The sequence below is a fragment of the Triturus cristatus genome, chromosome 6 (genome assembly GCF_964204655.1).
Source record: "Triturus cristatus chromosome 6, aTriCri1.1, whole genome shotgun sequence".
Taxonomy (NCBI): domain Eukaryota; kingdom Metazoa; phylum Chordata; class Amphibia; order Caudata; family Salamandridae; genus Triturus; species Triturus cristatus.
The window spans coordinates 1740183972-1740472329 of record NC_140589.1 but is presented as its reverse complement, the minus strand read 5'-3'; the positions used below and the strand labels follow the sequence as shown (position 1 = coordinate 1740472329).

At 46.0% G+C, this 288358-nt stretch overlaps 1 protein-coding gene across 1 annotated transcript; it reads right to left on the bottom strand.

The window, feature by feature from the left end:
- Window positions 1–92982: 92982 nt before the first annotated feature.
- Window positions 92983–237866, bottom strand: FBXO28 (F-box protein 28). Its single transcript, XM_085612996.1, has 5 exons — window positions 237625–237866; window positions 148313–148422; window positions 125579–125717; window positions 122172–122367; window positions 92983–95554 (listed from the first exon to the last, which is right to left on the bottom strand). The coding sequence occupies exons 1-5, from the start codon at window positions 237820–237822 to the stop codon at window positions 95166–95168; spliced, it is 1032 nt and encodes a 343-aa protein (XP_085469122.1). The 5' UTR covers window positions 237823–237866; the 3' UTR covers window positions 92983–95165.
- Window positions 237867–288358: the final 50492 nt, after the last annotated feature.

The window sequence follows — 288358 nt, the reverse complement described above, 5'->3', positions numbered from 1 at the left end:
TAAAATATGTCTAGCAAGGTACTAAAACAACTTTATTAGTAGCTACCTTGTTGACAAACTCTAAAAACAGTGCTCTAACAGTTTCAAAATATAATAACTGTGTTAAAGAACGGTCTACATGTTTCTGCTAACGGATGTAAATCATCCTAGCTTTCGTCAGGACCTAGATGCTACTGCGAAAAAACTGTGCAAATTAATGAAGTGGTTTATACAACCTGGACCCTGATAGGTGTCCAAGAAACTCCGTGGGCGGTAGTTTATATTCACTGACCTGCATAAATGGAGAAAAAGATAAAAAGAACACAACATAGCAAAACACCCTTCGCATAGTGTAATTATCAAGGTTTTACAAATAGAATCCAGCACAATGTCCGATAAACCAAATACTCTTAGATGTATTAAGACTGTGATAAGTCTAAGAGCTAAAATCGAAATTAGACGACTTGAAAGCACTTACCCTATCTGTGATGGGTGTGCGCCTCACCTCACCTGGCTACTGCTCAGGTTTAAGGAGGCCCCGCTCTGTAGAGAAAATCAGAGGGTACAACAATGTTAAAACCTAGTGGTAGGTTAAAATTTAAACGCTAAAGCCCAGCCGCGTAATGTCAAGAAACGCCTAATCTCACTGAGAATCATTCGATAGCTACGATGCGCTCCGATGCGCTCGATCTTGGTGATGTTTGTAAAGACTACGGTTACGGCCTAAGTAGGGGGCCGACTTGTTTAACTAGTATGGTGCGTGTCACGTAGCATCAACTCATAGGAGAATGACAGCTCACCTGTCCGTCGGTGCCTCTTGTCAGAACTGAGCTCGTAGGGGAGGCAACCTGCGAGGTGTCCGAACTCGGCAGAAATAGAGAATGCCGATCTTAGTTGTCATAGCAACCAAAGGGGAACCGAGGCTGACGTGCGGACGCTGATGTGACGTCATAGCGTTCCGTGTATGAGCCTGGGAAATGTAGTATCAGACCCGATGATTCTAACGGGCTGCAGTAGTTTGAATAATAGCTCCAACCAACCTCTCGTATAGGATTCGGAGAGAATGTATGTTTGCAGGTAGTGTTTGCATAAAGCACCAGGTCGGTATTACGCCCGTTTATCATTCTAAACCAGAGTAACTGTTAAAAAATGCGAAACAACTGGTATCATGATGTTGATAGCTTATGATAGACAAAAAGGCCATTCATGTACGGAGCGGAAAATGCCTATAGAATTCTGCGCATCCTTGTGCAACATTACCGTTCATTTGAAGGGTACCAATGGATGTCTGCTCTTAGAGTGAGGCCCAAGGAATATCATCATTCAACCCATTGCGATCACTCTGGAGTTTGAAGACCCATTTCTGTTCCTTGTGGAATAGAAAGTTAGTGATGTCTGTTATGTGTGGTGGGATGAATGGTTGTTCAAGGACTAACCACCTGATGTCTTCTGGTTTATGATTTAGTGTAAGAAAATGGTTAGACATTTTAGTCGCTTGTTTTTTACGTCTAATAGTACTCTTGTGTTCGCTTATTCTCACTTTAATTTTTCGGGTGGTCATCCCTACATATTTCAGTGAGCAGGGACATGTAATCAGATAGATGACTTTCTCTGAATTGCAGTTAGTATGTTTGTTGAGAATCCAAGGTTTTGAGGTACCAATGTCAACTGATTTAGTGGGTTCAGTTTGTGGACAAACTGAACAAGAACCACAAGGATAGTGGCCTTGAACAGGTGGGAGGTGCCAGAGTGTAGATGTGGCAGGATTCCTCTTTGCTTTGGGACGTGTGTGTACCAAATTGTCCCTGAGGTTAGTTCCTCTCTTGAACGAGAAAAGTGGAGGAGGGATTTCTTCTTTGTTCAGATTGAGAATCCGCCAATGCTTGCGTACCACTTTTTGCACGTCATTTGACAGTGTGCTAAAGGTGTTTACAAATGTTAGTCTCTTAAGTGGTGGTTTTGGTATAGCTGGCGCGATGAGAGCGTCCCTATTATTGTTAGCTGCTCTTTTTTTGGCTTGTCTGACCAAGTGTCTGGGATATTTCTTGACTTGCAATTGCTGTGACAGATCGGCTGCATGTTTGTCAAAAGTCTCTTTCGTGGAACAGTTTCTGCGTATACGTAGGAACTGACCGATAGGCAGGTTGTTCCTTAGGGACTTAGGATGGTGGCTCTGGAAATTTAACAGAGAATTCTTCGCTTGGGGTTTCTTGTATAGTTCACTCCCTAAAGTCCCTTGTGAGGGGTAAATGACGATGTCTAAGAAGGGCAATCTGCATTTATCGTGTGTCACAGTGAATCTCAAGAAGTTATTTTGTGTGTTTAACCAAGCATGGAAATCGAGTAAGGAAGTCACACTGCCACGCCAAACCACCAAAATATCATCGATATACCTCTTCCATATGACAATTTTGTCACGGAAGGGATTCGTATTGGTCAACACATTGTTCTGTTCAAACAAATGAACGTAGAGATTCGCCAGGCTGGGAGCAAAAATGCTCCCCATCGATGTGCCTGAGGTTTGGAGGTAGATGGTCTCCTCGTACCTGAAGAAATTTTCTTTCATCGCCAGCCTGGCACATTCCATGATGAAATTGATTGGGGTAATCGTGACCAGATCTTTGGTGTCAAGTAGACCCCTGATGGCCTCTAATGTTTCATCCTGGGGAATGCAAGTATACAGTGACTCGACATCGAAACTAACCAGTAGGTCTGTTTCGATGTCAAAGGTGGTTTCAGGTAACAATCTGAGGACATCTTTGGTGTCCTGAAGAAATGTTGGCATTTCCTTGACCAAAGGCCGGAGGAAAAAGTCTACAAAAGTGGACAAGGGTTCCAGGAGGGACCCGATCCCTGAGATAATGGGACGTCCTGGTGGTGGTCTAGTGGCTTTATGTATCTTGGGAAGAACATAAAAGTAGGGCATGACAGGATGTGTCGTGATTAAGAAATCAGACTCTTGTTGAGTGATCCAACCTGATTCTTTGGCTTCATATACCATGTCTTTAATCTCCTTTGATAATCTTGTGGTAGGATCCTCGGGCAAAACCCGGTAGGAATTAGTATCGTTTAGATGTCTTAGGCATTCCATTCGATAGATGGATGAGTCTAGAATGACAATAGCTCCCCCCTTGTCAGCGGGCTTGATGGTAATGGTGTCATCATTAGATAGTGTTCTCATAGCTTGTTTCTCCACAAGAGGAAGGTTACAGTAGCCACTCCTACTTCTAGAGCAGAGAGAGGAAACATCATTGGTCACAGCTTGTTCAAAGACTTTGACATTATCCGGCACTAAATGGGCAGGTGGTGAGAAATTTGAAGGTGGTCTAAGACCTGTGTTGGTTTCTACTGATAGGTCATCTTGACCTACCCTGTCGCCTCCTTTGTCTTTATTCTTGAAAAAGAAATGTAGACGTACTTTGCGAAAGAATTTGCCCATTTCACATCTCAATTGGAAGGGGTCACCTATGGAGGTTGGGACAAAACCTAAACCTTTGTTAAGGACCTCTAGTTCTGTTGGAGAGAGTTGACGTTGGCTTAGATTCACCACTAGTTCGTCACGTTCACATGTGTATCCCATATGTTCTAACTGTTCTGTGGTGGCTGGTCTGTTTGCCAGTGTACCTGTTGTGTTGAGCCTCCTCTTCTCCTGCCTCTGCTGCGTCCACGGCCTTGCCCTAAAAAAGGTTGCTGTCCAAAATGGGTAGGTGGTGGTGGCTGGCAAGGAAAGGGTGGCATGGGTGGACCATATGGTGAGGGTTGAAAACCCCACGGTGCGGGGGGCCACCAGGGTCTGGGTTGGTCATAATAGTTTTGTGTACCTCGTCTCCTATTGGCCCGTGAGCGCTGATAGTTTTGTCTTAGCGACGGTGTCCCTGTGGTGGAGCCCTCTGAGTCTGATGAGGGGGTGTCTGTCCCTGATGAGGAATAGTTTGAGCCATACCTCTTGCCCTTTTTGTTATATTCTGGAGGGATGTAGGTGTCGCTAGTATATGGGTAGACTCTTTCGAAGGAGAACTTAGCCAAATCTTTTTTAAATTTCTCTATCTTCGTCAATAAGATAGTGTCTTTGTGCTCTTTGTTGGCTTTGTTGGTATCCTCAAGATTTCTTTTGAATAAAGCACTAGTGATGGTGGCTTTGATTTGGCCCTCTAAAGTTTGTATTTCTACCAGGATAAGGTCAGCTGCCTTTTTGGCTGTAGCGATGATTAAGATCAGCCAGTCGCGGGTGCATCGCCACGCGATAAGCGACCAGTCCTTGAGAAAAGTTTTGTCTGTCAAAAACAGTCGTGGTGTGTTAGTTACTATCAGGCCCATGGGAGCACTGTTGTTTCTTAAATATTCTGTCATTATAGCGCCATGTATGAATGTGCGCGAATGAGACTTTTTAAGAGTGAGTAAGGTTTGCCATTCATCTATAGTGTTATTAGAAACCGATGGCAGACTGTCTATGATACTGGGATTGGTGCTCAAGATCGACTGTAGCATGTCGTCATCAAATGACAATCCAGTGAGTTCGGCCATCCCTAAACAAGGGGCGGCGTGGGCAGCGAAATGAAAGTACTCGCAATGCGCTTAGCTGCGTGAGTACAAACAGAGGACCCGCAGCCGAGGCTGCTCCAAAAACTATAGTAAAGATATCTCAAAAAAGAGTGGGGGTCCTAGGGATAAAGTTTAAAGACTCAAATAGTTGTAATCCCCAGATCCACGAATTATAACAACATAAGCAACTATGAGTCTCGCCTGTATGAAAACCTTGACACAATCGTAAGGGAAATGCTAGTGCTGTGGGTTCATGTGTGCATGTGTGAGTGTACGCATGGGTGTAAGATTCCCATCATCCACCCGAAGTGGTTTGCTTCATCATCTGGGAATTAAGGACTAATTTAGAGAACCATCTTCTACTTGACAAGTCGTAGATATTGGTCTCTTATATGTCCCAACTTGGTGAAAGGTAGTTTTGTTAGATGATGATTGGGTGTGATGGTCGCAGTGCTGGTGTGTGGTGATGGTGTATAAGTGCTGGTTAAAATATGTCTAGCAAGGTACTAAAACAACTTTATTAGTAGCTACCTTGTTGACAAACTCTAAAAACAGTGCTCTAACAGTTTCAAAATATAATAACTGTGTTAAAGAACGGTCTACATGTTTCTGCTAACGGATGTAAATCATCCTAGCTTTCGTCAGGACCTAGATGCTACTGCGAAAAAACTGTGCAAATTAATGAAGTGGTTTATACAACCTGGACCCTGATAGGTGTCCAAGAAACTCCGTGGGCGGTAGTTTATATTCACTGACCTGCATAAATGGAGAAAAAGATAAAAAGAACACAACATAGCAAAACACCCTTCGCATAGTGTAATTATCAAGGTTTTACAAATAGAATCCAGCACAATGTCCGATAAACCAAATACTCTTAGATGTATTAAGACTGTGATAAGTCTAAGAGCTAAAATCGAAATTAGACGACTTGAAAGCACTTACCCTATCTGTGATGGGTGTGCGCCTCACCTCACCTGGCTACTGCTCAGGTTTAAGGAGGCCCCGCTCTGTAGAGAAAATCAGAGGGTACAACAATGTTAAAACCTAGTGGTAGGTTAAAATTTAAACCCTCTGATTTTCTCTACAGAGCGGGGCCTCCTTAAACCTGAGCAGTAGCCAGGTGAGGTGAGGCGCACACCCATCACAGATAGGGTAAGTGCTTTCAAGTCGTCTAATTTCGATTTTAGCTCTTAGACTTATCACAGTCTTAATACATCTAAGAGTATTTGGTTTATCGGACATTGTGCTGGATTCTATTTGTAAAACCTTGATAATTACACTATGCGAAGGGTGTTTTGCTATGTTGTGTTCTTTTTATCTTTTTCTCCATTTATGCAGGTCAGTGAATATAAACTACCGCCCACGGAGTTTCTTGGACACCTATCAGGGTCCAGGTTGTATAAACCACTTCATTAATTTGCACAGTTTTTTCGCAGTAGCATCTAGGTCCTGACGAAAGCTAGGATGATTTACATCCGTTAGCAGAAACATGTAGACCGTTCTTTAACACAGTTATTATATTTTGAAACTGTTAGAGCACTGTTTTTAGAGTTTGTCAACAAGGTAGCTACTAATAAAGTTGTTTTAGTACCTTGCTAGACATATTTTAACCAGCACTTATACACCATCACCACACACCAGCACTGCGACCATCACACCCAATCATCATCTAACAAAACTACCTTTCACCAAGTTGGGACATATAAGAGACCAATATCTACGACTTGTCAAGTAGAAGATGGTTCTCTAAATTAGTCCTTAATTCCCAGATGATGAAGCAAACCACTTCGGGTGGATGATGGGAATCTTACACCCATGCGTACACTCACACATGCACACATGAACCCACAGCACTAGCATTTCCCTTACGATTGTGTCAAGGTTTTCATACAGGCGAGACTCATAGTTGCTTATGTTGTTATAACACATCAAGCATTCACCACGCTCTCCCCTTCGTGTGCAATCGACACTGATATCGTAAAGTTTGTGGATAGCGTTACATGCAGACAAGGTATGGCCCTGCGCCAATGAGCTTCCTTGGTCTGTGCTCTCTGGTCGCACTGGACCGTGCAATAGCGACAAGGTTTGAATCAGGTTCTGCGCCCCCACCCCGCCGGCCGACAAAGCAGGCCGAACACATCCAAGGTGAGAGGCTCGCTCTCCCCGCCTGCCGACAAATGCAGGCCGAGCAAATCCTCAAGGTTCTTTCTCTCGCCTCCGTAGGAGCGCCCGCTCGACTACAGAGGTTCCAATGATAGGTGGTGCAAACACCCTTACCGTACTCTAGGCAACGGCCTGGCAACAAGGATCGGACGAAGGAGACGTCTCCATGAAGGAATTTCCTTCATCGGGAGGCCGGTGACTTCCTGTTTTATGCGTCTGGGGCGCGTAGTCTCGCGAAACGTGCTAAGCCCCATGGGTACTGTAGTTCGGGCGGCGCTGTGAGCGCACAACGTAGATTCGCTGCCGGCGCTCGCCAGGGGGGCTCGTGACAGTATATCCCTCCCGCACCGAGAGCGCACCTAAGGGCCGGACTTTGACGGATGGGTGCGATGAAAGGCCGCCACCAACCGCGGAGCATGAAGGCCCAGCGCAGGTTCCCATGAATTTTCCTCCGGACCGTAACCCTTCCATGCCACCAAATACCACACCTTCCCGCGGCGTACTTTCGAGTCCAACACCCTCAGGACTTCGTATTCCAGTTCGCTCTCCACCAGAACAGGCGGGGCGGCCTTCGGAGAACTGCAGTAGATGGCTTCAAGAGGGAAATGTGAAACACCGGATGGATGCGCATGTGCGCCGGCAGTCTCAGTTTCACTGCCACCGGGCTGATTCTTTTCACGATCCTGTACGGCCCAATGTATCTGGAGTTAAACGCGCTACGTCTTTGAAAGTGGATGTTCCTTGTGGACAACCATACGGTATCCCCGGTACTATACAAGGGCCCTTGCCGACGGTGTTTGTCAGCCGCTGCCTTGTAGCGTTCCTTCACGGCTCAAAGATGCTCCTGTGCCCGAGTCAAAGTCTCCGTTATATGTGCCACCCGTGCGGACACTTCCGGCAGGGCATGTTGTATCCCCGGAGTAACGAAAGGGAGAAAACGCGGATGGTGGCCATAGTTACAATAGAAGGGGGAAGCTCCGGTGGAGCTATGCTTGGCGTTGTTATAGGCTATCTCAGCCAACCATAGCTGTTCCACCCACTTGTTCGAACTGACGTCCACATAACAGCGGAGATATTGCTTCAGAGACTGATTCAGACGCTCTGTCTGACCGTCAGTTTGTGGGTGGAAGCTGGTGGACAAGGCTGTGCTGATATGCAGGGCAGTGCACCATGTCTTCCAAAACTGCGCCGTAAATTGCGACCCCTTATCCGACACAATCACGCTAGGCAGTCCGTGCAATCGAACCACGTTTTCCAACAGCAATCCTGCCAACTGGCCCGCCGTGGGCACCTGTTTACAGGCTACGAAGTGCCCCATCTTTGTTAAAAAGTCAATGACCACCATTATGGTTGTGCACTCCTGATCCAAGGGTAACCCGACAATAAAATCCACGGAAATGTGGTCCCATGGCTTCGTAGGCGTGGGTAGCGGCTGTAGCAACCCCTGCGGGCGTCTATGGTCTGATTTCATGGCGGCGCATGTAGCACAGGAGGACACCCACGTCTGTACATCCCCTCTTATCGAGGGCCACCAAAATTGTCGCGAGATGTGGTCTCTGGTCTTGTCCACCCCGAGGTGCCCCGCACTGGGGGACGTGTGACACCACTGGAATACTTGCTTTCTCAACCGTACCGAAGGAAGCAACAGACGGTTATTACGGATGGGGAACCCCCCATGGAGATGCCATTCTGGATGGAAACGAAGCCAGGTCCTCCATTTGGCAGTAGCCACTCCCCTTTGGACCCCGAGAAGGAAGGTGTCCGGTTGTATGGCTCCTATCACCTGTCCCCGGGCAATGATGCTTTCCACAGGAGCCTTCCCCGGTCTCACGGGGGACGTTTGCCGTGTGAGGGCATCCGCCTTCCGGTTCTCGGCTCCGGGCCGGTAGGTGATGATGAAATTGAAGCCGGCAAAAAACAACGTCCAACGGAGCTGCCGGGGAGTCAGATGTCTAGCGGCGGCCATGAACTGTAAGTTCCTGTGGTCGGTATAGACCGTCACCACGTGTCTGGCTCCCATAAGGAAATGTCTCCACTCCCCGAAGGCCACCTTGATGGCCAGGAGCTCCTTTTCGGCTATCGGATAATTCTTCTCCACGACATTCAGCTTCTTGGACATGTATGCCACCGGGTGAAGTTGTCCTGTGGTGGCATGTCTCTGTGACAAGACGGCGCCCACCGCATCGTCAGAGGTGTCAGCCTCCACCACGTACGATTTGTCAGGGTCCAGGTGCGACAGGACGGGAGCCGAAACGAAGGCTGTTTTTAAGGCCTCAAAAGCCCTGTGGGCAGCCTCGTCCCACACAAAACGCTGCGATTTCCTCAACAACTGAGTGAGAGGGGCCACCAGCTTGGAGAATTGATGGATAAATCTCCTATAAAAGTTGGCGAAGCCAATGAAGCATTGAACGTCCCGCACATTCCGAGGAGGCGGCCACTCCCTCACAGCTGCGACTTTTCGTTCAGCCATCTCCTGGCCGGCAGGACTCAGCATTACCCCCAGGAACTCTACTGTCCGAACGTGGAAATCGCACTTGCTTAGCTTACAGAAGAGGTGATGCTCCTGTAAGATGCCGAGCACTGTCTTTACGTGTTGTACGTGGGAAACCTCATCGTTGGAGTACACCAGAATGTCATCAATATACACCACAACGTAGAGGTCCAAAATGTGCCGCAAAACGTCATTGAGGAAATATTGGAATGCCGCCGGGGCGTTACACAGCCCGAACGGCATTACCAAATATTCAAACAGCCCGTAGCGGGTCTTGAAGGCGGTCTTCCACTCGTCTCCGTGTCTCATGCGGACCAAGTGATAAGCCCCCTTGAGGTCCAGTTTGGTGAATATTGTTGCCTTTTTGACTTGTTCCAACAATACACTTATCAGAGGCAGCGGGTACCGGTTCTTTACGGTAATAGCGTTCAGCGCCCTGTAGTCCACACAGGTCCATAACTCTCCGTTGGCCTTTGGGATAAAAAAGAGTGGGGATGCTGCCGGGGATTTAGATGGGCGGATAAAGCCCAATTCCAGGAGTTTGTCTAGATAGTCGCGTAGATGTTGTGTTTCGAGCTCCGTCAGGGCGTAGATACGACCTGTAGGAACCACAGCCCCAGGAACCAGGTCTATTTGACAGTCGTATAGTCTATGTGGCGGTAACACCTCGGCCTGGACTTCACTAAACACTCTTTGGTACTGCTGATAGACCTCGGGTAACAGAACGTTCTTTTCGGCGGCGGTGGCGATCACGGAACTCTGGGCTAACGCCAGGGCTGGTTCCACCGGTTTGTCAAGGCAGTGCGTCAAACAATACAAAGAAGACATATGAACCGTTTTCTCCACCCAATCTATCACCGGATTGTGCGCTGTAACCAGGGTAACCCAAGTATAATCTCGTATTGTGGGGCTTGTATGATGCTAAAGATCACCTGTTCTTTATGGGAGTCCCCGTAGAAGACCTCAAGGCTTTCCGTGTTATACCCCACCGGCCCAGAACTCAATCGACGGCCGTCTGCGGCGTATACCACCTCAGGCTTGTCCTTAGGCACTAATCGAATACCTGTCCTTTGTGCCACCCCTAAGTCCATAAACATACCCGTAGCCCCAGAGTCCACCATGGCTGACATTCGGATTCTCTCTGTAGCTATGCTCAAATCCACCTGAATCAACAAATGCCCCCTGGCTATGGTCTCTGCTCCTGCCACAGAAGGGATAAACGCTGGACTCCAAGAAACCCCTTCGTCTTTCTTTGAGCCCGCTAGTTTTCCGTCAGAGCTTCTGCGCTCGCGGTAGCTAAGCAAGGGTTGCGAAATCGGCTTGGTTTAGGCTTCACGGGACACTCTCTAACGAAGTGCCATCATTTGCCGCAATAGAGACAAAGACCCTGCTTCCGGCGAGTCTCCTTTTCGGTAAAGGTCAACGCCGTTCTTACCGCCCCGATGTCCATAGGCTCACCGGAAGAAGAAGGACTACTATGCGTGGCCTTTTGTTTCTCCGGCGGGTGCGGGTATCTATCCTTCCGTCCTCCTTTCCTTTCGCTCAGCCGATGGTCCAACCTAAGCACCAAACTAATCAGGTCCTCACAGGAGGAAGGCTGTGGGTCTATCTGGGCTACTACATCCTTAAGGTCTTCCCGCAACCCCTGATGGAATAGGGCCGCCTGTTTGCTTTCTGGCCACTTGGTTTCGGCCACCAGCCGTCGAAAGGAATTCAGATAGACTACCAGGTCCTTATCCGCCTGTCTGAGCTCAAGTAATTCCCTGTCTGCGGTATAGGAGTCCGCTCGCCTATCAAACACTCTTAGGAACTCTGCCATGAAGGCGTCCCAATCGTGCAACAGCGGATCGTCACGACTCACTAGTGGTACTGCCCATTGAGCCGCGTCCCCTACTAAATAGGAGATCAAAAATGCCACCTTGGCCTGGTTCGTGGGGAAGGACTTGGGTTTGCATGCGAAGTGAAGCCTCACTTGTGTGAGGAATACCTGTACGGTGTCTGGACCCCCATGGTACCTTTCTGGGGAGGCTAGCGGGATGGATACGGGCATTTCTACCACTACAGAAGCGGCCGGCCCTGCCACCGGGCCTATGGTAAACGGGTTTCTCTGAATGTTATCCATCCTGGCTCGTAAATCAGCGGTCTCTTGTCGTGAGGCCGCTGGCTCACCCTGCATCTTAGCCAAGACGGCTAACACGTCTTCAAGAGTGGCCATCCTCAAAATCAAACCGACCGGGAGGACTGAAATTCGTGGGTCGGAAATTCTGTTGCGCCGACCGGTCCTCAGGAGCGGGTTGATGATTGAGGGGTCCACCTCTTGATCTAACCAAGCCTGATTGCCGTAATGGCACAGGTCAGCGGAAGGATCAAGCGAGGGAAGGAAAGGTAGGGAACGCCTGGGAGGGAGATCTGTAAAGAGAAAGAACAGAACACTCACCAATAAGGATCACCCCAAACATGTGCATGAATCAATACTGTTTCCTGGACCTGATATCTCCCCTAGCCCCTATACCTGTAAAAGAAAATAACATCCATTCTTATCATGGCGATGGTAACGTAAAGTTGAGGGTTGGTTGAGAGGTGGGCGGATTTTGCTTGTGGTGGGGAGGGTTTTTCTGTAGCAATGAAAAATAAACAAAGGTAAACCCCCACAACAGGATCCTACTCTGAGCAACGAGGCCCTACAGCACGAACCAGCACCTACCCTCCACTTGACTCCACCGTGCTTCACAGGGGTAGAGCGTAGCCCTCTACCACTCGTGATAACCCCTGTTAAGATAGAGCCAAGAATACACCAGTTAGACAATACGACCAGGTACTGCGTCCATCACTGTAGACCACATCAAGCATTCACCACACTCTCCCCTTCGTGTGCAATCGACACTGATATCGTAAAGTTTGTGGATAGCGTTACATGCAGACAAGGTATGGCCCTGCGCCAATGAGCTTCCTTGGTCTGTGCTCTCTGGTCGCACTGGACCGTGCAATAGCGACAAGGTTTGAATCAGGTTCTGCGCCCCCACCCCGCCGGCCGACAAAGCAGGCCGAACACATCCAAGGTGAGAGGCTCGCTCTCCCCGCCTGCCGACAAATGCAGGCCGAGCAAATCCTCAAGGTTCTTTCTCTCGCCTCCGTAGGAGCGCCCACTCGACTACAGAGGTTCCAATGATAGGTGGTGCAAGCACCCTTACCGTACTCTAGGCAAGGGCCTGGCAACAAGGATCGGACAAAGGAGACGTCTCCATGAAGGAATTTCCGACATCGGGAGGCCGGTGACTTCCTGTTTTATGCGTCTGGGGCGCGTAGTCTCGCGAGACGTGCTAAGCCCCATGGGTACTGTAGTTCGGGCGGCGCTGTGAGCGCACAACGTAGATTCGCTGCCGGCGCTCACCAGGGGGGCTCGTGACAGTACATCCCTCCCGCACCGAGAGCGCACCTAAGGGCCGGACTTTGACTGATGGGTGCGATGAAAGGCCGCCACCAACCGCGGAGCATGAAGGCCCAGCGCAGGTTCCCATGAATTTTCCTCCGGACCGTAACCCTTCCATGCCACCAAATACCACACCTTCCCGCGGCGTACTTTCGAGTCCAACACCCTCAGGACTTCGTATTCCAGTTCGCTCTCCACCAGAACAGGCGGGGCGGCCTTCGGAGAACTGCAGTAGATGGCTTCAAGAGGGAAACGTGAAACACCGGATGGATGCGCATGTGCGCCGGCAGTCTCAGTTTCACTGCCACCGGGCTGATTCTTTTCACGATCCTGTACGGCCCAATGTATCTGGGGTTAAACGCGCTACGTCTTTGAAAGTGGATGTTCCTTGTGGACAACCATACGGTATCCCCGGTACTATACAAGGGCCCTTGCCGACGGTGTTTGTCAGCCGCTGCCTTGTAGCGTTCCTTCACGGCTCAAAGATGCTCCTGTGCCCGAGTCAAAGTCTCTGTTATATGTGCCACCCGTGCGGACACTTCCGGCAGGGCGTGTTGTATCCCCGGACTAACGAAAGGGAGAAAACGCGGATGGTGGCCATAGTTACAATAGAAGGGGGAAGCTCCGGTGGAGCTATGCTTGGCGTTGTTATAGGCTATCTCAGCCAACCATAGCTGTTCCACCCACTTGTTCGAACTGACGTCCACATAACAGCGGAGATATTGCTTCAGAGACTGATTCAGACGCTCTGTCTGACCGTCAGTTTGTGGGTGGAAGCTGGTGGACAAGGCTGTGCTGATATGCAGGGCAGAGCACCATGTCTTCCAAAACTGCGCCGTAAATTGCGACCCCTTATCCGACACAATCACGCTAGGCAGTCCGTGCAATCAAACCACGTTTTCCAACAGCAATCCTGCCAACTGGCCCGCCGTGGGCACCTGTTTACAGGCTACGAAGTGCCCCATCTTTGTTAAAAAGTCAATGACCACCATTATGGTTGTGCACCCCTGATCCAAGGGTAACCCGACAATAAAATCCACGGAAATGTGGTTCCATGGCTTCGTAAGCGTGGGTAGCGGCTGTAGCAACCCCTGCGGGCGTCTATGGTCTGATTTCATGGCGGCGCATGTAGCACAGGAGGACACCCACGTCTGTACATCCCCTCTTATCGAGGGCCACCAAAATTGTCACGAGATGTGGTCTCTGGTCTTGTCCACCCCGAGGTGCCCCGCACTGGGGGATGTGTGACACCACTGGAATACTTGCTTTCTCAATCGTACCGAAGGAAGCAACAGACTGTTATTACGGATGGGGAACCCCCCATGGAGATGCCATTCTGGATGGAAACGAAGCCAGGTCCTCCATTTGGCAGTAGCCACTCCCCTTTGGACCCCGAGAAGGAAGGTGTCCGGTTGTATGGCTCCTATCACCTGTCCCCGGGCAATGATGCTTTCCACAGGAGCCTTCCCCGGTCTCACGGGGGACGTTTGCCGTGTGAGGGCATCCGCCTTCCGGTTCTCGGCTCCGGGCCGGTAGGTGATGATGAAATTGAAGCCGGCAAAAAACAACGTCCAACGGAGCTGCCGGGGAGTCAGATATCTAGCGGCGGCCATTAACTGTAAGTTCCTGTGGTCGGTATAGACCGTCACCACGTGTCTGGCTCCCATAAGGAAATGTCTCCACTCCCCGAAGGCCACCTTGATGGCCAGGAGCTCCTTTTCGGCTATCGGATAATTCTTCTCCGCGACATTCAGCTTCTTGGACATGTATGCCACCGGGTGAAGTTGCCCTGTGGTGGCATGTCTCTGTGACAAGACGGCACCCACCGCGTCGTCAGAGGTGTCAGCCTCCACCACGTACGGTTTGTCAGGATCCGGGTGCGACAGGACGGGAGCCGAAACTAAGGCTGTTTTTAAGGCCTCAAAAGCCCTGTGGGCAGCCTCGTCCCACACAAAACGCTGCGATTTCCTCAACAACTGAGTGAGAGGGGCCACCAGCTTGGAGAATTGATGGCTAAATCTCCTATAAAAGTTGGCGAAGCCAATGAAGCATTGAACGTCCCGCACATTCCGAGGAGGCGGCCACTCCCTCACAGCTGCGACTTTTCGTTCAGCCATCTCCTGGTCGGCAGGACTCAGCATAACCCCCAGGAACTCTACTGTCCGAACGTGGAAATCGCACTTGCTTAGCTTACAGAAGAGGTGATGCTCCTGTAAGATGCCGAGCACTGTCTTTACGTGTTGTACGTGGGAGACCTCATCGTTGGAGTACACCAGAATGTCATCAATATACACCACAACGTAGAGGTCCAAAATGTGCCGCAAAACGTCATTGAGGAAATATTGGAATGCCGCCGGGGCGTTACACAGCCCGAACGGCATTACCAAATATTCAAACAGCCCGTAGCGGGTCTTGAAGGCGGTCTTCCACTCGTCTCCGTGTCTCATGCGGACCAAGTGATAAGCCCCCTTGAGGTCCAGTTTGGCGAATATTGTTGCCTTTTTGACTTGTTCCAACAATACACTTATCAGAGGCAGCGGGTACCGATTCTTTTCGATAATAGCGTTCAGCGCCCTGTAGTCCACACAGGTCCATAACTCTCCGTTGGCCTTTGGGATAAAAAAGAGTGGGGATGCTGCCGGGGATTTAGACGGGCGGATAAAGCCCAATTCCAGGAGTTTGTCCAGATAGTCGCGTAGATGTTGTGTTTCGGGCTCCGTCAGGGCGTAGATACGACCTGTAGGAACCACAGCCCCAGGAACCAGGTCTATTTGACAGTCGTATAGTCTATGTGGCGGTAACGCCTCGGCCTGGACTTCACTAAACACTCTTTGGTACTGCTGATAGACCTCGGGTAACAGAACGTTCTTTTCGGCGGCGGTGGCGATCACGGAACTCTGGGCTAACGCCAGGGCTGGTTCCACCGGTTTGTCAAGGCAGTGCGTCAAACAATACAAAGAAGACATATGAACCGTTTTCTCCACCCAATCTATCACCGGATTGTGTCGCTGTAACCAGGGTAACCCAAGTATCTCGTATTGTGGGGCTTGTATGATGCTAAAGATCACCTGTTCTTTATGGGAGTCCCCGTAGAAGACCTCAAGGCTTTCCGTGTTATACCCCACCGGCCCAGAACTCAATCGACGGCCGTCCGCGGCGTATACCACCTCAGGCTTGTCCTTAGGCACTAATCGAATACCTGTCCTTTGTGCCACCCCTAAGTCCATAAACATACCCGTAGCCCCAAAGTCCACCATGGCTGACATTCGGATTCTCTCTGTAGCTATGCTCAAATCCACCTGAATCAACAAATGCCCCCTGGCTACGGTCTCTGCTCCTGCCACAGAAGGGATAAACGCTGGACTCCAAGAAACCCCTTCGTCTTTCTTTGAGCCCGCTAGTTTTCCGTCAGAGCTTCTGTGCTCGCGGTAGCTAAGCAAGGGTTGCGAAATCGGCTTGGTTTAGGCTTCACGGGACACTCTCTAACGAAGTGCCATCGTTTGCCGCAATAGAGACAAAGACCCTGCTTCCGGCGAGTCTCCTTTTCGGTAAAGGTCAACGCCGTTCTTACCGCCCCGATGTCCATAGGCTCACCGGAAGAAGAAGGACTACTATGCGTGGCCTTTTGTTTCTCCGGCGGGTGCGGGTATCTATCCTTCCGTCCTCCTTTCCTTTCGCTCAGCCGATGGTCCAACCTAAGCACCAAACTAATCAGGTCCTCACAGGAGGAAGGCTGTGGGTCTATCTGGGCTACTACATCCTTAAGGTCTTCCCGCAACCCCTGATGGAATAGGGCCGCCTGTTTGCTTTCTGGCCACTGGGTTTCGGCCACCAGCTGTCGAAAGGAATTCAGATAGACGACCAGGTCCTTATCCCCCTGTCTGAGCTCAAGTAATTCCCTATCTGCGGTATAGGAGTCCGCTCGCCTATCAAACACTCTTAGGAACTCTGCCATGAAGGCGTCCCAATCGTGCAACAGCGGATCGTCACGACTCACTAGTGGTACTGCCCATTGAGCCGCGTCCCCTACTAAATAGGAGATCAAAAACGCCACCTTGGCCTGGTTCGTGGGGAAGGACTTGGGTTTGCATGCGAAGTGAAGCCTCACTTGTGTGAGGAATACCTGTACGGTGTCTGGACCCCCATGGTACCTTTCTGGGGAGGCTAGCGGGATGGATATGGGCATTTCTACCACTACAGAAGCGGCCGGCCCTGCCACCGGGCCTATGGTAAACGGGTTTCTCTGAATGCTATCCATCCTGGCTCGTAAATCAGCGGCCTCTTGTTGTGAGGCCGCTGGCTCACCCTGCATGGTAGCCAAGACGGCTAACACGTCTTCAAGAGTGGCCATCCTCAAAATCAAACCGACCGGGAGGACCGAAATTCGTGGGTCGGAAATTCTGTTGCGCCGACCGGTCCTCAGGAGCGGGTTGATGATTGAGGGGTCCACCTCTTGATCTAACCAAGCCTGATTGCCGTAATGGCACAGGTCAGCGGAAGGATCAAGCGAGGGAAGGAAAGGTAGGGAACGCCTGGGAGGGAGATCTGTAAAGAGAAAGAACAGAACACACACCAATAAGGATCACCCCAAACATGTGCATGAATCAATACTGTTTCCTGGACCTGATATCTCCCCTAGCCCCTATACCTGTAAAATAAAATAACATCCATTCTTATCATGGCGATGGTAACGTAAAGTTGAGGGTTGGTTGAGAGGTGGGCGGATTTTGCTTGTGGTGGGGAGGGTTTTTCTGTAGCAATGAAAAATAAACAAAGGTAAACCCCCACAACAGGATCCTACTCTGAACAACGAGGCCCTACAGCATGAACCAGCACCTACCCTCCACTTGACTCCACCGTGCTTCACAGGGGTAGAGCGTAGCCCTCTACCACTCGTGATAACCCCTGTTAAGATAGAGCCAAGAATACACCAGTTAGACAATACGACAAGGTACTGCGTCCATCACTGTATGCCACATCAAGCATTCACCACACTCTCCCCTTCGTGTGCAATCGACACTGATATCGTAAAGTTTGTGGATAGCGTTACATGCAGATAAGGTATGGCCCTGCGCCAATGAGCTTCCTTGGGCTGTGCTCTCTGGTCGCACTGGACCGAGCAATAGCGACAAGGTTTGAATCAGGTTCTGCGCCCCCACCCCGCCGGCCGACAAAGCAGGCCGAACACATCCAAGGTGAGAGGCTCGCTCTCCCCGCCTGCCGACAAATGCAGGTCGAGCAAATCCTCAAGGTTCTTTCTCTAGCCTCCGTAGGAGCGCCCGCTCGACTACAGAGGTTCTAATGATAGGTGGTGCAAGCACCCTTACCGTACTCTAGGCAACGGCCTGGCAACAAGGATCGGACGAAGGAGACGTCTCCATGAAGGAATTTCCGACATCGGGAGGCCGGTGACTTCCTGTTTTATGCGTCTGGGGCGCATAGTCTCGCGAGACGCGCTAAGCCCCATGGGTACTGTAGTTCGGGCTGCGCTGTGAGCGCACAACGTAGATTCGCTGCGGGCGCTCGCCAGGGGGGGTCGTGACAGTGGGCAACCAACTAGAGGGGCTCTGTAATGCCTGGTCTTCGTTATGGGGGTACCCGAGGTGGGAAAACATTAATCTGAAGAAAAATGATAAAAGGGCCCATATACTGATGTGGTAGCAGAAAGCTGTTTCACGTGGGTTTCGTACACTCTGGGACATTGCGTGTAAGTATGGATAAGACTCAAGTTCACTGGCATAAACATGAATATATTTAGAGCGAAAGCAGATAAACCAGTGCCTATGAGATGGTCTAGAAGTTTAGGCTTTTAAGCCTTGAGTGAATTCACATGGGAATCCATTCGGCCCAGGTGCCTTGCCAGAGTTCCCCGCGGCCAGGTTAGCATGCTAACGAGGATGAAAAAGACCCTCGAGAGAGAAGCCCGGCGACCTTAGTTAAGGACCTCCATCAAAAAATCAGATGTGCTAAAAAAAAAAAAACCTGCATCAAGGGCCACACGCTGAAATAAGGCACGGAGTGACCTATCTACAAAGAAAGTTCTTAGACCACTCGGGAAAAATAGCAGGAACCAGCTGCCTTTATGTGTCCACAAAGCTCACAGCACTGAGGAAGACATTCTTTGAAACACATCACAGGCCTGTGAAGGTCGAAACGCGTCGGCATACTCATGAAAGTGGCTAAGAGCTATCATTAAGTGAATAATCTGCGCATTAAGTTGTGTATTACCGGTGATGACATTTATGATCTCATTTGTACAGTAATCTATGCTCTGACCACCTTTCAAAATAGGGCCAAGCAGTACCGCTCTGGACTGCGAACAAGAGTGTGTAAGATTTGCCCCAGTAATCTGACAGAGTGGAACACCAGACATGTAAATCTGTTTGTTTCTCCATTTATGTTTCATGATTAATCCTTCTTGTATGTTCAATGATCAATGTGATGTATTGTTTTTGGTCTGTATATGCTCTGTTCCCATTTAATGTGGTCACATGTGTATATCTTTTTAAAGGTGTGTAAACCATTACATGTACAATGTCTGTTTTGTTTTGTTTATAAGTGGCTCAAAAAAGCAATGAATTAAGAAACAGGACTCCTTGTCTATTCCCATTTATTTTAAGATCACTTTTATATCAATTCTATTGGCGTGATATATTTTAGTGTACACCATGAAGAATCTCTTAAGTAAAAATAAGTCAAGTCACTGACGTTTGGAGAAACAACATGTCGGTTTCTTTAAGTTAGAAAAGATTAGATTGAGGGTCTTGGAGGTAATTTTTGATGATATATTACCAAAGTTTATGTCAGTAGTGGCGGAGGCAAGTTCTTCTTTTGTAGGTTTTACATCCAGCGATGGGGAGAGTCCAGAGCGGAAGAGCGTCCACAAACTCACTTCTCTCTTGGTGCATACCTCTCTGAAGTGGGAGGCAAACTTACCCGCTATCAGCTTGTCACAGGGGGAAGCGGACTGAGGAGCCTGTCGTCAAGGCCAAGACTGTGACCGACAACCTTTCCCCTCTTTCTTTCCCTCAGCAGAACGAGTGGTTCCCTACAGGTGCACAGCCACCCGTCACGAACGAAGAACCCGGCCTCTGTACCTTTAACTGGAAGGGATTCGAGGATAGCTCCGCCCCCCAACAGTGACGACGAAGAAGGCCGGGCAGATATAGAGAGAAATTTCCAACCTCCAGTGTGCGCGGACACCGGAGAGAGGAAGGAGGTATACGAGCAGCGGAGCGAGAGAGTGTATTCAGCAAGCGGAGGAGAGGAAGGCGAGAAAGACAAGGACAACATCGGGAGGAGTAAGGACGAGGCGTGTGACGGCAGTCGAGCGATTGAGGAGCGGAGGACAACGGCTGGAGAGGAAGCAGTTCCCAAGCTACGAGAGCAAGGAGGCCACCGACCCCGTGAGCCGCCCAGCCACGTTCCTGGAGGAGCGTGGCTCTCCAAGGTACGAGAGCGTCTCTCGGGCTGGGGAGGTAGAAAGGGAGGAACAAACTAAGGGGACAGCCGGGCACTAGAAGTTAGCGTGTTGGTGTTAAACCCCATTCACACCCCTCCCCGAGCACCACTTCACACAGTCTGACCGAACGTGCACCGAGTGTTCCCTCACCCCCCCCTTTCCTGAACAAACCAAGCCTAAAACCATTTACTCAGGGCTATTTCTTTCCTTTCTTTGAGCACTTGAGACCCTGGGGAAGACGCTCATCTCGACCTATACAGTACCAGAGCCCGGAGAGGAAGGACCACGGCGGGAAGGAGAGAGCCCAGAGAAAGGACCACAGAGGCCCCCCTGCCTTACTATAGGCCCACCCCCACTCGTAAAAAACTGCATAGAGTAATAAAACCTTTAAAAACACCCCCTCGGTCTCCAGAGTTGTCGTATTCCTCACAACTGGTGGAGAATGCGGGCAGCTTAACCATCTGTACACCAACGATGGACTCGCTCATACAGCACCTGGTGAAGGGCCAGGATCAACTGAGTTGGGTGGTGGAACAGCAGCTGAGTTCTGCACATGCCGACAGGGAAACGTTCAAGACCACAGTAACCGCCCAGTTGGAGGGTTTACATGAAACTTTAAGAAAACCGGGGGTCGTGACACCCCATGAAGCACGCTTGCATACACCAACGCCTTCTGGGATCTCCCTCCAAAAGTATACGCCTGGGGAGGACCCGGACGCCTTCCTTCTCAATTTTGAGCGTGTGGCCCGGGCGTGCGGTTGGCCACAGGAGAAGTGGCCGTTCTTTTTGGCCCCTTTGCTTACAGGGGAGGCTCAATCCGCATACCAGGTGGCCAACCCGGGAGGGGTAACCGCCTATGTCGATATCAAGAAGGTAATACTTGACCACCTAGGGTTGGATACCGAAGCCTATAGGGTCCGTTTCCGGAAAGAACGAGGAACCCCCGGGGAAAACCCTAAAACATTGTTCTTTAGACTCAAGATGGCAGCCGATAAATGGCTGACGCCGGCTATTAGTACTAAAGAAGAGATAATGGACAAAGTGTATCTCGAGCAATACTTGGAAGCCCTTCCCTATACCACCCAAAGGTGGTTGCGACAACACCCACGGCTCACCACAGAACAAGCCATGGAAATGGCTACTACGTTTGCTCGAGCCCAGCCAAAAACGCCAGTCTGGGAAACAGAGAAACCAAACTGACCCTCGGGGACCCGATACGAACGGAAGACTCGTCCAGACCCCACAAAGATAACATCCCCGAGACCAGCCGTTCCTACACTCAGGGGTCCCCAGTGCTTCAAATGTGGGGCCTGGGGCCACATTGCTCGTCTATGCCCTCAAAGGAAACCGACAGAAGAGCCCATGGATGTCGGCTACGTCCCCAGATCCATCCTATACACCGCTGAGCTGGGGAGTGCGTTTCACGTAAGTGTACGGGTGAATGGGAAGACCTTGAGGGCCTTACTAGACTCAGGTTGTCGACAGTCCGTTGTCCAAGCAGAATACATACGCCCGATCAGATTCTCTCGGACACCCAGGTGCACGTCAGGTGTGTACATGGGGATGTCAAACCCTACCCGGTCGCCATCATACCCCTTGGGTTACCGGAGGGCTTAACCTGTTCCGTTAAGGTATGGGTGTTAGAGGCCCTTCCAGAAGACCTTATCCTAGGTACGGATAACCCCAAGTTTTTAGACTTATTCACAAAGACCCTGGAACAACAGGCTACTTCACGGCGCCAGAGTAACGCCCCTGCTTCCCCACTCGCTACACTGACATCCCCCGAGCCCTGGGTAATGGATCGCAGTTTTAAGTTTGCCCAGGCAAACGACGCAACGCTTGGTAATGCATGGGACCAAGCTCACCGAGAACAAGATAGCCCTAATCCAGTGTTCCCCCGTTTTCTCATCAAAGAGGGGTTATTATACAGACAGGGTAACAGGGACGAACCCCACCAACTGCTGGTCCCGACAACCTTTCGTGATCAGATTATGTTTTTCTCGCACTCTCACTTAACAGCAGGACACATAGGGAGCGAAAAGACCACACAGAACGTGCTTCGCCACTTCTTCTGGCCAGGGATTTATCAGGATATAAAGAGACATTGCCAGGCCTGTGACGTATGTCAAAAAAAGAACACTCACCGTCCCCCAGCAGTACCTCTACAACCTCTTCCCATCATAGGCACTCCTTTTGAACGGGTGGGAATGGACCTCATAGGACCCCTACCAAAGACCCGTAGGGGAAACCAATATGCCCTCGTCATAGTGGACTACGCTACCCGGTTCCCTGAAGCTTATCCGCTGCGGTCCCCTACATCCCGCCTCATTGCAGACCGCTTCGTGGAACTCTTCTCCCGAGTGGGGTTCCCTAAAGAGATTCTCACGGATCAAGGGACCCCGTTCGTCTCCCACTTGATGAAAGAAGTGTGTACCCTTCTCCAACTCCGGCAGATCCATACGGCGGTCTACCATCCACAAACAGACGGCCTAGTGGAGAGGTATAACGGGACACTAAAAGCCACGTTGAAGAAGATGCTGACCGTGAACGGAAAAGAATGGGACCAACTCCTGCTTTTAGCGCTTTACGTTATAAGGGGGCAAAGACAGAGCAGCCTCGGATGCTCCTCATTCGAGATGCTCTATGGACGTCAATCAAGAACTCTACTGGATATGACCAAAGAGGCATGGGAAAAAGAAGAAGGAGAACAAGAAAAGGGGATGCTCGAGTATACAAAAGCCCTAAAATCCAAAATAGGAAAATTGAGGGGCTTGGCCTATTCCAACTTGGAAAAAATCCAGAGGACCCAGAAAACGTACTATGACAAAGGCAAGAAATGGAGACGGTTGGAAGTCGGGGACTGGGCTCTGGTACTCCTCCCCTCCTCCACCAAGAAATTCCAAGCCGAATGGAGAGGGCCCTATAAAGTAGTGAAGACCATAGAGAAAACCAGTTATCAGCTCCAAATCAGTGCCAGGACACGACAGACCTACCACATCAACCTGCTAAAAAAATGGATTGGACCCCCACCAAGGCCGGCACATTTGACTTTATCGATGCCTTCCCCTCCCTCCTCCACTCTAGCGGACCTAGTGGTGAATGATGACCTTACGGACCCAGAGAAAGGAGACCTGAGAACAACGTTATTACCCTTTGCTGACATTTTTTCAGACCAGCCTGGAAAGACCAACCTAACCGAACACCGCATTGAAACCTTGCCGGGTAGGACTATTAAACAGCATCCATACCGCATTCCGGCCGCCCGTAGGGCCGCCATTCAAAAGGAGGTAGAGTCCATGTTGAAATTAGGGGTAATAAGACCCTCAAGAAGCGAGTGGTCTTCCCCCATAGTCATGGTGCCCAAACCGGATGGGACTACGAGATTCTGTATGGATTTTAGAGCCCTAAACGACATCTCTTCGTTCGACGCCTACCCCATTCCTCGTATCGACGAGCTCATTGAGAAATTGGGGACTGCCAAATATATCACCACCTTGGACCTCACCAAAGGCTACTGGCAGGTCCCCTTACGAGAAGAAGACAGAAAGAAGACTGCGTTCGCCACCCCGGAAGGCCTATACGAGTTCACCGTCTTGCCTTTCGGCTTACATGGAGCCCCAGCAACCTTTCAGCGCCTCATGAATCAGGTGTTGGGACAATATCAGTCATTCTCCTCGGCATATCTCAACGATATCGTGATTTTTAGTACGGACTGGGAACAACACCTACACCATCTAAGTACCATATTGAAAGCCCTAAAACAATCCGGGTTACACGTAAACGCCAAGAAATCCCGGGTGGGATATCACAAAGTGAAATACCTGGGTTATGTGTTGGGACATGGAATGATAGAGCCCCAAATAGAAAAGGTCCGGGCAATAGCAGAAACCCCCTTTCCCAAAACAAAAAAAGAAATGCGAGGGTTTCTAGGCCTGATAGGTTACTACCGTCGTTTCATTCCTCAGTTCTCAGAAATAGCTACCCCCCTCACAGACACCCTCAAACAAAATATAAAAGCACAGACCTTACTGACACCCTCCCCCGCGATGTGGAAAGCCTTTAATTCCTTAAAAAGAGTGGTCACCACCAGCCCCGTATTGTCATCCCCTGACTTTTCACGTCCATTCATTCTCCACACGGATGCATCAGACTATGGCATTGGGGCAGTCCTATCTCAAGTAGGCAAGGAGGGGACCGAGCATCCCATTTTATACATTAGCCGAAAGCTATTCCCAAGAGAGTTGAAATACCCCACGGTGGAAAAAGAATGCTTGACAATAAAATGGGCTGTGGAAAAGCTGAGATATTATCTAGAGGGCCGGACCTTCACCCGGTACACTGATCACGCCCCCCTGCGGTGGATGAGTCGCAACATCTCCCTAAACCCAAGGGTGATGCGTTGGTTCCTATCTCTACAGCCCTTCTCCTTTTCAGTACAGCATAGGAAAGGTGCAGAAAACCAGAGTGCGGATTTTCTATCACGCAACCCTCTCCCCAATCGGGAGATTCCTAGGGGGGAGGTGTGTCACAGGGGGAAGCGGACTGAGGAGCCTGTCGTCAAGGCCAAGACTGTGACCGACAACCTTTCCCCTCTTTCTTTCCCTCAGCAGAACGAGTGGTTCCCTACAGGAGCACAGCCACCCGTCACGAACGAAGAACCCGGCCTCTGTACCTTTAACTGGAAGGGATTCGAGGATAGCTCCGCCCCCAACAGTGACGACGAAGAAGTCCGGGCGGATATAGAGAGAGATGTCCAACCTCCAGTGTGCGCGGACACCGGAGAGAGGAAGGAGGTATACGAGCAGCGGAGCGAGAGAGTGTATTCAGCAAGCGGAGGAGAGGAAGGCGAGAAAGACAAGGACAACATCGGGAGGAGTAAGGACGAGGCGTGTGACGGCAGTCGAGCGACGGAGGAGCGGAGGACGACGGCTGGAGAGGAAGCAGTTCCCAGGTTACGAGAGCCAGGAGGCCACCGACCCCGTGAGCCGCCCAGCCACGTTCCCGGAGGAGCGTGGCTCTCCAAGGTACGAGAGCGTCTCTCGGGCTGGGGAGGTAGAAAGGGAGGAACAAACTAAGGGGACAGCCGGGCACTAGAAGTTAGCGTGTTGGTGTTAAACCCCATTCACACCCCTCCCCGAGCACCACTTCACACAGTCTGACCGAACGTGCACCGAGTGTTCCCTCACCCCCCCCTTTCCTGAACAAACCAAGCCTAAAACCATTTACTCAGGGCTATTTCTTTCCTTTCTTTGAGCACTTGAGACCCTGGGGAAGACACTCATCTCGACCTATACAGTACCGGAGCCCGGAGAGGAAGGACCACGGCGGGAAGGAGAGAGCCCAGAGAAAGGACCACAGAGGCCCCCCTGCCTTACTATAGGCCCACCCCCACTCGTAAAAAACTGCATAGAGTAATAAAACCTTTAAAAACACCCCCTCGGTCTCCAGAGTTGTCGTATTCCTCACACAGCTCTGGGATTGTAAGTAGGGTACCCACTTCATTTGTAATTAGGGGAAGTTCAATGGACACTTTGGAATAATCTATGAAGCATCTGGCTTGATTTTTCTTCCCATAGGTAGATTCTATTCTGGGATGCCCTCCATGTGAATTTTGCCTCGTCTATCAAGATTTGATATTATTGTTGTTGAGCTAGACCTAGCTGTCTACGTGCAGTTTGACCATCGTTTTGGTGACCTTGTAGGTCTAAGTTTAATATGTCTGTCTCAAGATCTGATATGTGGTGTACCAATCACACGGAAGGGGGCTCCTGAGCAGATATGTGGGCAGGGGAAGCAGGGAAAACAGCATAATACTCACAAGAAAACCCCCACTGCCTGACAACTATTATAATATTTGCTAATCGTCACATGTACAAAACACACAAAAGTCCCATAAACCCCCAAGAGGAACACATGAGTGTCAAAAGAATTTTTGAACAAGATAAGAAAAACAAATAATGTTTTTTTAAATAAGTTACATCAAATGTATTATATTAATTCACAATAAGTCATAATGATATTAAGTAGATAAATATAACATATAGCAAAAATACCCAGGCGCAACGAACACACTACACAACACTCACACAGTCAGACCCAATGCATACTCATTCATTCGCACATGCCAAGAAATCATACATATCCAGTAGTCTCACAAAGTGACATCTTATAATAACCTCCCTCCGACACGGTTGACAGCACTAGAATAGCCACAGTGTGCAATATAATGGAATAATGGTGTCAACACAATATTATTTCATTGATTGAAACGACATATTAATACAATTCATTCGTACAATTTTGTTGAAGTCATGAGTCAAAAATCTCAGGGGGAGACATGAAGAACAAAGGAACTCCAGCGCCGACACTTGTTTCGGTGTATGGCCCCTATGATGGGTCTCACCTTCATCAGGGCGCAATAACAAGGGGATATGAAAGAAGAAGCGCCTGGGAAATATAAAAACAACTGTTCATGTAAAGTGCCATAATAACAAGGTGGACTTTTTTACCTTTGTATTTGTGTCTTTGCGTCACTTTTGCCATATAGCTCTTTATGCCATATAGCTCTTTATTCCATATAGCGGTGGGTCCTTTGTATCTATCTATATTGATTTTCATCCTCGATAGGAGTTCCTGCCCCCGTAGAGTTGCTTTATCCCTGGTGATGGGGTTGCCTTTCCCCTAGGTGCCTCTGAGGCCTTTATTGTGCCACCTCCAGCAATTGTGGCCTGTTCTCATAACATGGCAGACCTTTTTAGGTCTCGCCTGATCCAGCGCATGCGCTGGTCTGGTCGAGACATTTAGTGTACGGGTTTTCAAAGTGCTGCCACACGGTCTAGCGTTTGCTTTCACGCGAGCGTGCATGCGCGCAGCCGGCAGCTTTCAGCGCCCAAGGCGCCATCTGGAGCTTTCACTTTTTCCGCCTGCGTCACTCGGCCAATGCTTGTTTTCCAAGCTTTGGCCGCGCATGCACACAACTCCCGCTTCTCCCCCACCACATATGGCGTCTCGCACGCGCGCGCGCGCGGCCAATGCTTGTTTTTTTGGCTCTGCTCGCATCTCCCTCCTCCCTTCTCCCCCTCTGTTGTCAGTTTTGCCTTTTAGCGCTTGCTTGTTCTCTTTGGTTGTATTTCACTTCCTCCATTTTTTTTTTTTTTTTTTAGAGTTTTATATAGCGCGAACTAGACCCGAGACATCGGGTATCAGAGCGCTTTACACAAGCACCAGTTTCGTTACAGTTGAACACATTCACTTTTTTTGTTTTGTTTTTGTTAGGCACGGGGAGATTACGTGATTTGCCCAGAATCACAGGATGTGGAGAGTCGTTGCCGAGACTCAAACCCGGTTCCCCAGTTTCGAGGTGGACTGCTCTAGCCGTAAAGCTACATTTACTCTTTCTTCGCTCTCTGTCTCACACTCTTTCCTTTTTCTTTGAGCTCTATATTTGTCTTACTTCCCTTGTTCTTTTTCTCCCATTCTTTTTGCATGCCTCGCTCATTTTTTTCTCTCTCTTTTCACCTACCCTTTCTACCTCTCTGTTTCTCTCTCTGTTTAACCCATGTAGGCCCCTGTTGCCCTCCATCTAAGCCTCTCTCTTCCAACATTTTAAATTGTGCGTCGTTGCAGTATCTGACTTCTTCACGGATACATCGGCAGGCAGGAGGCAGCACGCGCCTCCTGGAACCCGAGGACGTCTCGTGACCATCTCTTTGTCTCATGATATAGTTGAAATCGATATGCCTACAACAGGCTTCCTGGAAATAGCATATATTTCCAAATCTTCCTGAAATAAGATGGCATCCGCCCAGGCGCTGTATTGAACTGCATTAAAATTACATTTATGTAGCGCTTGGCACCCCTGATGAGAGGCGGGAGCGCTATATTTTGTGTTAAGTAAATGAAGCACGTGCCGTGCTGATCAGTGTTTATAAAGGTGGGATAATGGCATTTTGTGCCTCCTGCATGCAACAATTCACTGTTTGCCACACTGCCCTCTCAAAAGATATTTTGGAGTTAAAAACATAGCACAGTGGTCAGATTTCTATCCTTGTAATATAGATTTGCCCACGTTTAATGCACACACGAGTGAACTTTTCTTACTGACTTCTGTGGGTACGCGTAGTTTCTTCCTCAACATGTAGTCACCTCACGGGCAATATTGTATATCTTTTGTTTCACATATGTTATTGGGGTATCTGCCTATCAGGAAACAACTGATTCATAAAATGATAATTTATTTTTCACTAAAACATTTTAAGTGTATTAATGAGAAGAACTAATTAAAAGATATAAAAACACTTTATGTAAGATCTAGGCAAACGCAGGCGCAGAACAAAACTCTCAGCAACACCCAGGCTTCAGACAAGTCCATACCTTTTTTTTAGAGAAAACCACTCCATCCCTAAAGGTTTCACTTTCTTCCTCTGTCTCATATCAGTTCTTTTCCCTTGTCTTTGTTCCTCTGTTTCATTTATCCTGTCCCTCCTGAAGGCTTTGAGTTAATCTTACAGAGTGCATAAAGTGCTGGGCAAACACTCGGCATAATTTAACTAAACACACACTCACTCAATCACTCTCTGTTCCTCGCTCGCTCCCTCTCTCCCTCCATCTTCCCTCTCTCTCGCCCTAACTCTCTTCTTCTTCTTCTTCCCTCTTTCTCTCTGTTTCACCCTCCCTCTTCCCCCTCTCTCTCCCTCTTCCCCCTCTCTGTCCCTCTTCCCCCTCTTTCTCTCTCTCCCCCTCTTCTCCCTCTTTCTCTCTCTCCCCCTCTCTCTCCTTGCCTCCCTCTCTCCGCTCTCTTCCCCACTTCCCACTCTTCACTCTCTCTCTCCCTCTTTCTCTCCCTCTTCCCGCAGTCTCTCTTCATCTTCTCTCTCTCTCTCGCCCTCTCTCTTCTTCTTCTTCTTCCCTCTTTCTCTCTGTTTCACCCTCCCTCTTCCCCTCTCTCTCCCTCTTCCCCCTTTCTGTCCCTCTTCTCCCTCTTTCTCTCTCTCCCCCTCTCTCTCCTTACCTCCTCTCTCCGCTCTCTTCCCCTCTTCACTCTCTCTTCACCCCTCCCTCTTCCCACACTCTCTCTTCATCTTCTCTCTCTCTCTCTCTCTCTCTCTCTCTCTCCTACTTGCTTCTCTCTCCCACTTGCCTCTCTCCCACTTCCCTCTCTCTCTCCCACTTCCCTCTCTCTCTCCCTCTTTCTCTCCCTCTTCCCGCAGTCTCTCTTCATCTTCTCTCTCTCTCTCGCCCTCTCTCTTCTTCTTCTTCTTCCCTCTTTCTCTCTGTTTCACCCTCCCCCCCTCTCTCTCCCTCTTCCCCCTTTCTGTCCCTCTTCTCCCTCTTTCTCTCTCTCCCCCTCTCTCTCCTTACCTCCTCTCTCCGCTCTCTTCCCCTCTTCACTCTCTCTTCACCCCTCCCTCTTTCTCTCCCTCTTCCCACACTCTCTCTTCATCTTCTCTCTCTCTCTCTCTCCCACTTGCTTCTCTCTCCCACTTGCTTCTCTCTCCCACTTGCCTCTCTCCCACTTCCCTCTCTCTCTCCCACTTCCCTCTCTCTCTCTCTCTTCCCCTCTCTCTGGCACTCCCCTCTCTCCCTCTTCCCCCTCTCTCTTGCACTCCTCTCTCTCTCTCTCCCTCTCTCTTTCTTCTTCCCTCCCTCCTTCCCTCCCTGTTCCCCCTCCTTCCCTCCCTCTTCCCCCTCTGTCTCCCAATATACAAAGAAGCAAATGGACTGCACCGAGGTAAGCAGAAACAATTGTAGTAGAGGCGACCTGAAGCCTACAATGAGTGATAAAAGTGCTGCGAGAGGCTCAGATAGCGGCCCAAAAGCGAGACCTATTGGCTATGCCAATGCTTGTTGCCTGTGTATTTGAGCCTTTACATATCTTTCTTGCGCTCGTGCTGACATCCCTCTCCAATATGGTGCCCATTCTCGTGCACCACAATGACGACGGCGACGTTTACGTCCCGACTCCCCTGAGCGCTGGCGGCGTCTCCCGGATTTTGTTCATTGAGGAGGGCCATATCCTGACCCCCAACGACGCAGTGCCCGGACAAGTTGGACGTGGACTTTGTACTTTGCCTCTATCAGGTGAGTGTGGGGAACCTTGTTGGGGCACCGGCCTCCATATCCCATAGTCTGTTATCATCCTATCTTAGGTTTATTTATTTATGGGCTAGACACGGGTACCAATTAATACTGCTACCCACCCTTTGGAACGTCATGCTCCCTCGTGGGCAGCCCCCGGGCCATTTGGATCACCATAGCCCGGATTCCCTTTCTCTTATTCTTTTATTCATTTTTCTAACTCGAGTTTTCGTTTTCTCCAACTCTTTACGGACCACATCTAGTGTATTTTGTCTTGGTCCTCGAGTAGTAGACTCCACTGGGGATCTTTTCTTTATCTTTCAAGTACATTCTTACTGGAGCTATTGAAATAGGGTTATTTCCCCCTGCAGTTGGCATCTCTGCAAGTACCAGGCCAGGCCCTGGTCCCTTACTCGATCAGAGATCTGTTTTCTTGGCGGCCTCCATTCGGCTGATTTTCTTTACCGCATTGGAATCCGCATGTCATTCTCACCGTAATGTGGGTAAGCTAGATATCTAGTCCGGCAGGACATGTCTATGAGCCAATCTGAGGTTGGGTTATTCGAACCCTTGAAATTATTTGGTTTGACCCACATCTTATGTTTGTTTTTATATCCACTCCACCCAATATGACACCTGTTTTACTCCGCTTCATTCCGTGGTTTTTTAGGTCTCGGCTAGCGAAGGCTGCGCTTGCGCAGTCTCGCTCGCGAGAGATAATGACTTGGAGAAGAGGGGCTTGAACCCGCCCCTCTTCTCCCCTCTTCTCCATTGGCTGGCCTCTTGAATGCTGGCCAGCCATTGGAGAAGAGGTTCGTCACTCCGAACAGGCCCCGTCCTTTTCGGATTCGGGGGCGTGTTTTTTGCAACTTTTCTAATTATCTCCTCCAGCCAATGGCAAGAGGAGAACACGCCCCCGAATCCGAAAGCGCCGCTGCCTTTCTCCGAGGCATTTCTGCTTCGCCTCGGAGAAAGGCAGTGGTGTGCTTGTTTAAAGGTTATTTTTTAGGACTCTGAGAACATATGTATTTTCTTTTATATGCGTTTCTTGCTTTTGTTATGTGTTCAAAATGTTCCTTGTCAGTTATGCTGTTATTCGTATGGTTGTAATATTTAACGGGAGGGGATGCGTTGTGTGTACACTATTCTATGAGGAACGTTTGCTTCATGTTGACTCCTTAACACCATTTGCAATAGAACCCATATCTGTGGTCGTTTCTTCCCTAACAGCACTATACCTTTCTATAACTGAACGTGGACATTTTGCGGTCTTTAAATGGCCAAACGTATCTAGCTCGAAATTCGCTTGCTTCATTGGTCTATCTTCCATGTCAAACAAACGTGGTCACTCTGCCCTGCCTCCTTTGCGTATTTGGCTCTTGGGAGGGGATGTGGTACGTTGGCTGCACTGCCGACTTTGGTGTTAGAAACCAGGGTTCGAGCCTCGGGGTCGCGTCCACATCCTGTGATTCTGGGCAAATCACATACTCTCCCCGTGCCTGCATGTGTAATGTAAATACGGTGCTCGTGTAAAGTGTTTCAATACCTTCAGGTCGAGTTCACGCAATATAAATTATGCAATTAACAAAAAATCAACACAGTGGTTTTAAAGTAGCAATATTTCTGTTTCGGTTCAAATGGAGTTCTGATGTCTTTTCTTAGACGGCCGTCTTGTGAGCTTCGCCCAACCCGGCAGTGTGTTTTTTTTAGCCACACACTACCGGAAGCAATTTACTGGTGCAATACAGTTTACACATTGTTTCGACTCTGTGAATTATTTCAAACCGAGGCTTGGCACGCAAGAGAGGCGTCACTGAACATACAGGAGCCATAGAATTCCCGGCGGTGGTTTTCTGCTCCTTGTGAATCCATGGCGGGAATCCCACCAGATTCATGGCAACCGCCCACCGTGGTGTTAGAAACCAGGTGAGATTAGCACCACCCTGCTGTTTAACGCCATGAAATACCCATGAGTAGAGTGACCACCCTTTCTCCTGAACGCAACCATGTCATAGGGAGAGGATGTGGTCCGTCGGCTGCGCTGCCGCCTCCTGGTGCAGGAAACCAGGGTTCGAGCCTCGAGGTCGCGTCCACATCCTGTGATTCTGGGCAAATCACTTAATCTCCCCGTGCCTGAATGTGTAATGTAAATACGGTGCTATGTAAAGCGCTCCAAAACCTTCGGGTCGAGTTCGCGCTATATAAAGATGCAAAAAAAAAAGTCGTGTTTTCGTGGTATCTGACTAGATAGTATAGATTTCAAAAGGAAAGCCAGGACTGCTTTAGACACTCATTTGCTAACCATACCCACGTGGGATGTTTAGGACAGAAACAGCAGCAGTCGCGTTTGAGTTGTATTGTTCACATTTGGTTGGCTTTATTGTAAATATAATTTGGTGCTTCCGATTAGATATCTTTACTTCCTTTTTGTGTACTTGTTCCTTCCAGAGCAGTTTCTTTACCATCCTTTTGATTAGAGAACTTTAATTCCACTGGTTATTTTCAGGCGATTTATGCTTATGTCACATTTTTCTCAAAGCGGCAATTTATTATTTGCATGGTTAAGAGTAGAGTTGCAAAATAGTATTTGTATGAACCAGTATTTTTTGGGGGCACAAAATCAAATATCCGGTCTTAGTAACTTATCGCACCATACACCTATAAATAACGGGTGTAATACATATCTTGTACAGAAGATATATACATTGGTATAGAGTCACTGTGTGTGTAGCATATTAATTGTATCAGTATGAGACTATATTAAAGAATAAACGTGTGGGTGATTTACAGTCACACTTCTAACACTACTTTAGAAATGTTCTAATTTTTACTTTTTAAATTGATAGATCACAAAAATTGCAGAAGAAACTGCACTGAGCAAGGCTATTTCTAAAGCTTCTCAAATGTTAGGTTTATCTTTGGCACAGCAGCACCAACATCTGCAGGTTTCACACTGCTGATTTGGTGCATGCTGCGTTATTCCACCCCCCCACCCGACTCCTTTTTCCTTAGTTGTGTATTGAAATTGAGGCTCGAGAGAACTCCATCATTTCCACGTTCCTCCCCCTCCTCCTTCATCACACCGGGCTTCTTCGTCGAGGTTCATTGTCTTGCTGTGTTGTTTTTTTGCAACATACACCTCTGTATTTTTTTCCGTTGTGAGTTTCCAATCACCGTCTCTGGGGGTCTCTCTGCCCTTACCTCTTCCTCTTGTCAGCCTGCTCCCCTTTTATATTCCCAGTCACTTTCTCCTGGCCGTCATTCTGCTAGTCTGGATTCCTCCTCTTCTTCTTCTTAATTTACTATCCCTCCTTCTGGAATCGCTCTCACTTTCCCTTCCTGCCACTTCATTTACCTGCCACACTCCTGCAGTGCTGCGTCCAAACCCAATGTGCACTCACACGAAGCGAGGTCCTGTCAGGAAGTTGTCCGTATCATCTTGGAATACTGATTCTACCACTAGTGATTTAATATACATACCTGGATTATGTAACCACATAGTCTGCGAGTAACAAAATATAAATTAAAATTAAAAAAAGGATTTCTGCCCTCAGCTTGTCCACCCAGTTTTAACTCTTCAGATCTTGAGTGGTGAGGTCCTTTTTCAGGGATTGTCTATCCATCGTTTGGCTTCAGAATTTGTTTTTTGATTGAGTTGAAACGTTGCAGATGTTAAGTACAGCCTACATTTTGAAGAGGCTTCCACAACTATTGTCGCTGTTCAATGTCTATTTTATTTGTTTATGATAAAGGCTCTCTCTTTCACTACCTCAATCTTTCTCTATCTCACTACCTCACAACATCACTCACTGTTTCTATCTCACTACATCAGAAAATACCTCTCACTCACTAACTCACTCTTTCACTACCTCACTCTCTATCTACCTCACTCTCTCTCACTACATAACTCTCTATACATCACTACTCCCCTCTATCTATATCACTACCTCACTATCTCACTACTTCTCTCTCTAAAAAGATCACTACCTCACTCTCTCACTACCTCACTCTCTATATCACAACTTCACTCTCTCTCTAACTCACTACATCACTCACTCTCTATCTCTCTACCTCACTCTTTCTATCTCACTAACTCACTTTCACTGTGGTGGCTCTGTCTGTGTGTGGGTAACTGTGTGTGTGTAGGTGGCTCTGTGGGTGGCTCTATTTGTGTGTGGGTTGCTCTATGTGAGTGGCTCTGTGTGGGTGGCTGTGTGTGTGTGGGTGGCTTTGTGTGGGTGGCTCTGTGTGTGGGTGCAAATGCAATAGGTCTCGCATTTGAGAGTAATTAAGCTAGTGACATTGTAAATAACAATGCCGTTTCTTTAAATGTTTTAAAAACAAAAACATAAAAATAATGTCATAAGCAATGCCAATAGCTCTAACTTTAACAATGCCGAGACCATTGCATTGTAAATGCTTGTCTGTGATACTTCTGATATGTTATTGACCTTTGTGACAAGCCCAGGTATAGTCTAGCGCCTATTTTCCTTGGGGCTTTTTCACGTATTGATTAAGAGGTGATAGGTTTGACCTTTCTATATACACACTCCTCATCTTAATCACTGGTCAAATGGTGTGGATGCACTTCTCTCAATCTCTCTCACCGGAATTTTTTGCCTCTCTACTTAGTTTCACAACTTTCTTCTCTCTCTGTACTGTGTCTCATGCATGGCTCCAGACAACAAAATTGTACGAATTAATTGTATTAATATGTCATTTCAATCAATGAAATAATATTTTGTTGACACCATTATTCCATTATATTGCACACTGTGGCTATTCTAGTGCTGTCAACCGTGTCGGGGGTGGGGGGGTTATTATAAGATGTCACTTTGTGAGACTACTGGATATCTATGATTTCTTGGCATGTGCGAATAAATGAGTATGTATTGGGTCTGACTGTGTGAGTGTTGTCTAGTGTGTTTGTTGCGCCTGGGTATTTTTGCTATATGTTATATTTACCTACTTAATATCATTTTGACTTATTGTGAATGGATATAATACATTTGATGTAACTTATTAAAAAAAATATTATTTGTTTTTCTTATCTTGCTCAAAAATTCTTTTGACACTCATGTGTTCCTCTTGGGGGGTTTTGTGACTTTTGTGTGTTTTGTACATCAGTGATGATTAGCAAATTTATAATAGTTGTCAGGCAGTGGGGTTTTTCTTGTGAGGATTACGCTGACATGTGGTGTAGTTTATGCCACAGCACACTTGCACAATACCTAATATCTACCCCTCTGATCGTGGGTTTCAGGGCTGCCTATAGAGTCTGGGGGAATATGACCGAATCTTTGTTGTGAGAGAAGTATTGAGCAATGAAACTTTCTGCGGTTTACAATATTGAGGGCAGTGAACAGTGGCGGCTGGTGACATTTTAAAGTGGTGAAGCGTAAACTTTCTGTCGGAGTGCATCGTGGCGAGCGAGCGCAGCGAGCGAGCTCGACCACCTTAGAGGGCGTTCCCCCTGAGAAAATTTTGAAAAAAAAGTGGGTAAAGGGTGCATTTTCAAGCAAATTTGAGAAGCACAGAGACTAGAGCTGCAAACACACATAGAGCCCGCTGCAGAGGGTATGTACTTAGGTGAAGTCTTGCTGAAACTAAAATGCATTAACATTATAATCTGTTTCCCCACTTAACAAAGAGAGTCACCCCCAGAAAATGGGTTCCCCATCCTGTTTCTTCATTACATTTTCAGACAAAATTAGGAACATTCATAGACCATCCACACATGCATTAAGCACATTGTAAAAACAACAAAAAAAAATCAATTCTTTGAACAATATGCGCATAATGCCACATCATATCCTAATACAAAGTGCGCAATCGGACGAACCTCTTTTCACAAATGAATAACAATGTAATTCTGCTTAAGATAATAAGGCACGTAACGTTACAACTGTTCACTTCAAAGCTCTCCCGAAGGCACCGCTAGATCACTAAACAGAGGGGATTTTTGAAGCAATAGAGTGAACCGGCCTCTGACATTTAATGAAGAATTAAGGCCGGGGAAAGTCAATATTCTTCTGTTGAGAAAAAAACTACACTTTACCACAAGAATCACTCACAATGACACACATCACATTAACTTTCGCCCAGAAAAGGATCCCGTTTGAAGCCAGCCCTCAATACTTCTACTCCACTATGACTCTGACCACAAATGCTGGAGGCTTGGCATACCTCAGCAATACCATGTCTGCGCGCTCGTGTTCCGAGAAGCGGTCTGCAGCGTGTAAACATAGACTAATGTCAAAGGCCTCTGAACTGAAAGGGTGGTATATAAATCAGAAATATTATCCTTGACACATCCCAACATGGGTGAACTTAGCCCTTCATTATGGAATATTTCATCATCTTCACAATCCACGCTAGTGCATTATTCTCCAATGGAGCTCATGGGCCTGATTTAGTGTTTGGTGGATGGAGTAATGTCTGTCAGATTGTCGGAGTAAGTCACTCTGTCGTCCTAAAGGACATCCCGTCCCCAAAGTATAAAGACATCCTCTGGCCCCACCGATATCTCATTACATTGATGACAGCAACCACCGTCACAGTGGTTCCTGCCAGTGTTGTAAAAGTTTGATGGGAAGCTCATCGAACAGGACAGCCGCCCGTCAACCTTTTACAGAGATGAACTTTTTTTCAGAATCAAACTCCCAAAGCGGGAGTTCGTTTTTAAAAAAAGTAATACTATTTACGCATATACCATGGACAGTTGCTCCCGTTGTGTGGGGGTCATTGCTCTATTGTTACTGACCCTCACAGTCATGTGTTACCTGGCAGTGATGGACAGAAAAAAAAGGCAGCTCACCTCCCGCTCTAAATTGTACAAACGGTCAGATGGCTAACCCTCCGACCCCAATACTTGGTCGGGCCTTAGAATGCATAAGTCAATGATGTAGCCGGAGTGGGCTTCTTTGTCAACATACCTCTAAATCAGGCGGGAGGACCTTGAGATTGGAGAGAGGGTTCTCAGTCGCTGTCATGATGAAGTAACCTCTCTGCCAAACTCTAAATCTGCCCCTATATGGTGAAGCCAAAACAAAGACCACCCTGAGGTGCATGAACTGAAGTAATGTGTCCTCATGTAATGCAACTGGTGCTATGTAAAGCGCTCTGATATCCGATTTGGGTAAAGTTTGCGCTATATGAAACTCTGTAAAACAAAAATAAAAATAATAATGAGCTGGTGTACAAACAACCTTCAAACTGTCAGCACTGAGCAAGCTATTGAAAACTTTCTTGCCTACGATGCCAGGCATAAGAAAAGGCCTTACACATCAGAGATGAGCACAGGTGGGTGGTAGTAGTGATCGGTAAAACAGCTGCAGCTGTGACAGTTACACTATGAAAAATATTTTAATTTCACACCATTTAATTGACAAATATGTCAAAAAGTAGCTCTCAGTCCACCTTATGAATGTCGGAAAATAGCTCCGGGTGGTGTTTGAGTGTGGCAACAATAACTCCCACTGCTGTTCATGAAAGTGCCAGAAACATCTGCCTTTGCAATATAAAGCATGTGCCTGTCAACTCCACCCCCCTCTGCAGCAGTGTGTGAGAGTGCCAACAAGAGCTCCCTGCGGAGTGTGTCAACAATACCTCCCAGCACGGCTGCAAAGCAAGAGCTAATAACTCAAATGAAGAAAAAAAAGCTTGCCACATCTCCCAGTGCTGTGCCTCTGTAATTTATAGCTTGATGAGATCCGAATAGATCAGTGATGTCTGCCAGTGCAGTATACACATTCAAAAGGGCTCTAGTTAGACAGCACAGCACTCCTGAAGGAAACTGCTGGCCAGTTGCGGCTCGCGGGGTGTGGGGTGTCGCGGGGGGGTGTATCGCAGAGGTGGGGGGGGGGGAGTTTTGAAATAAAATTAAAAAATCCTACCTGAGCAGGTCCGCTGCCTCGGGTCCGTTGGCGCAATGGCGCCTACACTCGGGAACAGCCACGCACACATCACTGACTGCTTGCAAGTGGGCGTGCAAAGCCCTCTCAGCCAATCCTGGCGCTGGGGGCACGTTTTACACTCCGCCCGCCTGCCCATTAGGAGACCGAGGTTTGAGCCTTTGCTCAACCCTCGCTCTCCTAATGGGCATGCGCCGGAACTGCAAACACAAGTGCGCATGACTGGGCACGGTGCGAAAATTCGCCCTCCGTCCCCACTCATGCGCACTTGTGCATTGTGCTGCTCCATGCCCCTGGTGACGGTCTGACTGCATGTCAGTCAACATGACGCCGGACCGCCCACCCCCTTCAGACTCTGAAGGGGGTGGGTGGTCTGACGTCATGCTGACTGACATAATTGTCAGTTGTTCTCCCTCGCCGTCTCTGATTTAAGTAAACTGAGAGTTTACTTAAATTCAGACGCTGAGGGAGCTGCGGGCGGGGGGGGCTACGCCCCAACGCCCCAATGGACGCACCGCCCCTGGCAGTGAAGGTGCCAAGGTGACAAATGCCAACGAAACGCAGGGCATCGGGGACCTGCCCGGATATTTAGAGCCACTGGGGAATGATCCGATAAGCCCAGAGTAAGCACCGTATTGTCTGCGCAATATTGTCCGTTATTCTGTGCAAGTAATTTTGAGGGGCTAGGAAGTAGTCTGCGCAGGAGTAGGAACCATGGGCTGATGAAAGGAATGTATAGCTCCAAGAGTGGAATGATTAGCCCTCCCTACAACTGAGAGATTGAGGGTAGAAATTAAAGATGAAATGGGTGTTAGCCCCATCGCTGGTGGCTGTCTCTTATGGTGCCATATATGTATCCATGGCAGGGGCCACAACTCCATTCCAGTCCCTTCCTTTATTATGAGCCCGTCCGGTAATTCACACCAGAGCCCCGTCAGCAACTCAATAAATGGCTGTCCAAGGGGGAGTAGAGCGTATACACTCAATAATTTAAGGGGTTCCCTGTATAGAATCCCAATTATAGCCGTGTATCTACCGTATCTATCTGACTATGTCTTAGTATGGCAAAAGGGAATGGATTGCCAAACAAAAATGCCTGTATCCTCGGAACGCTGTGAAAAGCTGATGATGAGCTTGGGCATATCCCCAACGTGTCAGACAGGGGGCCTTTTTCCCAAAAAGATGGATCGCTTGTAAAAAATAAGAATCAGCCCTTAATATTTTGGCGTGTTTTAAAACTGCCCCTTTTAACCTTGTCTAGGAGCCCATTCACATTCCAGGAGATAATTCTGACACTGTGAGTAGGGGGTGACTTGTATTGGGAAACTCATGACAATAATGTGTAGTAGCGTCTATGCATGGATTGGGGCAGGCTGTAGGTATTGGGCGAGCAATGACAGTAAAGAAAATACCAAGGCCGAAAAAGGAAAACCAGTGACACTATAAAACACTGCATGTCAAATAGAAAGAAAGCTTTATTCAACCCAGGAATCTGAAGAACCCCCCCCCCCCACTCCATACTTTGAGAACTTGAAGCATCTGTCGCCGAAAGTGAGTTTAGTGACTGTTTACTGAAGGGTGGAGACAAAGTCTTCCACTCCTGACATTCGGGTCTCTGCCTCTCTAATCCGTTCAACCACATTGCGGAGGTCTCGTTTGAGCAATATAACCTCCAACTCCACGGCACCTATCTTGACGTCAAAGGTATCCCGGGACTGTGTGATAACCGCCACAAAAGTGGCATTTTCTAGAGATGCAGCCTCAGGAGGGTCTGGTCCCATCTGTGAGGAGGATACAACTGGTTGCTTATATTCGTTGAGTGTACTCTTTTTAATGCCTGGTTGTCCTTATCTTTGGTCATGTTGCAGATAGGTGAAAGTCAACAATGCTGTCAATTATCCACTCACTTTGGTCAGCAACTGACCCGTCTGACCCTCACCGTGGTACCATAGGGTGGAACGAGCAGTCAGGGCCTCAGGAAGTTGAATCCACCGGAAGGTAGGGCCCCAACCAAAGTCAGATTGCGAAGACACTCATAGACAGCGTTGTTCGAAGGGGGTCTTCACATCTCAAACTGCACCAAAGCCTAGTTCGGACGTTTCTGCAACTTGTGAATCTGCCCCAATGTCGTCACTTAATGAGAATAGTCCAGCGTAACCAATGTCTCTGGTAGATTGGGTTACAATATATATCTTGTAGGTTGGTGGTTAGAGCTCGCGTATTGGCCTTACCCAATGTCATTGTTGGCTATGTGTCCCTGGCCTACTACACTGATCTATATACCACCAAGTTGGGGGACTCCGCAGCCGCTCGTGAGGCCTATCTATCGGAAATCGCTCTTGTGTTCCTGGATAGGGGCATGCAGGAGTTCATGGCGGAACCCATAACGGTGGCGGAAGTGCGAGGGGCGATCAAAGTGCTTCGGGGCTCTTCAGCCCCGGGCCTCGATGGCTTCTCTGGTGATTTTTACAAGGCCTTTTCTGATCTGCTGGCGCCCAAGCTAATAGAGGTTTATGCGGAGGTTTTGGAGCGCGGCTCCCTCCCGTCTGCTCTTGGTGAGGCAGTCATAGTGCTGCTCCCGAAACCGAATAAGGACCCGTCGTTGTGTGGGTCGTACAGGCCCCTCTCCCTCTTAAACACCGACTATAAGATCTTGGCCAAAATAGTGGCCAACAGGCTTTCCCAACTGATGGAATTCATTATATCACCCGCACAATCTGGCTTTGTCCCCCGTCGCTCGACGTCACTGAATTTGCGAACGCTCTTCACGGTTCTGCACAGAATGAACCCGACCACACCTGCTGCGGCGATCCTCCTCGACACCGAAAAAGCGTTTGACTCCTTAGAATGGCCTTTCTTTCTTTCCGTCATGGAGCGCATGGGCATGCCTGCGAACTTCCTAGCTACTACTAGACTCCTCTATAGTCGCCCTACGGCCCGTTTGCGTATCAACGGCACGCTATCTCGCCCATTCTCGCTCACGCGCGGTACACAGCAGGGTTGTCCGCTTTCACCGCTCTTGTTCATTTTGGCTATGGACCCCCTGATCCGGCATTTCCAGGAGCGGCACCTTCACAGAGGTCTCCAGTTTCGGACGGGCCCCTTGCTTGCCTCTCTCTATGCAGATGACACAATCCTGTACGTCAGAGAACCGCAGGCCAACCTTGCCCCCTTGATACATGAGATCCTTCGTTTCAGTAGCCACTCGGGACTGGGCATAAACTGGCATAAGTCCATCATCTTCCCGTTGACTGGCGGCACCTCCCCATGGCCGTGTGAGTTCCCGTTGGAATGGTGCTCGGACTCGGTACGGTACTTGGGCATACAAATACATTTGAGCACGGACGAAATTATCCGCCTCAATTAAGGCCGCGCGGCTGGAGACGCAGGTGGATGGGTGGCTGCGGCTCCCGCTCTCTATGTCAGCTAGGATAGCCATTCTCAAAATGATAGTGCTCCCCAAATTTTGGTATCTTTTCAATAACATCCCTGTTCCTCTTACCCGGGCCTTCTTTTCCACCCTGCGGTCCCTCCTGATTAGACTGGTCTGGGGCGGGAAGCACCCCCGGATCCGCTGGACGACTCTCACACTCCCACAGGATCGAGGAGGCCTTGGAGTGCCTGATCTATATTTATACTACCTTGTCGCTCAATGTGCACATGCCTATGCCTGGTATCACCCTGACGCTCGGATCCCATTCCTTCGCCCAGAGGCGGACTTTGTCCTCCCGGGTCGCTTGTCGGCGGTGTTGCCCAAAGGTGTCCCCAGAGACCCGGTGGATATTCAAACGGTATCCACTACCAGCTGGGCTTGGAACAGACTCTCGCGCTACTTAGCTCACCCTCTGCTGTATTCCTCTTCTCTCCCGATACCCAACCCTGGGTTATTACCGGGCACGGATGAGGCACTTGTGCAGCGAACGTTAACCAAATTTAACCTCACCAGGATTGGGGATTTATACCCGGGTGGGCACATTTTCTCGGCATCGGAGGATGCGCGATTCAGTGAGGCTACGTTCATGGACCGGTTCGTTCTTCGCCGGCTCTATTGCGCCGCGAGAGCGGAAATTAAGGGATTTCCCCTTGAGCCGGCTTCCTTGGAACCCCTCACCACCCTGATTGATAACGATATGGGGGCCCATATTGTTTCTAAGCTGTACAAGGCGTGTGCAGCTCGGGTTCCATGTGCGGACGATCGGGCGTGGGAGGAGTGGGGGACAGACTTGGGTAGGCCTATCACGGACGAACAATGGACGGCATGCTGCAAAGTCACCGACACGGTATCACTGAACAGTCGTCACAAACTCCTACACTATAAATTCCTGCGCCGCTGGTATATGACCCCTGATAGACTCCATTCCATTGATCCCGCGCGACCACACACATGCTGGAAATGCGTTGCACCACATGCTGATTTTGCACACATGTCCTGGACGTGTCCGAGACTGCAGTCATTCTGGACACAGGTTTACAAGATCCTAGAAGAGATGCTAGGGCTTACACTGGTTCCCACTCCTGAGGTCGCATTGTTGGGTTATACCGTAAATTTCCCTAAGAATGTCCGTAAACTGGCCTCTCTGGGGCTTCTACTTGCCAAGAGGGAGATTGCCAGGCACTGGGGGGGGTAAAACGGCTCCCACGTCCAGGACATGGCTTACGGCCATGGCTTTCTGTAGCACGAATAGCGAGATCTACTCTAGTCTCCTCCCCACAGTGGCGCGTCCTAGGGACATCTGGGGCCCTTATAGAACATATATTGCAGGCTTACCTGGCTCAACCCCGCCATCCTCGAATCCCGGAATAGCTCCCACGGGAGTGGGGTAGGTTGTGCTGCACCAATATTACGCAGATGGGGTGGTCATGTGATGGTTAGGACACAGGGGTATTCGGTGTCTGGGGCCAGGTGATGTTGACTACATGGCGTTTTCCCATGACCGAGATATGATCAGGGGAAGGGGGTGGCTTTGGAACCCTAGGGATAGATCCTTGGTCAGAGATCCCCCTGTTTCAGGTCGGACAGATGTTGATGATGGATTGGTAAATGGGGTCTTGATGTCTGATGCATTGATGATGTGGTATTGTTTATCTAAGAACCGGAAATGTCACAATGTCGCTCCTTACTTGCTTTCTGTTAAACGCACAGCCGCAACCTTTATTTTGTTTGATTTTTCTAATCTCAATAAAACTTTAAAAAAAAAAAAAATTGTTGGCTATGTGTCTGTCAGGGACTGTGCCCTCTGTCCCCATCAGAATTACATAGATTCCAAACTCCACAGTTGCAACAGAGGACGGCACTGCAGGCCCCTCCACCACAGGGGCAGAACTTAGGTGATTTCTCTCCCACTCTCCGCACCAGAACTACTCATGGAGAGGAAGACAGTCACATCACCGGGGACAGCAGCCATCACTGGAGCCCCGCCGGATGCCGTTTCGCGAATGCATGAGTCGCCCTAAAAAGGAAGGGAAGCCAAGCACGACGGGTTAAGTCCCGGAGGTAGAAACTGTGTGGCAATGATTTAGGGGCGATTTCCTAGGCACTGTCTTTTTAAGGAGCAGACCGCATCCACGAGGCCCGCACCGCGGTCAGGCGTCCCCAGGCCGCTGCCCTTATTTCGCTGTATTTCAGTCTGATTCCAGGAGAAAGGGGAGGTAGGGCATGTCAGGCGTTTTTTGTTACGGGGACAGGAGAGAGCACAAGGGAAGAAGGTAGCCAAATCCCTGAGTCCAATAGGGCTCCCCAAGTTAAACAATGGCATTGAGGCTCACAACGCAGTTCCCTGGATGCAGCTTTGTAGTCTTAATTCTTGGCCCCAGGCCCGCTCCCACAGTCAAGAGACCAGGCCTCCAAAGTGGGCCTGAGCTGCAATCTCAACTGGGTGCTCCTCTTCACTCCCACAGCCACAAGGTACGCGCTGCCAATCCCCCGATGCATCTGCTTACCTGTCTTGGTCAAGGGGCCCGGCTCTGCTGCACATCACTGTTGCAGAGGTCCAATCTCTCCTGAAAAAGCCCTCCGCTGACCCCAGCGTACTCAAGAATTATTGACCCATCTTGTTACTCCCCTTCCCAGGCAAAATCTTGGAGAAAGTCATACACAGCCAGCTCACAGACTACCCCGAAGAGAACAACCTTCTCAGGCTTCCAGGACAACCACAGCACCGAGACTGCCCGATCGCAGCCACAGACAACATCAGACGCCTCCTCGACCAAGGAGAAACAGCAGCCCTAATCCTCCTTGAACTCTCTGTGGCCTTTGACACCATATCCCATCACATCCTTATCACCAGACTCCACCACATGGGCATCCAAGGCAACGCTCTCAACTGGATTGTCTCCTTCCTCTCCGTCCGAGCACAGAGGATCCACCTGCCTCCCTTCTCCTCCGGACCCAAGAACATCATCTGCAGCGGTAAGTTCTCCTCCCTCAGCCCCACCCTCTTCAACACCTAGATGTTGCCTCTAGCAGACTATACATTTGGCGTGAGCATGCAAAAGCCAGTATATCTCACACAAGCATATTAAAGAAAGAACAATACAGTTTGAAATCACTTTTATCAGCAGTGTTCCATAGACCTTACTGTACAGTTTCCATCCCTGGTGCTCCTGTGACACCTTATAGTTAGTACAAATTCTGCTACAAGTCAAGGTTGAGTTCCCATAATAATCATAATGTTGTCCTATTAGGCGAGACCTTGAAAAAACATTTGCTTTACTAACACGGCTTGAGAATGAAGCTTGAGAACAAAGCATCACATTCTACATGAGAGAAAAGCATGGTGATCAAAACATTGCTTATTAAATATCTCTTCTACGCTGTATACATAGAGTGTAATGGATAGAAAGATGACCATGGGCAGGAATAAGATGGCTACAGACAGCAACAACCTTTTTGAAATCGAGACCTACATTATTTATGTTAAAGTGAACACAGTTTCTCAGTAAAATACCTTGAATTGATTATGTTAAATGCTCTGTGTTAATACAGATATGCACTTTCATTATAACTGATTTACCAGCTCCCCCATAATGATTTTTGAAATCATTACAACACCACTTCACCATTTACATCCCCTATCATTACAGTTTTCTCTGTTTTCAGGCTCTTGCATCTGGTTTCTTCCAATTCTTTCTTCTTGTGAAAGACTTTAGATGGAACTTTCAAGTTTGTCCCTTTTCCTTTTATTTCCACTTGCTGCTGACAGCTTCTCAGTACTCCCGCAATTGAGGTTTCTCTTCAACATAAGGTATGTGACACCCAAAACACAAGTTAGAATGATTATTATAAGGGTCAGTATTCAGCTTGTTATGCCTTGGCCTAGGTTTTCAAACCATCCAAAAACCTTTGAAAATCCTTTTCAAATTTCGCCAAAACAGGAACCAGCTGTTTCCCAGGCACCTATCTCTTCAAGAACCTTTAATTCACACTTGATGCTAACGAAATATTTGTTAATCTGCTTACTAGTATCAAGCACATACATGCAGCATTGCTGAACCTTTAACATGCGACAGACTCTGCTCTATTTCGCTAATAATATATCTAAAGCTAGCCTGTTTTGCATACCCATAGCCCTTACAGCCATCAGCTCATTTTTAATGCATATTAAAGTGCTTGCTGTGTTAGCAGCCACTATGTCCACCAATTTAGACAATTTTCTAATTATCACTTTATCAAAAGCTATTCCAACAGTAGACATCATGGCACCAAAGACATCCTCCATCACGTGCCCAGCACCAATTCTCTCTCTCCTCACAAATTTAGTATTCTTTGAATTCATATCACCCAGGTGATAGACACGAGGAAACACTAAGGCTAAGTAACAGCTACCGACCTTGTTACGGTGAGGTTAAAAAAGGAAGTTCTCTCACAAACATAATAGATACCCTTAATAATAGGCTCTTTTCCAGTCAGAATCACAAAGTTACTCACAATTGACCCAACCTACTACTTCTAAAGTTTAATGTTCTCTGTTTTCCCATAATATACAAATTTCCCCCTCCTTTACCTTATCAAGCCTCATCTCATACGCCAATGACATACAGCTCATCTTGTCCCTCACAGAAGACACCGACTCCACCAGAGCCAACTTCTAGAACACCCTGACCGATGTCACCGACTGAATGAAGGCCAACTGCCTGAAACTCAACCCGGAGAAAATGGAGGTACTCCTCTTTGGAAACTACCCCTCCCCCAGGGACGATTCCTGGTGGCCCTCTACACTTGGCCCCACTCCTGCTCCCTCTAATCATGCATGCAAGCAAACTTGGTATCATCCTGGACAGCCAATAAACCATGAAGAACCAAGTCAACGCCATCTCCTCCTCCTGCTTCCACACCCTCCACATGCTCCGCAAGATCTTCCGCTGGATCCCCATCTCCACCAGGAAAACAGTCATCCAAGCCATCATCTCCAGCTGCCTTGACTACGGCAACACACTCCAAGCAAGAACCACCAACCAACTACTTAACCGCCACCCGACCATCCAGAATAGAGCAGCAATAACCTCCCCAGGAGAACCAGCACCACCCCCCACCTCAGAGCTTTCCACTGGCTTCCCGTACAGAAAAAAATGCCTCTTTAAGCTCCTAATCCACGCCTACAAGGCCCTCCACATCTCTGGGGCCGCCTACATCAACCACTGCCTGACATTCCATCGATCCACCAGGGAACTACGCTCTTCCTCACTCGCCCTGGCCCACCCCCGTATCCGCTGGAATCTACACACCTGTCCTTCACTTGAAGAATTCAGAAAGAAGCTCAAGACATGGCTCTTCGACCAAGGGTGTTAGGACTTGGGAGACCCACCTGAGAGGTCAAGTCGCACTTTACAAGAAGTCTCTGATTGATTGATTGATAGAAATCATGATAAAATACATATGCCCTCATTAGAAGAGCAGCCTAGCAATTGATGTGATATTTATCACACCTGAGATGGAAATGTAATAAATACCAACCTATTATGAATTTTTGAGGAATAACATGCAATCTGCCGATTCCAATAAATGTTAGGCATTTTTCCTGTGATAAATATCGAAAAGTTTGATCAGTACAAATCTGTGTGACTTCGTGCATGTGCATATATCTTTGTTTCAGCTGCTTTATACCCCTTTGCATTTATGTACTATATTTTAATTCTGATATTGCTGACAAGAACCATAACATTTTGTGAAGTTTTAATAGTCATACTTCCGCTATAAGCATCACACCTTATCCCTTTATTATTCACTCATAAAATCCATACTTGACTCACTAAGTTAAAAAAAAATCTAGCCGAGTGACAACTTTAGTTGTTCGTTAGACTCGTTTTAAAAACTATGATAAAAATACATACAACTAGGCCGGCATAATGAGTGGCCCAGTTATTCGTGTTCTATTTATTGCACCTGATAAGATGTAACTCTGCTGAGTTACAATTTATAAAGTATAGTAAATACCACCAAATATAAGTTTTTGGGGGTGTCATGATCCGACGCCGGCAGAACCCCGCCTCCAGGGTACGGACTCCAAGTCCCAAGATCCCACGCGCTCACCCACGGCGCGGGACTTCCGGAAGCCGATATAGCGCGGGACAGCCCGGGAGGCGGGGCCAATGATTCCTATCGTCGGACTCGAGAGAGGCGTCCTGGAAGCAACCTCCGTGTTGCTTCGGTCCTGCTTGGCTTCTTGTGTTCGTGTCTGGAGCTGAACCCTCGTTTCGAGAGCTGAGACGACGTTAACAGCAGCAAGGCGCAGGTGAGAGCTATCCCTCCGCTGGCCGCTCATACCACCCGCAGTAACGGCTGCTCTCCCCTGGTTGACCTTCCCGGCTCCCGGCGACCCCGCTGGCCTCCCTGTCCGGTACCTCACCCCCAGTCGGGGGGCACTACCAACGGCTCCGGCGCTCCTCCGCCCAAGGATTCCGGGCGTGACGTTGCAGCGCCGGCTGCACTCGAGAGGCGGACCTCCCGTCTCTCCGTGACCAGACACTCCGGCTGTCCCCTGGCGCTCCTCCGCCCAAGGATTCCGGGCGTGACGTTGAAGCGCCCACGGCAGTCGCTCTACAAACTTCAGGTCTCTCCGTGATTGAAACGGAGGAGACCCCTTTGGACTACAGGCGCTCCTCCGCCCCAGGAGGTGAAAGGGCGTTGAGTGGTAGCGCCGCCCTGACAGGACTCTGCCTCTTGCAGTGCCCTCGCTCCTTTTTTTTGCCCTTACCCGTGACCGAACGGGATAGACTAGGACGAAGACACCCGAGCTTCTACCCGCTCTGGAACTCACCCTCAGCCTTGCCCAGTGACGCAACTTGGGCCAAGGTGCCCCGAGGAACCGAGCGAAAGGGAGAAAGGGACCACAGGTACTTTACGAGCCAGGCCCGGGGTGGTGGCGGGGTCAAGAGGGTACGCCTAGGTTAATCCCTCTCTTTCTCTCTTGCAGGTCTCTCTCCCCGCTGTTCCTACCCTTCCTTCCCTCACCCACCTGTCTTCTGAGTCCGTGAGTGTTATACATACGCCGGACTGGGGACGGATGGGGGGTGGACCCATACATAGCATCGGCGTCATCCCGAGGAGAGGATCCCTGGGGACCGTGACAGAATCATTGGCCCACGAATTTTCCTCCTCCTGATCACGTCGGTGCGGAAACATGGCCACCTTGGACGACGTATTAGCCGCGTTGGCCCAGGTACAGTTGGAATATGCGGCTTCCAGGGCGGATTCCGCAGCGTTGCATACACGCTTGGACCGCATGCAGCGCAATCCCTTCGACGCGGGGGCTGTATCCTCTGCCCCTACACCGCAGGTCGTGGTTGAGATGCCGACACAGATACCCTTGGCCCCCCCGGAGAGGTTCCACGGGGACATACAAAAGGTGCAGGTCTTCCTGACTCAGATACAGCTGCACTTCCACTGCAAGCCGAAGCTCTTCCACACCAACCAGGCAAGAGTGGCGTTTCTAATCTCCTACTTGACAGGAGAAGCAGCACAGTGGGCGGTCCCTCTGGTACGGAGAGACGATGCCCTCCTATACGATTGGGATGCCTTCCGGCGGGAGTTCGAAAAGACTTTCGACCGTCGGGCCGACACCTTCTCCGCCGATCGCGATCTCCTGGATCTCCGCCAAACCAGTTCCGATTACTTGGGGTATGTGAATAGCTTTCGCCGGTTGGTGGCCGAAACCGACTGGCCTGAGTCGAAGCAAGCCGCGATCTTCTATCGAGGTCTGACGGATGAGCTCAAGGACGTCATCGCTCAGATAGACCCGCAACCCGTCACCTGTACCGCTATGATCGAGCTGGCTTCCAGGCTCGAGTACCGGCTCAGAGAGAGAAAAGGAGACCACAAAAGGAAGGACAAGACCCCTTCTCTGTATGAGACCCCTCGGCTGCCGGAGCAGACTTCGCCGCGAGGCGATCCCATGGAAGTTGGGACGGTGAGAGCCTCCCTGACCCTGACCGAACGGGACCACCGACGAAGACAGGGTCTCTGTCTCTATTGCGGCAAGAAAGGCCATTTCTTGCGCGAATGCCCGGTGCGCCCGAAGACTAGTCGGCCCCGAACCAGTCAGACCGCCGCCGGCCTCGGTGTAGAGGCGTCGGGAAACCAACACGCTCTAAGGAACCGGAAGGGAAGCCTTCAAGCTGTCATTTCATCCCTTCCCTGGAAGCTGACGGCTCCAAAGAACCCGACCATCTGTTTCTCACCGTGCAGGTGACTCTTGATGGGGGCCCCACGGACGTCAGGGCCATGATCGACTCCGGAGCCACGGGCTGCTTTATGGACGTCAATGAGGCAACCCGGTTGAAGATCCCCCTTCGCCGCAAAGCCACTCCCGAGCTGGTATACGCAGTCGATGGCAAGGAATTGGAATCCGGTCCCATTCGGCATGTCACCCCATCCCTGTGGATTACCATAGGAAAGGACCACGGCGAATGGCTCGCTCTGAACATCATACAAGCCCCACGATGTAATCTCATCCTTGGATTACCGTGGTTGCGGCGACATGAACCCACCATTCACTGGACGACCAACTCGATCTCGTTCAGCTCCCCCTTTTGTCAAACCCAGTGCCGTCTCAAGGGGGCCCCTCTGGATACGGGCGAAACGGTCTTGCATCACGTGGCCACCGCCGCAGAGAAGGAAGTAACCCTCCCCGACTGTTATGCACAGTATGCGGAGGTCTTCGATAAACAGAAAGCCGAAGAACTGCCACCACATCGCGACTACGACTGTCGTATCGAGCTGATTCCAGGGGCCGTCATCCCGTGCAGCAGGGTGTATGCCCTTACGGGTCCCGAAACCAGCCACCTAAGAGAGTACTTGGACAAGTACTTAAAACTGGGGTTTATTCGCTCCTCCAGTTCCCCAGCGGCGTCACCCCTTTTTTTTATACCCAAGGCGAACGGCGAGCTCCGCTGCTGCATAGACTACCGCTCCCTCAACGCGCAGACCATCAAGAACCAATACCCCCTGCCGCTCATCCCAATACTGTTGGAGCAGGTCCAAGGAGCGCGGATCTACACCCGATTGGACCTCCGAGGGGCGTACCATCTGGTCCGAATCCGCGCGGGCGACGAGTGGAAGACCGCGTTCAAGACGAGATTCGGCTTGTACGAATACTTGGTGATGCCCTTCGGGCTTTGCAACGCCCCGGCAGCGTTTCAGTACTTCCTCAACGAAGTGTTGAGAGAGTTCCTGGACCGATATGTCGTAGTGTATATCGACGACATCCTGATCTTTTCATCCGATCCTGCAGAACATGTCGGTCACGTCCGGAATGTGCTGGCGGCCCTTGAAAGAAACCGGTTGTTCTGCAAACTCACTAAATGTGAGTTCCACGTTTCCACGGTGGAATTCCTTGGTGTCCTGCTCACCCCAGAGGGACAAATCATGACCGCCCGGAAGGTGCAAGCCGTCGCCAAGTGGCCTCAACCAACAACCGTGAAGGAAGTCCAGAGTTTCCTGGGCTTCTCCAACTTTTACCGGAGGTTCATCCGTCATTTTTCGCACATGGTAACGCCGCTCACCAAGCTGACGCGAAAAGGGACCCCCTTTCTATGGTCGGCGGAAGCACAGTCCGCGTTCGACCAACTCAAGAGAGCCTTCACCAGTGCTCCCATCTTACGACATGCCGATCCTGATCTTCCGTTCCTGGTCGAAGCAGACGCTTCAGACGAAGCCGTGGGCGCGATACTGTCCCAGCGCCAACCAGACACCGGAGTGCTCCACCCGGTGGCCTACATGTCTAAGAAATTAAGCCCGGCCGAGCTCAACTACACCATCTCGGAGAAGGAACTGCTCGCCATCCGTGAGGCGTTCCTGGAATGGCGGCATTGGTTGATGGGGGCTCGGCACCAGGTAACGGTGTACACGGACCACCGGAACCTCCAGTTCCTGCGGTCCGCCCGCCATCTCTCACCCAGACAGAAGAGGTGGATGCTCTTCTTCGCGGAGTACCATTTCCTAGTTACCTATCGACCCGGGACATTGAACCGAAAAGCCGATGCCCTGTCGCGCCAGACTTACCCGTGCCTTCCGGCCGGGACCCCGGAACAGTCCATCGTCCCGCCTGGACAGGTCATTGGCAGAGTGAAGACCGACTCGTTTCTACAGAAGGTGAAACAAGGACTCCGGACCTTCGCCTGGACTACATGGCTGAAGAGCCACAAGGAATGGCGCCTCCACCAGGGTCTTCCCTTGTGTGGTTCCCGGCTCTTGATACCTACGCCCCGGCTCCGGAAGCTCGTTTTCTCCTGGTGTCATGATCTGCCCTGTGCGGGGCACACGGGAGGGACCAAAACACTGGAAAGGGTGCTGAGACAATTCTGGTGGCCCTCTGTCCGACCGGACGTTTTACTGTGGGTAAAACAGTGTGCGATCTGTGCGCAAATGAAATCCGACCATCAAAGAAAACAGGGGCTCCTGATGCCGCTCCCTACCCCTATGAACCCCTGGGAAAGGATATCCATAGACTTTGTGGTAGGACTCCCGAAAGACCAGGGATGCACCGCCATACTCGTCGTGGTGGATTACCTCACCAAGATGGGGCACTTCATCGCCTGTAAGCAAGTCCCCACTGCCGGGGTTTTGGCATCGCTCCTGTTGAAACACGTGGTGCGGCTTCATGGACTTCCATTGGGGATCGTGTCGGACCGGGGAGCGCAGTTTACAGCCCGGTTTTGGAAGGTGTGGTGCGAACAGCTCGGTATCCGCTCCTCCCTCTCCACGAGCTTCCACCCCCAGACCGATGGCCAGACAGAGCGGCTCAACCAAACGCTCAAACAATACCTGCGCTGTTACACCAATCAGGCAGCGGACTCGTGGGTTGACTTGCTCTGGGTGGCCGAAGTGGCCTACAACAACGCACAGCACTCTGCCACACACCACACCCCCTTCTTTCTCGCTTCTGGGTTCCACCCGCGCTTTGTCACCTTTGTCCTTCCGCGAGAAACCACATCCCTTCCCACTCTTCAGACAAGGCTCAGCGCTATACGCTCCGCGTTGAGGCAAGCCCGGACTAACCTTCGGGTGGCCAAGGGGAAATACAAGGACCAGGCCGACAAACATCGCAGGCCCGCTCCGGTCTATCACAAAGGGGACAGGGTGTGGTTGTCCACTAGGAATATCAGATTCAAAAAACCCAGTGCCTTCAACCCCAAATTCATAGGACCCTACCCCGTGGTGCGACACGTGAACCCTGTGGCGGTGCAGCTGCGGTTGCCCCCTCACCTGCGGATTCACCCGGTGTTCCACGTGTCGCTGCTCAAACCTTCCTTGTGCCCGGTAAAGAAAGTCCCGGCCCCCGTGTGGGTGCAACAGGATCAAGAGTACATCGTGCGGCGGGTGCTGGATTCCAAGCTGGTGCGGGGGAGGCTTTGGTACCTCTTGGCCTGGAAAGGCTATGGGCCGGAGGAGGACTCCTGGGAACCTGCTTCGGCGGTGCACGCGGCTCGCCTGGTGGCAGCCTTCCACCGCCGCTCTCCCTCCAAGCCCGGGAACCCCGGCGGCCGGGGTGCCGGGGTAAAGGGGGGTATGCTGTCATGATCCGACGCCGGCAGAACCCCGCCTCCAGGGTACGGACTCCAAGTCCCAAGATCCCACGCGCTCACCCACGGCGCGGGACTTCCGGAAGCCGATATAGCGCGGGACAGCCCGGGAGGCAGGGCCAATGATTCCTATCGTCGGACTCGAGAGAGGCGTCCTGGAAGCAACCTCCGTGTTGCTTCGGTCCTGCTTGGCTTCTTGTGTTCGTGTCTGGAGCTGAACCCTCGTTTCGAGAGCTGAGACGACGTTAACAGCAGCAAGGCGCAGGTGAGAGCTATCCCTCCGCTGGCCGCTCATACCACCCGCAGTAACGGCTGCTCTCCCCTGGTTGACCTTCCCGGCTCCCGGCGACCCCGCTGGCCTCCCTGTCCGGTACCTCACCCCCAGTCGGGGGGCACTACCAACGGCTCCGGCGCTCCTCCGCCCAAGGATTCCGGGCGTGACGTTGCAGCGCCGGCTGCACTCGAGAGGCGGACCTCCCGTCTCTCCGTGACCAGACACTCCGGCTGTCCCCTGGCGCTCCTCCGCCCAAGGATTCCGGGCGTGACGTTGAAGCGCCCACGGCAGTCGCTCTACAAACTTCAGGTCTCTCCGTGATTGAAACGGAGGAGACCCCTTTGGACTACAGGCGCTCCTCCGCCCCAGGAGGTGAAAGGGCGTTGAGTGGTAGCGCCGCCCTGACAGGACTCTGCCTCTTGCAGTGCCCTCGCTCCTTTTTTTTGCCCTTACCCGTGACCGAACGGGATAGACTAGGACGAAGACACCCGAGCTTCTACCCGCTCTGGAACTCACCCTCAGCCTTGCCCAGTGACGCAACTTGGGCCAAGGTGCCCCGAGGAACCGAGCGAAAGGGAGAAAGGGACCACAGGTACTTTACGAGCCAGGCCCGGGGTGGTGGCGGGGTCAAGAGGGTACGCCTAGGTTAATCCCTCTCTTTCTCTCTTGCAGGTCTCTCTCCCCGCTGTTCCTACCCTTCCTTCCCTCACCCACCTGTCTTCTGAGTCTGTGAGTGTTATACATACGCCGGACTGGGGACGGATGGGGGGTGGACCCATACATAGCATCGGCGTCATCCCGAGGAGAGGATCCCTGGGGACCGTGACAGGGGGAATAACATGCAGATTTTGGTGCTCACTGTATGGAAACCTACAGATTCCAGAAAATACTCTGGGGCATGTTTACAAGCCCCTTGCACCACTTCTACGTCACTTTTCCCATGTTAAAAGTGACGCAAAAGTGGCGCAAGGGGCTTGTAAATCTGCCCCTGTAAGTTTTTCTTACAATAAAAATTGACAGGTTTAACCTACAATATTTATCACAAACCTCACAATTGAGATGTAGCTCTTTTACTCTGGTCTTTGCTGGAGATTTTTCATAATTAAATGTTTTGCTTCTATATCGACATTTACATGTAATATGCAAATGTTACTGAGAATGCATTTTTCACAATTAACTTGACCATAGCTGATGTATGCTGCATTTTAACATGGTTAACATCTGGTTACTGTCATGTATCTTTCTTGATTTCAGGAGTAGCAGAACCTACAATATCATTTGATGTGGAGCAGCAAAATGTTAGTGTTCCATAATCATTTCTAATCATATGTTAATCCATATGCTAATATGTTAACCTGTGTGTTGATGTTTGACAGTATGCAAGGATAAAGAAGCCGCATTTTTGTTTGACTAGAGCCTATTCATTAGCTTTTAGTAGAATCACGTTTTAATCAAATGTGCACTCTTAACATTAGACTAACTGCAAGTAGTTTTCAGCAACTCAAAGTATTTTGCTGTCATAAATAACAAGCTTTGTTAGAGCAGCTAATTGTTCTTCTGTTAGAAATGTTAGATTATATAGAGGGCTCATTGGGAACATGTGATTTACACCATGCATGAGGATGAGAGTTCCTCCTGTACCAATCAGACCAGACCAGAGATACATTAAATGCCATGCAGCCGTGTGCACCTTTGTCCGATGGTGGGAACGAGGGGAGTATGGCTGCTCCAATAAGAAGGTGCAATCTGATTAGCCCCATCCCTGGGAAGTTCTTGAAAAAAATCTGTAAGAACTTTTGGAAAAACCCAATGTCTTTTAAATGTGTGTCTCAAGAATAGTTTTGTGAGAGCCTGTCCTGACTTCGCTGAGGGAAAGACTTTCCCCTCACTCTTCTGATTTCTCTTTTGGTGCTTGAGCTTGACCTTTGACACCTATGCTTATCTTTGACCTTTAGTGGTTTACTCAAGGCTAACACCTTTCACTTAAGACTTCCCCTTTGTCATTATAGATGCTTTATTTAGCGAAGGCAAGTTCCTTTATTAAACTGATATTTGCCCTGTTCTGAATTATTTTATCTTGCAGTGATTTGCATTGCCCTCTACCTGATATATAATCGAAGACTGATTAACTATTTTGATTCTTATGCATACTAGATACATTTATTTATGGAATGAGTTAAGCCTTTAACTTTTACTAATCTGTTAAAAAAACCTTCATGGCTTAGAAACTATCCTCTCTGTCGTTCTTGTGGAGCCAAATTGATTTCACAGTAAATTTGAATTATTGTTCTGATGTGAGCTTCCCCAATACACTTTCAGTCAATATCTAAAGGTTCCTACGAGCAGTGGCAGAACATATTTAACAATTACACCAGAGCCTATTGATTTAGAAAAGTGCTTCGGATCAGATGTCTTTTGTGTTCAGTTCTCATGTGAAAATATTTTCCTTGTGCAATTCTTCTAGAACTCACTGATGAGCACCTGCAGAGTATTTCCTGAACTGGATGGATCTCATTATGTTGTAGATGACTATTAGTTTAGAGTGAGTTCATTGCGTTATAGCTTGAGAACAATAATGAAGTTACCTTATCGGCACGTGCTTTAACCTGATTGGTGCTTCGGTTGGGAATCGTGAAGGTGTAGTGAAATGTTAGAATTGTGTGATTTCAACTAATGCTATGTAGACACAGATTCCGATGCCTTTCTACTTGCCTTTAGATGCATATGCCTTTTCCAACTTGGTTGCAGGAGCTTCTTTGCCTAACCCTTAGGCAGATTCCCTTCCTTAGCAGCAGATGCGTTTATGGCAGAAACCTTTTCTCTGACTTCCTAGCTAAACCTTTCCTTGACTTAGAAGAGTAGGGTGCTCTCTTTATGGGTGAACAGTTCTTGCCTAACTTTGCTTTTGAAACAACTTTATAATAGTTTGTCTTTGTATTGACTTTGAATTGCATTGAAATATTCATTGGTTATTGCATTTATGTGTTGACTAATGATTACAAATAGTACTGATGATTTGAGTTTGTAACTTGCTAATCGTATAATAAACCTTAATGGTTTTGAGCTTAACCGCTCTCAGTCTTCCTTGTGAGCCAAATGTGCTTCACGTGTTTGTAATGTAGTGAATTTTAATGTCAACCTCAGTCGGAGCTAAAGATTCACCAGAGGGCGCTTCTTAAATCTGAATTTGCAACAGAATTTGCATGGAGAAAAGCACCCTATAAATCTTCAATTTTAAGTGCTAATGATGACCCAAGAGCGGTGTTAATTCCCTTTTCGCCCCATTGGAACTTGGCAAACATGTAAATTCAATACTAAATAACATTCCAGAATTAAATGTAAAGCACATTAGGCTTCACAATAAAGACTGACTAGTATAAAAATAAAAGCATGAAGTTTTATTAAAAGTTTAAAGACATTACAGAAAGCAACATTAATGGCCAAGAGTCAAGCAGTTATTCATCAAAGCATTAAAGATCAAAATAAAATGGAAATCATGTACTAGCAGAACAAAGTATAATGCAGCTGAGTAAATAAGTCATAAATTGGAGATCAGAACAGCATAGAGTTGTCTGTTAAAGATCAGGGAAAACAGAAATCAACACTTTCTCAGTAAATCTCATTTTATAGTGTGAAAAACAATAAGACATACATTTGGCGTGAGCGTGCAAAAGCCAGTAAATCTCACTCAATCATATTATCAGGGTAAAGAAAGAACAATATAGTTTGAAATCACATTTGTCAGCAGTGTTCCATAGACCTCTACAGTACAGTTTCCATTCCTGGTGCTCCTGTGACACCTTATAGTTAGTACAAATTCTGCTACAAGTCAAGGTTAAGTTCTCATGATAATCATAATCATGGTTACAGCTCAAAGCGAAATGAGCACATATCCCCAGTCCTAAAATCTCTCAAATGGCTGCCCTTTGAAGCTCGTATTCAGTTAAAGATTGCTGTTCTGACGCACAAAGCTCTTCACTTCAATTCTCCCAGGTACCTAGCGAAAAAACGTGAGCTTTCTTGTGGGGCAAGAGCCTCAAGGAGCGCCAATACTTTCCTCTTGAAACCACTCATCCTTAAGAAAAATAGAACCTGTCACAGAGCCTTCTCCAGCACCGCCCCAAAGATTTGGAACTCTCTCCCTCCAGAAGTACGCAGAATCTCTGCAACGACGGCGTTCAAATTGTAAGCCAAAAGATTCCTAATGAATAAATTCTTACCCTGATTGGGCAGGGCTCACCTACTCGAAGGCATTATTCCTACTTGTACTACTGTACCATCATCTGTTACTGCTCCTCTTTTCCATGCACAACACTCCCCTCTGGGCCCGCGCAAACGTGTTTATTGTATGACCCTCCATGGTGCAACTGTCCCTGAATTTGAAACAATTCCTGCTTGTTTTTTGTTTTTTTACTACTACTTATTGTCGACTTTGCATTTATGTCCTTCCTTCCATCCTAATGTAAAGCGCTCTGATATCCCCCTGGATCTTGTTCGCGCTATATACAACTTTATAAATAAAATAAAATCATAATGTGGTCCCAGTAGGCGAGACCTTGAGAAAACACTTGCTTTACTAACACGGCATGAGACTGAAGCTTGAGAACAAAGCATCAGATTCTACATGAGAGAATGAAATGTTGATAAAAAAATTGCTTACGAAATATCTCTTCTACGCTGTATACAGAGAGTGTAAAGGACAGAAAGATGACCGTGTTTCTGAGTCAAATATCTTAAATTCATTATGTTAAATGCCCTGCGTTAATACAGTTATGCACTTTCTTTACAACCGCTATACCAGCTTCCCCATATTGATTTTTTAAATCATTCCAACACTACTTCACCATTTACATCCCCTTTCATTACAGTTTTCTCTGTTTTCAGCTTCTTGCATCTAGTTTTGTCCATATCACGTCTGTTCCTTTTCCTTTTACTTCAGCTTGTTGCTGACAGCTGCTCAGTACTCCCACAGTGGAGGTTTCTCTTCAACATAAGGTATGTGACACCCAAAACACAAGTTAAAATTATTATTATAAGGGTCAGTTTCCAGCTTGTTATGCCCTGGCCTAGGTTACCAAACCATTCAAAAACCTTCGAAAATCATTTTCAAATTTACCAAAACAGGAACCAACTGTTTCCCAGGCACCTGTCTCTTCAAGAACCGTTAAATCACATGTGATACTAAATACATATTTGTTAATCTACTTACTGGTATCAGGCGCACACACATGCAGCTTTGCTGAACCTTTAACATTCAACAGACTCTGCCCTATTTGTTGTTGAACCAGAAATTCAGGAACGTACATATATTACCATCCCCCGGGGAGGTAGGCCCAAGGAAATGTCGAAGCATACTGGGCAGTAATTAATCTGGCAATGATGGCCTCCCGTCTCTTAAAGCCTAGGTATCGCTCTTATCCCTGCTGAATCCTGCTCTGGCCCATCTCCCTTTCTCACTGTTAGATATCTCATGCTGAATGGCTTGGAGTTCATTTAGGGTGTGAAAGTTGTGAATAACATGTTTATCACAATGTTACTGTCAGTTTTACATGGTTCATATCTACATTGAATAAGCAGGACTTAAAAGCACACTATTTGGCCCGTAGTCTGCATATAAATTTCCTAATGTCACTGTGTCATCGCCGCTCTTGTGTGCAGCACATTTCTCAACAGAAACTTCTCTGGGTAACTGCAGTGCTTCAAGAAGATTGAAAATGTGATTCCATTTTTCACAGAGGAACCTCAGGATGTCATAAAACCCCTTCGCGACCACAACTGTCCAAAATCACAGACCGTGCCAAACCCATACTGGCTGTCAGTGTAAATCATAGGTCCTAAGACCATGGAGGTACTCCCTTGGGGCTCCGTGGCTGTATTCCCAGGGTATGCAAATGCCTCAGCAATTGCTTGTAAATTAATCCCGAACCATATGTTCCAAGATGGCACAGTATTTTTTTTTGTAAAACCGTTTTTATTGCAGAATAGCATTATCAGCAGCGTACATTCTTACTTTTCCTGCATCGCTTTTACCAGCGCCATATGTCTCGTGGTCATTTAGACAGCCATACACAGCTCATGAGCCCACATCCCGGAGGCCGGGCAGCGACGTTCAGGGTACCATTTTACTGAACTATATTTTAAACTGTACTTTTGCCGCTAACATGGTAGGGTGTCTGCGTTCCGCTTTAGAGTTTTTCTCCACCCCGTCCCCCGCCCCAACACTGCCCCTCCCCCATCCCTATCCCCTACCCCCCTCCCTCCCTCCCCGCCACCCGTGCCCACGCCCGACCAAGATGGCACAGTATTACATGCCAGACAGTACAATTGTTGGAAACCAAAAGAAAGTAGGACTAAAGCCTGACTCTTCTCTAAAAATTGCAATTCCCTAGAAGGCCAACACAGACGCTGGAGCAAGAACCGTGTTTTCCACTGCAAAGACTACTATATTGCTTCCCAATCCGGAAGACGGGTAAGACTGGAGCCTACAGGCTCTCCCAAATAGTTGTTATTCGTGACTTCTTGTTGCTCACCTAACACTGTCAACCGATTAGCCACTGCGACGAGTGTATTCCAAATATATTACAAACTTTACTTTGTTTGACTATAACGCTGACCCCATAACATAGCCCTGTGGCCACAATATCGATACAAACAAAGGGGAATACCTCATGTACAATCCACGTGCCTTGATATAGTAGCTATTGTTTCCTATGTAGCGCATTTTAGACAAATGTAATAGCATGAGCCCATACGGGATATCACACATGAGCACCCCGGGCTGCACCGCATGCCCGGTAACTATAGAAATTGTACTAGTGCCTTAGCGACGTAAATCCTTAACCAATATGGTATAATTTTTAATGTTGCAATTGTCTCTCTGCCCCAAATAATGCACAGGCATTCAGTATATGAATAGCACAGTACAGAAATTGCGCTACGTAGCGTAAAGTCATACAGCATACAGCACTTGAGCGCCACAGCCATGCCTGCTAACTACAGCAATTGCGTCCTAGGGGTGCCTTGCTTCCACCAATATGGTGCAACCCTATAATGATGACAATGCCTGATGGCCTTAAATAATGCACTACAATAGATTATATGTGTAGCACAATATAGGAATGTTTGCTCAGCCCTTTTAAACTCATTAAAGGCTAACATCATTGCTAAAAATGACTCTCACCAATTGCTTTAACCATGGGTTCCTAAAGGTTACCAGAGGCTTAACCTTCCAAATATGCATCCCCATAAATACGTTTATCTTCACAGATGGAATATCGTAAACAGGATTTATCCAGGACATAGACCTGACCATACCAGAATTTTGTAGGATCATATCTGTGGGTATCTATTAAAGATGGTAACCCCCTCCACCCCCCACCCCAGAATGCTAGTGGACGTTTCCACAATACTAGAAAGCACAACACTAACTGCACGGACCAGCATTGGAACCCTACTATGACCTATTCTTAGTAAAATTATAATTTTGGGGGATTATAGCTTTTTAATCAAATTTTTATTATAGATTACTAAAACCTAACTCACTCCCACACCCCGAATGGTGATATGGACACACTCCCATCCTTTCTTTTCCCTCTCCCGCCCTGCCCTCGTCTCCGTTTTTGAACACAACCACAAATACCGAAACCATGCATGTGAGCACTTGTTCTTAATACCACAGTTCGCAAGAGGTGTGTGGCATACAATGAAATACACTTGTTAAAATGATTCTTGTATTTAAATTTACAGCCTTGAGAAATCACCCACACAGGGTAAAACATGCAAAACTGGAGTGAATGTGCAAATACTTTGTACAAACTAAGAATAAATACAGCAACTGAACGAAAGTGGTTTTCTTTTTACTTAAATGCCTGAAAATTATAACTCTGAGATCCAAAATATAACTAATAGGAAAACAGTACACTCGATTATAAATACTAATTTACCTAGGAGGAGGAGGAGTGTCTAAGAGTTTTCCAACAGACCACCAGCAACAACCACAAAGGCACTGTGGGTAAGGAGGGAGAAGGACGGGTCTGGAAGTCTGCATTTACCTTCTTGTAAATTAGGATGGCCTGGAAGTGTGACCTTGTTTATCTGGTGTGTTTCCATAATGTCTACATTTACATGTAGCTTTGAAGTGCTTACAAAAGTATGGGAACTATGATCATGGGGGCAGATGTCAGAGAGTGTGGTGGCAGGGTCACAGATGTATATAAAAAGAACGAAATATTCTGTAGCTGTTTTGTTGTTTTTTCACCTATTTAACATTATGAAACCCTCAGCTCGTTAACGCAATCACTATAGAAATCTGTGTGTGTGACCAGAAAGTCACCAAAGTGAACACTGTTGGTGTAGTGAGGAATAGGGACTTATGTATTTATAGTGGTATAAGGTCTCAGTCTGTGACAGAAAGCAGAGTGAATCTGCATCATTATTTTAGAATTGTATTCAAATAGTGTAAGGTGGGATGTAGCAAAATGATTCAGTGTACCAACAATTTTATGAATGTCCATTAAAAGAGAAGATTGCAGAGCTCAGTTGGTAACACCCTTACATTACCTCTCAGACAGAATAAACCTTTGCCATCATAAGGCTTCAAGTGACTTCATCATGAAAGGCAGGGCCACTGGAGTTCTGTAATATTGCGGCTGCAGTGTTTTCCTCATAAATATGGATTTACCACATACTCCATGATCTGCTGCATAATCTGTACATGTTAAGAAAAAAAATGTTTCAAGCTCAAAAGCCCAAACGGATAAAACAGTTTCTAAAAATACTCGAAATGCGGCAACATGTGTTTCTGTGAAGTGGAAGACCCTGCACAAAGGTTGCCTGGTCATATTTTTGTATTGCTTTCTGCTGGACTTGAGTGTCATAATGGTACTAATGGGGAGACACTTTCATCCAGATATTGTTAACATGTGTAAAAATGACAAAACAATGAGGTAATACCAGCACAAAATGTGCTGCATGATGCCACATAATTTGCCTTTTCTTGCAGCATAATTTAGTAAAAACTGGTGCATAATTCAGTACTCCCTTCTACATAATTCCAGTGACTCTGATTAAAGCTCATAATGGCTCTCAAGCAGTCTTTAAATTTGTTAATTAACCAACTGCACACATGTACATTTCATTCAGATAGCAGGCACTCTGGTGAGAAGGCCTGTTTCTTTTTTAGCTCTCTGCCCCTCCCTAGGCTTCACAGCACAGGAGACTTTCCCTTCCCTTCACTTTCAGCAAGAGGCACTTCAAGGACCGCAGTAACTATTCAGGGACGGAACAGTTGTTTTTAACAAAAAGTGTGGGAACTATTTTTGTAAAATTAAAAAAGCACAGGCATGGCATTCTCCACAGATCCTGCCCACTTTGGCCTCTGTTTACATGTAGATTTTCCGAGCTAGAATTAAGGCCTGGTTGTATGATAGAGGTACGCAAGGCTCAACCATGCAGCCTGAACCACGAATGTGACTTAACCACGCATTCCCTTACCACGCATGCCTTTACCACGCAATTCCGTGGTAAAGACATTTGTGGCAAGGGTGTATGCACTGCTGAGTTCGCCACTACTCTGACCCCCCACCCCCTGCCCTAATCCCTTAATTACAAACCCCCTACGTGCCCCATGCCCTAAATTACAAACCCCCTACCTGCCCCCCACGCCCTAAAAACGCCCCATTTCTTAAATACTCTCCCAAACCCAGCCCTTAAAGCTACCCCAACCCCCTCCTCCTGCCCTGAGTCCTATAAACTTGCCCCTTCCTAAAAAGTACCCTGACCCCCTCCCTGACACCTAGAAACTTGCCACCGACCCCCGACCAAAGTACTAAAACTTGCCCCTCCTTAAAAGTACCCCTCCCCCTCCCTCAGCCCTAATAACTTGCCAACCACCCCGCCGATAGCAACCCTACAACCTGAGCCATAAAACTTGCCCTCTCCTTAAAAGTACCCTGACACCCACCTCCTCCCTGGGCCCTTAAAAACTTGCCACCGCCCTCCGATAGCGACCCCGGCCATAAAAAACTTACCACCGAGCCCACCGCGACCCCCAGACGTCGTCCCAGCCCCGCTTACCTGGCCGTGACTGTGTCCGCTTCCCATTCCGACCTTCCTGTTCCAAGTCCCCACCCATCCTGAACACTAGAACGCATTTACCTTAACCACCCATATGTGTGGTTTAGACAAATGCGTTGTGCGGGCAAGCGTGTTTATGCTTGCGGGTTTCCGAACGCGTGGCTCTGGCCGTGTAGTTCCGGATGTTTCCCATTAGGGCCCATGTCACCCTAGCGGTGTAGGGCCGAGGCAAAAGAGGGGTGAGATGTATGGCTATTTTTTTTTTTTGACACAAAAGGCCAGACAGCCTGATATTGGCTTTAGACCGAGGAGTGAGGGCCCAATGCAGTGGGCGGAGGAGAGAGCTTGTAGGTATCATTGGTTTAAAAAGTGCAGTGGCACCAGGGAGTTAAAGACCAACTAAACCCCCAGTTACGGTAGTTTTATTATCTTTCCTTGCATGCATTAGGGCCCAGCGTACCCTTGTGCAATGGAGAAAGTGCACAAGGGAGAGGAACGCTGAAGCATAGGAGAACCTTTGCCGTGGGTCTCATAGAAATTGCAGGGAGGGGCATTGGACAAGATGGGGGCAGCGGAGACTACACACTTTCAAGGAGTAGCGATCAGTAGTGAAGCAGGTACAGTGTTGCGGGGGCCCAGGGCGTATGGGTCCCTCTGTATAAAAAGTATGACTGTACAACTTTACAAAAGGGGCATTGAGGCTCACAGTCGTTGCTAAAATTGAAGCCGAGGGCACCCTTGCTGCAATGAGGGGGGCAACACATGGGATTGAATTATTTTCTTCTGAAAGCGAGAGAGATCGTGTTTCAAGATTGGAGTGATGACCAGGAGTGGTGGGGCAGGGGTAAAAGAGGCAGAGGAGACAGCCTGCTACTCAGGGCCACTGTTATTATTATTACAGCTGGTGTAGTCGTACTGTGGCCCACAAGTGCGAGGGGTTTACAACTCCCCACTTATGGGGAGTAGAGTTTTTTTTTTTTTTTAAATCAATTTCTGTTTTTATTTGATGCATTTGTTCTTTTATAAGTCTTACAATTAGTGTGAATTGTGACCTGAAGTAAACTTTCCCTAAAAATTATCCCATAGGCTCTACCCCTTATACTCAGCCTTGCCCTTTCTGCTCCACCAATCCTTGCCATAAAGTTTTGGAAGGGTAGCCAGAATTCAAAATCGTTTGCTTTTGAAGACCTGTAGTATAGAGTGTAGCACTTGACATTGATTCACTGGCTGTCTGCAAATTCTCAGAGTGGAACCCACGCCCACAAAGACATGCAGGAGATTTAAGGTCCTGCCACCAATGTATTTCTGCTTCTACAAGTCTCACATTTCACACTGCAGCTCATCCCAGGATGCCGTAAGCCTCATAAACATGTCTATTTGCCAACCACACTAAAGAGTATGCTAGCAGTCAATAGTCTGCTGACTTCTTCACAAAAGAATTCTGGACCCCAGGCGTAACAAAGGCCAGGGAATTGAGTCCACTGAGTCAAAATACACCAAGTAGACTACCATGATATGGAGGACCTTTATCATACCCACAAGAAATCATGAAGAGCATTGAAGGATAATGTTACTTACCCAGTAAGCATCTGTTCTTGGTACGTAGAGCTGTAGATTCACATGCTTTGCATACTCTGGTCATCTAGTGTTGGGTTCGGATGTTCACAAATTGTTTTTCTCCGAAGAAGTCTTTCCTAGTCACGAGGTAAGGTGACTCCTCCTTTCAGTGGTAGTGGGCATGGTTATCTACTCCATTGTTAGATTGTTTTCCCGCAAGAGGCTAAGAATGGAGTAAGTAAGTGTAGCATAGAAACGCCCATGCGTACAGATGTATAATGAAGAACTGCAACAACTACAGGTACCCGAGAAGGCGGATGAGCACATGTGAATCTACAGCTCTACATGCCAAGAACAGATGCTTACTGGGTAAGTAACATTATCCGTTCTAGGCATGTGTGCTGTAGATACATAGACTACAAAGCAGTATACTCCCAAAGCGGTGGCTAACCTGTAGATGTTGCAGTTGTTTGAAATAGTATTTTAAGTACTGTCTGGCCTACATTAGCTTGTTGTTGTGCTAACACATTTACACAATAGTGTTTGGTAAATATGTGTGTTGTAGACCATGCAGCTGCCTTACATATGTCAGCTAGAGGAATGTTACTTAAAAAGGCCACAGAAGCCCCTATTTCGCAAGTTGAATGAGCTCTAGGGGGTATGCATAAAGTTTGTTTTTGATTTTTTTTAAATTGGTTTTTATTAAGGAGCAAAATAATATTTGCAGTGGTACAATAGCAACACACAATGTGCAACATTATGCGTTGATTACATAGCTGGATTGAGTAACACGATCCATATACGCACACCCACTGTTTTAAAACTTCTTCAACATCCCTTCATTAATAAATAATTACACCCTAATGAGGATGTAGAAAGCATTTTAACCTCACTTCACATTGAGCACTTCATTTTTCAAACTTTTTTGGTCTCTGGACACTACTGCAATACCAGTGGTTCACCTCCAGGTGGAGGTCAGCATACCGAAAAATAAACCCTATGATGATGCTGTCACGTTACAAATAGGCGAAGAACCAAGATATACCGCCCTTCCACGTACGTACGTGTATGAGGGTTTTTTACGAAAGGTACCAATAACAACCCTGGTAACGCAGGTACAAGTGATCCATTCCCTCCCTTTTATCTTGACCTTGGTAAATTTAAATAACCAAACTCTATGACTTCAGAAGCCAGATTGCTAAATTCTGTAATTTTGGATTTGGATGTCTGATTTCTCCATTGTTCTGTGTGAGGAGAATGGAGGTGAGGTGCAGCTTTTTATGTGGAACTAGTGACAGCTCCAACAGGGTGGTGTAACCCAGCTGACAAGCCCATGTGGGAGCTACTAGAATTAGTGTGAGGGATGTTTGCCTGAGCTTCCATACCAGACACGGAATGAGCGGGAGAGGGAGAAAAGCATAGGCAAATATCCCTTACCAGTTAATCCATAGGGCATTGCCTTTTGAGAGCAGGTGTGGGAAACTGGAACCGAAGCTTGGGCATTTTGCGTTTTCTGCTGTGGCGAACAAGTCTATTTGTGGGAATCCCCATTGTTGAAAGTAGAGAAAGAGAACTTGGGAATTAAGTTCCCACTCGTGAATTTGCGGTCTCCTGCTGAGGACGGCAATTTGATTGTTTACTCCCAGGAGGTGTTCTGCCAGAAGATAAATCCAGTGATAGATTGCCCAATTCCAAATGGCTTGAGTGAGTCTTGACAGTTGGAGATAGTGCACCCCCCGCCCCCACTGCTTTTGCACATAAAACTTGCTGTCATGTAGTCTGTTCGGAGTAGGCCAGTTTTGCCTATGAGGTTAGTTTGAAAAGCTTTTAGCGCTAGAAAAACTGATAGAAGCTCTAGATAGTTGATGTGGAGGCTTTTGTGTTTGTTGCTCTACATGCCTTCTATTGTGTAATCTTGGAAATGATCACCCCAACCTGTCAGAGATGCGTCTGCTGTGAGCATCTCTGTGATCTGTGGAATAGGGTTGATGAAAGGCTGTCCTTTTGATACGTTTTGTAGGTTCCACCACTGCAGAGAGCGATGGGTACAGCTGTCTACCAACACTAGATCAGTTAATTGACCCTGTGACTGATTCCACTGACGTGCTACGCACTCTTGCAGTGGACGCATGTGAAGTCTTGCATGGGGTACAATTGTGATGCAAGATGCCATCATTCCCAGCAGTTGCATGAACACTCTGGCTTGTAAGGCTGGGTTGGACTGAAACTGGAGTATGATGGCCTAAATATTTTGAATTCTTGCTACATTGGGAGAGGCTAGAGCTTTGACTGGGTCTAGAGTGGCTCCTAGGTAAGACTGCATCTGTGACGGATGCAGGTGAGATTTTTGTGCATTGATAGGGAAGCCTAGTTGATGAAGTAGGTCTATTGTGATCTGTGTGTGTTGTGGACAGTTTTGGTAGGTGCTCGCTTTGATGAGCCAGTCGTCTAGATAGGGGAAGACGTGAATATGTTGATTTCTGAGATGAGCCGCGACTACTGCCAGACATTTGGTAAGTACTCTGGGAGCTGTAGGGGAGTACTTTGAATTGGTAATGCTTGCATACTATCACAAACCTGAGGTATTTGTGATGAGCCAGATGAATTTGAACATGAAAATATGCGTCTTTCAAGTCTACTTTCCACTGGTAAAAGTGGAAGTACCTGTTGAAGGGTCACTATATGAAAGTGTTCTGACAGTATATAATGGTTTAACTCTGAAATCCAGAATAGGTCTTAGGGGACAGTCCTGTTAGGGAATGAGAAAATACAGAGAGTAAACCCCGGAACCCTGGTACTGTGTTGGAACTGGTTCAATAGCTCCTTTCAGTAAGAGAGATTGCACTTCCTGTTTGAGCAATTGTAGGTGTTCTGGAGCCAATTTGTGAGGTCGAGGTGGAATGTTTGGAGGATTGCGGGTAAGCTCCAGGCAATAACCATGTTGGATAATTCCAATCACCCATTTGTCTGTTGTTAAAGATTGTCAAATAGGAAGAAATTGTTGAAGTACTCCCCCAACAGGTGTGGTATAGTTGGGGGGGGAAGCATGGACAAGTCACTGCTTATTAGGGGAAGGGGAGTTAAGGGGTAGGTTGCCCTTACCCCTCCCTTTAAAGTTGTTCCCTCTATAACCTCTTTGAAAAAAGCCTCTTGAGAGAGAGGACTGATTGTTACCTTTGTAGGTGGCGGTATTCTGGTCTGAGGATGTAGTTTTGGACCCTCCTTGGTAAAAAGAATGACAAAAGGAGCCTCTCTTTGAAGGAGACTGAAGCGCTCCCATGGACTTGGCCACTTCTGTGTCTTTTTTCATTTTTTCCAATGCCTGATCTACTTCAGGACCAAAAAGATGTTTTTTGTCAAATGGTGCGTTAAGAATGGATTGTTGGACCTCGGGCTTAAACTCAGAGATCCTTAACCAAGCAGGTCTCCTAAGCAAGATGCTAGTGTTGACCTCTCTAGCTGCAGTATCAGCAGCATCTAGAGCACACCTTACGGAGGAATTTGAAATTAACTTACCCTCATTTACTAAATCCTGCTCTTAGGCTTTATGCTCGTCTGGGAGATATTGAAGCAATTGGTCCATTTTATCCCAGTGTGCCCTGTCATACCTTGCTAGAAGGCCCTGTGTATTTGCAATGCACCATTGATTTACAGCTTGAGCAGCTATGTGCTTGCCTGAAGCGCCTATTAACTTAGAGTCCTTATCGGGTGGAGGAGCATCCCCTGATGTCTGGAAATTAGCCCGCTTACGAGTATTGGACACTACCAGTGAATCTAGTGGCAGCTGGCCCTTGATAAATACTGGGTCCGATGGGGAGGCTTTACACTTCTTGTCAACCCTAGGAGTCCAGATGCGTGCTGGTACTGGGTAATTAAAAATTTCATCAGCATGTCTCATCATACCCTTAAGCATAGGAAGTGTTTGTGACAACCTATGTGTGGATCCTAAGGTCTCAAACAAAAAATCTTCCTCTTATGATTCTTTGTGCAGTGTCACCCCATGATATTATGCAGCCCTGGCAATGAGTTCCTGGTGGAATACATTGTCGTCTGGAGGAGATGGCTTGGCTGAGTAAAGGTCTGGGTCAATATCTGCTGGAGGAGCAATAGTATAATCTGTCCAGGGATCTAATGGTAAATGTGTCCCGCCCATCAACATCATGGTGAGATTATAGAGAATCCTGAGGTGTGATTTGCAAAGGATTTGAAGGTGGAGAAGGAGGTGGTGGAGGGCATGATAGAATTTAAAAGGTTTTTGACCCGTTTTGTGCTATTCTGACCCCCTTTTGCTTTAAATAATGGCTCAACCGATCATGATTCCGGCACATTGCCGTGCGGCAGTTACACATCATTTGTTACAGCATGGGGTCCCCAATGCGGGGTCTCTGGTTGTCTTTGTAATTGAAGAGGATCCTGCATACTGCTTCGAGGTCTTTTAATCATGGGTTGCGTTTCCCGCTGTGGATGTGAATGATAATTCTTTTCATGCTTATACAGTCGCTGCTGTTTCACGGAGTATTGTCCTTATGCAGTGGTTGAGTCTGGTAGAGCACCAGATTTGGTTTAATGGTGCCATTCCCCATCCTATTTCTTTTGTTCATATGGGCCCCTTGAGTATTGATGGTGCTACATGGCCAATGTTAGCCAGTTTTACACCACATCCCAATTATCTTAATGCTAATGTGGCGGATGTACGTTTACTATATTTTCAGGTGGTTCTTCTTTACAGACGCTTGATTCAATTTGTTTCCCGCGCTTTTCTGGTGGCTCCACCTGGAGCTACGCCTCCATTACATGCGCATGGTGGGGGCCTTGGGATTAGCCCAGTTCTATTTAATTCGGTGTTACTATGTTTACCAAGTGGTCTGATTCCTCCCTTAGTGGACTGCAACACCCGGGGTACGGTGTTTGCCTCAATGTATACACTTTTTTTTGGCACCGCCTCAATGAGTGTTCTTCAGAGCGTTCTGAAACAAGTACAGAATGAACATGGGGCAGGTCCTGCCCTGGATTTGGGGATGAAATTGGTGGGTATTTTTCCCGTTGACTCCGAAATGATTCTTTCTAATATTAAGGGTGAAGCAGTTTGCTTAAAGGTTCGCCAACGCCTTTCGGCAGTTGCTGACACTGATGGGGAACTTAAGTTGCTGATTATTATTGCTTTTGTCTATACATCCTTGGGTCGGAATAATTTGGGAGTCAGACCTTCTACCCAGTCTCAGGGTAAACCCCCTACAGAAAAGTAAGGACGTCTGGACTTTCCTAAAAAGTAAAAACTAAGCAGCAACAGAAGCCCAGGTCTTGTGCTGGTTTACCAGCACCTGATGCTTCTGAACGTAGATATGATTTACATGATCGCTCTAAAATGAAAACCCCTGAGAGGTTTCAGCTTCTTGATCCTCGTTACTTTCAGGAATCGTTAGATCAACAATTTAGCAGAGGGGGACGACAGGATCTCAGACAAGGCGAGTCCATGCAACCTAAGCGGGACTCGCAGCGCCAGTTTGACATGAAAGTCAAACAGGAGGAATCACCTCCATAGCGAGCCCCATTCAAAAGAAAAAAGTTGCTGCTTTGACAGCGAAATATGCCCCAGACGGTAAGAACCCTCCTCCTGGACAGGAGTTGGGTGGTGACACTCCTCAACAGCATGGGGGACTTTACAGTCCGCCAGTTTCTGGAGGCAAAAACGGACACATTTGTAACTATCGAAACCGCGGATACCTGCATAGCTCCCCGATAGACTTTATCATGTAGACCTTGGAATTGAAGGTGATATTCAGCGCACCATAAATGCAATTTTTTGGTACAACCCGATGTCGTCTTATGACATTTTACAGCAGAGGTAGATTGGCCTTCCACGTTTGTTCTTGCTTGTCCTTGTGGTGAGGAAGTGATTATTTCTTCCTTTTCACAATATGTCCCAGATAAGACTAAGCTGCCTATGCTTCAGAGTAGGCACTTGCCTTAGCTCCTGCTTTATACCGCAACCAGGCTGGTTGGGATTAGGATTTTCCTTTACATGTAGTGCCCGTTCGCTCCACTCCTCAGCCGCAACCTCAATATCCAATGCTAAGGCATACATTAAAGAAATTCTCATTCAATAGGAATCTCAGGGTATAATTGAATCCTGTGTCTCTGCGATGAATAATCCTCTTTTTCCAATTTTAAAACGAGATGGACATTTGAATAGCCATACCTGTACCTTTTCCGTACAGAACACACATGTTACAGCACTGATCAAAAATATTATGCGTAAAAAGTTTAAAAACTACTTTGGATATTTCAAATGGATTTTTCAGTCACAATTTGGCTCCTGAGAGTCGTGACTAGTCCGCATTTAGCGCCCTCAGCGGCGCTATGCGAGATTGCCTATGGGGTATAAGAATAGCCCTGGGATTTTTGTGGCACATATATTGTCCCTTTCAAATGAAATATACCCTGATGCTTTTTCATATGTCAATGACATTTACCTGACAGATGATTAATTAAATCCTCATCTTGCACGAGTGGATCGCATCAGCACGCGTTTCGCCGCTTTAGGTTACAAATTTAATTTTGCAAAATAGGATATTGCGTTTTTGCCCGATATTTTTCTTGATTATGAAATGACCAATGAGGGTAGGGGGTTGGCACCCCACTTTTTAGAGAAGTGCGCTCAATTGCAGCCTCCATCTACCCATAAAAAACTGCAATCTCTGCTGGGTTTCTTACATTTCGGCAGGACTAACATCCCTGACTATGCTCAGCGTCTCAACCCACTTTACGCATAGGTACACTCTTCCTTTCCTGCTTCCTCTTGGCTTTCGGAACACACCACAGAGTTGCGTGCTTTGCAGTCTGATTTGCTTCCGACACAATACTTACAAACCAGATTGAGTACTACCAATTTGGTCATCTGGATTTTGCCCGAAGCGGTCGGTTTCACTTATGTGAGTTTTTATGATGGTGACACAGAGCCCATAGCCTATAAATCGCTGTATACTCCTGCAGTTGCGGTTTTCTTCTACTGAACAAATACTGACGGCTGTGCAGATGGCGATTCTAAAGGAACGCCCTCTTGTACAACATAAACGCATTTTTGTCGTTTCTCCAGTGCCTGTCTTAGAGATTGTCACGAAGGCTAGTGTTCCTAAATTTAAAGCTATGCATCCTCGTTGGATAGAATGGCCTACGTCCTTGACATCGGCTGATGTGTCATTTTGTTTTTAATCCTTCTTTACAAACACAAGAATTTCTTCAGTATGAACATGCTCATCCTCTTCCTTCTTCAGTTCTGCCTCTTGATCAGTACAAATGCATCCTTTACACTGATTGTTCAGCTCAACTGGCCATTGGTTCTAAATAGGCTTATTCTGCAGCCTGTGGTATTGTAGAAGGTACAATAGTAGATGGAGTAGTTCACCCTTCTTCAGTTATCACGCAGTCCTTGGGGACTGCATAGCCCAGTTGGCTGAGTCGCGAGCCCTACTTTTGGCTCTTGAATGCTAATCCGGAGTTGCCCACCCTTGTTGTGTGTGACTCTTTTTATTGTGTACAGTCTTTCAATGACAATTTGTTCTTTTGGAAACAAAATGATTTTCAGGATTCTAAAGGTAGCACAATCAAGTATAAAATGCTTTTGGTCCGAGTGGCCACTCTTAAAGACTGTTTGCCACTTACACATGTTATCCATACATTAGGACATCAACGTGCGGGATTGCACGCTGTTGGTTATTCTATGGTACATAAAGCAGGCAAATCTGCAGTAGCCACTATTAAAGCAACAGTAATTACTAGGTCCATGAATAAAATGGACGATGACAATTTGGCTGCCATAGCCAAAACTAGGGAGAGCACTCCTTTTCCCCAAGATGACTACTGACAAAGTACCATTATTAACTATTCCTACAGTTGGGGATTGCTTGAATCCCAACAATCACCTCAGACTATCCCTCATTGTGGCCACCCATGAAGGCTTGGCTTCTGCTCACGCAGGAGTGTCAGCTAAAGCTTCTCTTTTACAGCAACAATATTGGTGGAACGGTTTATACCAGCAGACTCGCAAATATGTGCTTTGTTGTAATGTTTGCCAACAAATCAAGAGTTCTACTGTGTCAGGTCCACCTCAGACTCATCTTTTTATTTCTAACCATCCATTAGGATGTATTTATCTTGATCACTGCGGTCCATTAACATCAGATAATGCTTTCAAAAATTTTTGGGTTGCAGTGGATTCATGGACTAGATTCCTCTGGGTTTGGCCGCAATGCTCTGCTGACCCTTGTACTGTTATAAAAGATTTGCATGTCTTTGTCTGGACTTATCCCTGTGGCACTTTTCATTCAGACCAAGGTCCGACTTTTGCCTCTAAGGCTTACCATGATTTGATTAAGTCTATGGGGGTGCAGGTGCATTTCTCGTCTCTATATAGGGCCGAGGGCAATTCTGTTGTGGAATGGATGAACCGTGACTTTAAGCAGTCTTTAACAGCAAGGGTATTAAGTGCGGGCCGTGACTGGTTGACTCACCTCTATAGGGTTCAACATGCTCTTAATAGTCTCCCAAAAAGATCTCTGGGTGGGCGGACCCCGTACAAAATGCTCTTTGGCATCAAGATGTTTGTTCCAGACCTTGAGGGTCATGACGCTCTGGCGAAAACACATTTGCCCTCAACCTTGCCAGCGGATGCAGCAATTCCATTTCCTGGCTGGCTCCAAAAAGTTGGTGATCTGGTTCGTGAAAAAGTGGTGATCAAGAAAGAATTTGGTCCCTCATATCGTACTCCTGCCCCAGGTCTTGTTTTTCAGGGCACCCACACTGTGATTTTACATCCGCTACCAGGATACAAAGACAATCGCTTTGTTTCAATTGAACATGTCAAGTTACACCATACGGCCAGTCCTCAATAGAATGCAGAGGAGTGTCCCACGTCTGAATATTTCTTTACAGCCTGTGAGCACCCTCCGTTCTGAATCTCCCCGGCTGCCGGAGGGGGATGTGGAGTCTTCAGTTGACCAGTTATCAGTTTTAACTTCTTCACATTCTAAAATTGAAATCGTTTATTCTGACCCACCTCTTGAATCCCTGGTGGAAGGGCAAGCCTCAAGTCTAAATCCGGAATCCCAGCCTCCGTTGTTTCATCCGAGTTCTAGTGGTTACTATATCGATCAAGATAACTTTTCATCGGACACTTCTACGTTGTCTTCAGTTCTATCCCCGCCACCAGCACGGATTTTCATCGCTCGGCTAAAACACACTTATCTGTTCCCATCTTGGACGTATATCTGGATCGTGTTTTCCATGGTGTTTCTGTTCATGAGGATTGGGGGTGACTGTGTTTTTCCTATTGATTAATGGCCACTACCTCCCAGAACGTTCTGCAGTGGAACTGGACGACGGGGTGTTGGCTCCACATTCCTCCTCACATAAAATAAAAAGAGACCAGTGCCTTGTTAACATTTCAGTGGTTCCAGTCACTAATGGAATTGTATGGGATAAAGTACCATTCAATGTATATGGTCTTATGGAGACCCTACAGATACCATATGTATTCCGTGTTTCTATGGGTGATAGGATTATACCTGGGTTACAATCATCATCATCATAGGATTTTGATAAACTTACAGAGCTTTGTCTGAGAAACAATATTTTCCTATTTCAGGAGGACTATTACAGACAGATTTCTGGGTCGGCCATGGGCACCTGCTTCAGCCCCAGCTACGCGACTTTATTCGTGGGCTGGTGGGAGGAGCAGGTGGCATGGTCACCTGACAACAAAGTTTGGATGGAAAAAGTGGTATCTCGGTATCTATGCACAGATGATCTTTTTCTAATTTGAGAAGGGTCAGCTAACTCAGCATTGGACTTTAAAGAACATCTTAATCAGAATGAAGTGAATTTGAAGTTTTCAGGAGAAGTTAGTTAAGTGGCAGTGAACTATCTTGATCTGAGGGTTGCCATAGTGGAGAGTAAGATATGCACGTCGTTGTATAGAAAACCGACGGCAGGGAACTCCACCCTGCATCCACCAGTAGTTATCCCCTTAAGCTGATACAGAGTATACCATATGGGGAGTTCCTCAGATTGAAGAGAAACAGTTCTAGGGACTGTGACTTCCAATCTGCAGCTAGAAATAGTACTGCCAGATCTGTTACAGTCCTCATTGAAAAAGGTTGAAGCAATTACGAGAATGCAGATACTGCAGGGGAAGAATCAAGTGGCTAAGAAGAATCATACAAATACATTTAGAATGATCACGACATATTCAAAAGTTGCCAATATTCTGAGAAATACACTTCGAAGAAACTGGCATATTCTGAAGACAGATGTGGTCATAGGCAAAGAAATAGCACCAGCCCCTTTAGTGACATTCAAAAAAGCAAGATCACTAAGAGACATGTTGGTACATAGTCATTTGGAAAGGAACATACAAATGAGGGGTACCATTAAGGAAATGAAAGATTTTTCCCCCTGTGGGAAATGTAAAGCGTGTGCACATAGTAAGAAAGTGTGGACTTATGAGATACCAGGAGTCGGTAAAGCTAGAAGTTTAACCAAATTTGTGACATGTCATACTGCCTATACAGTGTAATGCCTTGTTTGCCCTTGTGGATTAAAATAGATAGGCAGCACGATCCATCCTGTGAAAATCTGCATACTTGAGCATATGCAGGCAATAACAAAAAAGGACGTCTCATACCCAGTGGTAAGACACTTTGCCAATAAGCATCATAGTAACAGGGACCTGTTACGGTATTTTGATATTGACCATGTACCCAGTAATATCAGGGGTGGGGACAGAATTTTAAAATTGCGCAGACTAGAGTCCCGCTACATCATTGATTTGCAGACAAAGGCGCCCAATGGGCTAAACAGCGGAGAAGAATTGGCTGTTTACTTAGGAGATTAAGTCCCATATGGGATTTGGGTAGGATCATAATGCAAACCAGAAAGATGGAATTATGCAAGTTATATTATCTTAGAATGCTTTTTGCAATAGACAATATTTGGTTAAGTTGAGGGTAACATTGGTTTGTATGCCAATACACTACACAATGAAATAGGGCAAATTTTCAAAATGCTTAAGATGTTGAGATTATGAAATTATTTCAGAAGGGCAGTTAGTTTCTGGTTGTAACGCTGTTTAACGGTGAAATGAATGTGAATTTCTCATGCTGATACACGGCTTGATAAATCATGCGAAGAGTGCAATGTAAAGTAAAGGATCAATGGTGATCTTGCCGATACATGGCAAAATAATATAAATGTTTTAAATGAATAACAAAACTTGATCAAATGAGTGCATATACAATGCATCTGTTTTTACATATGCGCTGTACATTGTAAAAGTTATTACTTATTTTTACCATGACAAAATGGCGCTCCCCGCTGCTGAATGATGGATTGTCCTTTGTTTATGTTAATGTCCAATGTGAGACCTCAATTTACTTTAAAAATAATGTCCGTTTCCAGTGTGCTTCGTAAAACCGACAAAGGCCACTGTTGAAACACGTTTGTTGCGTTGCTAATAAAATTTAAAGCAACTGTCCCCGCGTGTGCTGTTTCTTCATAGAAGAGGAAAGTGGCGACGAATATATATATATATATATATATATATATATGAGGCACACAATATCCATCACCACAAGGTAAGCAGGTGAGGAAAAACAGCCACACAGATAGCATCAATGGATTTGCTGTAGTCTTTATTACTTGATGCGGCAGACAAACAGATGCGTTTCGACTCAGAGAGAGAGAGAGAGAATATATATATAGCACTCGGCTTTGAAAGCATTAACTTCAGGAAAGAGAAATAAATACCTATTTCCTGACTGAGCTGTGCAAAGTGAAACCAGAAAACCTAGATAAATTGTGACCTCCAATTAAAATGTGTGCGCTGTGCCAAATATTTGATTTCACCAAAAACATTTTTCTTCATTTAAGTAACTGACATAACGGAATGTACTCTGGCAAATCAGCCATCTGGGTATACCATTACAGATGACAATATTGTCAGTTATTTCCATTTTTCTCTACCTAATTTTACTGGGTTTTGATTTTTTTTAATTATTAATTTCTTGGGAAATCCATGAGCAAACAACACAAATGATCCCTTTCTGAACTCAAATCTTTGTCTACTGTTCAGAAATGTATAGCTTTAAAGTTCACCCAGGGGTTTCAGACCAGTTTACAAAACAAGCAGCAAGTAGGAGAAAACATTCAAGTATGAAACATTGACAAACACTTAGAAAACTACTTTTTTTTTTTTTTTTTTACAACTCCGTTTCTGAAAGTTAGGATGAGGGTGATCTTAGCACAGTAAACCTTTTGGTGATGCCATTCTTAGGAAAAAAACTATTGTTGCTCCTGGAAGAGAAATCCCAGGTGTAGGTCCTTTGATCACAGGAGGTTGGACCTCATATCTAGGTACGCAACAGAATAAATATCGAGTGTTGTAATTTTCAGTATAGCTGGGTGGACAGACCTAGAGGAGACAAGTCAATTGGTAAGCACAAAGTTATTTTGTTGTCTATTTGTTTATCCTTGTACACAAAAACATGTTATTTGAATAGGTTAATTCTGAATCAGACAGCGAAAAGGCCCAAAAACCCTAATTCTTGTATCATTGTCTTATTTATGAGAAATGCTATCTCCCGTCTATTGCTTAATAAGTGCTGGGGTATGACACAAAACAAAAACCAAAGGAAAAAAACCAAAGGAAAAACCAAAGGAAATGATGGACGGAGTGTTGAACATTGCAAGCACTCACCCCCAGTCAACTGATCTGGGTTTAATCCATCACCGTTCTTTAGCCCACTCTGCCACCCCAGTTCAGACATGGCCATATGCAAATCAGTCTGACCCTGTGCCTCATGGGAACAGTCCAGCCCGAACTGCCAAGCCATGTCTTCCCTGGACCGGAAACAAGCTTCCAAGGACCGGTTTCTGGCATTTCAGCTGTCTTCAGCCAGGCTTGCTTGAATCCAGTGGCAAAGTGAGCAAGAGACTCACGTCTGAGCATACCCTGCCAACTTATGGCGATCAAAGCAAAAACCAAAGGAAACCACTCCCTTATGTACCGCTTTGTTCGCCATAAGTTGGCAGGGTATGCTCAGACGTGAGTCCCTTGCTCACTTTGCCACTGGATTCAAGCAAGCCTGGCTGAAGACGGCTAAAATGCCAGAAACCGGTCCTAGGAAGCTTGTTTCCGGTCCAGGGAAGATATGGCTTGGCAGTTCGGGCTGGACTGTTCCCATGAGGCACAGGGTCAGACTGATTTGCATATGGCCATGTCTGAACTGGGGTGGCAGAGTGGGCTAAAGAACGGTGATGGATCAAACCCGGATCTGTTGACTGGGTGTGAGTGTTTGATTGGTTCTGATGCTCCGTCCATCACCACCCACTTATGTACCGCTGGGGTATGACACTGGCACTTTACTATGACCAGTCCACCACACAGTGGTGTTGTCTCGCTTGTTTTTGAGAGCAGCAAAATGTTTCGAAGTTCCTTATTCTTAGAAGAATAAAAATAATAATAAAAAAACTAATGCGTCTAGTCTACTCTTGCAACTCAAAATAGCTTGGAATAGTGCAAAATATTTCATCTGTATAAGTGTGATGGTTAGCAGTAGGCCAGGTTTTGCTTCCAATCCCTTATGCGGGATATAGATCTGGTCTCATCTACTTAATTCTGAACTTCCTGGGCTTCAAATAGACATTCATGTTGTCTAGTTGCAGCTGCAAGTTATTTTCATTAGCAGAAGGTTATGTCGCATGATGATGCGATGGCTATGGTCAGATGTAGTTTGAACATGGTCTGTGTTCTGCATTCGAAGTTACTTAGGATTGGTAGCAATCACCAGTATTACGACTCACTCTGAGGAACCAACCTTATAATCCCAACCTGAAATATGTTAGCTAATGAGATTTGAAGTCCTCAGTATAACTGGTTTTATATCAGCGGTTCATTTAGGCAACGTTTCTGGCAGTGCGAAGACATCCAATTAGGGCTGAGAGTACCCCAAATGCACAAGTTACTACTTGTGTAACGGTATATCTGTAAGAGACATTAGTTAGTGATAGATTCCTTACCTTAGACTATCCCCAGGCGTCAGACTGGATCCGGAAAGTTTTGCTAGCAGTACTCCTGCGCGTCAGTAGGTGGCGTCGTGAGGCTCCGCGTCAGTCGCTGGCGTCATAAGCGCCGAGATGATGTCACGGAGACTACTTAGGCACCACTCATGCGCGCTAACGTTAGTTCTATACACGACTTTCCGCGCCAGGAACGCAGAGCAATGCAAGAAACTGACCACTGGTGCCATGAAACTACGGCCCTAAAAGGGGATGACCTTAACCCTAGAAATCAGGTCGCAGAACGGGGAGGATGGGTGGGGCGGTAAGGAATCCATCACTAACTAATGTCTCTTACAGATGTATCGTTACACAAGTAGTAACTTGTGCATCTGAAAGAGACATGTTAGTGATAGATTCCTCACCTTAGAATAAATACCCTAGCAATACCAACCCCAGTAGTGGGTCTGCAAGCAAGATTACATCAGAAAGTCACAAAGAACAGAACGGCCAAAGAAGCAGTCTCTCCGGACCGGACCGTCAAGGCAGTAATGCTTGGTGAACGTGTGCAGCGAGGCCCACGTAGCTGCCTGACAAATATCCTGCAAGGGAACGCCTCGTCCCAAGGCAGTAGTGGCTGCCGTTGCCCTGGTAGAATGGGCACGCAGCCCCACAGGAGGATCCTTCTTAGCCAACAGGCCTTGATGCAGAGCACGACCCACCGACAGATGGTCCGCTTGTGCACAGCCCGACCTCTTTTGGCACCCACATAGCCAACAAAGAGCTGGTCATCCACCTGGAACTGTCGTGTGCGCTGCAGGTAGAACGACAGCACATGTTTTGGGTCCAGACAGTGGAGCCTCTCTTCCTCTTTTGAAGGATGCGGAGGCGGAAAGAAGGTGGGCAAAGTGATAGTCTGCCCAATGTGGAAGGGCGTGACAACCTTTGGCAAGAAAGTAGGACGGGTCCTTAAAACCACCTTGTCCGGATGAACAGAAAGGAAAGGAGGTTTGGAAGAAAGAGCCTGGAGCTCACTCACTCTTCTGGCAGAGGTGATAGCTACAGGAAGGCCGTCTTGAGAGTGAGAAGACGCAAAGGGCAGGTATGAAGGGGCTCGAAGGGAGCGCACAACAGATATGTCAAGACAAGGTTTAAGTCCCAATGAGGCATTATGAACGGTACGGGAGGAAACGTGTGCATAATGCCTTTTAGGGGACTTAAAAAGAGAAGACTGATCTGGAAGCTGTAAAAAGGCGGAGAAGGCGGAAAGATAACCTTAGATAGTGTCCAGAGCAGAGTCCTGCTGGGCCAAAGAAAGAAGGAACAGAAAGACTTCAGAAAGAGGGGCAAGAAAGGGGATCCACAGCCTTAGCTGTGCACCATGCCACAAACTTGTTCCACCTGCAGGCGTATACCGTCTTAGTGGAGGGACGCCTGGCTGCCAGAATGACATCACAGACTTCGGGAGGAAGATCGAAAGCGGTCAACTGTCGCCGCTCAATCTCCACGCATGGAGGTGGAGGCTGGACAGGTTCGGGTGGAGGACTGTCCCCTGCTGCTGCGACAGAAGATCCTCCCGAAGAGGCAGTCGGATCAGGGGAATCGATCGCCATGCTGAGTAGCTCGGGATACCAGAATCTTTGTGCCAAATCCAGAGCCACAAGGATGACTTGGGCCCGGTCGTGCCGAATCTTCAACACTCTGATCAGAAGTGGTATAGGCGGAAAGGCGTACAACAGACCGCAACTCCACTCGCGACGAAAAGCGTCGCCTAGCGAGTGCCGCCTTGGAAATTCCAACGTGCAGAACTGAAGACATTACGCGTTCTCTTCAGTGGCGAATAGATCTAACCAAGGCTCTCCCCACTGCTGAAAGAGACTTTGAACCACGTCCGAGCTTAGACGCCATTCGTGATCCATCAAGCACCGGTGGCTGAGTTTGTCTGCCCTGCCGTTCAGAGAACCTGCCAGGTGTTGAACCATCAAGGTGATGCCTTCATGTTCCAGCCATGTCCAGAGGCTCCGAGCCTTCTGACAGGTTCCAGGACCCCACCCGCCAGGTTCGTTGCAATACCACATGGGGGTGGTGTTGTCTGTGAACACCTGCACCACACTTCCCCGGAGAGAGGGAAGGAATGCCTTCAGTGCAAGTCGGATCGCCCAAAGCTCCAACAGACTGATATGGAGCCGGGACTCCTCCGGAGACGAGAGGCCTCTGATCCCCGCCTCTCCCAAGCGGCCTTCCCATCCCAGGAGGGACGCATCCGTCACCACTGTGTGCTCCGGTTGGAGAAGGGAGAGGGGTCTGCCATTGACCCAATCGCGATTCGTGAGCCACCCCTGCAATTGCCGTGCCCTCCGAGATCTGGACATGATCGGACAAGTTGCCCTAATGCTGCGCCCACTGGAACTTCAGGTCCCACTGCAGAGCCCACATATGCTATCGGGCATGTGTCACCAGCAGGATGTAGGAGGCTATCAGGCCCAGAAGCCAGAGGGTCATCCTGACAGAAACCCGGGACAGAGGCTGAAAGATCGGAATCATAGCCTGAATATCCTGGACTCACTGCTTGGGAGGATAAACCCGAAACAGCGTCAAATCCAGAACCGCTCCGATGGAGGGGAGCTTCTGAGAGGGACCCAGGTGCGACTTCGGCACATTGATGGAGAACCCCATCATTGATGGAGAGCGGTAAAATATGGCATCTGGGCCGGAGCTCTGAGAAGTTGCTCCTGGGCTAGGGTCACTTTTTTGTGAAAATCCCTGTTAATGCCCACCCGTATGCTCGACACCGCCGTAAAGAGAACTGTCTACACTTTGTTACGACCTACTTAACTTCCCCACAAGGAAGAGTTTACTTTGATGGCAGTCGTTTTTTTCCCTGGCACTCTGCCCTGTAGCGGACCACGACGACCAAGCTACCCCTGTACTGATGTGGGCGAGGACCAGGGAGTGGACGGTTACATCGTCGCGATGAAGCTTATGGAAAATCCCTGTTAATGCCCACACGCCCACCCGTATGCTCGATACCGCCGTAAAGAGAACTGTCTACACTTTGTTACGACCTACTTAACTTCCCCACAAGGAAGAGTTTACTTTGGTGGCAGTCGGTTTTTTCCCTGGCACTCCGCCCTGTAGCGGACCGCGACGACCAAGCTACCCCTGTACTGATGCGGGCCAGGACCAGTGAGTGGATGGTTACATCGTCGCGATGAAGCTTATGGACTGGTGTGCTGCCGCCTTCCCTGCAATGGATCGGGATGCCCAAAAAAGACGTAGATGATCGCTGGTACTGGTGAGTCCGGTGGGTGCATTGATGCAGTCTAGGCTTCCTGAGACTGATTGCACCCGGGCCACTGACAACTGACCCCTGTTGGCTGCCCTTGGCGAAATCGCTCCCCTGGGACCCTCTCTAATTCCGGAGCTTGGAATCCTGACCCCGCAGCAGCTGGGTGAGTCGGATTCCCCTGCAACGCGCCCCGGGGTTTGAGTGCGACAGAGGGCTCCCAGGTTGTCCCCCCACCCCTTTCCTCTGCCTGCTCCTTGATCGAAATGGGGGTCTCTCTGTGCTCCGCAGTCTGGAGGCTAATAGCAGGGCAGTCGGTACCACCAGCATTTTTTGCCCTCTACTCACTCAATATTCTACGGGAGCCCGCCATCTTAGATTCAATTCCGGAGGACGCCTGACCAGCCCTGCACCTCAACCTTAACTACTAGAGCTGCCTTCATCCTGAACCATGTCGAGGCAACTCTATAAAAGTTAATAGTGACACCATATCCAAATGTATGCGTTACGTGAAAGCGGCACAGTATAACACAGATTGTCTAGCCTCCTTCAAAGAAAATCATTACACCAAGCATTCTCTAAATCAACTGGTCTGCCAATTGTGCGAGTCATCTGTGGCAATTTCATTTGTTAATTTCCAAAATCAAGTAAACTCTGGCTCCCTTCGCTCCAAAAACAGTGCACACTGTTAGAACAGGAAAACCAGATTAGAAGACAAATAAGGCTTCAGCGCCATCTTCTGGCCTTTTTTTTTAATACATCTGCCAGATAACAATTCTCAACGAAGTTACACAAAGTTAAAAGGGAGAAAGCCACTTTCAGGCCTCCTTTTTATACATCTGCCAGATAAATAATTCTCAATTAGTTACACAACGTTAAATGAGACACAGCCACCTTTCTTGCCTCCTACTCATACATCTGCCATAACAAATTTCTCAAAGAAGCTACTTGAAGTCAAATGTGATTGAGAGAATGTATCTTTGCGCAGACCATAGAATCTGATACGGGCTGACTGCCTACACTCCCTGCTTATGATAATTTTACTGTAAATTTTACACTGCAGTTAATATGGCACTTTAAAGTTTAGTGTATATACTGCATATAATTGTATGATAACTACCACCCTGCCTTATGCTTGATTCCGGACTGTGCCTCTGCATTTCTTCATTGGCCCGAGTCCCGAGTGTATCTCGGGATTTCTACCGTTCAACCATGCGTCCACCCTACCCCAATCAGAACTCGAATCTTGTGCGCATAGTACTCTAAAACAACACCCGGAAACACTCATTGTAGATAACTACCACACAGCGTCCAACGGCAACACGAAAACTAACTTCATTTTCTACACAAATCGCCCGGCTAAATGGAAAACCACCTTCTCTCTTCACCTTCAAGTCGCCAAGTCAGTAATCTTTCCCTATGGTGGAAAAATCTCCACTACCATCTCCCCGACCTTCAAAGGGGAACTCACAATCTCCATCTACAGAACTGGAACCATTCTCATACAGGCCACCGACCCGCACTTCACCACTTTTGACCGCCACTTCCCCACACTTCTTTCCTCGTTAACTCAACTGAGCCGTCAAACCATATTTCCCCAACCCACCATCACCCTTACTAATAACGTGGAACTAATCCTTTTCTCCCTGTCCTGTAGAACCTCTCTTCAACTCATGGACATCCACCATCACTCACTATAATCACACTACCCCTATCATTACTCTCCGCCGCCAAACACCCACAACTATTACATCTACTGAGCACACTAGGAACAACAAACTCACAATTAACAAACACCACAAGACCGATCTAGATCTTGACAGCTCGGACTCTAACCTCTGCCCTCCCGCAACCGAAATCCCCTCAGGCACTCTTCCGCTCGACCCCTGATAATCTGAACCCTCCCTCACAAACTACCTCTTCCTCCAACACAGACCCTTTTCCCCGACCCTTACTTTCCCCATGTCCAACGTTGTCTCCAATCCAGTGGTCACTCTCACCCCTACTACCACTGCACACTCCCCCACCGATGTCCCACAACCACAGACACAACAGGTCTCCACCGTTTACCTCACTGACAACCCTGTGACATCCCCATGGCCAACGTCGTCACCAATCCTATAAACTCGTTCCCCCCTATTATCACTACACGCTCCCCCTCCACCGTCGCACACCCACATACACAACCTGCCTCCACTGCTAATCTCATTGACATTCCTCGGAACTCTTGACTTCTTACCTAGAATCTCTCTCACACCTCACTTGGACAGTAGACCCTCTACTCCTCCTTTGAACTCCTTGAATGGGAGCATTACTAATCCAGCTCCCCGCGTCCAACCTCTCCCCTCTCCTAATCCCACTGATTCCGTCCAATCCCCGATCCCTGTCCACTCTCCCTCCAAAGACCCAAGTCATTCTCGGCCCCTGCCTAAAACCTTAAACTTTTTCAGCTCAATAGCACAGCTACTGAACAGAATGGAGCTGAAAATTAACTCCCTTGCTGTTGATTTCCTATACTTACAACAAGATCTTCTCAACAGGACAAAGCCGCCGTGCTCCCTCTCCCCAGGTAGATTTCCTCCCACCCCACTCAATACCGCTCCCTTGGCCCCACAGTGCACCCCTCGTCCCTCCAGTCCGTCAGAAAGTCAGGCACTTCGACCCAACCGGGATCGCCAACCCTTTTCGATACCTAAACCTGATGAGATCAACGAGTCTTACCTCGCTTTGAGCCAGAAGTCAGCCCCTTTCCCCATCCCTGGTTTTATCGACACTAACAGAATCCCTAAAAATGTCCACTCGCCTAGACCCCCTGCTCAATACTCCTCTATCCACCTTACTCCCCCCATCATCGAGGCTCCCCGTCCTCTCTCTTTCATGCTCCTCAACTGCAGATCAGCAGTACAACACTCCACAGACATTGCTGAAGCTGTACTCGCTGAAGAAATTGACATCGCTTTCCTCACTGAATCCTGGCTCAATGTCCACTCGACCCCCATTCTTGACATTCTCACCCCTCCAGGATACACCATCAGACAAGCCAGACTGATCAAAACGGGGGTAGGACTAGCCATCATCCACAAGGCAGGAATACAGATTACCAACCTTAAAACTGCAGTATACCTATCGTTTGAATACCTGGGTGTCGAACTCACTGCCAAGGGCACCTCACCCATCAAATTCCACACCATCTACCATCCTCCTGGAGAGCGTACCCTTTTCTCTGAAGAACTAACAGACCTAATATCACGGTTCTCCATGACCGACACGAAAGACGTGTTCCTGGGTGACCTCAATATCCACTGTAACAACCCAGAGGACTCCACTGCCCTGAAACCTATCCAACCTACTTGAAATATATAACCTCAAACAACTCTGCAGTAAACCAACTCACATCAAAGGTGCAACACTGGATGCGATCATTACCAACAATCATCTGCTCTCTCTGAGAGCGATTTCTCCCATTGACTGGTCTGACCACCACCTCATTCTGTTCAAGATTGATGCACTAGTCTTCCACCAACCTATTCGTGATGACAAACCTAAACACTGGACCAGAAATATCAAAGCAATCCCTTTATCCGGACTTGAATCCAGGATTCATGCCCATCTTCAACTCCAACCCTCATCATCGACGGCTGATGACCTCACTACACACTTTAACTCAAAAATGACAGAGGTTCTAGACCAAGTAGCTCCTCTCAAACTCAAACAACTGGGGCAAACCAAATCTAAACCCTGGTTTAACGTGGATCTGAATGAGGAAAGGCGTCAATTCAGACAAACGGAAAGGTCTTGGAGACTAAACCCCTCGACCTTACACCTAGCGCAACTTAGATCTGCTCGGCAAGCATATAAAAAACACATTTGCAGTGAAAAGGCGCCTTTCTTCCGCAGCCAACTAGATATGGCGAAAAACAGACAGAGAACTCTTCAACATTGTCAAAAGCCAAACTAACTGCACTCCCTCTCAAGAAATCAAAGCCACCAATGAGTGTTGTGAAGAAATTGCCACCTTCTTCACTAATAAAGTCTCGAAAATTGATCAATCCGTCATCCAAACCTCTAATCCTCCTTCCCTCGTAACCTGCCCCACTCTAACCACCCCTGATCATTCAGAAAGAGTTCTTAACAAGGACAATCAGGTCTGCCTCCAGCTAAAAAACAATGCGCATTGGTCCGATTTTGAGCTAATGTCGGAAAATGAGGTTTTCAGTATAATTTCTAACCTCAAACCTTCCTCCCACACTATGGACCCCATCCCATCCACAATCATAAAAGAACTTAACCACACCATTTACCCTTTCTGGACAAAAATCATCAACGCCTCTCTCACCTCAGGCTGTGTCCCAGATTCCCTTCAACTTGGACAAATCACACCCATTCTCAAAAAACCAGGAGCCGACCCGAATGATCTCAACAACCTCAGACCTATCTCCAACCTCCCATTCCTTGCAAAAACATTGGAGAAATGCGTTCTCCACCAACTCGACAAACACATTGATGAGTTCAACCTCCTCGACACCTTTCAATCAGGATTCAGGAAAGGCTGTAGCACGGAAACAGCTATGCTCGACGTCTTGGACGATATTCGCAAGACTTTAGATGAAGGTGATGCCTGCCTACTCATCCTTATTGACCTATCTGCGGCATTCGACACAGTAAATCATCCAGCGCTTCTGGAGACCTTGTCGAAGCGCTCCGGCATCAATGGCACAGTCCTAAAATGGTTCACCTCCTTCCTTCAACACCGCTCGCAACAAATTAAAATCAACTCCTGTCTCTCGAAGCCAACAAAAGTCACACTTGGGGTCCCGCAAGGCTCGATCCTCTCCCCGGCCCTCTTCAATCTTTTCATGGAGCCTCTCACAATCATCTTGAAAAAAGCTGGAGTGAATTACCACCTTTACGCTGATGACACCCAAATCTATTTCAAAATCAAGTCTCCCAGCGACATCAAACACCTCAATGCCACTCTAACCAGGATCCAAACTTGGTTCAATGCTAACCACTTAAAGCTCAACCCAGATAAAACTGAACTAATCCTATACTCTCCAAAAAGCAACCATCGTCCAATCCAAGAGTGGCTCAAGAATCTGGTCGCCCTAAACTGCCCCATCGTCCTATCCGACTCAGTTAAGTCTCTAGGCATCAAGCTTGACAAGAACTTATCTATGGAGGCCCACATCAAAAACTCTGCAAAAAGTGCTCTTTTCTCTCTAAAACACCTCAAGAAATTGAAACCTTTTCTTCCCCATGATGACCTCAAGACAGTAGTCCAATCCCTAGTTCTCTCTAAAATCGACTACGGGAACGCCATCCTAACAGGGACTCCAAAAGCTCACCTAGCCCCTCTAAGGGCAGTGTTGAATATGGCCGCTCGACTCGTATCCGGAGTAAAAAGATTTGAACACATCACTCCAGCTCTCAACTCCCTCAACTGGCTCCCCATGGAAGGCAGGTGTATTTACAAACTGGCCTGCATCACACACAAAACCCTTCACTCTCCGGCCCCTAACTACCTGAACAACAAACTGGTAAGAGCAGGTCAATCCAGAACGCTGAGAAGCTCCAACTCACTCCTTATTCCTCCGAAAGTGAAAAAGAAAACCACACAATACCGATCGTTCTCTGGCAATGCTCTCAGGATGTGGAACGCTCTCCCTAGAGTCCTAAGATGCAACCCCTCCTTCTCCCGTTTCAAAAGGGACCTGAAAATCCATCTCCTTAACAAATACTTTCCTGACCAATGTCAACTAACCTAGACTTCAATATCCGAGTTTACTCCTCTCTCTTGACATTCAAGGATAGTTGGTGATCGGACTGTGTTAACCACCTTATCTTCCATGCTGTATTTTTTCTATCCCTGGTTTTGATTCCTTACTGCCTCCCTACTTTGTAATGCAATTTCCGTCTGTTTTTCTTTACAGTATGTATGTAAAGCGCTCTGATACCTACGGGTCAAGCTAGTGCTATATAAAACTTTTAAAATAAATAAATAAATAACCCCAGCAAATGCAGGAGGTCGGCTGTAGTATGAAGGTGGTTGACGACTGCCTGGGGCGAACCCGCCTTCAAAAACCAGTCATCGAGGAAAGGGAAGACTGACACCCCTGACCTGCGCAGATGAGCCGTGACCACCGCCATCACTTTCGTGAACACCCGAGGGGTGCTGGTAAGGCCAAAGGGGAGTACGGCAAACTGAAAAGGCTCCTGGACTACCGTGAACCACAGGTAACGCCGGTGGGCTGGCAGGACGGAGATGTCAAAATATGCGTCCTGCAAGTCCAACGCTACCATCCAGTCTCCAGGGTCGAGGGCAGCCAGGACCTGAGCCAGAGTCAGCATTTTGAACTCCTCCTTCCGGAGGAAGCGATTGACGTTCCGGAGGTCCAAGATGGGGCGCAGGCCCCCTTTGTCCTTCTTGGGGACCAGAAAGTAGTGGGAATAACAACCAGTCCCTACTTCCGGCCCAGGAATACACTCGATGGCCCCCTTGGCCAAGAGGGCCGTGACTTCCTGCTGGAGAAGTACCAAGTGATCCCCCGACATGCGGTGGCACCGAGGTGGCATGGCTGGAGGGGAGGACTGAAAGGGAAGGGAGTAACCCCTGCGGATGATCTGCAACACCCACTTGTCCGATGTGATATTGTGCCAGTGGGGGAGGTGGTGGCAGATCCTGCCAACCACCGGCGTGGGGTGCACCACAAAGCTCGGATTAGGAAGGTTTGGAGGTAGAAAAAAAAAAAAAAAAAAAAAATTTGGGAGTGGTGTTTGACAGCAAGCTCTCCTTCACGGCCCAGATCAATCGGGTGGTCGGAATTTGCTTCGGCATACTGAAGAGTCTTAGGAAGACTCTCGACTTACTCCCAGTCAGTGCTAGGCAGACTCTTGTCCATGCCTTGGTCACATCCAGACTCGATTATTCTAATCTTTTGTATCTGGGTGTGACAGCAAAATCCCTCAACCGTCTCCAGGTTCTTCAGAACGCTATTGCCCGTTTGGTACTGAGGCTTCCAAGAAGAACATCTTCTAAAGTGGCCTTGAAATCCCTCCACTGGCTACCCGTTGGGGAACAGATTATCTTTAAGGCACTATGCCTATGCCACCGCATCGTCACGTGTAGGGCACCCACTCCTCTCTGTAATCTCATTACTCCCTACAGGCCTGGGCGGTCGCTCAGATCCTCGGACACTGGACTGGTCACCATCCCCAAAGTCCGAAAGGCCAGAATGGGAGGAAGGTCTTTCAGATTTTTGGCAGCAAAAAAATGGAACCTACTACCATTAGAGCTGCGCCTTGAATCCTCAGAAAGCAGTTTTCGTAAAGCATTAAAAACACATCTGTTCCGCACTGCATTGGCATGATTTCTTGCACGGGCCGCCTTATTGCTTCTCCTCTTAGCGCGGGGACACGCCGGGGTGCGTAACCATGCGCTCTACAAAACTCCATAATAATAATAATAATAAGAAGCAGCGGGGGCGGAGGTGGACTGACCCCCATGCTGATTCCCAGACCCGCCCCTGCGGAAGCCACGGCTGCGCTGAGGCTGGTTCTGCACAGGCTTGCTGAAGGAACGTGCCTGGGTGCTTCTGCTGTGGCCACGAAAGGAACGAAAACCAGGAGTGGCCGGGATCTTTGCAGAAAGACCCAAGGACTTGGCCGTGGCTCGCGAGTCCTTAAAACGCTCCAGTGCACTGTCGGCCTTATCGCCAAACAGGCGAGTGCCATCAAAGGGCATGTCCATGAGCGAGCTCTGGACATCAGGCAAGAATCTGGTAGACTGCAACCAGGCTTTGCGACGCAGCGCCACAGTCGTAGAAATCGCCCTACCCAGTTAGTCCGTGGTGTCCAAACCACACCGAATGGTGAAGTTAACCGCAGCTGCAAAACCTGCGCAACTGTATCCCACACGAGTGGGAATAGTGGCCTAATAAGCAGGCGGTGTTCACTGACCGCAGCCCCAAGCTGGCCGAAGAGAACAACCTCTTACCGAACTGCTCCAGCTTCTTAGAGTCCTTATCCGGCGGGGCCGTGGGAAAAGCACTCTGACGTTGAGGCTTGGATGACCAGGCTCTCAGGCGTAGGATGAGTGGGCAGAAATGCTGGGTCATCAGACGGGTAGGCCGCGGGACTCCCAGGCTCCAAAGGAGCCGCTGGGGCAGAACCCCTGTCCCCCTCGTCCGCATCCAAGGACCGGCGGGGGGACGTCGGAGAGCGAACTCGCTTCTTCGACTTCTTTTTATGTCGTCGCCTACCCGAATCCAAGGGAGAAGACTTGGAGCCCGAGGAGTGACGACTGCGGCCCCACGAGCGTTCTCAGGAACGATCCTGGGACCTGGAACGGCACTGGGACGAGTGCCGGACCTTCAGCAGCTTCCCGCGCCGCTCCCTCAAGGCCTTCGGGGCCATGGCCTGACAGTCCCAGGAGTCGTGGTCGGTCTCCAGGCAGTAGAGACAAACATTGTGGGGGTCCGCCACCGACCTATTGCGACGGCAGGCCCCACAAGACTTAAATCCAGGCATCCCTAAGTGCACCAAGGAGAACAGGAGACAAAAAGTCTCAAAAAGGGTAGCCAAAAAGTGACTAAGGTACGTGCTCTAACAGGATCTGCGCTTGCTGGCGCGGAAAAAGAAAACTGACGTCAGCGCGCATGGGTGGCGCCTATGTAGTCTCCGTGACGTCATCTCGGCGCTTACGACGCCAGCGACTGACAAGGAGCCGCACGACGCCACCTACTGATGCACAGGGGTACTGCTAGCAAAACTTTCCGGATCCAGTCTGACGCCTGGGGATATGTTCTAAGGTAAGGAATCTATCACTAACATGTCTCTTTCAGATTGGTATGTCTAACATAAATGTAGTGTCAGTGCTCCTCATTATATATTCTAAGTTTTGCAGTGTGAATCATTTCTGTCTAAGTTACCATGGCCTCAGTCAAGCTAGTATGTAGCAAATGTGGCAAAATGTAGTATTAGGCTGGAATCTTTCCCCAATAGTAGGGCTTCAGCGTTTCCCTCTCTTGGTTCTCTTGTGACCACATGGAGTGCAGGCCACCTTATAAAGTTTTCATTGTGAGCATTGTCCATGAAATATTTCACAAAGGGAGCAGTCATGCTCCTACAGAAAATTCTGGATTTACGTCAACTTGTTAGTTTTTAGATCTCCCAGTTAGTCTTGCCAGTGTAAAATTTCTCACAGGTCGATATTATGCTATACACATAATCAAGGAAGGTGAACCATAACACAAAGAAAAATGCTTAGGAAGTATGTTGAGGACTCTATTCAAGACCCTCATCCATGTGTTCAACCTTAAAGTGGTATGCTCGTCTCCGCTGGAGTTGATTTCGTGGACAGCATCATCATAGGGTCTCCTTCACTTCAGTGGCCTGTTCTCCAAGTGAAAAGCCATCCTCCTTCATGGAGGTCAACTGTCTCTATGGAGACAGTGGTGAAATGTGAAGTGACTATAAAATTATCTCCAATGCCAAGAACATTTTTATTTTATTGAAAATCTGATAAAAAGGTAATAGGAAGGTTATAAGAAGGGACAATGTTGTTAGTACTAGCTCTACACATCTGGTCTATAAGGTCAGGTCGACATGTTTCTGTTGTGAGTGATCCTAACTGGTCTGCGGCTTTCGCCAGGACCGGGTGGAATGGTAACTCAGATGTTGAGGAAACCTATGTAAGTAGAATAACTTGCACATGCCTTGTCCAGAACATTATTCATAAGTGGACACTCCAGAGTCTTAGGACCAGAAAGTGGCCTGAAAAGACAAAACAAAAACACAACGAGGAGAACACAGTGATCAGAAAAGGGAATGAGTTTTATGTAAAATATCAATCCCCAATACTCCTACGTGGTGTGATCATCTTTATACAGGGAGACATGTATGACATACTTATTCCCTCTTTTGTATTTTAGACGTGAATGGACCCCTTGGTCCTCCCTGACCCCATGAGGCTGTACTTTTACATTGTCAAGATAGTTTAGAAACTTTTGGATATCTTTTAAAGCAAGTCTCCATGTTTGGATACTCTCTTTAAACCACGGTGCTTACCGCGATAATATGTTAGCTTTAGTTATTTCTAGCTCTACTGTTTAAGAGCCTTTGTTAATATACAAACATTAGAGGGCCAGTCTGCCCCACATTTAAGCCCCTAATTAAGGTATACTTCAGCATCCTGTCACTGAGTTATATAAAGATGATCCCACCTCTGAGGAGTGTTGGGGATTGACATATTGATATTCTATGTGTAACTTTTTCCCTATTCTGGAAGGAGGATGGCTTTTCACTTGGAAAACAGTTCACTCAGGTGAAGGAGACCCTACTATGATGAAGCTGCCCACGAAATCAACCCCAGCGGAGATAAGCACACCGCTTTGAGGTCGAACAGGTGGATGAGGTTCTTGAATAGTCCTCAGCATACTTTCTAAGCCGTTTTCGTTGTATTAAGGTTCATTTTCCTTGATCATGTGTACTGACATTGGGAGGCTAAGTGAACCTTTTGTCCTAACCTATTCCTCGCTCTTGATTTTTTTGTAATATGACATACGCCACATTTTTTGTTTTGCAATTCGGGAAGCAGGAATGTGCCCATTTAAGATTCTTATAATCATAATATGAAGATCCCACAAAAAAACAAACAAATGAAGATACACACTTATGTACATATTTATTCAAGGGAGTTTTATAACACATACCTGGAGGACATACTGCTGTTAACTGAATACAAACCTTATATCCTAGGCAGTGAAACCCGATGATAAGGACATTTCCCCAAAGTGAATATATCGAGGGATGAAATAAAGCGATCGATCAACTACAGCATACCTAAGCAAGCCATAAAACCAGACAGCGTCATTTTGGATAAGAAATTGCAAATATTTTGCCTTCTGGAAGACTTGTTCCAGCAGCCTGGGTTAGATTTTATTCTAGGAAATAACACAAAACGTAAAATATCTGCAATATGATGGTAATGTAGACATTCCTCCTCCAAACAAAAATAGAACATTCAAATGTTAAGAAAAGTCATGCCTTTACTAAAAAAAACAGCCTCAGTCTACACCGGTTCCTATATTGGAACCTAACTTAACTGGAACAGGCTTGTAAAGGAATAACAAGGTTTAAGATTACGATGCAAGTATATGTGGTTAATAAACATGAACGGTTACACTAAAGATGATGAACATTTCAAAAGGAAACTAAGCAAACAGTACATGTATTTTTGTTAAACAAAGCTGCAAGCAGTATTAGCATATCATATAAGAGAAGATGGGGAGGACAAAATCAAATCTAATTTGCACTACATACACAGGCCTAATTCAGGATCATTGGCTAAGTACACTCTTTTCACCATTGTATGTGTGTTTAATTCTCGAACTTTACTTAGCACGGTTCTTTATTTTACCTGTTCCGATGTACACTTTCTTGAAAGCAATTTACAGAAACCTTGGCATAGCTTAGTACATCAATAGAACGATTACTAATATTTCTATAAAATGTCAAAAATAAACAATTTGACATGTGGCATAGTCACTGTAAACTATTAGATTGTGAAAGTGACCAATCAGAAGTCTAAACAGTGCAATACATGCTTTCCAGTTAGAAATTCAAATAAGTGCAAAAAATGAGTAAAGCTTTTTCTTAATCAGAGTTTTGGAGTTAGGAAACACAAGAGCTTGTAATACGTTTAAGAACATACAGCAGTTAAAATAGTCTTGGATAGCACCGCGGCCTGAAATCACTAGTATTCATTCATCGAAGCGGGTTAAAAAGGTGTCTGCCCACAAAGACAAACACACAGGTTGTGTATGTTTGTTGTACAAGACATAGGTCCTGTGTGGTGATGATTTAACGCAAAAGCAATCTAAAGTAGAGTACATGAACAAGCTAGACATCCTGGACTCAAGAACACGAATACACAAGGAAAATGTAGCTGTCTAAAAAGTATGCCGATCTATAATAAGCAGACATCGAGTTGCCATCAACAGAGGTTTTTTTCTTGTAAAAGTTTGTAAAACAGAGAAAATCACCTGACAATCCTACAGACTGTGGGGAGAGGAGCTTTGTTGAAACTAGATGCTTAGACGACGGAAACAGGTTTATACCCGTAGAATTCCATCAGCGGAAGATCACCAGTGGAGCAGCATTGGTCAACAATTTGGCAAGGCAGTTCACTATACCATCTAATCATGCACATGTAGAAAATAGCTCATCGGCAACTGAACTGGGATTACATACAGGTAAAAATGTCAGCCAGTGTCAAAATGCACAGGTAACACTGCAGAGTGATTTTTATATTAATGGTTAACATTGATACCAAGATTATTAAATTATGAGACATTCCAGACAAGGTCACTTGTAAAAAATAAAAGTCAACTGTTCATTTGAGCTAAACGGTACTTTAAAAAAGTCGGTTTTCTTTCAAGCGAGCAGGACATTTTCGTTGGCAGAAGTTTTACTCCTAGCCACTCACGACTATTTCTTCCTCAAACCCAGGGTGCTCTTTGCGCATGCCCCTGAACACAACGCATATTGTGAACGTTATCAGCACAAGAAAAAATATATGAACTCTTCAAAAACATGATAGACCAGCTCTGGTTAGTACAAATCTATTGCAAATGATAACATTTTGTGCATCAGGCCCACCCAGACAGAGAAGCAAGGGGAGGTGGGAGATAAGAGTCTCAACGATGAGAAGAAAAGTTACTGTTCAAGTCTTTGCGGTGTGGCCGAAAGCTCTGTCCCCCAAGACGCCACGCATCCAGCCACAGTATCTCAGTGACAGCTGCACAGCCTCCATTCTTACTTTCGCAGATGCAATTCCATTGCAAAGCTCTTACTTTCTGTTCCGAATGCGCTTAGATTTCCTAGACGAGTCCATGGCTTCGGCAGCCATCTTGCGTTTCTGTGGGGAGTCTTCAGTCTGTCCAGAAGTGTTCCCCACTGTGCCTTCCATTATGTCCCGCAGTTTGCGCTCCAGCTCGGCTAACCTGGCATTCTGCTCACCGATTATTTGGGTTTGCTCTAGCAGTTTCTGGTCTTGGTCCTGCACTTGCTTCTGCTGCTCCTGCACTTTGGTGCGTAGCTCGGTCATCTCTCGACGGAGTACAGTCACTCCTGTACCGTTGGCTTTCACTTGCTGCTGGAGTTTGGTGACCTCCTGTCTGGAGGGGTTTTGTTTGGAGAACAACTGCATCGTTGTAAGAGCTGCTGAAGGGCCTGGAACTGGGAAAATGAAAAGAACATGTGAACTGTCTCATACTTGGAAAAAAAAAAATAAAGAAAGGCAGCATGATAATCCACATTCAACTGAAAAATAATTTAAAACAAGATACAAGAATATTAGGAATTCTCTGAGAAATGCAGCAATTAATTAAAAGGACAGACGCGTAATTACGTTATTCCATTTAATTTGTGAATCTATGTTTTGTTGGACTGAAGAGAGCAGAAGAAAGAAAAATTACACCCATATACTGAATAGTTTTAATTCAGACAAAATAGATAATTCAGTCATTTCGGGGAGCCTGCAGGGGCTGAGTAGATATGCACAGCACACACTAATTAACAGGAAACAGGCCATTAAAGTCCAATTTATTAACACCGTTACAATACAGACTCCATATGTATATTGCAGCCAAAAGGCAGCAGTGTGCTGTACATGGCCAAAGATGAGCATAAAGTAATCGTGTAAGGAGAGAGAAAGCTGGGTTGTGGATGTTTAATGCACAGCGATATAATATTCTTTAAAGGGTTGAATCTTCAACTCTGCCCATGTATCCATTCAAAAGACAGGCCTACATCGTTGGTCAATATACTTTCCTATACTGGTGCTGGCAAATATACAGGATGGAAGGTACACCTGAAATCGTATAGGAGATCATAAGTAACCATACTATGAAAATAAGGACTCTGAGTAAGATGTTTGTGATAATTGGTAAGGCCAAAAGATAAAGTCCTACAGAATGCCAAACCCTAGACTGAGCCAGATGTCACACCATCAGTGTCAAATAAGCATTGGCAAAGCCAATAGGTATTACTTAGCCTGGCTGCTGTTAAGCATGGCTAAAAGTTAGTGGCATGGCGTGGAGTTGAGTGGCGTACAGCAAGTGGCGAGGAGTGACAGAGCAGACTGTCATAGAGAAGAGTGGCGTAGGGTAGAGTGGCAAAGAATACAGTGGCGAAGAGTACAGAGGCACAGAGTGGCATGGGGTAGAGTGAACTGGAATCAAACAGCATTTGTAAAGCGCAGCACTGTCACCCCTTGGGGTATCTGGGTGCTGTGTCTCCGAAGAGCCAAGTCTTCAGTCTCTTTCTGAAATCTGCCAGTGAGGCGGCTGTACGGAGCTGAAGGGGAAGGTTGTTCCAGGTCTTGGCAGCAGAGGTGTGGCTCACTGGTTAGAGGCGGCAGACCCGTAAGCAGAGGACGGCCCGGGACCAGGGTTCGATTCCCGACGCGGCAGGGTCGTGGACCAGGGTCAGCGGGCTCGATAATTCTCGCCTCGGTGCCTACTCCAGTCAGGGACCACACTTGGCAACTCTGGGCATTAGCTTGCCTCATCTTCACAACGGCCCCCCCAGACCGCCGGGGATGCTTGGTCGCACCTTAGAGATACCCATTAGGGACCATCTCTCGGGGTGAGCCAGGACGGGTTCCCCAGCGGTCGAAGCGCGGAGATACTCCTTCGGGAGTCGATTCTAGCGCTATATAAACCCACAATTAAATTAAATTAAATGTGGGAGAAGCAGCAGCCACAGCTGCAATAGATGTGGCGGGTGTGTGAGAAGGTGAGTGAAGAGGAGCGCAGTGTCTTGCGGCTTGGTGGAAGTTCAGTCGATGTTTAGGGTAGGCAGGTCAGAAGTCGAGGAGGGCTTTGTAGGCATGTGTGAGGAGCTTGAACTGGTATCTTTTCTGGATGAGGAGCCAGTGGAGGTATCTCACATGGGGGTGGGGGGCGATGCAGGTACATTTGGGGAGGTCCAGGATGAGTCTGGCTGCAGCAGTCTGTATGGTCTGTAGTTTTCTGAAGAGCTGGGTGGAGATGCATGTGTAGACTCGTGGAGTAGTAAGATGTGCCTCTGCTAATTTTGACCACTCAGGCTTTCTAATCCGTTCTTAATTGTTTTTAACTGCTATCGCAGCAATCCTCTGTTGGTATATTTAGACACGGCACATCATTAGCCTTACCTACTTCACGCTTGTGTGGTGTTTCTCTTTCCCCAGCTCCTGGGGACTCTCTCTCCTCATTTCCTGTTGGACTCTGGTCTCCTCTAGCTGGCCGCCATTTTGAAGGTTGGTGGACCAGCTCGTTTCACACTTCTGGGTTGGGGCATTAAAAGACAATGTAACCCTGGGCGCGCAACAGGCGCACTGAAGGCGTGCCAAAGGCAAGCCCGTCTGTCCCTGGATGGCACCAGGGGCAAGGAATGCTGCCCGTTTTCTCCCAGGGGATAAGGGTGACCTGGTAAGAACTTATTCTAGGACACAATTTCTTGAGATGCTATAGAGTGGGGGGTGCAGATAATCTTGACCTTGTTACAGCCGAGGCAGAACACTGTCAGCACTGTAATTTTAGCCCTATCAGTGGTCGGCTCCCTCAGGCGGTCCCAGGAATTGGGGGTGGAGAGGGGGATAGGGACCAAAACTAAGGCTGGTTTCAAGTCCAGCTCAATTCGGGGACTTTAATAAATGCTCGTTCCATGCCCAAACATAAAACTGAAATTGCCCAGACTATTCAAACAATCTGGACTGCCTCTTTGTCACTGAGAAGTGGGCTAGGGACAACTCGGGTCCCGACCTGATTGACGCTCTCACCCTGGCTATACCATTCTCAGACGTGACCGCCCAGACCATAGAGGAGGCAGCCTAGCCTTGGTGGCTCAGGATTCCCTTAGATGTACCCTTAGCACTGTGGACGGTGACTCTGGCACTCTACTGGAGGCAGCCTTGTTTGGGAGAAAATGATCCGATAACTATAACTTTTCAGGCCTTCTGGTATACCGGCCACCAGGACCAAGAGCCAAGTTTATGGAGACATGGTGTAAAACCTTGGAACCATTTGTTACCACCGCTCATTACACCATCTTAGTGCATTCCAATTTTCATCTAGAAAACAAATAAGTTAATGACTGAGTTTACCTCCTTGACCTTATGACATCTCTGGTATTTGAGCAACTGGTCCAATCTCCAACCAACACTACCGGTCACACATTGGATGGTATTTTCACCAAGCACAATAACATTAGTGATAGTGGCAGTTAAGCCTCTCAGCTGGGCTGATCACTGGTTGATTGAGTTTAAAGTCTTTACTACTCTCCCCATCAAAGTGAATGGGGGTTTCTCACCGAGGCATATACGCTGCAGGGGACTGAACAAGATCACAGCCGTAAATTGGGAGGCCTCTTTGGCTACGGCTTCTGGAGGGAGGTACATCATGCACTACCCATTGCAGAGGGTTTCCGCAACTGAATCAATGAGGCCTTAGACACTGTGCACTGTGGCCCCCTTTAAAAACTCATTAAAAGAGCAAAACTTTTGGCCCCATGGTTCTCGGAAGAGCTCACGTCCATTAGGCGAGAATGCCGCAGACAAGATCGTAAATCGTGCGGACCCTTGCCTTATAGAAAAATTCAAATAGAAATCTCTGCTGCGGAAATACAAACATGCCATCTCCCAGACCAAATCCTGTTTTTTTAACTGAAAAGATCTGGTCAGCAGTTAACTCCTCCAGCATATTATTCAAAGTCATTAAGGAGATCTCTGAACCACCAGGGACACAGCTGCTGAACCCCTCCCAAGACTTCTGTGACAGAGTAGCTATCTTTTTTCAGGACAAAGTCCTCAAGACCTTTTATGAACTCCGCCCTATTAAAAGTGATGAGCCGATCGCTGAGGAGCTTACCCAGAACTCCGGGAATAATGCTCTTACCTCTTTCTTACAAATTACGGATCAGCAAACTAAGGAAACCTTACTGGGCCTAAAATCTGGCACGCCATCGGACCCCTGTATGCCTTCCATATATAAACTGGCTCCTGACTTACTAGCTAATTTCCTGTGTAAGGTGTTCAACAACACGTTCTTATCTGGTAGCTACCCAGTTATCTGGAAGGAAGCCATCATCTCAGCACTCCTTAAAAACACCTAACAACCACCCCTTAGAGTTAAAAAAACATTCAACCTATTTCCCTTCTCCCCGCCCCTGCTAAAATCCTGGAGAAATTCATCAACATTGAACTGATGAAATACGTTGAATCCCAGGAGATCCTAGATCGCTCTCAGAACAGGTTTTGCACCAGTCACAGAACCAAGTCTGCCGTCACTGCGGCCACTAACTATATTCCCACCCAGGATGATCAGAGTGGATCGGTGGTGCTAATTATGCTTGACCTATCGGCGGCATTTGACACCGTCTCTCCGGCGCGCATGGTTCATTCAGCGTCTGCGAGAAGTTGGAGTCATGGGAAAGACCCTCCAGCTTCTCCACTCTTATGTCTTGCAGAACTCACATCATTAGCTGCAGAGGCTACAGAGCAAAGACCTTTAGCCTTCCTTGTAGGGTCCCCCAAGGGTCATCATTGAGCCCCACCCTTGTGACCCCTCTAACCGAGCTGGTGAGATCATTCTGATTCCAGGTGCTTTTCTATGGGACGACATGCAAATCATTGTTTCCATCTCGAATGATCTGCAATTTGTTGCAGAGAAGTTTAACCAGTGTATGTCCAGGATTATCTGTTGGATGAAGGGCAAATCACTAAAGATCAATACAGACAAGACCGAGGTGCTGGTATTTGGGTCACAGAATTCCATCCGGTCAAATGCCTGGTGGCCTGCAGATTGGGGCCACCTTCTTGTCCCGGTTCCGACAGTGAAAAATCTGGGGGTCACTTTTGATGCTCAGGTCAGCAGAACAGTCAGCACTTGTTTCTATATCTTAAGAACCCAGAGAAAGATGCTGCCATATATTCCATCGGAACTGCATCGGTCTACCATCATCGCACTAGTCACCTCCCAGCTGGACCACTGCAACGCTCTGTACCTTTACATCAATGCAGCATCACTGAACAAGCTCGAGGTTGTACAGAATGCAGCGGCAAGGCTGATTAACAAATCCGAAGCATCAGTCAGCCAGGGAGGGGATTCATGCCTTGCACTGGCTCCCTATCAGGAAGCGCATTTCCTTCAAAGTCCTGAGTATGGCATATAAGACCTTGCTCAGTAAAGGCTTGCCACATCTGAAAACCATGTTCCAGCTGTACACCCCTGGGAGGACCTGGAGATCCTCCACACAGAAAAAACTGGTCTCTCCCTGATATTGAAGGTTCAAATGGGGCGGCCGCTATTTTTCGGTAGCAGCAACCAAGCTTTGGAATTCTTTGCCCACCTTCATTTCCGACATGACCTCTCTTCCGGTTTTCAGAAAACGCCTGAAAACATGGCTATTTTCATCTTAGTTGACTCTCTGTGCATCTCTCCCCTCCTCTGTCTGCCCAGCGCCTTAAGTGCGCTCTACAAATATTATCCTATCCTATCCTATCTTATCCTAGAGGGCGTTGCCATAGTCGAGGCGGCTGGTGACGAGGGCCTGAGTGACGGTCTTTCTGGTGTTTTTTGGGAACCATCTGAAGATTCTGTGGAGCATGTGAAGTGTGTGGAAGCAGGAGGAGGCGACTGCATTAACTTGTCATTTCATGGTCAGTTGGCTGTCAAGGATGATGCTCAGGTTGCGAGCGTGGTTGGTCATGTAGGTGCGGGTCCAAATTCTGCAGGCCACCAGCTGTGGTCCCATGAGGAGGTGTTCTTCCTGAAGATCAGTACTTCAGTTTTGTCGGAGTTGAGTTGGACAAGACACACAATTGATGGACGGAATGCAGAACAAATCAAAACATTCTCCCCCAGTCAAGAGATCTGAGTCAAATCCATCATTCTTTTGCTCACCATGCCACCCCAGTTTAGACCTGGCCATATGCAAATCAGTCTTGACCCTGTGCCTCATGGGAACAGTCCAGCCCAAACTTCCAAGCCAGGTCCTCCCTGGACCGGAAACAAGCATCCTAGGACCGGTTTCGGGGTTTCACCCCTCTTCAGCAAGAATAGCTTGAATCCAGTGGCACAGTGAACTCGGGACCTACTTCTAGGCATACCCGGCTCACTTAGGGCGAGAAAGCAAAAGACACACAATTGATGGACGGAATGCAGAACAAATCAAAACATTCTCCCCCAGTCAAGAGATCTGGATTAAATCCATCATTCTTTTGCTCACCATGCCACCCAAGTTTAGACCTGGCCATATGCAAATCAGTCTTGACCCTGTGCCTCATGGGAACAGTCCAGCCCGAACTGCCATATGGCTGGGTTCAAACTGGAATGGCATGGGGAGCAAAAAAACGATGGATTTAGGCCCAGATCTCTGTACTGGGGTGAATGTATGACATTGTTCTGCATTCTGTCCAGCAACTGTTGTTTTTGGAGTTGAGTTGGAGGCAGTGGTCTCATATCCATTTGGCTACGTTGGTCATGGCGTTGCATTAGTTGTTTTTGGTATTGGAGGAATCCTCTGTGAGTGGAAGGATCAGTTGAGTGTCATTTGCGTAGGCGATTATGTTGAGTCCGTGGGATCGGATGACGCCTGCAAGGGGGGTCATGTAGATGTTGAACAGGGTGGGGCTTAGGGATGATTCTTTTGGTACACCACATAAAATCTTTGGGTGCGGAGGGGAAGGGAGGCAGTCGGATGCTGTGTGTGTGTGTCCTGTGAGGAAGGAGGCAATCCACTTGAGGGCGTCTTGTTGTATGCCTATGTTGTGGAGTCTGTTAATGAAGGTGTTGTTGGAGATTGTGTTGAACACAGCGGAGAGGTAGAGGAAGATCAGGGCCTTGGTTTCTCCATGGTCGAGGAGTGTACTGAAGTCATCTGTAGTGGCAATCTGAGCGGTCTCAGTGCTGTGGTTGGCACAGAATCCTGACTGAGAGACGTCCAGTAGGTGGCTTTGTTCCAGGAAATCGGTGAGGTGCTGGTTGATGGCTTTCTCGAGAACTTTGCGCGGCTAGGGGAGGAGGGAGATCAAAAGGCAACTTTTGAGATCATTGGGGTCAGTGGAGGTTTCTTTAAGAGGGGTCTGACGTTTGCGTGTTACCAAATGTCAGGAAAGGTTGCTGTGGAGATGAAGGTGTTGGGGATGATGATGGGTTGCGTGCTGATTGGGTTAATTGCAAGGTTGTAGAGGTGGGGAGGGTAGGGGTCTGTGGGCACCCTGGAATGGATGGAAGACATGATGGCTAAATATCTCCCAAAGCAACCACATCACCAACCACCTGAGACCTCCACGGACTCCTAGTCAACAAAAGAATCAACTTCAAGCTTCTAACCCACGCCTACAAAGCCCTACACGGCGCATGACCTGCATACCTCAACCACCCCCTCGCATTTCACGAAGCTACCAGAGACCTCCGCTCGACCCAACTGGCTCCAACTACCATCCTACGTATCTGCAAGACCACAGCTGGAGGAAGAGCCTTCTCCTACCTAGCAGCAAACACCTGGAACACACTGCCTCTCCACCTCATGTAATCACTGTTGTTTCCTCAATTCAGGAAGGCCCTCAAGACCTGGCTCTTCTACTGAACCATAGCACCTCGACTGACCAGCATCTTCACTACCACGCCTTGAGACCCTTACAGGTGAGTAGCCATGCTTTACAAGCCGTTGATTGATTGATTGATGGCCCAGGTGGTCAGAGCGGTGACCAGTTGGTGATGGTTTGACTGGTGTTCGCTGGTTGGTTGGCACAGAGTGGAATGGCATGGAGTGGTGTACAGTAGAGTTGCATAAAGTGGCATAGAGTGGAATGCCGTGGATAGAGTAGAGTGTCATAGATTAGCAATGTGTAGTAGATTAGCACTGTGTAGAGTGGAGTGGTGTAGAGTAGATTGGTATGGAGAGGAGAGGCATAGAGTGGAATGACACTGGCGTGGTGTAGAGTGGCGTGTAGTGGAATGGCATGGCATGGAGTGGCATATAGTGGAGTGGCGTACAGTAGAGTGGGTGGAGTACATAGGTGTGGAGTGGCTTTGAGTGCAACAGATTAGCACTGTGTGCAGTGGCGAGACGTAGATTAGATTGCCATAGAGTGGTGTGGCACAGAGTGGAATGATGTAGAGAGTTGTAGAGTAAAGTGGAATGATGTAGAGTGTTGTACAGTAGAATGGAATGATGTAGAATAGAGTGGAATGACAAAGTAGAGTAGTGTAGAGTGGAATGAAGTGGCACAGAGTGGGAGTTGCATGAGTAGAGTAGAATGGAGTGGTGTAGAGTGAGGCGGCCCAGAGTGTGGTGGAGTATCATTCTGTTGAGTGCAGTGGCATAGACTGGAGTGGCGCAGAGTAGACTGGTATGGAGTGGCACAGAGTGGCGTGGCATAGAACAGAATGTTGAAGAGTAGAGTGAAATGGAGGGGAGTGGCACAAAGTAGAGTTGCACAGAGTGGAGTGGCATACAGTTAAGTGGTTTACAGTATTGTGGAGTGGTGTAGAGCAGAGTGGCGAAGAGTAACATTGTGTTGAGTGGAGTGGCGCAGAGTACACTGGTATAGAGCAGAGTGGCGTAGAGTACACTGGTATAGAGTGGATGGCTGTCATACAGCAGAATGGCATAGAGCAGAGGTCTTCAAACTTTTTTACTCTGAGCCCCCCCTAAGCAAAATATTTTGAGGTCGGGCCCCCCTCCAAAACTTTATGACAAGGATTGGGGGAGTGGGAGGGACATGGCTACGTGCAGGGAGCAGGGCTTATGAGATGATTTTAGGAATATTTTTTCTATAGCTTATGAATTGCACCAAATATGAGACTTATAAAACAGCAAAACCATCAAACAAAAACGGATATCCCAAACAAACTGCTGCACATAATTGGGGTGTTGTGAGCCCCTCACACTCTTTGACTCCAATGCAACTATATCTGCTGCACTAATGATAACTGCAGTCCTGAGTATCAGGCTATCTCCTTTGCCTTTTTTACTTCTTCCCCTTCAGGATGGATCATCACCTCTGTCCTAATGCTTGAAAGGACAATAAGCTCTGATGCCCCTTTTTTTTTAAAGGTAGACAGTCGTAATTGTGATGCATATGTGGCAAATGCGGGAAAACCATAACTATGCGTTGTGAGTGCAGGGTGAAAGTGAAGGGTGGGAATGAGGAGTGAGTTGTCTGAATGCAGGGTGAATTCCCAGACACTTGAAGTTAATCAGCATGTTATTGACGGGGCATATGGTTTCAGATATAAGTTAAACTATTGCTATTATGGAATTAATCAGGGAATAGAGGGTGAAGGAAATAAATAATGTGCTGATCCTGCAGCAAACTTCCAGTCTTATGATTAGGGTTGCCAGCTCATTATTTTGATGTTGCAGATGGTACAAAAATAAACAGTCACCTAAAGTCCTATTTTCAGAACTTAGCTGTGCGTACTCCGAGAAGCAAATATAAAGCCCTTTTAAATGTGTTCTAGGGGTGCCTGAATGTTTCACGGAACAGACAGAAAGTCAAATTACAAATGAATACATACTTTTTTTTATTTAAGACCCTATTTAGTATCAAAGCAAGGTCTTTGCAGGCTCTTTAAACATACATGGCTGGCATTTTTTCTATTGGCAACCCTTTTTTATATTCCTTTTCATGAAATGCATTTTCACACTACAGCAGTAAATTTACAATACAAATGTCAGGAAGAGGCAGGGCCCAGGGGGTACTGGAAAAAGAATAAAACTAAGCCTCCCTAACCAGTTTCCAAAGGTATGCATATGGTCTTTAAAGACCTGTGAAAAACTTGCATGCTGGAGTCTTAATAAGAATCCAGACTCTGCCCAGCCGAGCCCCCAGCAGCACACCCACTGACCTCTGGCCCCACGGCACTCTGAGGGCTTCAGAGAAAATGAAGACAGCCTGGAAATGCAGCAAATAAACATCGCTGCACTTCCAGGCGTCTTCATTTACATGTCCTTGCAGAGGCCTTTGCGCCCCCTGGGAACCCATCCACGCCCCCCCAGGGGGGCGAGCCCCACAGTTTGAAGATCTGTGGCATAGAGTATAATGACAGAGTGGCATAGATTAGAGTACAGTGGAGCGCAGTGGCGAAGAGTGGAGCAGAGCGGTGTGGCACGAGTAGAGTGGCCTAAAGCAGAATGGAGTAGCATGGAATGGAGTAGAGTGGGATAAGTGGGATGGAGCATAGTGGCCTGGAGCAGAGTGGTGTAGAGAGGAGTGGAGGGGCACTGAGTAGCACTGTGTAGAGTGGTGTGGCATAGAGTGGCACAAACTAGAGTGGAGTGTCATAGAGTACACTGGTATGAAGTGGCGTGGGGTAGATTGGTATAGATTAGAGTGAAATGTACAGTGGCGATGCAGAGAGAATGGTGTGGAGTGGCAAAAAGTGGAGTGGCATAGAGTGGAATGGAGTAGCGCAGAGTGAAGTGGAGTGGCGTATGGTGGAATGGCACAGAATGAAGTGGCATTGTGTGGTGATGAGTACTCAGGTGACTGCACTATTGAGGAGCTAACACAAGAAAGGAAGGGAAGCCTACAGGAGCTAAGCAATCGAAAGATAGCTTCTGTAAGTAAAACATGCCAGTTTTGTTGTCCGTCCCGACTAGAATTACCTTGTGTTGAATGAGAGGAAGGAACAGGGCATGATTGCTAATCACTCCAGATGTTGGATGTGTGAATCCCGTTGCTCAGGCATCCGCACTCTTTGTACGGTCAAGTCTGGAAGGTGTGGTCCCCAACCGGTGAGCGAGGCATTCGTGGTGATGGTCACTTGCGGAACTGGGTCCAGAAAGGGCCGTCCCTGCAACAGGTTGCTTGTATTCCACCACTGCAGAGAGCAATGAATGTGGTCCCAGATCAACAATTAATCCTCCCACTGACCAGCCTGCCTGTGACCACTGTGCCACCAGGCACTCCTGAAACAGACTTATGTGTAACCTGTCATGTGAGACTATGACTATGCAAGAGGCCATCATGCTTAGGAGGGGCTTGACCCTCCTGACCATTAGCAGGCGATCTGGCTGAAAAAGGTAGCAGCATTTGGAATTTTTGTACCCTTGCTCGCCTGGGGTATCTTTTCCCTACTGGAGACTTGAGGATGTCCCCGAGTGTACTTGCAGGTGCTCGAGAGGTGAATTGGTTGTATTGATGGTGAAGCCTAGGCTGTGCAAGACATATATGGTGGCTTAGGTGTGCGCTAGTGTAGGAAGCTGGGTTTCTGTTGCAGTAACCCCCACATTTTGCCAGACTACTGATGCACTTTGACTTGATGTGCACTGGATCCCTGCCAATCAGGTTCCCAGGGACTGTGTTCTTTCCCACAACTGTACCTTTCTACCCCCAATTGGCACCTCTCTGGCCACATGTCAGTCTCTTGTAAGATGTACTGTGACCAGGGAGGACCTCTAAGGGGGGGGGGGGGGGGGGGGGGGGACAGACAGACAGACAGACAGACACACACACACACACACACACACACACACACACACCCTACCTTTGTGCTATGCCTACAACCCACTACCCTAGCCTAGGTCGACCACCCCTCTAGCTGGGTGCACTATACCAGTGGTGAGGGTACAGGTGCATGAGCCCTGTACACCTAGTGTCTAGACCAATTTTTAGACATTGCAAGTGCAGTAATGCCATTAACAGTAGACAGTGCTGGGAGTTTTACATAATAGACTCCATAGCACCATAATGGCTTTACTGAAAACTGTGAAGTTGGTATCAAACTTCTCAGCACATTAAACCCACACTGATGCCAGTTTGGGATTTAATGAAAAATGCACTCAGAAGGCATCTTAGAGATGCCCCCTGAAAAACGACCAGCCTATGGTGGGTTTCCTGACTGGTACACACCAGCCTGCCACCATGAGACAGGTGTCTGGACCCCTGGAGTGGGAGCCTTCGTTCCCTGAGCCCAGAAACAAAGCCTTTCCTGGGTGGAGGCGTTCACACCTCCCCCAGGCCAGGAAGAGCCATCTGTGGCAGGGGGGCTTCAATGGTCTTGCCGCCTTTGTAATGCGACCTCCAGCCTCTCCTGCTATCAGGAGCAGGCCCCTTCCTGTATCCCCTCCTTTTCGGCAGGAAGACAGGCAAGAAAAATTAGCCAGCCCAAAAGGTATGCCCACCTCTGCCAACCCCACCCCTCAGGTAGGGGAAGAGGTGAAGCCCACTCTTCAGTGACCACCATCTTGCAGATGGCAGGCACTCCCCAATCAGGATTAGGGATTGTGTACACTGCCCCCACGTGGGGTGAGCATATCAAGGGTGTAGTCACCCTAGGGTCATTATCCCATTGGCTACTGACCTCGAGACCCCTAAAACGCCCCCTCAATACAGTATTTAGGGGGCAGCCCTGAACCAAAAAGGCAGATTCCCACAACCTACGAAGAAGGATGAAAGTAGAAGCCCAGCAGAGGAGACTGCAGAGAACAACTGACTTGGCCCCAGCCTTACCAGCCCATCTGCAGTATCCAGAAATCCTGCGCCAAAAGTCGCCTTGTCCTGCAGCCAGCGACTTCCAGACCCCTGGGAAGGCTGCCTGCCTTCAACAAAGACCGGGTCTCCTGTGAACAGCTGCTCTGTTCAAAAGAAACTCCCAAGACAGACTCTGAGCCTGCTAAGGATAAAGAAACCCGACGCCTGGAACCACCACCGCACCCATCACCTACGGCCAGAGTTTGAGTGGCTCACCAGTCCCAGCGAGGTCCCCCAGCGCTCCAGAGTCTGAGATCACCGTGGGTTGAACCCTACAGGACTCCCCGACATGGCTTGCAGCCTCTGCACGGAGACCCCCCCCAACCGCAAGTGGCCCGGTAATGTGAAATCCGACCTCAAAAGACACCCCTGCATCCAGCCGCCCTGTGCCATGGAGAAAAGAACCTGAGAAGCACCTACGTCCCTGAGCCCTCCAACTTACCTGCCCAGCTGTTGGTTCCTCCCGATAGACTTCCTGAACCGAGCCTGCAGCTAAAAACCAATACCAAGAATCCTCATTGAAGACAACAGGGCACCAGACGTCAAAACAGCATTCTGCGCCACTGCGGGTGCACTTTGTGTGCTAAACCGGATCCCCATTTGCCCTTAGCCTAACACCAGGAGCTTTCCTCCCACAACCTTGTGGCCTGCTCGTGAGCAGCCACCAACCGGAGGCCCCCCTACCCCCCAATGGATAACATTGTGCCTCAGCACTCTGCACCGGGTCGCTCTAGTGCAGCTGAGGGTGTTGTGAGAGTGCATCATCGACCCTGAGGGAACCCTTGTTCTAACCCCAGAAACTCAACTGAAAAACCGAGTACTTACCTGGTAACTGATCACTTCATTCCTCTCCATAGGAATCCATAGACTGTTGTTCGAAGTGTGGAGTTGATTTGTATGGAAACCTGAAAAATTACAATTTTGCAAAACTGATTTTACTTACCTTTTCTCTAGGAAACGTCAGTGTGATATCTAGGCATATTACACAGAGTAGACAATGTAACTTGAAAAGTAATCTAAAGAGTAACTAAAAAAAGTAAACCTTTAAAAAAAAAAAGTAATTTCTATACCTTGACTTACCTGTATTTGAGACAACTGCATTTGAACTTGCACTCACTTGTAAACACTGCTAAATATTTTGCAATGCATTAATTTCACTTAACTGTGCCAGGCTTGGCTTGGTTCTAGAAATAAAATACCTTAATAATATTTTTATACAAACAAAATTGGTCCGAGTTCAGTCTTTGACTGTGTGACATCATTTGCTGATTGAGTGTGTACAACAAATGCTTAACACTACCCTCTGATAAAGCCTTACTGCTCGCCCACACTACCACAAATAGAGAGTAAGGTGCTATCTACTTTTACCTCTGCCTACCTTTGGGGCTCCACTGGACTCAGTGCACACTAGATCTCATTATGGTATAGTATATACAGAGCCAGCTTCCAACAGCTAGGCATTGCTGCTCCGTCGCACTCTTGATCAGCTAATCGCCCAAGTAAGGAAAGACGTGAACACCATTTCTTCTGACGTAAGTGGCTACCACTGCAAGACACTTTATAAGAAGCTGTGGTTACTCCAAAGCGCAGTACTTTGAACTGATAATGCTGAACCTTTGATGAGCAGGATGGATTTGGATATGGAAGTAGGAGTCCTTCAGGTCTGTTTCCCTGCCCCTTTCGTTTGTGTCTTTGAACCTCCACTTTAGTAACCTCGAAAGGCTGTTTCCTGCTTTCTGTGGAAGGATATGGATGTCTCGTGTTTTAGCTTCACCATGATATTGTGTGGGATGAAAGGAGCCACGAGCAGATGGTATCTGTAGAGCACCCATGGCGTGGGCTGCACCATGTCCTCCTTAAATTCAACTAATATCACATCAACTTGCTTGCTGAAAAGAGGCTCTCCATCGAAAGACAAGTTGAGGAGATGTTGCACCTCTGGTTTGAAACCAGACATGCGCAGCCATGAAGGCCATGGTGATGCTTTGAGCAATGGTGTCTGCTGCGTCTAAAATGCATCTAATATTGATGTTGGAAATTATCTTACCTTCTGTCACCAATTCCTCACTCTGTTTCCTATATTGGTCCAGAAGGTGCTGAATTAAGTCTTCCATCTACTTCCAGTCAGCCCGGTCGTACCGAGTGAGCAGGCCCACTGAACTGGCAATATGCCACTGTGTGGTAGAGTGGGCGGCAACATGTTTTTCCTCTGCATCAATCTTTTTGCTCTCCCTGTCAGGAGAGGGGCGGGGGGATGCATCTCCTGAGCCCTGAGAATTAGCACGCTTTTGTATTGTGTGTATGACCAGGGAGTCGGCGGCAGTTGACACCTGATGTAAGGTGGGTCAGAAGGAAATGCTCTATATTTTTTGTCCACTCTAGGCGTGACGACTCACCTTCACACTTCTTTGACGATATCATGGAAGCATCCCATTAAGCATAGGCAAATACTGCATACACCTCAGCATGGAGGAGACAGCCTTCATAAGAAGTCATCCTCTTCAGGCTGTTTATACATCTCCAACTTGTGAAATGTGGTTGCCTTGTGCAGAATCTCTGATATGAGGTGATGTCGTCCGGGTGCGAAAGCTTGGCCAGATAGAGGTCTTGGTCAGTGTCAGCAGGGGGCTCCACGTTATAGTCATGCTAAGGGTCACGATGGGCAAGTGTGTCATATGGAAGGTCATAAGAGTCATTGGGGAAACCTTAGACTTCCCCCAAAGTCTTCGGATCTGATAGGGTCCTTGAGGAACCAAAGTTGGGGCGGGCGCCAGGTAAGGCTCCTCTAATATGTGCTGCCATAGCAGTATGGCAGTGGCAGACCAGAGCCCTCATGGGTAGCCTGAAAGCTCGAAACTCTAGCCTCCCCCCAAGTGGGAGTGTTGTTGAGGAATGGTCTGTGAGAGGTTAATACTCACTACAACAGATTTAGATAATGAGCGATGTGTGAGAAGGGGCTTGTTCATCTCGGTATCAGAGCCGGAACTCTCTGCTGATGACAGCTCCTCTATCTCAGTGCCTGAGTCTTCCTTCTGTTGGTAGCCCTCGATGTCTTGGTCTCTGAAGAGGTCGTGAGGATTGTCCTATTTAAGGTGTGCCATCAAAGCCAAGGCGATATGACATAGCTTGGCGGTTTCGGAGTGTTTTTTTCTTCTGGTGTTTGGGGGACAAGCAGAGGTTACAGACTTGGTGAAGGTCTATCATCAGGTAAATGGAATGGAGTTCTTTCCATCACGGGGACATTCTCATATGTCAAAGAGGTGATGGAAGCTCAAAGGGGTCCAGTCCTGAATGGGACTTGGAAGTTGTGAGACTGCTGAGCGGAGTTGAAGAGGGTACGTGGCAGGTAAAACAGATGAGTAAGCGCAATTGTAGTTGCTACCAACAAGGAAAGGATCTAAGAAGACCCACTGAGAACACCATACCACGTTGAACTGGAGCTCAAAAGGATATGTCTGAACCTGATGGCGGAGAAAAAACAATCTCTGCGCATTACCAGAAATATGTGGAGTCACTATACCTCTTTCAAGAAAAACTGCTTGCACACATCAAAATACTGGATAGCAGGAGTATGTACAGCATGTTTATCTACAGCTACACATGTCGCAAATAAAGCAGAACGCAAAATGCAAGAAAGATGGAAAGCAGGAAACTTAGAATAAGGTGAGAAGTGTGAAAAACTCCTGGCCTGGAATGGTAGGACGAATAATTTTAAAACAGATATATCCTATATCCAGGAATTATCACAAGTGGAGGGTTGTTCTGATAATGCAAAGATTGGAGGGACTTTCCACAAATGTTATCAAGCTCTATATAAAGAGCAACAGGCCCTGGGGGAACAAGAGAGGGAACCTAGGTTTAAACCTCTACAACTTACTGTACTAGACACCCAAGAGCAGGAAGAGCTTGCACAAGAAATTTCGGAAGAGGAGTTAATCACAACTATAGAGAGGCAAAACAACAGCCCAGATGGTCTATCTGGAGATTTGTATAAAACCTTGGCTGTTGAAGAAATTCTCCTGTGGTCGCCGTTGTTCAATAGCATTTTGATCAATGGCCAAAAAGCCTCCACTTTCTTGGAGGGAAGCAACTATAGCTGTAATACTTCAACTAAATAAATCCCCAAGCGGGTGTGAGTCTTATTGGCCTATTCAGTTACTGAATAACAACTATAAAGTCTTTGCAGCAATAGTAGCTAGACTGGCAGGTGTAGTGAAGAAATTGGTGCTGGACGTTTAAAAGGGTTTTGCGATAGGTAGACAGTTGGATGAGTTAGTTCATCAGATGATTGGAGCTATTGACTTAGCTAGCACATTTAATGCATCACTGGCCATTATAACCTGGGATGCAACTAAGGAATTCGATTAGGTGAAGTGGGAATTTCTATGGTCCTGCTTAAATAATTATGAGCTCCCTCCTAACTTTATTGGGGTAATCTAATATTTGCATAGTAAGCCTTCTGCTGGAATCTTGATAAACAACATACTTACTGAGGATTTCAAAAAGTAGATATATGAGACAGGGTTGCCCCCTTTTGCCCATTCATTTTGATCTGTTTATTGAGCCACTTGCGCAGGCTATCAGGGCAGATGAAATTATAGTTCCACTTGAATGATACAGGAAAGAGACTGCACTGTATGTAGATGATTTAATACTATTTACCACGCAGCCCGAGTCAGCTATTTACACCTTTCAGCACCTTGCAGACCAATGCAAGTCCTTAAATATTCTATTAAGATCAAATTTATTAAATTATTCAAGAGAAACCAAAGATTATGATCTGGATAAAAAAAATATTAACGTCTGTCTGCACTAAAATCAGATATTTGGGTGTAGACATATTACAAGATTTGGATTTAGTCCCTCAAATCTGGGCAGGGTAGCCCTTCATATCAAGAAGTATCTTAAGAAATGGTTGAACATCCCTTTAGCAATTTTTTGTAGAGTTAACCTAGTAAAGATGTGTATCCTCTCAAAGTTGACATTTCTATTCACCTGCTTCCAGATATGTGCGACTTGAGTACCCTTAAAAAAATCAAGAGCAATATCAGTAGTTTTATTTGGTCTGGAAAAGGTGTAAGGATATCTGCGAAAGAAATGAGCCGTATACTAAGGAAGGGAGGGTTACAGCTTCCAGATGTTCAATTATACGGTTTGGCCTTCCAGTTGAAAACATTTAAGATCCTTCTTGGAACACAAAACCACACATAATTAGGACAGTTGTCCTTAGCTATGACTCGCAGCCTAAACAGTATTGACGCTTTCCGGTATAAGTCTGGCTCCCCTAAATATTTTTTTAAAAGTCAGACAAACGGCGGGGCCCACAGTCTGGTACATGGTAAGGTGCAGATTGACAATTCCATATTATTCACATCAGGTGCCAATCTGGGATTCGTCAGGGACACCTAAATGCCTGGAAGACGCCCTAAGCCTCAAGTCAGCAAATTCCATAAAGTGAGGTGACAGATTTAAATGGCTTGAAGTCATGGGATGAAATATATTGTAAAACAAGGGCAGTTTGTCTAAATTCAAATATATACAACTCTATTCATGGTTCGCTGCTGTAAAACAAGTGGAGATTCTGAAGAGTCTGAATGTAGATAAAAAGTAAATATAAGTGGAACACAAGAAAAGAAGTCGAAAAGTGGTATGAACTGCTGTGTGATGCTGAGAAAAAGGGGGAAAGTCCTGTGTACCAAAAGTGGAGCAGATGCTTGCCGAACTAAGCATTTGAAACATTATGGCAAGTATCCTTTGAGCTTTAAGGTTAAACCCAACATTTGTCTGTACCTATTCATCTCCATCGCTGCCAGAAGCGACTCGAAAGGACTGGAGAGGGATAGCAGAAATGTATCTATGTGCATACTTAGTTTCAAATTGCCTTGCCCTATCTTAACCTCTCCTGTCCATGCACCACATACGCACAGCAACCAGCTCCATCATATAAGGTATTGGGGAGCTGCTAGTCTTTTTTCATGCCTCTGGTAATGCTGCATTACAATGGGTCCCAATCACTATGGCCCTAACTTCAGGGGATTTGCATCTAAATAAGGATCCATGTCCTGATGTTCTCTCCCGAGCCTATCACCAACTATGACTTCTCTAAAAAGCATCAATCCATGTGATGAAATGTTTTTTCTTCATCACTCTACTTCGGCATGAATACTCAATTGTATTCAAGGTGTAAGACGTTCTTGTTGTCACTCCCCATCTCGTTTTAATAAGCAACAAGTGGTCAGGCTAACCAACCTGTGACATGAGGTCTTCCAGACTTGAGGTCAGGACACCTATGGACAGCTTTGTGTCCAGTCTGAGGAGAGAGATTGGGCAAGACGAGCCAAACCTTTGCTTGGTTTGGTAATGATTGAGACAAGACACCTCACTCATAGTCTTCAAAAGAGAGCAGCTATGTGCAAAGGTACTCGAAAAGTGCCTTTAGGTCAGGGGCCAGTTTCCGCCAAAACATTTTGAAAAGCAGTCAGCCTACAGCTTTTTCCACATTCAGCGAAGTTAATGCCCTCAGAACTTCACCAGTCTGCACTAAGGCTTCTATTGGGCCATGTTTTTATTTCCAGATTGCGGCAGGCATGGTCTATATAGGCCCCTGGGTTTCTGTTTTACTGATGGACTCTTAATTCTCAGTGAATAAAATTGAAGCTATTCACTATGTCGCAATCACAATGCACTACCATCACTTCACTTTCCTGAGCCTCTTGATCCAAGACCAGGCCTTTTTCACCCATAACTGGGACAGAAAAGGTCTCATGGCTGTACCTTCTAATTTTAAATAATGTTACTTTAGCAGTAAAATGTGAATTATAACTTGCTTAAGCCTAAGGCTCCCATCTAGGTCTTAACCCTATGTCTTTTGGGACAAAGTGGCTTTATGGAGTCTGCCAAATCAGTTTCAAATTTGAAAAAAACAGCTGCCCACTTTTTGTGTAACCTGCCCACTTCCTCCAGGAACTGGCCAATTATAATTGCCATAATCAAACAACGAAAGAGTGTCTCCACACAATAAAGAAAAAAGTTTTTACGTTTTTAAGAAAAGAAGGAGTCACTCTAAGTGAAAAAAGGAACCCTCACTCACCAACCTGGTTGGTGACATGCTTCATCATAGGGTCCCCACCAGAGATGCCGAATGCATCTCTGGTTTGCTACAACGCTTAAGTATAGCGGAGCGTTTTTATCTTAAAACCTTCAATGAGTTGTGATAAGTGAGAAAAATGGTGAGATTAAAAAGGGGCCTTTTTGTTCCAAAAATAATTTTTAATTGTGGGAAAAAAAGGGCACCAATTAAAATAAAGTGGAGTGGATGTCCCTAACTGGTAATTAATTGACCAGATACATCCTAAAAAGTATTTGTACGGTCAACATGTTTCAGCTTCCACGTATAATTTATTGTAGCTTTTGTCAGGACCAGAAGACACCACGGCGGTATAAGCACGCTAAGGCTTACCCTAACCTGTGGTGTAATTTTATATGGCAACTCATGGTTATGTGGAGACCTTCAGGAATTTCCCGAAAGCCAAAGGAATCTGAAATAACAAAAACAAAAAAACATTTGTCTTATAATTGAGATTAGACTTAAGTGTAATTGCATTCAGTATTCTTAAAGTGGCTATCCCCAATTTCAAAAAAACTCATTGATCACTACTAGCCTTAATATCAGGCAATAGTATGTATTCATTTGAACCGCATTTCATTCAAAGAGTAGCACTGAACTTCACAAAAGACATAGAATTCGATGTCATCAGGCGTCAAGTTCAATATCTAAACAGATACATAGTAGGTAAACAACCTATTTGTCTTGATTACCATAATGTGTCGTGACAGGCTGGTTTTTCCTGAACAAACCAGCGACTAACGCTGGTAAAATTAATGATCAAAGAACATGACTAGCTCGAACTGCATTCCAAAATGCTAGTTCCACAATTGGCAGGCCAAACAGCCTACAAACATAATGCATGAAAAAATCAGGAAGAACACAGGGCTTACATAAAAATAGAAAAGATCCGCTCCTTAGGAACTGCTGGGTAGCGGGAGCCTCAATGTAAGTCTGAAAGTAACCACAAAGAGGTATTGGTATTTAGAGACCTACGTATTTACAGAAACCCCGTTCAAAGTCTGCCGATAAAAAACGGCACAGTGCCATAGAGAGGAAGTACTCACTTAACAAAGGTTCAACCGCAGGCCGGAAAACCTACTAGGTCCCTGCAGGCCTGGAGACTAGTACTGCTTCTTGAGACGGGAAATAAATACTGGCAGATTTTGATTAAACGCACCAAACCTCTGTGTACTTCCGGGGCTTAAGCATCACACGACCGCTACGTGGTTTCGTCGGTCACATAATTGTTGATGGCGGGAGATTAGTTTCTGTTAAAAAGACTAGAACGCTAACTTGGAACTGCGTTCATGTTTGAGAAACTTTATTTAAACAAATACTCGAACCTGACAACAGAACAGGATAATCCCCATATGATGTACGGTTGGAAAAAATATATGTAATAATGATGTTATCAAGTACATTTAATTTTTTTTTAAAAAGGTGCAAATAATTGCTTGCAGCAAAGTGGTAGAACTCACTAAAGGCATTATAGCAATTACTAATACTTAACCCAAAGCCTAATAGGAGGTAAACCGGGGCAACCAAAGGTGGTGTGTATGAAACTTGATTAACACTAAATATGTGTCCCAGCTCACTTAGTGTGTCAAACATTTCCACCTAAAGACCCACATCAGGATGTAAAAATTAATGAATGCGCACTAGATCACAGGTTGTTAATGTCTCATCACTGTCCCCCATGGAATATTATCATTGAGACCATGTGGGTGGACAATCGATAAATCCACCGCTGTTCCTTCTCGAACAGCAGATGTGATTTTCAAGTCCCTGGTTTAATATGCTCAATGATGGTCCATTGCATGTCATTAGGTGTATGATTAAACTTCAAAAAATGATCAGTCAGCTGGGTCGTATTTTTCTTACAGCGGACATTACTCCGGTGTTTTATCGGCAGACTTAGAACGGGGTTTCTGTAAATACGAAGGTCTCTAAATACCAATACCTCTTTGTGGTTACTTTCAGATTTACATTGAGGCTCCCGCTACCCAGCAGTTCCTAAGGAGCGGAACTTTTCTATTTTTTATGTAAGCCCTGTGTTCTTCCTGATTTTTTCATGCATTATGTTTGTATGCTGTTTGGCCTGCCAATTGTGGAACTAGCATTTTGGAATGCAGTCGGAGCTAGTCATGTTCTTTGATCATTAATTTTACCAGCGTTATAGTCGCTGGTTTGTTCAGGAGAAAGATGCCTGTCACGACATTATGGTAATCAAGACAAATAGGTTGTTTACCTACTATGTATCTGTTTAGACATTGAACTTAACGCCTGATGACAAAGCTTTTTTCTTAATTGTGTGGAGACACTCTTTCGTTGTTCGATTATGATGAACCAGGGGGACTAAGAGTGGTTTCTTAAATTTTTTTTTTTACCCTCTCTCTCTTTTTTTTTTTTTGAAGCAATTATAATTGCCTCCATGGCGCTCAACAGCAGACCTTTGTCTATGCCCTCTGTCATTTCTAATAATGTTTTTTCCCCTCCCTTACCCTATTTCCACCACTGTCCCTCTCCCACAGAGAATTGGTAATAAGAGGTCTAGGCAAGCAAAACATGTGAACCACCGATTAAAGCTATAGTCTTTCTGGGGCTGTGATTGTTAAACCAATGAGGTCTCTTCAATTCTCTCCCGAAGAGAATTGGTCATGATAAGACGTCTAGGCAGGCAAACACGTGCACCACTGATAAAAGCTATAGTCTTTCTCCTATGTTTGCTGCTCTAGCTAGATGTCAAGTACCACGATCTACTGTATCTCTCTCTGCCTGCGAGTGACCCAGTCTCTCTCACTCTAGAGTGCCCTGGTATCCCAGAAGTCGCATTTACCCAAACATTAATGTAACAACTGAGTGAAACACAAGCAAGCTGCTTAGATGTCCACATTTTGAATACCATATTTCTCCAGATAGTTCCTACTCTACACTGTTCCAGTTCAGTAGTTTACTACTGATTTGGGTGTGGCTGCACAAGGTTAAAAATGCCTGGCATTCTGGCACAGGCAGCCTACATAATTGTATCTGCAGCACGGGACTGAGCCCCTATAGTTTCTCAGCATATTCCCAGGGTTGAGAAATTATACAGGCTCTAGGTCCTCGTTAAAAAATGTGTCTAGACATTTTGCCTATTTCTACAAGTCCTGATCTCTTTCGAAGTGGAGATCCCTTTTATGGGATGATGAATTAGAGCATAATGTCCAGGAGGAAGGGATCACAACCCACCCAACCTAGCGAGGTACAATCTGTCACATTGATGAGACTTCCACTCATCTTCCTTTGCTCCCGCTGAAGTTTAGTCTGGTCTTTCACCAAAACCCACCATCATTTTTGCTTCACACAGGTATCACTGTATGCTTCTTCCCTATCCATTGATAGGAGATGATGAGCTATTGAAGTGAGTCTGCAATGGGGCAAAAGTCCAGTCTGTGAAGGGTGGTCATTAAAAAGTCTTATAAGTTTCAGTGGTGGTCGGCTAATAGGCGGGCGGGCTCGGGGTTGCGTGCTCTCATGGTATAACTGTCGGTTTAGTAGGTGCAAAATGCTCCCCATCTTTCCTTGACATGGTCGATTTTGTGTTGTTTACTGTTTGCTTTGGGGGAAACATAATGTGCGGGAGGGAGACGCCGGGGGCATGTTTTGAAGGCCCTCCTCCAGTTTATTAATACTCTCTCTACCCCCCCTTCTGGTGGGGTTCTTTTCTTACTCCTTTTTCCCTGTTTCTTCTATATTTCGGGTCTGGTTCCAGGGCGACAGGCACACTGCTGGGGGGGGGGGGGCGTACTCATCTGCAGAGGTGCAGGGTGGGGGGTTGGGGGAGGGGATTCTTTTAGTCTGTAATCTCTTTTTTCCATGGCCTCCTTTTTCTTCTCTGATTCTTCTTGTTTTCTCTTTTCTGGGATCAGCGTGGTACATCTCCTTTGTTGTGAATCGTTGCCTTTTCATGTGTGCCACAATTTCCGGGGTGTTCTCTGGGCTTTAGGGCAGGGGACTGCAGGCGCAGCTGGGTATGATATTCTTCCCTATCCTGAATTTCCTGTGTCTGCGCCATTGATTCAATAGATTGCTGTTTATTGCTTACGTTTATCATTCTGCCTGCCTCTTATCGCTGTTGGGAAATTGTTCGGCACCTGATCCTTCTGTTTTTTTTTCCATTATAAAATGAAAACCCTTTTTATCCTGGTGTCCTACCTGCGCTCTTCACTGGCCAGACTATATTAGCATGAAGATTCTGCTCCCCGAGGTGCTGCCTGTGTTAACATTTGATCTCTGTTGTTCTGACTGCTTAGCGGCCGGCCCCGGGGGGTTGTAGGCCCATACTTGTTATTTGATTGAAATGTCAAAGGTTTTTCAAAAAAAAAAAAAAAAAAGTCTTATAATAACAATATCTTGTTGAGCAGGTATCCCTTCAGTGTGGCCTGTGCAATAACGTTTCCTTTCTTCTCAGAAAAATGCACTCTTGTAAGGCTCTTAGAGAGCAGTCACACTGCGCCCCATAGAGGTTATAGCTGCAGTCTACATGTTGTGGAAACTGGCGGAGTCACAGATGCAACAGGTTCTGGAGATATTGCTGAATGTCCTGACCCCCAGTGCCTTGCGAACACCCAATGCAGATATTGTTGCATCTGGAGCATTCTTTCCGCTTCAATTATAACTCAGTGTTGTGCTATTCAATGCTGCCATTTGTTTCCATTGCTTATGTTGTTCGATTGAGCAGCAACCTAATGTCCTGTTCACTATGTTGTCGGTCTCACTATGTAGCAGTCTCAACTATGATCTTCTGTAGGACTTCAGTAGGAAGCTTGAGTACACTCTCTGTATGGGTGCCTAAAGTGTATTCCTCACCTTTGCAGAGCCAGCCATCACTTTGCTGATCGATCAGATTTGTTCAGCAGTGGTGCTCACTAGTATCTGAGGTGGGCCCTGCAGCTTGTCAGGTATACGTGGTTTGCAAAGTGTCCCTCCGGCCGCTCCTGATGGATCCACTGGGCCCCCAGACAGGGGCGCACGATTCAGGCAGGAGGGTCCAGGTTCAGGTGCACAACGTGACAGGTAGGAGACTGAATGAAAAGTGCAGGATTGAACCCCACAGACAGAAATCTAGTAATTGGGTCCATTGTGCAGCTGCCCATCGAGATGCAATCTGTGTAGTGGATAACCCAATATACCCTTGAGGGCTTGGGCAGATAATATGTATAGGTAGGAAGTGCCTTCAAGGGGTTTGTTGAAAACTTAATTGTGTAACTTGTTTATAGGATAAATATATACCTATAACTGAGATCAATCTTATCTTTTAGATTCCAAAAGGTTATACACCATGCAATAGTCATATGTATAAGGATCTCTATTTACATTAATTTCAAAACAGTTATACAATCAGAATACAGAGAAATGAAAAAATGGACAAAAGGTGTGTGAGGAACAAAATTCATTTATATCAGTGAATGGTGATAAGGGTACATAAAAATGAGACAGTTGTATATCAAAGGGGAGACATGATTATACATCCAGTTATTACTCCACTATACAGTATATCAAACACTTTTTCAAAGATATATAACCAATTATCTAGAAAGAAGTGTGACAGTCGACGTTTCGGTCTTCATACGTGAGTTTGTGAGACCATCTTCAGGACAAGAAGTTTAAAAGTTGACCCCTCGTAATGTTTGATTTGATTATGAAATTCGCGGATATCTTCCTTTCTTTGTATCGAGATTTAAATTATAACCTCTCGGTGGGCGCTTTTAGATTTGAGGATATTTGAAAAGCAAAACTGTCAAAGTTTTAGCGGTACTGTGTGGTTTCACCGGCAGAGAACGGCATTCGTGTATTTAAAAACTAGTAGTGGTCTTACTGTTGGTTCAGATACAATCACGCCGAATGTGAATGGCGCTGTATTCGCTTGCTGCGTGAATCGAGCACTGGGAATTGTTGCCACAATTGGGGGGCGTTTTACTTAAATCCCACGGAAATTACTGGCGTGAGCACAGCAGTCATCTCAATTGAATCGCGGCGTGCCGCGATTCAATTGAGATGACTGCTGTGCTCACGCCAGTAATTTCCGTGGGATTTAAGTAAAACGCCCCCCAATTGTGGCAACAATTCCCAGTGCTCGATTCACGCAGCAAGCGAATACAGCGCCATTCACATTCGGCGTGATTGTATCTGAACCAACAGTAAGACCACTACTAGTTTTTAAATACACGAATGCCGTTCTCTGCCGGTGAAACCACACAGTACCGCTAAAACTTTGACAGTTTTGCTTTTCAAATATCCTCAAATCTAAAAGCGCCCACCGAGAGGTTATAATTTAAATCTCGATACAAAGAAAGGAAGATATCCGCGAATTTCATAATCAAATCAAACATTACGAGGGGTCAACTTTTAAACTTCTTGTCCTGAAGATGGTCTCACAAACTCACGTATGAAGACCGAAACGTCGACTGTCACACTTCTTTCTAGATAATTGGTTATATATCTTTGAAAAAGTGTTTGATATACTGTATAGTGGAGTAATAACTGGATGTATAATCATGTCTCCCCTTTGATATACAACTGTCTCATTTTTATGTACCCTTATCACCATTCACTGATATAAATGAATTTTGTTCCTCACACACCTTTTGTCCATTTTTTCATTTCTCTGTATTCTGATTGTATAACTGTTTTGAAATTAATGTAAATAGAGATCCTTATACATATGACTATTGCATGGTGTATAACCTTTTGGAATCTAAAAGATAAGATTGATCTCAGTTATAGGTATATATTTATCCTATAAACAAGTTACACAATTAAGTTTTCAACAAACCCCTTGAAGGCACTTCCTACCTATACACATCGAGATGCAAAGCCGTTTTATCAGCTCCCCAGTGCAAATATAGGTGCCCCAGGCACAGAAAGAAATTTACCTGTCACAGAATGCTCAGAGAAAGGTAATTTTAAAAACATAAAAAGAACAGTAAAATTATTTTATTTACATTACAGCAGCTGCACTAAAGTGGGGCAAATTCTACAGCAATAGATGGATATTTCAACCACCTAGGTAAATACCCATAAAATAACCAACATTTTTATTGTCTAAAACTGGAAATCCCTCAATTAAAACTACCTCCAGCTGCACTTAGTTTATATAACCAACATCGAAACTCAACCAGTCTATCAAACCAACCCATCACACACCTAAAAAATGTATCAGAAAAGAAATGAGGCCGTACCTGGTGGAGATCCTATGAGACGTCCTGAAACTTCAGAGCCAGGTAGCTTCCTCTTCAGAATTGGAACAATCTTCTCATCAAAGTACTCCATGGCCATGGATGAGATGTCCCTCAACTCCTGAAGGACCTCATGGGCTCTTTGGGGTGCTCTGGTTGAGTTTACATATCGCAACACTCTATAGATTTCATCAATCACCTATAATAGTTAAAAACTATCACTATAAAACAGTACAAGTACAAAAGTAACATTAAGTGTATATTTCTGCCACAAAACAGAAACAAATAGCAAACATTTATGTCACTATTTACACATGCTTTAGGGTAGTCTAAGAAATCCATAATCTGCTTAGAAAGTTACCCTATTTCATTCCAGTTAGATTTGAGCTTTAGACTGTGGTGGCTTGAGCCCTGCAGGCAAGGCTCCTGGACAATGTCCCGTGTTTAATCAAGGTCCTCATTTCTCAGAATGAAGCCTTGCTAATTCAGTGTTCAGAGAGGTGCTTGCCTGGCGGTTCAGGCTAGACTTTCTCATTAGAGCAGGGTCGAGGCTGAATTGCAAATGAATACGTCCAAACTGAGGAAGCTTTGTGTGCAAAATGACGATGGACTGGGATGCGGCCCCAAGTATTGGCCAGGGTCAGACTGGCCATAGCGGGCACCGGGCATTTCCCCGGTTGGCCGCTAGGCCCAGGGGACTGTTTTTGTTACAGGGCCGTTTTTGCAGCATAGCTGCAATGTTGGCCCCTGTAACAAAATCATCCAAACCGGCCCTGGCAAACAGCTCGGCCGCACCCCTAACCCCCCCTCGGGGTTAGGGGTGCTGCCGGTTTTGGTTCCCAGTCTGGCCCTGCCAGGGGCTAAGATGAGTTCAAGCATTCCATCCATCATTTTTTTGTATATTTTAATGTCGCCTGAAGTTGGAAGGGTATGCCCAGGCATGATTCCAGTGCATGCTGTCACTGGAACCAAGCTATACCCGACTGCTTAGTCCCAACTAGGGCAAAACTGGACCTGGGTTGCTCGCTTTTCTGGTTCACAGAGCGTCTGGCCTGGACTGTTACCATTTGAGCAGGGTCGAGACTAATTTGCATATGGCTCGTTTCAAACTGAGGTTGCTTGGTTTTACAACAAAAAAACAACACAAAATGATGGATTGGGATGCGGCCGAGTAATTACAAGTGGCTGGGATTCATTTGAGCATTCCATCCATCACTTTTCTCTATACTTCCGATTGTTCAGCAGGCCAGTCTAAGGTGCTGTCAGGACTCATGCCCTTCCCATAAAGCTACTGACAACATGCGGAGTTAGTGGGAAGGTGCCCTATTTATTCTTCTCCTGTATGATCACAGAACATGTTGTGGCTACTCTTCTGCTACCGTATTCTGTCAATTGCCCTCCCCTGAGCATCTCTGCTTGTGACTCCATTAGACAGGGGTACTTCCTATGGATAAGTTCCTGGCAGGAAGTGCAGATCTGGCATTTTGTTTACTCCACCACTGGTGCAGATAGAAGCACCGGAATGGGATGCAATTCCAGGATTTTCAAATGTGTGTTTTCCTATTTGGAATCTTCCTGATCTCCAAGGATTAAATAAAGTTATATCTTATACAAATTACATTTTGTTCAATTTTTCCATAATCGGTAATACAGATCCAACATTACAAATTGAGCCAATCACCTTGTATCTGCCAGGTTTACTCTGGAATTTTCTATTAGAATTGGTAATTTTCACCTCCATTCTTTGATCTGCCCCATTTAGAAATACACACAAAAAACTGCAGTTAAGGTTAATGGGGAAGAGGAGGGGGATGTCAATAATGGTAACTGAAAACCCCAAAAGATGTGAAATTCACAAGCTAAGCAATCACCTTAACCGTATCCTCCACTTCTACCATCGTGTGTGGAAAGTGGAAATGAGATGTGAACGAGGCTGAATGAGTATTTCAGTAAGAGTGACACAGTTTGTACGATTCTGTGACTAAATCACGGAGCAAGACCTCTATTGAAATAGTAATTGCACAATAGTGTCTTCGTAGAAATGAACATTTTTTAACAGTATTCGACAGTAAGGACAAAATCTGTAGGTGTTCTGGTACTTATATTATTCGATCATATGTTATGAAATGCTCCTTACACAAGCCCTTATGATTTTGGACTTTAGCAGCAGGTTGGCTCAGTGAGTTGAACATCGGTCAGTTGAGCGTTCACTACTCGAAGAGGCAGGGCACGAGTTTGAAAGCTTGCAACGCCGACTCAGCCTTGGAAAATTAAAACCCATTTTTGGTTAAGATTAAAATTGGTTATATACATCACTTAAGAATATTAAACTATTGTAAGACGTGTTGTATATAAAAAAAAATACAATTACTTTGCGTATTGTATGAAGCACTGCTTATGACGTCACACACTACATCTCTGATAGCATCCAAGACCTACAGCAGTTCATGTTACACTATCGTCATTTACGCATAACTGATGTATTTCAGTGTTTTTTTGAGTTTTAAAACGTTTTATTACTTTTTAAAAGGCCTACGTATAACTCCACTTTAACATTAGTTTTTTCAGTGAGCGCCTGTGTATATAATCTATTAAAAAAGCCAGCAAGCACTGAAAAAGCAGCTACATATGCAAGATCATGGTCAAGGTCACATGCCCTTGGAGGTTTGTAAGCAGTGCAGACCTGTTAGAGCTGCCAGTAAAACAAGTTTCATATGAAGACCTTGGGGAGCCAGAGAACAAACATGTACATATCTGTGCTCTCAGTCAGGCTACAGCCCAAGCTCCAGTGTCACTATTGAAATGTAGCTTACCATGCTTAATAAAGGGGGTGGGGTGGCTATCTGCATTAAGCCTAGTGCAAACGTCACTAACAAAATAACCAAGAGGACGAGGAGGGCAGTGAGAAGAAAAAGAGAAAGGATGCCTGTAAAACAGAGACTACTGAAAAAGAACCACATTGTCACGTGTGTATATCAGCAAGTATAAGGCACCTGTGATGCAAGTGATAACAGGTGTGCAGAGGCTGCTTACACACTCCATGCCACTTGTGCCTCTGGCATCTTAAAAACGCTGAATTCCAGGGTTTTCTTGCAAAACGTAAATGTCAAAGTGAGAAAGTGAAGAACACAGGATGCATAATAGAATCTCATGTGGTAATATAGCTTGACTGCAGCTGCCATAAACAATGTGTTGGAAGTTATTTCAAAGGGCTTGTTGCAATAGTGAAGAGCAAGGCACCAGAACAAGATCCTTTACAAAAGGCAGCATCGACAAACATTATTTCATAATTGGGGTACTAGTCATATTGAGCTACTGCCTCAAAAGTGCAAACAAACCATCCATAGAGCATGAATTCTACAACGATGATAGGACAATGAAGGGGTCTTCTCTCCTCCTTCTGGTTTTACCTTTCCAGGAATGAAGCAGCACAGGTTGGAATCCACATACTTCATGAAAGTCATGTTCAACAAGGAAAGCCTGGTTTCTACTGCAGCGAGGATGTCGGCGTGGCGGGCTAAGGAGTGGTTCCTCCTTTCCGACTCTCGCCTGAAAAAGAAACAGACAGAAAATGGTTGCCACGTGTCGCAATTCGTGTGTGAAACATCTGTAAAATTTGTCGTAGGAGGGTTTACTTCTCCATGGAACACCCCAGTCCAATCCTTCTCAGCTCCTATCTCCTGAGAATTCCATCCGCCACAGAGACCTGTATATCTTCAGTAACTTGTTTTTGTTTGAAAGCACATAGAAGCCGTCTGCCTCTTATTCCCCGGAACACCTTCTGCCTTTGCTTTCATGTAATGTAGTACTTTTGCTGCCTTGACATACGGTGATGGTTAAACATTAACATTTCATACCCTTGGCCACCTCCACCTCAATGTTCTATCTAGGTCAACTCTACCTTGCATGCACAGACCACAACTGATTATTCACCTTTCTTACCACCAGCACATAATGCGATTTAACACAGGGAATGTTTTTTCACTGCTTCGAAAAAACTTTTAAAAGGATGAAGATCTTTTCTCTAGAATGAGTACAAGGTCTTGAAAAAAAGAGACCTGCCCCACCTTACCCAGATGTGGAGCTATTTGGGAGACCAAGACAGCAACAGAATCAATAACGAGCCGATGCAAAGATCGGTTCCTGAGTAAGATCCGACTAGTGGCTGAGCCTGTGCTGTTCTATTGCTCTTTGTGGCGTGTGAAACACAAATATCCTCTCCTAATCCTATTTTATTGGGCCTGGCTTTTGACAAAAGCTTTTGACTGTACTAAAATTAACTACAGAAAATATTATTAGGTCTAGTTTTAGCCAAGAACTTTTATTTTGCTAAAATCATACACATTTAGTTACAGTATCTTTCAGCTGGCCCTCTTCATCCTTTAGTCATTTTTGTGTCATTCCTCTGCCCACTTCAGCATAGGGCAATGGCTCAGTCCACTTGGCCATTGGCTAAATTCAGGATGAGAAATAGCTCTTTGCTCTTTTACAAAGAGCACGTCCATGCACAAAGTAGTACCCTTCAGTGCACGGGAATACTATGCCACTATAACTGTGCCCTTTTTAAGACGAAAAATGCGCTTTTGCTTTGAACTATTTTTTTTTTTAATATGGATGAAGGCTCTGAAGATCCCCCCCAAAATGTTTTACAAAACCCATCATAAAACAAACCAGCACAAAAGGCGGGCAGGCAGGCAACACAATACTTTTGAAGCTCAGTGAACAAGTTACTTACCTTCGGTAACGTCGTATCTAGTAGAGACTATCTAGCCGCAGATTCCTTATCCTAGAATATTCTCCAGGCGTCACACTGGACCCAGAACATTTTTGACCAATCCTCTTGTGCACCGGTAGGTCGCACAGCTCAGCTGTGTGTGGCACCGAATGGGTCGGAAATGACATTCACAGTGCCATTTATAGGTGCCACCTCAGTTCATGGCTATTTTTCTGCACCAGAAGCACGGAGCCAAGCTGAGGTAGAATGGCAACGCTGAGTCAGGGGTGTGGATTTCATTCAAATAGCCAAATGCCCAGGGCATATTGTTTAGGGTCAAGGCCAACAAGTATTCCTTATTATTTTTTGTCCTCGGGACAAGTAGGCCCAACCCCCTGCAGCACAAGCCCTTTGGCTGCCAGATTACAGTACCACAATATGGATCTGGGAAGGGAACTATCTGCAGTTGAGGTAATTTTTATGCCCATATGTTAATACTGTTCGAACTTGTATCTATGGTCCATTCATACAAAGCCTTGTGAAATGTAAGTTCCGACTGCACAACCAACAGTGCTTCCAGTATAAAAATATGTACACGCCTCTGCAAAGTTTAACAATATTAGGCTTTGTATAATGATTCCAGGATGTTCTCCGATTTGATGCAAATATATGCAGAAGTTTGAAAGCAAGATTGCGGATTATTTGCTTTTAAAGTAAAAGGTTCAATTAAAAAATGCAACTAGGATAACAAGCATTGGCAAAGCCAATGGGTGTCGCCTTTGGAATCTTTTAATTTTTTTAGCAATGTAACAGTTGTTGTTTTTGCACTAAGGATTTTGTTTTGGATAATTAAACTTTTTTTGCTTTTATTGTATATGGAAATACGTTAATGTGTAAAGCGTTTGCGCAATACGTACATAGCAACACCATACTCTCCTTTAACTACATACTATATCTCAATCTGAACTAAAACTTAATGTAAAGAATGTTAAAAAAAAATGGCAAGCAGAGAAGTTAAGGAGAATGTACCATTTTGTCAAGCTGTGAAGTGGAATCCTTTAGCAATGCATCGACACCTTGTTTGAAAAAGTGTAGCCGCCATCCAGTCTGGACTGGTGTGAAACGTTCGAACAGTTACTACCTGTGGTTAAATGGGAGTCTGCCGAAGCTGAATAAGGACAATGTTTCCTCCTCGTAAAGATCAGTATCAGCGTTAGGAGAGGCAAATGTGGCGTCACTGCAGTTGCACATATGGGTGAAGTTTTAAAAGCAATATAGGATGTTTATAGCAGTCAAAAGCAGAGACCGAAACAGAGATGTTCAATAATGAAGTCAAAACAAAAACGGTTATTTGTACAACAAAAAGAGAAGCAGGGTTGTTGGCGTTTAGTAAATGCTTAATCTAATAATAACCGGGACAGAGGGAAATGCGAAAATGAGCTTCAATTAGATAAAGTATATTACTTGTGGACGAGGCTGGCTTTGGGGAAATAGCACGCGAGTTCAAAATGCAAAAGGCCAGCGCTATATTTATTTTTTAATAACAAGCCGGAAATGTTTAAGAACGAAAGAGTTTCTAAATTGTGTACGAGGCTGGCTTTGAGAGAGAGCACGTGAGTTCAAAATGCTAAAGGGTCGTGCTCTATTTATTTAATATTAACGCGCCCGAAATGTTTAATAAAGCAAAAGTGTACAAATTGTGTACGAGGCTGGCTTTGGTGAGAGAGCTCGTCAGTAGAAAATGCCAAAGGGCCGCGCTCACATGTCACAAGCGTGCTTGTAAAAGTAAAACAAAATCACACTGCTGGCACTGCAATGATGTGTTTGCTGGGGCCGCGCTCTATTTAACAATTATGCGCCGTAGAGGTTTGTTTAATGACTAAAAAGTGTATCTATTGTGGACGACGCTAGCTTGAAAAAGTGTATAAATCGTGTACGAGGCTGGCTTTGGTGAGAGAGCACGCAAGTTAAAAATGCAAAAGGGCCGTGCTCTATTTATTTCACAATTATGCGCCGGAGATGTTTGTTTAATGACTAAAAAGTGTATCAATTGTGGACGATGCTGGCTTGGAGAGAGAGCAGGTGAGTTCATAATGCTAAAGGGCCGCTAATAATAACGCGACGGAGGTGTGTGTTTAATAATGAAAAAGTGTATAAATCGTAAAACAAGGAGGCACGTCTGGCGAGTGGTGTGCGATGTGCACGCGCTCTAAGGGTGCCCGCGAGCGATGCGCTTAATGAGCCATGACAAGAGAGAAAGCCAGATGGCGCCTGTGCGCGTAACCGCAAGCTTTAGGCCACAAGCAAAAGCGTGTGGTCAGCTTTTTGAAGCCCCCTTTCGAAAAGTCTCGCAAGAGCAGCAAATGCGCTGCCTCAGGCAAGACCTAAAAACATTGTGCTTAACTATTGTGAAATTTTAGGTGCCATTTCTTTGAAGCGTCATTTAGTAAAGTGTGTTGATGCATGCCAGCATTTCCCAAAAATATTCATAATGGAAAAGCAGTGTAATTATAGGAAACATGAAAATAAATAAGTATTGGCAAAGCCAATAGGTAAGACATTAGTGGTCAGCCTTTTGGTTTTGTCAATGCGTGTCTAGCGTCGACATGGTTTTATTTTTGTGGGAGCTACCGGAAATTCATCATGATAACAAACATTGGCGAAAGCAAAAATATTTTTGTTCTCAAAAACCCCACATTGCCACAGTAGTTCCGGGCACGGAATAAAACTACTTTGGGTGCCGTTATGCTCCATGTAAAGAGCAGAATGCTATTAATCACAGTGAAGCCAGTCACTACAGAGAGAGGATTTTAATAAAAACAATAGGTCTTGGTTAATGCCAGACCAAAATAGGGGCCTAATTCTTAATGACAGTCACAAACGTGCAACCACGGTATGTCCCTGCATTAGATCAGATTTACGTCTTTCATGAATTCAAAAGAATTTACAGAAGTAGGTCAGGAAATAGTACTCTTAGAAAATATGTGTGAACTTCATTTTAGAAGTTTGCATGTGTAGATTTGCTCATGCGGAAATCTGTGTAGGGGAAACTAGTTTCCTACCAATCACATTTTTCCCCCAACCATGGAAGAAGTTTTACTTATGCACTTGTCAGGAGGAAAGTTTCAACCTTTATCTGTATGGGAAAATATTAAAGACGATCTAATGAAAACCCATAAAACATGCAGGTTAGTAGGTTTACACAGACTCAGGAGGGCATTCCAACCAAGGGGATCTATTGCTTACCGCCACTTCCAGCCCTGGTATGTAGATGTGTGGAAAGGGACAACTGGGTTTTGTTAGAGGACAAGACGTTTTATGAAGCAACCTGTCCCATGGACAAGTAGATCTTTTATTAAATTCCACACCCCTGGTGAGGACCTGAACGATTTCTGTTCAATTTGAGATATACAGTTTGAAGAACGGGGAGGATCGGTAAGGAATATGCAGCTAAGTAGTCTAAGCGGTCCTAGAGGACCAAAATGTCCATCATACCGAACCTGGCTGTCTAGGCAGTAGTGCTTGGCAAACATGTGCAGTGATACCCACATAGCGCCTGACAGAAGTCCAGAACTGGGACTCCTCTAGCTAGCGCAGTGGTTGCAGCTTTAGATATGGTGGAGTAAGCTCTCAAGCTATCAGGGGGCTGCTTCTTTGCCGGCAGAGCCCCAGTCGGAGTCTCTTCCATAACCATGTGGCCTGAAGGTGTTTCAGAGGGGTTCGACAGCCCAAAAATAAACCTTATGGCCTCATAAATTTCTCAGAATTGGGTGGAGGGAGGGCGGGTCAATCGGGCTGCAGGAAACTGACCTTGTGCTATACATGACTCCATTGGAACAGCCAGGGAGCGGGGCCTAGGTTTGTGGCGTCATTCCCACACGTCATCCAGTGAATGGGACCAATGCAAAGAGGTTGTATGGCGCTTCGACTTCTTGTAGGCCTTAACTGAAAAAGTCTGAAATTGAGATGACCAGCATGAGAGACTCTGAGAGTGGCCCCGAAACCTTCCTCGCGAACGGGACATGGAGCAGCATGGAGTTGTGTGGCGAACGGACAGAAGCCACATGGCCCGCTCCTGAATAGCCTTCAGATTCATGGTCTGGCAATCCACACAGGCCATGGAGAGGTGGTTCCTTTGCAGGCACCACAGACACGCCAAGTGGGGGGGGGGTCTGTCACCAACATTCGCCTGTGATGGACCTACAAGGTTTCAAACCAGTAGGTTTCTTCTGTGACATTCTTGAAAAAAATATTTTTAAAAGGCGCACTGGTTCAAATTTAGTAAAATGGTTGGGAAAAAGTCAGTCGAATAACGACTGAGGGCAGCTCATCCAGATCCGCGCTGATTGCGCAGAAAAGAAGGAACTGAGGTCAGCGTGCTGGGGTGGGGCCTATATAGGCACTGCACACATTTCTGGTGCAGACGACGCCAACGATGCCACAGAGCTGAACAATGCCACCTACTGGTGCGGAAGGGGACTACTTCAAAATTTCTAGATGCAGTCTGACCTCTAGGAAATATTACATGGTAAGGAATCTGCAGCTATAAGTATCTATCAGATGCAGTTTTTAAACTTCATCTTTGGAGGGGTGTCTGGATCCTCTCTCATTTTTATATTAAACTTGGTTCTTTTCTATTAGATTTACTTTCCTGGTATTCCACTAAGGGTTGTCAAGTGCTTAAGTATTTGTATTTCCATTTTTATGTTTGTTCATTTTCTTTAGCAGTTTTGTCGTATTTAGTCACTTTTACCTACCGGCCCTACGTGCCGCCACCTTAAGATGGTCGCCATATGATTGCAATAAAATTTGAAAAACATTCAGTGATGAGGCTGTTTTATTGATGATGTTTTTAAGTAACAAACCCGCCAGCTCTTCCATGCATTTTGTGAATGACAGCTAAACAAATCAACGGATTAAGTCTGTTGCCCAAAACCCTCTCACACGTATGTATTTTATGTATTAATTTGTTTGGAAAAGCAATGGTCTGGTGAGCCAGCTAAAGTTATCTCAAAATCCAAACCTAAAAATTTTGCAGTACATCCATAAAGTCAAAAAGATAAAGCAATAAAACACACTTTATTTTCCAGATTATGCACACAGGATCATGCAAAATGCTATAATTCACAGGACAAGATCCAATGGCTGAATTAGGAATGCCACTTCCCCATGTTGTATGCAGTCTAGTAGGCAGAAGCAAAATGTAAATGAACCCAATGCCCCTCTACATATGTACAGGTATTTGTAGGTTATGTTTTATACATTTCTGATTAGAAGAGCTTGGCAGACTGCTAAAACTGGCAGACCAGATCTAAATAAAACAAGCATTGGCATAGCCAATAGGTCTCGCTTTTGGGACCTTATAAGTATTTAGTTATGCAACTGTTGTATGGCTAAACACTTATAAGGTCCCAAAGGCGAGACCTATTGGCTATGCCAATACTTGTTAGTGGTAGAGATATGGCTTTCAAGAATCTGGAAACATGCAGAATATAACGTGCGGCTGCTTTTGAAACAGTTTTAGTTATTTCATTTGATATTTGGGACTACCCCAGTGAAGGGCATTACAGTAAACCGGCCTAGCCCTGATGATAGCAGTTACCACAAACCTTTTAGTGCATTCTGGTAGTAAACTTAAGATAGGTTTAAGCTTTCTCGGCGAGAAGTAACACGAGATATCGATATCCAAATATTCCCAAGCTGTGTAAGAAGTTCAGGCTTGACGCCCAAATACTCAGGCCAGGAAGAAGGCGACTATGCCGATTAAATTATTGCTTAACATGAGCACCTTGGGTTTAGCCACATTAATCTTAACCCCATTGTGATCCATCCAAGACTTAGCTTTGCAGTTATGCTGGAAAGAGATCGGAAGAGCAGTCAGTTCCAGAAGTTTTAAAAATAAATTGCATGTCATCTGCATAAAAGTAAAAGGGACAACTGCACTTCCATTACAATATCTAAAGAAGCGCGAGTAAAAAGTGGACACGAGTGATGCGCGTGCGCGATGGGAAAAGTGAAAGTAGGCTGCGCGCGCAAAAGTGATCGCGGCTGTACATATTGCAAAGCTGCTGGCTGCGCGCGTGAACGCAAGCGCTAGGCCAGCCAGCAGCGCTTTGAAAACTCACCTACTAAATGTCTCTCCGAGCAGCGCATGCGCGCTGACTCAGCGAGACCTAAAAATGAGCAAGCCTGGCTTCTTCTAATAAGTCAGCAAGCAGGCATATTCGGCTCCTGTTCAAGACCTCACATGAAGTTAAAATAAAGCACAGAATCGCAATGAGCATTAACTGGCAAATGTCTTTTTCATCTTTCCCAAGTAAACAAGCTTCTGCTATCAAAACAAGCATTGGTAATGTTATATTTCTTGCTTTTATAAAAAGAATATCATGCTACTGGCATTCCAGTGCAGGTTTGTAAGCTTTGTTTAAAAAAAGTAAAAGAAAAACAACATTTCAAAATACTATGAGATCTTAAAACTGTACTCTGAAACCACTGTTTTCGGTCTTCAGAAATAGTACAGTTTATTTTTCAAATGATCTTCATGCAAGGATATATAAAGGATAAGGGGGGATAAGGGAGTTTACGAAAATTCTTGCCCAGGCCTAGTTAACTTTTTACAGGGCTCTGAACTGAAACATCCTGCAGGAACTTGGTCTTCTGACAAAGTCAAGGGCGCAGATTTATAGGATTCAAGGAAAAGAGGCATCTCCTTTTCAGTCATGCCAATTACACTGTCTAACTCATAAGTCAGCTGAGCGAGTGCAGCAGCCAGCTCTTCCCTCAGTGCCAAAATAGCTTGCGTGTGGCAAGGCCGGAGCCTTCATGCAATATGGGGAATGCAGGAGATAGACACAAGCATCGGTAAAGCCAAAAAGCTTGCTTTAGGAACCTCTATTGGCCTCCGCAATGTATTTTGGGCCACGGTGCAGAGCATCAGCGATGCTGGGCAACGTGGCTGAAAACATTCTTTAAAGCATCTGAAGCGGTCCCCGCATCACTTTGTATGCATGCCCACCACACTTGTGCCTACAACTGATGCAAGTGCTATTTTTTCCTTTTTAGTTACCAATCCAAGTTGGATCTGTAACTAAAAGGAAAAGGAAACATGAAGGGTATTTTCTTTTTGATGCAAGAAGGAAAACACAGCAGGGCGAATGGAGGGAAGCAACACGGAGGGTGCAGGGGTGGGGAGGAACAACAGGGAGAGAGGAGGGCAAGAGTGAGAGGAGGGCAAGAGTGAGGGGAGGCAACATGGAGTGCACTGGGAGGCAGATGGCCAAGGACAACAGGGAGGGAGGCAGGCAGGGAGAAGCACCAAGGCAACAGAGACCAAACACAATTGTAGAAGGAAAGAAGTACACGAGACAGACAACTCGAAAACACATGAACCCTCATGGAGAAAAAGCAGTGCTTGAAAATTAAACAGTGGAAGCAGCCAATCAAATAGATGGTAAAAAGTTAATGCTCCATGGGAGGGACAAACATAAGTCTGACAGGCTGAGACACCAATGAGAAGCAGGCAAATGTGAGTGACAAGAAAGTCAACCAATGGCAAGGAATGGGCCGGCCCCAAGCCCCCTTGTGTTCTTGGTGATGTACAATATGCCTCGCAACAGACAGCGCATGCACTGTCCAGTAGGCTCAACCTAAACAATTATTTGCAATGCAATAGGTCTCGCATTTGTGAGAGTTTAAGCTATTGGCATTGTAAATGACAATGCCTTTTATTTATCTGTATTGCTAATTAACACATAAATAAAAGGCATTGTCATTTACAATGCCAATAGCTCAATCTCTTGCAAATGCAAGACATATTCAAAGAAGTGGCCCCCAATTTTCCGGCTGATCGGAAAGTGAAAGCACGCTTGGTGCACTGATTGTTGCAGAAAAGCATGTCCTGCCTGCCGTTGGAAGAAAATAGTGCTTACAGACTAAAAAAGACGTACTGTGTAACAACCGAAGTAAAAGGGTCAGTTTCATGGGAGGTTACAAAATAAGACAATGCGGTATTAAAGGAGGGACTAACAAGCCTATTAAGGAATCAGAAGCCAGCATTTACAAAGGACAATGACACAAGCCATTGACAAATATCGACGTAGAGTGGGCGGTGCTTCTATTCCATACACTATTACAGTTTGCCACAGCGCAGCGCTAGCGCTGCCCAGACTCGACCTAAAAACAACCCTTAACCTCTTGACTGCTTAGGCTTTCACACCTGGTGCTAAACCTTTTTTGGATGTTTGGGTTACCTTGTACTTAAACTTTCTTAACTTTGTTACACCCATAAGGTATCCATGTGAAATTTTTGCCCTTTTTTCTCTCAACATCTTGAGGATTCTAAAGGTACCCAGCGTTTGTTCATTCCCCTAGGGAACTGAGAAAATGACCCAAATATAACCACATTTGAATTTTTGTAGAAAAATGGGAAAATGTGCTGTGCAGGAAAGCCTTTATTTTCTTTCTAATAATGGCATCAACGAAATGTTTGCTGTGCTAGGATCACCATCTAACCAGCTTTCAGGAACAAACAGTTGTACATACTATATTGCCCCTTCTGGGGTTGGATATGGCTCGAAGCCAGGGTAGACTGTCCCTATCCTTTTGTTTGTTTTTGCGCCATGTTAAGATCCCTAGTAGGCTATACAGCCCACTCAGGGCAAACTGCTCTCTGACCCACCCCTCCACCCCCCACCACCACCATCCATGGGGGATGCAAAAAGACTGGTTTTTCCCTTATGCTTGAATGCAACATCAATGGTGTCTAAAGGGCTTTCTACCCCCACGGGGGATGAGGGTGGAATTAGGAGCATCTTCCCCAATCAGGACAAATCTCAGATAAGCCAAAGATTGACAGCAGCGCTCTATTGCCCCTTCTGGGATGGGGTATGGCCATCTCAAACCTTTTGCTTTTTTGGGCTCTTATTTGAAATCCCTTCAGACCACCTCCACCTGGGGCAAAGCCCTTCTTGGCCCCTGGGGGAGGCAGTTTGGAGGTAAATACCCCCATCCACTCCCAGTTGGGCAGCAAGACGTCAAGGCTATTTTTGGTGTGAGGATATGCCCCTGTTCATGGTAGCGCCACCGCTAGGACCACCTTTTTTTTTTTTTTTACAATTTCTCCCTTGTGGCTTGTGGGGGAAATAGCAATGGCCTTTTTGGGGGCAGGGTATGGAGTGGGCCACCCCCACTCCTTTGTTTTAAATGTTCCCGGTGGCTAGTAGACTTTCTGCTCTTCCCTCCTGGGGGGGGGGGGGGGGGGGGGGAGGGGAGGCAGATTGGGGGCAACAGAAGCAGTTGCTGCAAAAATGTCAAGGGTCACGCTGCACTCTATGCATGCTCTGCAAATCAAGTGGTATCATGTGATGGGAATGTATAACATTCTTACAGCATTTTGAAAAAGATGTGCCAATTTCAAACAAAAGAAGAATATTGGTATTTCCTTTAAAGAATGGATGGAAATATTTTTCTATTCATCCCATACATCGTAAGTTAACATACAAATCCAACTGAGGCTGCACTTCTTAGAATTATTTATAAAAGGCAAAACACAGACCACGAGTACCGTTTTGTGAATGCTTACAGAATTTACTCAAATCAACACCTAACGAAGGGTTTTAGCGATTCATACAACACTTTGCAACAGTACACAAGCCACTGTTTCAGTGTGCGCGCAAAAGTTACAGGAACAAGGCAAGATAGGAACAGTTACTAATTACTTTTGCTGTAAAAATTACTCTTCATTATTCTTATTACAAGACCATCAATCCATAACATATATCTAAGATTTAAAAACATCTTAGGTTTTCATTTTATTCCAAATGTGGCTTCTTTACAAAAGCACCCAAAGCTAAAGCCATCATAAATCAAGTAAAGGTTTACCGAAATGAAGTTTATGGTATCAACAGAGAGATCATTAGAAATGGTACGATACAGTGTTTGCAAGCAAGAGCATTAATTAGGCTCCTGTTGAAAACTACAACTGCAGCAAAAATAAAGCAGAGATGAAGAAAGAATGTATTTTTAAACAACATTAACTTTACTAGTAGCCACGTTGTCAGCATTTGCAACAAAATGAGAGCGAGGGTTGGTGGGACATCGATCATAAAACTAATTGACCACAACAGTTTAAATAATTAACACAAACACTTCCCTAAATAAAACATTTGGCACAGTTGACAGGCAAGCACATACTGTCGCCAGCCAACAAAACAAATTGCAGCCAATCAACCTGTCAATGGAATGATCAACTATCTCTCAAAAGGTGGGGGTTTGGGGATAAACCGGACACAGAAAGCCAATGGCTATAGGTCTGACCCATTTCCATAGTATATATCTGTACCCAGTACGCTCACCCAAATTATAATTGGCAATCAAACTAACCAATGACAAAAGACAGCTGACTGAAAGAATATGCTGCATGTACAGCTCATGGCTAAAGCCCCCTCTATGCCAGCTTTTTGCTGGTGAGGACCAGTGCTGAAAAGTAGGGGAATACCCCTGGATCCCGGTTCCATCAAATATTTCAAGGCCAGATCTGGGATGCGGCCAACCCAATATGCTGAATTTGTCCTGGTGTCATTCTCCAGCACCGGGACATAATTCAGCAGCGCCCACATGATGTTTGCTGTTTGTTCGGAGCAACAATGTGCAGGGGCAAGAGTTTTTGTCTTGTTTTCACTTCTTGCTGGGCCCAACACAAAAGCCTGATTTAAAAGGCCATTACCCTCTTTCTGTTCAAGTATCATCATGGCTAGGAGCCATTTGTGGGCTAACCCATAGATGCCAAAGCAATGGAAGGAAAAAAAGACACTGCTTATCAGTTCACAAGTACTTTAGAGAAGCTATGACTTGGAGAAAGGTTTTTGACTTTGTTCACACCCTCCCTCCAAGTAAGAAATGTGCATGCACTGTGAGAATGTACGATGTAGCTGCGTGTAGGAGTAATTACAAAAATAATGATTTAAATGGCACCTACTAGTTTACTTTTTGTGTAATTCTTTTAATAGCGCTACTCATTCCAGTGTAGGGTGTCAGAGCACTTACTATCACAGAAGAGACAATATATCATACAAGTGTGTAAATCAATGGACAGGAAATTACAATGAGGGTTATACAGTGTAGGAATCACACATCATATGTACAGTGATTGTGGTTGTCTGTACTACCTAGACTTTATTAGTTCCCAAAGTAACCCTTGTTTGCAATCTTAGAACAACAAATAGAGGAAAAATAATTTGCATCTAAACCCATGACTTTAGTTTGCATGAAGCTCATTGATGCTGCTAAACAGAACACTGAGCTATATTAGTAGGATTGCAATGTATAAACTGGGAATAACAAAATCTCTGTGAAAAGCAGTAGCCCACCTACCCATCAACATAAAATTCAAATCTGTGATCTGCATGTTACACGTTGGCTTTGCTGCAGGTACATTAACCCTCTATGCGACAAACTGTGACTGGACAAAATACAGAACCCTCCAAGAACTGTATTAACCACCAGAGTTATCTTACTGCTATTATAATCGCCTCAAAATTGCTGAGCAGACAAAGATCTCTGCAGCGGGTTTCTTAACTCCGCCCGATAAGATATTTTAAAATGGAAGCTCTTTGTGCCCATTTCAGTAAGCTACAACAGATGTACTAGTATACTTGTTGCCAATTTGTTTGCAGTTGACTGTCACACTCCAGTTCCGCCCCCTTTCCTATGCCCCAATGTATTGGTTGCCAGAGTAAATGGCTGCCAACCAAGCACTGGTGGAGTTGTTGTGGGATGACTGCGGGCATGGGATCACAGGCCATGACAATCCATGTTAACTGCTGCCGTTGCCATGGTCCTTCACATTCAATCCTTAAAAATACTTCCCCCTTGATACCATTTTCGGCCTCTGCTTTGGGTGTGTTGTGTGTGGCATGGCGTGTCATCACACCATCATCTCTCCGCCTGGCTTCAATTCGCCTTGGCACATTACACATCTCCGCTCTCAGCAGTCGACGGGTGTCGGTGGCCACGAACCTCTGCTGACTTCTGAGCACTCCCCCTCTCCCCTCCTGGTGTCTTTAGAAGGGCCTGCCCTGAATCCGTGGCCGGACGCGCCTGCACTGCTGCCGGGTAGTAGGCGCACAGCGCAAAAGTTCCTCGAGGAGTCCTTCCCGATTCACAGACTCGACTGAAAGCATGATTCCAGCGAGCTGTGCATATCTCGTCACAACATCACTTGTTTTCTGTGCCCTGCGGGTGTTTCACCGCAATCCGATAACTGTCCAATCGTATACTGCGGGGTGAAAAGCTTGCAGCAGAATGCTCGAAGTGAGAGAGAAACAAGCATTGGCATAGCCAATAGGTCTTGCCTTTGGGACCCTATAAGTATTTAACTATGCAGCACAATATCCTTGGTGCAACATCAACTGTTGAATGGCTAAACACTTATAATGTCCTAAAGGCGAGACCTATTGGCTATGCCAATGCTTGTTTAATTTGGAAATACTTTTATGAGGTTTCCACTTTCTTGAATTAAGGGGTGGAAGTAAGAGACTCTGTATATCATGAGTAAAGGGTTATCCCTTTGTGCATCTTCTTACAGCACACGTGTTTGAACGCAGTAAGCTAATGAATATCGTTTACACATTTTTTAGTTCAATTTCTATGTCTTTTGGGTTTGATTTCTATTCAACCAATATACTAATTAAAGCTACCTAAAATATACAAAACAAGGGTGCATACCTTAATCACATGTAATACATTCAATTCCATTAAATTCCCATGTAAGGAACCAATCAGTTATATTACTTTTCTTAGAATTATTTCATTATTGTATTTGATATTTGGTAGAAAAGAATGTTTCACCTCGGGTTGAAAAGGTGACAACAGTTCCATACCCATTTGGCATCTCCCTCTCAAAAATAACCCACACTGCAGAAAAAGTACAATGCACATAAAAATGCATTTATCATGTTCTGGCTAAAACAATTCCAAAAAATAAGTAAACACAGTTGTGTTTGCGACGACAGCTCCTAATCTGATTCTACACCTGTGTCGAATGTGATATGACAGTGCTAGACTAGGGAGCAAACACGATTTTTAGGTCTCGCCTGACCCAGCGCATGCGCTGGTCTGGCGAGACTTATTGAGAGGGCTCCAAAAAGTGCTACCAGGCCAGCCTAGAGCTACAGTGCATGTGCGCGGGCGCGCCACTTTTACAGCGATTACTTTCGCGGCCGCTTTGATGTTTGATCGCGATCACTTTCACTTTTGAGGCCGCACGGCTGCTTGGCATAGCCAATAGGTCTCGCTTTTGGGACCTTATAGGTGTTTAGTTATGCAACTGTTGCATGGCTAAACACTTATAAGGTCCCAAAGGCGAGACCTATTGGCTATGCAAATGCTTGTTTTTAGTCCTGCGACGCACTTAAGAGGAGATGGTACGTCGAAGCAAGGCAGCTCCACGCGTCTATTAGGGCGCCAACAATCGGGATGCTGAGTACCTCTGGGGCTCTATCACTACAGGGAGAACCGTGACACACCAACTGACACGGTGAAAGCAGGCTGGGGACATCAGAGGACTTTAAAACAAGTAACCTGAGACCAGAATAAAGCCTGCCCTTGCCGCTGTTGTTTAAACAAGACATGAAAGTGAAACTGATCGCGGTCCCGATGGCGCCTCGGATGGGAAAGCTGGCGGGTACGTGCACGTGTGCGTGAATGCAAGCGCTAGGCCATCAAAAGCATGGGGTAGCACTTTCAAAACCCCGCTTACTAAATGTCTCGCCAGAGCAGCGCACACTGGCTCAGGCGAGACCTAAAGAGCGGTGTTAACACAGCAGGCTGCGATGCCGATTCTAAAACGCTGTTGTGTGGAGTCATCTGCTACCACCTGCTGGCGAATCTGAGAAATGCTCACCATAAAGCTAATGTCCTTTGCATTTTCTACTACTACTCTGTACTTTTAACTACAGACTGTGCTTCTTCAACCCTCACAGCGAATTCACATTTCCTCCCTTCACCTTGTTCCCTTGCTCGAAACGTTACCACCTTCACCCCATCTCTAAATCGATGCACTAAAGTTACTAAACATTAGCTCAAACTCTAACCTAAATTCAATTTAATTACATGGTAACAATGATATAAAATAAGAAATTACCTTGTTATAACAATAAACCTAAGCATGGCCTTAAGTGATATTCATTTTACATATGTTTATTAATATAACGTAATAGCAACTCCAACACCCAACTGTTATATATTATTATAACCATCAACGCCAACACTAAAATGTATTCCAAATTATTCTAATCAAAGTAAGTGTATTTATATGGTACTAAATTAGCTCTTCCAAACAGCAAGTGGAATTACAAAAGCTATAAAGCGTATTATAAATCAGCGAACCTTAATTAAAAATTGTGCATTTAATTAAATTTAAATGTATTTAATTATAAATGTTGCCGATTTTATTACTTACACTAGCACCAACTGAACAGGTCATTTTAATTTAAATACAATCAAACTAATAATTAACATTACTGTAATACTAATCTGAGCTCTCTATTAATTTTCATTTAGTTAGAGGAATACTAACACAAATCCTAAACAAACAAAAAAAAGAGGCTCCAGATACACGTTTTATTACTTATTTGGGGATTGATTATTTCCTTACACTGTCTGGCAAATTACGAGCAAATGTTTCTTTCTCACTTCTCATCCCTAGCCAGAGGCATAGCAACGGACTTAATCCTTGCATTGCGGTGAAATCCAGCAACAGATGTGCAAGCAACAACAAACAAAACTTGATTTTAAGGCTGGCATATGTCGGCTGCAGCCGAAGGGCAAGAGCAATCAATTAAAAGCACAGTGTGCACCTGGCAGGTTACAGCTTCTGCAAAATAAATATTTGTTGGGCCGACAGCAGGCATGGATGGAGTGTGCCTACATAAAATTCAGAGTAAATACACAATCTGGCTAGGTAGAAGAAACTAGAACGGATTTCACTGCTTGGCCTGGGGCAGAGCTAACCACTTAGCAGCCCAATCTGTGGTTTCATACAAGTAACAAGCATTTGCAATGCAATAGGTCTCGCATTTATAAGAGTTTGAGCTATTGGCATTGTAAAATTACAATGCCTTTTATTTATGTTTTGGTTTTAAAACAAATAAAGGGCATTGTCATTTACAATGTCAGTAGCATAAACTCGCATAAAAGCAGTGTGTGGAGTGCAGCAGTGTGCGGCGTGCAGCAGTGGGAGGCGTGCAGCAGTGGGAGGCGTGCAGCAGTGGGAGGCGTGCAGCAGTGGGAGGCGTGCAGCAGTGGGAGGCGTGCAGCAGTGTGTAATGCAGCAGTGTGTAATGCAGCAGTGTGTGGCGTGCGGTAGTGTGTGGCGTGCGGCGTGCAGCAGTGTGTGGGGTGCAGCAGTGTGTGGGGTGCAGCAGTGTGTGGCGTGGTTTGTAAACAAGAAAGGCGGACAACAAAGGAAGGGTGGGAGGGAACGAGCATATGGGGTGTGAGTTATAACGAAAGTTAATTGTTGTAAGAGGGGATGCAGGAAGTGAGGCCCAGCGCGCGCTGGCAAAGCAGTCTGCTGCTTTCAAGTCCGATGGCAGATGCCAGCTTCGCGCTTGAATGCCTCACATGCACTCACTGGCCATAAACCGCATTCCTAAGGTCTTGTGCCCCTTACTAAATCTCTCTGAATGCGTGAGGCGAGGCGCGCGCAGGAAGTAGCTGGTGGCAAATAGAATGCGCGTGGTTGTGCGCGTAACCACCACCCGATCCGCCTGGGAAGCCTTTGGGAGCATTTTCTGAAGCCCCTACATAAGTCTCGCTGAGCGATCGCTTACACGATAGCCAGGCGAGACCTAAAAAATGAACCTGTGCCAACGGTGCCAAAAGCACAGTACTATTAGCATGCCAACTGGCAATATCAAAATCCCTGCGCAGAAGGTGTTTAGATTGTTGTTTGCATCTTCAGCGCATACAGTAACTCGTAACATCTCTGGATTGGTGCACGTGATGCTGACAGCAGAGCTCGGAATCATGAAGAGCCAATTACTGGCTGTGTTTCCGAGCTCTGCTGTCTGCGATCCAGGCACTAATTCTGGAAATTAATTTAATTTATGTGCTGAAGATGGATGAAAGAAACACACAGATCCCTCCTCCGTGGCCCAGCGCAGGAAACAAGATCCTGCTACTGCCCATGAAGGTCCTGACAATGGATCTCACACACTGGAGGAACTTGTCTCATCAGACCTCTCCTGCCGCAGACCCCTCCATCCATCTGCTGTGAAACATGTCCGCGAATCTCTTGCAACATGCCCTGCTCCTGGCAGATGTCCAATTCCAAGAACAAATTAAAATTCTTCACTCCGCTGGAAGAAAGGAAGCTATAGCTTAAGAGGGCACAAGAATTGATTTCCCAATATATCCTCACTCAGGCGAGGCAACTCACATTTTTTCTTGAAATTGAGACAATTCTCTGAGAACTCACGGTCAAATATGCACAGTTCTGTCCAAGTAAGCTGTGGATGAACAATCTGATGAAACACATTTGTTCAGCTTGACAAACACTTTCTCTGAATTTGTGCAGCAGAACGTTGCCCATAGGCAGAAGGTAATGCGCCTCCATTGGAAGGGATCTTCCTAAAGTCAGAGGGCCAGGTCACTGTTGGATCGTGAGCCTCAACTCTATTGTTCTTGCACCAGTAGGTTCTCTCCACAAAAAGACTGCTCAAAAGGTAATGAATATTCAAGGATTGGTTTCAGTCGAGCAACAGGGACTCACAGGCCTGTTGGAATAATCAAAGCTACAAGCACATTTAGGGTTAAGGTTGCAATAGGTAATTTGTGGTTGCATTTATTTCACTGCAAATTGAGGATTTTAGAATTGGTGAAGGGTGCCGCGTGGAAGATTATAACATTCCTACAACACTGTGTTTAGGAGAGGTAGGGCTGGATGTGCATTTTATTCAGAATCTGGGCACAGTATAGTCATACGTCAATAGTGAGATGTGGCATGTTCGAAGCGTTATCAACTACATAAAAACAAAATAAGTTCTAGTCTACCTAAAGACGAATCAGGTGAATATTATTACATTGTAGAGGGGGAGATACCCCAACTTTGACTTTTAGGCTCTTGTCAAATTTCATATTAGATCACCCCCCTCTAATTACTGTCACTAGGGGCCCCGGTAATTACAGAGATGAGGAAAGGACAGTGGCTACGACTTTTTGGGTGATACCGTGGGAATTCGTATTCCTCCACGGATTCCTGGAAGTTCACCACTGGATTTTCACACCGCAAGCTACGGTCTTGATGTGGGAATAAAACAATAAATTCAGATGGATCCACCAATTTCAGGGCCCTTATTTGACCCAATCAAATGTGTTAATTCCTATTATAGACTTACAAAAGTATGTTGTACCTTATGGGTATACAGAAGACTTTACTGTTACATTAATGCATAAGCTCCTGCCAAAGACTTCCCCAATTCCCACAGGTTAGCACTCCAAAATTGCAATGAGTTTCTAGGCTCACGTTTCAAATGACCTCAATACTACACTCATCTGCAAATGGATAGCTCAAAATATTCCTCTCTGTGCTGTCTGGATCTGCTCGAAGGGTGCATCAGCAACATCGCAAGCACAATCTTCTATAAACCAGATAATACCAGATAGTATGCCACAATCTTATATACACCAGATAACACAGATGCTTTACAATACATGTATTATCAACTGTAACAATACCTATCCCAGATTAGATCAGATTCTAACATTGAATGGTCCAATCCACAGAATTACTGAAATTTCACCAAGGAATTTGCAAAAGCACTCCTGGGCCTGCATCTCCTAAGGGCCCAAAACAAGTACCTGCATTCAAGTTTTAAAATCTGCAGCTTAAATCGTGCTGTTGTCAGAGTAATTACACAAAAACGTTCTTTGTCATAAATCCTGGATTGGTAGAGCATATGGAACATTTGAGGTTTCCGTAGGGAAAAATTGCATTGACCAAGAGGCTGCTGTACTCATGTGAAAGAAATACGTGGTTAAGAAATTGAAATGCATTGCTGCATTGAATAAGTAGTATACAAGTTCTAGTGAAAAGTAAATTCTAGGGGGATAAGACAAGCGATAGATAAGTTCCAATAAGCAGTTTATATAGAAATGAAATTCAGTTGCTGGAAGGCGGTATGGTGACAGCAAATCACTGACGAGTCCTATTCAGGAAATTTCGAGCAAGGTTGAACCCTTTGACAATTACAGGATGAAAATAAATTGGGAGGCTGCATCTGACAAATTATTTGCATATTAATGTCTGCACGGACTCCAAAATGAATATCTATACACGTTATAATGTTAAATCATTTGTTCAAATTCATGGAGTACCTTTCTCTATATGCACATTTATCCCAGAACTATTTATCCCACAAATACTCTAACGCAGAAATCCAAAATTTCAGTTAAATGGCTTTTTAGTTTGGGGTGCCAATAATAATGGTAGTTGGAAACCACTTCCGTATCTGGTTTTCTCTGCTTTATGCTCAACTACAAATTACGTTTCATGTTATAATGTAACACTGACAACGGGTGAAGGCAGAGAGGCCATCTTCCTGCACTATCTGCCTTGAACCTCTAACTTACGTTATATGGGTTGTAGGTCTGAAAATTGCATCCAGAAATACTGTGACAAATGTCCTAAATATTGTGTGCAACAATTCTGTCCCATAGTGATTAGATTTTTTTATTATTATATATCCAATGGAACAATCATTTTGTAAAATATATATTTAGTATACAATAGCTAAAATAATCTGTCAAAATTCTGGTACCACACTGCTGTAAAGGTGAAGCACATTCATAAGAGGTTTATTTTCCTTCGCATACAGTAATTATTAATTTGTAGGCAGGTCACATTATCATGTATGTACACACTGCAGGGCCTATCCTTACCTAGTAAGATTACACTTATCTTATACTCCATCACTGTTTTGTGCCGTTATACTCCATCACTGTTTTGTGCCGTGACACCCCATCACTGCCTTGTGCCTCCATGCCCCTTAATTGCCTTGTGCCTCAACACCCCTCATCATTGACTTGTGCCTCACCACCCACATCATTGACTTCTGCAGCGATGTCCCCATAATGGACTTGTGCCTCGATGTCCCCATAATTGACTTGTGCCTGGATGTCCCCATAATTGACTTGTGCCTCGATGTCCCCATAATTGACCTGTGCCTCGATGTCCCCATAATTGACCTGTGCCTCGATGTCCCCATAATTGACCTGTGCCTCGACACCCCCATCATTACACTTGGACCTTGATGCCCTTCTTATATGGCCTGCACATTGTCACCCAACTCTCTTGTGGGTTTAGGTTGGTGAGGAGGGGTTGGGATTAAGACCAAGTTCTGGAGGAGAGGTGGTTGGTCACCCAACCTCACACCCATTCCTTAACCGACACCATGAAATGGACAACTAAGGAGTGGTTGAATCGAGAGGCGCTATGAAAGCCCCCATTCTTGTTTAATGCATGGATTTGGATCAGGGGAGCCATGGACCATGGCCTGTATATCCTCTCTCATCAGTCCGACCCATCAAAATAAAAATAGTAGTGGGGGATGGAACAATCTTTGATCTTCCTTTTTTAGGACACAGCTTGTCTTTCATTTCTTTGGCTAGTAGGGAGTAAGTGGAGTGGGAGGAATAATCTAGGTAGTCCCTTGCATCCTCCTTTCAGCCCCACTAATGAAATAAGATGATCAGGCCAATGGACATGGCGAGTGAAGTCAGGAGCAGGCAGGAGTAATAACTGCTTCTAGCTTGTCCCACAGCCCTGCCAAACAATACAATCCTGAGGTTAGACCAAGAATAAGCTAGGGAATCCTTCCCCTTATGCAGGTATCAACAGTATGACATCACCTGCATATTAATAAGGCAGATCCAAGTAGGCATTAGGGGGCAGGGGAGGTTACCCGATTGGTAAATTTGCACAGACGTAAGGTTTGTCGCCCATTAGCAAAAATAAAAAATTAGGAAAACATCCCTCACAATCCTTCACAAACAAAGTCAAGTGCCATTACTTTTGTACCATTTAAACATGATATACCGTCATATCTTGGGGAAAAGAAATGGTTCAATGATCCAGAAAAGGGAATTATCCTGGATGAAACAGATCATCATACTGAGCTTTGGGAAACCTGCTACAATACATCTGGTCGTGGATTTAAAGGACAGCTTTAATCTCAAAACAGTATGGGCTGCAGTAAAATGCCTAAATGGAAAGAACGTCCCAGCTAGCTTTCAGCCTTGTACTATAGCCGATTAAGAAAACTTCCATCTCCATACTCTTTTCGACATGCCACGTTATAGTCAAACTGAGGTTTTTGTTTCTCTCCAAGAAACAAATGGGTTAAACAAGTGAACTTATTAGAGCGACTTTATATTGAATCAGTAATCTCTTTAATGGTAATAGTTATAGTTTTTGATCATCCAAGTCCTTACTTGATCGTTTATACTACACTTCACCTGTGCATACTTTAAAAGAGTTTGGCAATAGTGAAACTTCATCTCCCATTTCTGACATTTCAGTTGAATACGAATTTTACAACTTGCTTTTTGCCGTCTCTTGCCATTGTCCAAGTGATGAACACGGTGACCTGGAAATCTTAAATGTCTTTAGTAAACTTCAGTTTTTAACACACTGTTCTGCCTTTTTCAAGCCTGTTAATAAGAACAATACTGAGAGCCTTATTTAGAAGTCAGCGGAGAGGACATTCCGTCACAAATGTGACGGCGATCCCTTCTATCCTTTGGATAATATGGGGTTCGTAATACCACAGACGGGGTATCCATCACATTTGTGATGGTGTATTCCCTCCGCCGACTTCTAAATCTGGCTCTAACTGTCCAAGAAAAGCAGTATGTTCAGTAGCTTCTATCAGGGTAAGGTAATAACCATAACTGCTCTTAAATCATTTGTATTGTTTGATCTGTTTTATTGGATTTAGAGATTACACATGAAGCAGACATAACTGGTGAAAAAAAGACCTTTGTATTACAGGGATATGGCATGTGTGTATAACTTCATTTGCTGATCAACAGAGAACATGTATACGTGTATGTGACAACACTACAAAATAACATTGAAGCAGAGAGATCTTGTACAATAATCTGGCATTTGCATGTGTCAAATCACCATTATGTTTTATGCAAGAACTGCCACCCTGAATGACCAAGTGCTGGGTTCGGGATCCCTTTTAAAACCCTGTATCAGTGTCGTATCTCTGGCGCCCACAGATCTGTCATCTGAACCAAACGAAAAAACTGGAACCTCCCGTGGCCATAACTGCTCTTGAATGATGCCAACATGCAACAGATCTACAGAGCTAAATTGAAACTACAAAACACTAAACATTGCTTTGTCAGTTTTGACCCACCATACCTTGGAAGTTGAGCTTTCACTTGCTTCTGACACAAGTTGTGGTATCTTTCCACTTTCAGAAATCCCTGATTCAACATTCGTTGGCAGACTATATCCATTCTCTTACAAACCTGAAAAGAATATGAACGGTGTTAGTTTTACTTAGTAACAAGGTATTATTCGCCTGCAAAAATAATTATAGACAATATCTATTCAGATACTAAGCTGGAGAAGGAAAGTGCTGGCAGTCTGAGGCACACAATGGCAAAGCACCAAATCCATTTTATAGAACAAACAAAGTCGTTTTTCAAGTTCAAGCTGCCATTATAGAGTTCATATTCAGTAATTGGTCTCGGCCTAGCGACAGTAGGTTAAACACGGGGCCTTGAAGTGGATGCATTAGCCAATGCAACCAGACGACAGTTTTCATAGCCCAGTTCTTCATTCTTTTAAGCCACCTTGAGCTGTAGACACAATAAATGTGGTCTGTGCTACTACATTCTGCATTAGTTGTACCTCAATCACTTCCTTCTGGTTCTACAATGTTTTAAACAGTATTTCACAATGTAAGGACCCATAATATTTCTTCTATTTATTTCTGAAGTACCAGCTTTATTCTAAACAGAATTTAGAAATTTTGAGCTTAGAAACAGTTCGTTAAAACTTACGTTACTTATCTACAATAGAATTTGTTAAGCATGACCAAATGCTAAAATGTACTTTTGGCTCCTTTCAACTCCATTAACCAGAAGTAAATCTTGGATGATAGGTTTTAATAAGATGTATATATATGCGCACACACATTCTACTGATATCAATAAGCACCCATAAACATTAGCCCACACTGCAATCTTCGATTCTGTTTGAAGCAGTATTTTTAGGAGTAGAGGGTGGCAATCACATCTGGTTAGTGAAAAAAGGTGCCAAGCACAATAGCTATTGCTAAAGTTGAGGACGATTTCCTTCTTTTGAAAAGAAGCCTTTATGTTCAGTGCTGTTTAGCATTAAGAAGCAAGATCTTATAAGGCGAACAGCAGAAATAAATTCGGCCTTAAGAAGTTCTCCTGTTTGGACTTCTCTAGACACACATCGACATGGTCAGAGGGAGTTGTTTCCGAAAAACACTGGAGTGGCATCGCTGTTCTTTAACCCCCTGAATGCTAATGCCCCAGCTACTGATCGATAATCTTCATTTCTTTCTAGTTCTATGCCTCCTAGGCACAGACCTAACCGAATTAGGTTTTCATCGCACACAGAAGCGCATTCCTGTTCAAGTCAAAATCGTTTCTCCAATAGAAGAATTGTTTACAATCATTTTCACCCCATAATCTTCCCATTCCCCAAAGAGAGGAGCCAGACAACCTATTTTAGTGTTTTTCCATGCATGTAGAAGTCACTAGGTTAGCGAGTGCCTGAAAACACCTTGGCAGGTCCGGAACTAGGACAAGAAAAACAAGAACACAGAGTGATAAAGATTACAGTAAGTAACCAAGACATTACCTCCATGTTCATCTTCCTTGTCTTTGTCCTAAGAGGATGAGGATACCCAAGATCATGCCAGGCTGCCACAAAATACTCTAGACACATAATACTGCTATCCCCAGTGGTCATTAATAGAACTTAGGCTGAACTTAACACTGCTGTGAAGACCTCTAATAAAATGTGTTGATTAACCATAACCCACCTGTGAGTCATGTGCGGGGGGTGGGGGTAGCGAGTGACTGCAAAACAAATGTATTTTATGGAAACGAAATATTGCTCAGGAAGTCACCACACTTCTTCAGTGAAGGGAGCATCAGGCTGAAATAGGAATACAATGCCCTGATTACAAATCACTACCATTTACTCTAACTAGTGTGTTCACCATCTAATTAAAGTGTTTCTAAAAGCTCTTCCTCCTCCGATTTGAGTGTTGCAAAAAAGACCAGCACTGCCAACCCTTTATCTAAATGTAAATCGGAAGGAATTTTGGACAGAAAAGGAAGGGTCAGGCCTAAACACCACTTTGTCCAGATTAAACTGTCAAAATGGCTGGTCAGAAAACTAGGCACCTGAGCCCTACTATATGCATACCTGAGCAGACAACAACTGAAATTGAGGCTGTAGCTGATAAAAACGTTAGAGGCAACGACTTTAGAGGCTTAAAAGGGTGTGTTTGAGAAGCCTGAAAAACCAGTTTTATATGCCAAGAAAGAACAGTGTAACAAAGAATCTGCCCTCTGAGAAAAAAAAAGTTTTAACAATTTGGCTGCTAAATCAGAAGGTTGAATGCGAAGCTGGAGAAACCTAATGCTTTCAGCCTTCCAAATCACCAACCAAAGTCTCTGCGGTGAGGTCTCTGGTAGAACCAGAACCTGGAGTAGGAATAGAACTATTGGAAGCACCCAGTGAGGTTGAACGGACAGCTGAAGGAGGAGCGGCTATCAGACCTGCTGTGTCCAACACTGACCTACCAACAGGACCTTTGTAGCATCGCTCTGAATTTTTAACAACATGTGCTTCAGTGGCAATGGAGGAAAAGCATATAGAAGACCTGCTGGTCATCTCAGAGAAAGAGGTCCAACCCTCACCCAAGCTTTTTGGGATTGAATTTCAGAACTGAAGTCGTTAGAAGGGAATTGTGTTCTGTGTCAAGCATATCCAGAAATGGAGCAAACCAGGAAATAATCTGTCGGAATAGATTACGACACTGGCACCTAAGCACAGAGGATGCTCAGGTGCCAGTGAATACATTTAGCGTGAAGAATACTCAGAGCGGGTTTAAGGTGCTAATGTTATGCCAATTGAAAGGTCTTCACATTGGTAATGTAGTTTCTCTACAAAGAATCTGAGAAACGTCTAAGATTCAAGATGCAGCGTTATATGAAGAATACATATATGGGATCGATTGATGTTAGAAAGTCTTATGACTTGACTTATGAAATTAAATGGGATATCGATTATTGGAGATCTTTATGACAAAGATAACCTTTGCTCTTTTGGACAGCTGTGGGAAAGGTATGGGCTATCAAATAGAGATTTTTTTAAAGTAGCTTAAGCTATGGGATTATTTGGATAAAAAGAAAATGCAGCCGGCTGATATAGAGAAAAAACATATGATCGAAGTTATTAAAACTAGACAGAAAATAGGATGTCTCTATGGGAATTTGATTGAACTGCAAGGTGATGATCTGGAAGAGCAGGATAAGAAATGGAATGAGAGGTTGGGGCAGAGTGAGGGTCTGTTACAGAGATCGATTAGTATGGCAGGGGAATTATTGATCTCATCAAGTCTCAGGGCCCAACATTATGAAACCATTTTTAATCTGTAACATACCCCCCTGAAGATGCTAAAGTGGGGTGGTGTTAATGATAGTAAATGCTTCCGGCGTGGAGCCGATGCAGTCGGCAGTCTTCATGTTTTCTATGCATGTACCAAATTGCAACCCTTTCTTTTGGGTGTGGTAAATAATTTTCCTTTACCGGGACTTAATTTGATACGGAAACATAATAAAACAGCTCAGTAAAATGAGAGGCAGAATCCGTGGTATTAGAGGTTCGGAATGGGCTTTATTCCAATGAACGATTATAATCGGTTGCTCCAAGTTCCATCACCACGGAGGTTCAGGAAGTGAAGTACATACATTATTGACAAGAAATGACTTTTATAGTACATACATTACAATGAAGCGAATACAGTAGGCGTAACAATTGATAAGGAAAATGACGATTTATATGCGTAACCGAAAATGGGTGTAATAAGGAGTAAAAAGGAACGTAATTGGTTATGATGTCATATATAGGTGGATCTATAAGATAATACTTGGCATAGATGCGCGCGCAGCAGCATGACGTGTGATTGACGTGCAACTAGGGGGTGAAGGGGACTTGACATTTAGCTCTACATGTGGAGACAAGAAGTCTGGGGGGTCAAGTCAACCTAATCCCAAATCATATCTAACATCCTATGTTTAAAGAACTATGTTATCCACGAAAGAAGGACTCTCGGACAGAATCTATTCTATACTGACTGTGCGTGCGTGTACAAGCGTCTAAGTGTCTACACTAAATGCGAGGGGATAGGAATATTCCATGGTAACAGGGCTATGAATTACTTGCATGAGGACAGAGAAGCCGGGCCTTTTGCTCGGAAGCTGGAAGAATGTTTGCTTAAACTACTAGACAGGAATGCATCGGCTGAGGGGGAAGCAGATAACTCGAAGGTGAAATACAGTTCTTGGCAGAGAATAGGCTGATGTCAGGCTTCGTGAGCCGCGCAGAGAATGAGACAAAGTTCATGGTCACAGATGCAGGCTCAGACTGGAGTTTTCAGAGGCAGAAGGCAAGAAAAGCTTGATGACAGAATCAGGGCCTACTTGCCTGGACTGTAAAATGGCATAAGTGAACCGTGTAAAGCCGGTGGCTTTTCATACTTAGGAATGGAATATCCGGCCTATTCATGGCGGATCTGACAGAGGACATGTTGACGGTGGACGCACATGTGTTTGCGTCTTCATAACTGGAACTGGAGGGAACATACATGTACTTGTAACATGCACATAGAACCGTTGGTGTCCAAGATAGGGGACATAACTGACCAGAAAAATCCATATTTCCACATTCCCTCCTTGTCCCCTACTTGCCCGTTAAGAGATATCAATCTTCATCAATCCATTGATCTGTTCATATAACATCATTTGTTCTTCTTTCTTCTTCCGTGATCTTGAATGAAAATCTTGATGTGGAATGCACGATGTGGCACACAGACCACAGATCGCTGGTCCACATTGTAGACATATACAGCAACTGAATAGTATGAGAAGGCCAATACCTAGGAAGGATAGAACTCTCCATCCCCAGGCTGATATCACACTCCAAAACCAACCGGACCAAGTCCAGGTGCCTGGATTCTGGTGTATCTGGCTTACAATCTTGTGAAGGCGAGTTATAGCTTTATATACAGATGGCGAATTTTCTGGTATAAATACGCAGCAGCTTGATCCGATGACCCTACAAGCTCCGCCCCTATCAGCCAGGATGACGTCAAGGACAAGACGATTTTGAAGCACAACAATCCGCATAGCAGACTGCTCTTCTGTTAAATTGCCTAGGGCGGAAATAGAGAATTTCTAAACCTCCGTAGCTGGGGTAGAAATCAAGCTAACCCCTATATCCATGCTGTTTGGCTTGGCAGAAGAACCAATGGCTAGCCGTGGCACACCAAAGGTTGGATACATTATCTTTATGGCTACGGCGGTAGCACGGCTTTGTATTACTTCAGCATGGCTGCAGAAAGAATCACCTTCTTTTGAAATGTGGAAGGCGAGGTTATTAGCTTTTTTTAGTTTAGAGTCCAATTTATATTCTCTTAAAAGGTCTCGGAGAAGAAATTTGGGGTTAAAAGTGTGGGGAGCTATAGCGGACTACGTGAATGAAGAAATAGGAAATAAATGATTTATGCATTTGATGTTTGGTTAGTACTACATGTATTATATCTATCACACTTGCTTCCTTTTGATTGTACTATCTACTCAGTTAATTACCTTTCCCTTTTTTTCCTTCCTTCTCTCTTTTTTGCCTCTTTTTCTTTCTTTGTACTAGTGTACTGCTCTGCTTACAAAATGAAGCAACTGGGGTCTCTCTTGTCTTAATATATAATATGTATGTGTAAAATTATGTACGTATGTAAATAATGAATTGTACTCGGCTTTATGTGTAAGCTATATTGTTAATGATATTAATTAATGTCTTGCGCTGATTTCATGGTCTAATAAAATAAAAAAATAAAGTCTTATGATCAGTGTGGTTACGGATGTCAAAGTTACCATTTAGAATATCTGGTGCAAGACAAAGATATTGCCTTTTGAATATAGGACTGATTGCAAGTCTCCTGATTGCTTTTGTATTAAGAATAGGTTTGTAGAACATCCTTGTCACTTCACACTAGAATTACTGCCTCCTTTTCAAAACAATTGTCTGAAAGGTAGGGTTTAAGATGTGCCAGGAAGCGTGGCTCTTTGCTATGTTTGCATTTAGTATGTTTGTTGTGACTGTGACATGGTGCAACCAGGTATGGGAAAATACCCTATAACTCCTATGTATGTGTGGGTAGAGACCCGCACAATTTAGAGACAAACAAAGTCCCGGGCACACGTTATTGTATAAATGCAAATGATTAGCACTGTTTCTTGTATCAAGAATGTTGTCAAACAAGGTCCACAAAAGTTGTTTGGAATTTCTTCAATTCGTTTAATCTTTATCAGTAATGGACATAACCAGCAGACTTCTTCAGGGCTGTTAGGACAAGCGTTGATATCTTGGTGAGATCGCTCCGCCGGTGATAATTCCGACCCGGCTGGTCTGGTAAAAGTAAAAGGAAGAACGAAGAGTCCTCAGGAGTGTAAAAATGAAAACGAAGCTCTGGTGTGCTGGAGATCCCAGGACGTGAGTGCCTGTAATCCAAGTTGAACGGCAGGTCCGCCATAAAAGGAACCTCTAGCGTGTTCGCTAAGTCGGAGTGCAGGCACTGGTTCACCTCTGTTCCGGATGTAGAAACATTGCTAATCATTTGCATTTATCCAATAACATGTGCCCGGGACTATGTCTGTCCTTTTCAAAACAATCCTGAATACCATGAAAGAGTACTTGACGATGTGACACGACACATGGATGTGGAGCAGGAAAAAAGCACGTGTTCTACTGGAGCTTTATTGAACTGTATGCATTATCATAACAAACCCTTTTATATCTGAACCTCCTACCATGTGCAAGAGAATTAACAAGTTTCACTAATTGTTTAGCCTCCATAGGCTACTTCAACAGTTCTTCTAACTGAGGACCAAAAAGGTTAGTTCCTGAAAATTTTAAATGCATCCTTAAAGTTTTTGGGGAATATTCTGCATCCGAGGCATTCATCCATAAATGCTACTGAGCTGCTATGGCTGCCCTATATGCCACCACAAATACTGCCAAATGAGCTGTCTGGGAAAAAGCGAACTTGTTATTCAATTTTTGCTAAGGTAGACAAACAATTTGAATCAATGTAATTGGTCAGCCAACAATCAGAAATCAAGTAGAATCGACTAACAATATCATATATAAATGTGTTCAAATGGCCAAATTAAAACTGAACACAATCTCTTTAAAGCCTCCTCAACTTTTTGATCAACTGGGTCTGAGATATCAGAAATGATAGTATCTCACGATGACAAGAATGCCAAGAGGACAACTATAAATTTCGATTATTAACACCCACTTAAACCTTTTTGTCAAAATAAAGTGATAAACGGTTAGTGGACGTTCTATAATTACCCTCACACTGATAAAATAAGCACAGGCAAAGCTAAAATGTCTCACCTTGGAGACCTTTTGGCTTTGCCAATGGTTTTTAGCAGTTTTAGCGATGCTGTGCAGCATGGTTAAAGAAGAATAAAAATAAAAAAGCCTATGATGCAGTCACTCGTGCCATAGTGTAGACATGCAAACAACGCGCCTAAGTGACACAGGTATTATTTCTTTTCATTTACCAATCTGAGTTGAATCAGTAGATGCAAACAAAAAACTAAACAACACAAATGAATTCTTTTTTTCAAACAGGTGAAAGAGCAACATGGAGCACGGAGGGGAAGAGGAGCACACTAGGCAGACAACTGGTAAACACAGGCACTCTCATGGTGTACTTACGACAAAAGAAAAAAGTTGATTCCCAAAAGGGAGTAGTAGAAGGACACAAGTAAATTATCCTTTGCTCACTTTGCCACTGGATTGAAGCTAGCCTAGTTGATGAGGGGTTGTACCCTGAAACCGGTCCCAGGATGCTGGTTTCTGGTCCAGGGAAGACCTGGCTTGGCACAGGGTCAAGACTGATTTGCATATAGCTGGGTATGAACTAGGGTGGCAAAGTGAGCTAAAGAAAGATGATGGATTCAACCTAGATCTGTGACCGGGGGTGAGTGCCTGAAAAGTTTCAGCACTCCGTCCATCATCTCCTTGTGTTTGCTTCACAAGTAAATTAGCAATGCTCCAAGGTAGGGACAGACACAAGATGGAAAAGGCAAGCTACTGAATAAGTAGCAGGCAAATAATAGTGACAGTAAAGCAAACCAATGTTCAGCAACATACGGGCTGCAAGCACCTTTATAGTCTTGGTAAGTCTACAATATATATTTTTCAACCAGACGGCTATGCTTTCTGGTCCTAACCTGTTGGTAGACCATTTACAGTTTGTGGAGAATTAAATTGTTTACTAGTATGTAAATGTGAGCAAATAGTACAACAGGGTTTTATGTTTGCCGGGTACTGGGTTAAGGAAATGCAAGCCATGCAAGCAACGCCTTCCAGATTCTTCTAGGACTCTTCAGAAATGCCTGTAAATTAGTGGGTTTATCTGGGTGCTGGAACTATGGGTCAAAAACTACAATAAATCAACTACCAAAATATCTATCAAATACAGAACAAAAAGCAGTTGCCTGGCCACGTTTTCAGCCCATCCTTCTACTTTGCTGTATGCCCACGACCAACATATGGGGTTATCAGTGGCGGCTCGCCCCCCCTGCCCCTCCCCGCCCCGCAGCACTCCCTCGTGAGCCGCCACTGGGGGTTACGGTCTGTTAGGTTTATGGGAACACAAGAGGACAACACATTCTCCATTGGAGGTAAATGTCGATGTTATGCAGGTACGTAAATAGGACAAAATAGACTTTAAGAATCCAAGATTTTTGGAGCATTAGGGGCAAGAAAAAAGTATGCAAGTTTAGTAAATCGAACTGCTTCCTATTCCCCTGGGCCTCAAGTTTTTAGAAAAGACTGGGAATGGCAAGGTTTTCTGAAAATCAAGAGACTGCAGGCCGAAAACGCTTGACAAACCACGATCCAAAACTCAAACGACAAGCTGTGCAGCCAACAACTGCGCCAGGGACACAAATGGTCTACACGCTTGGCCTCAGTTTACAGGTAATGCAAATAAATCAATCAATAATAATTATCCATACAATATCCCTTATAATTATTGTGGAATTGCTCCCATAGGAAACAGTATGGCAAAAAAATGTCTTAGTAGGTTACTGCAGGTGATCTGAAATGAGGATGGCGAGTTGGGTTATTGTAAGCCTTGCTGTTTACCAAGAATCCTAGCGAAAAAAACTATGATTGAAAAAAAATACAAGGGCATTTCAGAGTCCAAACACAATCTGTACATGTGATCTGCTCCCCAAGGGGAACTGAAACATGGGTTTCATATGAGGACCCACTACTCAACTCACTTTCACTCATTTGACTTGCAGCAGTGGTCAAGACTAGAATATCATCATCTCAGGGTAGTGTGAAGTGAAGATAGCTCCATTGGCTGAATGCCCAGTCATGGACGGAGGCACAGATGGCTAGGTACTCAAGAAGCAAACTCCTTAAATTTCTTAAGCGTAGCTCCAGAAACTCTACTAACAATGTAATTAATTCCTAGCATTACATCTAAATGGAAAAAACACCAGACAGCGTGGGAAACAGGATAAAGAACTAAACTCCCCTTCAGAAAGGGTCCTAGGAAAGGCAAGAAGGGGAAAGGTCTACAGTTGCTCATCACCCAGGATACAGCAAAGAAGCTGGAGAGGTCGGCAGGGAACATGGCCGAGGGGAGATTACAGGAGTTGGGAAGCAAACATTAAGTCCATGAGTCTTGGCAAGCAGGCTGCAATGTCGATACATACTTGGCCAGATCTTCCCACTCCTGAAGAAACCTCCCTAGACTCGGATGATCCAGTCAACTATTGACCCATCTACTCTTCATTTGAAAGGTCATCAAAAAAGTGTTCTTCACTCATTTTCAAGAACACATCAACACAAATCAACTTCCTTCAGGAGTATAAGGCTTTGGCCCATGCAGCAGCACTCGAGGACCCATACTAGTTGATTACGCCCTACTAACCAATAAAGAGGATTCTTGCCTCCTACCACTTCTGGACTTCTCTGCTGCCTTCAGCACAGTCCACCATGCACAGCCTGACTTCTCAAATGGGATTTGCCAACAATGCTTTCCACTAGTTATTTTCCTATCTAAAGCTCACCTAGGTACTTTTTATGCTAAAAAACGGAAGATAAATCCACTGCAAAATCACACATCCACTATTCCCATAAAACAACTGAATGAACCCTGTGTAAAAAACATGAATCCCACATATACAAAGAACATACATGTATTCAAATGTCCTAAAAATATATCAATAAGATAAAAATAGACCTATACAAACATATTTTAAATCAACATCAGAAGAATACAATATATATATACATCAATCAGTCGTTCACTGATAAGCCCTGCCTATTCAGTTATCACATGACCCTTCTCTCGATACTGGAAATCAAAAAAGTCACAATCCTCAAAATGCCCCCTAACCATATCTATTGCACAATAAAATTCAGGATTGTAAAACTACTAGTGTCTTTGTAGCATCCCGAGCTTTTTAAATGTTCTAAATGTTTTGCTCCATTTAACAAAAAATAATATATATTCAAACCAAACTGACATCCCTCATTTTCTTCTTGTAATAACTCAGTTATCTTACGTTTTTCATTTAAATAACTCATACGTTCATACAACGCTTAAAAGACCAGTGCCTTCTATTCTCACCTCCAATTAATTTATCAGAGCCCATTAAGGCGATTTTTCTTTACATCGCTGCTCTACAAACAAACAAAACCGTAAGAGTCGGTGAACGTCTCACAGGCAGTATGGCACGACGCGTAGCTTTGCTTTCTCATTCACTAAGTTCTTCACAGTTTAAAACACGCTACCACTAATTATTAAAGACTAACCTCCTCAGGTTACTACATCGAGGGAGATATTCTATACCTTGCTTAAATTTAGAACAGGAAAACCGCCCTGGCATTATTAATTACCGTTCTTTCCTGCACACTAAACAGAACCCACAGTTAAAAATAAACATATGGCAGCATCACTCCACCTGACAAACAACAGCAGAATATCAATTACATCCAAGAAAATCGCCCCTCATTTGACGACGCACAGACCTAACTATCCGCTCACCTAAGTGTGTCAGCACTTCCAGGATATAGTCTCCTGCTCACATACACAACAAGCATTGGCAAAGCTAATAGGGCTCGCCTATGCAAGAGCTATTTGTTCTGCCAATTTGTTTTTAGCCATGTTGTACACTAGCGTGGCTGCTGTTCATCATGGCTAAAAGGTAGTGGGGTAAAGGAGTGAGTTGAGTGTCGTGAAGTGCTATGGAGGGAGTAGAGGATCGTAGAGTGGAAGGGTGTGGAGGTGAGTCTCCTCCTCCTGCTTCAACACCCTCCGCATGCTCCGAAAGATCTACAGATGGATTCCCACTGAAACCAGAAGGACGGTCACCCAAAGGCTGGACTACGGCAACACCCTCTACGCAGGAACCACGGCCACACTCCAGAAGAGACTCGCAACGCATACAGAACGCCTCATCCTCTGACTCCCTCGCCACAGCCACATCACCACCCACCTGAGAGAGCTGCACTGGATCCAGGTCAACAAGAGGATCACCTTCAAGCTCCTCACCCATGCCCACAAAGCACTCCACAACGCCGGACCAGCATACCTTAACGATCGACTATCTTTCTACACCCCGAACCACCAGCTTCGCTCCGCTGACCTCGCCCTCGCCACCATCCCACGCATCCGCCGAACGACCACCAGCGTCAGATCTTTCTCCCACCTCGCCACCAAGACGTGAAACACCCTCCCCGCCCACCTACGGCAGACCCTGGACCTGCTGACCTTCATTAGACTCCTCAAGACCTGGCTGTTCGATCAGTAGCTGCTCCCTGCACCCCCTTAGCGCCTTGAGACCCTCACGGGTGAATAGCGCGCTCTACAAATGTCTTGATTGATTGATAGATTTGAGTGGCGCGGAGTGAAGTAGAGTGTCAGAGTTGAGTGGCATAGAGGAGTGCCACGGAGTAGTGTTGATTGGAGTGGCGTAGAGGGTGTTGAAGAGTAGAGTGTTGTACAGCAGAGTGATGAAGAACAGAGTGGTTTGGAGTACTGTAGGAGAGTGGACTGGCAGAGTGGACTGGCATAGAGTGGAGTGGAGTAGTGTGTCCTAGAAGAGAGTGGAATAAAGTGTCATGGAGTGATGTAGAGGGAGTTGCATAGATCGTCGTAGAATGGAGAAGAATCGTAGAGTGGAGTAGAGTGTCAGAGTGGAGTAGAGTGTCAGAGTGGAGTAGAGTGTCAGAGTGGAGTAGAGTGTCAGAGTGGAGTAGAGTGTCGGAGTGGAGTAGAGTGTCGGAGTGGAGTAGAGTGTCGGAGTGGAGTAGAGTGTCGGAGTGGAGTAGAGTGTCGGAGTGGAGTAGAGTGTCGGAGTGGAGTAGAGTGTCGGAGTGGAGTAGAGTGTCGGAGTGGAGTAGAGTGTCCGAGTGGAGTAGAGTGTCCGAGTGGAGTAGAGTGTCCGAGTGGAGTAGAGTGTCCGAGTGGAGTAGAGTGTCCGAGTGGAGTAGAGTGTCCGAGTGGAGTAGAGTGTCCGAGTGGAGTAGAGTGTCCGAGTGGAGTAGAGTGTCCGAGTGGAGTAGAGTGTCCGAGTGGAGTAGAGTGTCCGAGTGGAGTAGAGTGTCCGAGTGGAGTAGAGTGTCCGAGTGGAGTAGAGTGTCCGAGTGGAGTAGAGTGTCCGAGTGGAGTAGAGTGTCCGAGTGGAGTAGAGTGTCCGAGTGGAGTAGAGTGTCCGAGTGGAGTAGAGTGTCCGAGTGGAGTAGAGTGTCCGAGTGGAGTAGAGTGTCCGAGTGGAGTAGAGTGTCCGAGTGGAGTAGAGTGTCCGAGTGGAGTAGAGTGTCCGAGTGGAGTAGAGTGTCCGAGTGGAGTAGAGTGTCCGAGTGGAGTAGAGTGTCCGAGTGGAGTAGAGTGTCCGAGTGGAGTAGAGTGTCCGAGTGGAGTAGAGTGTCCGAGTGGAGTAGAGTGTCCGAGTGGAGTAGAGTGTCCGAGTGGAGTAGAGTGTCCGAGTGGAGTAGAGTGTCCGAGTGGAGTAGAGTGTCCGAGTGGAGTAGAGTGTCCGAGTGGAGTAGAGTGTCCGAGTGGAGTAGAGTGTCCGAGTGGAGTAGAGTGTCCGAGTGGAGTAGAGTGTCCGAGTGGAGTAGAGTGTCCGAGTGGAGTAGAGTGTCCGAGTGGAGTAGAGTGTCCGAGTGGAGTAGAGTGTCCGAGTGGAGTAGAGTGTCCGAGTGGAGTAGAGTGTCCGAGTGGAGTAGAGTGTCCGAGTGGAGTAGAGTGTCCGAGTGGAGTAGAGTGTCCGAGTGGAGTAGAGTGTCCGAGTGGAGTAGAGTGTCCGAGTGGAGTAGAGTGTCCGAGTGGAGTAGAGTGTCCGAGTGGAGTAGAGTGTCCGAGTGGAGTAGAGTGTCCGAGTGGAGTAGAGTGTCCGAGTGGAGTAGAGTGTCCGAGTGGAGTAGAGTGTCCGAGTGGAGTAGAGTGTCCGAGTGGAGTAGAGTGTCCGAGTGGAGTAGAGTGTCCGAGTGGAGTAGAGTGTCAGAGTGGAGTAGAGTGTCAGAGTGGAGTAGAGTGTCAGAGTGGAGTAGAGTGTCAGAGTGGAGTGTGGACTAGAATGAAGTGGCGGAAAGTACAGTGGCACAGAGTAGATTGGTGTAGACTAGATTGGTTTTGAGTGAAGTGGTGTATAGTCCATTGGTGTAGAGTGCAGTGACAGAGTATAGTGGTGCAGAGTAGATTGCAGTGGCCTAGAGTGGTGTGGCGCAGGGTGGAGTAGAGTGGCGTAGAGTACAGTGGCGCAGAGTAGATTGTTTCAGAGTATAGTGAAGCGACTGGCATAGAGTACAGTGGCACTCTAGAGTAGAGTGCAGTGGTGCAGAATAAAGTGGCGTAGAGTGCAGTGATGTAGAGTGTCGTAGAGTGCAGTGATGTAGAGTGTCGTAGCGTACAGTAGAGTAGAGTAGCGTGGTGTCGAGTTCAGTGGTAGAGTGCAGTCTTGCAGAGTAGAGTGCAGTGTCATAGAATGCAGTGTCAGAGTGCAGATGGAGTAGAGTTCAGCTGCAAAAAGTGCAGTGTTGTAGAGTAAAGTGACTTACAGTGCATTAGTGTAGAGTGCAATGGAGTAGAGTGGTGTAGAGTAAAGTGACTTACAGTGCATTAGAGTAGAGTGGTGTAGAGTAAAGTGACTTACAGTGCATTAGTGTAGAGTGCAATGGCGCAGAGTGGTGCAGAGCAAAGGGACGTAAAGTGTAATGGTATAGAATAGAGTAAAGTGACTTACAGTGCATTAGTGTAGAGTGCAATGGCGCAGAGTGGTGCAGAGTAAAGTGACGTAAAGTGTAATGGTATGGTGTAGAGTGGCATAGAGTGCAGTGGCGTAGAGTAGAGTGTTGCAAAGTAGAGTATAGTATAGCGCAGTACAGTACAGTGGTGCAGAGTAGATTGGCGTAGAGTGCAGTGGCATAGAATGTATTGGATTTTAATAAAGTGGAGAAAAGTGCAGTTGTGAAGATCAGGTTGTTTTAGAGAAGAGTGCACGGCCTTGGAGTAGTGGTGCAGAGTAGATTAGTGTGCATTGGCATACAGTGCAGTGGCGAAAAGTGCAGTGGTGCACAGTAGAGTAGTATTGAGTAGAGTGCACTGGCATAAAGTAGACTGGTGTAGAGTAGAGGGGTGTTGAGTGTGGTGATGTAGAGTGGAGTGATGCAGAGTGGAGTGATACAGAGTAGAGTGCAGTGGCGTAGAGTGGGGTAAAGTGGAGTATGCATGGTGTGGTAAAACACTGCCATTAGAGACAACACATCTTCAATTGAAATGACCATTACATTTGCACAGGCATACAGCGTTACTGATAAAAGTATACAGCACACAAATAATAATGTGTGGTAATTTCATCACCTAGGGTATAGATTTGTTTTGATCATATTAAAACTCTGTTTCAAGCACATTTCAGAATTACCCAAAAATTTGCTTCATTAGTGTTTTCCCTATTCTGAAATACCTACGCCAATTAAAATACAGACATTTACATTTTATTTGGTGCTAGAAAAAAAATGACATCGTACAGCACACCCTGAGAAGCCACCATAGTTGTCACATTAATCCTCTCACTTTGAAGACAGAGAAAGAAAATTAAACACCAATCTCCCTGGAAGACAAGGCCTGACATTTGACCTCTGTCTTTGAATGCACAGCAAATGTGACAAGATAAGACTAAGATTTGAAGGCCTATTTACAGAAATTCAGGACCAGTGGAAGAATACATCGATCTATGCTAAAGTATACAATCTACAGCTCATATGCCTCGAACATAGGATTTTGGGCAAGGGAAAGGACACACTCAAGCTGGACGGCCTAAAACAAATAAAGCCAGCAAACAGAAAGCAAGTAAATTTGAGTTACAAACCACAAAGCCAATGTTAAGCAAAGGGTGGAATGCATTCCCAGGAAAGCTTTCTGAACGTCCCCCAGATGTTAGCAAACCAGACAGCTGCGCTGTCTGGTAGGCTTTGACCTGAAAAGGGAAAACCGCGTCAACGGTACCTTCCTATTTGTAACCTGGAACCCCTTGAAAAGGATTCAAGTCAGTCCCAATGAATGTAAAGAGGCTATGTTCCAGGGGACGATCAAACACAAGAAGAGGATAGAGAACCGTTGAATAAGAAGTAATAAAGCCAACTAAAGGTAAGCAATCGGCGGTCTATTGGCCCACTAAGTTCAGTGTAGGTATGTAAAAAACACAGCCTGCGCTGCCTGATAGGTGAGACCTAAAATAGAACAACACTGATAGCAAAATGTTTTTCAGTGCACCAGTGTTCAATAAGGTTATGTACCTGGCTATAACGTTCAAGTAATTGTAGTGTATTCCTGACTTTCTGCACGCATATTCCCCCCTTCCGCTCTGAGCACAGACAAGTTGCATATTAATTTGCTATGTTATGTACAAGTATAATCAGCCCTCTTAAAGTTACTGTGCATTTTGTTACTGTGCATTTTATCTTCACAGCAATGAAAGTCAACACTTTTGCTAAAAGAATAGCACTGCATGGACATTACAGTTATTGCAAGTGATATATGTGCTACCTCAACTAAACGTTCTACAGCATATCCTCGAAGAGTAAGCCCTTTATATTAAATGTCACTACCCCTGAAAGATCAAGCCTAAAGATTAGTTATTTGGCAGGACCTGGTACCTGTGTTTCCAAGGGCAGCTGCAATACTTACAATAAGAATGGAGTAACCACTCTCGAGACACAAAGGCTCAGGAGACGCCACCACCAGCAGCCTTCCAGCCATCTCTTCATGATCATAACATCACTGTCTACACTTCACAAGTGCCTGTTCCGCCTCATCTGTGAAAAAGGTGTTGAGCGATATCTTGGCTGATTCCAAGCCACACTAAGTAAGGTGAGGCAATGGCGTTATAGCACAATGACAAGCCTTGGATCTGAGCCTCGAGCATCTTTTTCTTCGATCCTAAATTTTTGCATAGCAAGTGCGGAGCCTCTTTCTTTATGAGCCCTCTCCAAGTGGCCTTGGCAGCTATCCATATAGTCTCTACAGAGACGTAGATGGCTTGTTTTCGGCAACTTAGATTTGTATATGAGAGCACAGTGATGGCTTGTCTCATGGGTCCCTAGAAGCAGTACCTCTCATACAGCCTCAGGCAGAGGGTGAAGTGACATGGGCTAATTCCAAGGCCAGCTGAATCGTGCACAATCAGCAACCCCCTTACAGGCACGGTGTTGTCCTGCACCAAGTAAGTAGAAGCCAATTTGAGAGGCGGTACCAGGAGAGGTAGGAGTGGATGTGTTAGTAGAATGAAGTTATCAGTCTCGGTCTATGATGGGTCAGTATCTCATTTAGTAATCCACTGCTGTTTCCATTAAACGTATCAGAACGACCAGATTTCTTTAGATGTCAAGCACCAACTTCCATTTGGCCCTGTTGCTGTTGACGTGTGTCCAAATTCAGTCAACACTCTCGACAAACTAGAAGAAGTGCTGTTTATGAGAGTCTGTAGTGTATGCTCTAGCCAAATCCATGCTCTATTTAGAGTCATTAGTTTCCCAAAAGCGTATTTGCCAACAGGATCAGTCCAAATCCTAACGGTCTGTGGGGAATGGTCTTCTGAAGTAACAGGTCTACACCACACAGTTTGGTGCTACAATTGGAGCCAGGCGGTACCCTGTGGGGAATGTGGTATGGCTTCCGCTCAATACTGTGCCAACCCACTCACATTTCAGTTTCAAGACTCCAACATATAGATGAGCTCCCTGTAGAAAGGCGATGTCTCTGTATTTGCTGACTGTTTAAGCAGTGCAGTATCTTCTTATGCCTGACATAAAGAAATAGGCCATTAACATTCAAAAAGTATATCAGAAGAGCTGTCGTTTGAAGGTCAAGGGATGCGGCTTGGGGCCAAACCGTTGCTGGCAGTATTATGTGAACTGGATGATGAGGGCTCACTATGGAAACTGGTAACGAGAACTAATTGAAAGAGGCAGTGATCGCAGGGGTCACAGGGAAATCTGAGTGGTCGCTCGGGTTAGCAAATGGACACAACTGGGTTGGTCTGCCAATTGTCACCTGGTGGTGTAGCATGAAAAAATGACAATGCAAGCAAGCTACGCATGATAGACTGCCAGTTATGCTGGCAATAAGCTGAGTGAGTTACTAAGAAAAACGAAAAGATAACAAAGGAGAGCAAGGAACTGCTAATCATGGGTGAATGACAAATCGATTTTAAAACTACTTCTGATTAGGAGCTTTTCCCATTAAGCCAGCCACTACTGTTTCAGTAGGCAAATCAAATAATCCCAGATCATGGGACGTAGACCAATTTGAACTGTAAAATATAAAATGGTAGTTTGCAAATTGTACACATTAAGCAGAAATAGGACACAGACAAGCATAACTCGTTCAAAGTCCAGCAGATAAGGCAGCCACGGTCTCTGCAGTGTCCTCAGGCTGGATCAAACGGGTGTGCGGTTTCCATTAAGAGCTGCAATTCGTTCAGGGATGAGGCATGTGTCATTGGTAGGGCAGAGTTCTCTAGCTTGCAGATCAAGGTGGGAGTTTAGCTAGATAAGTCAGTGTCCCAATATTTCCTGGAAAGATGGTGGGTTGGGAGGGGATGTAGACACAGAGTAACCAAAGGGCCAGCAGTAGCATGCAAAGTAGGCTCCGGGGACTCATTTCAATTGGGACCAGGACTTTTCTCTAATCTAACCTTTGCAAGTGACTCAAGGATCTGATTCAGTTCAGCCCTGTTGGAAGATGCTTTGAATCTCCTGAGGCGGAAAGCCGGGAGCCTGACCACAGTAGCGCATTTTTAATATTTGAGTGTCACAAATTGTTTGCTTGTTTTTACCTGCACTTCGTCTTTGTGGCTCTGCCATTCTTCTGTGACACCCGCGCAGCGGAGTTTAGCGCTGCCGCGGGACGAAAACCCCAAAGTCCTTTGCCGCCATAACTGGCGAGCCCACAGGCCACGCCCCCTACCTGAGGCCACGTCCCTTCCGGCCCTTTCCCTTACAAGATATAAATGTGCATCTTCCGGAAGCGCAGCGGACGAGCGCAGCGGGAGCGCCGTTTGCGCGCCGAAGGGGCGCCAAAGGGAAGCCCGTCTGCGCCCGTCCGCGCCTGGCCGGGCCCAGGGCCCTTAAACTCTGTAGAAGTGATTACCTACACGCCCGACCTATTACGGTCCCTACGTCCCCCTGTCAAACACACCTGCGAAATACTATCTAACTATAGGAATAATAGTATCGCATGTTGTACATGTAATTTCTATCTTAATATCCCGCAACTATGTGGCCAGCGGCCCAGACCTAATGGCCACAAGCCAACTCGTTCATGGTTACTTGGCAGTCTTAACTGTAGGTCGCTCTGCAAACACAAAAGGGACATTTTCGATCTTTTGTCTGACAACTCCCTAGATGCCCTCTTTCTCACTGAGACGTGGCTACATGCTAGTTCTGGCCCAGACATCGCCGAAGCCCTACCGTCCAATTATGCCATCATTCGACAAGACCGAACCTCCGGAATTGGAGGTGGGATAGCAGTCATCTTTAAAAAATCGCTGCAGTGTATTCTGGAGCCCATTCCTCTACTTGCATGTGAGGTTGCCCTTTTCAAACTTCAACTTCACCAGACCTTCACTTTCACAGGTCTTCCGATTTACCGTCCGCCTGGCCCTACTCTTCCTTGGGCCACCCAACTAGTGGACTGGATCGCCTCGGTAAGGGTGAATCACGACCATCTATCCATTCTAGGCGATCTAAACATTCATTTCGACGACCCTGCAAACAAACCAGGCATACATTTAATTCATGACCTGGCTGCCATGAATCTCACTCTATGTAACTCAGGCCCTACTCACAAAAGGGGACACCTTCTGGGCCCTTTTTTCTCTAGCCTCCCCCAGCTACAGTGCCAGCAGGCTCTGCCCTTAGATTGGTCAGACCATTTTCTAATAAAATTCCATCTGGGGGACCATACAGGCGTCAACCCTTCTAGCGGGACTAGTAAATCCCTCAAAAGAAATTGGAAAAATCTGGACATTAACCGCCTCATGTCCATCCTTAGCGCGACCACACCAGAGGAATCACTAAACACCAGAGACATTGAAATTGTAGCCACTAATATCAATAAATGGCTCCTAAGTGCTTTGGACATTTGCCTGCCCTTAGCTTACAAAAAAAACACTTCCCATAACCCGCCTGCCCCATGGTATAACGAACAACTGAAGGCTACTAAATCCAAATATAAACGATTAGAACGCCTGTGGAGGAAGGATTACTCCCCAGCTGCCAGCACACACTACAAAAGCGAGCTCAAGGTCTATCATAAAGCATGCAACAAGGCAAGAGCTAATTATGTAGCAAAATCCATATCTGAAGCTACCAACAAATCAAAAATTCTTTTTAATCTTGTAAAAGAGCTAGCAGGCGCAAATACTTCTTCCAAACCTCCGCCCCTTAATAGTCTTCACTGTGAGGAACTGGCGAAATATTTTACATCTAAGATTGAGAATATCTACCAGGATATAGCAACACAACAGCAGGCTCAATCCAATAGTACGCAAAACCTCGGACCCAATACAGATGACATCCATGTCCAACCCCATCTGCCCTACGCGCCACTTACTTCTTGGCCCGAGATCGAAGTCCAAGGTCTGCGGGACATCTTAGGGAAGGTTAAATCAGGATCTCCTGCTGACCCCCTTTCGATCTCTACTCTTAGACTCCTGGACACTCCTCTTCTTGCCGTGCTATGTCAAACCTTAAACTTATCTTTCCTCTGCCACGGTCCCGCCATCCTGGAAACATGCCATGGTTTCGCCCCTTCTTAAGAAACCATCGGCCGACCCCAAAATGTTGGCAAATTTCCGCCCAATATCCCTCCTGCCTGCTCTCTCCAAAATCTTGGAGAAGCATGTCCACGAACATCTCACCAATTTTACGGAGGCAAACAGTATTTTACACCCCTCCCAATCGGGTTTCCGCACCGGATTCTCGACAGAGACTACATTACTTGGAGTCGTGGAAAATCTTCGACATCTGGTCGATAAGGGTAACTCTGCCGCGCTGATCCTACTTGACCTCAGCGCGGCGTTTGATACCATCTCCCATAACACACTGCTCGCTTCCCTTTCCAACATAGGCATAAGAGGAAAGGCACTAGATTGAATTGCATCTTTCCTGACTCTTAGGACATTCCAAATCTCTTCCAGTAATGCGGCATCCAAGGTCCATTTTTCTCCGCACGGAGTTCCACAGGGATCAGTATTAAGCCCTCTGCTTTTTAACCTCTATGCAGCCCCGCTGGCCCAGATCGCTGAATCAGCTGGTCTTAACATGTTCACATATGCTGACGACTCCCAAATCGTTTTCTCACTATCAAACGAAAACCATGACTCTCCTTCACACCTACAGACTGGCCTTAGGAACATTTCCTCCTGGATGAATAAAAACATGCTTAAACTCAATGGCAGTAAAACCGAGGTTCTGATAGTAGGTCCCAATCATAACCTCTGGAATTCCAGACACTGGGCATCCGAAATGGGCCCCCTGCCAACTCCATCGCACCAAGTCCGCAATTTGGGCATTATCATTGATAGTGGCCTAACCATGGAGCCCCAGGTGAACAATCTCACAGCCACCTGCTTCACAATCCTGAGATGGCTCAGGAAAATCATATGGATGCTCCCTGACGACACTCAAAAGACTGTGATCAATGCATTAATTACCTCTCGTCTGGACTATGGGAATGTCCTTTATTTAGGGGCATCCCAGGCAGTCATGAGGCGCCTCCAATTGGTACAGAATGCGGCAGCTAGACTGCTTTGTAAGTGCAACAGGAGAGATCGTATGTCCAGTCACTTAAAGGCACTCCACTGGCTAAAAATTGACAACAGGGTCAAATTTAAAACTCTCAGCCTCATGCACAGGATAAAGTGGGGCAATGCTCCCGGATATCTTCAAACCCTTGTACACACCTACACGCCTGCCCGATGCCTGAGATCTACTACACATGGTCTTTTCTGTGTCCCTAAAACTTTCCGTGCGAGGATGGGAGGTAGATCCTTCTCCTTCCTAGGCCCGAAGCTTTGGAACTCCCTTCCGCAACCTCTCCGTCTAGAAACAAGGTACACTCACTTCCGTAAAGCCATTAAGACCTGGCTTTTTAACCAGTGACCTGCTCAGGTTTTTCTCCTATAACCCTTTCCTGTCTCTCTGGTTCAGTATTCTGCTTAGCGCCGGGAAGCCCTTCTTGGGTATCTGTCGCGCTCAATAAGCCCAATAAATAAGGTCTGCATGTTGTTCTTGTAAATTTGATGAAATGAAGACGGCGGTGTAAGTGCAAGTCCTTCTGCTCCTCTGCTTGCACTTGGTCAGTTAAGACGGCAGTCTACACAGACTCAATGTCCAGTCAGGAAGTGTCGGAGGTCATCAGATTCTGAGTAGCCAGTGCTCTCTCTCACATTTATAGTCACCATCGAGACTGCAAGGTCAAGGAGGCTGTAAATTAATGTCCAACTGTTTCCGTTTGGGAGCAGAGTTAAAAGCATTTTACTACTGACACTTGACAGTGGGATCGGGATGACAGTTGTACTCTAGGTACACCAACCAGTCCAGATTTCTGCACAAGGACAACAGCCCAAAGGTAGGTCGCATAAAATGCTAAAATTACAGTTTCACATGAAATATTATGCCATATTCCGCTTGTCCAGTGTTTCAAAGTGTTTTCATTTACGCTAGGATTTCACTTAAAGCCAGTTAATGTTAATCGATCTGGCTTTGAGTGAAATCCTCAATGCCTTTATGTCTTTCCACCATTGCTAACCCCCTTTGCATTCATTATCAGGGATCTTTGCGTTACATGACACAAAGTTGGTTGACATAGTGGATCATCAACTTGGTTGCACAAAAAAATACATGCTGCATAAGAAAGTTAGCCGATAGAGTTGTTTGTACCACTTTGACTCATGAAATGCAAGTTTTACAACTGGGACTTAGTAAATGATATTAGCGCTGCTGTTTAGCAGGAAATAAATGACACGATGAAAGCCCTTAGACACTATCTCATGGAAACCGGTCTCACTTTAAACAAGCAGGAACCACAGAGGTCAGCCTGAGCCCTGTGCAAAGTTGGGGTTCTCTGCAACGGTGGTACAGTGTGGAGCCTAGGCCCGGGCTGAAAGCAGCGGTGCTCGGGAGGGAGGGATAGTCAGGAGTGGGCCCTGCAGAAGGTGATGCGCTGGAAAGGCAAGTACAGAATGGGTGGCTCTTCCCAGCAGAATGCACTTGGAAACCTGGTGCGGGCGGGCTGAGTCAAAGCTCAGATTTCCATAAGGCAGGCTGAACAGTCAGCATACTACCACCAACCCTGTGCAATAGGGACATGGGAAAAATCCGGCTGCAGAGGGTTCGGGCACCAGTTCGCTGTAATGGACGAGCAGAGTTACACACCCCTTGAAAAATCGGCATATGTGTGCTATTGTTACTCGATTTGCCTACTGACAGAGGGCGGGACGTGCAGTTGCTAAACACAGCGCCACGGCATGTGCACTTTCCACAATCTTACAGTCAATGAGCAACTGTAAAGTATTTTCCCAACTAATAATGAGCCTGTGTTTAGTCTCTAAGGCAAGGCAGCCAATAAACAAAACGCATACAGTGCCAACAAACAGTGACAAGGGAGGGGGTGGTGGGACGGGTGATGCTGCGATAGGATCTCGGTCACAAATGAGACGAGGAGCCAGTGAAAACACGTGCGCTTGAGTAAGGTGCTGTTTAACTAAGAAAGAAGTAGTTCCTGAAACATCCTAAAATGAATGCAGTGGAGGGATACTGTAATCGGTCACTGCTCTCAGAGAGGGCTAAACCCAGGAAGAGGCAAGACAAATGCATGGCATGGACAAATGGAGAGAAAGAATATGAGAATGAAGATGGAGAGAGGAAGCCTATGGGCAGGCTGAAGCTCACAAAGTATATACAACAAGTCTTGAAGAGACATCGCTATCGCTGTCTAGTCGAGACCTAAAAAATGGGCTCACATTAAACTTGGATGTGTAGTAACTGACACTCATGATTGGGTGCAGTGACCCCTACACCTCTGGTTCTAGGAGACACTGTTCTATTGCGCTAACCACTCCCATGCCACCCCAGCACGTCAAGTATAATAGCTATGGTCTGAACTGCTCCTTCTTTGAAACCTCATCCGTGAACAGACTTCAGGCATAGGATTTTGGAAAAAACAAAGCACATGCAAACCTGAAATGTTAATGTGGACCTAGAGATTAACAATGAAATGTTGTATATTTTTCGCATATTAAGTTTGTGATAAAACCAACATACATAGACCTGGCTAACATTTCATTTTAATCAGTATGTCATTACTACTAGATTACTAATCACTAGTGCATTCCATTGACAGCGTGGAATATATATGCACATTTCTATGGAAACAGAAAATGTAGAAGCACAGACAAGCAAAGAAAATATTACTTAACTTAGGCTTTCATGCAACTGAAAAGGCTACTATTCTGGCCTGCTGCTGAGGGAATGTCTGCCAGGGCCTGTATTATACAATGTGTACCGGGGGCGCAAAGGGCATGTATGCCTGCCTAGAGCGTCCCCCTCTGGGGCACAATGGTATTAAAGAAGGGGCCGCAAATGCTTGTGTGTCCCTTCTGTAATACAGATGTGCGACAGCACTATCATGAGAAGGCATTCTCTCATTTGCATGGGGGCGTTGCCCCATTCAAATGAGGGAACCATTGCCTCTGTGCCAACGCCGTATTACCAATGTGGGCGCAGAGGCAAAAATGCATTTGAGAGGTGCAAACGCAGTGCCCCTACTCAAAACAGCCATCGTGGGGTGGGAGATTTAAGGGTATTCTGATGGACCCTCAGACACCCCCCTGCAGGCAGGTGCTGTCCCTCACTGCACCTGCCTGCAAGGAGATCTCAAATACCCTCTAAAAATGCCCTCAAACGCTCCGTCCATCATCCCCTTTGGTATCGCTTTGTTTGCCCTAAGTTGGCAGGGTATGACCAGATGTGGGTCCCTTGCTCACTTTGCCACTGGCTTCAAGATAGCATGGCTGATGAGGGTTATGAACCCGAACCCGGTCCCAGGATGCTTGTTTCCGGTCCAGGGAAGACATGGCTTGGCAGTTCGGGCTGGGCTGTTCCCATGAGGCACAGGGTCAGACTGATTTGCATATGGCCATGTCTGAACTGGGGTGGTGGAGTGAGCTAAAGAATGATGATGGATTAAACCCAGATCAGTTGACTTGGGGTGAGTGTTTGATTTGCTCAAACGCTCTGTCCATCATCCCCTTTGGTATCGCGGTGAAATCAGAGCAGCTTTTAAACAGCTGGGCCCGTATTACAGAAGTGCCCTGTGAATGAACAGGCTTTTGTGCCCGCTTTGTGCGCCCCTGGACACTTTGGTATTACAGAAGGGGTCGCAGATGCTTGTGCGGCCCCTTCTGCAATACAGATAGCGCTGGTGCATATGTTGCTCCAGCGCGATCTCAAGGGGGCGTTCTCTCATTTACATGGGGAGTGGTCCCATGCAAATGAGGGAATCTCTTTACCTCTGCACCCGCACTGTATTACGGGCGCAAAAGGAAAGAAGCTGTCAGGAGGTGCACTAACAGTGCACGACAAACAAGTATTTTACTTGAATATGCTGCCCTGGGTGCAGTGCAAGTTGGCAGCTGCCCTGGGGGCAGCACAATCATTCTGATACACTGCACTTTCCTTATCTGCGCAGGGTGCACCTTTTGAAAGGTGCACTGTGGCGCAAACAAGGAAAGTGTGCCCTATTCATAATACAGCCTGAGGACTGCAAACATACTATCAAGAAAACAAATCTAGTGCACAGGAACCTGAACAGCCGGTTGTGCTGAAAATGTGCCACAAATAAACTGAGTCTGCAAGTAAAGTAACTAAAAGAATTGGCAGCACTGCGAAGCGGAAACATGGCGTTGACTTCCTTAGCATGAGCGAATGGAGCACCGACACTCATGAACGGAAAGCAGGGAAGCGGAGTCAAACCATCTACTTGTTTGGCCCCACTCGGTGTCATAGTGGATTAAACAAATAACAGAAGAGTAAACGTAACAGATACTTTATTGTGAGCCAGTTCTCAAAGATTATGTAAATCACACCATCAGCAATCTGACCCTTTGCTTAAACACTGTCTGAACACTTTATTTTACAGCTTTAGTGGAAAGATTCCATCACGGTAGGCTCAGTCTTGATTCTCCCATGGCGCCCTCTGCTGGTGACCTGACGAAAACCACAATTTGAGACAACTGTTAAATACGTAAATGACCTAAGGGGGAAGTTTCAAACTAATAATACCCTGAGTGAAACAGAGGAAAACGCGTCACTCTGGAATAGATTTACCTACAGCTGAGAACAGACGTTTTGAAAAACGCAATTACAGAACAGATATCGAACCAGAGTTAATAATAATACAAAAAAGAGAATACAAACCCCTTTAAAAACACTGTCAAAAACCTGCCTACCAAACGTGAGTTTAGGAAAACACGATAAAAGTTTGAGCCAGACCCAAAGTACTAAATTAACAACTCCCTGAAGGGCTCCTCTCTGCGCCACAGGTGTGCACGCAAACCGCAGAGGAAACAGCCGGTGCTGTTAAATTCCTGAATAACAAACGTTTCCAAACCATCAATTTAGGATTACAATAGCCATTTACCAGTCTCTGCTGCCACCTAATGGTAAAAATATACAGTAATGCCACTGCAGTGAGCGAGTAGTGAACCACTCAGCCGGTGCTGTTTGTAGTCTGTGCAAAAACACTTGGCTTATCCAGAAAGAGATTTACCATTCTCATTTTGTCTCTTCAACGTTCTCTGAAATAGTACTAGGAAAAACAGGAGAGCTCGAACCCCTGAGGAACACATCCATGCTGTAGAACGAGTGCTGAGAAGGAAGAAACATGTTTCCAGCATATGTTCAATCTCTTATTTACAGCTTTGTAACGCAGACTAGAAAGCAATTCACAGGGGGTGATACGATTCATAAGATGGCTGACCCCTTGTCAGTCCTTTCAGACATCTGGATCGATATAGCACTCCATATGGACAAGCTGTCGCTTCGCCTCCACACACATCCTTGCAAAATGTGTCCACAGTGCCACAATAGTTAACTCTGTACAGGGTTTGGCCACATTTTGCATATGTGGAATTACAGCCTCTTCCTGGTATGAATGTAGACCGTCGCCCACGTGGAGTCTCCCGATGGAAAGAAGCATCTAATAACTGGCACGGAGTGTGATCCCCTCAACATCCACATTAGGGTTGCGACTCTCAAACGTTGCTTTGGCATAGTAAACACTGATGGGTGGATTCGGGCCACCTTTATGGTATCCGTTACAACAAGGATTCCAACGTAACTGACCATGTCAAAGGGCTTTTTAGTAAACAGACTGCCAAGCTTCCGGACGCCAACTGGTGATGATACACCAACAGCCAAGAGAGGAGGTGCGTCTCTTAGAGAGTGCAAAGAAGGCGTCAATTACCAGCGGAAAGAAGCCATGTGCCTGCCTATCAACAGAAACATGCGTTTCTGTGTAAGAAAACCTCACCCATGCATTTGTGGCATGCTTCATCATTAGCAACCTTACCCTATCCTTGTAACATAATAGGCGATGCGGGGAGCACACGGTAAGTGCTTTTATTTTGTTTTACCTAGCCTGTAGTCTGTCGACTCCCCCGCCGCTCCGCTCTGAACTGTGTCAGCGGCTTTTGTACTAGGACGGACTCAGGCTCTTCTTGAGGAGGTTCTTTATTAGAGACTACTTGGTATGACAAAAGGATACCGATTTATAAAATTACCATAAAATACATTCACATAATTCTTTTTATTCAAGGTGATATGTAATTAGGGCTCCCGGTTTTATGCTATTTATCTTTTTGACATTTCCGTCTGTATTTATCCATATTTATTTTTCCTAATTTTAGCTGTATTTATCCATATTTATTTTAGTCTTTGTGAAAAAATTAAGTTGAAATTAGTATATTTCCACATTTATTTAACTGATAAAAATGCACTTGTGCTTGAAAGCCTGCCAGGTTTCAGTGCTGTGAGCACCAGCTGAAGTTAAATCTATGCACTTCTATGAAAATATGCATATTTCAAGATCAGCCTTGCTGTTAAAGACTCTTTACTAAAATCCCTTTCTTTTTTAGCCCCCTTTCCTATCAACCCACAAACCTATTGGCTTGGCAGTCATGGCAGACAGACTTTAGAATTACTTAAAAGACAACCCAATTTCGGTTTTTATCCACATTTAAAAATAAATACAGATCTGAAAATAAATGTTTTCTGTCTGTATTTATTTGTAAAAACGGAAAACAGGGAGCCCTATATGTAATGAGTGCTGATGACTCCTACATACGTGGAAGTGCTGCCGTGTTTTAGCATTTTAAATTGCCTAAGCAGGTCAAAGACTTTCATCAAGGCTAATGTAGATCCTTATACAAGTACAACATGTACTCATTCATAAATATAATTTCATTTACCTTTGGCCCTGTTCGGACGTTGCTGGTCTCGTTATTGCATACAAGTTTTATGGGCCTAGCACACACGCACAGGAGTAATAGAAAGAGTGATTATTACACCCTCTTATTGAAGCGAAATTCAATGAGAGGGTGAGTTTATTATGCTCAGCACACCGTAGATTACAAACGGAGAGACACAATGCACCTATCTGATTTACTCGCACCATCATTAGAAAGTGGAAGCACTATAGACCACAAGGTAGCCACTGAGTCATGTAGCAGCCAAACATCTTGTGCCCCCTTATCGCTGACGAGGGTCGCCATCGCAGGCAACAATGCCAATTCAAAGTCAAAGTCTGCTTTATTCGGTTAAAATTTTAAAACCATCAAAGCACAGGACAGAAAATCATGATACAGGCAAATGCAATTACAAGAAAAATTATTAACACAAAAAATAAATGCAATACAGTTTGGCGCAAAGTACAATAAAAGTATGTCTTTCAATTAATTCATTCATTCAATAATAAAACATTCTAAAAAATCGTTTCTCCTTAAAAAATTCCATCTACAACAACATGTTAAGCGCGGTGCTCATTGGCGAATAACTATATAAACTGAGCCCTGTTTCTAGCTCTTAAGGCACCCACGATGAAGCAAGCAACCCCAAAACAAGTCAAAGGAGAGTCCAACATTTGTAAATAGGCCAATGCAGGCCTTGCTTGCTTAAATTGACAATTCTTCCAGATCGGCAAGATATATTTTTTACGCTGAGAAGAGTAAAATTTACAAAAGAATAACATGTGCAACAAATTTTGTTCAGAAATGTTGTCACAAGGACAGGGCCCCAGAGTTCCCTCTTTAAAAAATCCTTTTGGGTATGCCAAGAGCCAAGGGAGCAAACCATGCTTAAACCTTATTAGCAGAAACATGTGGAAAGGTTTGTTGATGTAGGTTAAATAGGGCTGAATCTCACTACCTGAACTCAACATAACAAACCTCCTAACTGTCGGTTTCCCCAGCTCATCTCCTTCCCTTGACGACATTGCTCTGGACAAAAATTGGGTCTTAATGGCCTTGATTTGCTCTTTACTCAGTACACAAGGACTGGTAAACAATTCCGGACAGCCAAGTGATTTCAAGTTGTTTTTAATGTAGCATAACCATGGGATAGACAAGGCTTTTTCCAAGGACAAGCAAAATTGGATAATTTGTTGGTTTAGGTTTGGTGGCTGTTGAGCCCAAACCCTCCACCAACCTAATAGCGGGGCCACAGCTATTTGGTCAGTAACATATCCCATCCCCAGATCCTCATGAATGTTAAAAATAGAAGCGGAGGGGGGGGGGGGGGGGGGGGGGGGGGGTTGGGGGAGAGACAACAATTTCCGAAAGAAATTATTTTCTACTACTTGGATGTTAGGAGAAGCCTTGTAACCCCAGACCTCACTTCCATAAAGTGCCATGGGCAAACACTTCGCACTATAGATTTTTAATAGAGCAGGAAGCGGTTTACACCCTATGCGTTTTGCAAAGCCCAACAAAGCGCCTGTAGCTCTAGCTAGGTTATTCTTTTTCTGCGCACGTTGTATGACCCAAGATGATCTGTCGTCAAATGCAACCCCTAGATATGGGAACGTCTGAACTTTGGTTAATTCCTGCCCGTTATAGAAGAATTTCACCCTTTTTGCTCTCCCCGAGCCAATTCATTAGGGAATATGACCACAGCCCGAGTGCTTAACTCAGGTACAAGTAAGGAATTAGCCTATAACGTTATTTCCTGGAATATTGCTGGGCTGGCGGGTAAGGTTAAAGATCCAGAATGGGTAGGAGTTATAAGATCATTCCCGGTGATCTGCTTGCAAGAGACATGGCTGGTAGAGAGTGATATATTCTTAGAAGGCTATAAATGTTTTTTTGTGCCGGCTGAACCGTCACGTAGCGGCAGAGCCAAAGGGGGTTTGGCCTTGTACATTGACCTAGCCTTGTTCTGTGTTGTTAAAATAATAACTACCAACAACACTGACATTCAAGCAGTGACAATAAAAAGAGGGAATAAAACGGTGACCCTGATTAACTTTTACAATGCTGTAAGTGCAAGAGGGTAATGTAGGATTGTTGAACTAGGTGACTTCATTCGGAATCACTGTGAAAGTCTGTTCCACCAGATCCTCATTATGGGGGACTTCAATGTGCACCCTTGTGGGAACCCTATGAATACTGCAATGGGAACTTTAGGTTGCCATAGGATGGGGGTTCTTCACTTTGAACACTCTGGCCGGGGAGACATACTGAACCAATTATTAAATGAATTTGATTTAATTTCAGCTATGTCTTTGGTTGACGTTTGTAGTTATCAGCCTATTCCCACATTTAAAGGACATTCGTTTTTTTTTTTATTGATCATATCCTTCTCTCCAACGGCCTACAATCAATTATTTCAGGCTTTAAAATCCAGGAAAACGCATATAGTGATCATAACCCTGTATGTATCTCAATGGTTGGCAACCTCTTAAATTTACGGGAAAAGACGCCAACCTGTGGTGTCCTGAAATACACGGATGGAAGGCGTCGCCTAAAATGGTCTAAGGTAAATTCGGATCAACTATATGATAAGATCCATAAAACCTGTGCCCCCGAGTAATCATTATGTGTGTCTTCTGTATCCCTTCCCCCAGATATTCTCTTAGCATTTGACGGGATTGTTTTAAAAGTAGGTGAAATGTTAACTGTACCAACGTCGGGCCCTCCTTGCAGGGACCCCAAATGGTTTGACCATTCCCGTTCAAAAGTTGGTCGAGAGCTAAAGGCGGCTTTGAAGATTAGCCCTAGGGATCCCACATTGATCAGGTCGTTACGCCTGTCCTATAAAAAGGCCTTGGCAAAGCGCAAGGCAGAAATAAAGGACAACATTTGACAAGATCTGTTAGACCCCAATACCCTTTGTAACAGCGAAAGATTCTGGGGTATTATCAACAAACCCGTGTTTGATATGGTAGGGGACAATTCAGTTGGCACCAATATCACTGAAGATGAGTGGGTATCCCACTTTAGTTTCATCTTCAACAGCAATATTCCTCAGATAGAGGTAGACAGAGGTGATCAAAGTGTAACTCTACCACTTTTTACAATTAGCGAGTTTGCGAAGGGTATCATGGGGTTAACAAGTAACAAAGCACCTGGCCCAGACGGTATGCCCCCGGATTTATTTAAATCCAAAGTATCTCTTTGGGCGCCAGTTCTTACTGCTGTGTTTAACGCAGCTGCAGAACATGGCTGCCCCAGGTCTTGGGGGACATCTACGATAGTGCCAGTATTTAAGAAAGGTGACCGTAATAGAACTACCTGTTACAGGCCGATCTCGCTTATCGACTCTGTGGTCAAGGTAGTGGGTGGAGTAATCCTGAACAGGTTAGCAGCCTGGACCAATGAGCACGGGATCATCTCCAGAATCCAATATGGGTTTCGGCCTGGCCATTCAACAATAGCGCAATGCCTTAACCTGTACATGGTCCTAGGGAAATATACCATGGCTCGGCAAGGCACCATCCACATGGCGTTCATGGACCTTTACTCCGCGTTTGACTGTGTCAACCGGGGGAAGCTCTGGGAGGCCATGGGGGTGGAGCCTAATTTGGTTAACCTTCTGAGGGACCTGCATCAGGATACCAAGGCCAATGTGAGGTATTCACAGGATCTAAGGGTGTCGAGGGATTTTAGTGTTCATAGGGATGTTAGGCAGGGCTGCATTTTGGCCCCCTTTCTCTTTAATTTATATATTAATAATTTGGAGGAGTTTTTATTAAATACTGGTATCGATTACCCCTATGTCGGCCGCAAGGGTTTGCCTGTATTATTATATGCGGACGACGCCGTCCTCCTGGCTAGGACCGCAAGAGGTCTCCAAACCCTACTAAACACTTTTCATAGTTTCATGGAAGCTCGTGACCTATCGATTAACAACACTAAGGGCCATATGTAGGTAACATACTATTTACCGATTCATAAATACCGAATTTTACCGATTCGGCATTTATGAATCGGTAAATAGTATGTAGGTAAACAATCGGTAATTATTACCGATTCGGTAAATATCGGTATTTATGAATAGGTATTTACCGAATCGGTAATAATGCAACCCTTCCCATTCACTCCTATGGGCCTGGAGGCCCATAGGAATGAATGGGAAGCCAATTACTATTACCGATTCGGTAAATACTGAATCGGTAATAGGGGAAGCATAATCATGGGTGGCAGGGTTTCACATTGACACCCTGTTGCACCCCTGATTCGTGCATGTGTGCACATGTGGCCCACATACATGCCCTAAGGGCATGTATGTCTGCCACATGGCACTTTTAAAGCAGTCAAATTTAGCTTTTTGAAAGGTAGTCGTTATTTAACATCAACATGTAGTTGGTGTTAAATACCGAATCCTTACTACTGAAATTCACTCACTTGAGTGCTCCCTACATATGATTTAAGGATTCGGTAATTTACCGAATCTGTATTTTACCGATTCGGTATTTTACCGATCCCTTACCGATTCAGTAAATTACCGAATCCTTAAATCATGCCTCCTACATCTCAAATGCCTAAATACCGGTCGGGAACAGGATATTTACCGAATTTCGGCCGTTACCGACCGGTATTTAGCTACCTACATGTGGCCCTAAATCTTTTATAATGCAGGTGGGGCAGCGCCCTAAGAAACCGTATTTATTTAGGGTTAATGAGGAGAAGGTCCCCACAACAAGAACATTCACTTATTTGGGAGTGTTGTTCGATGACCAGTTGAAATGAGGTCCACTACTCCAAAGGAAAAGGGGGGCGATAACTCGGGTTAACGCTGCAATATTTAATTTTGCCAGGAAAATGGGTAATCGACTATTAAAGATCTACCAGGCAAAGAGTGTGGCAATAGGGAGTTACGGCAGTGAACTTTGGGGGTATGCGGCAGTTAATTATATCGTGGTGGCAGAAAATATCTTCCTGAAACAATTATTGGGGGTTCCAAAGGGGACTCCCAACCAAATAGTGCATGAAGAAACTGGTACCCCTTTTATTAGTGACATTCTAGCACTACGGCCACTAACTTTTTGGTTAAAATGTTGGCTAAATAAAGATCTGATTTTAAATCACCTACTCCTAAGGGAAGCAATATCTATGGATAATATGCTTAAAATCCCTTGGCTAAAATATCTGAAAGACTGCTTTTCTGTTATGGGGCGCTCAGAACTTTTTTTTAATCCTGAGTCGATTAAACTAGCTGATGTAGAGTTTGTGAGGAAAACCTTTTTCTTATCACGACAAATGAATCGTGAAGAGGTGGAATTAAACAAACCGAGTGTTCGAAAACTTGCCATGTTGAAAACTAGAGTTTTAATGGAGCCTTATTTATCATGGCCCTTGTCGGGCTTTGAGCGATACCTGTTAATTAGGTTCCGGTTGGACTATTTTAATCTCCTTTTAACTGTTCCAAGGGGTTGTCATCATGGTCAAGTGCTACCAAACTGCGGCTGCGACAACGAGTCTCCGCAGAATTTGGTGCACTTTTTATTTATTCGTCCCTTTTACGATTTACCCCGGAGGTTCTATCTAAAGCCCCTTTTTAAAAAACAGAATTTTACCCAGGTTAGACCGACCCTTTGTTATTTACAAATGTTAAACCCCGAAAGTACATTATTTTTGACTGGTTTTCTAAAAACTGCCTTAAAACTCAGAAACATCAGGGCGAGTTAACTGTCTAGAATCGCTGCTATTATGATATATGCTTAATTGTGTCTGTTGTTTTTAATACATATTGTAACACTGGGTATTATATCTCTGTACATCAAGTTTTTCTTTTGTGCATTATTTTTTTTCTGTCATTGTGCTTTTATGGTTCTTTCTGTCTGAAAAACCGAATAAAGATTTCTATCTATCTATCTACTCGCACCATCAGTTACATCTTTTTGTAATTTATTTCTGTTCTCAGCCACCGTCCCTCTGGTTTGGAAAGCTGCCTATGTCACACCTATCCTAAAAAAAGAAAAACTCTGATCCTTCGAAACCAGGCAAGCTATCGTCCCATCTCTCTCCTTCCTTCAATAAGCAATATGATTGAATCTACGCAAATAGACAATTGTCATCCTACCTGGAGGCCTACTCCCTGCTGGGCGCCTCTCAGTCAGGCTTTCGCCCCTTGCACAGTACAGAAAACCACCCTTTTTAGCGGTAGTAGACTCACTCAGTCTTTCTTTAGAAGCCGGTATGCCAGCTATGCAGGTTCTTCTTGATCTATCGGCGGCATTGGATACCGTGTCACATTCTGTTCTGATTCAGCATCCGCAGGAGATGGGAATTTACGCACTGCCTTACAATGGCTTATCAACATTTAGAAGGACAGGATTCAAACCATCACTTTTGGCTCTTTTCTGTCCAAGACTTTGTCCCTGAGCATGAGAGTTCCTCAGGCCTCCGCCCGGAGTCAGACTCTTTAGAATATTTATATTGCTTCCCTTGCTCAGCTAGTAAAGTTCTATGACTTCAAAATACTTTCTTATACAGACAATCCCATTTGGTCATCTCTTTTGGGCATGAAACGGTGAATGTTAAACAACGCTTCATCACCTGCATGAGAAAAATTGCCAAGTGGATGTCCCAAAACGGTCTTCAATGAAATGACTGAGATTCTACTGTTCGGCAAAGCACACCTCCACTGGACAGAGAACTGGTGGCCTGCAGAACTTGGCCCTGCTCCCTCTCCCAAAAGCACAGCGAGAAACTTGGGCATTCTCTTAGACAACAAGTTATCGATGAAGGACCATGTGACATCTACTTGTGGCATGTGCTTCAGGACAATGCACCGCCCTAGGAGGATTTTCCAGTGGCTTCCACTGGCCTCACGCAAGATTCTGGTCCAGGCCCTGATGATCATCCCCCTGAACTATGGAAATGCGCTTGTGGTAGCATCAAATGCAGCTCTTCATTCCAAGATGTAGGTGGTACAAAATACAGCTGCCCGACTGGTTAATAAACAGCGACTGTTCACCTCGTCAGTCCCCCGGCTTACAGCCTAGAATTGGCTTCCCATAAAGAAGAGAGCAATTTGTAAACTCCTTTGTATGACATATGAAGCCCTGTCAGGTAATGGACACAAATACCTACAGGACAAATTGGTTCCTTATCTCCCAGGTAGAAACCTTAGATCAAGAAGTCAGCCTCTTCGCTGTTCCCGATACATTCACACATCCAAGTATGGAGAACGGGCCTTTACATACCTTGTCCCCTATCACTGGAATAAACACACCTTTTTTTTATTAGGGCTTGCGCTGAATTTGCAGGTTTTAAAATACATCTAAAAACCTGGCTGTTCTAACTACTTCTCCTGACTTTCCTGTTGACTCAGTGCCAAGATCCGAAGGGGACAAGTCGTTGAGCTATATTAAGTCCTCATTAACATAACATAACACAGATCAATTTAAACGCTGGGCTTCTGACAAAAGTCTGTACGAGTTTTTCACGAATGTTATTATATGCCTTTTTTTTTTTAGTAACAATCGTTCCTGCGTAATTTTTCCTCCAGGAGTGTGGAAGTCAGTTTGTTGGCATGTTTTTCATTATTCGTTTTATTTGCAGTTCCAGTGTAATGCAGGCAGTTCCATCGCAACCTAAAAAACAAGTCCAAATGATAATTTCTCACACAAGAATCTCAGATGGAAGCTCTCCTATCTTCATAAATTGTTTTAACATGTGGGTTCGTAATATACCTTAGTTTTCTGGCTATTATTGCAAGCAACATTTCTAAATTCCACATCTCTTAGAGACAGATGAAATGACCTGGTAGCAGCTGCAGGAGATCAGATTACTACACATCTAGTCTAGCCCAAGGTGCAGCCATCAAAACCATGGAGGCCTCAGATTAACTTAAACTTCCTCAACTTGGGGTTCTATATTACCTGAAGAAAAGGGTACGAATGTTTCCTGTACAAATGATCATGGATGTGACCTCAGTCGAAGGTTTTTGGGTTCCAAATAGTGGCAAAAAGGCCTCTCCTCTGCACTACATTTCAGGCCATTGTGGCCAGGGCTGTGGCGAATTCCAAAACAGTTTATCACAACACCCTTTTTTCAAGGTTGCCAAGTTTCCTTGAAAGATTCTTTGACCCCAGCACAAAATGCAACTGTCAACTTATCTGTGGCTTGGAGCCAATATAAAGATCTTCTAGCTTCTTAGTAGGTAATCAAATACACTTTAAGACTGCCTGAAGGATTTTTTTTACTGCGTTCACCCCAATGGTTTGGTCTGCTAAAGATTGAAACTAGAGCTGTTAATTATGCGTGGTTCCAGATAATTATCACTCTGCTAGCCACAAACTGTGGAAAGTTTCCCACACCGTTCTTTATCCCCACTCCACCTCTGGCAGTGAATAACGGTGCTCTTTCGGAGGAGTACAGATTACAGAGGCGTTGTGAAACCTCTGCTTTGGCAGCTACAGTGGGGTGAGGCTCTTTTTGGGCTCCTTCTGTCGGCAACTCGCCAGACAAAACCGCAAAAGTAACACTGTGAAGCAATACGGCATCAACAGAAGAGCAATCAGAGTGCAAGGATAAACAAAAAAGGAGTAAATAAAATAGAGAAATAAGGAAGGAATATTAAATACACAATTGGTGGCAGTTTTTAAAATTCACCATCTACTTGACTCTTGCAAGTCAGGTTTCCATGCATTGCATAGCACAGAGACAGCCCTAGTGGAAGTACTGGATAACATAAGACATTCCCTGGACAATGGTGACTCAGCAATGCTGGTTTTATTGGACTTACCAGCTGCGGTCAACAGTCCTAATTAAGAGACTAGAAGAGATTGGTTTCAGCGGGAAAGCTCTAGGCTGGTTAACGAATTTTCTGAGTGGACTGACACATTCAGTGCAGTTAGGCTCCTTCGTCTCCAGAACCATATCCATGGACAGGGAAGTGCCACAGAGATCAGCATTAAGCCCTACTCTCTAATATATACATGGCTCCTCTAGCACAAGTGATAAAATCAGATGGTTTGGATGTCTTCTCGTATGCAGATGACTCTCAGCTTGTCATCACAATGGGACGAAAACCAGAAGTTACCAAAACTAGATTTCGGATGGCATGAACCATATTGCCAAATGGATGCAAGAAAACTGTCTGCAACTCAATGCAAGCAAAACTGAGATTCTACTCTTTGGGAAGGCGCACACGATTTGGTTGGATGACTGGTGGCCTGTAAATCTAGGTAAAGTTCCTACTCCAAAGGCAGCAGTGGATGAGAAATTGTCCACCAAGGAACATGTGAACCATCTTATGGGTATATGTTTTGCCATCATGTGTGCTCTAAGAAAAGTATTTCAATGGATATCACTGCAAAAAAGAAAATCGCTAGTCCAGGCTCTAATAATTAGTTGCCTGAACCATGGAAATGGGTTAATGGCCTCCATGAACGAAGGACTGTTTTCTAAATTACAGGTGGTCCAAAACACTGCTGCAAGCTTAGTATGCAACTTCCACCCTTATCGTCTTCAGTACTCATTTTAAGAAGCCAACATTGGCTGCCTATAAAAAAAAGCTTGGAGGATTTAAACTCCTCTGCCTGGCCCACAAATACCTATGTGGTAATGGTCCTCAGTACCTACAGAATACACTAAACTGGTTCACACCCATTAGGAGTCTCAGGTCCAATAGGAAACACCTGCTACATCCCTATCATATTCGCACTACCAGAAATGGGGGCAGATCATTTTCATACAAGGCCCCCCCAAATACTGGAATCAGCTTCCATCACATCTCCGTGCTAATACTGATTACAGACAGTTCAAAAAAAGCTTTGAAAACATGGCTGTTTTAGTTTATTTTCAATATCCTTACCCCAGCTTCTGTCTGAAGACTTGCTATAGTACCTGGAGACCCTTTCAGGGTGATATGCAGCGCTCAATACATTTCAAATAATAATGGATGGGTCACTGGATGGCAGAGTAGATGGAATGGGGAAAGATTGAATGATGCATGAATGAATGAATGAAGGGATGAATGTAGAGGTGATATAGTGGATATCAGCGGATGGATTAAAGGGTAAAAGGATGAATGTATAGGTGCCTGGATGGAAAAGACAGGAGCTGTTCTAGGGAGGAGTCGGCTCACATACTTTGGGTCATCAGAGCTTTTATGTGATAGTGGGGGGTACTTTAATTTTCTGGCTACTCCCGTTACTCATTAAGACCAGCAGCAGGAGATCAGAAACAGCAGAGCGCCCCATCAGAATTTCATAGTCACCTCTTTTATTTATGCCTTTGCCAAAAACTACTAGTGAGTGATATACCTTTCCAAAAAATGAAACCCAACTTTCAGTTACATGTGTGAGTTTCTTGGCGAGGAAAGGGTCTGCTTTACCCCTAAAAATGGTATCAAGAAAAGGTTTGCTGTGCTAAAGTCATCTTCCCCGCTTCCAGGAGAATGCAGAGTTGAAAAAAAACTGTCTAATAGGTAGCCCATTTTTCCAATTTTTGGGACTATCAACCTATTTCCATTTTGTGGTGGAAACCAGTCTGAAAACCATGGGTGATCCAGAATAGCTATAGATTTGTGAAAAGCAAACAAAATGATTTCAGCAAGGGGTCATGTGTGTCGATCCCTCAAGGCTTTCCCAAAGAAAGTAACTGTTGAAAGAAAGAAATACTGAAAAGGAGTAGGAAAAAATGGCCATTTGTAAATCATTTTCATCTAGTTTTCAGAACTGTCTGGGTCTGGTAGGTTTCCCAGGTGGCAGCCTGCCCAAGTCCAACAAGCATTTGCAATGCAATAGGTATCGCATTTACGCGAGTTTAAGCTATTGGCATTGTAATAGACAATGCCTTTTATTTATGTTTTAAAAACTAAAACATAAATAAAAGGCATTGTTATTTACAATGCCAATAGCTCAAACTCGCGTAAATGCGAGACCTATTGCATTGCAAATGCTTGTTTAAGGTTGATCACACAACTTTCGTCGGCCGCTGCGTTATCAAAACAGACATAAAAGGGAAGGACACTTCAGTTTAACCCCTCTCACTTAAAAATGCTAACGAACTTCAATCGTGCAATGCTGCAGATCAGTTCTTTAGTTAAACCAGCTACAGCCATCACTTCAACCAATGAAGCTAAAGCAGATATTTGTCAGAAGTGGCATCTGCTTGTACGTCTCTCTCTCACAGCCGCTTTAAGGAGGCCAAGAAGTTTGCCACTACAGAAGGCAGCATTGGTGTCTGCTCCTGCACGGTGCTGCAGAGACAGCATCAACATCTTTCCAGAACTGTTTTTACGCTCTGAAGTGTGCTTTCTTTCTTAGAGGTCAGATGGCTGTTATAAATATTTCAGGACGGAAGAGTGATACCGTGCTGCATCTTTAATACTTATATGGGCCCAAAGGCGAGACCAATTGCATTGTAAATCCTTGTTATGTGACAGGCACAGGGAGGGTAAGTGATTTGCCCAGAATCACAGGATGTGGAACAGACGCCGAGACTGGACCCAGTTTCCCATTTCCAGAGTCGGCAGCTCAGGCCCTCCCACAATTGCACCGCAAACAGAAGGAGGGAACAAAACCCTTCACTCATTTAACTTCCCCGGCTCGATTTATTTTCCCACGCTGGCAACTCACCTGCAACAGATCACACAGCGCGCTCCCTTCACAGCGCGTAGGGATGAAAATAAGTGAACTGTCTGCGTCTGGCATCCAGGGCTGGTGTGGTCGCCCCGCCATTACCAGTGACGTCAGAGTCTCTTCATCCAGTGGGGGTGGTCACCCGGGGGAGCCCCAGAACACCCTCCAATCACCTCCACCGGAACCGATGATGAGAGATTGCAGGACGGAGGGATAAGGTGCGGAGCCTACAAACAGCTTTGTCTTTACTAAACTATTCAGGAATAGGCGTTTGATGCCATTATGGATACATTGTGAACATTAAGGCAGATCTTCTAACATGCCGCCCCAGACCCCCTCACACACACTGATTGACAGGAGTGAGGGAGCCCTGGTAATTTCTAAAAGAGAAACAGAGATATGTTCGGTGACTGTTCGGGGGGAACAGACACAAGAAAACTGAAAAATGTACGTGTTCTTCTCGAAAGTATACATGTAAAGCACTCCAATATCTACAGATCGAGTTTGCGCTATATAAAAAAAATATAAATAAATGTAAACAACTCACAGGGCTTTTGCCGGTCAGTGGCAGGTTCAACAAGCACGCGAGTGGTGCGCGCACCACAGCGAGCCATGTGGTTTCAATTATTGCGCCGGTGTCTAGGCACAATAATTGAAACCACATGGCAGCGGTGCGGGTAACCGACACCAATAGGCCATGGGCGGAGCAATACGCCCTCCTTTGGCCAATTGCGTGCTGTCTTTGGTAAAAAGACGCATGCAAAGGCCAATAGCGTAGGCCAAAAGAAAAAGCACACACGAGCGTGTGCGATACCTAGGTCAGTTTTGAAACCCCCTACAAGAGGTCTCGTGCTGCGCGAGCAGTGCTATGCACTGCAACTCTAGACGCGAGACCTACAAAATTAAGCCATTCACCATTGCAAGTGGGACTGTATTGGGAGTTAGTCAAACTCTCCTGGCCCATATGTAAAAATTTACACCCAAAATAACCAAATGCCCTCTTGCTTGCCATTGGGATAGTACTCTTTAGTCCGAAGAGGAGCAGAAAGACTGTTGACGCATTAAGGGTGGGAGTATGGCCAGATTGTAGGATGGGACAGACCCACCCCAATATTTTGTTTAAAAAAATTATTTCCTGCAACACAATGGGCCAAACCCCATGTCTGCCTCTGGGGAGGGAGGGGGCAAAAAGACTGCTTTGCTCCTTTTGGGGTCGGGCCAATGCCAGAGTGCAACACTGCACCACTTTGTTATGCCCAGAAGGCAAAATCACTGGTGTAAGGTGGATATTTTATCCCCCACCCCCTGATGAGGGGGTGGGAGATTTTGGGGCAACTTATCAACTGGTACAATATCTGCCCCTTGGAAAAAGAAAGGGAGTGTAGAAAGACCACCTGATGCCAGGGATGGTCTCTTTCAGGAACAACAAAGTGGTGCGGGGTTATGGCTCGATGCCAGGGCAGGCCTCCCACTTCTTTTGTTTGTTTTGGTGCCGTTTTGAATCCCTTGTGTTCAGGGGGCATTGGGACGAATACCCCTATCCATCCCCAAGGGAGAGCAGCAAGTCTATTGGGCTACGGGGTGGGAGGCAGGGGCATGCTCATGATGGGCAGCACCAACCTTTAATATTTATCTCATTTAATATCTGGAGTCTAGTGAGCTTGAGGAATAGATTTGAAGTAAATGCCCCTATCCACCCCCTAAGGGGTAGAAAGACTTCCAGACAACCAGCAACCTCTTAGCAGCACCTACCTGGGCACACGAGCAGGCAGGCATCCTTGGCTCCATCGCGCTGTATCCCCCCCGCCGCCTACCGACATCAGAGGCCGCTGTTGGGGGAGACTACAGCTACCGGCATCCTCGTTGTACCGCCCACTTCCAGCGGAAAGCGCGCCCGGAGGCGCTACTTCATCAGCGGCCCCCTCCGCGTCGCGGGACGCGCGCGGGCGACGCCGGGCTGAGCCCGGGCAGAGGGCGGGCCGTCTGTGGCCGTCCGGGGCAGGGCAGGGCCACCCCCTTTATTCGTGTTACGGACACTGCAATAAGGTACTGTGATATTCGCTAACGTTGGGACATTTGGCATCCTGTTGCACGTCGCACGTTGTGGACTGTATTTTGCCGTATAGCATTTATTTGGTCCGTGCAACTTGCATACTACACACTGCGTTTCCGTGGCGTGTAGTTGAGCCTCTGTACCTTGTGGTCCCATTTTAGGGTCTTACCCGCGGTATCGAATTATTCTTTTTTATGTTTAATGTTTATTGTTGGTTTCATTTCATAGTAAGTGCTATTTTAATTGGTTATTCTTTGTGTTTGCCATTTTATTTTTAATCCTAAGGCAACATGTCCAAGCCAAATGGGACTTCTCGCCCTATAGTCTCTACACTTGATAATTATTTAGTCAAAGTTGTAGATAAAATAAATAAGGAACGTAGACTATCCCTAGGTCTGACTAGCAATAGCGGCCTAGAGTCAATAAGCCTACAAGTCCCTGTTGAGATCCACTCCACTGATGATAGCCAAGTTTTGGCTCTTACAGATTCCCCAGTGAGGGAGGGTACATGTGTAATTGAGCCAACACAGGTTCCATTGTTTGATAACGACCCCCCCAGGGTATGATATTAGTAGGTCCCCTAATGATTCGGTTGTTTTGACCCCTGTGGTCCCTAAAATGCACAGAGTGTTAAGATCAGGGTCACATTTAAATAGACCTGCTCTGCCTAAGAAAGGGGGTCGTAAAAGTAAAAAGAACATTGTCTCTGCTTCCAACGCGGGCTCTTTTGAGCATATCTGTTCAAATAATGATGCTAATTTTACCCACATGACACTGGCCCCAGATCAGCTTGAGTTGCTAGTTGGCATGATTGATAGCAAATTAGATAAAATTATCTCACCATTGTTAGATAAACTCGAGGCTGTATCTAGGGAAGTGAGCAGGTTGGGCGAACTGGTGCAATCTGGATTCAATTCCATCAATAGCCCTCAACCGCCCGCTGTGGTAATTGGGACTGTGGGTTTTACTGATAAAAGTGTGCATCCCTCTAAAGATCTATCCAGTACCAGTCAGATAGGTGCGGGCATGATTACCCCCTCACAGCCAATGAGTAGGACCATTCCTGCCACTGAACGGCAGGGTTTTGTTGGTAATTTAACACAACCTATTTCTGGGGACGTATCTAGTGTTATTCCAGCCACGCTTTCTTGCCCTAATGGTACCCCCCCTTAACGCTGTTACCTATGCCCTGGGGAATGCGACTAGGACTATTGGTAGGGGGAAGTTCAATAACCACGGCCTCTCCCAACCAAATCTGCCGCCTGATTGCGCACCTTATGTGGCAGTTCTGACTAATGTGCCACCTATCAGAGAGGACGGGCCTTATCGCTCCGTGGACTCACATGATTCCCTCAAAAATAAAACCGTGGCATGGCTTAACCGTGAGTGTGGCTTTCCTGTGGCTATGGCAGATCAGATTCTGGCTACTACCAGAACTAACTGGATCGGAAAGTCCCCTAAAAATATTCCTGGGGATTGTGTTATCATTAATTTCAGTACCCCCCACCTTGCAACAACAGCTTTGATTCGAGCTACGTCCCGCCCCAGCTTTGATCAGGGGATTTCACTCCGCCCTCTTGGCTTTTTCTATAGTCAGCATTTAGAGCACTTTTCAGTGCACCATGGGGGAGGGAGATCGAGGAGAGAAGGGGCGTTTAGCTTGGTAAACAGCTCCCAGATCGAAACTGTCAACCGTTTTCAATGCTTGAGCGGGTTGGACCAAAATGACTGACTTGAGGTGGGTGTCGTCTCAGGGTTAATCGAAGAACCTTTATTAACGGACAAGACGGGTGACCTTGTAGTCTGTTCAGAATCTCGAATAGTGGTGGGTATGGAAACCCCGGGGAACCAAGCTCTGTTGGGTTTGGCCCAAAACGTATGTTTGTCAGGGTTGGAGGAGGAAATTCCCGGGTCAATCGTAGTTTGTATGCCTTTGGGTAAGGAGGGAGATCCAGTAGACTCATCTGTGTTAGACAAGGAGACCCCCAACATGGCCACCTTTCAACAGGGAAGTAACTGTCTTAATCTGGGGTCAGGAATCCATGGTTTTTCTGGCTGTTATATTGCCAGTTGGAATATCGCTGGAATTGGATCGAAATCAGATTGTCTGGGGTGGTCAGAATTTTTAGATCTTTTTGATATAATCTGTCTACAGGAAACCTGGTGCACGGATTTTAAAGGCTATAGTGGTTTCAATTCATATCCGCTACCCGCTACTGGTTCGGTATCGGGAAGAGCAAAGGGGGGCCTACTTGTTTTGATCTCAGTTAAAGCCCCTCTGTCGGTTTTAAATACGTTAGGGCCCACTCTCAGATTTTACAACTGAATATTAGAGGAGGTAGGAACATTCTTTTAATTCATTTTTATAATAATCTTTTTAATGATTCTAGAGATCAGGCGGTTAAAGATCTTTCACATGCACTGGGTGATTTTTTCAAGGACTCAAACGTACTCTTTGATCTGTTCTTGGCAGGGGATTTCAATATTACCACCTGTCCCTTTTCAGAGGTTAACGTCTGCGGGCTGGTGGATGGTCATAGGGATGGGATTCTTCACTTCCAACACAATTATTATGGAGATGCCCTGAATAACCTCCTTGCCTCATATAATATGTATATCATGGCCAATGAGAAAAATGCAAAGGGGGAGATCTGCCCTACCTTTATAGGTCGGGGATCGAATTCAGTAATTGATTTTATCTGTATTTCCGCGGGTCTTGAAGCCTGGACCACGGCTCCTAAAGTAATAGACATTCAACTCAGTGACCATAACTGCCTGGTAGTAAAGGCCATGTTATGGGAAAATGATGGTGCTCGTAGTATGGGCCGCACTATTAATAGTATTGTGGCCGAGCGTCCTAATGGCACAAGACTCAGATGGAAGGGGGATAAGGCTGATATTACGTCTGATTTTATTATATCTAGTTGCCTAGCAGATATCATCGCGATCCTAGAAGATAATAGAGGTACTATCGGCTCTATTGAGCATTTTATCAGTATCAATGCGGCCATCATCTCTAAGCTTACAAGTACATGTAAATTAAGGGAAGATCGACCGCGGGGCTGGTTCGACTCAACCTGCACTTCGGCTTTGAGGGAGCTGAAATCCGCTCTATCAGTAATACCTAGAGATAAGGGTCTGGCCGTAGATCTAAGAGCCAGATACAAAGAAACCCTTAAACGTAGGACATTGGAACTCCGGCAGGAGGCATGGGACAATTTGTCTAAGGCAGCTGAATTGAACAATTGTTCCTTGATCTGGAAAACTGTCAATTCCCCATTTCTCAAAGATGACAAAATTCCGGAATTAAATTCCAACGTTATGCAGGTAGAGTGGGTCTCGCATTTTTAAAAAAAAAATTCAATCAGATAGTGCATCTGGTGTTTCAGGGGATAGATGGCCGCATATCCCATTAAATTTTACCGTATTGGAGGTTTTAGATAGTATACGGGACAGTAAAGGGGGTAAAGCACAGGGCCCAGATGGGGTACCAATTGACGTGTACAAACTGGTCCCAGAAATATGGGGGCCTCTGCTTACCAATATTTTTAATGTAGCCGCCAGTAATGAGATGCCCCCGACTTGGGAGGAATCCATCTTAATCCCAATTTTTAAGAAAGGCAATCGTGGGGAAGCCAAGAACTATCGACCAATTTCCCTGCTGGATTCTTCTGTAAAAGTTATGAGCCGTGTGCTCCTAGTGAGATTGGAGGAATGGGCGGAGGAAAACGGTATTTTAGCTGAGAGCCAGTTTGGTTTTAGGAAGGGCCGTGGTACGATTGAGCAGTGTTTAAATTTAGAACTGCTCGTTGGTAAATATACACTGGCTAAGACTGGCACTATTTACCTCTGCTTCGCGGATCTAAGTAGTGCTTTTGATTTGGTGGATCACGGTATTCTCTGGGCAAAGTTGTTAGAAATGGGGGCCCCGGAGGGTATCATCGTCTTTTTAGCACGCCTCTATACCAAACTGAGAGCATGTGTCCGTTATGGAGCGCAAGGTGAATTTACACCCATGTTTAAAATAGGGCGGGGAATACGCCAGGGATGTGTGCTAGCCCCATTGCTTTTTTCACTTTTTATCAATGAGATTGATTCCTTTCTTAAATCTCTGGCTGTGGATGCCCCCAAAATTAAAAATGAATATGTCCCCGTGCCACTTTACGCGGACGACGCGGTTTTAATTTCACGTACACCATATGGTCTTCAACAGCTGCTGGATGGTTTTATGCAATTTATTCAAAGCAGAAAGTTAGTTTTAAACAAATCCAAAACCTTTGTTATGGAATATGGTCGCAGGCACGGTAAAAAACAGCCTTCCTTTTTTAAAGAGGGTCAAAAGGTTCAGGCTGTTGATAACTTTTCATATTTGGGGGTTACCTTTTCAAACAAAAATACCTGGGCATATGAACATAAGAATGTACGGTCTAAAATGGCCAGGAGCGCTTATGGTATTTTTACAATGGCTACTAAATTGGGGGATAGGCGGGTAAACGACATGCTGAAAATTTTTCAATCACGGTGTGTTTCTACTGCCTTGTACGGAGCCGGTATATGGGGCTATGCCCCGGCAGGATCCCTTCAGGTCGAAGAGAATGAATTTCTGAAAAAACTCTTGTGCCTGCCAAGCTCTGTCTCTAATGCCATAGTGCATAACGAATTGGGCATTTACCACCTTTCTGATTTGATCCTCCTTAGACCATTGACCCTAAGGCGCTCCATTTGGACCAAAGAAGAGACCTCTTTGTGTAGAGCTATCATTTCTGACTGTCTTACTTTGGACTATTATACAAGGATCCCTTGGTTAAAGTATGTTATTGACAACTTTTGGGAGATCTTTAACATAAATATCATTGTGGATCATCATGGGGCAGATGTATTGTCCAAATCTGACCTTAAACAGTGTCTGTTACATCAGGTTTCCATTAAGACACCAAAATAGCTCTAATCTTTCATCTTATGTTTCTTACCACGATTTAAATGAATTTGTGGGTTTTCAACCATATTTATCCCAAGTAACCTGGAAGGCACATCGGTTTGTGTTGACCAGACTTAGAATGGGAATAGTCCACAACCTTGTTGCCTTCCCCTCTTTGAACCTACGTCCAGTTGGTCCATGTCCATGTGATAACTCTACTCCCCAAAGCACCGTGCACTTTTTTCTGCTTTGCCAGCTGTACAAACATTTCCGGACAGCCTATCTGAAACCCTTGTTTGTAAAATTTGGGGTCAGATCACTACGCGACTGTATGTGTTTACTTTTTAATTTACATCATCCCGATGTGTGTTTTTACACGGCTACATTCCTTCTTAAATCAATTAATGCTAGGAAAAGTATGCTATTTTAACAATTTCAAGAATGAATTTTCCGCCTCTGAATGTTTTTTATATTGTTGTTTATTATTGTGGTGCTTTTATGAACTTGTTTTATGTTCGAATAAAGCCTTATGAAATGAAATGAAAATGACTGTCTGCCTTGTCATTGGGTGGGGCATGGCAATGCCTATGGTGGGCAGCCTCCACCCCTTAATTTTTTTTAAATGCCCCTGGTGTCTAGTGGGCTTTCTGCCCCACACCCCATAGCAGATCGGGGGTAATTACCCCCATCTGCCCTACAGGGGAAGGCAGAAGAAGGGATCTTGTAATGGGGCCCTTGCCCAACCCCCCGAATCCCTAGTGTCTAGTAGTGGATCCCTGCTTGGGGATAGCTCTCCTAAGGCGATCCCCATGCAGGGATTCATTGTACAGAAATATAATTGGAAAGGGGATATTCTCCCTTTTCCAACGATACCTCTCGCATCCCAATCAGTGCTCTGGACTGAGATATGCCCCCAGAAAGTAAAAAGAGCCCATCAGCTCGTTTTACTTTCACTTTACTATTATAACATCGGTGATCCATGCATGCTGACCGTCATTGCAGCAAAGAAAAACAAAAGACTTAAGCTGCTCGGGAAGCTCTGCCTGAGCAGCCAGAGGTTAAAAATTAATAAAGGAATCTCTCCAGTGCAGAGCACCAGAGGGCCCTTTATATGCCTCCCCAGTGCCGGCCAATGGCCGATAGACACTGGGAAAGCAGTGTGGGTCGCACTACTAATGGCCGAAAGCCGCACTTAAGAGATTAATACAAGGTGGAGAACCTTTGCCTCAACTACTGATCTTTCATGGGGATGGACCACTCAAGGTAAGCAGGTGTACCATTATAGGCTAGAAAGGTTTATTTGTAACAATCGTGAAGAATCGTTTTTACGTGCAACTGTGCTGGTCTCCTGAAACAACCTGTTATGGAAAGTAAAGCACCATAACTAGTTTTCTGCAGGTATGAAAGACAATTCAATTGATATATATGTAGAGGGAGCTTAAAGAACAAGCATTTGCAATGCAACAGGTCTCGCATTTACTAGAGTTTCAGGTATTGGCATTGTAAATGACAATGCCTTTTATTTACTTGAAGCAAATCCATTTTTGTGGGAAATGAAGCTAATGGGAAGAGAGGAGAGGATGTGAGGTGTAAAACTGTGCCCTGGCACAGGAGAGGAGATGCTAGAGAGGGGGGGTTGGACTTGGAGGTGCAGGATGAAGGGTGAGGAGGGACAGTACATTTTCCTGAAATCTTCACTAGACACGGCACGTGGTCACTGTTTTATTGTAAGCTATGAAGAGATCTTGATAAAATATGCCTGCACTTTTAAGTGAGTTTCTGCCAAAGCAGCTGAAATGCTGCAAACTTTGCTCAAAATGTGCCTTCTAGAGATCCATCTTTCTCTAATGCACACAAAAAAAAGTTATTTCAGTCCGTCTCATAAAATGGAATGGTCTCAGGTTGCTACTGACACTTTTTCAGGATATCCACATTTCCCTACTGTGGCTCGAAATGGAAGTTATATTTGCATACAGTGGTTATCATAAAAATCTGCTGTGGGTCCTGTCCTCGTGTGGCCGCACCTCGGATATGAAAGAATGAAATGGCAACAGGAGCGGGTGCTTTATAATGACATGAAATGTGTCTTTTGCTCTGTGGAAAGGGGCGTGTGGATGCGTGTTCTTGCAAATTACATGTTATCTTAGGCTGCATCTGTTACTACTGGCATGGACTAAATACCTTCATGTGTACAGATATGGAAAGACATATGCTGCATACAAGGTAAATGTATTACGATGCAGTAATGTCACGAGGGAGTTCTGGTAACGCAATAAAAAAAAAAAAACACAAACTATAAAATCATGTTTACATTAAAATAGAAGTAAACGCACTAGGGGCGTGGCTTGGCGCCCGTGAGACATGGCAGCACTCGGGTGAAGCTCCGGGCTGCTTGGAAGATTCCCCACCTGCAGGAAAAAGCTCCGTGATCTTTGGAGAAGGATGCGGACTCATGAAGGTCCAGGGCACCTTCTGGTAGCTTCGCCAATGCCTCATATGATGTTTGGATGGACTTATTTGTGGCAGTACGTTTTTTCACGGCTCCGTTTTTCCACGGCCGCCATTTTGTTTTGTTTTTTGCGCGATCGCCCGTTTTCTTATTACACTGCCAAATCGGAGCTTTAGTGAAACCTTTGCTTACATCATCGCTCATAATACCCTAAATATGCCCAGGACTGAAATGTTCTTGCTTTGCATGCTGCAGATGGGACTTTCAACGATGTATCCCACTCTTACTAGCTTCTGCTGAGGAATCTACATTCTACTGTGGGGGGCAGCCATTTTGTGACTACTACAGAATATTCACAACGTTTCTTCAGACATTCTGTCACAATAATTCCACAAGTTCAATATATATGTACCTTAGCCCCTAGTGTTCTCAGAACTGGGATATTTTTGTTTTTCACGCTGGAACTTTGGTGGATAGCGTTGCACTTCACCTACTAAATCCTGCTTATACATATTTATTACTGTATGCGCACTGCACACAGTAATAAATATGTATTATGTTTCCATTACTAAGCTCTCACAGGGCGCAACTTTAGTTAGGTTTGCGTTCCCATTTTTGAACAAGAGGTCTCAGCTTGTTTCAGCACTTGCGCTGTTCTAAGGACCCTACATGCTTTAATATAGAAGCCTTACTCATGTGATGCTGAATTAACTCTTTTTCTCATATAAGCGCTCCTTTTCTCTTTTTTATAACTGCTCTTCCTCAGTACGTCGCCTTCGTACACTCGCTTCAGAAGGAAGTGTTCTGAGTGTAATCTATGGGCAGAATTAAAACGTTGCACTCCTCATCTCTTCAACCTAAGCACATATTTGTAAAGAACTCAAAGGTCTTCTCTGCATTCTCCAGATTGGAGGACGCTTCAGCGTCTTCATCTCAAAGCTTAGAGACAACAATGGATCCCTCTTCTGCAGCCTCAGGGAAATCTATTACCAAACGGCTTAAGAAGGACCCTCCTTCCCCACCTAAATCTACCTCGCCAGTTTCGATGGAGCTATTACTGGAGGAAATTAGAGCTTAGACCCTTTATGGAAGAGACCAATACTAAACTACAAGTTTTAACGGTTAATTGGTCCCAACTTGAAACAAGGGTCTCTTCAGTAGTTAAGCGTTTCTTCTTTCAAAGAAACTTGTATTAGTGTTTCTCAGCTCCACTCACAAGTCTCTTCACTTCAAAGGCAGGTTGAGGACCTTGAGAACCGTAATAGACTGAATAATCTCCGTATTTATGGCCTGGGGAGGGTATTGAGGGGTCTGATCCCCTCACCCTTTTCAAGTCATTTCTCCCTAAACTACTACATATGCCAGAAGGAACGATGCTTAACATTCAACGCGCGCATCGGCTAGGTCGGGCTCCATCTCACGCTTCAGCTTCACGAAGACCAAGAGGAGTCATCTTATACTTTTTAGAGTACATAGACCTAATAAAGGTGTTGTCAGCGGTCAAAGCTTCTACAAGAATCACATGGTCAGGCTCTTCTTTGTTTTTCGCACAGGACTACGCCAAGGCCACTGCAAACAGACGCAAGGCCTTTCTCAACATGAGAGCTTATCTACGTTCAATAGGAGCCCGATATGGCTTTCTCCATCCATGCCTCTTTAAAGTTACCTACAACAACAAAACAACAACGTATGAAGATCCTGTGCGCTTGCAAAGCTTCATAAATTCTTGTAAAACAACGGATATGGATTCTTCGGGTCCTTCTTCTTCATTCAATACTTGAGACTGTATTTCCTTTTAACCATGTGTTCCCTGGATTTGTTCTTTTATACAATGTTTTGATATTTCATGAGTTGCTTTCTCTAAGCTTTTCTGGTTTATATTACATTTATTGATATTACTAAGTTGAATTTTTTGCAAATGTATTAATGGTCATATTTGGTTACCCTTGTTGACATTCTTCACGACATTCTCTCCTAATTCTTTTTGTTTCTTGTCTCCACAGATTTTATACCTTTGTTTTGTGGCGTCTTCCTGGTTCTCCGTTCAGCTGACCCTGGACGTGTCGCCTATCTCATGTGGTTCCACCCGCCTCCCCGTGTTCTCCTGATTGTACTTCCCAGACCTCTTTTTACGTAGGTATGTCCTCTTTTTGTATTCCTATTTTATTTCTGTCCCTCATTGTTGTCTTTCTATCTTTCCCACACACTTTTCTTATCTTCTCTCTGGGTGTCGTTTTTTTCATACTTCCCTATGGTGCTTCTCAATCTGTCTTCTCATCTGGTTTTCACATCCTTCTTGACATGGATTTAACTATCACTTCTTTCTTCTTCTTTCCTCTCATTTTTTCCTCTTTTTACAATGAATTGGGCTTTTACTTTATATTTTTTGATCAATTTGGCTCTAATATCTTATGTCATTAAAGTTTATTACCTGGAACGTTAGGGGTTTGAATTCCCCCATTAAGAGGCAGAGAGTTCTATCCCACCTGGCTAAACTGGGGGCTGATATCGCATTCCTGCAAGAAACTCACCTAACGGATGCGGAGTCATTAAAGTTAAAAAAAGGTTGGGTGGGTGAAGTTTTTTCTTCTCCATGTGATGGTAAACGCAACGGAGTGACAATACTGTGTCGCAAGTCTCTCTCACTCTCACTTTTATCTCAAGAATCTGATACTAATGGGAGGTGGTTGAATGTTAAGTTGTCTCTAAAGGGTGTTCCAGTCTCTCTTCTAAATGTTTATGCCCCTACAGGCGGCGATCCCTCCTTTTGGCCCATGTTGGCAAAGCAAATTACTCATTGTATAGATGATAACTTTGTCCTAGCAGGTGACTGCAGTCAGATTTTTGATCCATTCATTGATAGGAATTCGAAGGTCACTTACATTCCTAATAAATCTCATAAGTCCTTTGTTCACACTATCACACAGCACAAACTCCTTGGCATCTTTGCAATCCGACCACTAGAGAATTTACTTTTTATTCCCCATCCCACCATTCTCAATCAAGGATCAATTATATATTCGTCTCTCATAACATTGCGCAAACTCTTACTAATGCAGAGATTGGTCCCATTTTACAGTCAGATCATGCCCCTGTTTCAATGAACCTTGACATCTTACCTAAAGTTGCAGGTTCTGGAAGGTGGCGCTTTAATAATGCCCTTCTCTTAGATCCACAGTGCAATGCAGTGAGATAACAAACTCAATCCATGCCCTTTTCTACTTTATGGGATGCATTTAAAGCCTCGGCAAGAGATTTCATACTTGGCTTTGTTGCAAAAAACCGAAACATTGCCCGTAAATTGACTAAGGACCTCCTTCAAGACATTAAGAGACTGGAGCACTCTTACTACACATCCCATTTAACAGCCCTCATTAATGCTAAGATGCAATTTAATAAGTAATCCACAGAAGACGCTTCTTTATATTTGTTAAAATCCAGCGCAAAATTCTATGGGGGCAGGAATAAAGCTGGGAAAATTTTAGCTAATTATTTGAAAGTTAGACAAAATTAATTAAACATTGAATCTATTTACGATACAAATACAGAGTTAAAATACAAAGATGCTGATATTTTGAATGTATTTTCTCTTTTTTACAAGTCATTATATGCTTCTGAAACACAACCTACCGATCATTCCCTCTCCCACTTTTTCTCTAGCATCCAAAAACCTCAACATTCTTCTTCAGACCTTTCTTCCTTGGAGTTAGATCTAACACTGCAAGAATTATTAAATGCCCTCCAACACCTTAAAAAAGATAAAACCATCTGGTCCTGTTGCTTTACGGTCGAATTCTATCTACATTTTTCTAAATTGATTATGCCCAAATTGTACTCCCTAATAAACTCTTTTAGTACATCCGGTGGTTCATTCGGGCTCCTTTTCCGAAGCACACATATGCCTCATACCCAAAGACGGTAAGGACTCTAAATATTGTAAACATTATAGGCATCTCTCTTTGGTTAATATAGATTACAACATTTTTTCCAAAGCATTAGCTATACGTTTAGATTCCTACTTACCAGACTAGCTGGGGAAGGAACAATCTGGATTTGTCAAAGGGCGCTTTATAACTGATAACACACGACTACTTTTTAATGTTCTATCCAAGTCATCACATTTAAAACAACCCCTAGTAGCGATTGCATTAGATGCAGAAAAGGCGTTTGATAGAGTTGAATGGACCTATTTATTTTATGCCCTCAAATGGTTTGGTTTTGGCTCCAAATTCACATCTTTAATTTCCCTCCTCTATTCTAGTCCCCGAGCGGCTGTTTGTGCCAACGGTCTAATATCTCAATTTTTTAATTTACGAAGAGGTGTTAGTCAGGGATGCCCCCTTTCCCCTTTCCTTTTTAACTTGGCTTTGGAATCTTTCCTCTCTAAATTACACCAGAACCCCAGTATACATGTTTTTCAAACATCAAATTCCCACATCAAACTTGCAGCTTATGCCGACGATGTCTTGCTTTTCATGTCTAAACCAAGCGATTCAATTCCCACCTTCCTCGCAGAAGTACATACGTACTCCAAAATTGAATAACGACAAATGCGAGATTTTATCCTTAACAAAGTATACTTTCAAATCAGATTTTAGTGCCTCTAATTTCACGTGGAGTCCTAATTGCATTAAGTATCTAGGACTGCATGTCACCTCTTCAATATCAGATACAGTATCACTTTGCATGAATAAATCTATACAAAAGATTTCAGATCTAACCGCTAAATGGCATCCCCTTTATTTATCATGGTGGGGTCGTCTTGACACCATCAAGATGATGTTGTCGCCTATAATAATTTACACTACATCTAATATCCCGGTCCCTGTTCCTACTAGATTTTTTTAAGAGGATTAACTCCATCCTCTCTTCTTTCTTGTGGAATAACAAAAAATCCCGAATGTCACTACTCAAATTAACCTGTCCTAAATCAGAAGGCGGAGTTAATATTCCCGATTTTCCGACGTACCAAAAAGCATTCCTTTTGCGTCAAGCCTCCCTTTGGATGCGCGATCCCACAGATGACTGTCCTTTATGGACTACAATTGAACGTCTTTTTTTGTCCCCGTTTTCCTTTGTGGAATACCTCTCCTTTTCACGTAAACCACAAGCCGTATCCACTCCTATTATAAAACTGACATCTAAGCTCCTGTTATCCTTACCCCTCTCTTCTTATAGTACCATAGCCTCCTTCCTCAACTCTACAATTTGGCACAACAAAAATCTACTTATTAGGGATAAACCATTTTATTGGAAGACCTGGCGTCTGGATTCATCAGTTATTCTCACAGTCAGATTTTATACCCTTCCCCTCAGTTAGTCAATCATTTAACTTACCCCCCTCATTTTCTCACAAATACCTTCTTCTCAAGAAAGCTGTAATGGATACGTACACCCAATTGTCTGCTACACCTACTTCCTCCATTGTCCCAAACTCTTCTATGCAACTTCACACCTTACTACAAACTACACCCAAAGCTTCTATCATATATAGTTACCAACATAGTATTGGTACTGTTAAGCAGAAATCCAAAGTGGAAGAAACATGGGAACGTGATTTTGCAGCATCCTGGCCAGTGTCTCTATGGAACAATATATGGACCAAAATCCGTAAGTCATCCAGAGCAGCTAATATAACGCAGACGTTCTTTGTTTATAGCAGACTTTTTTTTAACACCGTTTGCTTTAAAGACATTTTTGACCATACCAGATGCTTGTTGGACATGCTCCTCCTCAAATGCGGATCATTTTCAAATGTTATTTGCTTGCTGTACTGTACATGATTTTTGGAAACAAGTTTGGTCCCAAATCAACCTGATTTTTGGAACTAGAATTCCTTTTTCTTATACCCATGTTTTCTTAGGAAGTCTTTCATCCTGTTGGGAAAATGTTACGCTTAATGTTAAAATTACTGATTTGTTATTAGCAGTCGCATTCCAGCAGATTACAACTAATTGGAAAGACTTTTCTAAAAACTCTTATAGGGCATGGTGGTATAGCGTTTGTCATAATCATAGGTTGGACACCTCTTTTATACACCCTATACACATGGCAACGAAAAGACTAGATCTATGGTCACCGGTTACAATCTTTATTTTTTTTTATTTTTTATTTGTATACCAGATTCACACAATTTCTTGAAGCAATTTTATTGATGTAACTTCTCTTGTATGATGTGCTTTCATATTGTGAATTATGTATTGACACCCTTGTTTCTATCAATAAAAACTTTCTGAACTTAAAAAAAAAAAAAATCGCCTACCCCCTACTGCTACTGCTCCCCCCTCCCCCCCCATCCGAACTGGCCTGCACACCAGAGGATTCAGTCTCTGGGCGCCGAGATGGATTTGGTCCTTAGTGAGCTCTAAATAAATGGTCTCACTCATTCATTCACTCACTCATGCTGTCTGAGGGTTTCCCGGGGCTTACCTGTGCTTGTCGCCTCTGATTCCTGGACTGGCCCGAATGGCTGTGCAGAGAAGCCTGGGGTTACTGAAGCTCTGCAGTGGTGCGCATCCCCCTCGCCCAGCAGTGGGATTTCGAGAGAGCCAATGTGTTCTAACCCCCAGCTGTGCCAGTCGTGCACCCACACTCACTTCTCCTTGGCACTGGCAGCCTCAAAGACCAGTGTGCCATTCTTGCCCCAGCTCCCAGAGTATCCCGCTCTCTGGCCCGCCCCCTAAGCAGCCTCCCTGCAGCTGTCATGACAATCAATAGCCCTGGCTCTATTGCACCCAGTCCCACCGCCCCCGAGTCACTCAACTTCTTCACTACTGAGCGAGACCCCCACCGACCCCCAAACTCCGTCCTGAAAACTCAATGTAACTGTTCGTTTGCAATACCCCTGTGCGGTTTCTCTCAGCACCACACTGTTTAATTATTCACTTCAGAAATACCACCCCGTTTACTCCTGTGGCCCAGCAACACCGGCCCGTTTTCTCCTGTGACACAGCAATGCCACCCAGTTTACTTCTGTGCCCCATCAATACCTCCTGTTTACTCCTGTGCCACAGCAATACCACCCGTTTACTCCTGTGCCACAGCAATACCACCCGTTTACTCCTGTGCCACAGCAATACCACCCGTTTACTCCTGTGCCACAGCAATACCACCCGTTTACTCCTGTGCCACAGCAATACCACCCGTTTACTCCTGTGCCACAGCAATACCACCCGTTTACTCCTGTGCCACAGCAATACCACCCGTTTACTCCTGGCCACAGCAATATCACCCAGTTTACTTCTGTGCCCCAGCAATCCCAGCCCGTTTAGTCCAGTGTCCCAGCAATACCAGCCCTTTTACTCCTGTAGCAACACCAGCCCTTTTACTCCTGCAGCAACACCAGCCCGTTTACTCCTGTAGTAACAGTTTACTCCTGCAGCAACACCAGCCTGTTTACTCCTGTAGCAACACCAGCCCATTTACTCCTGTGCCCCAGCAACACCAGCCCGTTTACTCCTGTGCCACAGACATACCACCCGGTTTACTCCTCTGCCACAGCAGCAGCACCCCATTTGCCCCCTCTCTCTGTTCCTTATAATCAGTGGTGCATGAGGGAGCGTCAGCCCCCTTCATTCCTCTCTCTTCTCCTACAGCGCAGCCGCCCCTTCAGTTTCTGCACAGTACCAGCACCCCCCCTGAATGCGTGTGTCCCGAGTACCACCAGCCCCTCGTACCCCCAATGCACCCCAGAGCCCGCCCCTGTCCCTGCCTCACTGACCCCACAGGAGCTCTCCAGGCGCAGGCTGGTCTCTGGAGCAGCGCGGAGTAACTCTGGACACGAAAAAACGGCACAGTACCAGAGAGGAAGTGTGAGTCACAGGCCCCTACCTGCGCCCCAAGGTAGATTACATTACGGTGCGCAGGCCCCTCCCTCTGAGGGGGTCCAAGGAGCTGGGGGCGGAGCCAGCAGCAGGGGCAGGACTCAGTACCTGCAGGGCACGTGAACGCACAATATGTGCTATTGTGCCAGCAATCCCGCCGAGCGCTGCTCTGGTGCTCGGTGTCCATGGAATATAATGGCCCAGTAACCGATCCTCATCAATCCCTCTAGATCCTCGATAAGCGGTCTTGGCCTCACAGAATTCTCACAGTCTAAATGCGTTCACATCGAGAAGTCTCCCTATTTATTTCAAGGACATTCGAGCGTAGTGCGGGCTTTTCACGATACACGTGCGGGACGCGCACCAGTTATCAGCTCTGATGTCTCTTTGATGTTCTATGCATTGACGAGCCAGTCCTGGAGACTTCCAGATGTTCAGGGAGATGAGCTGCGCCCAGAAGTATGCAGTGTGTAGCGTCCTCCGCAGCTCTGGAGCACATAAATGCTCAAGACACACACCGAGGTCTCTTTGCATTTTTGATTGCTGATTCGGGCTTTGGAGCGGTTAGTCTGTATTCCATGCTGTGCCTGCGTGTGTGTTTTTTTAGCTCAGCGTCTGTCTGTAGTTTTAGTGAAGTGGTATTTGTAGAATGTTGAAGAATGTTGAAGAGGGGGTGGCGGTGGCGGCTGCAGCTCTCATTCCGAGTTGCGGCTATTGTTGCCGTGCGGAAGTATTCCCTGCGATTGAAATGTATTTCATTTCCAGCACACATGCCGGCAAACTAATTTTACAGATAGCCTCTTCAACAAGACGTCAGCGGTTCTTTCATTTAGTTGCTTCGCTGTGAAATGGATACAAAAAAAAAAAAAAAAAAAGCTCGCGAGTGGTGCGCGCGCCTCAGCGAGACGTGGTTTCAATCAATTATCGCACCCGTGCCTTGGTACGATAATTGAAACCACATTGCCTTTGGTGCGCGTAATAGACACCAATAGGCCATGGGCGGAGCAATGCGCCCGCCTTTGGCCAATTGCGTCCAGTCTTTTATAAAAAGACGCACGCACAGGCCAATCGCGTCGCACCAAAGGAAAAGCACACACACGAGCCTGTGTCATTCCTCGGTCAGCTACTCAAACCCCGTTTTTCACCTACTAAATGTTTTGCACTGCAACGCTAGGCACGAGACCTAAAAAGGAAGAAGTGTATAATAAGCCTGTATGAGACCGTCACAGTTGGCAGATGAGTTCTAATTTTGTAGAGAGAAAGCATACAGTACAGGAAAATACTGCAGTACCATGATAGAAGCCCTTTACTCCACGGCAAACTGGGGAGATTTGAGTCTCCTGGTACACAAGCACTTCATGCCAGCAAACTGCACAGTGGACCTTCAAATCCACCATAGCATTGAGCAAAAAATTATTTAGGGAGAAAAGAACGGAGTGCCAAGCAATTCGACTGCCGGAATGGCAGGAGTAGCCATGATTCTCAGAAGCAGTTTAGATATGAACGAGTGAGGTGGCACACAAGCTGCTCCAGGCTATGTGGGGAATGCATAATGTTTAAATACTTTTCTAGACACACTTCACAATCTATATTTATTGTACTAAGTATACTGAATATATAATCTGTTGCTGGATGAATATATATAATTAAAGGGAAAGTACGGGAGTTAATTACTTTTAGGAGAAAAACTAACAAAACAACAGATGTAACATATTACACATTTAACGAGAAAACATTAATGTCACTAGCTAATTCTAACCATAAAAAAATAAAACCCAAAGATATTCAGTTAAATAGAATTTGGGACCCAATCTTCTTCAGGTGGTGGAGGAGGCATGGGAACGCGGATGCCTCCCGCAGGACTGGAGGCATGCCGAGGTGGTCGTGTTTCACAAACCGGGTCGACCCCCTGAACAGCATGCATCCTATCGCCCCATTTCTTTACTGAAAATAGAGGCTAAGATCTTGTCTAAGGCCTTGGCCAACCGCCTCCATTCCCATATTGCCTCGTTGGTCCACTCGGACCAGGCCGGCTTTATGCCTCAGAGGGCACATTGCCATAGATACTATCCGGGGGCTGGATGTGCCAGCTGCACTCCTGTTGGCAGACATGGACAGGGCGTTCGATTCCCTTAGCTGGAGATATTTATTTGCCCTTCTAGATCGCTTGAATATGGGTCCACGCTTCTTGTCCTTTTTAAAGCTATTATATACGGACATTACAGCGTCGGTCCGTGTTGCGGGTTCTGTCTCCTTCCCTATTGGACGGGGTACCCGGCAGGGGTGCCCACTGTCACCATTTCTCTTCGCTTTGGCAATGGAGCCTTTGGCGGCATGGGTGCGGATTGATGCTCATGTAACCGGCTTTGAGTGGGCTCAGGGATTAACGGATCGCATTGCGCTATACGCTGACAATGTCCTGTTTTTCCTGACGGACTTTAACAGAACGGGACCAAGGTTGCTTCGTATTATGGAAGTCTTTGGGGAATCGTCAGGGTTGTTTATGAATCCATGTAAATCCATTATGTGGACACTTGGAAAACAGGTGGAACTGGGTGCTTGGGCTTCTGCGATGCAGATAACTACAGTGGGCGTAAAGTACTTGGGGGTTTTCCTGTCGGACTCCTCAGGTGTGACCTGGGAACGTAACATTCTACCGGTTTGGACACGGGTGCGCGACAAGCTGAGGGCCTGGTCTCATATGCCCCTTTCTCTCCCTGGTCGAATAGCCATCTTTAAGATGGTATCGCTACCGCGACTGATCTACCAATCGCAGAATTACCCTTTCCCTATCCCCCCTTCGTGGTTTCGCCTAGTTAACTTGGTTCTAGGGCGGTTTCTATGGGCAGGAAGGGCACCCAGAGTGGCGCTGCGGATGTGTTTTCAGTCAACCGACTGTGGAGGGTTGGCCACCTCGGATGTTCACTCCTATTATATGGCTTCGCAGCTATTGATATTAAATGACTGGTGGTATGGGGACAGGTCTGACCCTGCTTATGCGGAGGAGCGGAGGTGCATGGGAACCAACACTCTCCACACTATTCTATACTCGGCCTCAGCACGAATTTCAGATGCAGAAAACCCAATTCTATAAATACCTTCAGTTTAGGCATGCCCTAATTCCCAGTGTTACAGATTTGGAGTTCCTCCCTGATTAGTCCTATTGAAGCTAAACTGTTTATGGGCGACCGACAAGATCATAACATTTCCAAGATTTACCAGTCTCTGGTGACGAACTGCCCCGCCACACTGGATAAACTTAGGGAGACATGGGAGAAAGACCGTGGCCCCTTGGAGGGGGATGATTGGACGGAGGCGCTGGACTCCCCTCCGGAGGCGGCGATAGCAATGCGCCTCCGGTTGATCCAATTCAACTACCTTTACCGGGTGTACTATACTCGTGTCAGACTGTGGAGGGAGGGCCTGGTGGCGTCCCCGATTTGCCTGCGATGTGGTCAGGAGAATGGCACTCTGTTTCACACGGTCTGGCAGTGTACGGCCCTTGGGAAGTTCTGGTGGTGGGTACTGGCCTGCCTTGCGGACGTTTTTGGGGTGGGAGCTTCCCTTCTCGCCTAAATTAGTGCTGCTGCATATAATGGATGAGATGAGGGGAAATATCTATAAGCGCCACCTGATGATTTTGGGATTTATGTTAGCAAAGAGTGGAAAAAAGTGGAAGGCAAAGGCCCCGCCCTCGCTGTCAGCATAGAAAAATGGTCTTGATTTCAATATGGGTCTGGAGGCTCCTATTTTTAAAGCCCGGGGATGTCCCAAAAAGCACTTTAAGATCTGGAAGAGATGGGCGGATTATAGAGGCCTTCACCTGGAACCCGTCTCTGCGTGAGATGCTGCAATGCTGGGTTAATTGGGTAGGACTGTGGTACAGGGGCCAAATTGTTCAGCGGGACTCGTCATGGATGCGGTGGGAGTGCAGGTGAAGTCTAATATGTGGTGCAAAGACAGTGCATTGGGGGGCGTTTTGTTTTCTTTTACAAAATGTGCATCTTAAAGCAATTTCTGCGCTGTAAAATGTAGCAGGGTTCTCGCTCGATGCTCATCCAATGCCCGTAAGTTCTTGAGATCGTCCCCACAGTAGGTGTGTGGGGGAGGGCGCTATTGGTGCTAGTTCTCAGTTGACCACACATCGGTCTCCTACTCACGACGATGGTCTCAACCAGATCACGCTCCTTACCTGGTCCTGGTGGCCCCCCCCCCACTGGAATACAGTCACCATCCTCACTCTGTATTAGGGCAACATCCCAATTGGCATAGCTGCCCTACCTGGTATATGAGGTCACTAACAACACTACTGCACACAGGCAATGACCACATTGGTGCACTAAAGTCGACAGCGGCCCTCCTCTGGCATACAGGGGTTGGCAACTCTTTCCTGCACACGGGAAACAACCTGATCGGTGCAGCAATTGTCTCTTTGCCAGAATCCCCCACTGGACCTCGCTCCCTTCAACGTTCTCCTCTTTCTCACAGGGTACTCTGGTCTTGGCAAGCAGGCAGGCACAGGGGAAGGTTATCTTAGATTCCCTGGGTGATGTCCCCTCACCCAGCGTGGAAACTGGCAAGCCATGGCCACTAGTCCTAGTCACAGGCAGAAGTACTGAAGAGCTCTCCTCCTCACACAGTCTGGCTGGCTTTCTGACAAGTGAAACGTTTTGTGGGCCTTGAGCTTCTCTTACTATAGTCCATTTCCAGACACCAAATGTGATTTAGAGTCCGAATCTTTGAAGTTTATGTTGGGAGTTGTCTTCCTTTTGAAGTGCCCTCTACTCTCCTCTGACCTTCCTCCAGAAAGCAATTTTTCACTGCATGAACAACTCCAAATCGTTACGCCCTACAACACAGGCCATAGGAGTGACTAGAGGTTCACACCTGGATGTTAGCCACAGTGATATGTGTATCAAAAGTATACTCCAGAGCCTTAGCCTTACTCTTTATTATTCTCTTATCAGCCCCATATCCTTCCTGAGATGTGCCTAGGCTCCATTTAGGTGACCTGGCTCTAAATCAAAGAGCACTCTTTGACGTACACTGAAGAGCCTGACTCTACCTTCCTCCAGAGTGTCCCACCCAGCTTACAGGTCTGCAACAATACACAAATCTGTCTCGAGGGGATTCCTCTACCTCTTCATGCTCCTCCAGTTAGCCCTGGGTCTGAACCCAGAATTTCTGTGTATTGTACCATTCACAGGCACAGATACACCCAGGACACGCATATAAGATATGCATACTGCACCATCATAGTATTGTACCATAGTATTGTACCATTCACAAGCACACAAACCCAGCACATGTATAATAAACATGCACTGCGCAGCACTACACACAAACTACTGTAAGCCAAGGGTGAGTTAACCACACAGCAGCGGAACTAAAGTAAGTGAGGCTGTAGGCCTCACTCTGGTGACACAAACAAAAAGACCTGTTCATTCCTACTGATCACTACACGTTATGCTGTCACCACTACACTGCTTAACTCGTGGCAAAGGCAGTAGTCTTTCACCACTGTGGAGCATAGTGTGTTGGGTGGTCCTCCCAGTCCAAAAAGACTGCTCACCGTGAGACAGGCCTAGGTCATGATGCACATGCATGATCAGTATTTGCTCATAACAATTTTCAGCATCAGGGATCCAGACATCGCTACAGTTGAGGCACTCAGGGCAGGGGTGCACATCCATCACCATGCGAGGAACGTTTCCAGTCCAACATGAGCCTATCTTTATTTGGTTCTTCAGTGCAAAGCAATCCTGTGAGTATATCAAAACATGTGCCACAAAACAGTTTGTAGGCACATGAAGGCTCTTGTTCTGTGCGAACATATACATGCATGGGCAATAAATAGTCATTAGTAATATTTGTAATGCGAGGGGGTGCCTGGGTGGCGTATGGAGAGCTTGGGGTTTCTTTGCTACCCATCGGGAAACCCCTTTCTTTGATGCCATCAATAACTAGTGATGGTGCATACTTTGCATACAGCTGAGCCCACCTTGCCCCTTTGAGAGGCTATAAGACAATGTGGCAGGGTAGGTATTTTCAAGAGTGCGCATTGCTTAGCGCATACGAGATGGCAGTGGGATCGTGCACAAGGAGGAAGTCTCGCAAGATGAAGGAAATCTAAGCAGCCATTTTGAAATCGCCAGAGTATAAAGACGCATCCAAACCATACAGCAGTGTTGAGATTACCAGCCTTCAGTGGGATCGAGGGGGCTCTGAGAAACCCAGCCATTGGGAAGAATCTGCAGGCTATCATTTTGGTGAAGTTGCACGTTCTGGTAAAAACAGTAAGGTTGTTACCTGTATTTTAAAAGAAGGCAATTAAGCGCTGAAAAAAAAAAGAGGAGTTCTCTCCCTGCATTATTTATCAAACCCTGCTGCATAATTTGTTTCTCGCCTGCCACATAATTACAGTGGCCCTGGATACAGGTAATGAGTAACATTTTAATTTTGCACCTAGCTGTCACTAACTCACGATTCCCAGCAAAAGTGGCTCGTTTCAGATCTCCTTCCGAGCAGTACCATCCATACAACCCTTCCTCTCATTTGCCACATTGGAACTCTGATGATAATAATCCATAGAGTCTGTGCTGCCGAAAGATGGGCTGAAGGCGGTATTGTTCCTGAGAACGTGTATTTTAACACTACTTTAACGGTTTATACTAAACTTTAACGTTACACTAACAGCAGATTTTTCAGCAGACACTCTCTGGGTACTCGAGTCCTACTCTTGCTTCAACATACCTGGATGGGAGCCCTGCAGCACGAAGACAAGCTAGAATTTTCACTTGGAGTACTATGAAAACATGCTTGTAGTGTGCACTCATCTGAATGCCAAGTCTCAACTCTTGATCAATGAATCAATAACTGTTTCTTACTTATTACATTCGGTCTCTAACTGTTTCTTACATCTGTAGACGAGGATAGATTTCTTTTCACAACAGAAACATCCATGACCACTTCATCAGCTGTATGTTTATCTGCTTTGCATGTAGTGCTAATTCTGAGCAAACCTTTGCGGGAGTGATGTGTACACAAGGCGCTATACCTTAGTCTTTCACCGATGTTGCTAGACACAAAACAGGCATCAGCTGTCTGAGACAGCTCTCATAGCAAAACAGTTATGGAACATCTTCAAACCAACAGGATTTGTAATTTCCTGAATTAATCAGTGGGAGTAAGGCAGGTTTTTTTTTACTTGTTGAGGATTAAAGCAGCGCTATGTGTGTTCTATACCTTGATTTAAGCAGCGCTATGTGTGTTCTATACCTTGATTTCGATGAAGAGTTTCACATTCTCACTTACCAGCAAGCGAGACGGGCTGGCAATATGAAAATTGGGAGCAAGTTTTGTTGCTGCGCTACTTGCTCTGTAGTGGAACTAGCTGACATCTCTGGGACATCACAGTACAGTCCAGTGTTTGAAGGTGGATATGGACTACAACTTCCATAAGGCGATGGCTTCTTGAATGAGTGGAACATGTTTTCCCTGATGACATGGAGGTATCTGGTTGAGTTCTGTCTGTGAACAAATTGTTCTGGTAAATTACCAGGAACCATCCATCTGTCCAATAGTTTCTTTATTCCTCGTTTGTTACTGGTCCCCAAGTGACACTAGGTTGAAACTTGTGGGGCCTCTTCGTTGATATCTAGAAGTTATATGATGTTGCTGCTTTAGAGGTGCTTGAGTTGCTCCAGTCTGCCATAGAATGACTGATTGCGCCCGATCGTGAAGAAACTTGAGCGGCCTGGTTGAGGCGCGGAGAGATTCCCGCGACTTTGGCGGTTAGACCGGGGCGGATTCCAACGAAAGAGGCTCCCTGAACAGGGTGAGGAGCTGAGTACACAAGAGCCTCCACTCCCGCACAAAGACTAACAGACAATAGTGTGGACCCATCCCACCGGGACGGAGGTGAGTACGAGCCGCACGTTGCGCACCATGCAGAGTCTATGAGGAGCCCGCATAGAGAATAAAGCAGGGGACCCAGCCCAAGAGCCAGGCGATGGCGCTGGGTCAGCCCATACTGAAATGGGCACAAAATACCTGTTCGGAGCGAAGGAATCCGGCTGGGGGGCCCAAGTAGTAGATGTCAGACGTGACGAAGCCAGTTGCCTGAACCCAAGATGGCGCCCGGTCGCGATGCTCCTACAGCTCAATTTCAGTGAGTGAGGGACGAAGCAATACATTAAAGGTGATGCAGACGCAACCTTAACCTGTCCCCACATGCTACCAGCAATCATTGGCACAGGGATAATACATATCAAATGTAGAGTAACTGGAAAAGGCAAAACGGCCTGACCAGGGAGGAGTACAGCACTGAAGGGGAATAACCCTCAGATAATCAAAAAGGATGCAAGAGCCTCTCAGTCACACAGAGAGACATAGATAGTTCTCGCTGAGTGGACTCAAAATTAGGACGTCAGGAAAACCAGGCCAGTGTTTACCTGTACAATGTCGCGCTGGGGGGCTATAGAGGACTAAAGATGAGGACCAGGTCTCTAGGCACAACCCTTCTTCAGCTTCACCCACGCCAATGAGGTTCTAAGGCAAGAACGATGGGTTGTCCTACATTCTGCCGACCCTGGAATCTGTCCCTTCCACCTCTCCCCTCATCATTTTTGCCCTGGGGGCCAGTTGGAGAACGCAGCGGATGACGCTTCCCAGTAACACCAGGACCGGTGCATTTCGATGGAACTTTGACGATGCCCCCTGGGCGGATACCATTACCGTGTGTTCTTACCTAGGAGCCCGAGCAACCATGGCCGATACCCGGTGGAGATGTCCCATGCAGTTATAGAGGAGTTTTGGCTCTGGTTCACCCCCTCGGCCGACATCTACCCAGCTGGACATCTGACACTGTTTTCCGCGTCGCCCGTTGTGTTTCCTTCCCTCCCCCGCATCTCATGTTTTTTTTGTTTTCTCCTATGTCTTTACTTGAAGCCTGCAATTGATTTAACTATGTAACCTGTAATGCTCTGATCCTCATGTAAAGCGCTCTGATACCTCCGGGTCTAGCCAGCACTATATAAAACTTTGAAAATAAAAAAATGGACTGGTCCACACGGAGCCTACATCACTTACCACAGGCTCCTCCTTATGGTGGCTTCATACCTGTGCAGCCTCAAGAATACTTTGATCTCTTAAGTTCCATTATCCACTTATGTAGAAGAAAGTTTTGGGGATAGGAAGTAGTTTACAGTTAAGTTCACAAAGATTAAAAATATAGGCATGGGGGAGAGATCAACTACAGGGTACAATACCTTTTTCAGGAGAGTCAAAACTGGTGAGCTTTCAAACATCTATTCAGAGAATATTCCCACAGGATGATAGGCACACTGGTACCACAAGGAGAGGAAATTCTCAGGCCATGGTTAAAAAAATCTCAGGTAAAGAGACCCTCTTCAATTTGGCCATGGTTAGTAACGTGATGCAGAAAAGAACTGAAAACGAGAGAAAATACATTCAACAAATAAAAAAAGCAAAGATCGAGCTGGCTGCGGCTGGATGTCTCACGATATTAACGAGATGACCAAATCTCGGTTCAGCATTACTGAAAAGTAAACCTGTGGTACAAGCGGTTTGATAAGGTTAAGCAAGCTGTCCATACCAACCTTTCTAAACACTGTTCTTAGTTCTCACAAACACCTCATAACCTAAGAAACACAATATGCACAAAGGGTCATAGTCACATTCACCAGAAATTGTATCTTACTCGCTAAGTTAAGGTTTCACTTAGTACTTTAAAAATTTTTACAAATTTTAAAGGGCACTGACTTCAGGTAACAGAGTTGAGCCATGTTTCTATTGGACTGGGTCTGCAAGAGTATGCAATTACTCATTTAGGAAAGGTGCAGGAACCTTAAGACATACTGTCTACAGTACTCTCTTTGTGGGAACACTTTCACTGTTCTTTAATGAACCCCAGAATACTTAGACAATCTTTACGGTTTTAGGTGCATATTTTTAACAAATTTATATTCAACTTTTCAGGACATAAATTACAAAATTCCATTGCTAAACAGGTAAGCGCAAGAAATATATTAGACATTTTTAGTGTTTCTCACACAATTTCATTTAGCCTCGCAGCAGTTGACACCAGTATTGTACCATGACATTCTATTCCATTGTACCTCTGAGTGACCTTACATTGTGCTGAGTGACCGAGGGCACCAATAGAACCCCCACCCCTTCATTAGCCGTTAGAGCACAGTGGATCTCAAATATATCCCATGGTCTAGACGAGACAGGCTGAATATTCGCATACAAATCGCTATTATTAATAATATTACTACAAAAAAATCGGTTCTTTAGGCCACTCAGGGTGTCACCTGTACCATCCCACGGCCACCCTGTGCTTGGCTAACAACAGGGCCATAGTGTACATTTCTGGCAGGTTTTAGGGATGTCCATTACACAGACGGGTAGGCCCATCCGAGGATTGGCTTTATGTCTCTCACACTCATTTGGGAGAGGTCAACAAATATTTCCCTGTACGATGCAATCACTGGACAGAACCATGCCAGATGAATAATGTCTGCTTCAGCTGAGCCAGATTCCGAAGACTCGCCATGAGCGTGAATGCCTTGTTTCTTCAGACTCACCAGCAGGTGATATACTCTATGGAGACATTTATAGTGGATTACTCTGTCTGCCATGGCAGGAAATGTCAGCAGACAGCATGCAGCTATATTCCCTTACTAAAGTCTTTGGCTCATATTTATAGTTTATTTCTCTACTTTGGGAGAGGCATTTGCAGGGCCATCCCTTGGCTGAACTATTCCTTTCACAGCTACGGGGTCAGGGGATGACAGTTTTCATTATCACTCAACTGCAGCAGACTACAGCTCCAACATCTATTCCCACTTCTGTGCAAACTCTTACTATCTTCATTCCGCGTCTTACAAAACTTTCCTTCACAGGTACACTTTGCTACTAAGCTGCAGAGGCAATAAATCAAATGCTTTTCCTGCAGCTCCTCTTTCACTGCCTCCCTGAGTACCCTTCCACGCGTGGCAAATTGCTGCCGGTGGGGCGGCGTGGTGCTCAGGTACTCAGGGCGGCTCCCAGCCGTCTTAAATTACCGTGACTCATGACGGCCGGGAGCCGTCCTGAGCATGGATGTGGTTAAGTATATGTTTCTATTTCCGTATTACAAAATCTATGGAAAACACCTGTCACTTCAGCCTTTATTAAAGATAAGATAAATCACCTGTACTTCCAGCCTCTGAAGTTCGGGATAAGGAATCTAAGTGCTCAGAAGGGAAAATGCTAAAATCTGAATTAGTCATATTTACATTTCTGTGGTGAACGAGAATGCCATATATCTGACTTTTGACAAGACTAAAAGATATTTGTTCATGGTTTACATTTGTTGAATGTAAGCCTTTTGCATATACAAATATCTCAAAGAAATGGCTGCATGTTCTAAGATGCAAGATGTTCATAAAAAGCCTGCCTGGTACAGTGTACTTTCACATCAAGAGGATAAAGAGTAGGGTACTGATTAAACTTTTTAGGTCGAGCTTTCGAGACCTGTGGTGTATACTTTAGTATATACTTCTCTTTGTGGGCTTGAAGCCCACCCACTGCTTTTCATGTTTGTTTCAGTGTCCTTTAAAAATCCTTGCTTGCTAGTGGTCAATCCTTCCTCTTTTTCCCTCCTATTTGTCTTTCGCTTTCTCCCACAGAGCAGGGACCAAGTACTGCATCTTTACACTTTGGCTGTTTATCTGTCGTTTGATAAATTATTTTTTCTTGGTTTTCTGCTTGTGTTAATGTTTGCCTGTGTTCAGCTTCGTCGCCCGTAGCTGCTAGTCTTTCTTTAAATGCACCTAACACGAGCAGCTCAGGGTTTTCAATCGCCCTGACCTCTATTAAACAGGCCTGTAAGTCTTGCTATCTCGCACAGTTTCAGTGCATTCAAAGACGAGATCAGATGTGGGACGCAGTTTTTGGAGGGTGCCCGTTTTTTTATTTGTCGGACTTCAAAGGGTTGCTTTCCCTAATCCCAAATATGTTTGTTCATTACTCACTGTTTTGAACAAAAAACGGATAATCGCTATGGGGGCGGCAGTGTTTATAAGATGTGTTTCGCTCTAGTGGCATGCTGTGTGCGAATTTTTCAACTCTGAGTGATAATAATAAGGATGTGGTTGGCAACCATTTGAAAACTTTGTTTCACAATTTTGTTACGCATATAACTCCGCCAGATTTTATCAGAGCATGTCACCTGGCCACATGTTTCTGAGCCTGCTGCAAGTATGGGATTACGATAACAATAATAAAATGTTGTTGCTTGTAAAGATTTTATTGTCAACCAAATCCATCATTACGGCTATTTTTTTAACGTTATGGCACATTATCGAATATACAACTGGCCCTATACGATTTGTCTGTGCTGGTTTGCGATTGTTAGCCGGTACTGGCTAACACACCAAGCCGACGTTAAAACCATTTGATGTCCGCTCATGGCTGTTGACTGTGGTTTGCAAGTGTAATCCAGTCAAACCTACCCATGTGCACGAATTCTGAGGGCGCCTATGTCATTGGAATATTCATAGAAATCTGCTGCTTGCATTCACATGCACATTTATAACATGTAAATAAATAAAACAAGGCTTGCAGTCATCTGACTACTAAAGACAGCATCTGCTGCCCTTGCACTCAATCTGATGTAATTAAGGCCGCATCTCACCAGACCTAGCAATTGACTCTTAAGAGTCCTTTTAATTTTTAGTTGTCGTTTTGTTTGAAAATCCCTCTAATCTGGCTATGCCGGGTTTGATCTGAGCCACTGAGACAGCTTGCTGTAGAAGAAGCTCCCTGCACTGCATTGAGCTGTTAAAAAGCAGCACACTCCAGACGAAGGCCTACAAGGAGATCTTATTGAGCCCCTTTCACATTCAGGGAAGCATGCCAAAAGGTTGGTTTGGAATTTGCAAGCTCTAAACTGTTTGCTTCCTTTCATCTTGGGCGGGTGGAGTGGACACGGGGAGGGGCAGAGTAAAGCAAAGAACAGTAAAGTATGTGACTTTTAAATTTATTTTTTTTGTTATTCCCTCTTAACTTACCCACCAGTCTAACTAATAATAGTCTGCTGCAAAGCTGTGCTTTATCTGTTCACCAAATGTCCTTGCGCTCATTAATTTGGTTTTAAAATGTTCCCATATTACATTTCTCTTGCCAGTGTTATGCTGAGTTAGACTTTCTTTCTCTGTGTCCCCGGATTCATTGCTCGGCCTTCCATTTCCCTTAATACACTATAAAATGCCAGAAACACCTTTACATGCCCAGATAGAGTCTTGCAGGCATATGTGAAGCCTTGTTTGCCTGTGTATTTCCTCCTATACTTAGCTAGCCACATTTGACGAACGAAGCACATACTGCCAGTCGGTTAACGCATTTACATGCTCCTTTCATATTGCCCCACGAATCTTCACGACTCTATGTGGGCTATTTTGGTTTCATGATGTACAATTTTCTGCTATTAAGTAAGATGATGCAGTTATGAATTGGGCCTGAGATGGTGTGTAAAACATTGGCAGCATTTTGCATTTCCAACCAAAGAACCCTTTGTGGTATTAGTTGTGTATGCACATAAAAAAATTACCTTGTCTTTTGGGAACCTCTGTGATACAAATCTAGACTTTTACAGCTTGCATATTTGTTATAACAGAACTCCTAACAAACACTGCAGTAACTGGCCAGAATTTTTGGGGCATTTTTTGCTTCTTGCAACGTGTCTCTGCATCTGCACGAGCACACGTCGACTTACTTGACAGTTTTGGCTTTAGGTCAGTACATTCCATGCTACCATTAATCCTTTCACAGCAGATGCTGTAAAACATGTGTCAGGCACACTGACTTCTGACTGAGACACATGAGAATTGTATTGAATTCAATTGCAGCTGGGTATTTTTTTCAGAACAGCTACTGAGTTGATAATGTTGGGCTAGTTATCAGCCATACTCTGAAATTGCAGAGTCCTAGAGTAGAGCTTAGTTCATGGGCTTCAAATACACTGCTTAACGGTGCTTCTTACTCTGAGATACATTCCTCAGCAAAGTTGTTTGTCATCTAAATGTGTTCAACATAACTTGCCACTGATGCTGATCCTTCAGGCAGTTCAATACTCTAGTGACGCAGTCGCACACAGAACGATATAGTGCTTTTAACTTGCATCTAGGCACTTGTATTTCTGTCTGTGCGTTTAAAAGCTTTGGAATGTGTCCATAAATGTTTCCGGAGGCAAGCATGCATTCCTATATCAAACTGCATCACCCAGTTTGTACTAATTGTATAGCTCTTCAATCCCTAGCAGCACAGCACCCAGGATAATGTGCTGCATGGCTAAACACTTATAAGGTCCCAAAAGCAAGACCTATTGGATATGCCAATGCTTGTTATCCCAAAGCTTCCTATATCAATGAGGACTGTCAGGAATGCTTACAACTACAGCTTCAGATGTATCCTCTCAATCTTCATTGCCTCTCAAGCTCAGTTGTATCAAACATATTAAACACATTAGAATCCAGGCAGGCTTTTAAATCTTCTAATCAAATATAGAATTAAAGATTCTTATCTGATAGAGACTACTAGCCGCAGATTCCTAACGTAGAATTATCGCCAGGTGTGAGACTGGATCCGAAAACTTTTTGCCACAGCATCCCTGCGCGCCGGGGCGACACCACGCGACTCCGCCCAGACGTCGTCCGCGTACGTGATGTCAGCGAGGTCACATAAGACCCGGACCAGCGCGCCCACGTCAGTTTTTTCCTTTTCTGTGTGCAACGTGGATCCGTTCCTTGCTACGGGCCTGTTTTGGCCCCTCTTTCTTCCATTCTTTTTTGGTGGAACAGTGTGCGAATGCCTTCAGGCTTTAAAACTTGCACGTTTTGTGGGCGTCTTATCTCGGCGACGGACCCTCACCTCATTTGCATGTGGTGTTTGGGGGAGGATCACGGCACCTCAGATTGTGCGGCGTGCCAAAAGCTGAAGCCGAAGTCGCGGCGGGAGCGCCGTATGAAACTTCTCTCGGCGTGTCTCTCCAGGTCGACATCCTCCCCTCGGTCTGCTTCGGCGGACGGCTTCAGGTCCGGCCGCGGTCGTCGTCCTCGCCTTTCTTCGATGTCACGTGAGCGTCACTCCCCGATGGGTAAATGTCGCAGTTCGTCCCCGGGGGCTGGTCTCCGGCCTTCCGGGGCGTGGACTCTCCACGGGTGATGCGGCCCGCATGTCATCCTTTCCACCGTTTCCCGGTGTTGTGGCGGTGAGAATCCAGATGAAGACTTACGCGGCGGCTTTGCAGGCCTCGCTAGCGTCTCCTCCACCTTCTCCTCCTGGAGCGTCGACGGATCCCTCGCCCTGCGCAGGGCCCTCCACGGCACCGCCACCGGCTCCGACTGAGTCTGATCCAGGCTTGGAGGATGTGGTGCTGTTGGGGTGCGGCTCCTCTGGGGCACCACCTTCAGGCCACAGCATCTCTGCCTCGCCGCAAACTCCTGCGGGGGTCTCTGTGGTGTCGCGGGAGGTCGCCGGGGCACGGGTCGCATCCCCGAGCCCCTCTCGGTCCCTTAGCAGGGTGGTCCTGTCTAAGGCCGAGGTGACGCGCCAGCAGCAGCTGGTCCGTGCGGAGCCACAGTGGTCGGTGGACTCTCCTCGTAATGCTCCGGGTCAAGGTCAGAACCCTCGCCCCTCTCCGGGCCCCTCTCGTACCTTCTCACAGGTGGCTGCATTGTTGGGTGGGCGAGTCGGAGGTTGTATCGTCCCTGGCGCCGCCACAGGGGTTGCCGGACGACCTTTGCCTCCTTCTGGGCCGTGGCCGGAGGAGGTGGTTGCCTCGGCGGGGGTCGGGCCTCACTCCGGGGCCGGTGCGGCTCCAGCTCTACTCCGGTCCCTGCTGAGGCAACCACCTGCGTGGGGGGGTGACTTGGAGTCCCTTGCCCGGTGACGCCGGAGTCCTGCCTCAAGCAGCGGACTCTACGGTTCCATGGATTCGTCTTCGGACGCTTCTTCTTCTCCGGAGGCAGGCTGCATCTTGGTATCGTCCTCCCCGGAGACTGGTCGCCATGTGGTGTCCTTTTCACCGGCATCGAAGGGCGGCTCCCCGCCCTTCATGAGGCAGAGGTGTTCGTCGGAAGAGCAGTAGGTCCCTCATTCTTCGGCTCCTTCTGACTTCCAGGTCTGGCCCTTGCCCGCCCCGCTGGGCCTCGGGGACGGCCGCCTTAGTTTGCAGCCGTCGCCCACGGAGGAGCTGCTTTCTCCACCGTGGGGCCCTACGGATGCGGGTGCAGCCTTCGCTCACGCGGTGTCCGTGGCTGTGGGCATCCTACGCGTGGGTGACCCGATAGCTCACTTTCCGGCGGACCATCTGTTGGAGGTCCTCCACCAGGGCTCTGCTGGAAAGGAAATCTATCTTCCCTTTGAAGGTTCGCTCCTTTCTGCCTTGACGGGGGCTTGGAGGCGTCCTGCCTCGGGGACCCGGTGCCTCCGCATCTTCTGCATCGGCACCTTCCGACGCCGCGTGACCCGGCGTGCCTGTCCCTTCACCCCTCAGCCGTCAGCCCCCTTTTGCGGACTGCTTTTCCCTCCCTGCCGCCCCTGTTCGCTCCGCCGTCTAGAGAGGCCCGCTGGCTGGAAACTTGGGGACGCAACATTTTCGCCTCGACCAGCACGGCTCTGCAGGCCCTAAACACCTTGTGTGTGCTGGCTCAGGCCTCCTCCTGTTTGTGGGACTTGGCTGAGTCTCTGGGGTCTGCAGCGTCCCAGGAGTCTGCTCAGGTGGATTTGTGGCATCATGCCTTGGATGGCCGGGAGCTTGCTGCATTTATTCTCCGCTCTGGACATCTGAGGCGCTGGGCCGGGCCATGGCTTCCTTGGCCGCTCTCAGTCGCCATGCTTGGCTTCGGGACACCGTTTGCCCCGAAAATATTCGGGAGAGGCTCATTGATCTCCCATTTGATAGCAGTCAGTTGTTCCATGCCCCGGCCGACTCCGCAATCTAGAGGCTCTTGGCAGGGCTCCGCCCTCCTCCTGCTCCGTCCCCTCCTCAGTGACTTCTGAGTTAGGGTTGCTTCTGGATCTTTTTAGGCCGGCTGTTATGGTTGTGGATAATGTTTTTCTGGCCGCTTACGTCCTTCCTTGGGACTTTGGCATTGTTGGCTGCTGGACGGCCCTTTTGCTGTTGTGTGTGAGTTCTGCAGGAGTTGTTGCGCAGACTTGGCCCTGAGATTGGGCCTTCTGCTTTGCTTGGGCTGCTGTCAAGCCTGCAGCGGGGATGCTTTTTTTCCCCGTGGTTCTTTTGTTTCTTCCTCTGCTGCGGAATTTCTTCCAAAGAGGGTTCCCATTTCTTGGGACTTCACGTGCCCTATGTAGGGTTATGGTAGCTGTCATATGGCTTGCACTCTGCTGGAGGGTTCTGGTTGCCTTCGGGTACCTGTTCTCCATGGTGTTTACGTAGGTTGCTTTTGCTTCCTGAGGTCGTGTGCGAGGCCACTCGTGGTGGTGGCCCAGGCCTCTCCTCCTAGCCCTGCTCCTGTTATGCGGTCTGAGGTGTCCCTGTGTTCTCCCTTGCCAGGCGTCACCTACTCGGCCTTCCTGGGGCCTCGGGCTGTTCTTCTTGCTTCTGGCCTTGACTGCCGGCATTGTTCTGGCTAGCAGGCTGCTCTCCATCTGGAGTGGGCTCGCTTTCTTCTCTCTAGTTTCCTTGGGCTCTCTAGGCTGCTGCTGCTTCTTTTTCCGTCTTCCTGTCTTGGCATTCGGCGGAAGCTATGTTGCCTTGTGGGGGAGTGGGGTGCTTCGGCCTCTTTCCCTCCTACATCCCCTTGGATGTACGAGTTACTTACCTTCGATAACGATGTATCTGGTAGAGACGATTCTAGCCGCAGATCCCTTCACAGCCCGCCCTTCCTCCCCTATTCTGCAAGGACCCTTGGGTTGTTCTTCGGTACTCGCCTCCCGGTGGGGGTTGTGTCTCCTGTGAGTCCCTTCCTTGTTCTTGACGGGTGGCTCCATCTGGGGGCGGTTCATTCCTCCCTTGGTTCTTTGGAGGATGGGGTTTCGGTGCCCTGGTTCCAGGTTGGGGGGGGGGGGGGGTTTGCTTCTATCCTTGTCCTCCCTTCCCCTCCCTCCTTCCATTGCTATCCTCTGGTTTGAGGGTCCTCTGGCCATGTCTTGCCCTTGTGGGTGGTTGCCCTCTAGGTTGGGGTGGCTTGGAGGTTTTTTGTCCCCGTCTTGGGAATGGTACCATTCCTTACTCAGAATGAGAGGGGGGGAGGGGGGCTTCCTACGTGTGCCATGACTTTTATGCCTGTTCTTCCCTTCGTTGCACAGGGATGTGAGGTTGTCTATGTGCGGGCAGGGTGGCTGCGCAGGTTTCTGCTTGTTCTTCTTCTTTCCCTGCCCTTGGGGTCTGCGGTGTTGGCACTACCCTGGTGGTGGTGTTAGTCACCGTTTCTTTCCACTTTTTCTGCTCTTCGCACACTGTTTCCATGCTTCCACAGTTTATCTGGTGGTTCCGCGTTGTGGTGCGGAAAAGTTCTCCGAAGAAAACGGACGTGGGAGCGCCGGGCGGGTCTTATGTGACCTTGCTGACGTCACGTACGCAGACGACGCCTGGGCGGAGTCGCGTGTTGTCGCCCCGGCGCGCAGGGATGCGGTGTCAAAAAGTTTCCGGATCCAGTCTCACGCCTGGGGATAATTCTACGTGAACGAATCTGCGGCTAGAGTAGTCTCTACCAGATACATCGTTACCGAAGGTAAGTAACTCGTACTTCAAGAAACAGGCATTGCCCTTGCTTCAGCGAAGGACTCTACCAAATTATACGACCAGAAGCAGTGATAAGGGTGCAGGTCCTTTCTCTTGGGAGCATACACTAACCTACCTCCAAATCTACTTGGAGGAGCAACAATGTTTCAAACAATAAGTACTTGGCAGAATTCAGAAACTGCTTTTTCTTAGAGTCGCTGTACTGGTTCCAGGGAATCGAAAACAGCCAAGTTTTTACTTTTGCTTGCCATTTTATAATGTATAAAAACACAAGTAAAGAAACTGAACCAGTTCTCTTTCTAGTCCTCCTATGTAGTTACTCTCTCTCACCCACCAACTGAAGTGCAAGCTCTCATTCAGAGCAGTGCACCACCAATGCAAATCCTGGAATGCATTGGGGCCGTCTGACAAGAGAATAAGGTGTGTGTTTGTGCCCTTAAGATAAGTGCCATGATTTGAAGTGATGACAGAACTTTTAATGCATTTCCTTCGAGAACAGTGATATGCACATCATCTGTCAAAAATCAAGACTCCTAGGCAAGATTGGTAGAACCTTGAGGATAGCAAGCACCCAGAAAGGTAGACTTCCTAGATGACATAAAGCCACAATTAGTTATGTTCCCTTTTGTTACTTTTGGCAACCTTATGCTTTATACTAAGAGCCCTCATGCCAATAACTATTTCTCACTTAGTATGCACATTCATCAATGGTGCTTTTATGTAACCCCAAAGTCATCTTTAAGATTCATCCGATGAACTCAGAAAAACATTCTTGTTTAAAGACTGTTTTAGGACAGTAACTGTGTCTGGCTTGTGGCGAGGAGGTCAGAGTAAATCTACACTGGACACCGTTTACTAAAATACTTTTAGGGTCTTTAGAACAATGGCCATTGAAAAGTCAAGTTATTCATAAATGTCAGAGGCTTCATGCAGAGCTCTTCGACCTTGGGTCAGACATAGGAACTGTGATATATAGATAAGAAATTCATGTGCTTTGCTGAGTTATTTTGCAATACACATTTGGTACACTGACCAGGGAGTGTCCAGGCAGTTATTTTATACTCCACCCAAGAATAGGTTTCAAGATCAAAATGTCAGAAGAGAAGAGAATGCCAGGGCCTCATTCATCTTTCAGAAATTGTGTGTACATTATTTGATTGTATTCTAATGTCTGCATTCAAACTCTTTGATTTGCAGCACTGTACACTTGATGTGGTGATAAAAATGACTGGCTATCAACTGTTACTTCAAATCAATGGCCTTGGTAAGGAATAATGTTTGCTGATTGAAGTAAACGAGGGTGCCATGCAGTATAACAATCTAACCAGCCTTGAATGGGATATAAGATTACTATTCGCCATAGGGTACTTTGCAAAAAGTTCCCACGAGACATGCTAAAACAAGAATATGAGGTGACAGTGATACTGCTCCTAGTATCTCTTAGGTTATTTTTGTCTAAAGAACTTCATAGCAAGTTTTGGAGACCTGAATAAAAAACTGCCTCGTGCAGTAAGAATTGAATTTGCGATCCTGAGCTTGGAGAAAACTTTTAATATACGGATATCATTATGCATAAGGTCCAAATGATGTTCTGAGGGCATTATTTCCTTCTAGAGCCCCATCAGAGAACTATGGTTCACATATTTAGACTAAGAATTATTTAAAACAGTTACATTTGAAAAGTCGCAAATTCTAATACAATTGCGATCACAGATGAACTACCATGAAGGAAGTGTGGAACTTCAGAAACTGATATTTAATGCTACCTTTAAAAGCACAATAAAACTTGCAGTGGTATTAAATAATTTATGAAAGTAAAGGCTTTGTGAACATAATGAACTATCGATGACTGCTGCACACATAAGATACAAGAATTTGTAAAATTGAAACTTGAATAATACACTCTGTGCTTGGTCTTCGAGATGGGCTTTTATCAGAATAGAACATTGTTTTCTAACAGGCAAATATCGAACCACAGGAGCTGGAAATCAACAATCTTCCTCACCTTCTCTCATCCATGTTAAACATCACCTCTGAGCATCCAATGAATGGACATTCAATAGACAGGATATATTTTACACTGGTAACTGAAGAGGTTAATTTAGGGGGCTCTTTCATTCAATTTAATCTTTTCGACAACATTTGAATATGTACTGCATTTATTCTGAGAAATGCTTCACTGATGATGGATAACATATCTTGAAACACTGAAAGAATATGATAAATTGACCCTAATAACTTAATATGCAATAATGTAACATAATATATGCAATATATTTTAATACTCCACACACAGTGGGACATTAGTGTACATTCACAATTAAGGAGCAGATGAAGGGTACAAACAGGCCACTGTGTGAATATAAAACTCCTAAATGAATACAAAAAGCGAACAGGCTATTTTCATTGGTGATTTTGAAAATTTTCAACTTTGGAAATGCTTAAAAAAGACAGCAGTAAGGGCGCTTGAAATGCGATAATGACAACGTTAGGGGACCACATACACCGTAAAAGTGTGTTCTATCAAAGCATGAACGTGCTTATTTTACGAATTCTAAATTGTTTCATGGTTTGGCTGAGATTTAGCAAGTGAAGGATTCTGTACTCCAGCTAAGGCATGGTAATGAACCAGCTAAGGAATGCTTAAGGCCATCAGAACATCCTTAAACAAGTAACTTTAGACCTGAAGTAAGCAACATAGAAAGATAGCCCAGGATTGCCATGAGCTATACAAGAGAAAAGCCACTGGTCAAAACCCTGGCAAAAACACAGGGAGGTTTGTTGAAACTGAAAGAGCTGCAGAGACACTTTTATGCTCTGTGACTATTCTGGGATTAAGTTATTCGGGAATCCATAGCTCTCCCCGTCAACCGCTGCTGCCGCTGACAGGTGCCAACCACCGCTTGCTGCCACAACGTGCTGCAACTCGCTGCCTCAGGGGCCCTGACATCCGAGGCATCCACCCCACATAGCGGACCGAGGTGAGCTGCGGTGGGGACAACGGGGGTGACATACTGCAGCACAAGCTTTCGCTCTCATTCCCGGCCCGCATCCTCGGTGAGAGACGCTGCGAGGTAAATCGGGTGAGAGAACTACCACGAGCGGCCGGAGTCTGCCGTTCTTCCTGACGTTTCCTTTCTCCCGCTCCCTACTCGCTCTCTACCTCTTTCTACGGACACTCGCCAAGAGCCTCTGCTCATTCCGAGCACGACCGGAGCAGTCTTCAAGCACAGGAGCAGCCTCTCGAGGCTAATTAGCACCGCTGTCCCGCTAGGAAGCCCCAGGACATCCCGCAGCCGCAGAGGAGGGAGAGGCGCTGGCCCCGGGACTGCGAGGACCAGCACACAACAGCTCCAGCTGGTCCTCTTCCCGTGCGAGCCGCGCCCCCTCCCAGTGCCACGCCCCTATTTACAAACCACAGCATAAAGGCAATCCCTGTAACGCGTATCGCGGGACGCGTGCGGGGTGCAGTCCAGGACGAAGACCGGACAAAGAGCGGGCCGTTCGAGGACATAGAGGACTGGCCTGGCCCCCCCCCCTTTTTTGGTTCCTGCTTATTGTTTCGTCCCTTCTTCATCAGTAAGTACATTGTGGGCATTGTAATTGACATATTATGAGCACACGGGGCAGTCGCAGTAAAACTGCAATGGGGCTGAGCAAGCCCACCGGGACACTAGATGAGTTCCTTGTTAAGACCAACTTAGCAATTGATGCTGAAATCACCAAAATGCAAAGGAGGGTGTCAGACGAGCTTGATGCGGCACGTAGGCTTTCCCAGACTTTTGCTAACTCTAAAAAATCTTCCCTAGGGAAAATAGCGTTTGCTGCATCTCCACAACATGCTTCTTGTCCTTCCCCATTGATAATTTTGGCAGATGTTCATCATGCTTCCCCACCATCTTCCCTTCCATTGGACGCAATATCTACAACATCAACAACTGGCCTCTCAAAAACTCTCGAGGGAGTTACTCCCATTGGACCTGGAACCGTCATGGTTTTGGCGGATAGTCCTCACCACCCTGACCCCTCTCCCCCAGCAGCACAAAACAAAAACAAAATTGGTTTAACTCTTAAAAAGAAAAATAATGCAAGATCTGCGTATGCCCGCAAAAAACAAAAAATTGCAAGGTCACAGTTTTTTAATAATAGGCGTACACTATCCACCACTGGGGGGATCACACAAGCCCCAAATTTGGTTAATCAATTAACAGGGGTGGATAGCGAACATAGCAACCTTAACGCAGTCTTTGACCCTATCCAAGGGCCTTTTCCCACATATGGTGAGAATCCTATTCAGGGAGGGCAAAGTGAGTTAGGGAGGGACAGAGACAAGGGGGGTGACGACGAAGACTTTCTTAAGATAGTCTGGGGTACATTAAAACAACTACTGTCACCTCTGGAACTTAGGCTTTCTCGTATAGAGAACAATCTCCTCGAGATGGACAAGACCTTAGTCTCCCTGGCCACTCTTAGCCTAAAACAACTGGAAGCAATTTATCCTCATATTGCTGAGAGTACTTCTCAGGAGAATGACGATGCCATTCACCCGGTACCAGAAACTAATGCTAATGCTAGTTCCCTTGCTCCTGAAATTCCAGCTTCGGCCTTGTCCCCACCCCTACCAAAGCCAATCACAATATCCAAACCCTGTTTTAAGCCAACTGTTCCCTTTCCCCCATTACCAAAAACCCCAATATCAGTGGTAACAGGCTCTGAGAATCAGCCCTTATCCAACCCTATCCCTAAGGCCGTATATAAGTCCAATAAGACTAATGTTCCCCCTACTGGGTGCATAACTAATCAGTACCATGGCCGCCAGAATTTTCGTGGGGGTTACATTGATCTTCCTCCTGATGCCGGGCCTTACGTCGTTATACTGGCTGGTGTACCACCACTTGACCCACCTTCTAGGGAGACCCAGTGGTCCCTAAAGAATAAGGTGATCCACTGGCTTAATACCAACAGGCAGCTCCCCAACACCGTCAGGACGAGGGTTCTAATGGTCAGGAGAGTGCCTTGGGTGGGGCGTACCCATAAATCTATCCCAGGTGACTGCATAGTGGTCTCATTTGCAGACCCTCATACAGCCCAGTATATCACTACCTGGGATTTACAGGACACTGACCAATCTATTGTCACCAGACCCCTTACCTTTTTCTATCCCCCAAAACAGACGGTTGAGTTACCTGGGGCCTGGTCAATAGTCCATAATCGCAGACGGAAAGGACATGGGGACGGTTGGCAACCTTTTAATAACTGGTGGGAAGGAGCATCCACCATGAACAGGTTCGAATGTCTGGATCAGGTGGATTGACTGGGAATTAGTGCTGCTATAATCCCTACCAACCCTAAAAATCCCCTAATGGAAACCGCTCCGAGAGAAAAATCAATGTCCACACCCCTAGTCCCAACTCATATTGGGATAGATCTAAACTCCCCTGTACAGCGCCCTCTTGTACCACAGGGCAAACTACCGGCAGACTCTGTACATCTGCAAGCTCGGATAGGCATTACTGGGAACGCGGGCCGTCATCCACAGGAAATTAGTAATTCAATGCATTCTCTCCTTTCTTGGAATGTCGCAGGCCTCGATAGTAAGATCACCCACAAGCCTTGGTTGGAGATTGTGCAGAAGTATGGCATCCTATGCCTACAAGAAACTTGGCTTATAGAGGAAGCGCATATGTTGGGCTATCGAACCTTGCATACCCCAGCGGCGCCATCAGCCAAGGGTCGCAACAAGGGGGGTTTGTGTACATATATATCCAATGTAGGGGACGTAAAAGTTTACAATTTTCAATCTAATCAGTACTTCCAAATTATATCATTTAAATGGGGCACTTCGCAAAAGGTGATTCTTGTGAATTTTTATAATAATTTACTAATTGGTGAGGTGGAACCAACTTTGAACGTTATGATCCATCACATTCACAAGTTGAGAGATCAAGCCTTGGGGGATCTCATAGTGCTGTGGGTGGGTGACTTCAATTGCCCCGTCTGTCCGTCTTCTGAGTTAGGTTTGTGCGGCCTTGCAGATCCCGGGGAGGACGGGCCCCTGCACTTTTCCCACACCAATATGGGGTCTCTCCTTAACAATGTTATATTTACCTTTGACCTCACCTTTATTAACCAGGTATGCTCGCCCCCGGTTCCCTTTGCCCCAACGTACCATGGAAGAGGTTGTAAATCTACAATTGATTTCGCCTTGATATCACCCACCTATCCTGATTTTATAACATTCTGGGAAACGGGTGATGACCCCACGAGCGATCATTACCCTATTATCTTCGGGGTAAATCTCATGGAGGGCAAAGTAAAGGAACCTAGTAGGGCTTTATATCCATTTGAGGTTACCCTATCTAAGACCAACGGGTATGTAATTAAATGGGAGAAAATAAATGCAACATCTTTTTTTCAAAACTTTTTATCCTCCTGCTCCACGGATATACTTGCCTGCTTAGAGGAAGATACTGATCCAAAGAGCATCATGGTAGCTTTTTCCAATATTCAGTGCCACATAAAAAATGCACTGACTAGGAACTCCAAAGACCAGGGGAGGCATACTCGGGGCTGGTTTGACTCTAGATGTACATCAACATTGAAAACCTTAAAGAAAGCTTTGTCTGCCGACCCTAAAGATAGAGTTCAAATTCGTCGAGCGAGACATGATTATAAGCTGGCAATTAAACAGCGGAGGGCGAAATTGAAGCAAGAGGCCTGGGAAGCCCTGGGGGAAGCTGCTGGGAATAAGGACAGTAATGCCTTTTGGAAAGTTATAAGGTCTGTTTATAACTTAAAAGACAGAGATAACTCTGTAGAAGTGGCCATAACGGCTGAGCTCTGGGCAGAACATTTTGGTAACCTCTATTCCAGCAACATACAGGGTAATGCCTCGAACCCAGGCAATGTGAATTTACCACCAGATGGCATTACTCAGGATAGCAATCTTACTGTTTCCCCAGCACCTCCCTACCCTATTGAACTGGTATTCACCACACTAGAAGTGGAAGATGCCCTTAGAGAAAGTCCCTTAGGCAAAGCTCCCGGCCCTGACCACACCCCAGTGGACCTCTATAAATCATAACCGGACTTCTGGGTTCCCTTGTTAACCAATGTACTTAACATGGGAAATAAATGCGGTTTTATCACCACCTGGTCGGATGCAATTGTAGTCCCCATTTTTAAAAAAGGAAATAGGGACGACCCTGCTTGTTACCGTCCTATATCGTTATTGGACGGTCTCATGAAAGTCGCTGGCAGGATCGTCCTCAAGAGGATACAATACTGGGAAAAAGAGAAGAAGGTTATCTCGGAGTTCCAATATGGGTTTCGAAAGAGACTAGGGACATTGGAGCAATCTTTAAATTTGTCCCTATTAGTCTCCAAATATACACAGGCCAAAAAAGGGGATCTATTTGTCACCTTTGTCGACCTCAGCTCCGCATTTGATTGTGTGGATCATGCGATGCTCTGGTCGACACTGGAAGATATCGGGGTGGACACAGCTATCCTTATATTTATTAAAGAATTATATAGAGAAGCGGGGGCCAGAGTAAGATTTGGGACCCAGGGGCAATGCTCACAAAAATTTGCTATAAACAGAGGGGTGAGGCAAGGATGCATACTTGCACCCTTGCTCTTCTCATTTTACATAAATTCTATCGCGGAAAGCTTAATAACATTGGCAAGCGATTATCCGGCTGTTAAGGGTAGCCCTGTACCCATCCTTTTATATGCTGACGACGCGGCAATCATGTCTAGGACAAAAATAGGTTTGCAGAGAGCAGTAAATGAATTTTCATCCTACATGCATAAAAGAAATTTAAAGGTGAATATTTCCAAAACTTTCTCCATGCCCTGCTCTCAAAAGAACAATAGACCATCATGCTCAATATACTTAGATCAGCAAAAGATTGCTATTATAGACACCTTTTGCTATTTGGGCATTGTGTTTGACAGGTGGGGAAGATGGAAACACGCAGTGTCAGCTAGGAAACTCGCCTTTAGCCGTGCCATAGGTGCTTTAAGAACCTTTGCAGCTAAAATTGGGGGTAAACCCATTCAAGAAATGCTACAGGTCTACCGCGCAAAGTGTATAGCAACGGCCACATATGGCGCAGGTCTCTGGGGTTTTGAGAATGTGTCCGTATTACAAACCTGTGAGAACATCTTCATTTGTTACTTACTAGGTGTGCCCAAAACCACGTCGACTTTTATGACTCACATTGAGACCGGCGTCAAATACCTCAGCGACATTATAAAAATATCACCTTGTCTGCTTTGGTATAAGATCTGGACCACAGAGGAGTGCTATCTGAATAGAAATCTCATAGAAGACTGCATGGGTTTGGACGGTGTTGCAAAAATTAAGTGGCTGCGACACGTACAAGCGATGTTTACTAACATTGGACACCCTGAATTTTACAACGAGCCAGAGACCCTACAAACCTTGACTAGACCGGCCCTCAAAAAGCTATTATTTACACACCTAGAGAGCGCTAGATGGGATACCGAGAAACTCAAAGGCACAACCCTGAACTATCAGCAAATTACCCCTACTGAAGGCCTACAATTTTATCTTGGAACTGAAAAGGCACCCTATGCCCGCATGCTCCTAACTAGGCTGCGCCTAGGGAATTTCTTCCGCTTGGTTGCTTTCCCGAAACAGAATGACTGGGCCTCATTGAAATTAATATGTCCATGCGATGACCATTCCACACAAAGTAACATTCACATCATGTTCTTTTGTAATTTGTACACCAGTCCGAGGAAATTATTCCTCTTACCCCTTCTCAAACGCTGGGGGATAAGAACATGTAAATCGGCATACCTAAAAATTTTGCTTTTAGAAGATGTGGATGTTATTTGGGTTGTTTCTCGCTTTTTAATGTCTGTGATGAAATTTAGAAACTCTATGAGTTAACTAACACATGTTAATCTTGACTGATTAATTCAAATCACTGTTGTACTTTTTTTTAACCCTTGCGAGTAATGTTTTTTCTCCATTTTGGTAATTTGTTTATATGGAAAATGTTTTTTAACTGTCTGCATAAATTGTATCTGTATGCTTTTATGATTTTTAGATAAATCGAATAAAGCTATTATTACTTACTTACTTACTTACTATTCGGGAATTTCATAACAAAAACAGATTCGATGGCCACCAGACATTCCCACTGATGTAGCCTGCTGAATACATGGAAACACCACTGACTTACACAACAAATATGGACCTCCAGAGTCCATACAAATGCCCTAAGGCAGTGGTTCTTAACCTTTTGACGTCTGTGGGCCCCCCAATCAATCATTAGTGGAACCCAGAGACCTTCACTGAGTCAGTATTGGAAACAGGGGACCCACAATGAGTTACTACACTATTAAATGGCTGATGGGCACCAAGACACTTGAGAGCAGCGGTAATAATCCTTAAATGCCTTTAGCTATCTATAAAACAGATACGATTGACTAGTCTGGCTATGATAAAACTATTCTAGGGTATAGCCTGTGGTACAGAGTAGATACCAAAACCAATGCAGTTGGAGACTTTATGTAAAAGCAAATATACTGAATGCCAGAGGAGTAAATTAGGAGAAAGGCAGGGTCTGTGGAGAAGATCAATACAGTTGGGTAGAAGTTACTGTTGAGTACAGTCATGCAGATTTTGGAAGCTCCCAAGTTATGGTCCCAACCGTTGTTGGAACTAGGTGGAATATGACTGTCTTTCCTGAGACGCCAGCAGACATCACAGGTAAGAAAAGTGAGGCACATGAAAATATAGTGCATCGCCCATGATCAAGTAGTTTGGTCAACTATGAAAGCAGCACAAGTGCTCTTGCCTTATATTCATACAGCTGTCAATTTGGCAACTTAAAACAAGTTTTCTTGTTTATTAACTTGGCAAGCTAACTACCTTTTCACCAAAAATGTAACCTGCACCCCAACACAAAATACAAACACTCAACAAGTAGGAAAAAGGAAGCTATGGGGGAAATATCACACTTCAACATATACTTTAAAGGAAATGCAACATATACAATTACTTAAATGAACGGTATTCCTGTGTAAGGATAAAGAGCATTAAACGTAAAACTGAGTATATTTGTATTTCTGTAGGTTTAAATTTGCATAACCCATTAAAGGAAGTGTACTGCACCAGTACATCATTGACAAAGTGTGAGAAATGCTTTAAAATGTAGTTAGTGGTTCAAAATGTTGAACCACTAAAGACAATCACACAATTCAGCTTGCTTTCGGCATGAAACACCTAGATCACATTACATCCATTCTACATACTATTCACTGCCCACCAATTAAATAAGCTCGCAATTAAGACTGAGTACAGGCCTAGAAAAATCATACACATTTTACTAGACCTGCAGGTCGAGTGACTCTCGTAATCTAATCGGCCCAATTATAATGCGCTTGACCGAAAAACTGGTCTCAAACTGTCTGATCCTGGGCAAATATTTTACTTCCCAGAGTCGTCTTTTTCTTCAATTATCACATATGAAAGCACCTTCAAATATGTGAGTTCAGCATGTCTGCTGTGCAGAAACTCTTGATTTAAAAGGTTGAACTTTTGCTCCATGCATAATAAAAATCTAGCCCACTTACGGGTACAGGACCCCTGACTTGCCTCTTAGTTCACTAACAGCTTTGTCATCACGGCGGGGGCAGGATTATTTCTCAGTTCATGTTTCAAAACTTTCACGTTTAATAAATATATTACGAAACATGATGTGGTAATGCACGGTCCTTTACAGACAGCACATTTCCACTGATAAGCAGCTTTACTGATATAACTACATAGCCTACAAACAATGCGTGGAAATCGGGTTTCAGCAAACATTTGTGTTGTGACCCGATTAAAATCTTGGTTCCCATCAACACTTCGAAATGTTATAAAAGTGCTTTCCTAATTAATGAAATATATTTTTGAAGTATTTGTAAAGTTCATTTACAAGCTAATTAAATGTTGTTAGGAAAAAAAATATGACATCCTACAGACTTTCGTTTTACACTGCCTGTACCCACGCAGGACTGTCTGACAGTTCTCTTTACTTTTCTTTCTCTGACTGCAAAGTTAGAGGATTTTGTAAACACCAATCTCCAGGATAAAATAAGCAACAATTTGTTAGAAAACATAAACTGACATTTGACCTCTGTCTTTCAACCCACAGAAAATGTGACATGAAAAATACAAGATTAAAATGCATCTTTATTGCTCAATCCCTTTCGGAACACCCGTTCTTTGCCAGGCACTCTCTCGACACATTGGGCTTGTAGGCCCTAAAAATAGCTCGAACTGATAAAGTCTTACTAGCCATAGAGACTCTAAGAGCATTAGAGAGTAGATTTCTCAAGGGCTGAAATACATGGTATTTAAGGGGTGTCCCCCCCCGGTTCAGCGGCCCTCTGACAGCCTACATGATTCTACTCGCCATCTCCCACACATCTAGAAAATATTCAGTATCAGACCTCAGAATGGACAGGGTTCTGTTCTCTGGAAGGACCCCTCCTCCTCAACCAAAGATTTGAATAGAATTTTGCAAAGTTGAAGAGATGTCTGAAGAGACACCTCTTCCACCTACATTTAAAAGGTCTTGTACTAAGCCCTATGGCCCCACTCAGAGTCCGCTTCTACAAACAGCCAGTACACATTAAGAAAGTTAGACACCCATGACAAGCTTCCTGCTAGAGAGAGGGTCACCCGCCTCCTAGCAAGACAGGGTTTTACCAGTGAACTTCTAAACACCTAGGAAGTATTGAAAGGAATTCAAATGTGGCACCCCAGCTCTGCTTGTATCCAGGCTGTACTGTCCAAGTTCCCCAGGACTGAAATGTGCTGCTCACTTAGTTCCTTCCACAAAACACTTTTAGATGATAAGCAGGAGGCTGGACTTTACATGTATCCAACATGAGAGAATTACAGCAGAAATATTGAGTTCGTTCTAAGGTTAGCCCTCTTTTACCACCGTCAATGATCTTGACGCTAAAAAAAGATATATTAGATTCCCTAAATTACTATGGCTACCTCAGGAGAAAGATCGGAAACAAATGACTTAATTATCACCTTGTTTCTTTCGCTAGTCACTGCCCTTAAGTGAGGGACAGATAAGAACTGTACAAGGAATTGTAGGACCATGAGTAACATTGATTACACGTAAGTAATGCAAGCATTGCCTCCAAATCCCAATTCCTTATCACACACTGCTTGTGGCCCTCAGTAAGAACTGTGATGGGGAAGTGTAGGATGAGGAGTAATGAAAATCACAGGTTAGTAATCAGAGCATTTACATAGTATATACATGGGACGTTGCACAACACTTTACACAGGCACTAGGCTGTGGCCACCTATTTTATCAAGTTGAATTATTTCTTAAGCGTCCAACCCCAGGACGCTGTAGAGCTTCTACTAAACACCTTGCATAGCTATTCCGTTACCCTCTTTTTCTCTGCCCATATATCCATAAAACATTCATACGGTGTCCCTCTTTACTGATCTACCTGCCAGGAGTCATACCAGCCTGTAATTCCTCGATCTTTCGATTCAGCCTCTTTCTTCCAAATATTCAGCCTCTGCCCCGTAAACCTGTGTTTATATATTTGTTTTTGTAAATCTCAACGCACCCCCAGAGAAAACCTCATATCGCTTAGAGAACGTTACAAATGAAGGAAGAGAAGATTAACTTTCTGGTGATTGAAACAGACAGTATTTTACTAGTCAAAGGGTACTTGCGAATAGCACAAACCTGGCCAGGATATAATGGGGCAAGATTTCTAATACAGGGGCAGGCAATATTTAAAATGGTGTTTGTGGCTGGGCTATGAGGGAAGGAGTGTCAAGCTACGTCTTTCCTTCCTCCATCTCCACCGCCCTATCCAATTCCCAGATCACTATTTTAGATGTCCGGTCTGGGGACATAATCGTCCACCATTCCTTGCTCCTCTATATTCTACGCCTCCCCCTCTTACATACGAGGAGGGAACTTCACAGCTGAAATGTCCCACCCCGTCCTTCACTAGTTGTCTCGTCGATCACAGTAATGGTCAAACACCTCCCAATCTCAACATTTGGAAAACGTAATTTAACACGTACAACTCAATCCCGTGTATAGTGAAGGCTAAACTACCTTCCCTAGCTGTGCTTGTATCTGACCTCCCTGTCACTGCCTTGCCGTCCGCAGCACTTGACTGTCTCATTGCTGCGACTCTCTCCTATTGACTTGTCTCGAGTCCGACTAATATATTTACTGTCATCAGATCGTCTTTTTGTCTCACCCTACAACGCTATCTTCTGTTTACCTCTCCCCATGCATGCAGCCCTGTATAATATCTGCCTCCTTTAATTTCTTATCCGATTTGTCTATATCTCAATTCTGCCACGTCTGATTCCTGCCTTTCACTCTCCTTGCCCTTTCTTATATTCACCTCTGTCTGTTCTTCCTCGCTCTTACATGTAAACGATTAATATATGTAACCTCAATCTAAATTAATCTCCCCCGATCGTCCTTGCTTCAGCTCTTCTCTTTCCTACTCCCCACGGGTCGCTGCCCATTCTGATCGGCGATTCCTTTCTCACATCTGTGCCCTAGTCAACACGGATGCCCCTTCCCTCCCAACTAGTCCGTCTCCTCTCTGCCCTCGTCCCTCCCACTGGCCCCTCCTCTGCGTGCCGGGGACTCACCAGACGCAGCTGGCTGATCTCGTCGTAGTTCATGAAGCTAAGGATGTTCTCAATGGCCACGATGGGCAGCCCCACCAGCGTATTGCTCTGGTGCATCTGCTCCATGGTGGCGTCCTGCGGAGACGAGCAGATGCGCTGCTGGAAGCCGGAGGCAGCTGTGGATCCTACTTCTTCCATCCGCCCCTCCGTAGTCGCCATCTTGATTTTTTTCTCCTGCAGAAAAAAAGAGGAAGCCGTATTCTGACGTCACTTCCGCTGCCTTAGAAGGATAGCATTGGGCAGTCGCCATAGTAGCGAAGCTGAAGTCCCTGGGTGCAAGGGAGTGATAGTATTTTTTTACTCAGATTAGAATTTTCACAACCCAAAGTTAATAAAGTACTATTGAGGATAAATATAGATCAAACAATCCTAACTGTTTGAAATCTGCTTGCTGGCAACAACTAAAAGGAATATTTAGGAGACATCGGTGCTGGAACAATTTTCAGAGTGAGTGTGCTGCAATCAAGGTTACATCATTGAAGTTACAGGGTTTGTGAAACATCCAAGCATCACACAAAAAACAAATGTAGCTTTTTTCCACGAGATTTTAATGCCCTTAGATGCCCAAATGAAGCTGCTGACTCTGCCCTGGATTTTTCTGATAAACCTTTTCGGAAAAGTTTATTTTGGTTTACCAAAGGGATATCTACAAGCAGGGCACAAGTCCCTAAAAAAGAAGTGAGGGTGCTAACCAAGTTAGGCAGAATGCAAGTGACATCACGGTGTGACATCGCAAGGGACAAAAGAAAGTGGCATCAAAATCCAGAATTTACAGGAAGTGACATCACAAGAAGTGACATCAGATCTTAAGACCTCACACATATGTTTAAAAGGTCTATCATGAGTACATTTGAGTGCATTACATGTAAATATGCAAAGACTCCCGATTTATACAGAAAACTCACATTTTTGTAGGCTACACATAAAACAATGTCGCCTTTTGTTAGTGTATAGCTTCCTTTACCAAAGGACTGAACAAACTATCTTGGTTAGGCATATAGTCCATATGCAGCACATGTCCATGTAGATGAGATTGCTTTGGCTGCTTGTGCATGTAACGCCTACCTGACGCAAGATAAAGCAAGGCAGGGCAATATGCTATATTGCGTTCATGTTTATTTTGTTTTTTTAACAAATCAACCGACACATTTTGTGTGACACTGTAAATTCCAAAATAGATTTTGCATTAGGGCTGTGCCAGAAAAGTGACGCAACACATACACAAAATCTGAGCCTCAACTTATACATTTGTTTTAATAAAACTCTTACACAGAGAAATTTGCAACTAGGAGAAACATGGCAGTAAATCTGTTCTGCTTAATTGGTTGCAAAGTCTGAATTTTAAAATATCCTTTGAGGTTAAGGCACCTGCTGCAGAGATCTTTGGGTTTCTAGTAAATCTGAGTGAATAATAATAATAGTAAGATAACTTTGGTGGTGAACACATTTGGTAGAAAGATCTGTGTTTTGTCTAGTGCCCGATTCAACTCAAAGTAGCATAGAGGGTTAATGTGTCTCCTGCAAAGTACATCATATCACATGCATCTGACAGATTTATATTTTATACAGATAGATAAGTGGGTTACTGCTTTTAGCAAAGACATACTTTTATTACTTGCAGTTCATAAATTGTAATCTTTCTAATATAGTGCAGTGAGCTGTGAAGGACGATATGTGACTCCTACACCTTTTAACCCTATGTCTTGTGTAAGATATCCTGACACTGATGTACAAACTTGTATGGTTTATTTTCAGTGTAATGAGTATGCATTTTGATGAGTAGAGCTATAATAGAAATAGGAACATAGTATTTAAAGTGTTATTTTGTGTAAATACTGAGACAGATCAACACATCTGACAATCTTACAGTGCATGCATATCTCTCATATACAGGGACTGAATAAGTTCAAAAGTGTGCCTCTGTTAAGTATGTGTGAAGTGGTAACAGGCTGTGTGCCTTTGTTTCCCCTTCACTGCATTTGCATCTAGGTGTGAGTCTCCAGATAGCTTCCAGCGAAGGATACTCCAACAAAAGGAGGTCTGATAGCCCCTTACAGTAAGCTTTTGTTATGTGACTAGCTGGATTCTAATAAGCCCCATCGCTTGCAGGTTGTTGCTCTGATCGAAATCAGACAATGCACAGGGGCTGCTGAATGTGTCAGAGTGTCTGAAAGTTACACCAGGACGAGGTCAGCATTTTACATTGGGGCCTAACTTCTTGGCAGCGTGGATGAAGTCCACCCTGTGAAAATAGTGGGTGGATGCCGTCCACCCATGTGTACCCCCGACATGTGCCCTGTCTACCAGACTATGAGGTACCTCATTTGATTCTTGGCACGCAGAACCCCGCTCTTCGTCTCCCATGTCATTATCTTGGTTTTATCTTCATTTATTTTGTAGCCTGAAATCTAACCAAAACCTCCTGCATGCTCCATTACCTTAGATATTGAGGGAATAGGGTTATTCGTATATAGCAAGATGTCATCTGCATATAACGCTAATTTTACCTCAAACCCTGGCACAACAAATGGAGTACTAAGAGTCCGACATATTGTGCTGCGCAAAAGGCTCTATATAGTGATTGAATAAAAGTGGTGAACGAGGACAGCCTTGCCTAGTACCTCTTGTTATACTAAAGCTATCTGACACTTCCTCATTTACTATTACTCTTGCAGTAGGTGATTGGTACAGCCTTTGGACTGTTCTAATCATTTTTTGACTGAATCAGAATTTTATAAGGACTTCCCAGAGGTAGCTCCTGTTAATTGTATCGAATGCCTTGGCTGTGTCTAAGGCAGCCACCGCCAATGGAGCCTTCTGAGTAGTAGTTAAGTCTGTTGTGCCAATCAAGAGATGGGTCAGCTCATTTAGATGTTGAACCAGGAGCGAACCCCCTCTGGTCTGGGTGTATGATTGTTCTGATTACTCCTGTTATTCTACTGGCCAATATTCCAGCAAAGATTTAATAGTCTGTGTTTAATAAGGATATTGGCCTGTAGGATTCAGCTCTGGTAGGGTCTTTTGCTGGCTTCAGGATCAACACAATTGTAGCCTCCGACTAAGAGGGTGGGCAGTGATTAATTTGTAAAAAATTAAGTGCCAAAGCCCTCATCCGAAGGCCCATGCAGCTTGCACCACCCATTGCCCCTGCCAGGACTGCCAATGACCATACCAACACAACTACTAACCAGCACACTTTAATAAATGTGACAATTCCCACTATTCCAGGCACCCAAACTATAAGGATGGCTTGCACAGCAGGTATTATTCCTTTTTAATGTATATTGAATTAATAAATGACTTTTGCATTTTTCATATCTAAATTATACAGACAGCACCACCATGTGGCAGACTGTCATAAGTGCTGGTGTTGACAATCAAGTGCCTGCGCTGAGCACCAGAAACCACTAGTTCAAATTAAGCACTGAGGGTCGGACCTTTTTGTCCCTGGAGATAAACTACATTAAATAATTACTTCAACAGAGGTATATGAGTATCTTCCAGCATTTTATACAATTCAGCTGTAACCCCACCAGGTCCAGCTGCCATAGCGCCCATTTGGTTCATGAGTTGTATGTGCACCCATTTTTCAGAGAGCTCTTTATTAAGGGATTGATCCTGCACTTTAGGGAGCACAGTGATAACTCTATCTACTAGCCATTTTATAATACTTTCTTCATCTGGGTGTACATCTATCTTCTCCATATAGTATGCTCAGATATTTCAATACTTCCCCTTTTATCGCTCTGTTGGTGCAGATTGTCTTCCCAGTGTCTCAGGCTACCAGAGTGCCAATGGAGTTCCTAGCTCTATCTGTTTTATGTTTTCCAGGCGAGGAGTGAGCTGCAATGTTCACCATAAGCAAAATGCTGCATTTTACTAGTCTACCACCTATCTTGGTCTTTCCTTGCTAGACTGCCTTTATATGTGCCTTGGAGCTCCTCTAATTCTGAACAAAATTTTCCCAATTTAGAAGCATCCTTTAGTGAGACAACTTGTAATTCTGCTTCCTTCCTTAAGATTTTTATCTTTGAATGCCTCTACTTTCTTCTGTGTTTCCTGATTTCGCCTACCTGCCAGTTTATTAACAGCTTCCATCAGATAGGCCTCATAAGTATCCCCTATTGGGCTGACTGACTGTTTCTATATTTAGTATAAAAAAGTCTACAGCTTCATTCAACATCTCTAAACCTAGGGCCTCTTCTAAGAGTAGCGTTCTATTTAGTGTCCACCTCCTCATGTGTGGCCTTTCAGGTACAAGCAGCTTTAGGCATACAGAAGAGTGGTCTGATAACAGGGCAGGGAGGTGTGCCACAGACTCAACATAATCATTTAAGGTATAATCTATAAAGTAGTAATCTATTCTGGAATGATGAACATATTTTTTTGCTATAAAAGGTAAACCCACTACGTGCCCCTCCTTGCTTTTGACTGATATCTATTAGATTTAAATCTTTAATTGTTTCTTTTAGCCCATGGTACTTTGTAGAGGTATTCATATATCTTGCTTTTGAAGTTCTGTCCAAATCTGAATTCAAAACTATATTAAAATCCCGTCCTATTAGAATGGGCATGGGCTTATCTAGCAGTGACAATGGTATAACACAGGACGCTCCTCCCCTTGGCCCATGCCCAGCTCAAGTCAGCAGCACTAACGAACACAGCTGACGATTGTCCGAACACATTTGCATACTGAAGGCCAAGACCCACCCCTGCAAGGAATCCAGGACCAAGCAGGAAACGGTCAAGGCAGGCCACGAGTATTCCCCTTCGAAGCAACCAAAAGGCCTATCCAGGGGTGGAACCCCCCCACTTCTCAAAGATAAGGGGCAGGACACCACAATTAGTAGGACTCTCGGCACAGACCCGCCTAAAGGCAGCTCCATAGTAATGACGACCGCGCAAATCCACCAGCCCAACGCCCTCGTTCTAGACCTTCAGACCACGGAGATCAGTGAGCCCCAATACGATTCCAAAGTGCTAAAACCAACGAATTTCCGGTCTCAATCAGCTCCCTCGGCCCCAGTGTCCCCTGTGGCTGGGGAGCTTACATCCTCGTTCCTTTACAATCTCGAACAAAAGAATGAAAGAACCCTCGATCTAAGTCCAAACCTATCATGGCCCTCAGCGTCCCCATGGGCCCCTAACTCAAAAATCGACTATCTTTCACACAACATCAGTGCTGATGCAGATTTAGAGAAATCACTCTTGTCTGAGACAAACAGAGCCACAAATAAAGCCCTTTTGTGGCAATCGACCAAGATGGAAGTGCAAATAGACCTCCCACAAGCAATTGCAGGGCGTCTAGTTAACATAGAGGACCTAGATAAAAGGATCTCCCAATATGTGGCTTCTAACCGGGGCGACTGCTCCTGTTTATGTTTAAATCTCATTGAGAATTGGGCCTCCCTTCCAGAGGTTCTAGCAGACATAGTTGAGATAGCAAAAGGGCGCATGGAGGCACCGACCTTAAATAACATAGAAGATCGGGCGAAGCCCAACAGTCACATTCCAATGGCAACACAGCCAGCAGGGGTTTCACTAGAACTGAAGATCACAGGCGACAATGGCAAAAGTGCAGTGCACATGACCAACATTCCTATCAGCAGCCCCGAAATATCTAGAGTGTCGTGCTCCTCCACTCCTCGGGATCGGATCGATGCTCAATATGGTCCACCTCTCGATACCTTCAAGTCTGTGAGCTATTATAGCGCAGATCAGTGAAGTGATCGAGCGAGGGAAGGAAAGGGAGGGGACAGCGGGGAAGGAGAACTGAAATGACACAAGAAAACAACAGTGTTATGATCCTGGCATCCCCCTGTATCCCTTTCTAACCTGAACCTGAATGCTTATTTTAATGTGTCAAGGTAATCACCTGTAAAGAAAAAGAAGCGTATGTGTGGCTCCTGGGCTTGGCTCACGCTCTTTGCCCTAGAACCGGAGACCAGTTAAACCAGGCCTCTAGAACTTCACTGCATACGTAGAACTCTACGATGGAGAAAACAGTATTAGTACCAGGTTTGTATTTTGTGTAGTAGCCCCGGCCCCCTGTGTAACCCATGCTTCTTTATCAGACCTACCCTGCTTTATCTCTGACCTTACATCACAGGGGTTGTATGAGATTACGTCATCTCATCCACAATCCTCTGTTAATAAAGCACAACAAAAATTACGCTCATGAATCACTCGTCCATGTAGAGGAGCTAGAACCACGCCCCTTGTTAGACAGACCATACAGTAGAACACTCACACAGTCTGGGTTCTTTCGTTCTTCTCACAATGGATTTAAGACAGCTCCAAATATATACATATATAGTTTCCTAGAAATGTGCACTGGTATCCTTCACTCGCACGAGTCGACCAGTGTGTGGCTCACCAACGAGGAGGAACATGCCATATACACAACAGAACTGTGGTAATGTACGAGGCGCTTTTCCTATCGCGACTCACACTCTCTCCATCTGGCTTGGTTCAGTAAATGTCTCACCCACAATGTTTTAGGCAGAAACAACCAGATGTAGTTTCATGGAAAATAGCACTGGTATTCCTTCCACTCGCATGAGCCAACAAACGTGTGGCTCTCCAACGAGGAGGAACACCTAGTGCATTACACTCTTACCGCACTGAATCCAAACGGCTTCGGGCACCGGTATTTCCCAACAGCACCTCTCCCGAATAGATCAAAAGGCCAATTTCCCCCGATCCGCGCAGTTAGATTTCGGACCGAACAAAGCGGGATAGTACAGCGAACCACTCTCCCGTTTCAGGCTTTCTTGCATACTCTGAATAATCGGCACTGTGAGAAGTTGGCCTGATGTATGATGTCACTAGTTCTAGTGTACATCTTATATCAGTCCAAATACCCTTATGGTGATTGGTTGTAAAGTCAACCTTATAGACCAGCTATCCTAGTGGTAGCATGGACAAGAGCAGTCTTAGGCTAAACTCTGAATGGCATGTGAAGCCAGCTGTGATACCATATATAATTCCTTGAATACCAAATGAAAGGACACCACAACAGATATATATATCAAATAAAGTGTATTCATTCTAGTCAAACCCTCAGCACTCTTTATGAGATTAGAGGTAAGTACAACAAAGTCTTATTTATGCATACATTAAGTCACACAGGTAAGTAATACAGTTAGGCCCTAGGGGCCACGCAAACCATATACTAAGTAAGTGGTATAAGGACCACTGTCACGGAAATAGGATAGGCCTAGGCCTAGGGAATCGCTGGGGCTACACTATACTACCAAAGGTTAGGAAGTGGGAGGCCCACGGGATTCAGGTGCAGAGTGGAAACACTCACGCGTAATGCGTATAATCGATAGAAATAGTACAGTTTTGAATTAAATAGATTTAGGACACTTCCGGAGTAGCTAGGAAGTCGAGACTGGAAAACTAGACACTAGGATAGTCACTACCCTGATGAGCACCGGAGTACCCAAGTTACCTAGCCCACAGGCTGCGGGTGCATAGGGGTGAAGTTGCGTCGGGTTTCGTCGTCGACTCCTATGGATGCCTGAAGAAAGATGCTGACAGGCAGTCAGTGAAGAGTGTCCGGTGGATCCCAAGGCTGGGATCAGGAAGAAAGGATACCTGCAAGCAGAGGGGACAGAGTCAAGGTCACTAGCCAGTGACCACGTGGAACCAGGAAGGAACCAGGCGATGTCGTGAAGATTGCAGGTGAAGGTGAAGCTTGTCGCTGCAGCCACGAGGACCAGGGAACGTTGAGGACAACCAGGACCAGGAGGCGAGCTGTCCCACGAAGGCTCTTGCTGTCGGCGGCGTCGAAGTTGGACTAGGACTCACCAAGCCTTGGCAAGCGGAACCCACGAAGAACGGAGGACTTGCTTCTGGTGCAGACCAGGAAGGTCTGGGATGCTTCTCTTTTTCAAAGAAGCGGGAGCCAGTCTGGAGGAGCCAAACCAGCGCTGAAGATTTCAGGGTGCGTCGTCTCAAAGGCCACTAGCCAGCGGGCAAGCAACCGGACAGACGCGGCAAGCAGGAAAATGCAGAAGGGCCCCACGCAGGACTCGTGGAGTGTGGGGGGCTGGTCTTCGGTGCAGATGGTGCTTGGGGTTGGGGCTTCTCAATCCCCGGTGCACAACTTCGAGGGTGCCTCAGAAGCTGCGCTTGAAGATACTAGCCACTTTTCCCAGGTAGCCGGTCCCACGTCTCTCGTCGCCTCCACGGATCTCAGCACGGCTGTGGATGTGGATCAGGGTCGGAGAAGTCTGGAAGTCAAGGCTCTGGTCGGGCTCTGCAGTCGGTCCCTCGTAGAACTTTAGCAAAGCAAAGGGTAGTCTCTTGATGGTGCCTGTTTGCACAGGGTAGCCACTCCTTGGCCACAAGGGAGATTCTTCAGTCTTCTTCTTTCGTCGAATGTCGAAGGTCCAGAGTTTCTGTTCAAGTTGCAGGTTCAGGATAATCTAAAGTCTTGAGGCCCAACTCCCACTCTTATAGTAATCTGGGGGGCTGGGATACCTGCTAGGTCACGCCTTATGGGTGGGACCTGGGAGGGGGGTGGTTACACCCCTTCCCTTTGTCCAGTTTCGCGCCAGGACTGGGGCTGGAGTGCCCCAGCACCGGTTTGAACTGGACTATGCATGGAGCACCTTGTGTGCCCCAGGCATGTCTCATTCCTTTCAGCCCTCCCTGCCCCAATACACTAAAGTCTGTCTGGGGAGGTGCTAGCACCTCCCCAAGCAGGAAACCTATTGTCCAAGCCTCCCTTGCCAGGATCACTCCCAGCAGCAGGAGGTCAGACTTGTGTCTGTGGCAGCAGCATCCATTTTGTGATGCTGAGGCTTTGGTTAGAGTTAAACAGCAAAGTAGGATTTTAACATGTCTCTCCCTCTAGAAGGGGGGAATAATATCCTCATCACCAGAAATGGTATGGGGGTATTATTCCAAAGTGTTAGACACCTTACACGACATGTTTTGATAAAGCCAAACCATAGTTACCATAACCGTTTAAGATTATAAGGCACTTTAAGAGTATATGGTAGGCTATATCATAGAACAGCTATAAGGACATGGTTCCGAAAGCTGCAGACAGGCTCAGCTCATGCTAGAGCACCATCTCACATGTTACCAAGCACTCTGCCTCCAGGATTGTCAAGGCCTGCCATAGGAGTGGCTGATAGGTACACATGTGTCTATATATAAGGTAGATATAGATATACTATATCTAAGCAAGGGGTGATTACACGACCTTGCCCCAGCTGAGTGATCAGCCAGTTGTGTCTGATTGGAAGGCCAGACCAGGGGTGGCATAATACATGCTGCAGCCCCTGGGAGGCCTAGGGTACACCTATGCCCTGGGTACCTAGGGTACACTGTACAGGGTCCAAAAAGGTGATCCTTACCAATTGGGAATGTACCTAGGGTACATGGAGTCCATTTTAAAGAGAGAGCAGACAGCCTGAGACCCTGAATGGCAGGATCTCAGGCCAACTAAGTCGAAAAACCAGCTAGACACTAGGCAAAAAGTTGGGGGTAACCATAGTCAGATATCCACCTTCCTACACAACCCCCCCCCCCAAACGAAAGGAGATAAGGCTGGGCTTGACAAGGTAAGCCTCTATTGCCTAAGTGGCCATATAAGGAAGAACCAGCACTGGCATGGTTACCCCCTGTCTCATGGTCCACTAAGCAATCCCTCACCCTAAAGGTATCATAGGGTCTCCACCATAGGGAATCTCTACCTTTGGTGTGTCTTTGCAAAGTAAAAGGCTGGTGTTGAGATGGAGTACTGAAGTGAGTGTCCTCAAAGTGAGGCCTCAGCTTCCTCCAATCATCCTCCACCATGGATGCCTTTCTTTCTTTCACTGAGTTGCACTGTGCTCTCAGGGTCAGCCTCTGGCTACCTAAAGCTGGAGGCTGGGTCCCTTTTGTGGGCTTACTGGAGGGACAGGTCAGGTTTGGGGCCCTAAGGTCCCATTTTTGCCTGTGCCCAACAGAATCCCTCTGGGGGAGGTCCCTAACTACCTGTAAAGGGGATCCCTCAGGAATGTTTTTAACCATCACCTGGCTAGGGCTACTAGCCAGGCAATCCTCATTCTTTTGATGGGGAGGTTTTTGTGGACAGGGGCCCTCTTGGGGTCCACTGGCCTCCCTGACCTCTACAGCCCTGGGCTGACTGAGGCAGGGTAGAGAGAGGCAGGCTACCTGCACCAGACTGGGTCCCACCTTGGAAGGGGCCACTGACATCAGAGGCTCTGCCAGGCTAGGCCTGGCTACCTCTGGGGCAGTTCCTTCACAAGGGGTGAGGTCAGATCCCTGAGGAGGCTGACCTTTTCCTAATGTCTGGGGAGAGGGAGACTTTTCTTCCTCCCCACTACTCTCTGTTTGTGTGGAGTGATCCATAGTTTCAGGCTTCACTACACCTATGTCAGTCTGAGTGTGGGCTGAGACCATTACAGCCTTGCCAACCTTTTCAGGGAGGCACTCAGTTTGGGTTTGAGCTGTGACTGTCACAGCTCTGCCAATCTCTACAGGGAAATCTGTCTTTGCCTGGGCTGTGGCTACCACCGCCCTTCCAACCTTTTCAGGGAGGAAATCTACTTGGACAGGGGTTGTGGCTGGCACAACCCCACTACCCTTTTTTGAAAGGCCTACCATTTTGGAATGGGTGTCTTGTTCAACTCCAGCCCAAGCTGAGAGTTCTAAGTCATTCCCCAGTAAGGAGTCCACAGGCACGGTTGGGGACACTGCCACCCTTTTAGGGCCAGTGACACCTCCCCAGCTGAGACATACCTCTGCCATGGGATGACTGTTCTGTTTGCCATCAATGTTAGTTACCTGGTATGAGAAACCAGGCAAAAGCTGCTCAGAGGGAACTAGCCTATGGGCCACCATAGTGATGCTAGCTCCAGTGTCTCTGTATGCCTCAGCTTTTCTACCATTGATGTAGGGCTCCTGTCTGTACCTACCCAAAGTGTTGGGACAGGCAGTGAAGTTGGCAAACCCCATGCCACCATCACAGACAAGAGTAGCTGCTGTAGGGGAATTGGCTAAGCCAGAGTCCCCCTGTGTTCCCCAAGAAAACCCAACCACATTTTTGGGGGCACTCCCACCACCTGGGGGATTACTGCTGACAGTAATAGGTGGTGTGACAGGAGTAGTTGGAGGAACAGTTTTGTTTTTAGCCTTTGGGCAACTGCTGTCAGTTTTCCAATGCCCAGGAGTTTTACACTCATGGCAGTAAGGCTTTTTTAACTGTGGTAGAGGAGGGAGCTTGGGACCCACCACCCTGTGTGGAGTTTTGGGGCCCTGAGGAAGATTTCTCTTTTGTTTTATCCCCACCCTTCTCTTGAGGCTTGGTGGTATCTTTCGTTTGGTCACCACCCTGATTTTTAGGCCTAATCCTGGTCCTGATCCATTTATCTGCCCTCTTTCCCAATTCTTGGGGAGAGGTCAAATCTGAGTCTACCAGGTGTTGATGGAGAAGCTGGTTCTGACAATTACTAAGGATCTGCTCCCTCATAATCAAGTTGTACAATCCTGTATAGTCCTGCACCTTGCTGCCAGTTAACCAACCTTCCAAAGCCTTAGTGGCACAATCCACAAAATCAGACCAGTCCTGTGTCTGTGTCTTCTGGGTGTCTCTGAACAACAACCTATGTTGCTCAGTGGTTAAGCCAAACCCATCTATCAGAGCACTCTTCAGGACTTTGTAATTGTTAGCATCCTCATCACTGACTGTGAGGAGCTTGTCTCTACCTTTGTCAGAAAAGGAGAGCCACAAGATAGCTGCCCACGGGCTCTGGGGTACCTGCTGTACTTTGCAGGCCCTCTCCAAAGCAGTCATCCACTTGTGGATGTCAACCCCATTCTGATATGGGGGGACTATCTTGCTTAGGTTTCTATGGTCATAAGACCTATCCCTATCTCTAGGAATGTTGCTGCCACCAGTGGGTTCTGACCCACACAATTTTTGCTCTCTGGCCAGAGCAAGCTTCTCTTTGGCAAGGGCAAGTTCTTCCCTCTGAATCCTCAGATTAGCTTCCCTCATTCTGGCTTCATGCTCCTTTCTCTCAGGGGAAGTCATTCCCCTGTGAGAGGAAACTCTAGAGATGCTAGAGACATGGGAGTGGATGGATTCCCTTGAAGGGGATCTGTCCCTCCTGCTTCTCTGGTTAAGCCCACTTGGGGGTCTGTATGGGGGGACCCCATGCAAACTCCCATGTAAGCTTAGGTTAGCATGGCTAAGTCTTCCTACTTGGCCCTGGCTGTCTACCTCTTCATCTGAAGCCCCATCTGACTCCTCTGTGGTGGGTAGACCCTTATCTACAGCTATGGCACCATACTTGGCAGCTCTTTCAGCATCATAGGCCTCCAGAAGCTCCACTAGCTGTCTAAGGGTAGGGTTGGAACCCTGTTTTAATCTCCTGGAGGTACACAGTTGTCTCATCTCCTGGAAAGTGAATGCATCATATCTAGAGGGAATCTGTCAAGGATTCTCCTCTCCTGAGGGAGTATCAGTGTGATCTCCATTCAGGGACATGATTCTAGTGAGGGTGTGGTGTGTGCACCTACCTACACTAGTTGTTTCTACTAAACCTCTCTGGTAGTTGTAGTCAGGGTGTGTTACTCCCTTCAACCTACAACCACTAAGTCCAGTAGGACTTAAGTATTATAATCTATGTTATATGTACCTAAACAATATCTGTGTGATCTTTCAATTTAGTATCTCAAGATTACAATGGTATTACAACAGCAAGCTCAGATCCCAACCGCTGCTCACCAATGTGAGAAGTTGGCCTGATGTATGATGTCACTAGTTCTAGTGTACACCTTATATCAGTCCAAATACCCTTATGGTGATTGGTTGTAAAGTCAACCTTATAGACCAGCTATCCTAGTGGTAGCATGGACAAGAGCAGTCTTAGGCTAAACTCTGAATGGCATGTGAAGCCAGCTGTGATACCATATATAATCCCTTGAATACCAAATGAAAGGACACCACAACAGATATATATATAAAATAAAGTGTATTTATTCTAGTCAAACCCTCAGCACTCTTCATGAGATTAGAGGTAAGTACAACACAGTCTTATTTATGCATACATTAAGTCACACAGGTAAGTAATACAGTTAGGCCCTAGGGGCCACGTAAACCATATACTAAGTAAGTGGTATAAGGACCACTGTCACGGAAATAGGATAGGCCTAGGCCTAGGGAATCGCTGGGGCTACACTATACTACCAAAGGTTAGGAAGTGGGAGGCCCACGGGATTCAGGTGCAGAGTGGAAACACTCACGCGTAATGCGTATAATCGATAGAAATAGTACAGTTTTGAATTAAATAGATTTAGGACACTTCCAGAGTAGCTAGGAAGTCGAGACTGGAGAACTAGACACTAGGATAGTCACTACCCTGATGAGCACCGGAGTACCCAAGTTACCTAGCCCACAGGCTGCAGGTGCATAGGGGTGAAGTTGCGTCGGGTTTCGTCGTCGACTCCTATGGATGCCTGAAGAAAGATGCTGACAGGCAGTCAGTGAAGAGTGTCCGGTGGATCCCAAGGCTGGGATCAGGAAGAAAGGATACCTGCAAGCAGAGGGGACAGAGTCAAGGTCACTAGCCAGTGACCACGTGGAACCAGGAAGGAACCAGGCGATGTCGTGAAGATTGCAGGTGAAGGTGAAGCTTGTCGCTGCAGCCACGAGGACCAGGGAACGTCGAGGACGACCAGGACCAGGAGGCGAGCTGTCCCACGAAGGCTCTTGCTGTCGGCGGCGTCGAAGTTGGACTAGGACTCACCAAGCCTTGGCAAGCGGAACCCACGAAGAACGGAGGACTTGCTTCTGGTGCAGACCAGGAAGGTCTGGGGTGCTTCTCTTTTTCAAAGAAGCAGGAGCCAGTCTGGAGGAGCCAAACCAGCGCTGAAGATTTCAGGGTGCGTCGTCTCAAAGGCCACTAGCCAGCGGGCAAGCAACCGGACAGACGCGGCAAGCAGGAAAATGCAGAAGGGCCCCACGCAGGACTCGTGGAGTGTGGGGGGCTTGTCTTCGGTGCAGATGGTGCTTGGGGTTGGGGCTTCTCAATCCCCGGTGCACAACTACGAGGGTGCCTCAGAAGCTGCGCTTGAAGATACTAGCCACTTTTCCCAGGTAGCCGGTCCCACGTCTCTCGTTGCCTCCACGGATCTCAGCACGGCTGTGGATGTGGATCAGGGTCGGAGAAGTCTGGAAGTCAAGGCTCTGGTCGGGCTCTGCAGTCGGTCGCTCGTAGAACTTTAGCAAAGCAAAGGGTAGTCTCTTGATGGTGCCTGTTTGCACAGGGTAGCCACTCCTTGGCCACAAGGGAGATTCTTCAATCTTCTTCTTTCGTCGAATGTCGAAGGTCCAGAGTTTCTGTTCAAGTTGCAGGTTCAGGATAATCTAAAATCTTGAGGCCCAACTCCCACTCTTATACTAATCTGGGGGGCTGGGATACCTGCTAGGTCACACCTTATGGGTGGGACCTGGGAGGGGGGTGGTTACACCCCCTTTCCTTTGTCCAGTTTCGCGCCAGGACTGGGGCTGGAGTGCCCCAGCACCGGTTTGAACTGGACTATGCATGGAGAACCTTGTGTGCCCCAGGCATGTCTCATTCCTTTCAGCCCTCCCTGCCCCAATACACTAAAGTCTGTCTGGGGAGGTGCTAGCACCTCCCCAAGCAGGAAACCTATTGTCCAAGCCTCCCTTGCCAGGATCACTTCCAGCAGCAGGAGGTCAGACTTGTGTCTGTGGCAGCAGCATCCATTTTGTGATGCTGAGGCTTTGGTTAGAGTTAAACAGCAAAGTAGGATTTTAACATGTCTCTCCCTCTAGAAGGGGGGAATAATATCCTCATCACCAGAAATGGTATGGGGGTATTATTCCAAAGTGTTAGACACCTTACACGACATGTTTTGATAAAGCCAAACCATAGTTACCATAACCGTTTAAGATTATAAGGCACTTTAAGAGTATATGGTAGGCTATATCATAGAACAGCTATAAGGACATGGTTCCGAAAGCTGCAGATAGGCTCAGCTCATGCTAGAGCACCATCTCACATGTTACCAAGCACTCTGCCTCCAGGATTGTCAAGGCCTGCCATAGGAGTGGCTGATAGGTACACATGTGTCTATATATAAGGTAGATATAGATATACTATATCTAAGCAAGGGGTGATTACACGACCTTGCCCCAGCTGAGTGATCAGCCAGTTGTGTCTGATTGGAAGGCCAGACCAGGGGTGGCATAATACATGCTGCAGCCCCTGGGAGGCCTAGGGTACACCTATGCCCTGGGTACCTAGGGTACACTGTACAGGGTCCAATAAGGGGATCCTTACCAATTGGGAATGTACCTAGGGTACATGGAGTCCATTTTAAAGAGAGAGCAGACAGCCTGAGACCCTGAATGGCAGGATCTCAGGCAAACTAAGTCGAAAAACCAGCTAGACACTAGACAAAAAGTTGGGGGTAACCATAGTCAGATATCCACCTTCCTACAGGCACCACATTCAGGGCGGAAGCGCTCTAAGAAGCCTTCCGCTCCTGCGCGCTGCCGACGTCTTGCCGCTCTGACTCCTGGGTATTGTGGTTGAGCCGCTCCGGCTCATGGGGGATGTAGTTGATCTCTTGACTTACGCCGTACATCGGCGTTTCGCTCGTAAATTATACAATCCGGCCGACAAGGTGCCATGGATCCTGACAGTACATCCCTCTTTACGTGGCAGTCTGCCCTTTCTGTGGTAGGGGATGTTTTTTATGGAATGTCGCAAGCAATCTAGGGACATGTATGGCGCTAGCGGGCTCCCATGAATTGTCCTCAGGTCCGTACCCTTTCCAGGATACAATATACCACCTGTTACGACCTCTGGTTTTGGTATCTAAGATTTTAGCGATTTCATATTCTTTCTCATTATTTACCCATACAGGGTGTGGTTTATTTTTAATGGGTGTAACCGAGGGTTTCACAAGTGATACATGGAACACCGGATGTATACGCATAGAGGGCGGCAGTGCTAGCTTTACGGCCACAGGATTGATCATTCTCACCACTTTATAGGGTCCGATAAACTTAGGATTGAACATTGAGGGGTGTTTGAAGTGGATATGTTTTGTGGACAAAGCAAAAACCAAAGGAAATGATGGACGGAGTGTTGAACATTGCAAGCACTCACCCCCAGTCAACTGATCTGGGTTTAATACATCACCGTTCTTTAGCCCACTCTGCCACCCCAGTTCAGACATGGTCATATGCAAATCAGTCTGACCCTGTGCCTCATGGGAACAGTCCAGCCCGAACTGCCAAACCATGTCTTACCTGGACCGGAAACAAGCTTCCTAGGACCGGTTTCTGGCATTTCAGCCGTCTTCAGCCAGGCTTGCTTGAATCCAGTGGCAAAGTGAGCAAGGGACTCACGTCTGAGCATACCCTGCCAACTTATGGCGAACAAAGCAAAAACCAAAGGAAATGATGGACGGAGTGTTGAACATTGCAAGCACTCACCCCCAGTCAACTGATCTGGGTTTAATCCATCACCGTTCTTTAGCCCACTCTGCCACCCCAGTTCAGACATGTTTCCTTTGGTTTTGCTTTCTTCGCCATAAGTTGGCAGGGTATGCTCAGACGTGAGTCCCTTGCTCACTTTGCCACTGGATTCAAGCAAGCCTGGCTGAAGACGGCTGAAATGCCAGAAACCGGTCCTAGGAAGCTTGTTTCCGGTCCAGGGAAGACATGGCTTGGCAGTTCGGGCTGGACTGTTCCCATGAGGCACAGGGTCAGACTGATTTGCATATGGCCATGTCTGAACTGGGGTGGCAGAGTGGGCTAAAGAACGGTGGTGGATTAAACCCAGATCAGTTGACTGGGGGTGAGAGCTTGCAATGTTCAACACTCCGTCCATCATTTCCTTTGGTTTTGTTTTGTTCGCCATAAGTTGGCAGGGTATGCTCAGATGTGAGTCCCTTGCTCACTTTGCCACTGGATTCAAGCAAGCCTGGCTGAAGACGGCTGAAATGCCAGAAACCGGTCCTAGGAAGCTTGTTTCCGGTCCAGGGAAGACATGGCTTGGCAGTTCGGGCTGGACTGTTCCCATGAGGCACAGGGTCAGACTGATTTGCATATGGCCATGTCTGAACTGGGGTGGCAGAGTGGGCTAAAGAACGGTGGTGGATTAAACCCAGATCAGTTGACAGGGGGTGAGTGCTTGCAATGTTCAACACTCCGTCCATCATTTCCTTTGGTTTTGCTATGTTTTGTGGACAACCATACCATGTCACCAGGTCGATATGTAGGGCCTGCTCGGCGATGTTTGTCTGCTCCCTGTTTGTATTTTTGTTTGGCCACTCGTAGCTGTGACTGGGTTCTTTGTAAGGTGTCTTGAATGTGCTTCACTCTATTATGTACCTCAGGTAGTGTGGTATCCCCTTCTGGGTGAAGCAAAGGAAGGAACCTAGGGTGAAACCCGTATGTATTATAAAAGGGTGCGGTCTTAGTGGAACTGTGAACGGCGCTGTTATAAGCCACTTCTGCCACCCATAATCTACCACCCATGACTCTGTTGTGGAATCAACGTAGCACCTGAGGTATTGTTTGAGAGTCTGATTGACCCTTTCGGTCTGCCCATCCGTCTGAGGATGAAAGCTCGTAGAGAGAGCCACTTCGATCTGTAGGGCCTTACACCATACTCTCCAGAACCTAGCTGTAAATTGCGTACCTCTATCAGAAACAATACGACGGGGAAGGCCATGCAATCTAACAATATGTAGCAACAGTAGTTTTGCTAATAGGCCTGCTGAGGGTACCTGGTGACAAACAATGAAATGACCCATCTTAGTGAGATAATCTACCACCACCATGATCGTATCATATCCTTGGTCTTTAGGGAGTCCTACAATAAAGTCGATGGAGATGTGTTCCCAGGGAGTCGTGGGTGTAGGTAGGGGTTGGAGCAATCCCCGTGGCTGAGTGTGTTCTGTCTTCATTCTAGAACACGTTTCACATTCCTTGATCCACTGTGTTACGTCCTTTCGAACACTAGGCCACCAGAACTGTCGTTCAATCCGCTCTAAGGTCTTATATACCCCATGGTGTCCTGCACTTGGTATATTATGGCACCAATCAAATACCTGTTTCTGTAGAGTTTTCGTGGGTACTAACATCATGTGTCCTTTTAGGAAGATGCCTTGTTTTTCTTTCCACTCACGATGGAATCTCAGCCAGGTTCTCCATGTACATATTTGAGTGCCTTTGGCCACCTTCTGCAGAAAATCACTGGTTTGTACTGCACACACGACTTTGTGAGGGGGAATGATGGCGTGTTCCACCCGTTCTTCGTTTTCTCGGATGGATTCCTGACGTGTGAGGGCGTCCGCTTTTCTGTTCTCTTTCCCTGGTCTGTAGGTTACAATGAAGTCAAATTCTTCAAAGAAGAGCATCCAGCGTAGCTGTCTCGGTGTTAGATGCCTGGCGGATCTCATGAACTGTAAATTCCTGGGGTCGGTGTACACCGTTACCTTTTCTTTGGTTCCTAATAGGAGGTGACGCCACTCGGTGAAGGCTTCCTTAATTGCCAATAATTCTTTCTCGGCTATGGTGTAGTTGATCTCCGCCTCATTTAGCTTTCTAGATAAGTAGGCTATCGGGTGCAACTGTCCCGTAGTCTCGTGTCTTTGGGATAAAACCGCACCAATGGCCACTTCTGATGCGTCTGCCTCCACAACATAGGGTTTTTCAGGGTTGGGATGTGCCAATACGGGAGCGGTTATGAACGCCGTTTTTAGTTCATTGAAGGCTATTTGGGCTTCCTCGGACCAATGAAACCTTGTATTTTTCCGTAATAACTTAGTTATTGGAGTAACTATTTTGGAAAATTGGTCGATGAATCGTCTGTAAAAGTTGGCGAATCCCAAGAAGCACTGTACGTCCCGCACGTTCTGAGGTTCGGGCCAGTCTTTCACTGCTTGTACCTTCCTTTCCGCCATCACCTGCCCTCTGGGTGTAAGCATAACCCCCAGGAATTCGACAACATCCACATGAAAGTCGCACTTACTTAATTTACAGAATAGCTGGTTGTTCCGTAATGCCTGTAACACCGTGCTGACGTGTTGAACGTGTTGTTCTTTGGACGATGAATAAATCAAAATGTCGTCGATATACACGACGACATATCTGTCCATGAAGTCGCGAAGCACCTCGTTAAGAAAAAATTGAAAGGCCGCAGGGGCGTTGCAGAGACCAAAGGGCATTACCAGATATTCGTATAGCCCGTATCTTGTTTTGAAGGCGGTTTTCCATTCGTCTCCGTCTCTCATTCGCACTAGGTGGTAGGCTCCTTTCAGATCTAATTTGGTGTAAATCACCGCCTTTTTGACTTGTTCTAATAACACTGGGATTAATGGAAGAGGGTATCGGTTTTTAATCGTAATGTCGTTTAACACCCTGAAGTCTATGCACGTGCGGAGCTCTCCGTTGGCTTTCGGAATGAAAAACAGAGGGGAGGCTGCCGGTGATTTAGAAGGACGAATAAACCCCAATGCGAGGTATTTGTCCAAATAATTCCGTAAATGCACATTCTCTCTTTCCGTAAGGGCGTATATTCGTCCACAGGGTACCATGGCTCCGGCTACAAAATCGATCTGACAGTCGTACTGCCTGTGGGGTGGCAGGATCTCAGCGTGTGTATCGTCGAACACGTCCCGGAAATCAGCGTATTGTTCGGGTAGGGTAATATCCTTTTCGGCGGCCGTTGCCACCCAATGAGTATTAGATCGTACTCGTGGCGGTGGTGCCCCTTTCAAAAAGCAATGTTTGGCACAGTATTCCGAGTCAAAGCTGAGTGTTTTATGTACCCAACTAATCCATGGGTCATGCTTCTGAAGCCATGGGAGGCCCAAGATAATGCCATGCTGGGGGGACGAAATTATGTTGAATTCCATAGTTTCTTCGTGGTGTAAGTTGCATCTGATCTCCACCGTATCCGTGGTATACTGTACGGGACCGGAATCCAACATCCGGCCATCCACTGCGATCACAATTTCTGGTGCGGCTTTTCTTAATAGCCGAACTCCCAATTCATGGGCAACCGATTTATCCATAAATATCCCTGTTGCTCCGGAATTCACCAGGGCCTGGACAGCTCTCCAGTCCTCGCCAATACGTATGTGTATCGGGATATAAAAGAAACGGTTCCTGTCTTCAGCACACAATGAGGGGAGATATGTCGTGCTCGAGAGCTTCCCTCCAATGTCTCCCGAGCCTTTTAGTTTTCTGGAGTTTTCTTGCCATAGTTGTTGGTTTCTTTTCCCCTCTCCCGTGGTTTCTGGGGTTTTTGCAAGCAGTCTCTGACGAAATGCCCACTTTTCCCACAATAAAGACACAGCCCGTTCTTCCGTCTGGTATTTCTTTCTTCCATCGTAAGAGGAGCCCTCACTGCTCCTATTTCCATAGGTTCTGAGTAACTCCGCAGAGACTCCCTGGGGTTGAATCGCTCTGTTCGTGGGGGTATTCTCTCCCTCTTTCAGATATCATTTTTTCTGTCGCTCATACGGTGTTCCAATCTTAAAGTCAGGTTGATCAGCTCCGTGCAGGAAGTGGGCTGCGGGTCAATTTGAGCGATGATATCCTTTAGGTCATCTCTTAGCCCCTGATAATAAATGGCGAACTGTTTCTCTTCCGGCCATTTGGTTTCTGCCACTAGGCGCCTAAACGTGGTGAGATAGGTTACCAATTCTTTGTTTCCTTGTCGTAGCTCGAGCAATTCACGATCTGCAGAGAGGGTATGGGTTCTACGATTGAATATGTTTTCGAATTCCTCCCTAAACGAGTCCCAATCGTAAAGGAGCGGGTCATCTCTCTGAACTAACGGAACGGCCCATAATGCTGCATCACCTGCTAGATAGGAAATAAGGAACACCACCCTTGCTTGATTCGTGGTAAACACGTTGCTTTTGCAGGTAAAGTGTAACATAACTTGTGTCAAAAACACTTGTATTTTGTTAGCGTCACCAGAATATCTTTCAGGGGGTGCTAACGGGATAGGTGTGGGTACCTCAACAGTAATGGAATGAGATTGAAACAAGGAGGCCCCCCCCTTGCATCAAACGGGTTCCTTTGTAACCGGTCTACCTTAACGTGTAGTGTCGCAGTTTCTATTCTGGAGGCCGCCAGCTCTTGCTGCACTATCTGTAAAGCAGCCACCACCTCCTCGAGGGTAGCCATTCTTGAGCTGTGTATTCGATCAGGAGGAGTAAGACCCGTGGGCCGATTATTCTGTCGTGCTCCTCCACTCCTCGGGATCGGATCGATGCTCAATATGGTCCACCTCTCGATACCTTCAAGTCTGTGAGCTATTATAGTGCAGATCAGTGAAGTGATCGAGCGAGGGAAGGAAAGGGAGGGGACAGCGGGGAAGGAGACCTGAAATGACACAAGAAAACAACAGTGTTATGATCCTGGCATCCCCCTGTATCCCTTTCTAACCTGAACCTGAATGCTTATTTTAATGTGTCAAGGTAATCACCTGTAAAGAAAAAGAAGCGTATGTGTGGCTCCTGGGCTTGGCTCACGCTCTTTGCCCTAGAACCGGAGACCAGTTAAACCAGGCCTCTAGAACTTCACTGCATACGTAGAACTCTACGATGGAGAAAACAGTATTAGTACCAGGTTTGTATTTTGTGTAGCCCCGGCCCCCTGTGTAACCCATGCTTCTTTATCAGACCTACCCTGCTTTATCTCTGACCTTACATCACAGGGGTTGTATGAGATTACGTCATCTCATCTACAATCCTCTGTTAATAAAGCACAACAAAAATTACGCTCATGAATCACTCGTCCATGTAGAGGAGCTAGAACCACGCCCCTTGTTAGACGGACCATACAGTAGAACACTCACACAGTCTGGGTTATTTCGTTCTTCTCACAATGGATTTAAGACAGCTCCAAATATATACATATATAGTTTCCTAGAAATGTGCACTGGTATCCTTCACTCGCACGAGCCGACCAGTGTGTGGCTCACCAACGAGGAGGAACATGCCATATACACAACAGAACTGTGGTAATGTACGAGGCGCTTTTCCTATCGCGACTCACACTCTCTCCATCTGGCTTGGTTCAGTAAATGTCTCACCCACAATGTTTTAGGCAGAAACAACCAGATGTAGTTTCATGGAAAATAGCACTGGTATTCCTTCCACTCGCATGAGCCAACAAACGTGTGGCTCTCCAACGAGGAGGAACACCTAGTGCATTACACTCTTACCGCACTGAATTGAGGTTCCGTGTGAATCGTAACGACACTTTTTGGGTGTGTTCGAATATGGACGAGTTTGGTATCTACGAACCGCAAATGACGAGTTTAGTGGGTGTACGCGTTTTCGCTATGCTACTATGTACAGATCGTCTCATTTCTAGGTATGTCCATCCGAACCCTTGGGTTCCATTTTAGATGTGGCATCCATTTTGTTTCTTGCCCTCAAGTAGCCAGCGAACGGACCTTGTCCGCTCTGTGACCCTGGGATTCCCAAGCTTTCATGAAGGACACGTGCTTCTTTGAGGGTGTCTTTTATGATAGGGGAAATGACACGGCAAGGCAGATGGCCCTGCTCAAGGCTCATCTTGCCGTGCTGGTCTATTGTTTCAGTCATGCATGCATTAGGCACGAGGTCTTTGATCCTGCAATCAAGTTTCCGTTATTACTCTCTGCACTCTTTTCCAATCTGTTGTGCATCCTTGTTTTCCTTTACATCTGTTTCTGTCCCTTTTCCTAATTTGTTTACAATCAGAATGGAATGTGCTTAATGTGGGGATGATGTGCTTTTACAGTTGGGAACCGGCAATGTTGCTGTAATTATGTTCCGGGCTCCTGAAACATGAGTGCGACCCTTTTGAAGTTTACTGTGGGAACTGAGTTGTAACCTTTTGTTCGTCATGTTGTGCAATGACCAAAATGTGTATAAAAGGAGCGATCCACTTTTGCAATTTGATGCAGTCTCCCAGAACCTACACGTTGTGTACTTCTTGCGACTTCTGTATCCCTGCAGTAAATAAACGCTGATCTTTGACGCCGCCGGAAGTGTCCCGTGTCTCTGTGTTTTGTACGCCGGAACAGGTAACCCACGAAGGTTTCAGGTGTTGTCCCCTGGCACCGCTGGGCCTTAGAATAGCCCAGCCCTTCAGTTGGCGCCCAATGTGGGGCGACATCAGCGGTACCGGTCCGAAGCCCGACGATCGTGAGGAACTTCGTGTGAAATCTCCGAGGGAAGGTGCACCCCGCTTCATCGATCCAGTTGTCGAAATAAGTGGCCCGAAGACTTTTCCCGCAAAGATTCCCGCCTCCTGACGGCTGCGACGGACTGATGCCCTGACTGTCGACCTGTTTTGGCGCCTGGCGTAGTCCTTTGTACGGCGAGACGATAGACGGGCCTTCCTGGTGACGCCATTGCTTTTTCAGTTAAGTATTTGTGGGTCGCTCCCAGAGTTTATGGTTTTGTAGTTCCTTTTTGGGACGGTTACTTTGTTGTTTGCATGGTTCCATTGCATTTGTGGTTCTTAGTTGTTGGTTCTTAGTTGTTGGGTTTTATTTGACGATTGCAATTGCCAAAAACCGAGGGTCTTGCATTTTTTGCGAGGACACCGTAGTTCGACAGCCCTTGAAGTTTGTAAACTCGGTTAGTGTGCACGATGCCTGGCCGTAGTACTTTGTTTGGTTTCCTTAAATGTTGCAGCACGGATTCCCGACTTGAGGATTCATGCCCGATACCTCCAGTTGGAACTCCAATTTATGAGCTCTATAGTCGCCACGGCGTAGGTCCTATTGTATATAATGAATATTGGATTCGTTACACTAAAAATGATGGTGTTCTTAGTTGGCCATCACATGGTAGTTTCGAAACTGCAATATTAGATAATCTTGAAGCTAAATTGTTTAAAAAGAAGGCTAGGCCGGCCATGTTTGATTCCTTTCGATTATGGCGCAAAGAGGCCAAGCAGAAAGAAATCAAACAGATTAAGAAAAATAAGAGAGAAGGTGTCATTACGGTGATGCGAAATGCAGAACAGTATCAGCGAGACAAAGATAAGAAGGAGCAGGAAGTTTGTGCTAGACTTCATCATATGGCAGTGGATAAATGTTATCCGGTGTTACCGTCTAGTTCTGATAAGATGGGAGAGGAAGTGATAGAGGATCCATTATTGTCTTATCTATTGAAATCACCACCTCCCTATGCACCAGATACCGTGGGTCCTGTGATTCCTCCGGTTCCTCCACCTGTTGTTTTGGCGGCTGCTGGTCAGCCTGTCGTTCCTCCTGTTCTTCCGAATCCCCTTGTGCCGCAACTTGTCCATCCTCCTTTACCCGCTCTTCTTCCTACTGCTCCTTTGCCAGTATCCCTTCCGCCCAATCTTACTACTACTCCTGTTACCCCGACCACTGCTACTGTTTCTACGTTTACTCCTACTGTCGTTGCTCCTGTACCTCCTTCTTCTTCTCCTTCCATTCATAGTCGTATATTTAATGCTGTTGCTACTCTCTATTCTCCACTTTTTGGACCAGTACTCGGGTCCGATCTTTCTGATGTTGCTCAGAGGCGCAGTCAAATTCCTGATGGTAGGGAACGTGAGTCGTTGGTAAAAATGGCGCGTAAATGGATTAGGCATCCTGCGAAGTACACGTCGCGTATAGTTTTTGAGACTTTTTCCCAGTTTAATGAGCCCACACAAAGATTTGTGTATGAGGAAATGTGTAAATCTTTGAGAGAAGAGTGGGATAATGATGCGGTAGATAATGTACCGCCCGAGATCACTGAGCTCCAGAACCAATTTTCGACTGGTATGATTGTGGGTGATAACGTCCGACGTGCTTTGGAGCGTTTGTTATCTTTTCGATCTATAGTACAACCTCGCGCATTGTTTAAAGACGCAACTGCGGAGTGGATGGCGAAACCTGGTCAGTATCCTATGCGGGAAGTTCCCCCAGTATGGATGCCGGGTGATCCTGCTGCTAATCCTGCTGTTCCACCACACTTTCAGAGAGTTTGGATACACCTCCCATGGAAGCGATCAGAAGTTTTGCAGGTAAAGCAAACCTTGCCTGACCCCCGCAAAAATCCTGCAGGTTATTATAAGGAATTATCCCAGTTAGTGGATGCTACTGTTATGAACCTTGCTGATATTGACATGTTGTTTGGTAATGTAGTACCTCAACCGATTTGGGCAAAAATCCGTCAAGAGAATCACGCAGCTGAGTTAGGCGGTGATTGGGCTGCTCTTGCGGCGGCTGACGGACAGCAAGTTGGTGGGGCTAAACCTGAACAGCTCATTGAGAATCTGCCCCAGAGGATAATTACACTTATGAAGACACTTATGCCAGCTATACGCGTTAATTGGGACAAATTGTCTGCGTGCAAACAAAAGAAGGACGAGAGTGTCTCCGATTTCTTTACGAGATTTGAGGAGGCGTTTATTGATCATAGTGGTCAGGATATGAGCTCTGAGGGAGGTCAGCGGTTGTTTGTTGATAAATTTGTATCGAATCTGTTGCCCGAACTAAGCAACAAGTTGAAGAATTCTGAAAGTTCGTGGGCCGTTTCTACTACTGCTCAGATATTAGCCTAGGATGCTTGTTTCCAGTCCAGGGAGGACCTGGCTTGGCAGTTCGGGCTGGACTGTTCCCATGAGGCACAGGGTCAAGACTGATTTGCATATGGCTGGGTTCAAACTGGAATGGCATGGTGAGCAAAAAAACGATGGATTTAGGCCCAGATCTCTGTACTGGGGTGAATGTATGACATTGTTCTGCATTCTGTCCATCAATTGTTGTTTTTGCATCAGATATTAGCCACGGCCCAATACTACGAAAATAGAGAAGGAAGAAAGCGAGCGCGCAGATAAGAAAACGAAGGATCTTTAAACTAAGGTCTTATTGCAGCAAGCGTATCCTCCGCGCTCGAATCAAAATGACTCCCAACAGCCAAATCGATTACAATCGCAATTTTCTAGATCACAGTTGCGTACTGACTCCTCTATACCTCGCTCTGTGTTGGGGTATAATCAATGTGCATATTGTAGGGGTGAGGGTCATTTGAAGTTTAATTGTCCAGTTTTGCGTGACCGGAACAATGGTGTTTCGGCTCGAGGAGGTCGTAGTGGTCCTCAACAAGCGTCACGTGGTAGAGGTCGCGGTGTTGCTCAGAATCAGAACGAGCGTTTTGCCACTTCATCGGATTCGCAAAATTGCTTTGATCGGCGCGATCCATCGTCTGGTAGATCTGCACAGTATCATGTAGATGACTATTATGTCGAGCATGATGTTGGTGCTGACGGTACTTACTAGGACAGCCATAGACAAAGAAAGGGAGAAGTATCAGTTCCGGTTGATCAGAGAGGGCCTTATGTCGCAGTTGCCACATTGGGCGTAGTTGAGCCTTTTCTGTTGGACACTGGTGCAGCGAAAAGTTCCATCATTCATTCGAAACTCCCTGGCGCACCTTTGTCTGGCTTAACGAATGTTTCCGTTGGATTCTCTGGCGCCCCCGTTAGTAATCCAGTTTCTACCCCTTTGCCCCTTACAATTGTGTCTCGTGAGTTAGAAGCTCCGTTGATTTTGACTACTGGTTGTGGTGAGAATCTTTTGGGCCTGGATTTATTGAAGCGGTTATATGCGACTTTGTACTGTTCTCCTGCGGGAGTGGAGCTTACACTAGGTCAGAGAGTGATCTCTCCTATGTATCTGTCGACTGATAAGCTCCCACCGGAATTGAGTTCTCTTCCTGATTCTTTGTGGGCGACAGGTCCTAATGACGTGGGCCTACTGGATATACCACTATATGTTGTTCAATTGAAATCAAACGTGCGACTGCCACGCATTCCCCAGTATCGTATCTCTCTTGATGGAGAACGAGCGCTATTAGCGATCATTTACGATTTGATCGATAAAGATGTCATCGAGGAAACACGGGGTAACGTGTGTAATAGTCCTGTGTTACCTATTTTGAAACGGACTGATCCATCTAAGCCTCCTGTGTATCGTTTTGTTATTGATTTAAGGGAGGTAAATAAAATTGTTGTTCCGCAGTTCCCTGTGGTGCCTGACATTACAGCTTTATTGACTCTGATTCCAGCCTCTGCATCGTGGTTCTCGGTAATCGATCTGAAGAATGCGTTCTTTAGCATTCCGATTGCTGAGGAAAGCAGAGATTTATTCGGTTTCTCATTAGGTGGTCGCAGCTTCAGGTTCAAACGCGCACCTCAGGGTTACTGTGAGAGTCCATCGATCTACAGCCAAGCTCTTAAGAGTCAACTCGACGCGTTTGTGTTACCGGCTGGTGCGGCTTTGATTCAGTACGTCGATGATCTGTTGGTAGCTGCTGACACTGAACAGATTTGCAAAACTGCTGCAGTGTCACTGTTACGGCATCTATGTGACTTACATCACAAAGTGTCACCTTCTAAACTACAATCTTGTTGTCAAGAAGTAACCTATCTAGGTCACTTATTGTCAAAGGCGGGAAGAAGGTTGACCCCTGAAAGAATTGCAGCAATTGCTCGAATGACTGTGCCAACAACTCAGAGAGATGTGCGTGCCTTTCTAGGTATCACGTCATACTGCAGACAGTGGATTCCAAATTTTTCACTGTTAGCGAAGCCATTGATAGCTCTCACGTGCAAGGATGTTTCGACTCCTTTGCCATGGACGGAAGAATGTCAGAAAAGTTTTTCTGAACTACGAGATGCGTTGTGTTCGGCTCCTGTGTTAGGTACTCCTGATTACAGTAAGCCATTTACACTATACGTTCACGAGAGAGAAGGTTGTGCGTTGAGTGTTTTGATGCAACAATTCGGTGGTAAGCAGCGTCCATGTGCATATTTTTCCTCGACCTTAGACCCAGTAGCTAGAGCATTGCCAAGTTGCTTGAGGGCGACAGCGGCAGCTGCAGTGTCTATTCGACAATCTGCAGGTCTGGTCATGAATAATATGCTCATAGTGATGGTTCCGCATGCAGTTGACACTCTCCTGAATCGGACAAAAACTCAACATCTGACGAGTGCAAGGTTGTCAGGGTACGAGTTGACCCTTTTGGCAAGTCATATACAGATCAAGCGTTGTAATGTGCTGAATCCGGCGACATTGTTGCCGATTAATATGGAAACAAATGATGTATCACCACATGATTGTTATTTACGAACTGAGGAAGAAACGAAGGATCGTGTGGACCTGAAAAACACTCAGTTGACAGATCCCGATGGCACTTTGTATGTTGATGGTTCATGTTTTAAGTTACCGAATGGTGATGTGACGACTGCGTATGCTGTAGTGACGTTGAGCACGGTTGTGAAAACTGCGAGATTGAGCCAGAATTCAGCGCAAGCGGCAGAATTGATTGCGTTAACAAGAGCGTGTGTTTTGTCTAAGGGAAAGCGAGTGAATGTGTTCACCGATAGTCAGTATGCATTCGGTGTTGCACATAGTTTTGGGCGATTGTGGAGAGAAAGAGGATTTATGACATCGCATGGTACGAAGATCCAACACGGGCAGCTCGTGAATGATCTTTTGGATGCACTTACATTGCCTAAACAGGTAGCGATTGTTAAATGTAGTGCGCATCGAAAGGTTACGGATGACGTTGGTCGTGGTAATGCATTTGCGGACGAGATTGCTAAGGAAACGGCTAAGAATCTTGCAACCCGAATGTATGTTACGAGGTCAGTGAGGTGGCCGACGGAGACTGGTATGTGTGAAGACATTGTTGAGAGTGTGAAAGCAATTCAGAACGAGGCCACCGAGATTGAAAGGACCAAGTGGAAAGAAAGTACGGGAAAGTTGGACATGCATGGATGTTGGGTTGACTTGTCGGAACGTCAGAGGTGGATGTTACCGGATGCGTATGTATTACCCGTCGTGACTATGGCTCATGGGTTGTCACACATTAGTGCGAAAGGTATATGCCAGTTATTGTCCCCTGTATGGAAGAACGATGGGATTACTAGATGTGCTGAGAGGGTGGTTAAGAATTGTATGGTGTGTTTGATGCATAATCCTGGCAAGGGCACCCCCACTCCACCCAGGCCACTTTGCTCCTCCTACATGTCCCTTCGAGGTTATCCAACTGGACTTCATCCATATGGAGAGATGCAATAATCTAAAGTATGTTTTGGTTGTGGTTTGTGCGTTCTCCAGATGGATTGAGGCCTATCCTCTTAAGGATAATACTGCCCTGTCCACAGCGAAAGTCCTACTGAAGGAATACTTCCCTCGGTATGGAATGCCACGGATTGTGTGGTCAGATAACGGAAGCGAGTTTGTGGGAAATGTGATGCAGAGTGTGTGTAAGGGCCTTGGAATTTGACAGAAATTCCATAGTGCCAATCATCCTCAGGCAGCGGGTTTAGTTGAAGGGTACAATGGTACTCTGAAGCTGAAACTTGCGAAGATACAAGCTACGACTGGTTTGTCATGGCCTGATGCCTTGCCTCTGGCTCTCCTATCAACCAGAGCGACTGTACACTCTCGAGTAGGGCTTAGCCCATATGAGATTGTGTTCGGCCGCCCTGCGAACATTTGGGGAGTCCCGAGACCTAAGGCCTTTAATAGTCTTGAGTATCCAATGCTAATTGATTATCTTCATGATCTGACTACTAAACTGAGGTTAATTCATCAACAGGTCTTTGAAGCTTTGCCGGGACAGACAGAGGGTCCTGGACATCGGCTCCAACCGGGTGACTGGGTTGTTACCCGAAATTTTGGCCGAAAGCGCAACTTGGAGCCGAGATTTGTGGGACCCTTTCAAGTGCTATTGGCTACAAGGACTGCAGTTCGGTTGGAAGGCAGAAAGAACTGGGTACACGCCGGCCATACCAAGAAAGTTCCGATCCCTTCACCAACAGAAAGTTGGGTGAGAACTGGTATTGCGGCAACGGAAACTGAGACCCCTCTATGCTTTGTGCCGTTTAGTGATGCTCAACCTGTAGGAGACAATTCATTGCAGCCAGACACCTCTGCTGAATCGTCAGTTTGGGAGAACTCAAGGTCTGAGTTGTCATCTAATCGACTGAACACTGTTTCACCAGCTGAACAATTATTTGAAGAACAGACTCGACCTGGAAGAAATCGATACTTTCTTCGTCCACGTAACAAAGACTAATAAAATTTTTCTTATATTTTCCCTTACTGTTGCCACGAACATTACGAACGATTACATTTTTTTTTGAGTTTCTTTTTATGTGTGCTTTTCACAGCTAAAGAGATTTGTATTAAGCTGAGTGTTTAGGAAAACCTATCATCCGGGTTAACCGTAGGGCCGTGCGGGTACTCCCTTCTGTTTAGCAGGTTTCTGACACTAGGTCGGTTACTTTTTGTCGATTCCTGGGAACTCCTGGGAATTGATAATCGCTACTCAGAACGAAGTGCGTCAAGTACGTCACGGACGGTTTTTAGAGGATGGCATTCTCTAAGCTGTTGGAAGTAGAAAGGATGTCGGCGCAAAGATCAAAATTGCATAAGATTGTACGAACGAAATGTTTTTTGTTTCAGGTATTTCTGCTGTTTCTGACTGTGTCTATGCTATTGGTGGGCGGAGTGTATTTTGGAATACAGTCGTTATTGCCTTCCATTTCACCTACTCTTTCTCCTAAACCAAGCTCTATTACAACTGTTTCTCCACATTCTTTTCATCCCCTGCCCCAACATGAACAGGTTAGACGTGCGGAATTCATGAATAACTCCTTCGTTCAACTCCTACATCAGCATCAGTTGGTGATGAATACTACCAACTGTTGGGTGTGTGGGTTAATGCAACATACCATGGATAGGGGTATTCCGTATCTGGTTCTTCCCTATAGCTCCCAAGGGTCAGCTCGAGCATTCCAAACTATGTTCCGTAGTGCACTAGATTCCTACCCCAGTCGAGAGCCACGCTCTGCAAACTTTGGTCCTGGCCCGTACCACAAGCCTTTGGCGATAGCGATTGCGGATTTAGATAGGGATGTTTTTGATGCATCGCTTATTCCAGATGAAGAGGTTCGAGCCTATAAGGATCTGAGTGAGGCTGAGTATAGTACGTCAGTGGGTGATAGACAGCTCAAGAGCTCGTCTCCAATATGGATCATACCCCACCTCGGTAATTTCTGCTTGAAAGGTCTTGGTCGAAATCCGAGAGCACAACTTGGGAACAGTGCTTGTACTGATACGTATGTTCTACCGATGCTCTCTTCCCCTGTTTTTCTGACTGCCAAGGGTACCTATTTCGTATGTTATGAACGTGCATATACATGGTTGCCCCGTGACTTTTCGGGTACCTGTTATATTGCGAATCTTTTGCCACCGACTTTTACAGTTGCCTCAGACTATCACAAGACTAGAGTTGTGAGAGGCGTTATTAGCGAAGAGGACACTGCCGGTCAAGAAGCAGGAGACTTCTTTTAGGGTTTCTTGCCGTTTTGGGGACCTATGGTTAATAGTAGGAACCTAAGACAGTTGACCCGTGTGGTAGAGCCGACTGCTAACATAACTGTGAGTGCTCTTGGTAATTTAACAGCAGAACTTCAGGCGGATAGACTTATGATGTTGCAGAACCGTATGGTTCTAGACGTTGTTCTTGCGGATAGAGGTGGTGTGTGCAAAGTTATCCATTCGAGCTGTTGCATTTTCATTCCTGACAATGCTCCAACTGTTTACCAAGCCATCTCGAAGTTGCATAAGATTTCCGAGTCCATACACGTGGACGAAGGTAATTGGACACTTCTAGGATGGTTTTGGGGCCTGATATCAACTTGGGGTTGGAAGATTCTGATGATCGTAGGGGTTGTTGTAACGTTTTTGTTCACGTGTTGTCTTTGTGTACAGTGTGGTCCTGCCTTATGTGGTCTCTGTGCTACAACGTGTATAAGACGGCCATCTGTTACCAAGGAGACATTGATGGATAGAATGATGTTCCAGCAACAGCTGAACGATTTGATGAATATCGAAATCGACTCTGATCTCGACTAGTGCTTGCCTACATGAGGGCAAAAGGAGCGTCTGAGGTTCCGTGTGAATCGGAACGACCCTTTTTGGGTGTGTTCGAATATGGACGAGTTTGGTATCTACGAACCGCAAATGACGAGTTTAGTGGGTGTACGCGTTTTCGCTACGCTACTATGTACAGATCGTCTCATTTCTAGGTATGTCCATCCGAACCCTTGGGTTCCATTTTAGATGTGGCATCCATTTTGTTTCTTGCCCTCAAGTAGCCAGCGAACGGACCTTGTCCGCTCTGTGACCCTGGGATTCCCAAGCTTTCATGAAGGACACGTGCTTCTTTGAGGGTGTCTTTTATGATAGGGGAAATGACACGGCAAGGCAGATGGCCCTGCTCAAGGCTCATCTTGCCATGCTGGTCTATTGTTTCAGTCATGCATGCATTAGGCACGAGGTCTTTGATCCTGCAATCAAGTTTCCGTTATTACTCTCTGCACTCTTTTCCAATCTGTTGTGCATCCTTGTTTTCCTTTACATCTGTTTCTGTCCCTTTTCCTAATTCGTTTACAATCAGAATGGAATGTGCTTAATGTGGGGATGATGTGCTTTTACAGTTGGGAACCGGCAATGTTGCTGTAATTATGTTCCGGGCTCCTGAAACATGAGTGCGACCCTTTTGAAGTTTACTGTGGGAACTGAGTTGTAACCTTTTGTTCGTCATGTTGTGCAATGACCAAAATGTGTATAAAAGGAGCGATCCACTTTTGCAATTTGAAGCAGTCTCCCAGAACCTACACGTTGTGTACTTCTTGCGACTTCTGTATCCCTGCAGTAAATAAACGCTGATCTTTGACACCGCCGGAAGTGTCCCGTGTCTCTGTGTTTTGTACGCCGGAACAGGTAACCCACGAAGGATTCAGGTGTTGTCCCCTGGCACCGCTGGGCCTTAGAATAGCCCAGTCCTTCAGAATCCAAACGGCCTCGGGCACCGGTATTTCCCAACAGCACCTCTCCCGAATAGATCAAAAGGCCAATTTCCCCCGATCCGCGCAGTTAGATTTCGGACCGAACAAAGCGGGATAGTACAGCGAACCACTCTCCCGTTTCAGGCTTTCTTGCATACTCTGAATAATCGGCACCACATTCAGGGCGGAAGCGCTCTAAGAAGCCTTCCGCTCCTGCGCGCTGCCGACGTCTTGCCGCTCTGACTCCTGGGTATTGTAGTTGAGCCGCTCCGGCTCATGGGGGATGTAGTTGATCTCTTGACTTACGCCGTACATCGGCGTTTCGCTCGCAAATTATATAATCCGGCCGACAAGGTGCCATGGATCCTGACAGTACATCCCTCTTTACGTGGAAGTCTGCCCTTTCTGTGGTAGGGGATGTTTTTTATTGAATGTCGCAAGCAATCTAGGGACATGTATGGCGCTAGCGGGTTCCCATGAATTGTCCTCAGGTCCGTACCCTTTCCAGGATACAATATACCACCTGTTACGACCTCTGGTTTTGGTATCTAAGATTTTAGCGATTTCGTATTCTTTCTCATTATTTACCCATACAGGGTGTGGTTTATTTTTAATGGGTGCAACCGAGGGTTTCACAAGTGATACATGGAACACCGGATGTATACGCATAGAGGGCGGCAGTGCTAGCTTTACGGCCACAGGATTGATCATTCTCACCACTTTATAGGGTCCGATAAACTTAGGATTGAACATTGAGGGGTGTTTGAAGTGGATATGTTTTGTGGACAAAGCAAAAACCAAAGGAAATGATGGACGGAGTGTTGAACATTGCAAGCTCTCACCCCCAGTCAACTGATCTGGGTTTAATCCATCACCGTTCTTTAGCCCACTCTGCCACCCCAGTTCAGACATGGTCATATGCAAATCAGTCTGACCCTGTGCCTCATGGGAACAGTCCAGCCCGAACTGCCAAACCATGTCTTCCCTGGACCGGAAACAAGCTTCCTAGGACCGGTTTCTGGCATTTCAGCCGTCTTCAGCCAGGCTTGCTTGAATCCAGTGGCAAAGTGAGCAAGGGACTCACGTCTGAGCATACCCTGCCAACTTATGGCGAACAAAGCAAAAACCAAAGGAAATGATGGACGGAGTGTTGAACATTGCAAGCACTCACCCCCAGTCAACTGATCTGGGTTTAATCCATCACCGTTCTTTAGCCCACTCTGCCACCCCAGTTCAGACATGTTTCCTTTGGTTTTGCTTTGTTCGCCATAAGTTGGCAGGGTATGCTCAGACGTGAGTCCCTTGCTCACTTTGCCACTGGATTCAAGCAAGCCTGGCTGAAGACGGCTGAAATGCCAGAAACCGGTCCTAGGAAGCTTGTTTCCGGTCCAGGGAAGACATGGCTTGGCAGTTCGGGCTGGACTGTTCCCATGAGGCACAGGGTCAGACTGATTTGCATATGGCCATGTCTGAACTGGGGTGGCAGAGTGGGCTAAAGAACGGTGGTGGATTAAACCCAGATCAGTTGACTGGGGGTGAGTGCTTGCAATGTTCAACACTCCGTCCATCATTTCCTTTGGTTTTGCTATGTTTTGTGGACAACCATACCATGTCACCAGGTCGATATGTAGGGCCTGCTCGGCGATGTTTGTCTGCTCCCTGTTTGTATTTTTGTTTGGCCACTCGTAGCTGTGACTGGGTTCTTTGTAAGGTGTCTTGAATGTGCTTCACTCTATTATGTACCTCAGGTAGTGTGGTATCTCCTTCTGGGTGAAGCAAAGGAAGGAACCTAGGGTGAAACCCGTATGTATTATAAAAGGGTGCGGTCTTAGTGGAACTGTGAACGGCGCTGTTATAAGCCACTTCTGCCACCCATAATCTATCCACCCATGCCTCTGTTGTGGAATCAACGTAGCACCTGAGGTATTGTTTGAGAGTCTGATTGACCCTTTCGGTCTGCCCATCCGTCTGAGGATGAAAGCTCGTAGAGAGAGCCACTTCGATCTGTAGGGCCTTACACCATACTCTCCAGAACCTAGCTGTAAATTGCGTATCTCTATCAGAAACAATACGACGGGGAAGGCCATGCAATCTTACAATATGTAGCAACAGTAGTTTTGCTAATAGGCCTGCTGAGGGTACCTGGTGACAAGCAATGAAATGACCCATCTTAGTGAGATAATCTACCACCACCATGATCGTATCATATCATTGGTCTTTAGGGAGTCCTACAATAAAGTCGATGGAGATGTGTTCCCAGGGAGTCGTGGGTGTAGGTAGGGGTTGGAGTAATCCCCGTGGCTGAGTGTGTTCCGTCTTCATTCTAGAACACGTTTCACATTCCTTGATCCACTGTGTTACGTCCTTTCGAACACTAGGCCACCAGAACTGTCGTTCAATCCGCTCTAAGGTCTTGTATACCCCATGGTGTCTTGCACTTGGTATATTATGGCACCAATCAAATACCTGTTTCTGTAGAGTTTTCGTGGGTACTAACATCATGTGTCCTTTTAGGAAGATGCCTTGTTTTTCTTTCCACTCACGATGGAATCTCAGCCAGGTTCTCCATGTACATGTTTGAGTGCCTTTGGCCACCTTCTGCAGAAAATAACTGGTTTGTACTGCACACATGACTTTGTGAGGGGGAATGATGGCATGTTCCACCCGTTCTTCGTTTTCTCGGATGGATTCCTGACGTGTGAGGGCGTCCGCTTTTCTGTTCTCTTTCCCTGGTCTGTAGGTTACAATGAAGTCAAATTCTTCAAAGAAGAGCATCCAGCGTAGCTGTCTCGGTGTTAGATGCCTGGCGGATCTCATGAACTGTAAATTCCTGTGGTCGGTGTACACCGTTACCTTTTCTTTGGTTCCTAATAGGAGGTGACGCCACTCGGTGAAGGCTTCCTTAATTGCCAATAATTCTTTCTCGGCTATGGAGTAGTTGATCTCCGCCTCATTCAGCTTTCTAGATAAGTAGGCTATCGGGTGCAACTGTCCCGTAGTCTCGTGTCTTTGGGATAAAACCGCACCAATGGCCACTTTTGATGCGTCTGCCTCCACAACATAGGGTTTTTCAGGGTTGGGATGTGCCAATACGGGAGCGGTTATGAACGCCGTTTTTAGTTCATTGAAGGCTATTTGGGCTTCCTCGGACCAATGAAACCTTGTATTTTTCCGTAATAACTTAGTTATTGGAGTAACTATTTTGGAAAATTGGTCGATGAATCGTCTGTAAAAGTTGGCGAATACCAAGAAGCACTGTACGTCCCGCACGTTCTGAGGTTCGGGCCAGTCTTTCACTGCTTGTACCTTCCTTTCCGCCATCACCTGCCCTCTGGGTGTAAGCATAACCCCCAGGAATATGACAACATCCACATGAAAGTCGCACTTACTTAATTTACAGAATAGCTGGTTGTTCCGTAATGCCTGTAACACCGTGCTGACGTGTTGAACGTGTTGTTCTTTGGACGATGAATAAATCAAAATGTCGTCGATATACACGACGACATATCTGTCCATGAAGTCGCGAAGCACCTCGTTAAGAAAAAATTGAAAGGCCGCAGGGGCGTTGCAGAGACCAAAGGGCATTACCAGATATTCGTATAGCCCGTATCTTGTTTTGAAGGCGGTTTTCCATTCGTCCCCGTCTCTCATTCGCACTAGGTGGTAGGCTCCTTTCAGATCTAATTTGGTGTAAATCACCGCCTTTTTGACTTGTTCTAATAACACTGGGATTAATGGAAGAGGGTATCGGTTTTTAATCGTAATGTCGTTTAACACCCTGAAGTCTATGCACGAGCGGAGCTCTCCGTTGGCTCTCGGAATGAAAAACAGAGGGGAGGCTGCCGGTGATTTAGAAGGACGAATAAACCCCAATGCGAGGTATTTGTCCAAATAATTCCGTAAATGCTCATTCTCTCTTTCCGTAAGGGCCTATATTCGTCCACAGGGTACCATGGCTCCGGCTACAAAATCGATCTGACAGTCGTACTGCCTGTGGGGTGGCAGGATCTCAGCATGTGTATCGTCGAACACGTCCCGGAAATCAGCGTGTTGTTTGGGTAGGGTAATATCCTTTTCGGCGGCCGTTGCCACCCAATGAGTATTAGATCGTACTCGTGGCGGTGGTGCCCCTTTCAAAAAGCAATGTTTGGCACAGTATTCCGAGTCAAAGCTGAGTGTTTTATGTACCCAACTAATCCATGGGTCGTGCTTCTGAAGCCATGGGAGGCCCAAGATAATGCCATGCTGGGGGGACGAAATTATGTTGAATTCCATAGTTTCTTCGTGGTGTAAGTTGCATCTAATCTCCACCGTATCCGTGGTATACTGTACGGGACCGGAATCCAACATCCGCCCATCCACTGCGATCACAATTTCTGGTGCGGCTTTTCTTAATAGCCGAACTCCCAATTCATGGGCAACCGATTTATCCATAAATATCCCTGTTGCTCCGGAATTCACCAGGGCCTGGACAGCTCTCCAGTCCTCGCCAATACGTATGTGTATCGGGATATAAAAGAAACGGTTCCTGTCTTCAGCACACAATGAGGGGAGATATGTTGTGCTCGAGAGCTTCCCTCCAATGTCTCCCGAGCCTTTTAGTTTTCTGGAGTTTTCTTGCTATAGTTGTTGGTTTCTTTTCCCCTCTCCCGTGGTTTCTGGGGTTTTTGCAAGCAGTCTCTGACGAAATGCCCGCTTTTCCCACAATAAAGACACAGCCCGTTCTTCCGTCTGGTATTTCTTTCTTCCATCGGAAGAAGAGCCCTCACTGCTCCTATTTCCATAGGTTCTGAGTAACTCTACAGAGACTCCCTGGGGTTGAATCGCTCTGTTCGTGGGGGTATTCTCTTCCTCTTTCAGATATCATTTTTTCTGTCGCTCATACGGTGTTCCAATCTTAAAGTCAGGTTGATCAGCTCCGTGCAGGAAGTGGGCTGCGGGTCAATTTGAGCGATGAAGTCCTTTAGGTCATCTCTTAGCCCCTGATAATAAATGGCGAACTGTTTCTCTTCCGGCCATTTGGTTTCTGCCACTAGTCGCCTAAACGTGGTGAGATAGGTTACCAATTCTTTGTTTCCTTGTCGTAGCTCGAGCAATTCACGATCTGCAGAGAGGGTATGGGTTCTACGATTGAATATGTTTTCGAATTCCTCCCTAAACGAGTCCCAATCGTAAAGGAGCGGGTCATCTCTCTGAACTAACGGAACGGCCCATAATGCTGCATCACCTGCTAGATAGGAAATAAGGAACACCACCCTTGCTTGATTGGTGGTAAACACGTTGCTTTTGCAGGTAAAGTGTAACATAACTTGTGTCAAAAACACTTGTATTTTGTTAGCGTCACCAGAATATCTTTCAGGGGGTGCTAACGGGATAGGTGTGGGTACCTCAACAGTAATGGAATGAGATTGAAACAAGGAGGCCCCCCCTTGCATCAAACGGGTTCCTTTGTAACCGGTCTACCTAAACGTGTAGTGTCGCAGTTTCTATTCTGGAGGCCGCCAGCTCTTGCTGCACTATCTGTAAAGCAGCCACCACCTCCTCGAGGGTAGCCATTCTTGAGCTGTGTATTCGATCAGGAGGAGTAAGACCCGTGGGCCGATTATTCTGTCGTGCTCCTCCACTCCTCGGGATCGGATCGATGCTCAATATGGTCCACCTCTCGATACCTTCAAGTCTGTGAGCTATTATAGCGCTGATCAGTGAAGTGATCGAGCGAGGGAAGGAAAGGGAGGGGACAGCGGGGAAGGAGACCTGAAATGACACAAGAAAACAACAGTGTTATGATCCTGGCATCCCCCTGTATCCCTTTCTAACCTGAACCTGAATGCTTATTTTAATGTGTTAAGGTAATCAACTGAAAAGAAAAAGAAGCGTATGTGTGGCTCCTGGGCTTGGCTCACGCTCTTTGCCCTAGAACCGGAGACCAGTTAAACCAGGCCTCTAGAACTTCACTGCATACGTAGAACTCTACGATGGAGAAAACAGTATTAGTACCAGGTTTGTATTTTGTGTAGCCCCGGCCCCCTGTGTAACCCATGCTTCTTTATCAGACCTACCCTGCTTTATCGCTGACCTTACATCACAGGGGTTGTATGAGATTACGTCATCTCATCCACAATCCTCTGTTAATAAAGCACAACAAAAATTACACTCATGAATCACTCGTCCATGTAGAGGAGCTAGAACCACGCCCCTTGTTAGACGGACCATACAGTAGAACACTCACACAGTCTGGGTTCTTTCGTTCTTCTCACAATGGATTTAAGACAGCTCCAAATATATACATATATAGTTTCCTAGAAATGTGCACTGGTATCCTTCACTCGCACGAGCCGACCAGTGTGTGGTTCACCAACGAGGAGGAACATGCCATATACACAACAGAACTGTGGTAATGTACGAGGCGCTTTTCCTATCGCGACTCACACTCTCTCCATCTGGCTTGGTTCAGTAAATGTCTCACCCACAATGTTTTAGGCAGAAACAACCAGATGTAGTTTCATGGAAAATAGCACTGGTATTCCTTCCACTCGCATGAGCCAACAAACGTGTGGCTCTCCAACGAGGAGGAACACCTAGTGCATTACACTCTTACCGCACTGAATCCAAACGGCCTCGGGCACCGGTATTTCCCAACAGCACCTCTCCCGAATAGATCAAAAGGCCAATGTCCCCCGATCCGCGCAGTTAGATTTCGGACCGAACAAAGCGGGATAGTACAGCGAACCACTCTCCCGTTTCAGGCTTTCTTGCATACTCTGAATAATCGGCACCACATTCCGGGCGGAAGCGCTCTAAGAAGCCTTCCGCTCCTGCGCGCTGCCGACGTCTTGCCGCTCTGACTCCTGGGTATTGTAGTTGAGCCGCTCCGGCTCATGGGGGATGTAGTTGATCTCTTGACTTACACCGTACATCGGCGTTTCGCTCTCAAATTATATAATCCGGCCGACAAGGTGCCATGGATCCTGACAGTACATCCCTCTTTACGTGGAAGTCTGCCCGTTCTGTGGTAGGGGATGTTTTTTATGGAATGTCGCAAGCAATCTAGGGACATGTATGGCGCTAGCGGGTTCCCATGAATTGTCCTCAGGTCCGTACCCTTTCCAGGATACAATATACCACCTGTTACGACCTCTGGTTTTGGTATCTAAGATTTTAGCGATTTCGTATTCTTTCTCATTATTTACCCATACAGGGTGTGGTTTATTTTTAATGGGTGTAACCGAGGGTTTCACAAGTGATACATGGAACACCGGATGTATACGCATAGAGGGCGGCAGTGCTAGCTTTAAGGCCACAGGATTGATCATTCTCACCACTTTATAGGGTCCGATAAACTTAGGATTGAACATTGAGGGGTGTTTGAAGTGGATATGTTTTTTGGAAAAAGCAAAAACCAAAGGAAATGATGGACGGAGTGTTGAACATTGCAAGCACTCACCCCCAGTCAACTGATCTGGGTTTAATCCATCACCGTTCTTTAGCCCACTCTGCCACCCCAGTTCAGACATGGTCATATGCAAATCAGTCTGACCCTGTGCCTCATGGGAACAGTCCAGCCCGAACTGCCAAACCATGTCTTCCCTGGACCGGAAACAAGCTTCCTAGGACCGGTTTCTGGCATTTCAGCCGTCTTCAGCCAGGCTTGCTTGAATCCAGTGGCAAAGTGAGCAAGGGATTCACGTCTGAGCATACCCTGCTAACTTATGGCGAACAAAGCAAAAACCAAAGGAAATGATGGACGGAGTGTTGAACATTGCAAGCACTCACCCCCAGTCAACTGATCTGGGTTTAATCCATCACCGTTCTTTAGCCCACTCTGCCACCCCAGTTCAGACATGTTTCCTTTGGTTTTGCTTTGTTCGCCATAAGTTGGCAGGGTATGCTCAGACGTGAGTCCCTTGCTCACTTTGCCACTGGATTCAAGCAAGCCTGCCTGAAGACGGCTGAAATGCCAGAAACCGGTCCTAGGAAGCTTGTTTCCGGTCCAGGGAAGACATGGCTTGGCAGTTCGGGCTGGACTGTTCCCATGAGGCACAGGGTCAGACTGATTTGCATATGGCCATGTCTGAACTGGGGTGGCAGAGTGGGCTAAAGAACGGTGGTGGATTAAACCCAGATCAGTTGACTGGGGGTGAGAGCTTGCAATGTTCAACACTCCGTCCATCATTTCCTTTGGTTTTGTTTTGTTCGCCATAAGTTGGCAGGGTATGCTCAGACGTGAGTCCCTTGCTCACTTTGCCACTGGATTCAAGCAAGCCTGGCTGAAGACGGCTGAAATGCCAGAAACCGGTCCTAGGAAGCTTGTTTCCGGTCCAGGGAAGACATGGCTTGGCAGTTCGGGCTGGACTGTTCCCATGAGGCACAGGGTCAGACTGATTTGCATATGGCCATGTCTGAACTGGGGTGGCAGAGTGGGCTAAAGAACGGTGGTGGATTAAACCCAGATCAGTTGACTGGGGGTGAGTGCTTGCAATGTTCAACACTCCGTCCATCATTTCCTTTGGTTTTGCTATGTTTTGTGGACAACCATACCATGTCACCATGTCGATATGTAGGGCCTGCTCGGCGATGTTTGTCTGCTCCCTGTTTGTATTTTTGTTTGGCCACTCGTAGCTGTGACTGGGTTCTTTGTAAGGTGTCTTGCATGTGCTTCACTCTATTATGTACCTCAGGTAGTGTGGTATCCCCTTCTGGGTGAAGCAAAGGAAGGAACCTAGGGTGAAACCCGTATGTATTATAAAATGGTGCGGTCTTAGTGGAACTGTGAACGGCGCTGTTATAAGCCATTTCTGCCACCCATAATCTATCCACCCATGCCTCTGTTGTGGAATCAACGTAGCACCTGAGGTATTGTTTGAGAGTCTGATTGACCCTTTCGGTCTGCCCATCCGTCTGAGGATGAAAGCTCGTAGAGAGAGCCACTTCGATCTGTAGGGCCTTACACCATACTCTCCAGAACCTAGCTGTAAATTGCGTACCTCTATCAGAAACAATACGACGGGGAAGGCCATGCAATCTAACAATATGTAGCAACAGTAGTTTTGCTAATAGGCCTGCTGAGGGTACCTGGTGACAAGCAATGAAATGACCCATCTTAGTGAGATAATCTACCACCACCATGATCGTATCATATCCTTGGTCTTTAGGGAGTCCTACAATAAAGTCGATGGAGATGTGTTCCCAGGGAGTCGTGGGTGTAGGTAGGGGTTGGAGCAATCCCCGTGGCTGAGTGTGTTCTGTCTTCATTCTAGAACACGTTTCACACTCCTTGATCCACTGTGTTACGTCCTTTCGAACACTAGGCCACCAGAACTGTCGTTCAATCCGCTCTAAGGTCTTATATACCCCATGGCGTCTTGCACTTGGTATATTATGGCACCAATCAAATACCTGTTTCTGTAGAGTTTTCGTGGGTACTAACATCATGTGTCCTTTTAGGAAGATGCCTTGTTTTTCTTTCCACTCACGATGAAATCTCAGCCAGGTTCTCCATAAACATGTTTGAGTGCCTTTGGCCACCTTCTGCAGAAAATCACTGGTTTGTACTGCACACACGACTTTGTGAGGGGGAATGATGGCGTGTTCCACCCGTTCTTCGTTTTCTCGGATGGATTCCTGACGTGTGAGGGCGTCCGCTTTTCTGTTCTCTTTCCCTGGTCTGTAGGTTACAATGAAGTCAAATTCTTCAAAGAAGAGCATCCAGCGTAGCTGTCTCGGTGTTAGATGCCTGGCGGATCTCATGAACTGTAAATTCCTGTGGTCGGTGTACACCGTTACCTTTTCTTTGGTTCCTAATAGGAGGTGACGCCACTCGGTGAAGGCTTAATTAATTGCCAATAATTCTTTCTCGGCTATGGTGTAGTTGATCTCCGCCTCATTCAGCTTTCTAGATAAGTAGGCTATCGGGTGCAACTGTCCCGTAGTCTCGTGTCTTTGGAATAAAACCGCACCAATGGCCACTTCTGATGCGTCTGCCTCCACAACATAGGGTTTTTCAGGGTTGGGATGTGCCAATACGGGAGCGGTTATGAACGCCGTTTTTAGTTCATTGAAGGCTATTTGGGCTTCCCCGGACCAATGAAACCTTGTATTTTTCCGTAATAACTTAGTTATTGGAGTAACTATTTTGGAAAATTGGTCGATGAATCGTCTGTAAAAGTTGGCGAATCCCAAGAAGCACTGTACGTCCCGCACGTTCTGAGGTTCGGGCCAGTCTTTCACTGCTTGTACCTTCCTTTCCGCCATCACCTGCCCTCTGGGTGTAAGCATAACCCCCAGGAATTCGACAACATCCACATGAAAGTCGCACTTACTTAATTTACAGAATAGCTGGTTGTTCCGTAATGCCTGTAACACCGTGCTGACGTGTTGAACGTGTTGTTCTTTGGACGATGAATAAATCAAAATGTCGTCGATATACACGACGACATATCTGTCCATGAAGTCGCGAAGCACCTCGTTAAGAAAAAATTGAAAGGCCGCAGGGGCGTTGCAGAGACCAAAGGGCATTACCAGATATTCGTATAGCCCGTATCTTGTTTTGAAGGCGGTTTTCCATTCGTCTCCGTCTCTCATTCGCACTAGGTGGTAGGCTCCTTTCAGATCTAATTTGGTGTAAATCACCGCCTTTTTGACTTGTTCTAATAACACTGGGATTAATGGAAGAGGGTATCGGTTTTTAATCGTAATGTCGTTTAACACCCTGAAGTCTATGCACGTGCGGAGCTCTCCGTTGGCTTTCGGAATGAAAAACAGAGGGGAGGCTGCCGGTGATTTAAAAGGACGAATAAACCCCAATGCGAGGTATTTGTCCAAATAATTCCGTAAATGCTCATTCTCTCTTTCCGTAAGGGCGTATATTCGTCCACAGGGTACCATGGCTCTGGCTACAAAATCGATCTGACAGTCGTACTGCCTGTGGGGTGGCAGGATCTCAGCGTGTGTATCGTCGAACACGTCCCGGAAATCAGCGTATTGTTCGGGTAGGGTAATATCCTTTTTGGCGGCCGTTGCCACCCAATGAGTATTAGATCGTACTCGTGGCGGTGGTGCCCTTTCAAAAAGCAATGTTTGGCACAGTATTCCGAGTCAAAGCTGAGTGTTTTATGTACCCAACTAATCCATGGGTCGTGCTTCTGAAGCCATGGGAGGCCTAAGATAATGCCATGCTGGGGGGACGAAATTATGTTGAATTCCATAGTTTCTTTGTGGTGTAAGTTGCATCTGATCTCCACCGTATCCATGGTATACTGTATGGGACCGGAATCCAACATCCGCCCATCCACTGCGATCACAATTTCTGGTGCGGCTTTTCTTAATAGCCGAACTCCCAATTCATGGGCAACCGATTTATCCATAAATATCCCTGTTGCTCCGGAATTCACCAGGGCCTGGACAGCTCTCCAGTCCTCGCCAATACGTATGTGTATCGGGATATAACAGAAATGGTTCCTGTCTTCAGCACACAATGAGGGGAGATATGTCGTGCTCGAGAGCTTCCCTCCAATGTCTCCCGAGCCTTTTAGTTTTCCGGAGTTTTCTTGCCATGGTTGTTGGTTTCTTTTCCCCTCTCCCGTGGTTTCTGGGGTTTTTGCAAGCAGTCTCTGACGAAATGCCCGCTTTTCCCACAATAAAGACACAGCCCGTTCTTCCGTCTGGTATTTCTTTCTTCCATCGTAAGAGGAGCCCTCACTGCTCCTATTTCCATAGGTTCTGAGTAATTCCGCAGAGACTCCCTGGGGTTGAATCGCTCTGTTCGTGGGGGTATTCTCTCCCTCTTTCAGATATCATTTTTTCTGTCGCTCATACGGTGTTCCAATCTTAAAGTCAGGTTGATCAGCTCCGTGCAGGAAGTGGGCTGCGGGTCAATTTGAGCGATGATGTCCTTTAGGTCATCTCTGAGCCCCTGATAATAAATGGCGAACTGTTTCTCTTCCGGCCATTTGGTTTCTGCCACTAGGCGCCTAAACGTGGTGAGATAGGTTACCAATTCTTTGTTTCCTTGTCGTAGCTCGAGCAATTCACGATCTGCAGAGAGGGTATGGGTTCTACGATCGAATATGTTTTCGAATTCCTCCCTAAACGAGTCCCAATCGTAAAGGAGCGGGTCATCTCTCTGAACTAACGGAACGGCCCATAATGCTGCATCACCTGCTAGATAGGAAATAAGGAACACCACCCTTGCTTGATTGGTGGTAAACACGTTGCTTTTGCAGGTAAAGTGTAACATAACTTGTGTCAAAAACACTTGTATTTTGTTAGCGTCACCAGAATATCTTTCAGGGGGTGCTAACGGGATAGGTGTGGGTACCTCAACAGTAATGGAATGAGATTGAAACAAGGAGGCCCCCCCTTGCATCAAACGGGTTCCTTTGTAACCGGTCTACCTTAACGTGTAGTGTCGCAGTTTCTATTCTGGAGGCCGCCAGCTCTTGCTGCACTATCTGTAAAGCAGCCACCACCTCCTCGAGGGTAGCCATTCTTGAGCTGTGTATTCGATCAGGAGGAGTAAGACCCGTGGGCCGATTATTCTGTCGTGCTCCTCCACTCCTCGGGATCGGATCGATGCTCAATATGGTCCACCTCTCGATACCTTCAAGTCTGTGAGCTATTATAGCGCAGATCAGTGAAGTGATCGAGCGAGGGAAGGAAAGGGAGGGGACAGCGGGGAAGGAGACCTGAAATGACACAAGAAAACAACAGTGTTATGATCCTGGCATCCCCCTGTATCCCTTTCTAACCTGAACCTGAATGCTTATTTTAATGTGTCAAGGAAATCACCTGTAAAGAAAAAGAAGCGTATGTGTGGCTCCTGGGCTTGGCTCACGCTCTTTGCCCTAGAACCGGAGACCAGTTAAACCAGGCCTCTAGAACTTCACTGCATACGTAGAACTCTACGATGGCGAAAACAGTATTAGTACCAGGTTTGTATTTTGTGTAGCCCCGGCCCCCTGTGTAACCCGTGCTTCTTTATCAGACCTACCCTGCTTTATCTCTGACCTTACATCACAGGGGTTGTATGAGATTACGTCATCTCATCCACAATCCTCTGTTAATAAAGCACAACAAAAATTACGCTCATGAATCACTCGTCCATGTAGAGGAGCTAGAACCACGCCCCTTGTTAGACGGACCATACAGGTAGAACACTCACACAGTCTGGGTTCTTTCGTTCCTCTCACAATGGATTTAAGACAGCTCCAAATATATACATATATAGTTTCCTAGAAATGTGCACTGGTATCCTTCACTCGCACGAGCCGACCAGTGTGTGGCTCACCAACGAGGAGGACCATGCCATATACACAACAGAACTGTGGTAATGTACGAGGCGCTTTTCCTATCGCGACTCATACTCTCTCCATCTGGCTTGGTTCAGTAAATGTCTCACCCACAATGTTTTAGGCAGAAACAACCAGATGTAGTTTCATGGAAAATAGCACTGGTATTCCTTCCACTCGCATGAGCCAACAAACGTGTGGCTCTCCAACGAGGAGGAACACCTAGTGCATTACACTCTTACCGCACTGAATCCAAACGGCCTTGGGCACCGGTATTTCCCAACAGCACCTCTCCCGAATAGATCAAAAGGCCAATTTCACCCGATCCGCCGCAGTTAGATTTCGGACCGAACAACACGGGATAGTACAGCGAACCCCTCTCCCGTTAAGGCTTTCTTGCGTACTCTGAATAATCGGCACCACATTCAGGGCGGAAGCGCTCTAAGAATCCTTCCGCTCCTGCGCACTGCCGACGTCTTGTCGCTCTGACTCCTGGGATTGTAGTTAAGCCGCTCCGGCTCATGGGGGATGTAGTTGATCTCGTGACTTACGCCGTACATCGGCGTTTCACTCGCAAATTATATAATCCGGCCGACAAGGTGCAATGGATCCTGACATAGAGACACACAAAGCTCAAACTTCAGGGCTAGTGACGCTGTTGGAACAGACTTGCAGGAACGTACTTCACTCTCAACCGACACACATGAACCTTCCTTATCAAGGAGAGCAAAAAAGAAGTTGAAGAAGCAACAGAAAAAGGCAAAGCTAAAGGTGAGACAATTGCAGTCATCAAAGATCAACCTACCGCCCTCACAAGGGGACACAAAAGTCACTCAGCCTTACCCAATCTTCACCAACAAAAACTGGGGCAAAAACTTCCCCCCAGTCTCCACGCCTTTGGAAATTCAGCACAAGCCAACCTCACCACCAAGCATCTCCAGTGCGAAGGGCCAAAAGTCATTAGAAAGGGCGAATCACCCCACAGACAACGATTCAATGAACGGAAAAAGTCCATCTCCAGCAGAATCCCTCATCCAGATAGCCTCGGCAACACAGACATTACAGTCGGACATTCCAAATCCACCACAATTAAGTCCGGGGCTTCAGCCTGCTACTAGGAGTAATCACGGCCAAAACAAGCGGACCCAAGCAGGACCTGCCTCAACTCACCAAGGAAGCACTAGCATACGATCAACTCCAGCAGAGACAGCCACAGAAAGGGGTGAAAGTACCCTAACTGTGGGTGCTCCAGCAGTTGTATATGAGGTGGTCCTTACACCGAGATTCCTTAGCATAGGACAGCATGACATCTTGAATCGGAGCAACATTCTACGTCTCTTCAAACATCGGGACACCCTAGACAAGATACAAACAGGAGACCTAGAATGGGTAAAATTCCTGAGCATGAAGGGAGACACACATGGTGACTCATCAGTGGTGGGTCTGAAGAACAAAGAAATACAACAAGACGTTGTGAACAACTCCACCCTACTGGTGGGTCTGAAGAACAAAGAAATACAACAAGACGTCGTGAACAACTCCACCCTACTCGCTGAGTGGGGCATCGAAGTTCAGATGTTACCGCACCCAAAATACCCACACGTCTTGGCCCCAGAAACAGGGGGTAAGGCCACCCGGTCGGTCCTGCCCGGGACAATAAGGCTAGAAGCCAGACGGGCCAAAGGGACCTAATGGGCATCAGGATCACATGCCAAAACAATCATCGGGTTATACGCACCACCTCCCCTATCACTGATCAAAAGGGACTCGCAAGAAGGAGGCCGCAGTATTCCTAACTACGACAAAAGCCAGCTGGTCAGAGGAGACGCTGGGCCAGGACTAACCCATAAGCAGCAATTAATTATAATTTCCTGGAACATAGCAGGGATTAGCAAAATCTGCAAAAACGAAAATCTGAAGCAGTTCCTGGAAAGCGGGGACATCATTTGTTTCCAAGAAACATGGGCCTTGTCTAGCACTCCTCTGGCAGGGTACTACGAAAATCAGGTCCCAGCCATAAAACGGAACCTCTTTGGCTGTCCAGTCGGTGGTTTATCGGTTTTCATAAAACATGAATGTGCCTTTGCAGCCACAGCTATCAACTCGAACTCTTCTGGACTCCAAGCCCTACAGATCAGAGGTCTGAATTTTAATAAACATCCAACACGCCTGTTGTTAATAAACTGTTATATCAACTCTGCACAGACCCTCATGAAAGATCAGCTGGAGGCAATGGCACAGAACCTCGAAGACTTGCTAAACAAATATAAATCACATCAGGTCATCCTAGCCGGTGATTTAAATCTGAAGGATCTTGACAAAACTGAACCACTCGGGGTTCAGGCAGGGCAGCTCCCTTGCACGACCTTCTCAATAATTACAAGCTGACATCAACCTATGTACTAAAAAAAGCTCGCTCGGCCTCTTGGCCTCCTCAGCTCACCTTCCGGGACGCGTCAAGAATCGACTACATCATGGCCAGCGAAGAGATGGCAGCCAGAATGGAAGACTTCGAATTCACAGACCAGAAGGAAAGCGATCACAGGCCATTAAGAGCAGCGTTTCAGCTAGAAGTTCCGACAGCTACCATCTACCAACCCATCAGGGAGACCAGTGGGGAGGAAATGCATAGTGCCTTGAAGAGGATCAAGTGGTAAGACAAGACCGGGAATACACTTCAAGCTTGGTTGGCCCAGAAACAGGAAGGGAGCCTGCTCGCCGAGCCCTCACCCATAAAAGGATGGGAGAACATCATTGAGGACCTACAAATCAAGTGCGGGAATTTCAAGACCCAAAACCTGAGACTGAAAGGGCAATTGAGACCAGGAAACATCTGCCCAAACAACGAAATACGAGAATGCAAAAGACTTCTGCGTAAGGCCCTTTCAGTAAAGAAAAGAGGGGGTAGTCAAACAGAGGGACCATCAATCGCATCGCTGAGGTTATCCTTAAGGAAGAAACTATGAGAACACAAAAAAGCCAACATGGAAAGCGAATGGCTCAAAGTCTTTTCCTTGCTCAAACAAAGGAACCCAGCACAAATCTGGAGATACATTAACCAGCGGAGCAATCGAGGACCCTCAAGAGAAAATGGAGTGTCTGAAATAGAATGGTTGCTACACGTGGAACAACGTGCATCACCTGCTAGATAGGAAATAAGGAACACCACCCTTGCTTGATTGGTGGTAAACACGTTGCTTTTGCAGGTAAAGTGTAACATAACTTGTGTCAAAAACACTTGTATTTTGTTAGCGTCACCAGAATATCTTTCAGGGGGTGCTAACGGGATAGGTGTGGGTACCTCAACAGTAATGGAATGAGATTGAAACAAGGAGGCCCCCCTTGCATCAAACGGGTTCCTTTGTAACCGGTCTACCTTAACGTGTAGTGTCGCAGTTTCTATTCTGGAGGTCGCCAGCTCTTGCTGCACTATCTGTAAAGCAGCCACCACCTCCTCGAGGGTAGTCATTCTTGAGCTGTGTATTCGATCAGGAGGAGTAAGACCCGTGGGCCGATTATTCTGTCGTGCTCCTCCACTCCTCGGGATCGGATCGATGCTCAATATGGTCCACCTCTCGATACCTTCAAGTCTGTGAGCTATTATAGCGCAGATCAGTGAAGTGATCGAGCGAGGGAAGGAAAGGGAGGGGACAGCGGGGAAGGAGACCTGAAATGACACAAGAAAACAACAGTGTTATGATCCTGGCATCCCCCTGTATCCCTTTCTAACCTGAACCTGAATGCTTATTTTAATGTGTCAAGGTAATCACCTGTAAAGAAAAAGAAGCGTATGTGTGGCTCCTGGGCTTGGCTCACGCTCTTTGCCCTAGAACCGGAGACCAGTTAAACCAGGCCTCTAGAACTTCACTGCATACGTAGAACTCTACGATGGCGAAAACAGTATTAGTACCAGGTTTGTATTTTGTGTAGCCCCGGCCCCCTGTGTAACCCGTGCTTCTTTATCAGACCTACCCTGCTTTATCTCTGACCTTACATCACAGGGGTTGTATGAGATTACGTCATCTCATCCACAATCCTCTGTTAATAAAGCACAACAAAAATTACGCTCATGAATCACTCGTCCATGTAGAGGAGCTAGAACCACGCCCCTTGTTAGACGGACCATACAGGTAGAACACTCACACAGTCTGGGTTCTTTCGTTCCTCTCACAATGGATTTAAGACAGCTCCAAATATATACATATATAGTTTCCTAGAAATGTGCACTGGTATCCTTCACTCGCACGAGCCGACCAGTGTGTGGCTCACCAACGAGGAGGACCATGCCATATACACAACAGAACTGTGGTAATGTACTAGGCGCTTTTCCTATCGCGACTCACACTCTCTCCATCTGGCTTGGTTCAGTAAATGTCTCACCCACAATGTTTTAGGCAGAAACAACCAGATGTAGTTTCATGGAAAATAGCACTGGTATTCCTTCCACTCGCATGAGCCAACAAACGTGTGGCTCTCCAACGAGGAGGAACACCTAGTG

Coding starts and splice junctions, on each gene's coding strand:
- FBXO28 (XM_085612996.1), bottom strand. CDS start 237,822: ATGGCGACTACGGAGGGGCGGATGGAAGAAGTAGGATCCACAGCTGCC. Junction 125,718..148,312: donor GTGAAAGCTCAACTTCCAAG/GTATGGTGGGTC, acceptor TTTCTTTTTCAG/GCGAGAGTCGGAAAGGAGGA. Junction 122,368..125,578: donor GCTGCTTCATTCCTGGAAAG/GTAAAACCAGAA, acceptor TAACTATTATAG/GTGATTGATGAAATCTATAG.